The sequence below is a fragment of the Convolutriloba macropyga genome, chromosome 5, assembly GCF_964194025.1.
Source record: "Convolutriloba macropyga chromosome 5, txConMacr16.3, whole genome shotgun sequence".
In the NCBI taxonomy this organism is placed as follows: Eukaryota; Metazoa; Xenacoelomorpha; order Acoela; family Convolutidae; genus Convolutriloba; species Convolutriloba macropyga.
Window position 1 is genome coordinate 46704320 of NC_134472.1, and position 252942 is coordinate 46957261.

General features: G+C 34.9%; 3 protein-coding genes across 5 annotated transcripts in view; all 3 read right to left on the reverse strand.

Annotated features, from left to right (window-relative positions):
- Window positions 1-19154: 19154 nt before the first annotated feature.
- LOC142340049 (twist-related protein 2-like) lies at window positions 19155-20589 on the reverse strand. Its single transcript, XM_075390449.1, has one exon. It carries the CDS (start codon window positions 19933-19935, stop codon window positions 19297-19299), a length of 639 nt encoding a protein of 212 aa, XP_075246564.1. The 5' UTR covers window positions 19936-20589; the 3' UTR covers window positions 19155-19296.
- Window positions 20590-21865: 1276 nt separating this feature from the next.
- Window positions 21866-164210, reverse strand: LOC142339425 (uncharacterized). 2 transcript variants are annotated; one of them, XM_075389448.1, is made up of 16 exons: window positions 163940-164210; window positions 163703-163853; window positions 160155-160227; window positions 160056-160086; window positions 159634-159809; window positions 153550-153679; window positions 152729-152791; window positions 143508-143657; window positions 129283-129558; window positions 45724-46173; window positions 39252-39495; window positions 38719-38941; window positions 38274-38297; window positions 37435-37651; window positions 22788-22916; window positions 21866-22542 (listed from the first exon to the last, which is right to left on the reverse strand). In XM_075389448.1, the coding sequence occupies exons 1-16, from the start codon at window positions 164147-164149 to the stop codon at window positions 22453-22455; spliced, it is 2637 nt and encodes an 878-aa protein (XP_075245563.1). In that variant the 5' UTR covers window positions 164150-164210; the 3' UTR covers window positions 21866-22452. The 2 variants fall into 2 exon arrangements, with proteins under 2 accessions (XP_075245563.1, XP_075245564.1); XM_075389449.1 differs by lacking the exon at window positions 38274-38297.
- Window positions 164211-204210: 40000 nt separating this feature from the next.
- Window positions 204211-252942, reverse strand: part of LOC142339426 (cilia- and flagella-associated protein 43-like) — a 135450-nt gene continuing 86718 nt past the window's right edge. For both annotated transcript variants that reach the window (XM_075389452.1, XM_075389451.1), the window contains 6 exons: window positions 223728-223840; window positions 222843-222971; window positions 222292-222490; window positions 221545-221694; window positions 209923-210019; window positions 204211-204493 (listed from right to left, as the gene is read on the reverse strand). In XM_075389452.1, coding sequence (XP_075245567.1) covers window positions 204327-204493; window positions 209923-210019; window positions 221545-221694; window positions 222292-222490; window positions 222843-222971; window positions 223728-223840 — 855 coding nt within the window. In that variant the 3' untranslated portion in view covers window positions 204211-204326. The remainder of the gene's footprint in view (window positions 204494-209922; window positions 210020-221544; window positions 221695-222291; window positions 222491-222842; window positions 222972-223727; window positions 223841-252942) is intronic.

Sequence of the window (252942 nt, forward strand, 5' to 3'; positions counted from 1 at the left end):
AGTGGAATTTCGTATTTTACAGGGAGTTATCAAGCTTTAAATTTTCGTGAATAATAGACGAATTTTTGTTCTTTTTTCAAATTTTCCGAAATTTTGCCTAAAATTTTGTCAATTTTGCTAAAAATTGTGAAAATTGTTAACAACTGTACTTTTTCGAAATTCAGCCTTTTTCATCAAAAAATGTCCGAAATAGGCTTCTTTCGTCCATTTTGATTACATTTGCCAAAAGTCCACACCCCAAAAACATCAAACACAATCTTTTTAAACTACAAAGGTAGCTAGTCTTACTTCCAATTCCATTGAGAGTAGACTAGAATCAAAATTTAGCCGTTTTTGGCTAACAATACTCTATGATTATCGAAAACGCAGCATTTTTGTTAAATATTTTAACTAACAAAGTATATAGATCTAAAGCAATCGAAGCAATTGAGTGCTCTATTGTAACGAACTGCAATAGCGGGGCTGGTTTTGGTCCAATCTTGGACTGTTACGATCGAAAAAAAAAAATCGGATTGTAATTAGTCGGTCTTTTTTAAAAAATAAAATCGAGTTTTTTATATGATAATTAGAGAACAGAACAATTCACATCACAGCTCACTGATGATAAGTCTAAATGCCTTACTAAACACTCCAATTTAATTTATCTATTTTCTGTACTCAATGCTTTTTTTGGTTTTTTTGACTTTTAAAAAAGTTTTATTTTAATTAAACAGTGGCTTTTTGAAATTTGCCATTATTCTTCTCTTAATTTGGTCAGCTTGTGGCCTAGTGTCATTAAAGAAAGAATGCTTCTTCTTCCTCTTCCTCTGTTGAATTAATTTTAAGTTTTTTTGCTGTATTATGTGTTAAGTTATGGTTTTTGGCTTTGATATTACTAGATTTTTTAGGTATTGGTAACTTTTTCAAGCTTTTTTCCTCGTTTTCTCACATTATCACATTATTGACAGTTCAAAAATTAAAATGTTGGCGCTCAAAATAAGGCACGATTGAGCATATAAAAGTCGTGAAAAGCATAGTTTATGGTTTCATCAGCCTCGACATCCCTTTCTCGAAGAATTTAATTGATTTTTTTTACAGTTGTCTTTAACTGTCGTTTATGCTTTGTCTTTGTAGTCGTATGAAATTAGCTGGACAATAAAAGAACTCTTTGGTATTTCTTGAATGAATAAATGAGCCTGTATTCTGATTTGAGTAGATAGCTGATGGCTTTCATGACTTTGAAAACAATTGTTTTCAAAAAAAGAAAACTCTTTTCAACGTTGTTTAACTTCGAATATTTTTGTCTATTTGTTTCCTAGTCTTGTTAATTACAGGTGACATATAAAATAATTGTTGTCGAGGTAAGGTGCAAGTTACATAATCTAATACCTTTTTTGAAGAATTCGTTATGAAATTACTGGCTTCGACACGGTTTTTTCGCACAAAGTGTAAACTAGTTTTTATTTTTCTCTACATTTAACTTTCTTTTGTAGACGTCAGACATATTTTGAGTTCCTACAGGTCTCAAGCGCTTCCTTTGGACGAATAGACGAATTTATTTAATTTTTAATTTTGTAGCTAGTGGTTTTCTTGTCACTGAAAATAATTGTTTTCGAAAAAAATTTAAAAGTTTTGCCCTTTTTCATCTTTTTGGTCGAACTTTTGCCTCTTCTAATTAATTATAAAGCCTATAAAACATTCTTGGCAATTAAAGAAGGCTCAATTGAATATATTTTTAGGGACCGAAAGAGACTTTACGGCTGCCACGGCGTTTTCTCGCAAGTTTCAATTGAAATTTTTGTTGTCCTTATTTGATGTTCTTTTTGTAACCAAAAAACCATTAATGACAGGTCTTAAGGCACTCCTACAGAAACGCATGTGATCATAAACATAATGGATGTTTTCAATTGCCATCGAATGGTTTTCCTTTGAATTAAACGTTTTTAATAAATGTAAGCCAATTTTTTATCTTTGCTGTTTTTTTAGTTCCTTTTGTCTATGTGATACCTAGCCTCGTTATTTACAGATCTAATATGACATCATTGTTGTCGAGGGTGAGTACAATTAATTAAAATTTATTCTTCTTTTTAAAAAAATCGTTTTGAGTTTACTGGATTCGACAGGGATTTTTCGCACAAAAAGTAAACTAATTTTTGATTTTTGTCTATATTTAAGGTTCTTTTTCTAGACTTAAAACATATTCTGAAACATTACACGTCTCAAGCGCTTCTCAATAGACGAACCTGTTTCATTATTCCATTTTGTAGCTAATGGCTTTCATGAATTTGAAAATAATTGTTTTCGAAGAAAATAACAAAATGTTAATTAATTTTCAACTTTTTCTTTTTTGTACTAGTTGTAACCTATTCCCACTATTGAGACCCCGCTAGAGCACATTTTGGCAATTGCGGAAGGCTTGATTGAACATATATGGGGCAAAATATGGCTTTAAGTCTTCGTCAGCGTTTTCTTGCAAGTTTCCATTGAAATTTTTTTTGTTGTGTTTGTTTGTTGTTCTTTTCAGGTCTTAAGGCCCTGATCTAGGAAGGTATCAGTTATTTTGTTTAGTTTCAATTTTCTCTGACGCTATTTTGAGCTTCTGTAAGTTTTTTAAATGGACATAAAGTTTTGGATGTAATTAATGTTTGTTGTTTTTGTTGATTGATTTTGTTGTTCGTCTTGACTTGCTTTCTTAATAATGGCTGATCTCATCAATGTAATTCGGCATTTTTGCTCCACTGAGTTCTTTGCATTTGAGACGATCTTTGTTCACAAACATTTTTTTGAAATTTTTTTGAATTTTTGGGGTTTTCTATCTGTTCTTATTTGGTAGACAGTTATGCCAAAATTGTGGTTGAGCGGGGTCGGAACTTGATGTGCAAACGCACAATACCGAGCCTCCTTGTTTAGTCTTTAATTTTTAATTGAGGAAAATGTAAATTAAAAACATTTTAAATTGTTACTAGCATTTTAGAAAACTTGACAAATATTTGATCAAAAATACGGGAAATGTGAACAAAAACTACGGCAATCAGGCAAATGTTCAAAACAATTTAAACCTCGATGGCTTCATGGAAAAACAGAATGCAAAAAAAAATTTTAATTAAATATTCTAATATGGACGGGCTTTGTAATGATAACACATGTACTCTGATGAATACATTGATGGGCAAATATTGACTGAACAAAAAACTATTTAAGCATATCGTTCCTTGGATCTTAACTTGAGTCAGGAAGATTTTCGACAGAGGTACCTTAAGGTGATCGCCTGATCACTCTGCATTGGCCACATCGCTGATGAGGAACTGCTCAGTACCTAACAAGTCTGAACAGTGGCTGTTTATAACTGGGTTGCAATTAGTGGATTGTTCATATTGAACTTCTTGCACAGGTTAGTAGGTATTGAACAAAATTTTAAAAGGTTCTTAACAATGGGGGGAGTACTTCACATGCTGAGCTCAGGAGTCTAACAGATTCCATGCAAGAAGACGGGCAACCTGTTGTGATATTGGTATATTGTGAATGAAATTTTTCTTATATAAGCTGAACTGAATGAACTAAACTCTGAACAGAATGATCTGAATGATCCGAACTCTTGTTCAACATCATTCATGTCGCATTAATGGCAGATCACATGTGACATGAATGATGTTAAATGAAGGTGCAGTTCAGCATATTTAATGTCTTCAGTCAATAGATTGTGGTTTATATACTGTTGTTTTCAACAGCTTTGCATTTTTATTTTTTGCTAATAAGTCTTACTGAAGACATTTCCTTTTTTCAGGGGAATAGTGGAAGTGAATTTGTTTAGTTGAGGTGTTTCTCTGATACTAATTTCACATTAATATTAAGTGTTATTTAAAAAAAAATAGACACTGAACATCAGTCTTATTTAATAAATGTTGTTCTTGTTTGATTTGCTGTTTGTTTTGTCTCGTAGTCACACAAAGGTCATGCGGCATTGTTATTTTCATTAAGTGCTAGTGACAAGTCTTATTTTCTGTTTAGTGAAACAAAAGCAGCTTGTTTTTATTTGTTTTATGTTATCAATAACTGTTTTATGACTTTGATACTACGATTTTTTTACTTTGTTATTCGTAAAATTTGTTGTAAGTCTGTTGGTGTCATTTCATAATCTTACATTAATGTCGGCTCTCATGGGTTTCCTTTCAATAGCTTTTGGTTACAAAAAGCTTCAACAAAGTTTTTTGTTCCGACCCCACTTAAGGGGGGAGGAACTATATACTCCAATAGGTTTTTATGTTCAGACAATTTTGGCCGATCGATATATTCATCGTAGAGAAATGTGAGTGGTATCGCTAAAAAGTTAGTCCAGCGTAGAATTCGAAAATAAAAGGATTTTTCTTTTCAAAATTCGGTTTTATCGAGGAGTTATCGAGGATTGAAGTTTTGTGTGAACACGGGATTGGAATAATAATTCAAAATTACATTCCAGGCCACAAAATGAAACAATTTTGAGTTCCTAAAAAAGGAAAGGTGATAAAAAGAATAGTTCTAGTCTCATAGGAAAGTTTAAAATAAAAAAATGAATTCTATTTCAGTGCTCTTTTTTCAGAAAACTTTGCATATTTTTTTGTTTTCTTGGGTCACGAGACTAATCACTTTTCATATCTAGATTCCGTTAATGAGAAACCTGATTTAATGGATTAAGTTTTCACAGAAAAACTTTTGGTTTAAATTGCTTCGACACTTTCTTCTCGCACTTTTCTACTGAGCTTCTGGTACCTGCCTGTACTTGTTGTTGTTTCCATAGTCATAAGACTTTTTGTGACGTCTTATTGACTACCTATGCATAACAAATATTTTTGTCCTAAGATCGAGGCATAGGCTCCAATTGAGCGTACATAGTGACTTTCTCTTCTTTGAAAGCTATTCAATTTAATGGTTGTTCAGACTTTAGTTTTTTTTAACTCTTTTGCTCTTTTCTTTTTTTAACCAAAAATAATCTATGTAGCGGTTTTATCTTCTAACTGTTGGTGTTATGACTTCGATGAACGAGTTTTAATAAATGTTTTTTAGTTTTTCGATATTTTTTGCGTAATTTTGTTTCCTTTTGGAATCTTAACACCTTATCGTTATATTGATAGTTTCATTGGTTTAGACATGAGGTTTAACGGATCCTATATAAAGTTTATTGGGAAAAATTTATGGATTTAATAGCTTAGACACTTTGTTCTCGAACTTTACTACATAATTTTTGTTTTTTGCCTGTATTTCTTGCTGTTTTAATTATCTATGTCGTATTGTAATGTCATATTGATGCAATATAAATGGCAACTACCCTTCTTGTCTCATCGAGGCCTATCTTAGCGTAATTGTTAGCTTCCGTTGAAAGCTATTGAATTTATTGGTGTTGATACTACGGGTTTTGAATTTATTGGTGTTGATATTTCTCAATTGTTTCGTGGTTTTAATGTATTTGCTCATGTCTGTTGATCTTTTGATGTCAAAATGTTAAAAAGAAGAATCCCATTGTTGTTAAAAATTAATGGAAAGTAGAATAGTTTCTCCTGAACGATCATTTTTTAATGGCTTCGACAATTTCCACGCAAACATTTTTTTTATTTTGCTGTTTTTTTGCCTTTTTCATTCTTTAGGTAGCCGTCAAGCACTGACCGGTCCCATTAGCTTGGTTTTGAGGAGTGAATGAATGATGTTACCAGAAGCAGTCAGTTTACTGCGAATAGCTTTAAAGTTTATGATATTATACTTCTTAAAGATTTTTAAGGACTTTCAATTTTTTGAGTTTTTGTTTTTTTGTCAATTGTAGCTTAATTTAATCATTGAGAGGTCCCATGAATATCCTTGCCTTTTAAAAATTAACATGTTTACTAATTTTTTGACGTAACTGATGTTTTGTTTTTTTTAGGACATAATGCTTCTTTTTAAAAGTTATGTGTGATGTGTTTTTGTTTCTTTTTCTCTTACTTTAGCACAATCGCGTAGTAACAGGCCTCAATAATTTTCAATTGTGGTCCAATTTAACTTATTTTTTCATTCAGAATAATTTCATCTGAAATAGTATGAAAAGAAATTGAAATAAAAATAAATATTATTTACATAATAGCTTATGGTTTTAATGGTTTCACTAAATTATGTTTTCGCAATTTTTGTAGTTTGTTCGTAATTTTTTGGGTTTTTTTTTGCATTTTAGTCCGTTCCTGTGATTTAGTGTAATTAGTCTAAACATAACCAGAAACAGGTGATAATGGTTTCTTTAAAATTTTTCATTGAATTTATCAAGAATTATTTCTTCAAATGCTAATTATTTTCTCGACTTCTGAAATTATTTGGTTTTAAAAATGTTGATTGGTTTTTGAATTTCGCCGCGTCATTTCTTCTTTTTGTCGACTTGCTACCGAGTCCCATCTGATGCTTAGTTAGTAAAAAGAGTTTTGTGTAGTTAGGATTTTGTCTGATTGTAATTTGACGTTGTTACAAGGCGCCTTGAAATTAAGATATTGAGTTTTTGCCGTGAAATTTTGCTTTTGTTTTTGTTGCTATTGGTTTTTTCTCGTAAACGTTTCAATGGCAGGTCTTTTTGTATTGGGGGAAGATAATTTATTTCAATTATCATCTTGGTTGTGTAACGCTTTTGTAAAACTCAAACATCCATTTTTTATTATCTCTTTGTCACAAATCTAAGTCAAAAGACAGTTAAGTCAAAAATGTAGATGAGCGCGGGTCGGATTATCAATTGCAAACGCACATTAACCAGCCTCCTTGTTGCTATTTCAAATTATTATTTTGTTTCTGAACAATGTTCTAAATATTTTTGAGTAATGACAAAAATCACTATCTTCCTTTGCAGGAGTACATTAATCTGTTTTAGACCTTCAATTGGTACGGTTTTAGCGAACGGTTTTATTAAAATTGGTATCATTTTTTTCATTATCAATATTCATTATTCTAACTTACTCTCAGAGTCGAAAGGCCCCTTTCTTGTCAAGCATTAGTCAATCTCTCCAAATGACTTTTGTGTCAACTGATGTTCTATCGCCAACATTGTGTTTTCTGAAGAACATTTTGAATTTTTGTAATTGATCAAAATTTGTTCTTTTTGTTCTCTAAGAACAGCATTTTTTTTCAAAAAAATGGATTCGTTGATGTTCAAAGAAGGCCGAACTGAACATATACTTTTTTTCAACAATTGGTGTATGGTTTTGATTGCTTCAACGCTGTATATTTCTGAATTGTTTGTGATTCTGCTGCTTGTTTTACACCAACTGTATAACTTTATTTGACTCAGTCTCACCAGTGCCAGGTCTCATCTGTTTTGTAAACTGTCGCATGTGAATCACTTGATTTGTTTTTAACAACGTTCACGACTAATCCAACTGTTCAAATTTTTCGGTTTGTATAAATTCAAGTGATTTTTGAAATTGTCCATTTTTTCTTCTTTTTTATCGCAGTGATACCTTGTTTTATTTCAATCAACTTTTTGCTTTTTTTACAAATGCAAGTTGAATTTTTAATTCATGTTTCATCTGATGCTTTTTTGAGTTTGTTTTTTTTTTTTTGGAAAAGTGTTCTTCAGATAGTGAATTTTTGCTGTAATTAATATTTTGTCGTTTTATTTTTCTTCTTTGTCTTGTCTCGCATTCTCATTAATGGCAGTTCTCATCGGCCTTCTGATGCATTATTACTTAATTTTAGGGGATTTTAATTAAAGCTTTTTTAAATGCATAAACAAGTCTTTCGAACAATTAAAGAATTTTTGAAATTTTTCTGTCTCCTAATTTGGTGAAGAATTAAGTAAGAAATGTGGATGAGCGGGGTGGGAACATTATGTGCGAACGCACATTCTCGAGGCTCCTTGTCCACGCCTGCTGATTACACCAAAATATTCAAAGTTGAATGGTAACTAATTCTTTATGATTCCACAGCTACAAGATTGCTAAATTTGTTGCAACAACGTAATTAAAGTTTTCTAATTTTCTTGTCTATATCAGAAACAAGCAGATAGACTTGTATATCTGACAGTCAGTCTATTCCTTGAACTTTTCGAAGATATCAGCCAAATTTTATTGTTCCGACCCCTCTTGAGGGGGGAGGAACTATATACTAAAATGGGTTTTTTTGTTCAGTCAATTTTGGCCGATCGATATATTCATCGTAGAGAGTTAAGACTGGTATCATTAGAAAGCTTGTGCAGCGTAGAATATGGGATCAAAAAGATTTTTTTGATTTTCGTTTTTTACAGGGAGATATCGAGGTTTAAACTTTCGACAAAATAGAGTGAATTCCGTTGATTTCATTCACCTTTTTTCGGAATTTTTGAATAAAATTTCGCCAATTTTGATATGATTTAAATTTTGCAAGAAATTGTTGATGATTTTACGTTGAAAGACAAAAATATTGTCGGCCATTTTTATTGAAATTTTTTTGACAAAAATTCCGGCTAAATACTTGTTATACTTAAGCTTTGCAAACAGACTTGGATTTGTGTCGCAAATACATTATCTCAAAAGTGTAATAGGAATCGCAGAGCGAATCCTTAATTGAGTGTGTTTTACAGAATTGGTTTATTGGAATCGCGATGCGAATCCACAGCTACCTTTGTCTTGAGTAAATTAAGAGCGTTTGCAGAAGCAACTTGAATTCAGATTGACTAAATGAAATTCTGATTACTTATAATAAAATACTGTGAACAACATATGAAATAATATAGTAGACTAGCGGGAATATTTTTCTACGTGAATAATAAAAAGTCATAACTCAAGTTATAAGCGCATGATATGAATATTAAAAATAGAGGATAAAATAATTAAGTACACATAGAGGTTTCGATATATATATATATATATATATATATATATATATAAGTATTCATACGTATCACATTTCCCCCATGACAGAAAAATTTTAATGTATTTACAATTTTTTAGAGTCAAACACGAACTATGGAAATGAAAGAAAATTTAACACAACATAAGGTAAACTGCAAAGATGCCACAAATGTTACTTTTAAGAAATGAAAAGATTGATTATTAAGTATATGCGAAGCATATGTGCTTGAGAAGAGTTCAACTGCACATGTATCGAGTATGTAATTGCTTTTATAATGTTACCACTTGGCAATAAGAGACAGCACATACAATATGAAAGTGTGATTTAAATTGGGATTCGTAAGGCGAATACGCTTTAAAGTTTATAACATGCAAAATGACTACATTGAAATGAATAAATAACAGACACACACAACAACAAGTGGATTCGCGGAGCGAATACATGAATGAATTAAAATTAATACATTGAAAAGCAATCGAAGAAAATTAACATTAATGTATCCATTTAAGACTGGATTCGTAAAACGGAAACAAGAACTAAATAAATAAATGTAGTTTATATGAGTTTACGTAGTTTTAACAGTTTTGTTTAAATTTCATTTTCTGCATCCCACACAGAGAGTTCCCGTTCTTGTTCATATTCATAATATCGAACTCTTGAATCTGGAGGAGAAGCTTGACCAGTTTGAATATCAGGTCGTGGTGGGGAGGGAATTCTTGATTGTTCCGCATTTTGAATCATTGTGACTACTGTATTTTCGTTTGTTGAGCCCTTCTTTTCTTTTTTAGATTTTCGCTTTTTCGATTTATTCGAGCTGGATGAGGCCGACGAACTGGTTGGAGATATGTCAGCATCTGCAAATCCGTAAAATTGAGGCCGTTTGCGTTTTCGAGCTGCTTGTTGTTCTTGTGAGGCGGAGGACGTTACTGGATCTTGTGATGAGGATATTGATGGGGCGGGTACTATTGATATCAGCGGTTGTTCCGAAGCTGTTGCATTGTCATGTTCATTTGACGAAGCCGTGTTACGACATCGTTTGGGCTGTGGCTTAGCGGGTTTACGGACTGTGAGGGCTCGAGAGACATTTGAGTTCACGGATGAAACAACGGAAGTAGTATCTCGATGGCGATGGCGAATTTTGATTTCTCCCCTCTTTTGTCGCTTGACATCATTACTATGTTTGGCGATCTTTGTCTCCGTTGTTTTTTCATAAGGTGCAGGACGTCTTTGTTCGTATGCCCAGAGATTAGTAGACCTTCTGCTTTTGTGCCGAAATTTGCCAGACCGCTATCTCTAACTTTCACTGGAGATCGTCCAGGCTCATTGATTATTGTTGTTGTAGGGGAAGATTTTGTGACAAAGGATCCTGGTTTGAGAACCTCATATAGTCCGGCGAGCTGTCTTTTGGCCCTCTTTTTGTTAGGTAGTTTCCGCGCTAACTTTACATTTAAGGATTTCTCTGTTCTGGGAATGGGGTTCGTGATTTTTGGATGGATGATGAACCGCGATTCCTTATTGTCCAAATCGCGATAGCGGAGTCCTGTGTCCTGTTGTGCCTTGTTCATGGATTTTCCAATGTCCAGATCGCTTCTTTCAGGGTTGGTCCATCCGGCGTCATCAAGGTAGTCATCTACAGGAACTGTATCGGCATCTTAATAGTGGTTAATAATTTTTTCATAAATTAAATTTAAACTAGAAGGAGATGTGCTAACATTCCTTAAAGGAGTATTTGCCGGACGACCGAAATGGGCTTCAAATGGTGTTATCTTTGTTGTTTTCTTTTTTGTTATATGTAAATCAGAAATGATTTGTTTAATTGCTTTAGATGTTGCGAATGTATCTTTATTTTCAGCTTTCATGCAGGATAATCGTCGTTTTATTGTCTGTATCAGTCGCTCCACTAATCCAATAGCTCTATGGTCTCCGACCGGTGCGTCGAGAATGTCAATATTGTTTTCATTACAGTAATTTGTAACTTGTTTACCTACTATACAAGTGGCTTGGTCTAAACGGATTGTTCGTGGAATTCCATGTGTATAGGCGTAATTACGGAGAAATTTTACTACATTTGTTCCTTTAGCTTTTTCACAAATTCTAACTGTCGGATACTTCGAATAACGGTCAATGCATGCAAAAAAAATAAATTTCTTTATCTTTTTCATTCGTTATCGGACCCCCAAAGTCAATTTGAATTTCTTCGTTCGGTTCTTGGCAAGCCTTATGTGGATACCATTTAGATTTTAGTATAATAGGTTTTAAATTCTTACCAATATCAGTACATGGAACGCAATCCGATGCTTTAGCCAAAATTTCTCTATGCATATATGGCCACCATGCATATTGGGATAGAGAAATCATCCCCCAACTACCAGGGTGGGTCATGTGTAGTGATTCCACTACTGCCTCCTTTATTGAATTGGGTATGGCGACGCGTTCGTCGACACACAAGCAACCGGACCGCACATGAAAGTCTTTCCAGAAGGAGTGGATGTATGGGCTGACTTCTTTGCATCGGGCCTCGTCATCTTGTAGAACACAATCTCTAATCTCCTTTAGCACTGCGTCCTTGCTAGAAACGACTTCGTAAAGAGCTGATTTAGGTTGCTCTCAAAAACTTCCTCCCTGGACAGTTCAATATCTTGAATTTCAGGTGATGATGAGGCCTGGGTATTATTGTTGGGGTTTGCACTAGTAGTTGTTATTGGGGTTGATTGAGTGCGAAATGTTACTCTAGGGGTATGCGGAGGAGTTTGAGGGTTGGTTTACGATGATCCATTAGCCGACATTGTTATGTGATTTACTTTGTTTTCTAGTGCTCGAGTAGTGGAGGAATTATTTGAGGCATTTGAGTTATGCGGGTTAATTTTAGCAGGTTTGCAAGAGTGGACGCGCGTCTGGTTGACTTGTAACTTGTTTTTGCTGTTTAAGGGCCGCTTATGGAAAGGAATTTTATTTGAATGACTAAATAAAGATGTAATTGCGTCGCGAATGCGGGAAATTGTTGCTACCATGAATTCCTCATCATATTGAGTAACGCTTTTTTGCTTTCTGGTTGGGTTGGCGCGAGATATAATCAACTAAACCCATTCGGGTACCAGGAGTATGCTCTATAAAAAAATCAAATGGTAACAAACGATCAATCCAAAGTGTTAGTCTACTATTATAGGATTTATTGGAACGGTGAGATTTTAAAACGGAAAGAAGTGCTCTGTGATCTGTCAAAACCGTAAAAGTCTTTCCAAATAAATAATATTTAAAATATTCGGTGGCCCAAACCACCCCAAGCGATTCTAAATCATTTATACTATAGCGTTCTTCGTTGCTATTAAGAAAGCGAGATGCAAAAGCAACTGTTTTCCACCCTTCACAATCTAGTTGTTCGAGCGCAGCGCCTAAACCTTGGCGAGAGGCATCGCATTTGATGCGTGTTTCCAGTGTTGGATTAAAATGGGTATTTTCTGTAGCATTTGCAATAACAGTTTTAATGTGTTCGAAATGTGTTTGATGGTATTCAGTCCAAAGAAATTTTTCGCTTTTCTTTAACAAAGGCCGAAGAGGATGACATATTTTGGCAAGATTAGGAATAAATTTGCTTAAATGATGAACACTACCTAGGAATGAACGCAATTGTTTCAATGTCTTAGGAGCTTTGATTTCGGCAATTGCTGCTGTTTTAGATTCTATGGGTTTAACACCACTTGTGAAACCAAGCCAATTTATCTGGTGTTTTGCAAAATGACATTTGCTTAAATTAATTCTGAGGTTATCGGCCTCGAGTTTCTGCAGGCAATTGTAAACGTATTTGAGGTGCGATTCCTTGGTACCTTTGTTAACCACAATTATATCGTCCAGAAAACAGTATGTATGAGACAACCCAACCAGTGTATAATCCATCGCCTTTTGAAACTCTGCCGGCATATCCGTAAGTCCATAAAATCCCGTTTTAAAACGGTACGTACCGGTTTAAATTGGGACGTACCGGTTTAAAATTACAATGACGTGCGGTATCCGGATGCAAATTTAATTGACTATATGCGTATTTTAAGTCAATTGTTGAAAAATAAACATTTTACCCATGATTAGAATCATTAATATGTTGTTAAATTGAATCAATAAGACTATCTATATTTGGCATTTGATACTTGTTCTTGTGTATCGCTTTGTTCAGAATTTTCGAATCAAGAGCTAATTTTACAGATTTGTCCTTCTTAACTGTAATTACAATAGGAGAAATAAAACTTTTATCAGAACATTCTTGTAATTTTTCAATATGTCCTTGTTCTGTAAGTTTCTTTAGCTCGTCAGATACTTTGTCTAACAGATTTATAGTAACACGGCGACCTTTTTGGTGTGATGGGGTATAATTTTTGTGAAATTCTGAACGAACTGTATGTACTTTGGACTTGCCGATTCTGGAGATTAGATCAGGGAAATCGATTGCAATCTGTTTTTTAATTGGACAGTATTCTTGTTCTACCTGATTGATTATCATTTGATTATTTGATTGTTGAATTGAGAGTCCAAGTGCGGGAAACAAATCTCTACCCAACAGTGAACGATGACCATCCGCCACTACTTGAATTTCAATTGGATCTGCGTGCCAATTGCCACTTTGAATTGAAGTTTGAATAATGCCTACCGTATGAATAGGCTCGTTCGAAAATGTTTTCAATTGTTTGGGATTCGCCCCGCGTATCCACTTCGATTTTGAGTCGTGGGAAAAGATAGAATTTGCCAATGATTCGTTTATTATTGTGCATACGCTGCTCGAATCCACCAAAACATTTGTTGATGTATTACCCAAAATTACAGGAAGATTGCTGCCACCGAAGTTGTGAAATCCGTTGATGATACTACAGCTACACAATTATCTTCATCTGATGAGTAGTTTGACTCCAAATCAGGGTCAAAATCTGTCGAAATTTGATTGACATCCTCAACTTGGTCCTCTTTTTCTACATTATTGACTCGTGGCTTAGGTCTTGGGTACGAATTGGGGTCTTTAGGTTTACGACAAACCTTAGCGAAATGGTTTTCAATACCACAATTATTGCATCCCTTTCCCCGAGCAGGACATTTATTACGGTGTTCAGGAGTCCAACTAGATCCACAAAAGTGACAAGTTGTGGGCTTTTTCCGTGCGGTTGTACTCATAGTTGAAAAGGGAGTAGCATTCGCAATGCGCATCCGTTGTACTTGATTGACGGTTGAATGTAATTCAGCTTTGTTGGCATTCATATTCAGTTGATTGAGAGTACCCATTTCAATGTTGATTGCTATTGCTAATGCTCTATCAGGGTCTACTGTTTCTTTTAGAAGCTCTTTTTGGATGTCTTCATTTTGCATGTTTGCAATAAAAACGTCTCTGATGATAGTATCTCCTTTTTCTCCTAGATCACAATTTTCCGAAAGTTCTTTGAGATGTCCATAGAATTTCTCAATTGGTTCTACCTTTTGTTGTTTTCGTGTAAGAAAAAAGATACCGATCAAAAGTTATATTATGAATCCGAATGAAGGTTGTATTCAAAACATCCCAAAGATTTTTGGTTGAGATTGCTTCGAGATCGAAATTTTCGAATTGAAGACGCGTCGCCCTTTCATTCCCAAACTCAGGTACATCAATGAAGAGGCTTTCCGATCACATAGTTTCCACGGTTTGTCCCCGCATAAGATGCCGACCGCTTCAATGCGTTGACACTGATTTTTCCACGCTGTTTTCGCCTGTTCATTGCGGGTACGTCGATCTCGTTCTGATTGTGCTGTCGGATTGTCAACTGCGTCTTCATAAGCTGGTTCGGGGGCAAGAGAACACTTACTGGAGGGTCAGCTAGGAGAAGGTCCACTTCAATTCCTTCACGAGCAAGATTTGCAAGTTTTAATTGCGTCCTTCGATATTCCCAGCGAAGTGGGGGTTCTAGGGTTGCCTTTTCCCAGAAAGGTTGAATTCCGAGTGGAGATTTGCCGCTGTCTTTTATTGCTGACTGCGCCATGTTATACTCAAGGTTTGCAAACAGACTTGGATTTGTGTCGCAAATACACTATCTCAAAAGTGTAATAGGAATCGCAGAGCGAATCCTTAATTGAGTGTGTTTTACGGAATTTGTTTATTGGAATCGCGATGCAAATCCACAGCTAACTTTGTCTTAAGTAAATTAAGAGCGTTTGCAGAAGCAACTTGAATTCAGATTGACTAAATGAAATTCTGATTACTTATAATAAAATACTGTGAACAACATATGAAATAATATAGTAGACTAGCGGGAATATTTTTCTACGTGAATAATAAAAAGTCATAACTCAAGTTATAAGCGCATGATATGAATATTAAAAAAAGAGGATAAAATAATTAAGTACACATAAAGGTTTCGATATATATATATATATATATATATATATAAGTATTCATACGTATCACAATACTTCACAAAATTCAGATTTTTTTATTAAAAACATTAAAAACAGCACGAAATAAGTTTCTTTAGTCCACTCTGATTAAATTTGCAGGAAGTGCACAACCAAACACCACTAATACAATCCTTGTAGACTGAAAAGGAGATATTTCTACTTCAACTTCCGTAGAGAGTGCTCTGTAATTAAAACTTTGCTGTTTTTTGCTAACTAAATTCGTTGATTATCAAAAACGCAGCATTTATAATTGGTTTTTTAACTAAAAAAATACCTATTTCAATGGCATTCGAAAACTTAAATATTCCTTATGGACAATCCAGCATTAGCAGGAATAGTTTTGTACCAATCTTGGACCGTTACAATCCAAAAATAATTCGGATTGTCATCAGTCGGTTTTTTATATAAAAAATTTGATACTTTTATTTATATTAAATAACAGAACATTTCAAATCAAAGCTCACTAGTTATAGGGCCTAATGGCGTCTTAATTTGCTCCAAATTAATTAATCTAGTTGAGTGCTTGAAACCTTATTTTGGACTTTTAAAATATTTGATTTTTAAATAGAAAATGGCTTGTTGAACTTTGCCTCCATTTTTGTCTCATTTTTGTCAACTGGTAGCTTAGTGTCAGCAATCAAAGAGTGCTCCTTTTTTCTGCTGAATTCAAAATTAGTCTTTATTGCGGTTTTACGCCTGAAGTTATGGTGTTCTGGCTTTGATACTACTAGATTTGACAAATTTTTTTTTTACTTTTAGGTATTTTCCCGTTTTTCATGTTTTCTAGTTTTGTCAAATTATCACGTTTTTGGCAGTTCATATATCAGATTTTTTGCGCTCAAAAAATGCACCATGTATAATATTTTAATCCTTGAAGATATAGATTGTGGTTCTTTACCACTTCGAAAATACTGTCTCGAAGAATTTAATTGATTTTTTTAATTTTGTCTTTAACTGTCGTTTTTACTTTGTCTTTTTAGTCGTATTTAATTTCCTGTAGAATGAACCGATTTGATTGGCTTTGCATTGAAGAGTAGATGAGCCGATGTTCTAATATAAGAAGATAGATGATGGCCTTAATGACTTTGAAAACAATTGTTTTCCAAAATGAAAAAAAAATCACTTCAATTTCGCAATTTTGTTCCTTTTATTGTCTGTTTGTTACCTGGCCTCGTTAATTAAAGGTTAAAGATGACATTATTTTTGTCAATGGAGGGTGTCATAAGGGACTGGTGCCACAAACCTAATGTTTTTAAAGAATTCGTTATGACTTTACTGGCTTCGGGTTTTTCACGGGTTTTTCACAAAAAAGTAAACTAATTTCTGATTTTTGCCATATTTGACGTTCTTTTTTAGACGTAAGACATATTCTGGATAATTGCAGTTCTGAAGGGCTTCCTGTGGAAGAATAAACGAACCCATTCAATTTTTCCATTTTGTAATTAATGGCTTCCGTGTCTTTGGAAATAAATTTTTTTCGATAAAAACAAGTATTACATAATTTTGCCCTTTTTTTCTTTTTTGTCTAATTGTTACCTGGTTTCATTAAAGAGAAGTCACAGAATACACTTCAAGGGAAGGTGTATAAAGGGATTAGTGTCACAAATCTAATGTTTTTAATGAATTCGTTATGACTTTACTGGCTTCCACACAAAAAAATGAAATTTTGAGTTTTGTCATATTTGACGTTCTCTTTGTAGACGTAAGACATATTCTGGATAATTGCAGGTCTCAAGAGCTTCCTTTGATAGAATGGACGAACCTATTTAAATTTTTCATTTTGTAATTACTGGCTTTCATGTCTTTGGAAATAAATTTTTCGAAAAAGCAATTACATAATTTTGAATTTTTTTTGTCTAATTGTTAGTTAGTTTCATTAGTGGGCGGTCACATAACACATTATTGGTGTTCGACGAAGGTGCAATCGAACATATTTTGGGGGCCAAGGTATGGCCTTACGGCATCCAGAGCTTTTTCGGGCAAGTTTTAATTGATTTTTTGTTTGTTGTCTATTTGTTGTTCTTTTTGTGACTGCATAAAAAATTGAATACCGACAGTTCTTAATTCCATTCTATAGAAGCATTGGTAATTGTAAACCTATTGGATATTTTAGCTGATTCCTAATGGTTTTCATTACTTTGAAATTAATTTTTTTCAAGAAAAATTCAGCGAATTTTCTAACTTTAAAGTTTGTTCTTTTTTTTCTAATTGTTACCAAGCTTTTTATGAACTGGTGAAAAACCATATTTTTCTGGTGAATTACAAGTTATTTTGTTTATTTTTAGTTTTATCTGACGTTTTTTGACTTTGTTATTAAGTTTTGTTTTTTAAAACGGACATAAATTTGTTTGTTGTTGTTGTTTGATTTTGCCGTTCGTCTTCGCTCGCTTTCTTAATATCGGCATATCTCATCAATCCAATGCACCATTTTTTTTTATTACACTGAGTTATTTGCTTTGGAGGCTATCTTTTCGGTCATACACCAGTTTTTTTTTGAATACTTGAATTTTTGTGTTTTTCTATCTGTTCCTCAGTTGGTAGACAATTATGCCAAAATTGTGGATGAGCGGGGTCGGAACCTTATGTGCAATCGCACATTACCGAGCTTCCTTGTTAGGTTTTAATTATCGGTGGTAGGGATCAGATGAAAATTATTTTCGCCGATTTCAATAAACGTGAAATTTAGCTCTGAGACATGTAGTATTCAATAAGAACGGTTACATGACAATTCACCCAATGCCATTTTACCCAACCTGTCATTTTACCCAATGCCATTTTACCCAATGTCAATTTACCCAATACCAACTTACCAATGCTCTTTGATCTTTTCGTTCAATTATCCGATTACAAATTAGCAGTCGCTGTTTCAAGGATGATTTTTAATATTTGTGGACATGTTCGGTTGTGATAGTTTCATATCAAGTCCCACAGGCCATTTATTTTATAGTCGGCTAAATGGTCGCTCTGGTTAAATTAGCAATAGTGTAAAATGGGTAAGTTGGCATACATTGCGTAAAATGGCAGGTTGGGTAAGATGGCATTGGGTAAAATGAAATTGGGTAAATTGTCCTGACACCAATAAGAACAATTTCTGATTCAATTATTAGTCTAACCCTATCAATAATGCCTTTCACGCCATAAATTATGCCTTTTCAACAGTTTCGGTGAATTGTAAAATTTTTTGGAGAACTTCAAAGGAATCTAACACCCCCCGAGTTTTACCAGTTGAACTGGTTCTGAGGACGAAAGTTAGTTCGTCCAGACTGTCAAATCAGAGTGAAACAAAAATATTAACAGAACCCAAATAGTTGGTTCTTAGGAAGTATGCCGAAGAAGGAAGTATGCAACAATCAATGTTGTCCAGCATGCCGAATTCTGAGAAGGTGGTGAAAAGAGTCAACAATTTTGGTGATTGCTGTATTAAAAATTTTCCCTAGTGGGCCAAAGGACATTCTTAGTCGTGATTAACGGTCCACAGTTTCCGGATTACATCCCAGACACATTTTTGAGAAACGATAGTCAAGCGTAGACTAGTTAGTATACGTTATAAACATTGACTCTTTAGTTGAAAAATCTTTTTCAAAAAAACTGTATGGAGCTAACTGTATCGATACCATCTATCAACATACACGAGCTATTACCCTTTTGCAGCAAAAACCAGCAATACTTCATTCGCTGCACTGAGAAACAACATTTTGTTCACAGATAAATTTCATTGAAGGTGGAGGGGTAGATCCCAATTGTTTAAACTATTGCCAGGTATTAATGTTAGTAGCATATCTACAGCTCCATCTATCTACTCAAAGCAGTCAGTGTAGCATTACAGCCCGCATGCAAGAACGGAATTCTCTTTTGTGAATGACGATTCAGACGATTTTATCGTGGTTGGTAACTTTACTTGCATCTAAATATGCGTTCTCAGTCCGATTTTGCCCTTTAATTGGAATAAAATTAGAGAATCAATCCAGTGAATTTTTATTTAAAAAAATGTAAAAATAAGCTATTTTGTATTCAAAAATTAAACAAAGTTAGTTTCAAATCACAGCTATGACAAAGCAAAGGTCTAAAGAAAAGTCTAACATTCGCGAAAGATTAATCTGATCAATATTTGGTTCCATTTTTAAAGGAATTCCAAGCACCTTGCATTCTCCACACGCTGAAAGCGTAGCTCAGTCGTTCCTGTTGGATGTAACTGCAGGCAGGCGGTGCTCTCAGATCCAGTTCATTGCACTGCAATACCTGGTAGAGAAATTCGATATACTTACAGGCCAGTTTGAGGGTCTGAATTTTGCTCAGCTTATCCGAGGGCAGAGTCGGAATAATTGCACGAAGTTGCTGAAATGTCTCGTTTAAAGACTGGGTTCGTTGACGTTCTCTGATATTGGCGAGTGCTCGCTGTTGTTGTAGTTCTTCGTATGAAGTTGCAGAAGTACTGTTAGAGTTTGCATTTTTGTGTGGCTTTTCCGACAAGCGAGCTCGTTTTTCTGCTGAACCATCGAGATCATCGCAACTTTCGCTCACCACTCGATTATCGTCAACTTCCTTTTTGCATGTGATTGGCCGTTTTCGATGGTTGGGCTGATTTGAAATATGGTTCGAATTTGGATCCTGGTCTTGTTGCTGCAATATTGATTTGGTAGCTGGGTAGCATTGCTCTGTTCGTTGAAGACTGTTGCCGAAGTCAGTCCCGGCGTCGTAGCTTACTGCATTCAAATTGCAATCGGGGAACAATGATTCCATTCTTCAAAAGTTTGTGTTAAAATAGATTTTATAATCCGGACTTTACTCAGTAAATGCTTTTAAGATTATCAAACGGTAGGAAGTTTCAGGAATGGGAGATGCAATCTTGAGATAAGTTAATCGTCGCAAATCAGACTGGACAATCTTGTCTGGCAGTGAAAGCAAAGTTTTGCGATTTTTATCATTTAAAGAGTATATGTTAGTTAGGCAAGTTGAGATTGTTATCAGAATCTGAAATTCGCTCTAAATTGGGGAACCGCAAATAATAACTGTTAAGATCAAATAGTTTCCAAGTTAAGTGGCGCACCGGGTGTGGGAAAGAAACGTACAGTTATAATCAGGAGAGGCTACAATGGAACAACGTAGGCGAGGCAGGGAGGGTGATAAGTTGATTACACGTTGTGGGCACGTGAAACAGGTAAGTTTTGTGTTTCTGTTGCCCTTTCACTGATTAGAGCTGGTCCAATTACTACTCAGACATAGCGGCGCCGCTGAACAAATTGCGTATTTTCCGCTCAAAATGCCGGTTGAAATGTGGTGAAATATTTACACAAAACAGTGCTAAATGTGACCCCAATTCCATAAAATTACAATACCGCAGTTTAGCTTAAATACAAATTTTACTCTTTAAGTTTCGTACTAAAACTTGCCAACTTTCCCAGTACCTGGCTCTGAATTCCAATCTGCTAAATCGTGGGTTTCACTCTATTTTATCCTAATTCCCTTCCGCAGGAATATTTAGAGTGAATTTATTTCTAGCTGGGTCGTTAATTAAAACCAGAAGTGTTAATAGAAGTATCGTGGCTTGCTCTAAATCCATTAGTAGTTTGCCTAACTTTCTTCTAAAATTATTAAGCCCGTGAGTTTACCCCAATGATAATAAACAGGGCTTTCCACCAAAACAATTTGCAAAGCGTTCGCTAATCCCATGTTGTACTGTATCGACACTTATTACAACACGCAAAAACACTTACCTATATCCCCCAATAATCCCCTAACCAACCAATCCCAGCCCCAATTTCAAACCAAAACCCCTAAACCCCCACCATCTCCCCCTCCCCACACTAACATACCATACCAGGCCCTACCATACCCCCTCCCATCTGGGCTACACTTACATATTACCAAATTGTTTTCACTACTTAACAGCCACTATTATAACATAGACATATTAATTCCGCGTATCGATCTGATTAAACATTAGACAATTACATATTAGTGTTGCTATCTGTAATACCAATCAAAATATGTTCCTTTGCACAGTTTGTCCCAATTGCTATCTATAATACAACACGTGTACAGCCAGGTTTGAACAAGTTATACTTCAATATCAACTTCTTCATCTATGACTGTTCAAGTAAATGAGATCAACTTAGTGAGTCTAGATCAGATCATATCTAGTGAGTCTTTCAGATCATATCAAACGAGACTGTTAAAATGATCACTCACTAAAACAATCATGGTATGCTTTGTGATAATGTATGCTTTGTCATCTGCCGCCCTTAACTTTTGAACAGATTGAAAATGTTAAAAATTTCTATCCATTCTGCTCTTCCTCCCTTTTAGTGGACATACAACTTTTACTACCCCAAGAACAGAAGTATAGGTATATGCTACGTGACTGACTAACTCACTGAGAAAACCGAGAATAATCGGGAATCAGGAGAGTTTAGCAGAGTAACTTAGCTTGAAACAAACTTTTAAGTTTGAAATCTGGCATTATATATAGGAAAATTGGGCATTATAAAATGTTGCCGAGATCTGGCATTTTAAAACTTACACATGTGAGTTTCGAGCAATTTTTAAATACTAACACAGTAACGTATCGTATAATAATTTTATTGGGGTCCATAAATGGCAGAGGGATATCCAAAAATTGTTTGCACAGCATATAGTACTACTAACCTATTTTGTCTTTATTTTCAAAACATTTTCAGTACTTTAATTAAATTGCTCAGTAACGTACTTGTGAATAAACGTTCAAACGCATTGCCCAAAAATCAGTATCAAAATTACAATCGCTTTCAAACATGAGTATGATAAATTTTACAATTGAGGACACGCCGCTTATTCGACTCGCATAAATATACAATATTATTAATTTAAACGAACGCCGAAGGAAAACTAACAGCAAAAATAGCACAGTAAAGCACGGGCTATTAAAGGTTATTTTTCATTGGAGTACGGGTCGCGCCTCACTTTTAAACGCAAATGGAAGCAGCGCATTCAAATCCATTTTTTTCAAAATGCGACAAATTCTGTATAATTAAGGAACTACTACGATGCTAATCTACCATTAATTACATGACAAGTTTCCCAAACATTCAGTTTTCATAGCTTAAATGCCTCTTTGTAACAGCAACAACAACAGTCCATAATTCCACATTGAATCGTCTACTTGTCAACGTGTTCACAGCCATGACCTGACATTTCTTGTCTTGCATTCGTTGAATCCTGAGTTATAATCTGTTGTGTTTGTTTGTCCCTTTGTCTGTATCGGCTGTGTTTGCTTGTTGTTCAGGCAGAGTCTGGGAATATGAATTTGAACATGGCACAGAGCACTGCCAATATGATGATAAACATCGGCACTTTGCTCAATAACAGAATCTGAAACAGAGTCAAGACCTCATCACCTTTTCTTGTAACTCAAACAAATGATTCTAATATCGGAACTACTGCCAACCTCCATTTTCTTTAATCTGTTGTGAATAGGATACAAAAAAAATAAAAAAAAATTCTCGCCCCATTTTCAATCTTAGCCAACTGGCTTCCTAGCTAACCAGTTCGCAGTGCCAACTCCATCGAACTTACAGTAACTGTATTAAGGGGAAGTAATGATGAAGTGGACTAACACTTTCTTGTTCAGAAGCATCAGATTGTGGTAGTTTGGATACCCTGTCAACTATGCTGTTAGATGAAGCACGCAGAGACTGTCTGTTCTTCTGCAGATTACACAGTTCCTCTGACACCAATTGCAGCGCCTGTTCACAAATAACAATTCGTAATTCGAGCAATAACTATATAGAATATAAACAGCACACTTCCCGAAATAACTGTGATATTTTATATTGACATTTAGTTCCAAGGCTACAATAGATAATCAGATAAATATGCTGCTTAGAATCAAAGAAGGATTCAAGTCAACTAACATAAGTTGGAAGTAACAGGTGAAACTACCTCGAATATATTTATTCAACCTAAAGTGGTTTATGCAATTGCCGCTTCTGAGAGTGGAGTACCTTAAATTGCTCCAACCCTCAGTCAAATGGGGGGGGGGGGGGGGTTAAAAATTTATAACATGCCTATATTTTTTTGTTAAACCACCGTTGTTTTGGCCGATTGATATCTTTTACGGACAGATACAAAGTTGACATCATTGCAAAGCTCCGGAAAAACTGAATCTGCTGTTCAAAAGATTTTTCAAAGAAAGTTTACAAAATTTTTTCGCTTTTCCTTTTCCATGCAATGAGCGCTTCGAGAAGCTTAATTGGTTTTAAATTTTTGACCATTTCACGCTTCGTATTTAGATTCTATGATTATCGTATGTAAATGTTATTAGTAGCCACTGTTATCACATTCGGCTATTATACCATTCAAAATTTTCTCAACCTAACAAAATGGATTGTGCCAGTGTTGTATTGTTCGTATTTCTATGGCTGAAACGGGTTAACATTAAGTTGAGTTAGAGTTAATCAGGAGTTATCAGTCTTTCAAATGCTTAGCACAATAAGGCTGACGCGAAGGCCTAATTCAAGGTAAAAAAAATACATTTTGAAGTTTTTGACCCAAAAACTGTGCTGTTCTTTATACTCTTTTCGCCGTTTTGTGTGTTCTGTTAAATGGGCCCAAAGTTCGCATCGATTTATAGATGTGTTGTGCCGGCTTTTTCATGCCTATTTTGGTATACATACACAAGTAATGCCAAAATTGTGTAGTCAATTTTGAAGTGGCAATGAAACTTTTTAAAACTTACGTGCGTTAATTGGTTAATAATACAAGCTTTACAACGTTTCGAGGATATCAATTTCAGGAAGTTCAGCCACTTTTTCGTTCTTTCGGCTATTTTTAGCCTTTTTGTGTTTTTTAAGTTAAAGAGCCCTTTGAGGGGTCTCCTTTGAGTTTTTTAATTAAAACTCCTTTGAGTTTTTTAATTAAAACTCCTTTGAGTTTTTTAGCATTAAAATGATGGTTCTGATGAACTGAGCACAAGCATTCCAGCGAAGCTGAGCTTTTTTGCGAATTTTAAGTTTTCCTATATTTGTTAATTTGCTTGCTTTAACCTTCTCTTATGTCAAGTAAAATTTTCCTCGACTGAAAAACTTTCTGTTCCTGTAGTCTTGCCTTTACAATTGTAAAAATTAACATTCGGAAGAACAGTCGGTTGACCTTGAGTGGAACGTTGTGAGAAAACTTTAAAACTCTAAATGATTGCTTGAAAAGAACAATCTTTCTTTGCTGTTGCAGTCTTATCGCACAAGATTCCAATTTGAGTGTTATAATTGATTCACTTTGCTGTTTAATTTATTAATATTTTTTTCTATTGTTATCAGTCGGCAATGGAGATGGAGGCCACATCATCAACGTCAACACTCATAGCTCCAGAGGTTGTCGTGAGTACTATTCAAGACACGAAAGAAAGAAAGCAAAAAAACATACAGCACGAAGAAATTAGGGAATTAAAGGCAAAGCAAAAACATATTAATGATAGTCTAAGAGCGCAAGAGAGATACACGCGCAAGGACTTGTTGCTAATCGTTAATCCGCCCTTCGATGCTCGACAAGTTTGTAATGTACCGCACGAAATTTTTTGAGAAATTCTTGGGGGTCGAAATTACAGAAGACAGTATCAAAGCATGTCACATTATCCCCAATTCTGGAAACGAGTTTCAACTGCCAACAGTAATTTGCAAATTTATTTAATTTAACGACAAACAAAGTATGAAAAAAGAAAACGACTCAGAAAAACAAAAAACAGGATAAACAACAAGTTCATCTATCTAAACGAGCCCCTTCCAGAATATGAAGCTCAGATCAAAAATGAAGCAAATAAATGGAACATGATCACTGCAACACACAATTGTGCAGTCTCGGTTTTAGTTGAAATGGTAGAGAAAAAGCAAAATTTGTTAAAATTAACGAGATAGAAGAGTTGGACCCAATCAATGCTATAAAACGAAAAAAACAGTTCGAATTATCTTCTACCGACAACGCAATCAACTCTCCTGCATACAAACGACTTAATATTGAAAAGGAATAGAACAAATGACAACTCACGAACTCAGTAACTGTAATAACAAGCTAAAACATAACTCAATTATTTTTGTTTGATTTCTTTAATGTGTATAATATGAGCACAACTCAAGATTTAGGGAGGAAACTTTTCGCCAGCCTTAGGTGCGTAACTTTTTGATCCTATTTTTAAACTGTTTTTTGCTCATTTCTTAAGTTTTTTTAAACTTCATAAAGTCAGCTTATATATGTATAAGATGACCTCAAAATCAAATAAAAGTCTTTAAAAATTGTTTCAGCACTCTGCTTGTGATTTCCGCAGGCGGCGGCCTGTCGGTTGTGATTTACGCAACCATGCAGACAGGGCACAGGAGAGCAAAGAAACAGAATGTTTTGATTTGTTGTTGGTGATTTCCGCAAGCAACAAATAAAAAAAAAACAATTAAGCACTGTTATATCAAAATAGTTGTCAGTTTTATGCAAGAAAAAAACCAGACTGCAACGGCAGGGAATTGATAACGAAAAGTGTTTCTACGTCAACAATGACAAATAAAAGAATCTGTCATCCAAGACAGTTCCAATTTGTTCTTCAAAACATTCGATCTGTATCTAAGAACCTAGACGAGTTGGAAGTTTACATTAATAGCATGTCTCAGAAACCCGAAGTAGTTTGCCTTACTGAGACTTGGTTAAATCCTAGCGACAACAATAAAGGTTTTTCTTTGAATGGATATCAAACAATTATATCCAGCAATTGTAAAAAAAGAGGTGGAGGTGTTGCATTCTTCTTAAAATATAACACATTGTCAGATAGTTAAAAAAGTAGAAACGAATTCCGTTCAACTACTAACAGTCGCCATCAAAACCATAAAAGAACAAATCTGGTTCCCATGTATTTACATGCCACCAAATTGCACTAACGAAGCCAATTTCTTGACGGTTGAAAGATATCTCGACAGCCTAATGGTTGACCCAGAAACAAAACACGTACTTTGTGGGGATTTTAATGTTAATTTTTTAATGAACAGAAAAAAACCCGAAAGTTAAAAAACCTTTTAGCCGGAAACGGTCTCAGGGTCTCAGAATATCAAACAATAATGAGCCAACAAGGGTATCAAATGGCAGAGGTACGCTCATTGACGCAATATTTTCTAACTTTCTGATAGAAACAAAAGTTACATCAACCTGTATAACAGATCATCACACGGTAGAAGATTCCTTTGACCTCGATGGCAGTCCAGAAAAGTATCTTAAGGCTCTAAAAAGCCGAAATTGGAATAACCTAGATAATCCAATTATAAAAGAAAAACTCGAAAAGGATCACAGCTATCAATTTGCAGTTTAGAACTCTTATCAATAGACAACGCCTTCAAAAAATTTCACGAAATGCTCACTGAAGCATTAAACAGTCACCTACCTGAAAAACATCGTAAACGAAAAAACAACAGAAATTGGATTGGCAATGAGGTTAAAAACTTAGCGACGAAAAAACGTAGTCCTAAGAAACTGGCAGAGGCAACTGAAGTCCACAAATTAACGAAAACTTTCAAAACAAACTTTTTATCAAATCTACTTAAAAACCATTTGGTAAAAACAGAAAAACTTTTTTTTCAGCTTTATAGTTCTTCAACCGGCAAATCAGAGTCCTCTGAAAATTTTTGCTCACAAAATAAATTCGAAGAATTTAACGAGTTCTTCTCAAACATTGGGAAAAAAGTAAATGCGGAATTTTTAACAAGAAGCGCCCTTACAATAGAAAACCAGAGTCAATGTATGTTTCTAAAATCGATATCTGAAAATGACGTAAAGTACGCTATCAACAACTGTAAAAACAAATTTAGCCTTGATTGCTATAATTTGAACTATTTTTTCATTAAAAAAGTTTCTGACTGTTTAACAGCTCCTTTACAACTTATTTTTAACAGATGCATAGAACTTGGACAATACCCAGAGAATTTGAAAATTCTCCGTAATACCGTTCTTCAAAAATGGAAATAAAGATGACCCATCAAATTTCAGGCCCATTTCGTTGCTATCAATTATAGGGAAAGTCTTTGAGCGGATTACATTTAATCGAATTCAGGCACGGGAAGAGCACAGTTGATGCCATTGCAACCTTAATAGAGGAAATAAGATCAAATCTCCACAACAACAGCGGAGAAACCAAAGGCGCCTTTCTAGACTTAAAGAAAACTTTTGATACTGTCGATCACAACATTCTTCTGCAAAAATGTTATAGATATGGTCTACGTGGTCCAATATACAACATTTTAAAATCGTATTTGTCCAATCGAATGCAATATACCTTAATTGGAGAAAAAAGTCCAAACTGCAGCTCATAGAACTAGGCGTGCCACAGGGTTCAATTCTCGGCCCTCGTTTGTTTATTATCTACATGAATGACTTGAGTTTGTCCCAGAAAAAATCGAATATTATTTTATAAGCCGATGACACTGTTGTGAAGAGCAGAAGTTCTGCATCAAAAATTGACGATGATCACGATAAAGCACTAGATAACGTCAATGATTGGCTCATAAATAATAAACTAACGCTGAACAAGGAAAAAAACAAAAAGCATGCTTTTTGTACAGAAAAATCAAAAAAATGTTGTGTCAAGAACATTCATAAAAAACACTAAAATTGAAGAAAAACAAAGTTTCAAATACCTGGGCATCACGATAGATAATGAACTACGTTTCTCAAAGCATTCAAAGCAAGTGGTCACAAAAATTTTGTCGAATTGTTCTATCTTTTATAAACTGAGAAAAGTTTTGAGAGAATCACAGATGATCAAAGCATTTAGAACATACATACAACCAATAGTACAATACGGAGTCTTGATATACGGGTCAACAACAATCACAACAATTAGGGAAATAGACAAAGTTGTCAAACGTATCGTGCGGCTAATTTTTCATCGAAAAAAAAGTTTGAAAGCACTTACGAAGAAAGAGTAAAACGTAGGATCTATTTAGCATCAGAGTTACATGCCTATGAGGTACTTAAGCAATGACTAAAAAACATAAGGGGACAATTTAAAATTTCACCAATTTCAAAGGGTTTCTCAATGCAAAACTGCCTTAAAAAAGCAAGCGGTTGATTAAAAACAAAATAACTCTAGGTAAAAATCTATTTCACAGTTTTTCAATAATTGTTAGGATAAGGCAGGTCTTAAGAATGCTTCTAGGTTACGATGATGAAATAATCGAAAAGATTGAAAACATGTCTAATACCGAAACAACAAATTTCTGTCATCAATTTCTAGATAATTATATTTTGGGTAATGAGGACATAGTCAGACTGTTGTATGAGTTTTAATATCACAACTCAAAGGCGTTCCAAAACCAGAATAATGTTTTTACTGCTAGGTTTAGTGGAACCTTGAAAAATAATGCTTCCTCTTTTTTTTCATTTTGAATCACTTTCATCCAGATAAACTGAATGAGACTCTTGAGAACGGGCCATCGGCCCAATAGTGCTCTCCCACAGTCAAATATGTGATTGTTTTTGTACAGGTAATTGTGAAGCTACTTATTGACTGATGGAAACAATTGATTATTGTTTATTATTATTATTCAAGACATTGATTGATACCAAAATTATCTGCAATTTAAATAAAATATTTTTTTTCTCCTAACTTGTGAAGCTATTTTCTAATTTTTGGCTCATTAAAATGAAATTTTCTATTCTGGTCAGGAGGAAAATCGCCAGGTTTTTTTCAATCAATTTTTGGACTCTACTTTGAATTATCCATGCCCTGTTTTTACTTCATAAAATAAACAATTTGCATCATTTTGCCCATTTTTACCGCTTTTTCGAAATTGCATCACACTTTTTTAATTTTCCCGGCCAGTTTTGTCTTTCGCTCACTATGCATGCTCACTGATTTCAAACAGCGGCTAATCAGTGAAATAATCTAAATAAAAAAATGAAATAGAGCATGCAAAAATTTTTCCTTTTCCGGGAAATATAATAATTGGTCAAATATTTTGTATTCAAATGAAAACATCTTGCATATTGAATACTTTTACTGTTTGTGAAAATGAGGACACGTTAATGGTAATCTGATACTGTTTTAGTTATAACGGCAAAAAACTCCAAAAACATAGCCTGCAGATTGCCGGAATAGCTGCGAAAGAATAGACTTATGTGCCATATAATAGAGATAGAAAAAGATAGATATAAGTTGAAAAATTTATCGATGCCCCTAAAAAAAACTATGTAAAAAACATTCAGCGATAAATTATTAAAACTTGTTAAAAATTATTGCGAAGAAGCCTTTTCATTAGGGGCCTTTATTACATGAGTATACGAGTTCCTCTGACCTTAAACTAATTCAACTAAACTTAAGTTTTAAAGTGCAGAAGTCATTTTATGTCACGTATGATCTAAAAATGACCTATAAATCAAAGAATGCTTTTTTTGTTTTTGACTAAACAAAAAACGAGACAAAGAATGTTATATTAATTGATTTGGAAAAAAAACTTTAAAAAAATCCCAGCAAAAAACAGCAAAAATCAAAGCAAAAAGCAGCATGTGATAAAAAAATCACTAACGGGAAACCACTTTTCATACACCGTTTCCTTACTCAACTAAAGAACTTCAGAAAAAAATCAGAAAAGAAAGCGAAAAATCTTCACGCCGCAAAATCACTCGATTTTTCGTCCCACTACCTGTTTCGGCGTGACCAAAATCACCACTCCAATTTGACTTCAAAAATCATCAAAACGTGCGAAGATCTTAGCCGGAAGACTTCTGGAAACATAGCCGGAGACATCTGTAAAGTACTCGGAATAGAAGATTGACTACCCTAACTAACACAATGAATCTCCTAAACGATAATGCTAATCAATTTGAAACAAACATAACCGACTAAACGTAGGAAAAATAGCTCTCGAACGACTAGTGGGAGCTCTAATCATTTGCAGCCTGCTTCAGGCGGGGGGGGGGAAGCCTAAATGGGACTAAGTCGTTCAATAGTGGGCTTCAAATAACCACATTATAGGTTAACATATACCACTATTAGGATTTAAATTATAAAATGGTACCAGTTTCGGCGCACTTTCAAGGGAGTAAGAGTCACTTGAAACGTCAAGCAAAAATTTTGCATAAAAAAGATACACACGTTTACAATAATTGCTATGAACTTCGTTCAAGAGCAATTAATAACAGGCAAAATAACAATGAAAAAGTAACTGTCTGATAAAGAAAAATTTCATTGCGAATTGTGGCACCAAAACATCTACTGGCAAAAAGCTTTCGACAGAGTGAGTTCTCAGTCAATAACCAAATATCAATTGAAAGAGGAGGTGAGAAAATAGTGCATCTAGAGAAAAACGGCAAAGGAAAAAAATGAAGGATAATGCCGACAAAAAATTCGACAAAACATTTGAACAAAATTATCTACAACGGTGAAATGCTAATTCCAATCAATCATTCGGCAAACAAACTTTAATACTCCTTCTGTTCAGGCACTTAATAACCGCCAAACACCTGGCAAAAACTAATTACCAACAAAAAATCAAAGAAAAACTGAAAAATTTATGAAATTGTATTAATTATTTCAGTGAAAAGTACCCTCAATGACCTTCAATGCCACTTTTGGGAGCAAAATCTAAAAAAATAAGTCCAAACAAAGCAAAAAACTAACGAGAAGCAACATGAGCAAAACATTCAAAAAAATTTGTTCAAATTTTGCTTAAATTTCCTCGATAATCTTGAAAAAAAACAAATCAGGATTAATAGAAATTATAACACAAAGCCGATCCAAACCAGTATAAACAGCTAATTTCAACTACAGGAATTCACAAATGTTATATACATTTGACAAAGAATACAAACTGCTAAAAAAGCAAACAACAAGGCAAAACGATAAAAATAGATCAAAACTGATTCTTAAAGATCATTTCTTGATCCAGATGGTAAAAAAGCTTTCAGAAGGAATATTACTAGTTTGTGTAAACATTATAAACATATTTGACTGAAAAGGTTGGAGTTTAAGCCAAAAAGCAGCTTCGATGCCGCACGTGATCCAAAAAATTTGGCTCGCTTCACAAAGAAGTTTTTCACACTTTTCTCGCTCTCAAAAAATAGCATGAACAGAAAACCATTCTGTCTTCTTTGAGCTCTTCAGCATATTGACCATAACCCTTTCTTTTCACGCATTTCACTTCCTGTTTCAAATACACTGCACCAAAATTATCGATCAAAAAACGACGCTCGACCAATACTCCTCTCCGAGTCGTAAAAAACAGCGCCCCAATACAATTCCAATTCCTTGAATTGTAAAAACCAAGATCACCACAACATATTTCCGCTCAGCTTACAGCTAAACAATAAGTGAGGAAAAATAACTTTCCCCCAAAATCACGAAACAGCCGGCAGATTGCCGGAGTAGCTGCGAAATAATAGACTTGCCTGCCGTAAAATACAGAGAAACCGATTTGGAAAAAAGTTATCGTGGCCAACTTTTATTCAAAGGGGGTTACGTTTAATAAAACTTAGCAGAGGTTCGAACCCCAAACCCCCGGCGTAAGAACCGGCTGCATTAACCTCTAGGCTACATGTCCCTTATTCTCTCTCCTATTACAAACAATTTTCTTTTAGAAACAGACATAAATTCTAACGGCGAGCAATTTAGGTCAAGCGAAAAGCAAAAAAAACGTGAAAAAGTGACAGAATAAGAAGCGACAGAATGTTCCAGAACAAAATTTAGAACGAAAAAGAGCGTCAGAAGACGAAACAAAAAACATAGCCGGAAGAAATCCCGAAATGACTCGAAGACTCGTCTTCGTGAAAAAATTACTTTTTAAATCATCTGGTATCTACTAAAGTGACTAATAAAACGAAAAAAATCAGTCATAAAATAAACTAACTGAATAAAAAATTACATAACTCCTATATAAACGAAATAAGTTTTGTACTTATTTGAAAAAACCAAACTGCTCGGCCAGCAAAAGTCAAGCCGTGTTAGGCTCCCGAAACTTTCTAGTTTTGAAAAATTTGAAAACTGCAAGAAACGGCCTAAATTTATTACAAAAATAATCCATAAGTTCTCTCAATGGAAACACTATTTTACAACCTAAAAACAGTAATCAACTGGTAAATCAACAAACTTTGCACATGAGTTGTCGATGTACACCACAATGAACGCGATAAACCTTGAAAACGGCCAAAAAATTAATCAAATCAAAATTAATCATGAAAGACTAAAGAGACAGAACAGCATTCAAACGCAAAAAAACGAACATTATCAAATCCAAGCTCTAAGAAAAGTTGGTCGTTCAAAATTGTGAAGCTAGCAAAATCTCAGTGCCATATTATATTAAATAAATTCAATTGCAAACAAGAAAACCTAGAAAAATAAAAAGACAATTATTAGTTCAAATCGATAATTTACAATTTAATAAAAGCAGGGCGAATCACAATATAGATCTCAGGAGAATATTGGAGGAAAACATGCTAAAATGTGGAGAATACATAAATTGTGAAAAATATCAACAAAAAAACTAATTCGCAAGCTTAAAAATTACAAATTAAATTGGAAACAGTTTAAAAAAAAAGTTCTAAACATCGTTAAAATTTCCAACGAATTTGAAAAAAGCTACAACCAAAAGCAAATCAATTAGCAACAAAACGGTGCACCAAAAGACATTTTATGGTAATTAAACTAAAATACAAGCAGAAAACTTAGAGAACTTGGACGAAAACCGCCAAAATCGGATTAGTATGTGTACAATTTTATAGAACAAAAACACCTCATTTCAAAAAGAGGCATCCAGTTCGGGAATTATCAAAACCACGTTGGCATATTTACTACTTTATTGATAAAACAGTCCGCTCAAAGATCCAAAAATGAAGAAATTAATTAAAACGCCAAAACTTGACAAAAAATTGAAAAATATGTGACGATTTTGCACTTGAAACGCATTATTAGACTCTCAAAACATTTTGGTATTGATTTCAGATCGTTTCATATTCATGCGGCATCAATCAAATTTTACTTTTAGAAAAAAAAACAAAGTTTAAATTAAAAGAAAAATTGGGCCAAATTGACGAAAACACGGCTAAAAACTATTTTCTATATGCACCCATCTCTCAAAACTCTTTTCAAAGTCAAAAAGTCATTCACTCAACGTAGCGCATGAGCAAAATACTTCTCTCGCTCACAAAAAAATAGTTCACATGGCAATTTTACTCACTTTCGTTTTCAGGTCAAAAACGCCGTTTGAACGAATAGTACTTCCGGTAAAAAAAAACCTTAGGAAAACCAATACTCTCTTCGAGTCGTAAAAACCAAGAGCGCCGCAATATAGCTCAGCTCAGCTTACAGCTTCGCAGCTATAATTAAAATGTATTTCATTTTTCGCTTTACCCTCTCTTTTGGGTGATAACGCTGAAAACAAACCAACTAAAATTGGATCTGGATTTCTCACAAATGACGAGGTTTAGATTATAACCTCCGAAGAATTGCTTGCCGATGCTTGCTTTTGCAAAAAAGATCCAAGTGAGGATATGGAAGGTTTTCAGAAAGCACTTCAATGATTTAAATTGAGACAAATTTCAGTTTTTTGAAATCTGAGAAGGCTTCATATCACATCCAATGTAAGATCATAGCCGGCAGATTGCCGGAAAAGCTATGAAAGAATAGACCTGCGTGGCATATAATAGAGATAGAAACAGATACAGATCTAAATTGAAAAAAAATTGTCGCAGCTCAAAAAACTAGGTAAAAACATTCAGCAATAACTTAATAAAGCTTGTTAAAATCATTCCGCAGAAGCCTCTTATTAAGGACCTTTACTGCACATATTGGTTCCTTTGACCTGTCGTCACGCGCGTGAGAAATGACGTCACGCGCAAATGCCGTTAGTGAGAGGAAGAAGTCATTCAGAAAATTTGAATTTTTCAGCTTTGCTGTGTGAAAAAATGTAAAACGAAAAAAGAGCGTCAGACGACGAAACAAAAAACATAGCCGGTAGAATACCGGAAACGACTCGAATCGTCGTGCATTATAATCTCTAACCTACCCTTACCGAAATCAGAACATCAAAATAGACAAAAGAAAAAACAAAAGTAGCCCAACAAACCACATTAAAGTGTTTTAAAAATGCCGAGAATTTTTTAGGTGATGGGGGGAGCTGGGTGCGTAGATAGGTTGGGGAGGTGGGTAGTGCTGAGGTAGTTGGGGGTAATTAAGTGAAGGGAGGGGGTAGTTTGGCGGGTAGTTGGGGGGGGCGGTAGATAGGTGGGGGGGGGGGGTAGATAGGCGGGGGTTGTGCGGTGTAGTTAAGATAATTAGGGGTGACGTATATAGGAACAAAAACTCTCAAAATGACCTCTTCACCTTGAACATTACCAGCAGTTCCTAATTACTATACATTACAAACGAAGCGACTGTTAAAGTCCAATGTTCGAAAACAGAAGTCAACAATCAAAAACGGAGGTAAATGCTCGAACAGAAAGAAGTCAAAGTTCAAGTCATGAACAAACTTGCTTTCTGCTAAAAAACCTGTAGAATCTCAATACTCCTCTTCGAGTCGTAAAAACCAAGAGCGCCGCAATATAGCTCAGCTCAGCTTACAGCTTCGCAGCTATAATTAAAATGTATTTCATTTTTCGCTTTACCCTCTCTTTTGGGTGATAACGCTGAAAACAAACCAACTAAAATTGGATCTGGATTTCTCACAAATGACGAGGTTTAGATTATAACCTCCGAAGAATTGCTTGCCGATGCTTGCTTTTGCAGTAAAGATCCAAGTGAGGATATGGAAGGTTTTCAGAAAGCACTTCAATGATTTAAATTGAGACAAATTTCAGTTTTTTGAAATCTGAGAAGGCTTCATATCACATCCAATGTAAGATCATAGCCGGCAGATTGCCGGAAAAGCTATGAAAGAATAGACCTGCGTGGCATATAATAGAGATAGAAACAGATACAGATCTAAATTGAAAAAAAATTGTCGCAGCTCAAAAAACTAGGTAAAAACATTCAGCAATAACTTAATAAAGCTTGTTAAAATCATTCCGCAGAAGCCTCTTATTAAGGACCTTTACTGCACATATTGGTTCCTTTGACCTGTCGTCACGCGCGTGAGAAATGACGTCACGCGCAAATGCCGTTAGTGAGAGGAAGAAGTCATTCAGAAAATTTGAATTTTTCAGCTTTGCTGTGTGAAAAAATGTAAAACGAAAAAAGAGCGTCAGACGACGAAACAAAAAACATAGCCGGTAGAATACCGGAAACGACTCGAATCGTCGTGCATTATAATCTCTAACCTACCCTTACCGAAATCAGAACATCAAAATAGACAAAAGAAAAAACAAAAGTAGCCCAACAAACCACATTAAAGTGTTTTAAAAATGCCGAGAATTTTTTAGGTGATGGGGGGAGCTGGGTGCGTAGATAGGTTGGGGAGGTGGGTAGTGCTGAGGTAGTTGGGGGTAATTAAGTGAAGGGAGGGGGTAGTTTGGCGGGTAGTTGGGGGGGGCGGTAGATAGGTGGGGGGGGGGTAGATAGGCGGGGGTTGTGCGGTGTAGTTAAGATAATTAGGGGTGACGTATATAGGAACAAAAACTCTCAAAATGACCTCTTCACCTTGAACATTACCAGCAGTTCCTAATTACTATACATTACAAACGAAGCGACTGTTAAAGTCCAATGTTCGAAAACAGAAGTCAACAATCAAAAACGGAGGTAAATGCTCGAACAGAAAGAAGTCAAAGTTCAAGTCATGAACAAACTTGCTTTCTGCTAAAAAACCTGTAGAATCTCAATACTCCTCTTCGAGTCGTAAAAACCAAGAGCGCCGCAATATAGCTCAGCTCAGCTTACAGCTTCGCAGCTATAATTAAAATGTATTTCATTTTTCGCTTTACCCTCTCTTTTGGGTGATAACGCTGAAAACAAACCAACTAAAATTGGATCTGGATTTCTCACAAATGACGAGGTTTAGATTATAACCTCCGAAGAATTGCTTGCCGATGCTTGCTTTTGCAGTAAAGATCCAAGTGAGGATATGGAAGGTTTTCAGAAAGCACTTCAATGATTTAAATTGAGACAAATTTCAGTTTTTTGAAATCTGAGAAGGCTTCATATCACATCCAATGTAAGATCATAGCCGGCAGATTGCCGGAATAGCTATGAAAGAAGAGACCTGCGTGGCATATAATAGAGATAGAAACAGATACAGATCTAAATTGAAAAAAAATTGTCGCAGCTCAAAAAACTAGGTAAAAACATTCAGCAATAACTTAATAAAGCTTGTTAAAATCATTCCGCAGAAGCCTCTTATTAAGGACCTTTACTGCACATATTGGTTCCTTTGACCTGTCGTCACGCGCGTGAGAAATGACGTCACGCGCAAATGCCGTTAGTGAGAGGAAGAAGTCATTCAGAAAATTTGAATTTTTCAGCTTTGCTGTGTGAAAAAATGTAAAACGAAAAAAGAGCGTCAGACGACGAAACAAAAAACATAGCCGGTAGAATACCGGAAACGACTCGAATCGTCGTGCATTATAATCTCTAACCTACCCTTACCGAAATCAGAACATCAAAATAGACAAAAGAAAAAACAAAAGTAGCCCAACAAACCACATTAAAGTGTTTTAAAAATGCCGAGAATTTTTTAGGTGATGGGGGGAGCTGGGTGCGTAGATAGGTTGGGGAGGTGGGTAGTGCTGAGGTAGTTGGGGGTAATTAAGTGAAGGGAGGGGGTAGTTTGGCGGGTAGTTGGGGGGGCGGTAGATAGGTGGGGGGGGGGGGTAGATAGGCGGGGGTTGTGCGGTGTAGTTAAGATAATTAGGGGTGACGTATATAGGAACAAAAACTCTCAAAATGACCTCTTCACCTTGAACATTACCAGCAGTTCCTAATTACTATACATTACAAACGAAGCGACTGTTAAAGTCCAATGTTCGAAAACAGAAGTCAACAATCAAAAACGGAGGTAAATGCTCGAACAGAAAGAAGTCAAAGTTCAAGTCATGAACAAACTTGCTTTCTGCTAAAAAACCTGTAGAATCTCAATACTCCTCTTCGAGTCGTAAAAACCAAGAGCAATGCAATATAGCTCCGCTCAGCTTACAGCTTTGCAGCTATAAAAATGAGTTGATAAAATTACTCAGAAAGTGTCAGACGATATGTAACGTAAAAATATGGATTTTGTACGAAAGCAGATAAATTTTTACGCACGTTTGTAAGAATGCCAGCTTGAGGATGCCAAGTAAACGAGGTATCGAAATAATGATCAACAATTGTCTTTAACTTACAGTAATAGCACCGTCCATCTGCTCCTGCTCCTTTCCATCGCCACCACGACCACTTTCGGGCATTTGTCCACCCTTAGCAACCAAGTACCTCTCCCTCAAATGGCCAAGGGAACTCTTCAGATTGGCCAGTGCAACCACAATCTCACTCTGGTTATCCTTTAACCTCAACTGCACAAATCGGAGCTCACTCTCAAGTCGCTCCCTCTCTGCTTCGCTCCTGAAACAGTTTCCAATTCAATTTTCATACTTTTCATATCCAATATACAGCTGAATAATTCATGATTCAACGTCAAATGATTTTTGATAAATGCAATATCCCCCAATAACCTGTAACGCTCAGTTTGTGAAAAGAACTTGAGCGGAACAACATTGGTTTGAAGTCTGATGATTACTTCATTTAAAATAATGATATTTTTATCGTACAAAGTACATCACCAAAAATGTTCAAAATATATTGCGCAACAATAAATTCGACAAAAGATCTCACGGTTTCCCCTTGAAAAACACTGCATGAACTTCCATGCCTTTCGAAAACAGTGGCAACTTCGAAAACCATCCAAGTGAATTCCAAACAAGGAAACGTTAATGAAGTCCCAGATCAAATCTCAAATGTACGTTAATTGCTGCTTAAGGATTAGATAATGAATCCGAAATGTTCTCGTTCAAATGTTTGATGTCCAACTTTCTGTCCAGATGATTGGCGTCACTTTCCACTGCTATCAACAATCCGTTGAAGAAAGGATTTAATCTATTGGTAACCAATCGCATGAGTCGATAGAGTTATAAGAAGGTGGTTGTTGAGAACAGACTATTGGAAGAATCTTTAAAGTCAAACATACCCATTAGTAGTTCCCACTATGTACCTGAACAAGATAAATCTACTGTAAAATCATACTTGAGCTACCATACGTTGCTGCTCAATTCGAATGAGTGCTAAGCACTTTATGTGTCAAAATACAACTGGACAGGCAGTTGATTAGATTTTGCAAAAAAAACTAAAAATATACCGACTGAAGTAAGACGAATTGCTCTCAAACAACTGGCGAAATTATGTTCAAGAACAAAACGGTCATGCAAAAATTTTGCATACAAGACACGACTACAATAACCGCTCCAAACTTCGTTCGAGAGCAATTGATAAGAAATGAAACGCGGTGGCACACCAAATTTGTTTGCCAACTTGTTTCAGTTAGGCAGAATTAAATGATTGCACCGCTTAATTTCTAGTCAGACGTCTATACTTCTCCAGACCTCAAGCAATAGATACTGTATTAGTTTCTTTACCTCCTTAGTTTGTCGATGAACTTGACAGGGGTCCGATGGAAAGCACCGACTGGGAGCTCCTCGACTGACAGTCCATCGGCGTCAGAATTTTCATCTTGATTATCCGAGGGTGGTGCAGCTGCTGTTGACTCCGAGATACTCTCCATTGCCAGGCCAGAGGTAAGGGACCCAACACTCCTGTCCAACATCTGGCTACGCTCCGTCGCCCTTTTGAGCGCCTCTTCTGGAAAACAAACAACTGCAGTTATCATATGTTAAGATTCAGCACTAATATTGCACTCTCAAAATGAATTTCCAATATTACAGCGTAAGGCTAGCCACCGGAGTTTGTTTTTAACGAACTCATTACATTATTTTGTAGAAAAAAACATTCTATACAATCCACATAATAGTTGTCACTTGTTGTCACTTCGCGGTTATAAGAAAATATCAAACTATCTGTCTGTCGACATCAATTGTGAACCACTTAAACTTAAGTTTTTAAAAAGGTATGCAACAGCCTCTAAAAATTATTGTCGATCTAAGACCAACACCTGTCTCTCTTAATTTCTCTTTCAGTCGGTTACACTCTGCTCGATTCTCTCTCCTCTCCTGCTCTAGTTGTTTCTCAATTACCCCGTCCACCTCCGCCCTCGCCTGACTCTCGGCTTCTTTGGCACTACTCAACTGCCGCATCAACCTCGTTATCTCGGAATCCTTAAAGGCCAGCTTCTTGCTCTGTTCCACCTTCTCGTTGTGCATTGAGGTGCGCGCATCTGACAATTGCGATTCCAACGTCTGAACAAACACGCAACACTCAAAATTGCACTTCTTGTTCAGCAGCTAATTTTCATCAATTAAGCCCGCCTATTGCGGTTCTAGTTTTTCGAGGATTTATTATGAAGCTTCTAATCGTAAACGTTAATAACTATTTTGAAAATAAATGAATGTTTGACTTTGGCCGTATTTTGTTTCCGTAGTAGATTTGTCTGATAGTCATAATAAGGAACAGATGTATAAGCTTTCTAATAATGCATATAACTAAAAAGGTTAATCGTTAGTTATTAATTTAAATGACTCATTACATCATTTTCCTTTTTAAAGCTTTCAATTGTGCCAGCGTTTTCTTTTATTCCTGAGTGACATTAATTAAGATGTTGTGTGCTTTTATAAGACACATAATCGATGTCGAGAAATTTCGACATAGTAGCTCTTGCTTTCAATGCTATCAACATCAGTGGTTATCCCAAAAAGAGTTTTTTTGTTCCGACCCACTTTAGTGGGGTGGGGGGGGGAGAGCGATGTACTCAAATTTTTTGTTCTGTTAATTTTCACCGATCGATATATTCATCGTACAGAATTGTGAGTGGTGCCATTAGGAAGCTTGCAAAGCGTAGAATTTCAAAACATAGCCGGCCGATTGCCGGAAAATAGCCGCTGTTGACGCGCTTGATGCACATCAGAAAAGAAACAGATAAAAAAGAGATATTCTAATTTGGCGTGCAGTTTTAGATAGATTCCAAACTATACTTAATTCAGCTTCTAACTGATAGCTAATAAGCTTAATACCAATGTCAGCTAGCATAAACTCTAATGAACTTTGATAACCTAATTCTCTGACTCAATGAGCGGGCTTTATCGGTTTATCCCATTTCCTTTGATTTGCTCTTTTCAATGCGAAACTCAATTCGTGAAATAATTCAAAATTCATTCAGTTGAAGCAGTGAGTGAAGTAAGTCAGAAGTCAAACGTAAAAATCGTGACTTATGTAATGTAAAACGAAAAACGTGTTCAAAAAGTAGTGCGAATTGTCGATTACGGGCTCAAATTCTCGATTACCGGCTCAAATTTACAGGTAAAAGGGACGCCAATGAACAAACCTATTATTGTAAGCGAAAAACATGTGGTTTTTGGTTTCAACAACATTTGCATAAAAATTTCAGCGAAATTTTGGGTTTTGCCTGTATTAAGTGTTATGCTGTAGTCTTTTGACTGAGTCTCACTAATGACATGTAAAATTGTCTTGCTAAGCAGAAACATAGTTTTTCAGTTGATAACTAACGGTTATGTCACAAAAATTTGAAAATTATGATTCTTTGAGATTTCAATCGTATTTTGCAATTTTTAAGCGTAGTGTCATTAAAAGAGAGAGAGAGAGAGAGAGACAGAGAGAGAGAGAGAGAGAGGTCAAATGGATTCTCAGGTGCATCATAATGTAGTATTAATGGTTGTTTTATTACTTAATTGTTTTTTTTTTGGCGTTGATACCAGTTTTCATAAATTTGGCGTTGATAAGGAGTTTTCATAAACTTTGGTTATTGTTTTCTGGTTTTGACATTTTCCGGTTCATTGGGTTCTCTTTTGCTGTCTTTTCCCATCTTTAAATTAATGGCAAATTACTAAAAAGTCGCACATCACCTGAATGGCGTTGACATAAGGCGCAATTGATCATCTTCAACATTTTTAGTGAATAGGTTTTAATCCTGAAGTTTCCTCGCAAAAATGAAAGTACCTCTAATTTTTGCATGTATTTGTTCCTTTTGTAGTCGTATGACACTTTTGTTAATGACAGGTCTCAATGGTTTTGCATGAAGGTATAATTGAAGCCATTGAACGATTTCAGTTGATAGCTAATTGATTTCATGTCTTTGAACTTAATTGTTCTGAAAAAGTGTAAACGTATTTTCGGACTTTGCCCTTCTGTTTTCTGTCTATTTCTTAATTATTCCCAATAAAGACAATTCCCTTAGCTTTTTAAGTCAAATGCAAGTAATTTGATACAGTTGACATTTAATCTGATGCTATTTTGACTTTTTCATAGTTTTTTTTTCAATAGAATAGATTGACATTGAGTTTTCGTCGTACGTAATGGTTATTGTTTTTATTTGATTTTCCTGTTTGTGTTGTCTTTTACTCTCTTTAATGGCAGTTATAGCTTCATTTGTATATTGCTTAGAGCTTTAAAGCGATTTGTTAAATGGATAAACCAATTATTTTCGATCAATACGTGATTTTTGAAAGTTTCTATCTCTTCCTCTTTGGGTGGACAAAAGTCGAAAACGTGGTTGAGTGGGTTCAGAAGATTATGAGCGGACACACATTACCTCCTTGCATTTCTTTAAACTCTTTTGTATTCTGTTACTCACTTTTAATAAGCTTGAATGTTTCGTTTTTGCATTTCTGTTTGCAATTCAATGCTTCCGTCATAGTATGCTCACAGCACATTTATTCTGTTACTTCACTTTTGAAACGAAATTAACTCTAAGTCCTACTGCATTAAATTACCAGGAAATCGAGGAAATCTAAAGAATTATGACGACGTAAGATCAAGATGAAAAGGAAAGTTCTAAGTTTATGAGGTTACAATATTAAGCACCTCTTACAATGAGCGTCTTTTAGAGGTTTGCATAGATAATACATTTAAATTGATATCTTCTTTCTGTCATAATTTTTTTTGCCGTTTGTCATATTTATTTCGGCAGAAGTCAATGATCTGGAAATCAAAAAAATTTCAAGCGGATTTAAATCAAGTTTTTAATCAAACTTAACTTGCAGCAGTAGCTTAAAAAAAGCAGTTGAAACTTCATGTGAAAACATACCTGGCAGATTGCCGGAAAATATCCGCCGTTGATTCCCATAACTCTATTGGGATTGAAAGAAAAGAAAATATCAACAAAAATTGATTTTTGTATAAAAACATTTTTAAGAGCGATTTATTTTGATGTCATTTCGTAATTGAGCATACTTCTGTCTCTCAGTGAGAGGCTACAGGGTCTAGTATCAATACCAATAAGCATAATAGATAGTAACTAAAACTTATGAGACCAAAGTTCAAGTACCGGGCATCTAAAAATGGGCTTTATGGGTTTATCCCGTTTCTATTTCTGACTTTGATTTTTTATACTGACTCTCTTCATTTTGAATTCCTTTGCTTAGCAGCTGCTGTTTAAAAGGACTTTGAGCAGAATGACAGAAGAGTGAAACTAGCCTAGAGAAGTCAAAAAGATTTCACGGAAAATGTCGAAAAAGCGGCAAAATGGGTAAAGCGAAAAAAAAATTCGACGAAGTAAAAAATCCAGCAGGACAAGTCCTGAAATTCAATTCAAAGAATTGCATGAAAAACTCAGACATACTCTACCTGGCCAGCAGATCAATTGAACAATGCCAGCCAGAACACGAAAAAAAATCATCTCAAAAAATTGAGAAACTAAAAGTATCAAAACTAAAGAAAAATATACTCATTGATAAAACTCTTGACGCTTTCAAACCTAAGGCAAAATTTTTTCACTTTAAAAATACCTATTTTAAAAAGATGTTCAAAACAATTTTTTTTTCTGAAATCGGTCCAGTATATCTGAAAGACCTGAAAAATATTCATTGCCCCTTGAAGATCGATTAACTCGAAAATGAAAAAATTTAGAAAGAAATCAATTGCAAATTATAAGGAAATATTGCTGAAAGTCGTTATAAAAATATCTTCAGAATCATTTCTGTGTCTCCAGAGGCTATCCAGTAACCCAATTCCAAGCTTTAAATAAATCATTGGCTCATAGATCGATATGCAATAATTTTTAGAAAACATTTCAAACTTCAAAACATAGATATTCGTTCTAATAAAATGTTGAAAACCATTCAATTGCCCCTAGCAACTATTTAGTAACAGACTATCAAACCCTGGATGAGGTTACCTGGCTACTGAGGCAAGGAAAAAATAAATAAAACGCAAATGATTTGAAAAAACTTGAAAACAAATTGCAAATTTTATCAAAAAACTTCTAAAAGTCGAAAGGTTAAATTGTTGAAAACAAATCCATTAAAACTAAAAACCGTGCAGTAACTTTTTATCAGAACGTGGTATATGTTTTCTCGCATTTGAGAACGGACGAATATCAAAAACTGACAAACTTTAGGAAGCCTTAAAAAAATTGCAGATTTTATCAAAGAAATGCTAAAATTCGAGACATTAAAATGTTAAAATTCATTCCATTGTTACTAGAAACTGTGCAGCGCCCTATTAACAAACCTCAAAGGACTTTGCTTGATCCCTTGAGCTGGAAAACAGAAGAAAAATGACGAAAACTTAAAAAAACTGAAAAAATGCGAAATTTGTCAAAAAAAAATTGCTAAAATTTGTGATATTCAAAACTTGAAACCTATTCGATGGCAACTAAAAATTTTTCAGTAATTTATTATCTATCCCCTGATGAGGTTTTCTGTCCCCTGGGCCTCAAATAACTTAAATAATGACAATATCAAAAAATATGAAAAAAATGCAAGTTTTTTCAAAAAATGCTAAAATTCATGATGGCAAAAAGATAAAAACCATTCTATTACCACTATAAACTATGCAGTAATCTATCAACAAACTCTTCATCAAACACTAGAGGAGTTTTCTTGACAACCAGGGCTAAAAACAAAAAAGATGACAAAAATTTTCAAAAAACCTGAAAAAAATTGCAAAAATGAGTATCATATTGCGTGTTTGTGTTTGTAGTACCAAAACATATAGCTCATAAAACGGACATAAGAAGCAAATTTGTTTCGCAAAAGGCCTTCATCAACTTTTAAAAACTTCAACCTAAGACTAATCAAAATCACAAAAAACATGAAAAATTGCACCGTTTTGAGCCCAAAACTTCCTAAAAATGACCTTTAAACCTTAAATTAAGGCCATCACAGCAGCTGCACCACTATAAGCACTTGAAGGACTACTAAAGCTCACTTTGGGCCTCTAATGAAACTTAATGCCCGCTGGGCTTTACCTGTTTATCCCGTTTTGAAAGATCAAAGTCATTGAAAAATGTGTGAACACATCTTAAAAAAAACAGCGCACCAATACAAATCAAATTCTTGCAAATTCAAAAGTAGGAGCGCTATAATAGCCGGCTGAGAAGATGAGGACGGCTATTAATAACTCATTTTTGCTTTGAGACAGTAAGGAATTGTATAGAATCATGGCTTTTATCACTTCCATCGCGCGAATTTCACTAGTGCAACAGGCATGGGAGTGGCTTTGATTGTATCTAGCTTATTCGCATGGAGGCCTTCCGAATTACCCTTCGCACCATGAAGTTCTGCTTATCACTATATTCGCTGAAGCCTGAACTAAACTTCTACTGGGCTCTAAGAATTTCACATTTATTTTGACTAAAAGTCAAACGCTTAAGTGTGCGTGTGTGTGAGAGAGAGAATTCTACACTAGAGAGAGAATTCTAGAGAAAAAAAATATTGCATAAAAATCTGAGAAGCCTATCCCATTGTTTTACAAGTCTCAAACATTAAATGCAAGCAGTTGAGCGTACATGAGACGTGAATAGGCGAGAAAAGTGAAACCGTAGGCAGATTGTCGGCAAAGAGCTGCAATAGCTTCACAGACAATTCTCTAATTAAAAAAATGAGACCTAAAAATTGAACCGAACTCCTTTGATTTCTGCAAGTAATTTAGGCTTTTGAGGTTAGTCACGTGCAAATAATAAAAACTATTCATCCGACTAAACAGATAATTCGCTCTAGTAAGTGTGAAAAGACGTCACATACGCAATTCAGTCGAAAAACTGCATGACGGACTCAAGAAAAGCTGATTTGAGGTGTGCGTGACATAAAAACTAACATAACCGACTACCGTCGTGCAAATTGCTCAAACACGACTGGCGAGCGGCTGGTCAGTAGTTTGTTGTGCTTGGGTACGTTAGCTTAAGCTTAATTGGAGAGGGGAAAAGAGTAGAAAATGTGTACGTGTACATTGTGGGGTGTGCTAATTTGCAGGGGGTGTTTGAGCGTGACAGGTTGCGGGTGCGTGTTTAGCATAGTGGGGGTAGGGGGGTGCGTCTCAAGCGTAGAGGGGTGTAGTGATGGGTGTTATCTTTAGGAGGCTATGAAATTCTAATCATGATTTTGTCTTCTCAGCAGCTTCAAAGATTTTAAACGTAAGAAACTAAGTAAAGCTTTATGAGACAAAATTTGTCGATCGATTAAATCCTATTCGAACCGATATACGCTTCATTTCACTGTTTGTAAATAACTAACCTCAAGACTCTTCAATTTCTGCTCCACACTGCTTTTCAGCATCTCGACATTTGTTAGCAACCGTTCATTATTCTGCTTCAGAGAATCAAACTCAGCTTTTCTCTCATCAGTCAAACCAGAGCAGAACTGATCCAACTGCTGCGAGTGCATTCGGATGTCAGATTCCAGTGCTGAAAGGTATATTTCACTCTCGTTAAAGCCAGAGTCTCCAATTTGGAAATCATCATCCAGTATTTCATCGTTGACAATGTCATCCACATCCTCTGCAACTGTTGTCTGACTGTCTGGGCTGGATTCTATCTGGGTGGAAGACAGGTCATCAGATTCCGAGAAGGACAAGGCCTCTGCTTCGCGTTGTTTGTCGATCGCCTGATCAACTGATCGTTCGTTATAAGCAACAGATGCTCTGTCGGTTTCAACTTCTGCCGTCACAACCGAGTCGTTTGTTGCCTAATAGATAAAAAAGATTAACAAAAACGTATGCACCCTCGTAGGAACTCAGGCAAACTATAACTCAGAACAAAAATATCCGTTTTGGCAAAAATCTTTCACCAAAAACCAAGGCGAATGTTGCACAAAAAGCAAAAAGTTTATACAAAAGTTGAATCCAGCAGATAGTCAAGACAGTACTGCAGCTGCAATTCAAAGGAATTGCAACAAGATGCCTCATTGTGGTATAACTTCTAGAATTAAAAAGCTCAAGATGATCAGCTGTCAATAGAAATTTTCATCACAGGTATAAAACAATGTTACACAACATGAAAAAAACAACATCTAAGCTAAAGCCGATCACATTACCATTTAATAGAACTAGTAGAAAAATTGTAAACACAGGAGTGAATCAAAATTTTGATCTTGAAATAAAAACCAAATCGAATCAAAGATGATTTATCACAGCCAGTCAGATTAAATTATCGTTGGATCTGCATCATCATGAGAAACCAGAGGCAGGTAAAGAGTAGTATTTATGTCAATCACAAAACGTAATAAACAAACGATCAAACAAAACTAGGAAGTCATTAAAATAAAACCCAAAAAACTGATCACAAAACTTACAAAAAAACTTAGATTACTTTGTTTGAACGAGAAAAAACAAAGAAAACGAATCAGAAATCAAGAATAAAGCAGCTCAGCTATCAAAAATTGAACCTTGCCAACAGCGGGGGCAATAAAGACAACTATATATGTAAACAGCACGAAAACAAAACATACCCGGCAGATTGCCGGAAAATAGCCGCCGTTGATTCCAATAAGCATGATTGGGATTGAAATAACAGAAGATATTGAAAAAAAAAGATTTTTGTACAAAAAGATTTTTTTAAGTCCGATTTATTTTGATGCCATTTCGTAGTTGATTAAACTTCTGTTTCTTAGAGAGAGGCTACAGGGGCTACTATCAATAACAATAAGCATTAGAGATGGTAACTAATACTTATAAAAACAACGTTCAAATAGCGGGCATCTAAAATTGGGCTTTATGGGTTTATCCCGTTTCTATTTCTGACTTCAATTTTTTCTACTGACTCTGTTCATTTTGAATTGCTTTGCTGAGCAACTGATGTTCAAAATCACTTTTAGCAGAATGAGAGAAGAGAGAAACTAGCCTAGAGAAGTCAAAAAGATTTCACGCAAAATGTTGAAAAGGCGGCAAAATGAGGTAAAGCGAAACATTTTTTTATTCGACGAAGTAAAAAAAAAATAGGAGCGCTATAATAGCCGGCTGAGAAGATGAGGGCGGCTATTAAACATACCCGGCAGATTGCCGGAAAATAGCCGCCGTTGATTCCAATAAGCATGATTGGGATTGAAATAACAGAAGATATTGAAAAAAAAAAAGATTTTTGTACAAAAACATTTTTTTAAGTCCGATTTATTTTGATGCCATTTCGTAGTTAAACTTCTGTTTCTTAGAGAGAGGCTACAGGGGCTACTATCAATAACAATAAGCATTAGAGATGGTAACTAATACTTATAAAAACAACGTTCAAATAGCGGGCATCTAAAATTGGGCTTTATGGGTTTATCCCGTTTCTATTTCTGACTTCAATTTTTTCTACTGACTCTGTTCATTTTGAATTGCTTTGCTGAGCAACTGATGTTCAAAATCACTTTTAGCAGAATGAGAGAAGAGAGAAACTAGCCTAGAGAAGTCAAAAAGATTTCACGCAAAATGTTGAAAAGGCGGCAAAATGAGGTAAAGCGAAACATTTTTTTATTCGACGAAGTAAAAAAAAAATAGGAGCGCTATAATAGCCGGCTGAGAAGATGAGGGCGGCTATTAATAAACATTTTAAATTTACAAAACTCAAGATGATCAGGTTTCAACATTTTGCCCGAAAAATTATGTACAAAACAGTGAAAAACAGTATCGAAGTGATGAAGCTGATCACTATCGTTTTATGAACCACGTAGAAGAATGGAAAATCTGCAGTGAATCTCCGTACAGTCTTGGTACAATAAACCTAACTCATACACAGGCGTTAAAAACGGAGCAAAAACGGAACCACGTCATCAAACTCAACGTTGGATCTACCACGAGAGATCAGAAGAACTATCAATCACAGCACGTTAGCAATAAAGTTGACTATTTTCAAAACATTTGAGGAACTCCCGATCACAACATTGGCACAAAAAGTAGAGAGTGCAAGCTGGTATTAATTGGAGAAAAAGCCTTCAGTCAACCAATTGCTCACATTAAAGCATTAAGGCGTCAGGTCAGCATTGAACCAGCATTAATCCAGTTCAAAAAAGAATAACACAGCTTGACGCGAAAACTAAACCTTTTAGCATTGAAGTTAGTTACACATTAAAAAAACATGTAAATTAAAAAAAACAATCACTACAGCATCAATTGTTTGCAAAACTGGAGCATATCATTCTTATTTAAGGACCTTCAATGAGAATTCACAAAAATTTTCATCCAAAAGTTTTTTCAAAAGATCTATAGCAACCTACAGATCTATTACCAAAAAATAGAGCATCCTGCTAGCTAAGAACACTTCAATATCTGGTAGAAGTAGGAATAAATATCAGAAATGATTTATCATATATATTTTAAAACCAAAATAATATTCAACGGAGAAAAGGGATTTCGAAAAAGGGACGAAGAAAGTCACATCCGTAAAAAGTCATTCCCGTCGTTGAGAAGGCTTATCATGAAACACCAGATTAGCCACAAAACAAGCCAATTGAATTGTACTCAAATAAAATGTAAAGAAAAATTAAATGAACACGTAATGTGAGAACAGAGGGAGATAAAAAAAGGCTCGGAAAAACATGCGAGCGCAGATGGAGTTAGCTTCAGAAAATTAATACGTAGCAATCAAGGCAAAAATAACCAGAACGGAATGAAACCTTGATGTATCAGCAAAAAACATCTACGAAACCCAAGATTAAAGTTGCACAAAAACCGAACAACGGAACCCTTCAAAGCAGCCAATACTAGCGTAAACATAAAGAAAATAACTTAGACAAACAATAGCTACCATTGAAAGCAAAAGCAGTATGATCCAAAATTGCGAGGTCTTCAAATTTAATAAACTCATTAATAATAGGTCAGTAAAAAACGTCAAAATAAAGTTTTGTACAAAAAAAACACTGATTTCACAGAACAAGCAGAAATTAGGGAAAATAAGGAAAACCAAAGCCCGAAAAAAACAAGCGCCAAATCAATGTAAAACCTGCTCATATTAATAAACAATAGAATATGCAAACAGAAACATGAGTGAACTTCTATATAGATACGTACACCTTAAACCAAACCAAACAAAACCTTAAACCAAACAAAGTAAATAATTTATAAGATTCAGACGAAAGTGTCATCACAGTTTAACGTTGGATGTAAAACATAATTAAGAACAAGTAAAACTGTCGGAAAAATATCAAAATCAATTGAAACAATTAAATCTAATCAAATGATCGAATTAACATCAAAAACCGAGCTTATCACAGAGAGCTTAAAAAGTGGTAACTTACACCTCAACTTTGCATCGCGATTGTCAAGAGAAAGCAGACGGACTGCCAAACCAAAAAAAAACAAAAACAATTGAACACATTGGAAAAGTCGGAAGAAATAAAATTACACTAACAAAAGCTGACTAAAACCGAAAACCAGAAGCTGTCAGTGAAGTCTGTGCTTGACTGAAGGACAAAAACCAGTTTGAGGAAACCAGTTAAAAACAAACAAGCATCAGCAGAAAAAATTCCACCAAAAAATCAGTTCTGAAACTGAAAACTGATCAACACTACAAAATTAAAGACATTAAGAGCATATTAAAAGGAAAATAAGAAAAATCCCGAAAAAGACTATAAAAGCCCTTCAACAGTATGCATAATGGCTGCAAACAATTCAGATTTAAAAAGCTCAATATCAGGAGTCAGCATAAAATGTCATCACAAGTGTCATTTAAAAAAAAAACAGAGGAACCTCAAAGTAAAAACTGCTTACAATAAAAACTAATATATGTTGCAACCACTAGCAGGAGAGAACTACCATACAGATCTGGCAAAAAATATAGAGTTTAAACCAAACCAAGTAAAAAAAATTTAAAAAGGCATTAAAAAAACTAAGAAGAAAATGTCATCACCGATCAACGTTAGTTCTCACGTTGGATCACCGTGAGGAACTGGTTGAGTGACAACTCAACTTTGCATCATTATCATCAGGAAAAAGCAGAGGGACTGCCAAAACAAAGTCAAGTCAACAAATATTTGAAATCAACGATTGAACACATCGGCAAGGTCAGAATAAAGAAATAAACACTTGAAATTGCTGATTAAAAACCAAAACCAGAAGTTGAGAGAGAAATCTGTGATTGCCTGGAGGACAAAAACTTCGAGGCAAGCCCTTGAAAAAACAAATATCCAACCAAGAACTTTAAGCAAAGCAAAGAATTCCCACCAAAAGAAAGTAAAGTCAGCTCATAAACAAAAAACTGAAACACTTCAACACTTCGACAATATAGACAATAAGAGCATATTAAAAAATCATAAAACTCCAATAAAACTATAATAAAAGCATTTTCAACCAAAAAAAGGTCAAAACAAATCATTTAATACGAACAATTAAAAGATCAGAACAACATCAAACTAAAAGCTGAACGCACAAAGCTAAGAATTCGAGAGCGACAACTCAACTTTGCATCAATCATCAGGAGAGCAGAGGAAATGCCATTACAAAAAATTAAAATACAAAAAATTAGATTTAAAAAAAATGAACACATTGGAAACCTCGGAAGGAAAAAAATAACACTTAGAAAAGCTGATAAAAAACCAAATCCGCGAAGCCGTGAAGTTTGTTCTCGCCTCGAAAACAAAACCTTTAAAGCCAGCCATTAAAAACAAATATCAAACCAAAACTTTTCAACATTTCGGTTTAAGAAATTCCACCAAAATAAAGTAAAATAAGCTCACAAAAGAAAACCAAACCTTCAGCATTACGATATTAACGAAAAGGAAGAGCTGACTAAAAAATACTAAGCTACCATAAAAGTACAAAAAACACTTGCAACAAAATGAGTAACGGGGGCAAAAATTTCACATTTAAAATGCTCAAGATAATGCTCAAGAAGTCAGTACAAATGATCACAATTCCCAAATAATAAAAAACGGAGCGGAATCTACTCAAATTAAAAAACATTGAATTTGCAAAAAAACAAATAGGATCGAACTTCTATACAGATACGAAGACCATAAACCGAACCAAGGTAAAATTGAAAACACGCAGAAGAAATTGTCATCACAGCTCGAAGTTGGATCCAAAATATCATGGGAACCCAGTAAGGCTTTCGGAACAAATTTTAAAAAAATCGTTTTAAACAAAAAATATTAAAAAATGGTCAAAACAACATGAAATTAAAAGCTGATCACATAAAGCTAAGCAGTCGTAGGTGATATCTCAAGGGTGCTGATGTCAGTCGTTAAAAGCAAACATGAGAATTAAGCATCAGCCAAAAGTTTCCACTACAAAAAAAAATCATCTCGGAAAACAAAAAAGAGGACGAGAAGTCAGTAAAAATGGTCATCTCCTTCAAAAAACAAAAGGAGCCAAATCAATTTAAAACCTGCTCACCTTAAAACAAATTGAAATTGCAAAAATAAACAGGATTGAATTTCCATACAGATACGAAGACCATAAATCAAACCAAGCTAAAATTTAAAATATTCAGAAGAAAGTGTTATCACAGCTCAACGTTGCATCTAAATCATGATGAAGCAGCAAAACATTTGGAAAAAAAATTGAAACTAAATTAAATCTAAATAAATGATCAAAAACTACATCAAACTAAGAGGTAATCAAACAGAGATAAAAAAAAGTAGTGAGTAACAAGTCAGCTTTGCATCGCAATCATCCGGAGAAAGCTGAGTGGCTGTCAAAAAAAATTAAAAGGAAGAACAATAGAAATAAAATATTCAACACATTGGAAAAGTGGGAAGGAAAACTTTTGAGACCAGATCTCAAAAAAATCTAACCAAAACCTTTTAGCATAAATTCCACCGAAGAAAACAAAGTCAGCTCAGAAAAGAAAAACCGAAACCCTTCAGCACTTTGACATTAAAGAAATTAAATGATTTTAAAAATCAGAAACTCCCATAAAATTATTATAGAACGCACTTCCAACAGTATGAATAATGGTCGCAAACAATTCAGATTTAAAACCTCAATATGACCTGGAGTCGATACAAAACGTGATCCAACTTTTTATTTAAAAAATAAACAGATCCACCTAAACCTACTTACATTGAAAACTAGAATTTAAAAACACAAGCAGGAGTGAACTTCCAAAACAAATCTCGCAACTAAAAAGCAGACTTTTAATCAAACCACTAAGAATTTAAAATAACGCAAAAAAGATTCAGAGGAAAGTGTCATCGCGGCTTAACGCTGGATCTAAATCACCATGAGGAATCAGTAAAACTTTCGGAAAATACAATTATTTGACACAAGCAGTCAAATCTAAATAAAAGATCAAAAGAACCTCAAACTAAAAACTTAACGCATAAAGCAAAACACTCATAAGCTACAACTGAATTCTGCAAGAAAACCTCCCGGAGAAAGCAGAGTGGATGGCACATCAAAACAAAAAACATTTGGTGTAAAGAATTGAACACATTGGCAACGTCGCATTAACAAAACTGCAAAGGCAGCAGATGATTAAAAACCCAAAACAGAACCTGTGAGTGAAGTCTGTGCTTGCATGAAGAACAAAAACTTCGCGCCCAGCCCTTAAAAACGAATACCAAACCAAGAATTTTAAGCAAAACAAGGAATTTTCACCAAAAAAAGTAAAACCTCAATGTAAAACCTGCTTACATTAAAAACTAACAGATTTTGGAAACACAGGCAGGAGTGAAATTCCAAAACAAATCTGGCAACTAAAAAGTAGACCTTCAATCAAACCAACTAAAAATTTCAAAGCTCAAAAACAATGCAGAAAAAGTGTCATCAGAACAATGAATCTAAACCACAGCTTTTAAGCTTAGCCAAGAATTTCCAACATTATAAAAGGAAGTCCTCTCAGAAATGCCAAACTGAAACCCTTCGACATGAGATTTAAAAAATCAAAAACTCCCATTAAAGTATAAAAAAGCACCTGCAACAGCGTGAAAAATGACCGCAATTAATTCAGATTTAAAAAGATCAATATGATCAGGAGTCAGTATATATTTCATCACAAATGGCACTTAAAAAGAATCATAGGCACCTCAATGTAAAACCTGCATACAAAAAAACTAATAGGTTTTGCAAACAGAAACAGAACTTCTCAAACATCTGGCAACTAAAACGTAGAATTTCAATCAAACCAAGTAAAGAAATTAATATAACGCGAAAAAGATTCAGAGAAAGTTTCATCACGGCTCAACGTTTGATCTAAATCATCATGAGGAACCAGTTAAAATTTCAGAAAAATATAATCATTTTAAACAAGCAACCAATTCCAAATAAAAGATCGAAACAACATCAAACTAAAATGTTACCACATAAAACAAAAAAAATCATGAGCTACAACTCAACTCAGCATCACAATCATCCTGAGAAAGCAGAATGACTGGCACAAAAAATGGAATGAAAATTCAAAAAATAGAAAAAAATGACCAAATTGAGAACCTCGGAAGGAACAAAATAATCCCTAAAAAAGCTGATTAAAAATGCAAACCCGAAACTGAGTGAAGTTTGTGCTTCCCTTCAGAACAAAAAATTCTAGACCAGCACTTAAAAACAAACATCACACCACAACTTTTAGGCATAGCCAAGAATTTCCACCAAAAGGAAGTAAAGTCAGCCCAGAAACGAGAAACCGAACCCCTTTAACACTTCGACGTAAGCAGATTAAAAAACTCAGAAACTCCCATAAAAGTATTAAAAGCACTCTCAACAGTATGAATGATGATAGCAAACAATTCAGATTTAAAAAGCTCAATATGATAAGGAGTCAGTGATTGATTTCATCACAAAAGGCATTTTAAAAGCACAGAGCCATCTCAATGTAAAACATGCTTGTAATAAAAACTAAAAGTTTTTGCAAACAGAAAGAGAACTTCCGAACAGATCTGGCAACAAAAACGTAGAATTTCAATCAAACAGAAAAAAAAAGATTTTAGTATAACGCAAAAAAGAATCAAAAGAAAGTGTCGTCATGGCTCAACGTTTGATCTCAATCATCATGACGATCCAGTACCACTTGCGGAAGAAATATAATACTTTTCAACAAGCAACTAATTCCAAATAAAAAATCAAAACAAAATCAAAATAAAAGCTTATCGCATAAAGCAAAAAAAGTCAAGTGCTACAACTCAACTCAGCATCAAAATTACCATGAGAAAGCAGAATGACTGGCACGAAAAAGGGAAATTCAAATGCAAAAAAATTGAAATAAACAAAAATTAACACATTGAAAACCTCGGAAGGAACAAAATAGCACTTAAGAAAGCTGATTAAAAACGCAAACCCGAAGCTGTGAGTGAAGTTTGTGCTTGCCTGGAGAACAAAATTTCGAGGCCAGCCCTTAAAAACAATTATCAAACCACATTTTAAGCATAGTCAAAAATTTCCACCAAAAGAAAGTAAAGTCAGCTCAGAAACGAGAAACCGAACCCCTTTAACACTTCGACGTAAGCAGATTAAAAAACTCAGAAACTCCCATGAAACTATTAAGAGCACTCTCAACAGTATGAATGATGATAGCAAACAATTCAGATTTAAAAAGCTCAATATGATAAGGAGTCAGTGATTAATTTCATCACAAAATGCATTTAAAAACACAGAGCCATCTCAATGTAAAAAATGCTTGTAATAAAACTAGTTTTTGCAAAAAGAAACAGAACTTCCAAACAGATCTGGCAACAAAAACGTAGAATTTCAATCAAACAAAGTAAAGATTTTAATATAACGCAAAAAAAAGAATCAAAAGAAAGTGTCATGGCTCAACATTTGATCTAAATCGTCATGACGATCCATTAACACTTTCGGAAGAAATATAATCATTTTAAACAAGCAACTAATTCCAAATAAAAAATCAAACAACATCAAACTAAAAGCTTATCGCATAAAGCAAAAAAAGTCATGTGCTCCAACTCAACTCAGCATCAAAATCACCATGAGAAAGCAGAATGACAGTCACAAAAATTGGAAATACAAATGCAAAAATTTGAAATAAGGAAAAATTAACACATTGAAAACCTCGGAAGGAACAAAATAACACTTAAAAAAAGCTGATTAAAAACGCAAACCCGAAGCTGTGAGTGAAGTTTGTGCTTGCCTGGAGAACAAAATTTCGAGGCCAGCCCTTAAAAACAATTATCAAACCACATTTTAAGCATAGTCAAAAATTTCCACCAAAAGAAAGTAAAGTCAGCTCAGAAACAAGAAACCGAACCCCTTTAACACTTCGATGTGAGCAGATTAAAGAACTCAGAAATTCCCATGAAACTATTAAGAGCACTCTCAACAGTATGAATGATGATAGCAAACAATTCAGATTTAAAAAGCTCAATATGATAAGGAGTCAGTGATTAATTTCATCACAAAATGCATTTAAAAACACAGAGCCATCTCAATGTAAAAAATGCTTGTAATAAAACTAATAGTTTTTGCAAAAAGAAACAGAACTTCCAAACAGATCTGGCAACAAAAACGTAGAATTTCAATCAAACAAAGTAAAGATTTTAATATAACGCAAAAAAAGAATCAAAAGAAAGTGTCATGGCTCAACATTTGATCTAAATCGTCATGACGATCCATTAACACTTTCGGAAGAAATATAATCATTTTAAACAAGCAACTAATTCCAAATAAAAAAATCAAACAACATCAAACTAAAAGCTTATCGCATAAAGCAAAAAAAGTCATGTGCTCCAACTCAACTCAGCATCAAAATCACCATGAGAAAGCAGAATGACTGGCACAAAAATTGGAAATACAAATGCAAAAATTTGAAATAGGGAAAAATTAACACATTGAAAACCTCGGAAGGAACAAAATAACACTTAAAAAAAGCTGATTAAAAACGCAAACCCGAAGCTGTGAGTGAAGCTTGTGCTTTCCTGGAGAACAAAATTTCGAGGCCAGCCCTTAAAAACAATTATCAAACCACATTTTAAGCATAGTCAAAAATTTCCACCAAAAGAAAGTAAAGTCAGCTCAGAAACGAGAAACCGAACCCCTTTAACACTTCGATGTGAGCAGATTAAAGAACTCAGAAATTCCCATAAAACTATTAAAAGCACTCTCAACAGTATGAATGATGATAGCAGACAATTCAGATTTAAAAAGCTCAATATGATAAGGAGGTAGTTACTAATTTCATCACAAAATGCATTTAAAAACACAAAGCCATCTCAATGTAAAACATGCTTGAAGTAAAAATTAATAGTTTCTGCAAACCGAAACAGAACTTCCAAACAGATCTGGCAACAAAAACGTAGAATTTCAATCAAACAAAGTAAAGACTTTAATATAACGCAAAAAAAGAATCAAATGAAATTGTCGTCATGGCTCAACGTTTGATCTAAATCATCATGACGTTCCAGTAACACTTTCGGAAGAAATATAATTAGTTTAAACAAGCAACTAATTCCAAATAAACATCAAAACAAAATTAAAATAAAAAACATTTGGTGTAAAGAATTGAACACATTGGCAACGTCGCATTAACAAAACTGCAAAGGCAGCAGATGATTAAAAACCCAAAACAGAACCTGTGAGTGAAGTCTGTGCTTGCATGAAGAACAAAAACTTCGAGCCCAGCCCTTAAAAACGAATACCAAGAATTTTAAGCAAAACAAGGAATTTTCACCAAAAAAAAGTAAAACCTCAATGTAAAACCTGCTTACATTAAAAACTAACAGATTTTGGAAACACAGGCAGGAGTGAAATTCCAAAACAAATCTGGCAACTAAAAAGTAGACCTTCAATCAAACCAACTAAAAATTTCAAAGCGCAAAAACAATGCAGACAAAGTGTCATCAGAACAATGAATCTAAACCACAGCTTCTAAGCTTAGCCAAGAATTTCCAACATTATAAAAGGAAGTCCTCTCAGAAATGCCAAACTGAAACCCTTCGACATGAGATTTAAAAAATCAAAAACTCCCATTAAAGTATAAAAAAGCACCTGCAACAGCGTGAAAAATGGCCGCAATTAATTCAGATTTAAAAAGATCAATATGATCAGGAGTCAGTATATATTTCATCACAAATGGCACTTAAAAAGAATCATAGGCACCTCAATGTAAAACCTGCATACAAAAAAACTAATAAGTTTTGCAAACAGAAACAGAACTTTTCAAACATCTGGCAACTAAAACGTAGAATTTCAATCAAACCAAGTAAAGAAATTAATATAACGCGAAAAAGATTCAGAGAAAGTTTCATCACGGCTCAACGTTTGATCTAAATCATCATGAGGAACCAGTTAAAATTTCAGAAAAATATAATCATTTTAAACAAGCAACTAATTCCAAATAAAAGATCGAAACAACATCAAACTAAAATGTTACCACATAAAACAAAAAAAATCATGAGCTACAACTCAACTCAGCATCACAATCATCCTGAGAAAGCAGAATGACTGGCACAAAAAAATGGAATCAAAATTCAAAAAATAGAAAAAAATGACCAAATTGAGAACCTCGGAAGGAACAAAATAATCCCTAAAAAAGCTGATTAAAAACGCAAACCCGAAACTGAGTGAAGTTTGTGCTTCCCTTCAGAACAAAAAATTCTAGACCAGCACTTAAAAACAAACATCACACCACAACTTTTAGGCATAGCCAAGAATTTCCACCAAAAGGAAGTAAAGTCAGCCCAGAAACGAGAAACCGAACCCCTTTAACACTTCGACGTAAGCAGATTAAAAAACTCAGAAACTCCCATAAAAGTATTAAAAGCACTCTCAACAGTATGAATGATGATAGCAAACAATTCAGATTTAAAAAGCTCAATATGATAAGGAGTCAGTGATTGATTTCATCACAAAAGGCATTTCAAAAGCACAGAGCCATCTCAATGTAAAACATGCTTGTAATAAAAACTAAAAGTTTTTGCAAACAGAAAGAGAACTTCCGAACAGATCTGGCATCAAAAACGTAGAATTTCAATCAAACAGAAAAAAAAGATTTTAGTATAACGCAAAAAAGAATCAAAAGAAAGCGTCGTCATGGCTCAACGTTTGATCTCAATCATCATGACGATCCAGTAACACTTGCGGAAGAAATATAATACTTTTCAACAAGCAACTAATTCCAAATAAAAAATCAAAACAAAATCAAAATAAAAGCTTATCGCATAAAGCAAAAAAAGTCAAGTGCTACAACTCAACTCAGCATCAAAATTACCATTAGAAAGCAGAATGACTGGCACGAAAAAGGGAAATTCAAATGCAAAAAAATTGAAATAAACAAAAATTAACACATTGAAAACCTCGGAAGGAACAAAATAGCACTTAAAAAAGCTGATTAAAAACGCAAACCCGAAGCTGTGAGTGAAGTTTGTGCTTGCCTGGAGAACAAAATTTCGAGGCCAGCCCTAAAAACAATTATCAAACCAGATTTTAAGCATAGTCAAAAATTTCCACCAAAAGAAAGTAAAGTAAGCTCAGAAACGAGAAACCGAACCCCTTTAACACTTCGACGTAAGCAGATTAAAAAACTCAGAAACTCCCATGAAACTATTAAGAGCACTCTCAACAGTATGAATGATGATAGCAAACAATTCAGATTTAAAAAGCTCAATATGATAAGGCGTCAGTGATTAATTTCATCACAAAATGCATTTAAAAACACAGAGCCATCTCAATGTAAAAAATGCTTGTAATAAAACTAATACTTTTTGCAAAAAGAAACAGAACTTCCAAACAGATCTGGCAACAAAAACGTAGAATTTCAATCAAACAAAGTAAAGATTTTAATATAACGCAAAAAAAGAATCAAAAGAAAGTGTCATGGCTCAACATTTGATCTAAATCGTCATGACGATCCATTAACACTTTCGGAAGAAATATAATCATTTTAAACAAGCAACTAATTCCAAATAAAAAATCAAACAACATCAAACTAAAAGCTTATCGCATAAAGCAAAAAAAGTCATGTGCTCCAACTCAACTCAGCATCAAAATCACCATGAGAAAGCAGAATGACAGGCACAAAAATCGGAAATACAAATGCAAAAATTTGAAATAAGGAAAAATAAACACATTGAAAACCTCGGAAGGAACAAAATAACACTTAAAAAAAGCTGATTAAAAACGCAAACCCGAAGCTGTGAGTGAAGTTTGTGCTTGCCTGGAGAACAAAATTTCGAGGCCAGCCCTTAAAAACAATTATCAAACCACATTTTAAGCATAGTCAAAAATTTCCACCAAAAGAAAGTAAAGTCAGCTCAGAAACGAGAAACCGAACCCCTTTAACACTTCGATGTGAGCAGATTAAAGAACTCAGAAATTCCCATGAAACTATTAAGAGCACTCTCAACAGTATGAATGATGATAGCAAACAATTCAGATTTAAAAAGCTCAATATGATAAGGAGTCAGTGATTAATTTCATCACAAAATGCATTTAAAAACACAGAGCCATCTCAATGTAAAAAATGCTTGTAATAAAACTAATAGTTTTTGCAAAAAGAAACAGAACTTCCAAACAGATCTGGCAACAAAAACGTAGAATTTCAATCAAACAAAGTAAAGATTTTAATATAACGCAAAAAAACAATCAAAAGAAAGTGTCATGGCTCAACATTTGATCTAAATCGTCATGACGATCCATTAACACTTTCGGAAGAAATATAATCATTTTAAACAAGCAACTAATTCCAAATAAAAAATCAAACAACATCAAACTAAAAGCTTATCGCATAAAGCAAAAAAAAGTCATGTGCTCCAACTCAACTCAGCATCAAAATCACCATGAGAAAGCAGAATGACAGGCACAAAAATTGGAAATACAAATGCAAAAATTTGAAATAAGGAAAAATTAACACATTGAAAACCTCGGAAGGAACAAAATAACACTTAAAAAAGCTGATTAAAAACGCAAACCCGAAGCTGTGAGTGAAGTTTGTGCTTGCCTGGAGAACAAAATTTCGAGGCCAGCCCTTAAAAACAATTATCAAACCACATTTTAAGCATAGTCAAAAATTTCCACCAAAAGAAAGTAAAGTCAGCTCAGAAACGAGAAACCGAACCCCTTTAACACTTCGATGTGAGCAGATTAAAAAACTCAGAAATTCCCATGAAACTATTAAAAGCACTCTCAACAGTATGAATGATGATAGCAGACAATTCAGATTTAAAAAGCTCAATATGATAAGGAGGTAGTTATTAATTTCATCACAAAATGCATTTAAAAACACAAAGCCATCTCAATGTAAAACATGCTTGAAGTAAAAACTAATAGTTTTTGCAAACAGAAACAGAACTTCCAAACAGATCTGGCAACAAAAACGTTAAACCAGCAATTAATTCCAAACAAAAGATCGAAACAACATCAAACTAAAAGGTTACCACAAAGCAAAAAGAATTATGAGGTACAACTCAACTTAGCGTCACAATCACCATGAGAAAGCAGAATGACTGGCACAAAAAACGTAAATACAAAAGCAAAAAATTATAAACAAAAAAATAACACATTGAAAACCTCGGAAGGAACAAAATAACACTTGAAAAAAGCTGATTAAAAAAGCAAACCCGAAGCTGTGAGTGAAGTTTGTGCTGGCCTAGAGAACAAAATTTCAAGGCCAGCACTTAACAAACATCAAATCACAGCTTTTAGGCATAGCCAAGAGTTTCCACCAAAAGAAAGTAAAGTCAGCCCAGTAACGAGAAACCGAACCACTTCAACACTTCGACGTAAGCAGATTAAAAACAAAAACTCCCATAAAACTATTAAAAGTATGAATGATGATGATAGCAAACAATTCAGATTTAAAAAGCTCAATATGATAAGGAGGTAGTTTTTAATTTCATCACAAAATGCATTTACAAAACAGAGCCATCTCAAAGTAAAACATGCTTGAAATAAAAACTAATAGTTTTTGCAAACAAAAACAGAACTTCCAAACAGATCTGGCAACAAAAACGTAGAATTTCAATCAAACAAAGTAAAGATTTTAATATAACGCAAAAAAAAGAATCAAATGAAAGTGTCGTCATGGCTCAACGTTTGATCTAAATCATCATGACGTTCCAGTAACACTTTCGGAAGAAATATAATTAGTTTAAACAAGCAACTAATTCCAAATAAAAAATCAAAACAACATCAAACTAAAAGCTTATCGCATAAAGCAAAAAAGTCATGTACTACAACTCAACTCAGCATCAAAATCACCATGAGAAAGCAGAATGACTGGCACAAAAAAGCGAAATACAAATGCAAAAAAATTGAAATAAACAAAAATTAACATATTGAGAACCTCGGAAGGAACAAAATAACACTTAAAAAAGCTGATTAAAAACGCAAACCCGAAGCTGTGAGTGAAGTTTGTGCTTGCCTGGAGAACAAAATTTCGAGGCCAGCCATTAAAAACAATTAGCAAACCACAACTTTTAAGCATTGTCAAAAATTTCCACCAAGAGAAAGTAAAGGCAGCTCAGAAACGAGAAACCGAACCCCTTTAACACTTCGACGTAAGCAGATTAAAAAACACAGAAACTCCCATAAAACTATTAAGAGCACTCTCAACAGTATGAATGATGATAGCAAACAATTCAGATTTAAAAAGCTCAATATGATAAGGAGTCAGTGATTATTTTCCTCACAAAATGCATTTAAAAACAGAGCCATCTCAATGTAAAAAATGCTTGTAATAAAAACTAATAGTTTTTGCAAACAGAAACAGAACTTCCAAACAGATCTGGCAACAAAAACGTAGAATTTCAATCAAACAAAGTAAAGATTTTAATATAACGCAAAAAAGAATCAAAAGAAAGTGTCATGGCTGAACATTTGATCTAAATCATCATGACGATCCATTAACATTTTCGGAAGAAATACAATCATTTTAAACAAGCAACTAATTCCAAATAAAAAATCAAAACAACATCAAACTAAAAGCTTATCGCATAAAGAAAAAAAAATCATGTGCTACAACTCAACTCAGCATCAAAATCACCATGAGAAAGCAGAATGACTGACACAAAAAAGCGAAATACAAAAGCAAAAAAATTGAAATAAACAAAAATTAACACATTGAAAACCTCGGAAGGAACAAAATAACACTTGAAAAAAGCTGATTAAAAACGCAAACCCGAAGCTGTGAGTGAAGTTTGTGCTTGCCTGGAGAACAAAATTTCTAGGCCAGCCCTTAAAAACAATTATCAAACCAAAACTTTTAAGCATTGTCAAAAATTTCCACCAAAAGAAAGTAAAGTCAGCTCAGAAACGAGAAACCGAACCCCTTTAACACTTCGACGTAAGCAGATTAAAAAAACTCAGAAACTCCCATGAAACTATTAAAAGCACTCTCAACAGTATGAATGATGATAGCAGACAATTCAGATTTAAAAAGCTCAATATGATAAGGAGGTAGTTATTAATTTCATCACAAAATGCATTTAAAAACACAAAGCCATCTCAATGTAAAACATGCTTGAAATAAAAACTAATAGTTTTTGCAAACAGAAACAGAACTTCCAAACAGATCTGGCAACAAAAACGTAGAATTTCAATCAAACAAAGTAAAGATTTTAATATAACGCAAAAAAAGAATCAAAAGAAAGTGTCATGGCTCAAAATTTGATCTAAATCGTCATGACGATCCATTAACACTTGCGGAAGAAATATAATCCTTTTCAACAAGCAACTAATTCCAAATAAAAAATCAAAACAAAATCAAAATAAAATCTTATCGCATAAAGCAAAAAAAGTCAAGTGCTACAACTCAACTCAGCATCAAAATTACCATGAGAAAACAGAATGACTGGCACGAAAAAGGGAAATTCAAATGCAAAAAAATTGAAATAAACAAAAATTAACACATTGAAAACCTCGGAAGGAACAAAATAGCACTTAAAAAAAGCTGATTAAAAACGCAAACCCGAAGCTGTGAGTGAAGTTTGTGCTTGCCTGGAGAACAAAATTTCGAGGCCAGCCCTTAAAAACAATTATCAAACCAAAACTTTTAAGCATTGTCAAAAATTTCCACCAAAAGAAAGTAAAGTCAGCTCAGAAACGAGAAACCGAACCCCTTTAACACTTCGACGTAAGCAGATTAAAAAACTCAGAAATTCCCATAAAACTATTAAAAGCACTCTCAACAGTATGAATGATGATAGCAGACAATTCAGATTTAAAAAGCTCAATATGATAAGGAGGTAGTTATTAATTTCATCAAAAAATGCATTTAAAAACACAAAGCCATCTCAATGTAAAACATGCTTGAAATAAAAACTAATAGTTTTTGCAAACAGAAACAGAACTTCCAAACAGATCTGGCAACAAAAACGTAGAATTTCAATCAAACAAAGTAAAGATTTTAATATAACGCAAAAAAAAGAATCAAATGAAAGTGACGTCATGGCTCAACGTTTGATCTAAATCATCATGACGTTCCAGTAACACTTTCGGAAGAAATATAATTAGTTTAAACAAGCAACTAATTCCAAATAAAAAATCAAAACAACATCAAACTAAAAGCTTATCGCATAAAGCAAAAAAGTCATGTACTAAAACTCAACTGAGCATCAAAATCACCATGAGAAAGCAGAATGACTGACACAAAACAGCGAAATACAAATGCAAAAAAATTGAAATAAACAAAAATTAACATATTGAAAACCTCGGAAGGAACAAAATAACACTTAAAAAAGCTGATTAAAAACGCAAACCCGAAGCTGTGAGTGAAGTTTGTGCTTGCCTGGAGAACAAAATTTCGAGGCCAGCCCTTAAAAACAATTATCAAACCAAAACTTTTAAGCATTGTCAAAAATTTCCACCAAAAGAAAGTAAAGTCAGCTCAGAAACGAGAAACCGAACCCCTTTAACACTTCGACGTAAGCAGATTAAAAAACTCAGAAACTCCCATGAAACTATTAAAAGCACTCTCAACAGTATGAATGATGATAGCAGACAATTCAGATTTAAAAAGCTCAATATGATAAGGAGGTAGTTATTAATTTCATCACAAAATGCATTTAAAAACACAAAGCCATCTCAATGTAAAACATGCTTGAAATAAAAACTAATAGTTTTTGCAAACAGAAACAGAACTTCCAAACAGATCTGGCAACAAAAACGTAGAATTTCATTCAAACAAAGTAAAGATTTTAATATAACGCAAAAAAAGAATCAAAAGAAAGTGTCATGGCTCAACATTTGATCTAAATCGTCATGACGATCCATTAACACTTGCGGAAGAAATATAATCCTTTTCAACAAGCAACTAATTCCAAATAAAAAATCAAAACAAAATCAAAATAAAATCTTATCGCATAAAGCAAAAAAAGTCAAGTGCTACAACTCAACTCAGCATCAAAATTACCATGAGAAAACAGAATGACTGGCACGAAAAAGGGAAATTCAAATGCAAAAAAATTGAAATAAACAAAAATTAACACATTGAAAACCTCGGAAGGAACAAAATAGCACTTAAAAAAAGCTGATTAAAAACGCAAACCCGAAGCTGTGAGTGAAGTTTGTGCTTGCCTGGAGAACAAAATTTCGAGGCCAGCCCTTAAAAACAATTATCAAACCAAAACTTTTAAGCATTGTCAAAAATTTCCACCAAAAGAAATTAAAGTCAGCTCAGAAACGAGAAACCGAACCCCTTTAACACTTCGACGTAAGCAGATTAAAAAACTCAGAAATTCCCATAAAACTATTAAAAGCACTCTCAACAGTATGAATGATGATAGCAGACAATTCAGATTTAAAAAGCTCAATATGATAAGGAGGTAGTTATTAATTTCATCACAAAATGCATTTAAAAACACAAAGCCATCTCAATGTAAAACATGCTTGAAATAAAAACTAATAGTTTTTGCAAACAGAAACAGAACTCCCAAACAGATCTGGCAACAAAAACGTAGAATTTCAATCAAACAAAGTAAAGATTTTAATATAACGCAAAAAAAGAATCAAATGAAAGTGTCGTCATGGCTCAACGTTTGATCTAAATCATCATGACGTTCCAGTAACACTTTCGGAAGAAATATAATTAGTTTAAACAAGCAACTAATTCCAAATAAAAAATCAAAACAACATCAAACTAAAAGCTTATCGCATAAGGCAAAAAAGTCATGTACTAAAACTCAACTGAGCATCAAAATCACCATGAGAAAGCAGAATGACTGACACAAAAAAGCGAAATACAAATGCAAAAAAATTGAAATAAACAAAAATTAACATATTGAAAACCTCGGAAGGAACAAAATAACACTTAAAAAAGCTGATTAAAAACGCAAACCCGAAGCTGTGAGTGAAGTTTGTGCTTGCCTGGAGAACAAAATTTCGAGGCCAGCCCTTAAAAACAATTAGCAAACCAAAACTTTAAGCATTGTCAAAAATTTCCACCAAAAGAAAGTAAAGTCAGCTCAGAAACGAGAAACCGAACTCCTTTAACACTTCGACGTAAGCAGATTAAAAAACTCAGAAACTCCCATGAAACTATTAAAAGCACTCTCAACAGTATGAATGATGACAGCAGACAATTCAGATTTAAAAAGCTCAATATGATAAGGAGGTAGTTATTAATTTCATCACAAAATGCATTTAAAAACACAAAGCCATCTCAATGTAAAACATGCTTGAAATAAAAACTAATAGTTTTTGCAAACAGAAACAGAACTCCCAAACAGATCTGGCAACAAAAACGTAGAATTTCATTCAAACAAAGTAAAGATTTTAATATAACGCAAAAAAAGAATCAAAAGAAAGTGTCATGGCTCAATATTTGATCTAAATCGTCATGACGATCCATTAACACTTGCGGAAGAAATATAATCCTTTTCAACAAGCAACTAATTCCAAATAAAAAATCAAAACAAAATCAAAATAAAATCTTACCGCATAAAGCAAAAAAAGTCAAGTGCTACAACTCAACCCAGCATCAAAATCACAATGAGAAAGCAGAATGACTGCCACAAAAAACGTAAATACAACAGCAAAAAATTATAAACAAAAAAAATAACACATTGAAAACCTCGGAAGGAACAAAATAGCACTTAAAAAAAGCTGATTAAAAACGCAAACCCGAAGCTGTGAGTGAAGTTTGTGCTTGCCTGGAGAACAAAATTTCGAGGCCAGCCCTTAAAAACAATTATCAAACCAAAACTTTTAAGCATTGTCAAAAAATTCCACCAAAAGAAAGTAAAGTCAGCTCAGAAACGAGAAACCGAACCCCTTTAACACTTCGACGTAAGCAGATTAAAAAACTCAGAAATTCCCATAAAACTATTAAAAGCACTCTCAACAGTAAGAATGATGATAGCAGACAATTCAGATTTAAAAAGCTCAATATGATAAGGAGGTAGTTATTAATTTCATCACAAAATGCATTTAAAAACACAAAGCCATCTCAATGTAAAACATGCTTGAAATAAAAACTAATAGTTTTTGCAAACAGAAACAGAACTTCCAAACAGATCTGGCAACAAAAACGTAGAATTTCAATCAAACAAAGTAAAGATTTTAATATAACGCAAAAAAAAGAATCAAATGAAAGTGTCGTCATGGCTCAACGTTTGATCTAAATCATCATGACGTTCCAGTAACACTTTCGGAAGAAATATAATTAGTTTAAACAAGCAACTAATTCCAAATAAAAAATCAAAACAACATCAAACTAAAAGCTTATCGCATAAAGCAAAAAAGTCATGTACTAAAACTCAACTGAGCATCAAAATCACCATGAGAAAGCAGAATGACTGACACAAAAAAGCCAAATACAAATGCAAAAAAATTGAAATAAACAAAAATTAACATATTGAAAGCCTCGGAAGGAACAAAATAACACTTAAAAAAGCTGATTAAAAACGCAAACCCGAAGCTGTGAGTGAAGTTTGTGCTTGTATGGAGAACAAAATTTCGAGGCCAGCCCTTAAAAACAATTAGCAAACCAAAACTTTTAAGCATTGTCAAAAATTTCCACCAAAAGAAAGTAAAGTCAGCTCAGAAACGAGAAACCGAACCCCTTTAACACTTCGACGTAAGCAGATTAAAAAACTCAGAAACTCCCATGAAACTATTAAAAGCACTCTCAACAGTATGAATGATGATAGCAGACAATTCAGATTTAAAAAGCTCAATATGATAAGGAGGTAGTTATTAATTTTATCACAAAATGCATTTAAAAACACAAAGCCATCTCAATGTAAAACATGCTTGAAATAAAAACTAATAGTTTTTGCAAACAGAAACAGAACTTCCAAACAGATCTGGCGACAAAAACGTAGAATTTCAATCAAACAAAGTAAAGATTTTAATATAACGCAAAAAAAGAATCAAAAGAAAGTGTCATGACTCAACATTTGATCTAAATCGTCATGACGATCCATTAACACTTGCGGAAGAAATATAATCCTTTTCAACAAGCAACTAATTCCAAATAAAAAATCAAAACAAAATCAAAATAAAAGCTTATCGCATAAAGCAAAAAAAGTCAAGTGCTACAACTCAACTCAGCATCAAAATTACCATGAGAAAGCAGAATGACTGGCACGAAAAAGGGAAATTCAAATGCAAAAAAATTGAAATAAACAAAAATTAACACTTTGAAAACCTCGGAAGGAACAAAATAGCACTTAAAAAAAGCTGATTAAAAACGCAAACCCGAAGCTGTGAGTGAAGTTTGTGCTTGCCTGGAGAACAAAATTTCGAGGCCAGCCCTTAAAAACAATTATCAAACCAAAACTTTTTAAGCATTGTCAAAAATTTCCACCAAAAGAAAGTAAAGTCAGCTCAGAAACGAGAAACCGAACCCCTTTAACACTTCGACGTAAGCAGATTAAAAAAACTCAGAAATTCCCATAAAACTATTAAAAGCACTCTCAACAGTATGAATGATGATAGCAGACAATTCAGATTTAAAAAGCTCAATATGATAAGGAGGTAGTTATTAATTTCATCACAAAATGCATTTAAAAACACAAAGCCATCTCAATGTAAAACATGCTTGAAATAAAAACTAATAGTTTTTGCAAACAAAAACAGAACTTCCAAACAGATCTGGCAACAAAAACGTAGAATTTCAATCAAACAAAGTAAAGATTTTAATATAACGCAAAAAAAAGAATCAAATGAAAGTGTCGTCATGGCTCAACGTTTGATCTAAATCATCATGACGTTCCAGTAACACTTTCGGAAGAAATATAATTAGTTTAAACAAGCAACTAATTCCAAATAAAAAATCAAAACAACATCAAACTAAAAGCTTATCGCATAAAGCAAAAAAGTCATGTACAAAAACTCAACTGAGCATCAAAATCACCATGAGAAAGCAGAATGAATGACACAAAAAAGCGAAATACAAATGCAAAAAAATTGAAATAAACAAAAATTAACATATTGAAAACCTCGGAAGGAACAAAATAACACTTAAAAAAGCTGATTAAAAACGCAAACCCGAAGCTGTGAGTGAAGTTTGTGCTTGCCTGGAGAACAAAATTTGGAGGCCAGACCTCAAAAACAATTAGCAAACCACAACTTTTAAGCATTGTCAAAACTTTCCACCAAAAGAAAGTAAAGGCAGCTCAGAAACGAGAAACCGAACCCCTTTAACACTTCGACGTAAGCAGATTAAAAAACTCAGAAACTCCCATAAAACTATTAAGAGCACTCTCAACAGTATGAATGATGATAGCAAACAATTCAAATTTAAAAAGCTCAATATGATAAGGAGTCAATGATTAATTTCATCACAAAATGCATTTAAAAACACAGAGCCATCTCAATGTAAAAAAATGCTTGTAATAAAAACTAATAGTTTTTGCAAACAGAAATAGAACTTCCAATTAGATCTGGCAACAAAAACGTAGAATTTCAATCAAACAAAGTAAAGATTTTAATATAACGCCAAAAAAGAATCAAAAGAAAGTGTCATGGCTGAACATTTGATCTAAATCATCATGACGATCCATTAACATTTTCGGAAGAAATATAATCATTTTAAACAAGCAACTAATTCCAAATAAAAAATCAAAACAACATCAAACTAAAAGCTGATCGCATAAAGCAAAAAAGTCATGTACTACAACTGAAGCCAGCATCAAAATCACCATGAGAAAGCAGAATGACTGGCACAAAAAACGTAAATAAAAAAAACAAAAAATTATAAACAAAAAAAATAACACATTGAAAACCTCGGAAGGAACAAAAAAACACTTGAAAAAAGCTGATTAAAAAAGCAAACCCGAAGCTGTGAGTGAAGTTTGTGCTTGCCTGGAGAACAAAATTTCGAGGCCAGCCCTTAAAAACAATTATCAAACCACATTTTAAGCATAGTCAAAAATTTCCACCAAAAGAAAGTAAAGTCATCTCAGAAACGAGAAACAGAAACCCTTCACCACTTCGGCATTAGGAGCAGATTTAAAAAATCAGATACTCCCACAAAACTATATTAAAAAGCACTTTGAACTGTATGAATAATGATGGCAAACAATTTAGATTTGAAAAGCTCAATATGAGGAGTCAGTATATAATTTCATCACAAATTGAATTTAAAAAATAAACAGAGCCATCTCAAGGTAAAACACGCTTACAATAAGAACTAAGATATTGCAAACAGAAACAGAACTTCCAAAACAGATCTGGCAACTAAAACGTAGAATTTCAATCAAACAAAGTAAAGATTTTAATATAACGCAAAAAGAATCAAATGAAAGTGTCGTCATGGCTCAACGTTTGATCTAAATCATCATGACGTTCCAGTAACACTTTCGGAAGAAATATAATTATTCTATACAAGCAATTAATTCCAAAAAAAATCAAAACAACATCAAACTAAAAGCTTATCGCATAAAGCAAAAAAGTCATGTACTACAACTCAACCCAGCATCAAAATCACAATGAGAAAGCAGAATGACTGCCACAAAAAACGTAAATACAACAGCAAAAAATTATAAACAAAAAAAATAACCCATTGAAAACCTCGGAAGGAACAAAAAAACACTTAAAAAAAGCTGATTAAAAAAGCAAACCCGAAGCTGTGAATGAAGTTTTTGCTTGCCTGGAGAACAAAATTTCGAGGCCAGCCCGTAAAAACAATTATCAAACCACAACTTTTAAGCATAGCCACAAATTTTCAACAAAAAAAGTAAAGTTCAGAAACGAGAAACAGAAACCCTTCAACACTTCGACATTAGGAGCAGATTTAAAAAATCAGAAACTCCAATAAAACTATATAAAAAAGCACTTTGAACTGTATGAATAATGATAGCAAACAATTTAGATTTGAAAAGCTCAATATGACGAGTCAGTATATAAATTCATCACAAATTGCATTTAAAAAATAAACAGAGCCATCTCAAGGTAAAACATGCTTACAAAAAAACTAAGATATTGCAAACAGAAACAGAACTTCCCAAACAGATCTGGCAACAAAAACGTAGAATTTCAATCAAACAAAGTAAAGATTTTAATATAACGCAAAAAAAGAATCAAATGAAAGTGTCGTCATGGCTCAACGTTTGATCTAAATCATCATGACGTTCCAGTAACACTTTCGGAAGAAATAAAATCATTTTAAACAAGCAACTAATTCCAAATAAAAAATCAAAACAACATCAAACTAAAAGCTTATTGCATAAAGCAAAAAATTCATGTGCTACAACTCAACTCAGCATCAAAATCACCATGAGAAGGCAGAATGACTGGCACAAAAAACGTAAATACAAAAGCAAAAAATTATAAACAAAAAAATAACACATTGAAAACCTCGGAAGGAACAAAAAACACTTTAAAAAAGCTGATTAAAAACGCAAACCCGAAGCTGTGAATGAAGTTTTTGCTTGCCTGGAAAACAAAATTTCGAGGCCAGCCCGTAAAAACAATTATCAAACCACAACTTTTAAGCATAGCCAAAAATTTCCAACAAAAAAGTAAAGTCAGCTCAGAAACGAGAAACAGAAACCCTTCACCACTTCGGCATTAGGAGCAGATTTAAAAAATCAGATACTCCCACAAAACTATATTAAAAAGCACTTTGAACTGTATGAATAATGATAGCATGATAGCAAACAATTTAGATTTGAAAAGCTCAATATGAGGAGTCAGTATATAATTTCATCACAAATTGAATTTAAAAAATAAACAGAGCCATCTCAAGGTAAAACACGCTTACAATAAGATCTAAGATATTGCAATCAGAAACAGAACTTCCAAAACAGATCTGGCAACTAAAACGTAGAATTTCAATCAAACCAAGTAAAGAATTTAATATAACGCTAAAAAAAGATTCAGATAAAGTTTCATCACGGCTCAACGTTTGACCTAAATCATCATGAGGAACCAGTTAAAATTTCAGAAAAAAATAATCATTTTAAACAAGCAATTAATTCCAAATAAAAGATCGAAACAACATCAAACTAAAAGGTTACCACATAAAGCAAAAAAAATCATGAGCTACAACTCAACTCAGCATCACAATCATCCTGAGAAAGCAGAATGACTGGCACAAAAAAACGGGAAAACAAAAGCGAAAAATTAGAAAGAAACAAGAAATTAACACATTGAAAACCTCGGATGGAACAAAATCACACTTAAAAAAAGCTGATTTAAAACCCAAGCCCGAAGCTCTGAGTGAAGTTTGTGCTTGCCTTCAGAAAAAAAGGCCAGCACTTAAAAACAAACATCAAACCACAACTTTTAGGCAAAGCCAAGAATTTCCACCAAAAGAAAGTGAAGTCACCCCGGAAACGAGAATCCGAACCCCTTCAACACTTCGACGTAAGCAGATTAAAAACATAGAAACTCCCATAAAACTATTAAGAGCACTCTCAACAGTATGAATGATGATAGCAAACAATTCAGATTTAAAAAGCTCAATATGATAAGGAGTCAGTGATTAATTTCATCACAAAATGCATTTAAAAACACAGAGCCATCTTAAAGTAAAACATGCTTGTAAAAAAACTAATAGACTTTGCAAACAGAAACAGAACTTCCAAACAGATCTGGCAACTAAAACGTAGAATTTCAATCAAACAAAGTAAAGATTTTAAAATAACGCAAAAAAAGAATCAAATGAAAGTGTCGTCATGGCTCAACCTTTGATCTAAGTCATCATGACGATCTAGTAACACTTTCGTAAGAAATATCATTTTGAACAAGCAACTAATTCCAAATGAAAGATCGAAACAACATCAAACTAAAAGGTTACCACATAAAGCAAAAAAAATCATGAGCTACAACTCAACTCAGCATCACAATCATCCTGAGAAAGCAGAATGACTGGCACAAAAAAACGGGAAAACAAGCGAAAAATTAGAAAGAAACAAGAAATTAACACATTGAAAACCTCGGAAGGAACAAAATCACACTTAAAAAAAGCTGATTTAAAACCCAAACCCGAAGCTCTGAGTGATGTTTGTGCTTGCCTTCAGAAAAAAAGGCCAGCACTTAAAAACAAACATCAAACCACAACTTTTAGGCAAAGCCAAGAATTTCCACCAAAAGAAAGTGAAGTCACCCCGGAAACGAAAATCCGAACCCCTTCAACACTTCGACCTAAGCAGATTAAAAACACAGAAACTCCCATAAAACTATTAAGAGCACTCTCAACAGTATGAATGATGATAGCAAACAATTCAGATTTAAAAAGCTGAATATGATAAGGAGTCAGTGATTAATTTCATCACAAAATGCATTTAAAAACACAGAGCCATCTTAAAGTAAAACATGCTTGTCAAAAAAACTAATAGATTTTGCAAACAGAAACAGAACTTCCAAACAGATCTGGTAACTAAAACGTAGAATTTCAATCAAACAAAGTAAAGATTTTAAAATAACGCAAAAAAAGAATCAAATGAAAGTGTCGTCATGGCTCAACCTTTGATCTAAGTCATCATGACGATCTAGTAACACTTTCGTAAGAAATATCATTTTGAACAAGCAACTAATTCCAAATGAAAGATCGAAACAACATCAAACTAAAAGGTTACCACATAAAGCAAAAAAAATCATGAGCTACAACTCAACTCAGCATCACAATCATCCTGAGAAAGCAGAATGACTGGCACAAAAAAAACGGGAAAACAAGCAAAAAATTAGAAAGAAACAAGAAATTAACACATTGAAAACCTCGGAAGGAACAAAATCACACTTAAAAAAAGCTGATTTAAAACCCAAACCCGAAGCTCTGAGTGAAGTTTGTGCTTGCCTTCAGAAAAAAAGGCCAGCACTTAAAAACAAACATCAAACCACAACTTTTAGGCAAAGCCAAGAATTTCCACCAAAAGAAAGTGAAGTCACCCCGGAAACGAGAATCCGAACCCCTTCAACACTTCGACGTAAGCAGATTAAAAACACAGAAACTCCCATAAAACTATTAAGAGCACTCTCAACAGTATGAATGATGATAGCAAACAATTCAGATTTAAAAAGCTCAATATGATAAGGAGTCAGTGATTAATTTCATCACAAAATGCATTTAAAAACACAGAGCCATCTTAAAGTAAAACATGCTTGTCAAAAAAACTAATAGATTTTGCAAACAGAAACAGAACTTCCAAACAGATCTGGCAACTAAAACGTAGAATTTCAATCAAACAAAGTAAAGATTTTAAAATAACGCAAAAAAAGAATCAAATGAAAGTGTCGTCATGGCTCAACCTTTGATCTAAGTCATCATGACGATCTAGTAACACTTTCGTAAGAAATATAATCATTTTGAACAAGCAACTAATTCCAAATGAAAAATCGAAACAACATCAAACTAAAAGCTTATCGCATAAAGCAAAAAAGTCATGAGCTACAACTCAACTCAGCATCAAATTCACCATGAGAAAACAGAATGACTGGCACAAAAAACGGAAATACAAATGCAAAAAATTCGAAATAAAAAAATTAACACATTGAAAACCTCGGAAGGAACAAAATAACACTTAAAAAAGCTGATTAAAAATGCAAACCCGAAGCAGTGAGTAAAGTTTGTGCTGGCCTGGAGAACAAAATTTCGAGGCCAGCCCGTAAAAACAATAACACAAATATCAAACCACAACTTTTAATCATAGCCAATAATTTACACAACAAGAAAAAGTAAAGTCAGCTCCGAAACGAGAAAATGAAACACTTCAACACTTCGGCATTAGGAGCAGATTTAAAAAATCAGATACTCCCATAAAACTATATAAAAAAGCACTTTGAACCATATGAATAATGATAGCAAACAATTTAGATTTGAAAAGCTCAATATGATGAGGCGTCAGTATATAATTTCATCACAAATTGCATTTAAAAAAACAAACAGCTATCTCGAGGTAAAACATGCTTACAATAAAAACTAAGATATTGCAAACAGAAACAGAACTTCCAAAGCATATCTGGCAACTAAATTTTAAACCAGCAATTAATTCCAAACAAAAGATCGAAACAACATCAAACTAAAAGGTTACCACAAAGCAAAAAAAATTATGAGGTACAACTCAACTTAGCGTCACAATCACCCTGAGAAAGCAGAATGACTGGCACAAAAAACGGAAATGCAAAAGCAAAAAATTAGAAATAAACGAAAATTAACACATTGAAAACCTCGGAAGGAACAAAATAGCACTTAAAAAAGCTGATTAAAAACGCAAACCCGAAGCTGTGAATGAAGTTTTTGCTTGCCTGGAGAACAAAATTTCGAGGCCAGCAATTAACAAATATCAAATCACGACTTTTAGGCATAGCCAAGAGTTTCCACCAAAAAAAGTAAAGTCAGCCCAGTAACGAGAAACCGAACCCCTTCAACACTTCGACGTAAGCAGATTAAAAACAAAAACTCCCATAAAAGCTGATTAAAAACGCAAACCCGAAGCTGTGAATGAAGTTTTTGCTAGCCTGGAGAACAGAAATTCGAGGCCAGCACTTAACAAATATCAAATCACGACTTTTAGGCATAGCCAGGAGTTTCCACCAAAAGAAAGTAAAGTCAGCCCAGTAACGAGAAACCGAACCCCTTCAACACTTCGACGTAAGCAGATTAAAAACAAAAACTCCCATAAAACTATTAAAAGTATGAATGATGATGATAGCAAATAATTAAGATTTAAAAAGCTCAATATGATAAGGAGGTAGTTATTAATTTCATCACAAAATGCATTTAAAAAACAGAGCCATCTCAAAGTAAAACGTAAAAAAAACTAATAGTTTTTGCAAACAGAAACAGAACTTCCGAACAGATCTGGCAACTTAAAACGTAGAATTTCAATCAAACAAAGTAAAGACTTTAAAATAACGCAAAAAAGAATCAAATGAAAGTGTCGTCATGGCTCAACGTTTGATCTAAATCATCATGAGGATCCAGTAATACTTTCGGGAGAAATATCATTTTAAACAAGCAACTAATTCCAAATAAAAAATCAAAACAACATCAAACTAAAAACTTATCGCATAAAGCAAAAAAGTCATGAGCTACAACTCAACTCAGATCAAAATCACCATTAGAAAACAGAATGACTGGCACAAAAAACGGAAAAACAAATGCAAAAAATTCGAAATTAACAAAAATTAACACATTGAAAACCTCGGAAAGACCAAAACAACACTTAAAAAAGCCGATTAAAAACGCAGACCCGAAGCTGTGAGTAAAGTTTGTGCTTGCCTGGAGAACAAAATTTCGAGGCCAGCCCTTAAAAACAATTATCAAACCACAACTTTCAAGCATAGCCAAAAATTTCCACCACAAGAAAGTAAAGTCAGCTCAGAAACGAGAAACTGAAACACTTCGACATTAGGAGCAGATTTAAAAATTATATACCCCATTAAACAGTAAAAAGGCACTTTGAACCGTATGAATAATGATAGGAAACAATTTAGATTTGAAAAGCTCAATATTATCAGGAGTCAGAATATAATTTCATCACAAATTGCATTTAAAGAATAAACAGAGCCATCTCAATCTAAACATGCTAACAATAAAAACTAATAGATTTTGCAAACAGAAAGAGAATATCTAAAACAGATCTAGCAACTAAGACTCAGCATTTCAATCAAACAAAGTAAAAATAACGCAAATAAGAGTCAAAAGAAAGTGTCATCACGGCTTAACGTTTGACCTAAATCATGAGGACCCAATAAAAATTTCGGAAGGAATATAATCCTTTTAAACAAGCAACTAATTCCAAATAAATAATCAAAACAACATCAAACTAAGAACTTATCGCATAAAGCAAAAGTCATGAGCTACAGTTCAACTCAGCGTCAAAATCACTGAGAAAGCACAATGACTGGCACAAAAAACGGAAATACAAATGGAAAAAATTAAAAATAAACAAAAAATTAAAACATTGACAGCCTCGGAAGAAACAAAATAACACTTGAAAAAGCTGATTAAAAATGCAAACCCGAAGCTGTGAGTGAAGTTTGTGCTGGCCTAGAGAACAAAATTTCAAGGCCAGCACTTAACAAACATCAAATCACAGCTTTTAGGCATAGCCAAGAGTTTCCACCAAAAGAAAGTAAAGTCAGCCCAGTAACGAGAAACCGAACCACTTCAACACTTCGACGTAAGCAGATTAAAAACAAAAACTCCCATAAAACTATTAAAAGTATGAATGATGATGATAGCAAACAATTCAGATTTAAAAAGCTCAATATGATAAGGAGGTAGTTTTTAATTTCATCACAAAATGCATTTACAAAACAGAGCCATCTCAAAGTAAAACATGCTTGTAATAAAAACTAATAGTTTTTGCAAACAGAAACAGAACTTCCGAACAGATCTGGCAACTAAAACGTAGAATTTCAATCAAACAAAATAAAGACTTAAAAATAACGCAAAAAAGAATCAAATGAAAGTGTCGTCATGGCTCAACGTTTGATCTAAATCATCATGAGGATCCAGTAACACTTTCGGGAGAAATATCATTTTAAACCAGCAACTAATTCCAAATAAAAAATCAAAACAACATCAAACTAAAAACTTATCGCATAAAGCAAAAAAGTCATGAGCTACAACTCAACTCAGCATCAAATTCACCATGAGAAAACAGAATGACTGGCACAAAAAACGGAAATACAAACGCAAAAAATTCGAAATAAAAAAATTAACACATTGAAAACCTCGGAAGGAACAAAATAACACTTAAAAAAGCTGATTAAAAATGCAAACCCGAAGCTGTGAGTAAAGTTTGTGCTGGCCTGGAGAACAAAATTTCGAGGCCAGCCCGTAAAAACAATAACACAAATATCAAACCACAACTTTTAATCATAGCCAATAATTTACACCAAAAGAAAGTAAAGTCAGCTCAGAAAAGAGAAACTGAAGCTCTTCAACACTTCGACGTTACCAGATTAAAAAGAATCGGAAACTGCCATAAAACTGTAAAAAAAGAACTTTCAACAGTATGAATAATGATTGAAAACAATCCAGAAGTAAAAAGCTCAATATTATCAGGAGTCAGAACATAATTTCATTACCAATTGCATTTAAAAAATAAACAGAGCCATCTCAGTCTAAACATGCTAACAATAAAAACTAATAGACGTTGTAGACAGAAAGAGAAATTCTAAAACAGATCTGGCACCTTAAACTCAGAATTTCAATAAAACAAAGTAAAGAATTTAAAATAACGCAAATAAAAGTCAAATGAAAGTGTCATCACGGCTTAACGATTGACCTAAATCACGAGGACCAATAAAACTTCCGGAAGAAATATAATCATATTAAACAAGCAACTAATTCCAAATAAACAATCAAAACAACATCGAACTAAAAACTTATCGCATAAAGCAAAAAAGTCATGAGCTATAACTCAACTGAGCATCAAAACCACCATGAGAAAGCAGAATGACTGGCACAAACAAGCGCAATTACAAATGCAAAATTAGAAATAAATAATGAAAACATTGAAAACCTCGGAAGGAACAAATGAACACTTAAAAAAAGCTGATTAAAAGCCCAAACCCGAAGCTGTGAGGGAAGTTTGTGCTTGCCTGGAGAACGAAATTTCGAGGCCAACCCTTAAAAACAATTATCAAACCACAACTTTTAAGCATAGCCAAGAATTTCCACCAAAAGAAAGTCAATTCAGCTAAGAATCGAGAAGCTGATGCTCTTCAACAGTTCGACGTTACCAGCTTAAAAAAATGCGAAACTCCCATAAAACTGTAATAAAAGCACTTTCAACAGTATGAAAAATGACTGAAAACAATCCAAATTTAAAAAACCAGGAGTCAGTATATAATTTCATCACAAATTTCATTTTAAAAAAACAGAGCCATCACATGGTAAAACATGCCTACAAAAAAATTATGATTTTGCAAATAAAAACAACTGGCAACCAAAATGGAGAATTTCAATCAAAACACGAAAAGAAATTTCAACAGTATGAATAATGATAGCAAACAATTCAGATTTAAAAAGCTCAATATGATCAGTAATCAGCATATAATTCCATAACAAATGGCACTCAAATAAACATAGGCACCTCAATGTAAAACATGCATACAAAAAAACTAATAGGTTTTGCGAACAGAAACAGAACTTCTCAAACATCTGGCAACTAAAACGTAGAATTTCAATCAAACCAAGTAAAGAAATTAATATAACGCGAAAAAGATTCAGAGAAAGTTTCATCACGGCTCAACGTTTGATCTAAATCATCATGAGAAACCAGTTAAAATTTCAGAAAAATATAATCATTTTAAACAAGCAACTAATTCCAAATAAAAGATCGAAACAACATCAAACTAAAATGTTACCACATAAAACAAAAAAAATCATGAGCTACAACTCAACTCAGCATCACAATCATCCTGAGAAAGCAGAATGACTGGCACAAAAAAATGGAATCAAAATTCAAAAAAATAGAAAAAAATGACCAAATTGAGAACCTCGGAAGGAACAATCCCTAAAAAAGCTGATTAAAAACCCAAACCCGAAACAGTGAAGTTTGTGCTTCCCTTCAGAACAAAAAATTCTAGACCAGCACTTAAACAAACATCACACCACAACTTTTAGGCATAGCCAAGATTTTCCACCAAAAGGAAGTAAAGTCAGCTCAGAAATGACAAACTGAAACCCTTCAACCTTTCGACATTAGCAGTTTTAAAAAATCAGAAACTCCCATAAAACTATATAAAAAAGCACTTTGAACTGTATGAATAATGATAGCAAACAATTCAGATTTAAAAAGCTCAAAATGATCAGGAGTCAGTATATAATTTCATCACAAATTGAAATTGAAAAATAAAGAAAGCCACCTCAACGAAAAACATGCTTACAATAAAAACTAATAGATTTTGCAAATAGAAACAGAACTTCCAAAACAGATCTGGCAACTAAAACGTAAATTTCAATCAAGCAAAGTAAAGAACTTAAAATAACGCAATAAAGAGTTAGATGAAAGTCATCACGGCTCAACGTTTGATCTAAATCATCATGAGGAACCAGTGGAACATTAAAGAAATATATCATTTTAAACGAGCAATTAAACCTTAACAAATGATCAAAGCAATATCAAACAAAAAGTTTATCGCATAAAGCAAAAAAGTCATGAGCTACACCTCAACTCTGCATCAAAACCACCACGAGAATGGCATATGAAAAGGGAATTAAAATGCAAAATATTCGAAACAGAAAAATTAGCACATTGGAAACCTCGGATGGAACAAAAAACTTTGAAATCTGACCGAGAATCAAAAACTGGAAGCTGTGACTCAAATTTGCGCTTGCTCGGAGAAGAAAAATTTCAAGGCCAGACCTTAAAAACAAACATCAAACCAAAACTTTTCAGCATAGAGAAGAATTTCCACCAAAAAAAGTAAAATCAGCTCAGAAATGACAAACTGAAACCCTGAAAAAAGCAAAATATTAGAATTATAAAAATGAAAACTTCGGAAGGAACAAGATTACACTTTAAAAAGCTGATTAAAAACCCAAACCCGAGCTGTGAGTGAATTCAGTGCTGGCCTGGAGAAAAAATATTAAGGCCATACCTCAACAATAAACATCAAACCAAAACTTATAGGCACTGCCAACAATTTCCACCAAAAGAAAGTTAAGTCAGCTCACAAACGAGAAACTGAAGCCCTTCAACACTTCGACATTACCAGATTGAACAAAAACAGAAACTCCCATAAAACTAATAAAAGCACTTTCAACAGTATGAATAATGACTGAAAACAATTCAGATTTAAAAAACCAGGAGTCAGTAAATAATTTCATCACAAATTTCATTTGAAAAAAACAGAGCGATCACATGGTAAAACATGCTTACAATAAAAATTATTAGATTTTTCAAATAAAAACAGAACTTCCAAAACAGATCTGGCAACCAAAATGGAGAATTTCAATCAAAACAAGAAAAGCACTCTCAACAGTATGAAAAACGATAGTAAACAATCAGATTTAAAAAGCTCAATATGATCAGGAGTCAGTATAAAATTCCATCACAAATGGCACTTAAATAAACATAGGCACCTCAATGTAAAACATGCATACAAAAAACTAATAGGTTTTGCAAACAGAAAAAGGACTTCTCAAACATATCTGGAAACTAAAACGTAGAATTTCAATCAAACCAAGTAAAGAATTTAGAATAACGCAATAAAGAGTTAGATGAAAGTCATCACGGCTCAACGTTTGATCTAAATCATCATGAGGAACCAGTGGAACATTCAAAAAAATTATCATTTTAATTGAGCAATTAAACCTAAACAAATGATCAAAGCAACATCAAACAAAAAGTTTATCGCATAAAGCAAAAAAGTCATGAGCTACACCTCAACTCTGCATCAAAACCACCACGTGAATGGCATATGAAAAGAGAATTAAAATGCAAAATATTCGAAACAGAAAAATTAGCACATTGGAAACCTCGGATGGAAGAACAAACTTTGAAATCTGACCGAGAATCAAAAACTGGAAGCTGTGACTCAAATTTGCGCTTGCACGGAGAAGAAAAATTTCAAGGCCAGACCTTAAAAACAAACATCAAACCAAAACTTTTCAGCATAGAGAAGAATTTCCACCAAAAAAAGTAAAATCAGCTCAGAAATGACAAACTGAAACCCTGAAAAAAGCAAAATATTAGAATTATAAAAATGAAAACTTCGGAAGGAACAAGATTACACTTTAAAAAGCTGATTAAAAACCCAAACCCGAGCTGTGAGTGAATTCAGTGCTGGCCTGGAGAAAAAATATTAAGGCCATACCTCAACAATAAACATCAAACCAAAACTTATAGGCACTGCCAACAATTTCCACCAAAAGAAAGTTAAGTCAGCTCACAAACGAGAAACTGAAGCCCTTCAACACTTCGACATTACCAGATTGAACAAAAACAGAAACTCCCATAAAACTAATAAAAGCACTTTCAACAGTATGAATAATGACTGAAAACAATTCAGATTTAAAAAACCAGGAGTCAGTAAATAATTTCATCACAAATTTCATTTGAAAAAAACAGAGCGATCACATGGTAAAACATGCTTACAATAAAAATTATTAGATTTTTCAAATAAAAACAGAACTTCCAAAACAGATCTGGCAACCAAAATGGAGAATTTCAATCAAAACAAGAAAAGCACTCTCAACAGTATGAAAAACGATAGTAAACAATCAGATTTAAAAAGCTCAATATGATCAGGAGTCAGTATAAAATTCCATCACAAATGGCACTTAAATAAACATAGGCACCTCAATGTAAAACATGCATACAAAAAACTAATAGGTTTTGCAAACAGAAAAAGGACTTCTCAAACATATCTGGAAACTAAAACGTAGAATTTCAATCAAACCAAGTAAAGAATTTAGAATAACGCAATAAAGAGTTAGATGAAAGTCATCACGGCTCAACGTTTGATCTAAATCATCATGAGGAACCAGTGGAACATTCAAAAAAATTATCATTTTAATTGAGCAATTAAACCTAAACAAATGATCAAAGCAACATCAAACAAAAAGTTTATCGCATAAAGCAAAAAAGTCATGAGCTACACCTCAACTCTGCATCAAAACCACCACGTGAATGGCATATGAAAAGAGAATTAAAATGCAAAATATTCGAAACAGAAAAATTAGCACATTGGAAACCTCGGATGGAAGAACAAACTTTGAAATCTGACCGAGAATCAAAAACTGGAAGCTGTGACTCAAATTTGCGCTTGCACGGAGAAGAAAAATTTCAAGGCCAGACCTCAAAAACAAACATCAAACCAAAACTTTTCAGCATAAAGAATTTCCACCAAAAAAGTAAAGTCAGCTCAAAAATGACATACTGAAACCCTTCAACGCTTCGAAAATAGGAGCAGATTTAGAAAAATTAGACAATCCCATAAACTATACTAAAAAGCACTTTCGACAGCATGATTAATAGTCTTAAACAATTCAGATTTAAAAAGCTCAATATGATTAGGAATCAGTATATAATTTCAACAAAAATTTTAATTAAAAAAGAAACAGCCACCTCAATGTAAAACATGCTTACAAAAAAACTAATAAATTTTGCAAACACAAATACAATTTGCAAAACAGATCTCGCAACTGAAACGTAGAATTTCAATCAAACCAAGTGAAGAATTTAAAACGCAATAAAAAATTCTTATGGAAGTGCCATCACGGCTCAACGTTGGATCTAAATGATCATGAGGAACCAGCAAATCTTTCTGAAAATAAAATCAGTTTAAACAAGCAATTAATTCCAAATAAATGCCCAATATCAAACTAAAAGCTTATCGCATAAAGCAAAAAAGTCATGAGCTACAACTCAGCTCTGCATCAAAACGACCGTGAGAAAGCAGAGTGAATGGCATATCAAAATTGAAGTGCAAAATAATAGAAACAGAAAAATGAGCACATTAGAAAACTCGGAAGGAAAAAATAACATTCATTAAAAACCTGATATTGTGAGTGATATTGTTTTTGCTTGCTTGGAGAACGAAAACTTCAAGGCCAGCCCTTAAAAACAAACATCAAACAAAAACTTTTAAGCATAGCAAAGAATTTACCCACAATTCAGCTCAGAAACGAGTAACTGAAAGCCTTCAACGCTTCGAAATTAAGAGCAGATCTAAAAAATCAGACAGTCACATAAAACTACTTTAAAAAAGCACTTCCGACCCCATGAGAAATGGTCTTAAGCAATTCAGATTTAAAAAACTCAATATCATAATGAGTCAGTGAATTCATCAAAAATTTTATACAAAGCCACCTCAATGTAAAACAAGCTTACAATAAAAATTAACAAATTTTGCAAACACAAACAGAACTTCCAAAACAGATTTGCCAACTAAAACGCAGAAATTCACTTAAACCAAGTAAAGTAACGCAAAAGATAATTCTGATGAAAGTGTCATCACGGCTCAACGTTGGAACTAAACCATCGTGAGGGACCAGCAAATCTTTCGGAAAAAACAACCAGTTTAAACAAGCAATTAATTCCAAATAAATGCTCAGTATCAAACTAAAAACTTATCGCATAAAACAAAAAAGTCATGAGCTACAACTCACTTTAAAAAACTGATTAAAAACCCGAAGCTGTGAGTGAATTCAGTGTTGGCCTGGAGAACCAAAATATTAAGGCCAGACCTCAACAATAAACATCAAACCAAAACTTTTAAGCACGGCCAAGAATTTCCACCAAAAGAAAGTAAAGTCAGCTCAGAAACGAGAACTGAAATCCTTCAAAACTTCATCATTAGGAACAGATTTCAAAAATAAGAAACTCCCATAAAAGTCACATAAAAAGCTAACAGTATGAATAATGATTGCAAACAATTCATATTTAAAAAGCTCAAAATGATCAGGAGTCAGTATATAATTTCATCACAAATAGCAATTGAAAAATAAAGAAAGCCACCTCAACGTAAAACATGCTTACAATAAAAACTAATCGATTTTGCAAATAGAAACAGAACTTCCAAAACAGATCTGGCAACTAAAACGTAAATTTCAATCAAGCAAAGTAAAGAACTTAAAATAACGCAATAAAGAGTTAGATGAAAGTCATCACGGCTCAACGTTTGATCTAAATCATCATGAGGAATCAGTGAAACATTCCAAAAGAAATCATTTTAAACGAGCAATTAAATCTAAACAAATGATCAAAGCAACCTCAAACAAAAAGCTTATCGCATAAAGCAAAAAAGTCATGAGCTACACCTCAACTCTGCATCAAAACCACCATGAGAATGGCATATCAAAAGGGAATTAAAATGCAAAATATTGGAAACAAAACAATTAACACATCGGAAACCTCGGAAGGAACAAAATAAAACTTAAAAAATCCGATGGAAAACCAAAAACTTGAAGCTATGAGTGAAATCTGCGCTTAAAAACAGAAAAATTAGAACATAAGAAACAAAAAAATTCAAAGCAGAAAAATTAGCACATTGGAAACCTCGGAAGGAACAAAAAAACTTTGAAATCTGACCAAGAATCAAAAATTGGAAGCTGTGAGTCAAATTTGCGGTTGCTCGGAGAAGAAAAATTCCAAGGCAAGACCTTAAAAACAAACATTAAACCAAAACTTTTCAGCATAGCCAAGAATTTCCACCAAAAAATTAAAGTCAGCTCAGAAATGACAAACTGATACCCTTCAACGCTTCGAAAATAGCAGATGTAGAAAAATTAGACACTCCCAAAAACTATACAAAAAAGCACTTTCGACAGCATGATTAACAGTCTTAAACAATTCAGATTTAAAAAGCTCAATAAGATTAGGAACACAAATTTCAACTAAAAAAGAAACAACCACCTCAATGTAAAACATGCTTACAAAAAAACTAATAAATTTTGCAACAAACAAGATTTGCAAAACTGATCTGGCAACTGAAACGTAGAATTTAAATCAAACCAAGTAAAGAATTTAAAATAACGCAATAAAAAATTCTTATGAAAGTGTCATCACGGCTCAACGTTGGATCTAAATGATCATGAGGAACCAGCAAATCTTTCTGAAAATAAAATCAGTTTAAACAAGCAATTAATTCCAAATAAATGCCCAATATCAAACTAAAAGCTTATCGCATAAAGCAAAAAGTCATGAGCTACAACTCAGCTCTGCATCAAAACGACCGTGAGAAAGCAGAGTGAAAGGCATATCAAAATTGAAGTGCAAAATAATAGAAACAGAAAAATGAGTACATTAGAAAACTCGGAAGGAAAAAATAACACTCATTAAAAACCTGATATTGTGAGTGATATTGTTTTTGCTTGCTTGGAGAACGAAAACTTCCAAGCCAGCCCTTAAAAACAAACATCAAACCAAAACTTTTAAGCATAGCAAAAAATTTGCCCACAATTCAGCTCAAAAACGAGTAACTGAAAGCCTTCAACGCTTCGAAATTAAGAGCAGATCTAAAAAATCAGACAGTCACATAAAACTACTTTAAAAAAGCACTTTCGACCCCATGAGAAATGGTCTTAAGCAATTCAGATTTAAAAAACTCAATATCATAATGAGTCAGTAAATTCATCAAAAATTTTATAAAAAGCCACCTCAAAAACACCTCAACCTTAAAAAGCCAACTTCCAAAACAGATTTGCCAACTAAAACGCAGAAATTCACTTAAACCAAGTAAAGTAACGCAAAAGAAGATTCTGATGAAAGTGTCATCACGGCTCAACGTTGCAACTAAACGATCGTGACGAACCAGCAAATCTTTCGGATAATACAACCAGTTTAAATAAGCAATTAATTCCCAAAGAAATGCTCAATATCAAACTAAAAACTTATCGCATAAAACAAAAAAGTCATGAGCTACAACTCACTTTAAAAAACTGATTAAAAACCCGAAGCTGTGATTGAATTCAGTGCTGGCCTGGAGAACAGAAATATTAAGGCCAGACCTCAACAATAAACATCAAACCAAAAACATTATGCATGGCCAAAAATTTCCACCAAAAGAAAGTAAAGTCAGCTCAGAAACGAGAAACTAAAATCCTTCTGCACTTCGTCATTAGGAACAAAATTAAGAACTAAGAAACCCACATGAAGCTGACATAAAAAGCTAACCGTATGAATAATGATTGCAAACAATTCAAATTTAAAAAGCTCATAATGATCAGGAGTCAGTATAAAATTTCATCACAAATTTTAGTTAAAAAGTACACAGAGGCACCTCAATAAAAAAATGAGTACAATAAAAACTAATAGCTTTTGCAAACACAAAAACAAAACTTCCCAAATAGTTGTGGCAAATGAAACGTAGAATTTCAACCGAACCAAGAAAAGAATTTAAGGTAACTCAAAGATTCAGATGAAAGTGTCATCACGGCTCAACGTTGGATCTAAATCAAAATGAGGAACTACTAAAACTCTCGGAAAAAAATTATTTGGAAACAGAAATTAAATCTAAATAAATGATCAAAACAACGTCAGACTAAAAGTTTACTGCATAAAGCAAAATTTCATCGCACACAACACAAATGTGCATCAAAACCACCATCAGAAAGCAGAGTGAATGCCACATCAAAACGAAACAAAAATGCAAAATATTAGAAATATAAAAATGAAAACCTCGGAAGGAACAAGATTACACTTTAGAAAGCTAATTAAAAACCCAAAACCGAAGCTGTGAGTGAATTCAGTGCTGGCCTGGAGAACAGATATATTAAGGCCAGACCTCAACAACAAACATCAAACCAAAACTTTTAAGCATGGCCAAGAATTTCCACCAAAAGAAAGTAAAGTCAGCTCAGAAACGAGAAACTGAAATCTTTCAACACTTCGTCATTAGGAACATATTTCAAAAATAGGAAACTCCCATAAAGCTGACATAAGAAGCTAACAGTATGAATAATGATTGCAAACAATTCAGATTTAAAAAGCTCATAATGATCAGGAATCAGTATATAATTTCATCACAGACTTTAGTTAAAAAGTACAGAGGCACCGCAATGTAAAACCTGCTAACAATAAAAACTAATAGATTTTGCAAACACAAAAAGCCAACTTCCAAAACAGATCGGGCAACTTAAACGTAGAATTCCAGTCAAACCAAGAAAAGAATTTAAAGTAACTCAAAGATTCAGATGAAAATGTCATCACGGCTCAACGTTGGACCTAAATCAAAATGAGGAAATAGTAAAACTTTTGAAAAAAATCATTTGGAACCAGCAATCAAATCTAAATAAATGATCAAAACAACGTCAAACTAGAAACTTATTGCATAAAGCAAAAAGTCATCGGACACAGCCCAACTGTGCATCCAAAAAAACAATCAGAAAGCAGAGTGAATGTCACATCAAAACGAAATTAAAATGCAAAATATTAAGAATAGAAAAATGAAAACTTCGGAAGGAACAAGATTACACTTTAAAAAGCTGATTAAAAACCAAACCCGAAGCTGTGAGTGAATTCAGTGCTGGCCTGGAGAACAAAAATATTAAGGACAGACCTCAACAATAAACATCAAACAAAAACTTTTAGGCACAGCCAACAGATTCCACCAAAAGAAAGTAAAGTCAGCTCACAAACGAGAAACTGAAATCCTTCTGCACTTCGTCATTAGGAACAAAATTAAGAACTAGGAAACCCCCATGAAGCTGACATAAAAAGCTAACAGTATGAATATTAATCTCAAACAATTCAGATTTAAAAAGCTCAATATGATCAAGAGTCAGTATATAATTTTATCACAAATTTCAGATAAAAAGTACACGGAGGCACCTCAATGTAAATATGCTTAAAAAAAACTAATAGTTTTGCAAACACAAAGCAGAACTTCTAAAAGTACAAAGAGGCACCTCAATGTTAAATATGTTTACAATAAAAACTAACAGCTTTTGCAAACACAAAAACAGAACCTCCAAAACAGATGTGGCAACTAAAACGTAGAATTTCAGTCAAACCAAGAAAAGAATTTAAGGTAACTCAAAGATTCAGGTGAAAGTGTCATCATGGCTCAACGTTGGATCTAAATCAAAATGAGGAAGTAGTAAAACTTTCGAAAACTATCATTTGAAACCAGCAATTACATCTAAATAAATCATCAAAACAACGTCAAAATAGAAGCTAATTGCATAAAGCAAAAAGTCATCGGACACAGCCCAACTGTGCATCAAAACAACCATCAGAGAGCAGAGTGAATGCCACATCAAAACGAAAGTAAAATGCAAAATATCAAGAGTAGAAAAATGAAAACCTAGGAAGGAACAAGATTTTACTTTAAAAGGCTGATATAAAACCCAAACCCGAATCTGTGAGTGAATTCAGTGCTGGCTTGGAGAACAAAAATATTAAGGCCAGACCTCAACAATAAACATCAAACCAAAACTTTTAAGCATGGCCAAGAATTTCGACCAAAAGAAAGTAAAGTCAGCTCACAAACGAGAAACTGAAATCCTTCTGCACTTCGTCATTAGGAACAAAATTAAAAACAGAAACCGCCATGAAGGTGACGTAAAAAGCTAACAGTAGGAATAATAATCGCAAACAATTCAGATTTAAAAAGCTCAATATGATCAGGAGTCAGTATACAATTTTATCACAAATTTCAGTTAAAAGTACTAAGAGGCACCTCAATGTTAAATATGTTTACAATAAAAACTAACAGCTTTTCCAAAAACAAAAACAGAACCTCCAAAGCAGATGTGGCAACTAAAACGTGGAATTTCAGTCAAACCAAGAAAAGAATTTAAGGTAACTCAAAGATTCAGATGAAAGTGTGATCATGGCTCAACGTTGGATCTAAATCAAAATGAGGAACTAGTAAAACTTTCGAAAATAATCATTCGAAACCAGCAATTATATCTAAATAAATCATCAAAACAACGTCACACTAGAAGCTTATTGCATAGAGCAAAAAGTCATCGGACACAGCCCAAATGTGCATCAAAGCAACCATCAGAAAGCAGAGCGAATGCCACATCATAACGAAATTAAAATGCAAAATGTTAAGAATAGAAAAATTAAAACCTTGGAAGGAACACGATTACACCTTGAAAAGCTGATTAAAAACCAAACTCGAAGCTGTGAGTGATTTCAATGCTGGCCTGGAGAACCAAAATATTAAGGACAGACCTCAACAATAAACATCAAACCAAAACTTTTAGGCACGGCCAACAGTTTCCACCAAAAGAAAGTAAAGTCAGCTCACAAACGAGAAACTGAAATCCTTCTGCACTTCGTCATTAGGAACAAAATTAAGAACTAAGAAACCGCCATGAAGGTGACATAAAATGCTAACAGTATGAATAATAATCGCAAACAATTCAGATTTAAAAAGCTTAATATGATCAGGAGTCAGTATATAATTTTATCACAAATTTCAGTTAAAAGTACTAAGAGGCACCTCAATGTTAAATATGTTTACAATAAAAACTAACAGCTTTTGCAAACACAAAAACAGAACCTCCAAAACAGATGTGGCAACTAAAACGTGGAATTTCAGTCAAACCAAGAAAAGAATTTAAGGTGACTCAAAGATTCAGATGAAAGTGTGATCACGGCTCAACGTTGGATCTAAATCAAAATGAGGAACTAGTAAAACTTTCGAAAATAATCATTTGAAACCAGCAATTATATCTAAATAAATGATCAAAACAACGTCACAATAGAAGCTTATTGCATAGAGCAAAAAGTCATCGGACACAGCCCAAATGTGCATCAAAACAACAATCAGAAAGCAGAGTGAATGCCACATCATAACGAAATTAAAATGCAAAATGTTAAGAATAGAAAAATTAAAACCTTGGAAGGAACACGATTACACTTTGAAAAGCTGATTAAAAACCCAAACCCGAAGCTGTGAGTGAATTCAGTGCTGGCCTGGAGAACAAAAATATTAAGGAAAGACCTCAACAATAAACATCAAAACAAAACTTTTAGGCAGGGCCAACAGTTTCCACCAAAAGAAAGTAAAGTCAGCTCACAAACGAGAAACTGAAATCCTTCTGCACTTCGTCATTAGGAACAAAATTAAGAACTAAGAAACCGCCATGAAGGTGACATAAAATGCTAACAGTATGAATAATAATCGCAAACAATTCAGATTTAAAAAGCTCAATATGATCAGGAGTCAGTATATAATTTTATCACAAATTTCAGTTAAAAGTACTAAGAGGCACCTCAATGTTAAATATGTTTACCATAAAAACTAACAGCTTTTGCAAACACAAAAACAGAATCTCCAAAACAGATGTGGCAACTAAAACGTGGAATTTCAGTCAAACCAAGAAAAGAATTTAAGGTGACTCAAAGATTCAGATGAAAGTGTGATCACGGCTCAACGTTGGATCTAAATCAAAATGAGGAACTAGTAAAACTTTCGAAAATAATCATTTGAAACCAGCAATTATATCTAAATAAATCATCAAAACAACGTCACAATAGAAGCTTATTGCATAGAGCAAAAAGTCATCGGACACAGCCCAAATGTGCATCAAAACAACAATCAGAAAGCAGAGTGAATGCCACATCATAACGAAATTAAAATGCAAAATGTTAAGAATAGAAAAATGAAAACCTTGGAAGGAACACGATTACACTTTGAAAAGCTGATTAAAAACCAAACCCGAAGCTGTGAGTGAATTCAGTGCTGGCCTGGAGAACAAAACTATTAAGGAAAGACCTCAACAATAAACATCAAAACAAAACTTTTAGGCATGGCCAACAATTTCCACCAAAAGAAAGTAAAGTCAGCTCACAAACGAGAAACTGAAATCCTGCATTTCGTCATTAGGAACAAAAATAAAAAAAGAAACTCATAATGCTGACATAAAAAGCTAACAGTATGATTAACAATCGCAAACAATTCAGATTTGAAAAGCTCAATATGATCAGCAGTCAGTGTAAAATTATCACAAATTTCAGTTACAAAGTACACAGAGGCACCTCAATGTAAAACAAGCTTACAATAATAACTAATAGATATTGCAAACACAAAAACAGAACTTCCAAAACAGATGTGGCAACTAAAACGTAAATTTCAATCAAACCAAGAAAAAACTTAAGGTCACGAAAAGATTCGGATGAAAGTGTCATCACGGCTCAACATTGGATCTAAATCATCATGAGGAACTAGTAAAACTTTCGGGAAATTTGAGAACACTTCGTCATTGAGAACAGACTTCAAACAACAGAAACTCCCATAAAGCTAACATAAAAAGCTAACAGTATGAATAATGATCGCAAAAAATTCAGATTTAAAAAGCTCAATATGAACAGGAGTCAGTAAAAAATTTCATCACAAATTTTAGCTTACAAAAAAAACTTATAAATTTGGGAAACACAAAGAGAACTTCCAAAACAGATCTGGCAACAAAAAGGTAGAATTTCAATCAAAACCAAGAGAAGAAATTGTGGTAACTCAAAGATTCAGATGAAAGTGTCATCACGGCTCAACGTTGGATCTAAATCATCAAGAGGAACGTAAAACTTTCGGAAAAAAATCATTTTAAACTAGCAATTAAATCTTAGTAAATGATCAGAACAACTTCAAACTAAAAACTTTAGGATACAACCCAACTGTGCATCAAAAGCACCATCAGAAAGCAGAGTGAATGGAACAAAATTGAAATCAAAAACATTTGGTGTAAAGAAATGAAGACATTGGCAACGTCTCAATTAACAAAACTACAACCGCAGCCGCTCATTAAAAACCCAAACCAGAACCTGTGAGTGAAATCTGTGCTAGCCTGAAGGACAAAAACTTCGATCCAAGCCCTTAAAAACAAATACTAAAACAAGAATTTTAAGCAAAGCAAAGAAATCCTACCAAAAGAAAGTAAAGTAAAACCTCAATGTAAAACCTGCTTACATTAAAAACTAACAGATTTTGGAAACACAAGTAGTAGTGAAATTCCAAAACAGATCTGGCAACTAAAACGTAGACTTTAAAAAAAACCATAGGAATTTAAAATAACGCAAAAAAAGATTCAGAGGAAAGTGTCATCACGGTTCAACGTTGCATCTAAATCATCATGAGGAACCAGTAATACTTTCGGAAAAAATAATCATTTTAAACGAGCAATTCAATCAATATAAATGATCAAAATAACATCAAACTAAAGGTCATCGCAAAATGCAAAAAAGTCATGAGCTGCACCTCAACTCTGCATCGAAATCACCATGAGAATGCAGAATGACTGGCACAACAAAATAAAAGTACATTACAAAATGTTAGAAAAAATGATCAAATTGGAAATCTCGGAAGTATTAAAATAGCACTTAAAGAAGCTGATCGAAAACCCAAATCCGAAGCCGTGAGTGAAGTTTGTGCTTACCTGGAGAACAAAAATTTCAAGTCCAGCCCTTTAAAACAAACATCAAACCAAAACAGTTAAGCATAGCCAAGAATTTACCCACCAAAAGAAAGTAAAGTCAGCTGAGAAACGAGACACTGAAACCCTTCAACGCTTCGAAATTCAGAGCAGATTTTAAAAATCAAACTCCCATAAAACTATAATAAAAAATTCTTTCAACAGTATGAACAATGGTCAAATCAGATTTAAAAGCTCAATATGATAAGAAGTCAGTATTTCTTCAAGAATTGCATTTAAAAAATATACAGAGCCATCTCAAGGTAATACATGCTTAAAACGAAAACTAATAGAGTTTGCAAACGGAACTTCCAAAACAGATCTGTCAACTAAATCGTAGAATTTCAATCAAACAAAGAGAAGAAATAATGGTAACTCAGAGATTCAGATGAAAGTGTCATCACGGCTCAACGTTGAATCTAAATAATCATGAGGAACTAGTAAAAATTTCAGAAAAAAATAATTATTTGAAACCAGCAATTAAATCTTAGTAAATGATCAGAACAACTTCAAACTAAAAACTTTAGGATACAACCCAACTGTGCATCAAAAGCACCATCAGAAAGCAGAGTGAATGGAACAAAATTGGAATCAAAAACATTTGGTGTAAAGAAATGAAGACATTGGCAACGTCTCAATTAACAAAACTACAACCGCAGCCGCTCATTAAAAACCCAAACCAGAACCTGTGAGTGAAATCTGTGCTAGCCTGAAGGACAAGAACTTCGATCCAAGCCCTTAAAAACAAATACTAAAACAAGAATTTTAAGCAAAGCAAAGAAATCCTACCAAAAGAAAGTAAAGTAAAACCTCAATGTAAAACCTGCTTACATTAAAAACTAACAGATTTTGGAAACACAAGTAGTAGTGAAATTCCAAAACAGATCTGGCAACTAAAACGTAGACTTTAAAAAAACCATAGGAATTTAAAATAACGCAAAAAAAGATTCAGAGGAAAGTGTCATCACGGTTCAACGTTGCATCTAAATCATCATGAGGAACCAGTAATACTTTCGGAAAAAATAATCATTTTAAACGAGCAATTCAATCAATATAAATGATCAAAATAACATCAAACTAAAGGTCATCGCAAAAAGCAAAAAAGTCATGAGCTGCACCTCAACTCTGCATCGAAATCACCATGAGAAAGCAGAATGACTGGCACAACAAAATAAAAGTACATTACAAAATGTTAGAAAAAATGATCAAATTGGAAATCTCGGAAGTATTAAAATAGCACTTAAAGAAGCTGATCGAAAACCCAAATCCGAAGCCGTGAGTGAAGTTTGTGCTTACCTGGAGAACAAAAATTTCAAGTCCAGCCCTTTAAAACAAACATCAAACCAAAACAGTTAAGCATAGCCAAGAATTTACCCACCAAAAGAAAGTAAAGTCAGCTGAGAAACGAGACACTGAAACCCTTCAACGCTTCGAAATTCAGAGCAGATTTTAAAAATCAAACTCCCATAAAACTATAATAAAAATTCTTTCAACAGTATGAACAAAGGTCAAATCAGATTTAAAAGCTCAATATGATAAGAAGTCAGTATTTCTTCAAGAATTGCATTTAAAAAATATACAGAGCCATCTCAAGGTAATACATGCTTAAAACGAAAACTAATAGAGTTTGCAAACGGAACTTCCAAAACAGATCTGTCAACTAAATCGTAGAATTTCAATCAAACAAAGAGAAGAAATAATGGTAACTCAGAGATTCAGATGAAAGTGTCATCACGGCTCAACGTTGAATCTAAATAATCATGAGGAACTAGTAAAAATTTCAGAAAAAAATAATTATTTGAAACCAGCAATTAAATCTTAGTAAATGATCAGAACAACTTCAAACTAAAAACTTATTGCATAAAGCAAAAAGTAATCGGATACAACCCAACTGTGCATCAAAAGCACCATCAGAAAGCAGAGTGAACGCCACATCAAAACAAAATTAAAATGTAAAATATTAGAAATAGAAAAATGAAAACCTCGAAAGGATCAAGATTATACTGTGAGTGAATTCAGTGCTGGCCCTGAGAACAAAAATATTAAGGCCAGACCTCAACAAAAAACATCAAACCAAAACTTTTAAGCACGGCCAAGAATTTCCACCAAAAGAAAGTAAAGTCAGCTCAGAAACGAGAAACTGAAATCCTTCAACACTTCGTCATTAGGAACAGATTTCATAAATAAGAAACTCCCATAAAGCTGACATAAGAAGCTAACGAAATGAATAATGATCGCAAACAATTCTGATTTAAAAAGCTCAATATGATCAGGAGTCAGTATGAAAATTCAGCACAAATTTCAGTTAAAAAGTACACAGAGGCACCTGAAAGTAAAAAATACTTACAATAAAAACTAATAGCTTTTGCGAACATAAAAACCAAATCACGGCTCAACGTTGGATATAAATTAAAATGAGGAACTAGTAAAACTTTCGGGAAAAAAATCAGTTGAAACCGGCAATTAAATCTAAAAAAATGATCAAAACAACGTCAAACTAAAAGTTTACTGCATAAAGCAAAATGTCATTGGACACAACCCAAATGTGCATCAAAACCACCATCAGAAAGCAGAGTGAATGCCACATCAAAACGAAACAAAAATGCAAAATATTAGAAATAGAAAAATGAAAACCTCGGAAGGAACAAGATTTCACTTTAAAAAGCTGATTAAAAACCCAAACCCGAAGCTGTGAGTGAATCCAGTGCTGGCCTGGAGAACAAAAAAATTAAGGCCAGACCTCAACAATAGACATCAAACTATAACGTTAAAGCATGCCAAGAATGTCCGCCAAAAGGAAGCAAAGTCAGCTCAGAAACGAGAAACTGAAATCCTCCAACACTTCATCATTAGGAACAGATTTCAATAATAAAAGAAACCCCCGTAAAATTGACCTAAAGAGCTAACAGTATGAATAATGATTGCAAACAATTCAGATTTAAAAAGCTCAATATGATCAGGAGTCAGTATAAAATTTCATCAAACAAATTTCAGATAAAAAGTACAAGGAGGCACCTCAATGTAAAATATGCTTACAATGAAAACTAAGAGATTTTCCAAACACAAAAACAAATTCCAAAACAGATGTGGCAAATAAAACGTGGAATTTCAATCAAACCAAGAAAAGAATTTAAGGTAACTCAAAGATTCAGATGAAAGTGTTATCACGGCTCAACGTTGGATCTAATTCATCATGAGGAACCAGTATAACTTTCGCAAAAAATACAATAATTTGAAACAAGCAGTCAAATCTAAATAAATTATCAAAACAACGTCAAACTAAAAGCTTATTGCATAAAGCAAAAAATAATCGAACACAAACCAACTGTGCATCAGAACCACAAGCAAAGTGAATGTCACATCAAAACGAAACGAAAATGCAAAATATTAGAAATAGAAAAATGAAAACCTCGGAAGAAACAAGATTTCACATTAAAAAGCTGATTAAAAACCCAAACGCGAAGCTGTGAGTGAATTCAGTGCTGGCATGGAGAACAGAAAAATTAAGGCCAGACCTCAACAATAAATATCAAACTATAACGTTAAAGCATGGCCAAGAATTTCCACCAAAAGGAAGTAAAGTCAGCTCAGAAACGAGAAACTGAAATCCTTCAGCCTTTCGTCATTGGGAACAGATTTCAAAAATAAGAAACTCCCATAAAGCTGACATAAAACGCTAACAGTATGAATATTGATCGCAAACAATTCAGATTTAAAAAGCTAAATATGATCAGGAGTCAGTATAAAATTTTATCACAAATTTCAGATAAAAAGTACACAGAGGCACCTCAATGTAAACATGCTTACAATAAAAACTAATAGATTTTGCAAACACAAAGCAGAACTTCCAAAACAAATGTGGCAAATAAAACGTAGAATTTCAATCAAACAAAGTAAAGAATTTAAGGTAACTCAAAGGTTCAGATGAAAGTGTCATCACGGCTCAACGTTGGATCTAAATCATCATGAGGAACGTAAACTTTCGGGAAAAAAATCATTTGAAACCAGCAATTAAATTTAAATAATCTATCAAAACAACGTCAAACTAAAAGCTTATGGCATAAAGCAAAAAGTCATCGGACACAACCCAACTGTGCATCAGAACCACTATCAGAAAGCAGAGTGAATGCCACATCAAAACGCAACTAAAATGCAAAATATTAGAAATAGAAAAATGAAAACCTTGGAAGGAACAAGATTACACTTTAAAAAGCTGATTAAAAACCCAAACCCGAAGCTGTGAGTGAATTCAGTGCTGGCCTGGAGAAAAAAATATTAAGGCCATACCTCAACAATAAACATCAAACCAAAACTTATAGGCACGGCCAACAATTTCCACCAAAAGAAAGTAAACTCAGCTCACAAACGAGAAACTGAAATCCTTCAGCCCTTCGTCATTAGGAACAGATTTCAAAAATAAGACACTCCCATAAAGCTGACATAAAAAGCTAACAGTATGAATACTGATCGCAAACAATTCAGATTTAAAAAGCTCAAAATGATCAGGAGTCAGTATAAAATTTCATCAAACAAATTTCAGATAAAAAGTACAAGGAGGCACCTCAATGTAAACATGCTTACAATAAAAACCAATAGTTTTGCAAACACAAAGCAGAACTTCTAAAACAGATGTGGCAAATAAAACGTAGAATTTCAATCAAACCAAGAAAAGAATTTAAGGTAACTCAAAGATTCAGATGAAAGTGTCATCACGGCTCAACGTTGGATCTAAATCATCAAGAGGAACGTAAAACTTTCGGAAAAAAATCATTTGAAACCAGCAATTAAATCTTAGTAAATGATCAGAACAACTTCAAACTAAAAACTTATTGCATAAAGCAAAAAGTAATCGGATACAACCCAACTGTGCATCAAAAGCACCATCAGAAAGCAGAGTGAACGCCACATCAAAACAAAATTAAAATGTAAAATATTAGAAATAGAAAAATGAAAACCTCGAAAGGATCAAGATTATACTGTGAGTGAATTCAGTGCTGGCCTGGAGAACACAAAAATATTAAGGCCAGACCTCAACAATAAAAATCAAACCAAAACCTTTAAGCACGGCCAAAAATTTCCACCAAAAGAAAGTAAAGTCAGCTCAGAAACGAGAAACTGAAATCCTTCTGCACTTCGTCATTAGGAACAAAATTAAGAACTAAGAAAGCCCCATGAAGCTGACATAAAAACCTAACAGTATGAATATTAATCGCAAACAATTCAGATTTAAAAAGCTCAATATGATCAGGAGTCAGTATATAATTTACTCACAAATTTCAGTTAAACAGTACAGAGGCAACTCAATGTAAAACATGCTTACAATAAAAACTAATAGTTTTGCAAACACAGCAGAACTTCTAAAACAGATGTGGCAAATAAAACGTAAATTTCAATCAAACCAAGAAAAGAATTTAAGGTAACTCAAAGATTCAGGTGAAAGTGTCATCATGGCTCAACGGTGGATCTAAATCATCATGAGGAACGTAAAACTTTGGGAAAAAAAATCATTTGAAACCAGCAATTAAATTTAAATAATCTATCAAAACAACGTCAAACTAAAAGCTTATGACATAAAGCAAAAATCATCGGACACAACCCAACTGTGCATCAGAACCACTATCAGAAAGCAGAGTGAATGCCACATCAAAACGCAACTAAAATGCAAAATATTAGAAATAGAAAAATGAGAACCTTGGCAGGAACAAGATTACACTTTAAAAAGCTGATTAAAAACCCAAACCCGAAGCTGTGAGTGAATTCAGTGCTGGCATGTAGAAAAAAATATGAAGGCCATACCTCAACAATAAACATCAAACCAAAACTTATAGGCACGGCCAACAATTTCCACCAGAAGAAAGTAAAGTCAGCTCACAAACGAGAAACTGAAATCCTTCAGCCCTTCGTCATTCGGAACAGATTTCAAAAATAAGACACTCCCATAAAGCTGACATAAAAAGCTAACAGTATGAATAATGATCGAAACAATTCAGATTTAAAAAGCTCAATATGATCAGGAGTCAGTATAAAATTTCATCACAAATTTCAGATAAAAAGTACACGGAGGCACCTCAATGTAAACATGCTTACAATAAAAACTAATAGTTTTGCAAACACAAAGCAGAACTTCTAAAACAGATGTGGCAAATAAAACGTGAAATTTCAATCAAACCAAGAGAAGAATTTAAGGTAACTCAAAGATTCGTTGAAAGTGTCATCACGGCTCAACGTTGGATCTAAATCATCATGAGGAACGTAAAACTTTTGGAAAAAAATCATTTGAAACCAGAAATTAAATCTAAATAAATGATCAGAACAACGTCAAACTAAAAACTTATTGCATAAAGCAAAAAACAATCGGATACAACCCAACTGTGCATCAAAAGCACCATCAGAAAGCAGAGTGAGCGCCACATCAAAACAAAATTAAAATGTAAAATATTAGAAATAGAAAAACGAAAACCTCGGAAGGAACAAGATTACACTTTAAAAAGGTGATTAAAAACCCAATCCGATACTGTGAGTGAAATCAGTGCTGGCCTGGAGAACACGAAAATATTAAGGCCAGACATCAACAATAAACATCAAACCAAAACTTCTAAGCACGGCCAAGAAATTCCACCAAAAGAAAGTAAAGTCAGCTCAGAAACGAGAAACTGAAATCCTTCAACACTTCGTAATTAGGAACAGATTTCATATATAAGAAACTCCCATAAAGCTGACATAAAAAGCTAACAGTATGAATAATGATAGCAAACAATTCAGATTTAAAAAGCTCAATATGATCAGGAGTCAGTATAAAATTTCATCACAAATTTTAGTTGAAAAGTACACAGAGGCACCTCAATAAAAAATGAGTACAATAAAAACTAATAGCTTTTGCGAACACAAAAACAAAACTTCCTAAACAGTTGTGGCAAATGAAACGTAGAATTTCAACCGAACCAAGAAGAGAATTTAAGGTAACTCAAAGATTCAGATGAAAGTGTCATCACGGCTCAACGTTTGATCTAAATTATCATGAGGAACTAGTAAAACTTTCGGAAAAAAATCATTTGAAACCAGCAATTAAATCTAAATAAATGATAAAAACAACGGTGGAAATTCGTGGCCATGCTTTAACGTTATAGTTTGATGTTTTTTGTTGAGTTCTGGCCTTATTTTTTTGTTCTCCAGGCCAGCACTGAATTCACTCACAGCTTCGGGTTTTTAATCAGCTTTTTAAAGTAAATCTTGTTCCTTCCGAGGTTTTCATTTTTATATTTCTAAAATTTTGCTTTTTTTTCGTTTTGATGTGGCATTCACTCTGCTCTCTGATGGTGGTTTTTATGCACATTTGGGTTGTGTCCGATGACATTTTGCTTTATGCAGTAAACTTTTAGTTTGAACTAAAAGTTTACTGCAAAGAGCAAAATGTCATCGGACACAACCCAAATGTGCATAAAAACCACCATCTGAAAGCAGAGTGAATGCCACATCAAAACGAAAAAAAGCAAAATATTAGAAATATAAAAATGAAAACCTCGGAAGAAACAAGATTTTACTTTAAAAAGCTGATTAAAAACCCAAACCCGAAGCTGTGAGTGAATTCAGTGCTGGCCTGGAGAACAAAAAAAAATAAGGCCAGACCTCAACAATAAACATCAAACTATAACGTTAAAGCATGGCCACGAATTTCCACCAATATGATCAGGAGTCAGTATATAATTTACTCACAAATTTCAGTTAAACAGTACAGAGGCACCTCAATGTAAACATGCTTACAATAAAAACCAATAGTTTTGCAAACACAAAGCAGAACTTCTAAAACAGATGTGGCAAATAAAACGTAGAATTTCAATCAAACCAAGAAAAGAAATTAAGGTAACTCAAAGATTCAGATGAAAGTGTCATCACGGCTCAACGTTGGATCTAAATCATCAAGAGGAACGTAAAACTTTCGGAAAAAAATCATTTGAAACCGGCAATTAAATCTTAGTAAATGATCAGAACAACTTCAAACTAAAAACTTATTGCATAAAGCAAAAAGTAATCGGATACAACCCAACTGTGCATCAAAAGCACCATCAGAAAGCAGAGTGAACGCCACATCAAAACAAAATTAAAATGTAAAATATTAGAAATAGAAAAATGAAAACCTCGAAAGGATCAAGATTATACTGTGAGTGAATTCAGTGCTGACCTGGAGAAAACAAAAATATTAAGGCCAGACCTCAACAATAAACATCAAATTAAAACCTTTAAGCACGGCCAAAAATTTCCACCAAAAGAAAGTAAAGTCAGCTCAGAAACGAGAAACTGAAATCCTTCTGCACTTCGTCATTAGGAACAAAATTAAGAACTAAGAAACCCCCATGAAGCTGACATAACAACCTAACAGTATGAATATTAATCGCAAACAATTCAGATTTAAAAAGCTCAATAAGATCAGGAGTCAGTATATAATTTACTCACAAATTTCAGTTAAACAGTACAGAGGCAACTCAATGTAAAACATGCTTACAATAAAAACTAATAGTTTTGCAAACACAGCAGAACTTCTAAAACAGATGTGGCAAATAAAACGTAAATTTCAATCAAACCAAGAAAAGAATTTAAGGTAACTCAAAGATTCAGATGAAAGTGTCATCACGGCTCAACGGTGGATCTAAATCATCATGAGGAACGTCAAACTTTGGGAAAAAAAATCATTTGAAACCAGCAATTAAATTTAAATAATCTATCAAAACAACGTCAAACTAAAAGCTTATGACATAAAGCAAAAATCATCGGACACAACCCAACTGTGCATCAGAACCACTATCAGAAAGCAGAGTGAATGCAACATCAAAACGCAACTAAAATGCAAAATATTAGAAATAGAAAAATGAAAACCTTGGCAGGAACAAGATTACACTTTAAAAAGCTGATTAAAAACCCAAACCCGAAGCTGTGAGTGAATTCAGTGCTGGCATGTAGAAAAAAATATGAAGGCCATACCTCAACAATAAACATCAAACCAAAACTTATAGGCACGGCCAACAATTTCCACCAGAAGAAAGTAAAGTCAGCTCACAAACGAGAAACTGAAATCCTTCAGCCCTTCGTCATTCGGAACAGATTTCAAAAATAAGACACTCCCATAAAGCTGACATAAAAAGCTAACAGTATGAATAATGATCGAAACAATTCAGATTTAAAAAGCTCAATATGATCAGGAGTCAGTATAAAATTTCATCACAAATTTCAGATAAAAAGTACACGGAGGCACCTCAATGTAAACATGCTTACAATAAAAACTAATAGTTTTGCAAACACAAAGCAGAACTTCTAAAACAGATGTGGCAAATAAAACGTGAAATTTCAATCAAACCAAGAAAAGAATTTAAGGTAACTCAAAGATTCGTTGAAAGTGTCATCACGGCTCAACGTTGGATCTAAATCATCATGAGGAACGTAAAACTTTTGGAAAAAAATCATTTGAAACCAGAAATTAAATCTAAATAAATGATCAGAACAACGTCAAACTAAAAACTTATTGCATAAAGCAAAAAACAATCGGATACAACCCAACTGTGCATCAAAAGCACCACCAGAAAGCAGAGTGAGCGCCACATCAAAGCAAAATTAAAATGTAAAAAATTAGAAATAGAAAAACGAAAACCTCGGAAGGAACAAGATTACACTTTAAAAAGGTGATTAAAAACCCAATCCGATACTGTGAGTGAATTCAGTGCTGGCCTGGAGAACACAAAAATATTAAGGCCAGACCTCAACAATAAACATCAAACCAAAACTTTTAAGCACGGCCAAGAATTTCCACCAAAAGAAAGTAAAGTCAGCTCAGAAACGAGAAACTGAAATCCTTCAACACTTCGTCATTAGGAACAGATTTCATAAATAAGAAACTCCCATAAAGCTGACATAAAAAGGTAACAAAATGAATAATGATCGCAAACAATTCAGATTTAAAAAGCTCAATATGATCAGGAGTCAGTATAAAATTTCATCACAAATTTTAGTTAAAAAGTACACAGAGGCACCTCAATAAAAAAATGAGTACAATAAAAACTAATAGCTTTTGCAAACACAAAAACAAAACTTCCCAAATAGTTGTGGCAAATGAAACGTAGAATTTCAACCGAACCAAGAAAAGAATTTAAGGTAACTCAAAGATTCAGATGAAAGTGTCATCACGGCTCAACGTTGGATGTAAATCACAATGAGGAACTAGTAAAACTTTCGAGAAAAAAATCAGTTGAAACCAGCAATTAAATCTAAATAAATGATAAAAACAACGGTGAAAAATCGTGGCCATGCTTTAACGTTATAGTTTGATGTTTATTGTTGAGGTCTGGCCTTATTTTTTTTTGTTCTCCAGGCCAGCACTGAATTCACTCACAGCTTCGGGTTTTTAATCAGCTTTTTAAAGTAAATCTTGTTCCTTCCGAGGTTTTCATTTTTATATTTCTAAAATTTTGCTTTCTTCGTTTTGATGTGGCATTCACTCTGCTTTCTGATGGTGGTTTTTATGCACATTTGGGTTGTGTCCGATGACATTTTGCTTTATGCAGTAAACTTTTAGTTTGAACTAAAAGTTTACTGCAAAAAGCAAAATGTCATCGGACACAACCCAAATGTGCATAAAAACCACCATCTGAAAGCAGAGTGAATGCCACATCAAAACGAAAAAAGCAAAATATTAGAAATATAAAAATGAAAACCTCGGAAGAAACAAGATTTCACTTTAAAAAGCTGATTAAAAACCCAAACCCGAAGCTGTGAGTGAATTCAGTGCTGGCCTGGAGAACAAAAAAAAATAAGGCCAGACCTCAACAATAAACATCAAACTATAACGTTAAAGCATGGCCACGAATTTCCACCAAAAGGAAACAAAATCAGCTCAGAAACGATAAACTGAAATCCTCCAGCACTTCATCATTAGTAACAGATTTCAATAATAAGAAACTCCCGTAAAACTGACTTAAAAAACTAACAGTATGAATAATGATTGCAAACAATTCAGATTTAAAAAGCTCAATATGATCAGGAGTCACTATAAAAATTCATCACAAATTAAAGTTAAAAAGTGCACAGATGCACCTCAATGTAAAACATGCTTACAATGAAAACTAATAGATTTTTCAAACACAAAAACAAATTCCAAAACAGATGTGGCAAATAAAACGTGGAATTTCAATCAAACCAAGAAAAAAATTTAAGGTAACTCAAAGATTCAGATGAAAGTGTTATCACGGCTCAACGATGGATCTAAATCATCATGAGGAAACAGTAAAAATTTCGGAAAAAATACAATAATTTGAAACAAGCAGTCAAATCTAAATAAATTATCAAAACAACGTCAAACTAAAAGCTTAGTGCATAAAGCAAAAAGTAATCGGACACAACCCAACTGTGTTTCAGAACCACAAGCAGAGTGAATGCCGCATCAAAACGAAACCAAAATGCAAAATATTAGAAATAGAAAAATGAAAACCTCGGAAGAAACAAGATTTCACATTAAAAAGCTGATTAAAAACCCAAACGCGAAGCTGTGAGTGAATTCAGCGCTGGCATGGAGAACAAAAATATTAAGGCCAGACTGCAAAAATAAACATCAAACCAAAACTTTTAGGCACGGCCAACAATTTCCATCAAAAGAAAGTAAAGTCAGCTCACAAACGAGAAACTGAAATCCTTCAGCCCTTCGTCCTTAGGAACAGATTTCAAAAATAAGAAACTCCCATAAAGCTGACATAAAAAGCTAACAGTACGAATAATGATCGCAAACAATTCAGATTTAAAAAGCTCAATATGATCAGGAGTCAGTATAAAATTTCATCACAAATTTCAGATAAAAAGTACACGGAGGCACCTCAATGTAAACATGCTTACAATAAAAACTAATAGTTTTGCAAAGACAGCAGAACTTCTAAAACAGATGTGGCAAATAAAACGTAAATTTCAATCAAACCAAGACAAGAATTTAAGGTAACTCAAAGATTCAGATGAAAGTGTCATCACGGCTCAACGTTTGATCTAAATTATCATGAGGAACTAGTAAAACTTTCGGAAAAAAATCATTTGAAACCAGCAATTAAACCTAAATAAATTCTCAAAACGACGTCAAACTAAAAGCTTATTGAATAAAGCAAAAAGCTATCGGCCAAAACCCAACTGTGCATCAGAACCACCATCAGAAAGCAGAGTGAATGCCACATCAAAACGAAACTAAAATTCAAAATATTCGAAATAGAAAAATGAAAACCTCGGAAGGAACAAGATTACACCTTAAAAAGCTGATTAAAAATTCAAACCCGAAGCTGTGAGTGAACTCAGTGCTGGCCTGGAGAAAAAAATAATAAGGCCAGACCTCAACAATTAACATCAAACCAAAACTTTTAGGCACGGCCAACAATTTCCACCAAAAGAAAGTAAAGTCAGCTCACAAACGAGAAACTGAAGTGCTTCAGCCCTTCTTCATGAGGAACAGATTTCAAAAATAAGAAACTCCCATAAAGCTGACATAAAAAGCTAACAGTATGAATAATGATCGCAAACAATTCAGATTTAAAAAGCTCAATATGATCAGGAGTCAGTATAAAATTTCATCACAAATTTTAGTTAAAAAGTACACAGAGGCACCTCAATAAAAAAATGAGTACAATAAAAACTAATAGCTTTTGCGAACACAAAAACAAAACTTCCCAAACAGTTGTGGCAAATGAAACGTAGAATTTCAACCGAACCAAGAAAAGAATTTAAGGTAACTCAAAGATTCAGATGAAAGTGTCATCACGGCTCAACGTTGGATCTAAATCACAATGAGGAACTAGTAAAACTTTCGAGAAAAAAATCAGTTGAAACCAGCAATTAAATCTAAACAAATGATAAAAACAACGGTGGAAACTCGTGGCCATGCTTTAACGTTATAGTTTGTTTATTGTTAAGGTCTGGTCTTATTTTTTTTGTTCTCCAGGCCAGCACTGAATTCACTCACAGCTTCGGGTTTTTAATCAGCTTTTTAAAGTAAATCTTGTTTTTTCCGAGGTTTTCATTTTTATATTTCTAAAATTTTGCTTTTTTTTCGTTTTGATGTGGCATTCACTCTGCTTTCTGATGGTGGTTTTTATGCGCATTTGGGTTGTGTCCGATGACATTTTGCTTTATGCAGTAAACTTTTAGTTTGAACTAAAAGTTTACTGCAAAAAGCAAAATGTCATCGGACACAACCCAAATGTGCATAAAAACCACTATCTGAAAGCAGAGTGAATGCCACATCAAAACGAAAAAAAAAAGCAAAATATTAGAAATATAAAAATGAAAACCTCGGAAGAAACAAGATTTCACTTTAAAAAGCTGATTCAAATCCCAAACCCGAAGCTGTGAGTGAACTCAGTGCTGGCCTGGAGAACAAAAAAATAAGGCCAGAACTCAACAATAAACATCAAAGTATAAGCATGGCCACGAATTTCCACCAAAAGGAAACAAAGTCAGCTCAGAAACGAGAAACTGAAATCCTCCAGCACTTCATCATTAGGAACAGATTTCAATAATAAGAAACTCCCGTAAAACTGACTTAAAAAACTAACAGTATGAAAAATGATTGCAAACAATTCAGATTTAAAAAGCTCAATATGATCAGGAGTCACTATAAAAATTCATCAAAAATTAAAGTTAAAAAGTGCACAGATGCACCTCAATGTAAAACATGCTTACAATGAAAACTAATAGATTTTTCAAACACAAAAACAAATTCCAAAACAGATGTGGCAAATAAAACGTGGAATTTCAATCAAACCAAGAAAAAAATTTAAGGTAACTCAAAGATTCAGATGAAAGTGTTATCACGGCTCAACGTTGGATCTAAATCATCATGAGGAAACAGTAAAAATTTCGGAAAAAATACAATAATTTGAAACAAGCAGTCAAATCTAAATAAATTATCAAAACAACGTCAAACTAAAAGCTTATTGCATAAAGCAAAAAGTAATCGGACACAACCCAACTGTGTTTCAGAACCACAAGCAGAGTGAATGCCGCATCAAAACAAAACCAAAATGCAAAATGTTAGAAATAGAAAAATGAAAACCTCGGAAGAAACAAGATTTCACATTAAAAAGCTGATTAAAAACCCAAACGCGAAGCTTTGAGTGAATTCAGTGCTGGCATGGAGAACAGAAATATTAGGGCCAGACTGCAAAAAAAAACATCAAACCAAAACTTTTAGGCACGGCCAACAATTTCCATCAAAAGAAAGTAAAGTCAGCTCACAAACGAGAAACTGAAATCCTTCAGCCCTTCGTCCTTAGGAACAGATTTCAAAAATAGGAAACTCCCATAAAGCTGACATAAAAAGCTAACAGTATGAATAATGATCGCAAACAATTCAGATTTAAAAAGCTCAATATGATCAGGAGTCAGTATAAAATTTCATCACAAATTTCAGATAAAAAGTACACGGAGGCACCTCAATGTAAACATGCTTACAATAAAAACTAATAGTTTTGCAAACACAGCAGAACTTCTAAAACAGATGTGGCAAATAAAACGTAATTTTCAATCAAACCAAGAAAAGAAATTAAGGTAACTCAAAGATTCAGATGAAAGTGTCATCACGGCTCAACGTTGGATCTAAATCATCATGAGGAACTAGTAAAACTTTCGGAAAAAAATTATTTGAAACCAGCAATTAAATCTAAATAAATTCTCAAAACGACTAAAAGCTTATTGAATAAAGCAAAAAGCTATCGGCCAAAACCCAACTGTGCATCAGAACCACCATCAGAAAGCAGAGTGAATGCCACATCAAAACAAAACTAAAATGCAAAATATTCGATATAGAAAAATGAAAACCTCGGAAGGAACAAGATTACACCTTAAAAAGCTGATTAAAAATTCAAACCCGAAGCTGTGAGTGAACTGTGCTGGCCTCGAGAAAAAAATAATAAGGCCAGACCTCAACAATTAACATCAAACCAAAACTTTTAGGCACGGCCAACAATTTCCACCAAAAGAAAGTAAAGTCAGCTCACAAACGAGAAACTGAAATTCGTCAGCCCTTCTTCATGAGGAACAGATTTCAAAAATAAGAAACTCCCATAAAGCTGACATAAAAAGCTATCAGTATGAATAATGATCGCAAACAGTTCAGATTTAAAAAGCTCAATATGATCAGGAGTCAGTATAAAATTTCATCACAAATTTCAGATAAAAAGTACACGGAGGCACTTCAATGTAAACATGCTTACAATAAAAACTAATAGTTTTGCAAACACAGCAGAACTTCTAAAACAGATGTGGCAAATAAAACGTAAATTTCAATCAAACCAAGAAAAGAATTTAAGGTAACTCAAAGATTCAGATGAAAGTGTCATCACGGCTCAACGTTGGATCTAAATCATCATGAGGAACTAGTAAAACTTTCGGAAAAAAATCATTTGAAACCAGCAATTAAATCTAAATAAATTCTCAAAACGACGTCAAACTAAAAGCTTATTGAATAAAGCAAAAAGCTATCGGCCAAAACCCAACTGTGCATCAGAACCACCATCAGAAAGCAGAGTGAATGCCACATCAAAACGAAACTAAAATGCAAAATATTCGAAATAGAAAAATGAAAACCTCGGAAGGAACAAGATTACACCTTAAAAAGCTGATTAAAAATTCAAACCCGAAGCTGTGAGTGAACTCAGTGCTGGCCTGGAGAAAAAAATAATAAGGCCAGACCTCAACAATTAACATCAAACCAAAACTTTTAGGCACGGCCAACAATTTCCACCAAAAGAAAGTAAAGTCAGCTCACAAACGAGAAACTGAAATTCGTCAGCCCTTCTTCATGAGGAACAGATTTCAAAAATAAGAAACTCCCATAAAGCTGACATAAAAAACTATCAGTATGAATAATGATAGCAAACAATTCAGATTTAAAAAGCTCAATATGATCAGGAGTCAGTATAAAATTTCATCACAAATTTCAGATAAGTACACGGAGGCACCTCAATGTAAACATAATTACAATACAAACTAAAAGATATTGCAAACACAAAGCAGAACTTCTAAAACAGATGTGGCAAATAAAACGTAGAATTTCAATCAAACCAAGAAAAGAATTTAGGGTAACTCAAAGATTCAGATTAAAGTGTCATCACGGCTCAACGTTGGATCTAAATCATCATGAGGAACTAGTAAAACTTTCGGAAAAAAATCATTTGAAACCAGCAATGAAATCTAAATAAATTATCAAAACGTCAGACTAAAAGCTTATTGAATAAAGCAAAAAGCCATCGGCCACAACCCAACTGTGCATCAGAACCACCATCAGAAAGCAGAGTTAATGCCACATCAAAACGAAATTAAAATGTAAAATATTAGAAACAGAAAAATGAAAACCTCGGAAGGAGCAAGATTACACTTTAAAAAGCTGATTAAAAACCCAAACCCGAAGCTGTGAGTGAATTCAGTGCTGGCCTAGAGAAAACAATATGAAGGCCAGACCTCAACAATAAACATCAAACCAAAACTTTTAGGCACGGCCAACAATTTCCACCAAAAGAAAGTAAAGTCAGCCCACAAACGAGAAACTGAAATCCTTCAGCCCTTCGTCATTAGGAACAGATTTCAAAAACAAGAAACTCCCATAAAACTGACATAAAAAGATAACAGTATGAATAATGATCGCAAACAATTGAGATTTAAAAAGCTCAATATGATCAGGAGTCAGTTTAAAATTTCATAACAAATTAACAAATTTCAGATGAAAAGTACACGTAGGCACCTCAATGTACACATGCTTACAATAAAAACTGATAGATTTTGCAAACACAAAGCAAAACTTCCAATACAGATGTGGCAAATAAAACGTAGAATTTCAACCAAACCAAGAAAATAATTCAAGTTAACTCAAAGATTCAGATGAAAGTGTCATCACGGCTCAACGTTGGATCTAAATCATCATGAGGAACTAGTAAAACTTTCGGAAAAAAATGAAACCAGCAATGAAATCTAAAAAAACTATCAAAACAACGTCAAACTAAAAGCTTATTGAATAAAGCAAAAAGCCATCGGGCACAACCCAACTGTGCATCAGAACCACCATCAGAAAGAAGAGTGAATGCCACAACAAAACCAAACTAAAATGCAAAATATTAGAAATAGAAAAATGAAAACCTCGGAAGGAACAAGATTACACTTTAAAAAGCGGATTAAAAACCCAAACCCGAAGCTGTGAGTGAATTCAGTGCTGGCGTAGAGAACAAAAAAATTAGGGCCAAATTGCAAAAATAAACATCAAACCAAAACTTTCAGGCACGGCCAACAATTTCCACCAAAAGAAAGTAAAGTCAGCTCACAAACGAGAAACTGAAATCCTTCAGCCCTTCGTCATTAGGAACAGATTTCAAAAATAAGAAACTCCCATAAAGCTGACATAAAAAGCTAACAGTATGAATAATGATCGGAAACAATTCAGATTTAAAAAGCTCAATATGCTCAGGAGTCAGTATGAAATTTCATCACAAATTTCAGATAAAAAGTACAGAGGCACCTCAATGTAAACATGCTTACAATAAAAACAAATAGATTTTGCAAACACAAAGCAGAACTTCCAAAACAGATGTGGCAAATGAAACGTAGGATTTCGTCAAACCAACAAAAGAATTTAAGGTAACTCAAAGAGTCAGATGAAAGTGTCATCACGGCTCAGTGTTGGATCTAAGTCATCATGAGGAACTAGTAAAACTTCGAAAAATCATTTGAAACCAGCAATTAAATCTAAATAAACTATCAAAACAAATTCAAACTAAAAGCTTATTGCAAAAAGCAAAAAGTCATCGGACACAAACCAACTGTGCATCAGAACCACTATCAGAAAGCAGAGTGAATGCCACATCAAAACGAAACTAAAATGCAAAATATTTAAAATAGAAAAATGAAAACCTTGGAAGGAACAAGATTACCTAAAATAGCTGATTAAAAACCCAAACCCGAAGCTGTGAGCGAATTCAGTGCTGGCCTGGAGAAAAAAAATATTAAGACCAGACCTCAATAATAAACAACAAACCAAAACCAAATCAGCTTGATCTGGCAGCAAAACTTCGAGCCCAGCCCTTAAAAACAAATACTAAAACAAGAATTTTAAGCAAAGCAAAGAATTCCTACCAAAAGAAAGTAAAGTAAAACCTCAATGTAAACCCTGCTTAAATTAAAAACTAACACATTTTGAAAACACGAGCAGGCATGAAATTCCAAAAACAGATCTGGCAACTAAAACGACTTTTAATAAACCTAATAGGAATTTAAATTAACACAAAAAAAAGATTCAGAGGAAAGTGTCCTCAAGGCTCAATGTTGGATCCTAATCATCATGAGGAACCAGTACAACTTTCTGAAAAATAACAACCTCTTTAAACCAGCAATTAAATCTAAAAGGATCAAAATAACATCAAACTAAACGATTATCGCATAAAGCAAAAAAGTCATGAGCTACAACTCAACTCTTTATCAAAATCGCCATCAGAAAGAAGATTGCATGGCACAACAAAACGAAATTAAAAAGCAAAATATTAGAAATAGAAAAATGAAAACCTCAGAAGAAACAAGATTACACTTTAAAAAGCTGATTAAAAATCCAAACCCGAAGCTGTGAGTGAATTTCGTGCAGGACTGGAGAAGAAAAAAATTTATGCCAGACTTCAACAATAAACATCAAACCACAACTTTTAAGCATGGCCAAGAATATCCCCCAAAAGAAAGTGAAGTCAGCTCAGAAACGATAAACTGAAATCCTTCAACACTTCATCATTAGGAACAGATTTCAATAATTAGCAACTCAAAACAATAGAAAGAGAAAAATGAACATATTGGAAACCTGGGAAGGAGAAAAAAAACACTTAAAAAAGCTGAAAAAAACCCAAACCCGAAGCTGTGAGTCAAATTTTTGCTTACCTGAAGAACAAAAATTTCAAGGCCTGTCCTTAAAAAGCATCAAACCAAAAGCCAAGAAAAGCCAAGAATTTCAAAAAAAAGTAAAGTCAGTTTAGAAAGGAGTAAATGAAATTCTTCAACACTTCGACATTAGCCGATTTCAAAAAAAGAAACTCCCATAAAGCGAACATAAAAAGCAGTTTCAACAGTATGAACAGTAATCGCAAACACTTCAGCTTTAAAAAGCTCAATATGACCAGGAGTCATTATAAAATTTTATCACAAACTTCAGTTAAAAGTACACAGAGGCACCTCAATGTAAAACATGCTTACAAAAAAAATTAATAGACTTTGCAAACAAGAAAACAACTTCCAAAACAGATCTGGCAACTAAAACGTAGAATTTCAATCAAACCCAGAAAAGAATTTAGGGTAACTCAAAGATTCAGATGAAAGTGTCATCACGGCTCAACGTTGGATTTAAAATCATGAGGAAAAAGTAAAACCTTCGGGAAAAAAATCATTTTAAACACGCCATCATATCTAAATGAATGATCGAAAAACATCAAACAAAAGGCTTATCGCATAAAGCAAAGAAGTCATCAGCTGCAACTCAATTCTGCATCACAATCACCACGAGAAAGCAGAGTGACTGGCAAAAATAACGAAACAAAGATCAAAAACATCTTGATATAAAACATTGAACACATTGGCAATATTGGGAGGCACAAAAAGACACTAGCAAAAGCTCAATGAAACCCAAATCAAGCTGTTAGTGTAGTGTCATGCAGGGAACTCTAACCTTTGATATTAACTGTGTGATATGATGTTCAGTGGCGTGATATCGTAAATATTTGCTTTGATGTTTTGTACTTTCGTTTGAATAACTTTTTGAACAATACCCACAGCGGGTATTATACTCCTAACATCGTGTATTTAACTATTTGACTTGGACTTTATTTTTGGTGAGCTCTGTCATCCATTAAGATTTACCGAAGATACCAGAACGTTTGAGCAGTGCAATAACAGTTTACGGTATACAAATTAGAGTATACGATATAGTGAACAAGACTGAGGCCCCTCGAGTGCCGCATCCCCCGCAAAAATGATTCCAAGACAATGATTCCTGCACGAGTCACACTATTTGGTCAATTCAAACAGTATGAGCCACTATTCCTATTACATCTAACATGCGAGATTAAATTGTTTTGGCATAGGTAAGGATTGGTCTAACAGCATCGAGGTTAATCGACCAAACAGATGGAATAACAAAGTTCAAAATTTTATTATGCGAGGCCTAGCAATTTATATACGATCGTCTGAAAATCAAAGGGAATTGAGACGCCCCACGACGACGTATTTCCCATTCCCCTGCCCCCTGCAGTAGTTCGATGACAAATCAGCAACTTACTTTTTTCAATGTGCCGGGAAGTGATTAAAAGGAGGGTAGTGTAACGTCATGCAGCTGATTAACTTTGCGTGATGAGATGATATTCAGTGGCGTGATATCGTAATTACTTGCTTATTTGTTCTTTTATTTTCGTTTGAATCACTTTTTAAAATAACGCAAAAAAATCAGATAAAAGTGTCATCACGGCTCAACGTTTGATGTAAGTCATCATGAGGAACCATTAAAACTTTTGGAAAAAATACAATCAATTGAAACAAGCAATCAAATCTAAATAATTGATCATAACAACATCAAACTAAAGGCTTATCGCATAAAGCAAAGAAGTAATCAGCTGCGACTCAATTCCGCATCACAATCACCACGAGAAAGCAGAGTGAATGGAACGTCAAAACAAAATTAAAATCAAAAACATTTGATGTAAAGAATTGAACACGCTGGCAACGTCGCAATTACCAAAACTACAACCCCAAACCAGAACCTGTGAGATAAGTGTGTGCTTGCCTGAAGGACAAAAACTTCGAGCCCAGCCCTTAAAAACAAATATCAAACCAATTATTTTGAGCAAAGCCAAGAACTCCCACCAAAACAAAGTAAAGTAAATTCTCAATGTAAAACCTGCTTACATTACAGAAACTCCCATAAAACTAAAATAAAAACCTTTTCAACAGTATGAATAATGGTCATAAACAATTCAGATTTAAAAAAATCAATATGATCAGGAGTTAGTACATATTTTCATCACAAATTTCAGTTAAAAAGTACAGAGGCACCTCAATGTAAAACATGATAACAATAAAAAGTCATAGATTTTGCAAACACAAATACAGAAACTCCAAAACAGATGTGGCAAATAAAACGTAGAATTTCAGTCAAACCAAGAAAAGAATTTAAGGTAACTCAAAGATTTAGATGAAAGTGTCATCACGGCTCAACGTTGGATCTAAATCATCATGAGGAACCAGTAAAAGTTTGGAAAAAATAATCATTTGAAACAAGCAATCAAATCTAAACAATTGATAATAACAACATCAAACTAAAGGCTTGTCGCATAAAGCAAAGAAATCATCAGCTGCGACTCAATTCCGCATCACAATCACCACGAGAAAGCAGAGTGAATGCAACGTCAAAACAAAATTAAAATCAAAAACCTTTGATGTAAAGAATTGAACACGATGGCAACGTCGCAATTAACAAAACTACAAAATCCCAAAACAGAACCTGTGAGTGAAGTGTGTGCTTGCCTGAAGGACAAAAACTTCCAGCCCAGCCCTTAAAAACAAATACTAAAACAAGAATTTTAAGCAAAGCAAAGAAATCCTACCAAAAGAAAGTAAAGTAAAACCTCAATGTAAAACCTGCTTACATTAAAAACTAACAGATTTTGGAAACACAAGTAGTAGTGAAATTCCAAAACAGATCTGGCAAATAAAACGTAGACTTTAAAAAAACCATAGGAATTTTAAATAACGCAAAAAAAGATTCAGAGGAAAGTGTCATCACGGTTCAACGTTGGATCTAAATCATCATGAGGAACCAGTAAAACTTTCGGAAAAAATACAATCATTTGAAAAAAGCAGTCAAATCTAAATAAATTATCAAAACAACGTCGAAATAAAATCTTATTGCATAAAGCAAAAAGTCATCGGCAACAACCCAACTGTGCATCAGAACCACTATCAGAAAGCAGAGTGAATGGCACATCAAAACAAAATTACAATCAAAAACATTTGGTGTAAAGAACTGAACACATTGGCAACGTCTCAAATAACAAAACTACAAACGCAGCAGCACATCAAAACCCAAACCAGAACCTGTGTGAAGTCTGTGCTAGCCTGAAGGACAAAAACTTCGAACCCAGCCCATAAAAACAAATAACAAAACAAGAATTTTAAGCAAAGCAAAGAATTCCTACCAAAAGAAAGTAAAGTAAAACCTCAATGTAAAACCTGCTTAAATTAAAAACTAACGGATTTTGGAAACACAAGCAGGCATGAAATTCCAAAAACAGATCTGGCAACTAAAACGTAGACTTTCAATAAACCTAATAGGAATTTAAATTAACGCAAAAAAAGATTCAAAGGAAAGTGTCATCACGGCTCAACGTTGGATCTAAATCATCATGAGGAACCAGTAAAACTTGCGGAAAAAATACAATCATTTGAAACAAGCAGTCAAATCTAAATAAATTATCAAAACAACGTCGAAATAATGCTTATTGCATAAAGCAAAAAGTCATCGGACACAACCCAACTGTGCATCAGAACCACTATCAGAAAGCAGAGTGAATGGCACATCAAAACAAAATTAAAATCAAAAACATTTGGTGTAAAGAACTGAACACATTGCCAACCTCTCAATTAACAAAACTACAAACGCAGCAGCACATCAAAAACCCAAACCAGAACCTGTGTAAAGTCTGTGCTAGCCTGAAGGACAAAAACTTCGAATCCAGCCCTTAAAAACAAATACCAAAACAAGAATTTGAAGCAAAGCAAAGAATTCCTACCAAAAGAAAGTAAAGTAAAACCTCAATGTAAAACCTGCTTAATTTCAAAACTAAGATTTTGAAAACACAAGCCGGCATGAAATTCCAAAAACAGATCTGGCAACTAAAACGTAGACTTTTAATAAACCTAATAGGAATTTAAATTAACGCAAAAGAAGATTCAAAGGAAAGTGTCATCAACGTTGGATCTAAATCATCATGAGGAACCAGTAAAACTTTCCGAAAAAATACAATCATTTGAAACAAGCAGTCAAATCTAAATAAATTATCAAAACAAGGTCGAAATAAAAGCTTATTGCATAAAGCAAAAAGTCATCGGACACAACCCAACAGTGCATCAGAACCACTATCAGAAAGCAGAGTGAATGGCATATCAAAAAAATTTAAAAGCAAAAAAATTTGGCGTAAAGAATTGAACACATTGGCACGTCTAAATTAACAAAACTACAACCGCAGCAGCTCATTAAAAACCCAAACCAGAACCTGTGTGAAGTCTGTGCAAGCCTGAATTTCAAAAATTTCGAACCCAGCCCTTAAAAACAAATACCAAAACAAGAATTTTAAGCAAAGCAAAGAATTCCTACCAAAAGAAAGTAAAGTAAAACCTCAATGTAAAACCTGCTTAAACTAAAAACTAACAGATTTTGAAAACACAAGTAGGAGTGAAATTTCAAAACAGATCTGGCAACAAAAACGTGGACTTTTACTAAAACCAATACGATTTAAAATAACGCAAAACAGATTCCGAGGAAAGTGTCATCACGGCTCAACATTGGATCTAAATCACCAGAGAAACCAGTAAAACTTTCGGAAAAAAATCAATCATTTGAAACAAGCAGCAAAAATCTAAATAAATCATCAAAACAACGTCGAAATAATGCTTATTGCATAAAGCAAAAAGTCATCGGCAACAACCCAACTGTGCATCAGAACCACCATCAGAAAGCAGAGTGAATGCCACATCAAAACGAAACTAAAATGCAAAATATTAGAAGTAGAAAAATGAAAACCTCAGAAGGAACCAGATTACACTTTAAAAAGCTGATTAAAAACCCAAACCCGAAGCTGTGAGTGAATTCAGTGCTGGCCTAGAGAACAAATTTAGGCCAGACCTCAACAATAAACATCAAACACAACTTTTAAGCATGGCCAAGAATATCCACCAAAAGAAAGTAAAGTCAGCTCAGAAACGAGAAAATGAAATCCTTCAACACTTCGATATTAAGAGCAGATTTTAAAAGAACAAACAAACTTCCATAAAACTAAAATAAAAAGCTTTTCAAGAGTATGAATAATGGTCGGAAGGAATTCATATTTAAAAAGCTCAATATGATCAGGAGTTAGTACGTAATTTCATCACAAATTTCATTTAAAAATAAAGCCACCTCAATGTGAAACAAGCTTACAATAAAGACCAAAAAACTTTGCAAAAAAACTTCCAAAACAGATCTGGCAACTAAAATGAAGAATTTCAATCAAACTAATAGGATTTTAAAATAACCAAAACAGATTTAGATGAAAGTGTCATCACGGCTCAACGTTGGATGTAAATCATCATGAGGAACAATTAAAACTTTTGGAAAAAAAACAATCATTTGAAACAAGCAGTCAAATCTAAAAAAATGATCAAAACAACCTCAAAATAAAGGCTCATCACATAAAGCAAAGTCATCAGCTGCAACTCAATTATGCATCACAATCACCACGAGAGCAGAGCGACTGGCAAAAATAACGAAACAAAGATCAAAAACGTCTTGATATAAAGAATTGAACACATTGGCAACGTCTCAATTAACAAAACTACAACCGCAGCCGCTCAATAAAAACCCAAACCAGAACCTGTGTGAAGTCTGTGCTAGCCTGAAGGACAAAAACTTCGAAACCAGCCCTTAAAAACAAATACCAAAACACGAATTTGAAGCAAAGCAAAGAATTCCTACCAAAAGAAAGTAAAGTAAAACCTCAATGTAAAAGCTGCTTAAATTAAAAACTAACGGATTTTGAAAACACAAGCAGGCATGAAATTCCAAAAACAGATCTGGCAACTAAAACGTAGACTTTTAATAAACCTAATAGGAATTTAAATTAACGCAAAAAAAGATTCAAAGGAAAGTGTCATCACGGCTCAACAGACTTTCGGAAAAAAAATACAATCATTTGAAACAAGCAGTCAAATCTAAAAAAAATTATCAAATCAAAGTCAAACTAAAAGCTTATTGCATAAAGCAAAAAGTCATCGGCAACACAACCCAACACTGTGCATCAGAACTACCATCAGAAAGCAGAGTTAATGCCACATCAAAACGAAACTAAAATGCAAAATATTCGAAATAGAAAAATGAAAACCTCGGAAGGAACAAGATTACACCTTAAAAAGCTGATTAAAAACCCAAACCCGAAGCTGTGAGTGAATTCAGTGATGGCCTGAAGAACAAATTTAGGCCAGACCTCAACAATAAACATCAAACCACAACTTTTAAGCATGGCCAAGAATATCCACCAAAAGAAAGTAAAGTCAGCTCAGAAACGAGAAAATGAAATCCTTCAACACTTCAATATTAACAGCAGATTTTAAAAAACAAACAAACTTCCATAAAACTAAAATAAAAAGCTTTTCAGCAGTTTGAATAATGGTCGGAAACAGTTCAGATTTAAAAACCTCAATATGATCAGGAGTTAGTACGTAATTTCATCACAAATTTCATTTAAAAAAACAAAGCCACCTGAATGTGAAACAAGCTTACAATAAAAAAAATTGCAATCAAACAGAACTTCCAAAACAGATCTGGCAACTAAAATTTTGAATTTCAATCGAACCAATAGGATTTTGAATTAACCAAAAAATATTCAGATGAAAGTGTCATCAGGGCTCAACGTTGGACCTAAATGATCATGAGGAAACAGCAAGACTGTCGGAAAAAAAAACAATCAATTGAAACAAGCAATTTAATCTAAATAAATGATCAAAACAACCTCAAACTGAAGGCTTATCGCATAAAGCAAAGAAGTCATCAGCTGCAACTCAATTCTGCATAAAAATCATCAGGAGAGCAGAGTGACTGGCATAAAAACGAAACAAAGATCAAAAAAGTCTTGATATAAAGAATTGAACACATTGGCAATATCGGAAGGCACAAAATGACACTAGCAAAAGCTGATTAAAACCCAAACCGGAAGCTGTTAGTTAAGTCTGCGCTTGCCTGGAGAACTAAAATTTCAAGAGCAGACTTCAAAAACAAATATCAAACAAAAACTTATAAGCATTGCCTAGAACTTCCACCAAAAGAGAGTAAAGTCAGCTCAGAAACGAAAAATTGAAAACCTGCAACACTCAACACTTCGAAATTCAGAGCAGATTCAAAAAACCAGAAACTCCCAAAAAACTATAATAAAAATCTCTGTCAACAGTATAAAAATGGTCGCAAACTGTTCACAATTAAAAACTCAATATGATCAGGAGTAAATAATTTCAAAAACTTCATTAAAAAAAAACAAACAGCCACCTCAAAGTAAAACATGATCACAAAAAACCCATAGATTTTGCAAACACAAACAGAACTTCCAAAACACATCTGGCAACTAAACTGTAGAAAAAGTAAAACTACCATTCATATGTTGCAAAAAAAACGCACCTTTAAATCAAAGCAAACAAACAGAACTTCCAAAAACAGATTTGGCAACTAAAATTTAGAATTTCAATCAACCCAATAGGATTTTAAAATAACCAAAACAGATTCAGATGAAAGTGTCATCACGGCTTAACGTTGGATCTAAATGATCATGAGGAAAAAGCAAAACTTTCGGAAAAAAAACAATCAATTTAAACAAGCAATTAAATCATCAAAACAACGTCAAACTGAAAGCTTATTGCATAAAGCAAAAAGTCATTGGATACAACCCACCTGTGTATCAAAACAACCATCAGAAAGCAGAGTGAATGCCACATCAAAACCAAACTAAAATGCAAAATATTAGAAGTAGAAAAATGAAAACCTCAGAAGGAACCAGATTACACTTTAAAAAGCTGATTAAAAACCCAAACCCAAAGCTGTGAGTGAATTCAGTGAAGCTGGCCTGGAGAAAAAAAGTTATGCCAGACTTCAACAATAAACATCAAACCACAACTTTTAAGCATGGCCAAGAATATCCACCAAAAGAAAGTGAAGTCAGCTCAGAAACGAGAAACTGAAATCCTTCAACACTTCATCATTAGAAAGATATTTCAATAATTAGCAACTCGAAACAATAGAAAGAGAAAAATGAACATATTGGAAACCTGGGAAGGAGAAAAAAAACACTTAAAAAAGCTGAATAAAAACCCAAACCCGAAGCTGTGAGTCAAATTTTTGCTCACCTGGAGAACAAAAATTTCAAGGCCTGCCCTTAAAAAGCATCAAACCAAAAGCCAAGAATAGCCAAGATTTAAAATAACGCAAAAAAGATTCAGAGGAAAGTGTCATCACGGCTAAACATTGGATCTAAATCACAAGAGGTACCAGTAAAACTTTCGGAAAAAAATCAATCATTTGAAAAAGCAGTCAAATCTAAATAAATCATCAAAACAACATCAAACTAAAAGCTTATTGCATAAAGCAAAAAGTCATCGGCAACAACCCAACTGTGCATCAGAACCACTATCAGAAAGCAGAGTGAATGGCACATCAAAACAAAATTGAAATCGAAAACATTTGGTGTAAAGAAATGAAGACATTGGCAACTTCTCAATTAACAAAACTACAACCGCAGCCGCTCATTAAAAACCCAAACCAGAACCTGTGAGTGAAATCTGTGCTAGCCTGAAGGACAAAAACTTCGATCCCAGCCCTTAAAAACAAATACCAAAACAACAATTTTAACCAAAGCAAAGAATTCCTACCAAAAGAAAGTAAAGTAAAACCTCAATGTAAAATCTGCTTACATTAAAAACTAACAGATTTTGGAAACACAAGCAGGAGTGAAATTCCAAAACAGATCTGGCAACTAAAACGTAGACTTTTAATAAAAACAATAGAACTTTAAAATAAAGCACAAAAAGATTCAGAGAAAGTGTCATCACGGCTCACCGTTGGATCTAAATCATCATGAGGAACCAGTAAAACTTTCGGAAATAATACAATCATTTGAAACAAGCAGTCAAATCTAAATAAATGATCAAAACAACCTCAAACTAAAACTTATCACATAAAGCAAAGAAGTCATCAGCTGCAACTCAATTCCGCATCACAATCACCACGAGAGCAGAGCGACTGGCAAAAATAACTAAACAAAGATCAAAAACGTATTGATATAAAGAATTGAACACATTGGCAACATTAGCAAAAGCTGATTAAAACCCAAACCGGAAGCTGTTAGTTAAATCTGCGCTTGCCTGGAGAACAAAAATTTCAAGAGTAGACTTCAAAAACAAATATCAAACAAAAACTTTTAAGCATTGCCTAGAACTTCCACCAAAAGAGTAAAGTTAGCTCAGAAACGAAAAATTGAAAACTTTCAACACTCAACACTTCGAAATTCAGAGCAGATTCAAAAAACCAGAAATTCCCATAAAACTATAATAGAAATCTTTCAACAGTATGAAAATGGTCGCAAACTGTTTACATATGAAAAACTCAATATGATCAGGAGTCGGACAATAATTTCACAAATTTCATTAAGAAAACAAACAGCCACTTCAATGTAAAACATGGTCACAAAAAACCAATAGATTTTACAAGCACAAACAGAAATTCCAAAACACATCTGGCAACTAAAACGTAGAAAAAGTAAAACTACCGCTCATGTTGCAAAAAAACGCACCTTTAAATCAAAGAAAACAAACAGAACTTCCAAAACAGATCTGGCAACTAAAATGTAGAATTTCAATCAAACCAATAGGATTTTAAAATAACCAAAACAGATTCAGATGAAAGTGTCATCACGGCTCAACGTTGGATCTAAATGATCATGAGGAAACAGCAAAACTTTCGGAAAACAATCAATTTAGACAAGCAATTAAATCATCAAAACAACGTCAAACTAAAAGCTTATTGCATAAAGCAAAAAGTCATTGGATACAATCCAGTAGCGCATCAAAAGAACCATCAGAAAGCAGAGTGAATGGAACATCAAACCAAAATTAAATTCAAACATTTGATTTAAAGAACTGAACACAATGGCAACGTCGCAATTAACAAAAACTACAATCCCAAACCAGAACCTGTGAGTAAGTGTGTGCTTGCCTGACGGACGAAAACTTCGAAGCCAGCCCATAAAAACAAATACCAAAATAAGAATTTTAACCAAAGCAAAGAAATCCTACCAAAAGAAAGTAAAGAATAACCTCAATACAAAACCTGCTTACAGTAAAAACTAACAGATTTTGGAAACACAAGCAGGAGTGAAATTCCACAACAGATCTGGCAACTAAAACCTGGACGTTTATTAAAACCAATAGGATTTAAAGTAACGCAAAATAGATTCAGAGGAAACTGTCATCACGGCTCAACATTGGATCTAAATCATCAGAGGAACCAGTAAAACTTTCGGAATACAATCATTTGAAACGAGCAGTCAAATCTAAATAAATTATCAAATAAACGTCAAACTAAAAGCTTATTGCATAAAGCAAAAAGTCATCGGCCACAGCCCAACTGTGCATCAGAACCACCATCAGAAAGCAGAGTGAATGCCAAATCAAAACAAAACTAAAACGCAAAATATTAGATATAGAAAAATGAAAACCTCGGAAGGAACAAGATTACACTTTAAAAAGCTGAACCCAAACCCGAAGCTGTGATTAAATTCAGTGCTGGCCTGAAGAACAAAAATATTAAGGCCAGACCTCAACAATAGACATCAAACCAAAACTTTTAGTCACGGCCAACAATTTCTACCAAAAGAAAGTAAAGTCAGCTCAAAAACGAGAAAATGAAAACCTTCAACACTTTGATATTAAGAGCAGATTTTAAAAAAAAAACAAACAAACTTTCATAAAACTAAAATAAAAAGCTTTTCAGCAGCATGAATAATGGTCTGAAACGATTCAGATTTAAAAGCTCAATATGATCAGGAGTTAGTACATAATTTCATCACAAATTTCATTTAAAAAATAAACAAAGCCACCTGAATGTGAAACAAGCTTACAATAAAAAAAATTGCAATCAAACAGAACTTCCAAAACAGATCTGACAACTAAAATTTTGAATTTCAATCGAACCAATAGGATTTTGAATTAACGAAAAAAGATTCAGATGAAAGTGTCATCACGGCTCAACGTTGGACCTAAATGATCATGAGGAAACAGCAAGACTGTCGGAAAAAAACAATCAATTGAAACAAGCAATTTAATCTAAATAAATGATCAAAACAACCTCAAACTGAAGGCTTATCGCATAAAGCAAAGAAGTCATCAGCTGCAACTCAATTCTGCATAAAAATCATCAGGAGAGCAGAGTGACTGGCATAAAAACGAAACAAAGATCAAAAAAGTCTTGATATAAAGAATTGAACACATTGGCAATAGCGGAAGGCACAAAATGACACAAGCAAAAGCCGATTAAAACCCAAACCGGAAGCTGTTAGTTAAGTCTGCGCTTGCCTGGAGAACCAAAATTTCAAGAGCAAACTTCAAAAACAAATATCAAACAAAAACTTAAGCATTGACTAGAATTTCCACCAAAAGCGAGTAAAGTCAGCTCGGAAACAAAAAATTAAAATTCTTCAACACTTCAAAATTCAGAGCAGATTTAAAAAACCAGAAATTCCCATAAAAAAATCTCTTTCAACAGCATGAAAATATAATAAAAATCTCTTTCAACAGCATGAAAATGGTCGCAAACAGTTCAATATGATCAGGAGTCAGTATAAAGTCCCAAATTTCATTAAATAAACAAACAGCCACCTCAATGTAAAACACGGTCGAAAAACCAATAGATTTTGCAAACACAAACAGAACTTCCAAAACACATCTGGCAACTAAAACGTAGAAACAGTATAACTTTCATGCATAACTTGCAAAACGTAGAAATTAAATCAAATTAAGTAAAGAAATTAAAATAAGGCAGAAAAAAGATTCAGAAAAAACTGTCAGCACAAATCAACGTTGAACCTTAATCATTGTGAGAAACCAATAAAACTGTCGGAAAAATAAACAAAAAGCATTTGAAAAAAAAACAAAAAAAACAAATGATCATTATTACTACAACTTAAAAGCTTATCGAATAAAGCTAAATAGTCGTGATTGACAACTCAAATTTGCACCGGAATCGTCATGAGGAAGCAGAGCTTCAGCCAAAACAAAAAAAAACAAATTAAAAACATTAGAAAAAGACAAATGAACACATTGGAAACGTAGGACGGAACGAAATTACACTTACAAAAGCTGATTAAAAGCCAGAACCAGAAGCTGTGAGTGAAGTCTACTTACCCATAGGACAAAAACTCCCGGGCCAGGCGTTAAGAACAATTATCAAAAACATTGTCAGCATATCAAAGATTTTGTAAGTACATTAGAGATTCTATTAGAGTTCTACCAAAAGAAAGTAAACTCAACTCAGAAAAGCAAAACTGAAACCCTACAACACTACGATAGTAAAGACATTAAGAAAAGACCAATCAAAAACAGATTTCCATAAAACAATAACAAAAATGGGCACAGACAGTTCTCATTTAAAAAGCTCAAGATGATCAGTAGACAGTATAGTGTCATCACATTTTTCATTAAAAAATTTAACAGAACCACATCAATGTAAAACCTGCTAACTTCAAAAGTAATAGAATATGAAAAAGGAAATAAGAGCGAAAATCTCTTCAGATCTGGTAGCTAAAATGAAAATTTTATCTGAAACTCAGTGAAGAATTCAAAATAAAGCCAAAAAGAAGCAGATAGAAGTATCATAACTGCTCACCGTTGGACCTAATCATGATAAACCAGTAAAACTGTCGGAAGAATAAGTAAATCATTTGAGAAAAAACAATGAAATAAAAACAAATGATCACGAATACTTTAAAAAGCTGATCACATAAAGCTAAACAGTCGTGGTTGACAACCCAAATTTGCATGGTAATCGTCATTAGGAAGTAGAGCGGCAGCTAAGACAAAAAAAAACATTAGAAAATAAAAATTGAACACATTGGAATGTCCGCAAAAGAAAATTACACTTACAAAAGCTGATTAAAAACAAAACCAGGAGCTGTGAGTGAAGTCTTTCATTGCCTGAAGGACAAAAATTTCGAGGCAAGGCGTTCAAACACATCAAGCAAAAAGTTTGTCAGCATATCAGAGAACTTTTGTCAGCATATCAAAGCAATTCTACCAAAAGAAAGTAAACTCATAAAAGCAAAACCGAAACCCTTCAACACTACGATATTGAAGACATTGGGAAGAGATTAATTAAAAAAATAACTCGATAAAACAATGATGAAAATGGGCGCAAACAGTTCAGATTTAAAAAGCTCAAGCTGATCAGTAGTCAGCACAAAGTGTAATCACAATTCTCATTAAAAAAATTAAACAGAGCCACACCAATGTAAAACCTGCTAACTTTAAAAGTAATAGAACATGAAAAAGAAAACAAGTCAGAAAATCTATGCAGATCTAGTAATTTAAACGACAAATTTAATTGAAACTATGTAAAGATTTCAAAATAAAGCAAAAACGAATCAGACAAATTATCATAACTGCTCAGCGTTGGATATAAAATGCAGTAAAACTGTTTGGAAAAATCTAAGAAAGGTTCCAAACTGTTTTAAAAAATAATTGAAAAAAAAATGATCGATCAAAAGACTGTGAGTGACAGCTAAACGCTACATCGTAATCATCATGAAAAAGCAGAGTGAATTGCAGATTAAAAAAATTGCAATCAACAATTGAAGACAAATGAAACGTCGAAAAAGCAAAAAACCAACTCTGGCTAAAAACCAAACCAAAAGCTGTGAGCGAAATCTGTTCTTGCCTGAAGGCTAGAAATTTCAAAGCCAGCCGATGAAAACAAAATAAAAAGCATAGCAGAGAATTTCTACAAAGCAAAATAAGTTGAGAAATGGTAAACTGAAACCCTATCACACTACAATGTAAAAAACAAAAAAATAGAATAGGTTTAAAAAAAATAGAAAGATCCAAACAAACTACAACAAAAAATTTGCAACAATATGAATAGTGGGCGCAAACAATTCAGATTTAAAAAACTGAAGATGATCAGAAGTCCGAAAACTGTCATCAAAATTTCAATTAAAAAATAAACAGATCCAATCGATGTAAAATTTGCTGACATCAAAAATTAATACAATATGCACAAAACAGGAATGATATTCGATAGAGATCTGGCAACAAAAACGTACAATTTAAAACAAACCAAGTACAGAATTTGAAATGAAACAAAAAACAAGACATCACAATAAGACAGGCAACAAAGCTCCCGTTCCTATATGCGCAAAAATGAATACAAAACCTAAAAACGACTAGAAAACTTTTCTCCATAATTTAGAGAGTTGAAAATCCCTCAAATTGAAAAAATATTAAAATATTGGCTCTGAGCGTCCTTAGACTGAGTACATAACACAGTAACATTATGAGAGCAAATGCCTGACAAATCAAAAAAAGACAAAAACTGAAGAAAACTGGCAAAAATTATAATTTTTTGAAGCCATCGGTGCCACACTAAGAAAACCTTATAACCACCAGCTGAAATTTTTAAATACAGCAGATCAAAAAACTTTAAAAGTCACGAAGTACTTTTAAAGTTCCATCGGCCAATAGAACTGCAGGAGAAGGAAAGCTTCGCAAAATCAGTTAAACCTTTCAAAAACAAGGGGCATCTCGAAATATGGAAGTGTTAGCTATTAAAATTGGAGCCAATACACCGACAAAAATTAAGTTACTCTCGATGAGCAGAAAGAGTATATATTTCTTTTTGAGACTAAGCGATAATACAACAAGAAAAAACGAAAACAACCAAAAAATCAAATTAAATTTTCAAAAACAAGTCGAAATCTTTAAAACGATTGTTATGAAATCATACGACTAATTAAATTCCCCTATTAATCATTACCAACCGATGAAACCTTCCCATAATGAGATCAAGTGCTAAAATAGCAATAAGTACAAAAAAAATGAAAAAGGAAAGCGTATAAAAAGTTTAGCTAAAAACAAACGATTAATTCGAATACTTTAGGCATTCTTAGCACCCAACGAGACCTGTCATTCAAGAGACTGAGAGATGACAAAAAAAGCAATAAAAACTCATAAAACCTCGAACAATTCGACAACATTCTTTGAGAAAATGAAACTCAATTGAGATTGTCCCCACTCAGATTAAATAATAACAAAAAACAAAAAAAACTCTGAAAACTCAAAAAAATTGGAAAATATCTTGAGAACAATGACTGTCAAAATCAAAAAAACCACTATCGATAAACTCAAGCACTTAAATAATTTCAGTTATGTCTCATTAGCAACCAATGATACTGTCATTAAAGCTACTAGTTGAAAAGACGAGAAATAAAAAGGGCAATGATCTTTTAACATAGCCGGCAAGTTGTCGGAAAAAAGCCGCCTTTGACGCGCTTGATGCACATCGGGGTTAAAACAGAAAATAAAAAAAGGAAGAAGACAGTGACTGAATTTTTTCTGGTTTTTTCAGTGTCGTAAAGTGTTCTAACTTGGCATGCAGTTTCAGTTAGATTCAAAAACTCTACTTAATTCAGCTTTAAACTGGAAGCTAATCAGCTTAATACCAATATCAGCAACCAAACACTCTAATGAACTTTGATATCCTAATTCTCAATGACTTAATGCTCGGGCTTTATACTGTCTCCTTTGATTTTGCTCTTTTGACTTTGACCGTATTCACAATATTGCGTAATTCAATGCAAGAAAATTAAATACACATCTGAAGCAGTGAATGAAGTAAGTCAGAAGTCAAACGTGAAAACCGTGACTTAAGTATGTAAACCAAAAAGCGTGATCAAAAGTTATAGCGAAAATAAAAAAAGGAGAGCGCCTAAATAAGAGCTGTTTGAGAGGCTGACGGCGGCTATTAATAACATTTCATGACAACAAATAGTGTGAAAGTGAAAAAAGCATTAGCTGCCCGTCGGTTACTTCAATCAATTGCAAATAGGCGCCATTAGTATCATATGTATCACACAGATATATCACATCAGGATGTATCACTATCACTCAAGAGAAGAAACAATGAGACAGCAGTCAAATTGCCTCACGTGAACTCGCCTTCAAAAACCAGAAATTTCAAATACCAACTTCTCACTCCACTTTAAAGTTACTTAGGAAAAATCAAGCTTCAAACCTAATTGCGTTTTCGCTCTATTTACAAATCTAAATTGATTAAAATCACCACTCTAATTTGACTTCTCACTGACGTGAAAGCCGAAATAAGTGTGAACAGATCTTTAAAAAAAATACAGCACCAATAGAAACCAAATATTTTGGATTATTAAAAGACAGAGCACCAGTACAATCCATATTCATTGGGTTGTAAAGATAGGCGCACTATAATAGCCGGCTGAGAAATGGGGGCGGCTAAACAAAACTGTCAAAAGGGGCGAAATTCTACAAAGTATGTTCCCAAAAAACAAATAAGAATCGATTTTCGATACTCAAAATGAACTGCTCCAGTGAATTAACATAGCTGGCAGGTTGCCAGAAAATAGTCGCAATAGCTTCGTGGATCTGCAGTCTCATAAAAACAGTAAAAAAGACAGACCAAAAAAATTCTTTTCATCGAAGGCTGATATGTTACATTTTGACTTAAAATCTGTATAAGTTTCCGCTGCCTCTATTAGCTGCTCTCAAATAACCGTCATCTAGAGCGACACACACCCATTTGACCTTTTCTCTTTGAATTAAAGTAAATAAAAGTCAATTTCAAAGTGAGGAAGTCATTTTTGAGAGTGAGGTAAGTCAAGTATGACCAAAATTTTAATCACGCGAATGAACAAAAAACTCGCTCCACTAAGAGCGAAAATGACGTCACGCATGCACTGCAGTTCAAATTTCATGAACGAATGAACAAAAAGCAGATTTGAATTCGTTGTGAAGTCATATGGTCGTAACAACAATCGCGACGACGAAATTAAAAAAATAGCAGGACAAGTCCTGACGTACAATTCAAAGAATTTTCATTGACTAAACAATAAACGACTTATAACGGACTATGAGTGAAATGGGAAAACCTTTTCTAAAAAAATCAGATGAAAAAATTAGAAAACAAAAATCGGTGTCAAAATTCCGCATGTGAACCAAAAACAAAAGCGAGAAATGGAAATTTGGTTCAAACAAAAAACAAGGCCTAGAATGAGCTATTAATGAATTGGGAAAAGCATTTAGAAAAAAACCCGATCCAAAAAATCGAAAAACAGTAAAAATCAACGTGAAATTGCCGCATGTGAACAAAAAACTACTAGCGAGAAAGCGAAATTTTGTTCAAACACCGTTTTCTCACTCTACTTTGAAATTAGAGCAAAAAAAATCCACGCCGCAAAACCACTCGCTTTTCCTCTCAATTTCCTGTTTGGGCGTGACCAAAATCACTAATCCAATTTGACTTCAAAAATCATGAACATTTGTGAACAGATCTTAAAAAAAAAGACAGCGCCCCAATACAATTCAAATTCTTTAAATTGTAAAAAAAGACAGCGCCCCAATACAATTCAAATTCTTTGAATTGTAAAAAAGCCAAGAGAAGGCCAATAATAGCCCCAGCTATCGCTGTGCGGCTATTAATAACAGTTCCGTTACAGTTTTCCCTTTAACTGAACCAATTTTGAAACGAATGGCTTTATGCACAAATGAAAAGCAAAAATGGAACATCAACAATTCAAACAATTGTGAAGATTTTTTTAATTGCATGTTCAGCAAAAAGCTTGAAAATTAATTTCTGTTGATCATATTTTCGCGCGATTTGGAATCGTACCTGGTTATTTATATCGTCAATATGAGATACACGGTCTTCGCTAGAAATTGGCTCCTCAGCATTAATGGAATCGTTAAGAATTCTGGATGAGTCGTTGTCATTCTCGCCTTCATTTGGGAATTCATCCAGGGGTGTCCCCGCAGTCGCTGACGCAAGTTTTTGTTCCAGCTCCGTGATCTTGTTGTTAAGCTCCAAACTTGTCTGATTTAGAGCGTCGACTTCCTTCTCCAATGATTCTTTTTCTGTTTTGTACGCATCGCTTATCTCTGTTCGAGCCTAGACAACAGTTTGATATATAAGAACATTTAATTGATCTCTTTACTGCAATAGAGACATATATATCGTAAAGTAGAGCAGAATATAAAACTTTTGATCATTGTATCTACAAGAACACACACTTGCTTGTTGATATTATACCGTATGCAGATAATTTTGATTACTTTGAATGAATCGGAGTCAATTTTTAGCTTTCACGGTATTTGGTTTTCTGAAAAACTTGTTGGATTCGGTCTCTCTAAAAGAGTTCGCTAGTAACTCAGTGGCTCTCTTGCTGAAAAATGTGACTGGAATTTTAGCCTCTTATAATTCAACAATTTAACAAAAAAATTGCGTTAGCTGCTGATTGGCAATATTCATTAAAATGGCTATCTGATTCAGAAAATCCATCCTGACCTCAAAATTGACATCAATTTTGTGATTATTATTTTGTCGAGCAATAGCAATCTACGGTAATCAGCTTTGAACAAATGATTAAACTTCAAGATCACCAAAAAACTGCCGAAAGAAGCTGAGCAGAAGGCATACGAATCCGAAAAATCTATTGATAGATTTTTTTTTAATTTGTGCGTTTATTGCTTATTAATCAACGGTGCTTCTTGTCTCCTTTTGTAAAAAAAATGCATCCTCGTAGATTCTGATTCTTTTCTTGAAGCGATCTGGATAATTTCGTGCAAAAAGGAGTTTTGGTCTGGTCAGTTATCGTTTGTTGCTATCATTAGTACCCTACAATCTCATCTTGAATATTCGCGTAAATTACTTAGAGTTTATTCCATTCAATCTTTTTGAATGTTCTTTTCTGCGTATAATACTCGGAGCTATGAATTTTCCGCCTTTTGGGGTGATCTAGGAAGTTGCTATCTGACGGAACATTAATTCAATCTTAATCTATTCAAATAGTTTTTTCGTCACTAACTAGAACAGCATCAAGTCAGCTTTGCAATACCTTAGTGTTACTCTTCTGTAGGAGCTCAAAATTATGAACGAGAGCGAGAAATTTGATTCCAATTTGGAGGACTTCTAATGTCAAAAGATTCTAATGAGAGAGACATCTTTCAGCTTAATTTCAAAGGCCAAACACCAGTGACCTGTCTAAATCAAACAGTAAACACTGCAGAAATTCACGCAGGAAAGAAGACGCTTTCCATAAAAATGGGGACAGTTCAATAGAGGTTGGTATAAAAAAATAACTAAAATCTGAAAAAAATAAAACAGGAATTTAGCGCCACTATCAATGAGATCGCTGATATTGAACTTAGACGTCTTCGAGCAGAGTCTGAAGAAAATATCAACTTTGAAAAACAGAACGTATAACTGAACGCTCTGTCTGAATTAGAGATTTTTCAAAGTTATAGTTGATTTTGTCGATACCGGGGATACGCCAATCCTCGGATGGCAACGAAACCCACGAAGAAACGAGCCAGAGTGTACTCAATCTAGCATGGGAAATTTGAGTCAACGTTGAAAAAGACATCTAGAGCTCACAATTACAGAGAAAAAGCTCCCTTAAACCTATCATCGTTAAGCGCACTCGGACGACATAAAATTGATATACTCAAGAAGAAAAGCTTTCGATCAAAACTCGAAGTCAGCATATAAGAAGTCGAGAGTAAAGAACGGTTGTTGTTTGTAGAGAAGGCGAATCTTCTATGAATGGAAACAAAACGGTCACATCTACAAAATCAACAGTCTTCGCCGAGGTGGTCTATAAATTAATTACAACATCGTGAAAGTAAGGCATTGGTTCAAACAGAGATAAGTTTAGAGACAACAAGAAGCCAGCCAAATTCAAACTCTAGATCATTTTCGCATCGAAAACAAAATTTGAAAAATATACAACTATTGAAGGTCCTTAAAAGAAGAAACTCACGAGGGACTTGAGGTCAAAATTTTCAATTGAACGTGCGTTCCATAAGTAAAGAGAGCGAGAAATTTGATTCTAATTTGGAGGACTTCTAATGTCAAAAGATTCTAATGAGACAGACATCTTTCAGCTTAATTTCAAAGGCCAAACACCAGTGACCTGTCTAAATCAAACAGTAAACACTGCAGAAAATCACGCAGGAAAGAAGACGCTTTCCATAAAAATGGGGACAGTTCAATACAGGTTGGTATATAAAAATAACTTAAATCTGAAAAAAATAAAACATGAATTTAGCGCCACTATCAATGAGATCGCTGATATTGAACTTAGACGTCTTCGAGCAGATTCTGAAGAAAATATCAACTTTGAAAAACAGAGCGTATAACTGAACGCTCTGTCTGAATTAGAGATTTTTCAAAGTTATAGCTGATTTTGTCGATACCGGGGATACGCCAATCCTCGGATGGCAACGAAACCCACGAAGAAACGAGCCAGAGTGTACTCAATCTAGCATGGGAAATTTGAGTCAACGTTGAAAAAGACATCTAGAGCTCACAATTACAGAGAAAAAGCTCCATTAAACCTATCATCGTAAAGCGCACTCGGACGACATAAAATTGATATACTCAAGAAAAGCTTTCGATCAAAACTCGAAGTCAGCATATAAGAAGTCGAGAGTAAAGAACGGTTGTTGTTTGTAGAGAAGGCGAATCTTCTATGAACTGAAACAAAACGGTCACATCTACAAAATCAACAGTCTTCGCCGAGGTGGTCTATAACTTAATTACAACATCGTCAAAGTAAGGCATTGGTTCAAACAGAGATAAGTTTAGAGACAGCAAGAAGCCAGCCAAATTCAAACTCTAGATCATTTTCGCATCGAAAACAAAATTTGAAAAATATACAACTATTAAAGGTCCTTAAAAGAAGAAACTCACGAGGAACTTGAGGTCAAAATTTTCAATTGAACGTGCGCTCCATAAGTAAAGAGAGCGAGAAATTTGATTCCAATTTGGAGGACTTCTAATGTCAAAAGATTCTAATGAGACAGACATCTTTCAGCTTAATTTCAAAGGCCAAACACCAGTGACCTGTCTAAATCAAACAGTAAACACTGCAGAAAATCACGCAGGAAAGAAGACGCTTTCCATAAAAATGGGGACAGTTCAATACAGGTTGGTATATAAAAATAACTTAAATCTGAAAAAAATAAAACATGAATTTAGCGCCACTATCAATGAGATCGCTGATATTGAACTTAGACGTCTTCGAGCAGAGTCTGAAGAAAATATCAACTTTGAAAAACAGAGCGTATAACTGAAAGCTCTGTCTGAATTAGAGATTTTTCAAAGTTATAGTTGATTTTGTCGATACCGGGGATACGCCAATCCTCGGATGGCAACGAAACCCACGAAGAAACGAGCCAGAGTGTACTCAATCTAGCATGGGAAATTTGAGTCAACGTTGAAAAAGACATCTAGAGCTCACAATTACAGAGAAAAAGCTCCATTAAACCTATCATCGTAAAGCGCACTCGGACGACATAAAATTGATATACTCAAGAAAAGCTTTCGATCAAAACTCGAAGTCAGCATATAAGAAGTCGAGAGTAAAGAACGGTTGTTGTTTGTAGAGAAGGCGAATCTTCTATGAACTGAAACAAAACGGTCACATCTACAAAATCAACAGTCTTCGCCGAGGTGGTCTATAACTTAATTACAACATCGTGAAAGTAAGGCATTGGTTCAAACAGAGATAAGTTTAGAGACAGCAAGAAGCCAGCCAAATTCAAACTCTAGATCATTTTCGCATCGAAAACAAAATTTGAAAAATATACAACTATTAAAGGTCCTTAAAAGAAGAAACTCACGAGGGACTTGAGGTCAAAATTTTCAATTGAACGTGCGCTCCATAAGTAAAGAGAGCGAGAAATTTGATTCCAATTTGGAGGACTTCTAATGTCAAAAGATTCTAATGAGACAGACATCTTTCAGCTTAATTTCAAAGGCCAAACACCAGTGACCTGTCTAAATCAAACAGTAAACACTGCAGAAAATCACGCAGGAAAGAAGACGCTTTCCATAAAAATGGGGACAGTTCAATACAGGTTGGTATATAAAAATAACTTAAATCTGAAAAAAATAAAACATCAATTTAGCGCCACTATCAATGAGATCGCTGATATTGAACTTAGACGTCTTCGAGCAGATTCTGAAGAAAATATCAACTTTGAAAAACAGAGCGTATAACTGAACGCTCTGTCTGAATTAGAGATTTTTCAAAGTTATAGCTGATTTTGTCGATACCGGGGATACGCCAATCCTCGGATGGCAACGAAACCCACGAAACGAGCCAGAGTGTACTCAATCTAGCATGGGAAATTTGAGTCAACGTTGAAAAAGACATCTAGAGCTCACAATTACAGAGAAAAAGCTCCATTAAGCCTATCATCGTTAAGCGCACTCAGACGACATAAAATTGATATACTCAAGAAGAAAAGCTTTCGATCAAAACTCGAAGTCAGCATATAAGAAGTCGGGAGTAAAGACCGGTTGTTGTTTGTAGAGAAGGCGAATCTTCTGTGAATGGAAACAAAACGGTCACATCTACAAAATCAACAGTCTTCGCCGAGGTGGTCTATAACTTAATTACAACATCGTGAAAGTAAGGCATTGGTTCAAACAGAGATAAGTTTAGAGACAGCAAGAAGCCAGCCAAATTCAAACTCTAGATCATTTTCGCATCGAAAACAAAATTTGAAAAATATACAACTATTAAAGGTCCTTAAAAGAAGAAACTCACGAGGGACTTGAGGTCAAAATTTTCAATTGAACGTGCGTTCCATAAGTAAAGAGAGCGAGAAATTTGATTCCAATTTGGAGGACTTCTAATGTCAAAAGATTCTAATGAGACAGACATCTTTCAGCTTAATTTCAAAGGCCAAACACCAGTGACCTGTCTAAATCAAACAGTAAACACTGCAGAAAATCACGCAGGAAAGACGCTTTCCATAAAAATGGGGACAGTTCAATAGAGGTTGGTATATAAAAATAACTAAAATCTGAAAAAAATAAAACAGGAATTTAGCGCCACTATCAATGAGATCGCTGATATTGAACTTAGACGTCTTCGAGCAGAGTCTGAAGAAAACATCAACTTTGAAAAACAGAACGTATAACTGAACGCTCTGTCTGAATTAGAGATTTTTCAAAGTTATAGTTGATTTTGTCGATACCGGGGATACGCCAATCCTCGTATGGCAACGAAACCCACGAAACGAGCCAGAGTGTACTCAATCTAGCATGGGAAATTTGAGTCAACGTTGAAAAAGACATCTAGAGCTCACAATTACAGAGAAAAAGCTCCATTAAGCCTATCATCGTTAAGCGCACTCAGACGACATAAAATTGATATACTCAAGAAGAAAAGCTTTCGATCAAAACTCGAAGTCAGCATATAAGAAGTCGAGAGTAAAGAACGGTTGTTGTTTGTAGAGAAGGCGAATCTTCTATGAATGGAAACAAAACGGTCACATCTACAAAATCAACAGTCTTCGCCGAGGTGGTCTATAACTTAATTACAACATCGTGAAAGTAAGGCATTGGTTCAAACAGAGATAAGTTTAGAGACAGCAAGAAGCCAGCCAAATTCAAACTCTAGATCATTTTCGCATCGAAAACAAAATTTGAAAAATATACAACTATTAAAGGTCCTTAAAAGAAGAAACTCACGAGGGACTTGAGGTCAAAATTTTCAATTGAACGTGCGTTCCATAAGTAAAGAGAGCGAGAAATTTGATTCCAATTTGGAGGACTTCTAATGTCAAAAGATTCTAATGAGACAGACATCTTTCAGCTTAATTTCAAAGGCCAAACACCAGTGACCTGTCTAAATCAAACAGTAAACACTGCAGAAAATCACGCAGGAAAGAAGACGCTTTCCATAAAAATGGGGACAGTTCAATAGAGGTTGGTATATAAAAATAACTAAAATCTGAAAAAAAAATAAAACAGGAATTTAGCGCCACTATCAATGAGATCGCTGATATTGAACTTAGACGTCTTAGAGCAGAGTCTGAAGAAAATATCAACTTTGAAAAACAGAACGTATAACTGAATGCTCTGTCTGAATTAGAGATTTTTCAAAGTTATAGTTGATTTTGTCGATACCGGGGATACGCCAATCCTGGGATGGCAACGAAACCCACGAAGAAACGAGCCAGAGTGTACTCAATCTAGCATGGGAAATTTGAGTCAACGTTGAAAAAGACATCTAGAGCTCACAATTACAGAGAAAAAGCTCCATTAAACCTATCATCGTCAAGCGCACTCGGACGACATAAAATTGATATACTCAAGAAGAAAAGCTTTCGATCAAAACTCGAAGTCAGCATATACGAAGTCGAGAGTAAAGAACGGTTGTTGTTTGTAGAGAAGGCGAATCTTCTATGAATGGAAACAAAACGGTCACATCTACAAAATCAACAGTCTTCGCCGAGGTGGTCTATAACTTAATTACAACATCGTGAAAGTAAGGCATTGGTTCAAACAGAGAAATTTGGAGATAAGTTTGGATAAGCAAGAAGCCAGCCAAATTCAAACTCTAGATCAAAAACAAAATTTGAAAAATATACAACTATTAAAGGTCCTTAAAAGAAGAAACTCACGAGGGACTTGAGGTCAAAATTTTCAATTGAACGTGCGTTCCATAAGTAAAGAGAGCGAGAAATTTGATTCCAATTTGGAGGACTTCTAATGTCAAAAGATTCTAATGAGACAGACATCTTTCAGCTTAATTTCAAAGGCCAAACACCAGTGACCTGTCTAAATCAAACAGTAAACACTGCAGAAATTCACGCAGGAAAGAAGACGCTTTCCATAAAAATGGGGACAGTTCAATACAGATTGGTATATAAAAATAACTTATATCTGAAAAAAATAAAACATGAATTTAGCGCCCCTATCAATGAGATCGCTGATATTGAACGTAGACGTCTTCGAGCAGAGTCTGAAGAAAAAATCAACTTTGAAAAACAGAACGTATAACTGAATGCTCTGTCTGAATTAAAGATTTTTCAAAGTTATAGTTGATTTTGTCGATTATGGGAAATTTGAGTCAACGTTGAAAAAGACATCTACAGCTCACAATTACAGAGAAAAAGCTCCATTAAACCTATCATCGTTAAGCGCACTCGGATGACATAAAATTGATATGCTGTAGAAGAAAAGCTTTCGATCAAAACTCGAAGTCAGCATATACGAAGTCGAGAGTAAAGAACGGTTGTTGTTTGTAGAGAAGGCGAATCTTCTATGAATGGAAACAGAACGGTCACATCTACAAAATCAACAGTCTTCGCCGAGGTTGTCTATAACTTAATTACAACATCGTGAAAGTAAGGCATTGGTTCAAACAGAGATAAGTATGGAGACAGCAAGAAGCCAGCCAAATTCAAACTCTAGATCATTTTCGCATCAAAAACAAAATTTGCAAAATATACAACTATTAAAGGTCCTTAAAAGAAGAAACTCGCGAGAGACTTGAGGTCAAAATTTTCAATTGAACGTGCGTTCCATAAGTAAATACAATTCAGAATTAGATTCACTTGTTTAGTGACCTGAATCCCAGCCCGATGGATTATCTCTGACTAAAACCTGGTTATCAGATAATGACAACAGTAATAGGTTTATGATTGATGGCTATCTAGCAGTTAAGGATAGAAATAATGATATGGACGACAATACTCTGGACAACAATCAATGGACCAGAAATTTTGAAACATTACTGCAAACGGATTTACAGTGGCCTATGAAGTACGAACTCGCGTTTTAGGCGCGTCATCAAAATCACTTCACTATTTTATCTACCATAACAACCAAAGCTCAACATCAGAAATTTAAGAGCTGCAAAGTTTCTCCTATTATAACTGCACAACAACTTTCAAATAGAAATTAAAGTAAACATTGCAACAACAACAATCATGATTACGTTGATATAAGAGTTTTCTGAACGACAAAAAATCCGTAATTAAAACAATTTGGACCTGGAAGTAGTGTTAAGTAAAAAAAATAATGGGTTCTTTTAGTCTAACTCACGAGGCAAATAACGCATTTGATATCTTTAACACTGTCTGCCTGGCTGTTACAAATAAGTACCCGCCACAGAAACAAACGACAAAAAGCACAAAGACAAGAAACTGCCTCGGGGTTCGATAAAAACTCTAAAACGTTGAGGAGCAAAAGGAAGAAAAACATAACCGACTAACGTCGGAGCGAAATGCTCTCAAACGACCGGTGAGCGTTCGGCTTCGTCAGTAGCTGGCTAAGGATTAACGAGGGTCGCTTTAGCTTAATTGAAGGGGTGTGAGTTGAGCGCAGCTGAGGGGGGGGGGGTGGTTGTGTGCGTGTCTGTGTGTGCGTGGGGGGGGGGGGTCAAGCTCTAAGAACCGCCCTTCACACCATAAGTATACGTCTCCAAAACAGTTTCTGTGAATCTCATACTTTGAGACGAGTGAGCTGAAAGGCTCTAAGAGAACTTCATGAATCGCATTAAAAATACCAGCAGGACTAATATAATTGCTACAAACTTCGTTTGCGAGCAATTAAACAAGACAGACTGTAAAACTTGTACTCAATGAAATATGAAAATCCGAATACGATAGAGCAAACAATTTCAATTTATATTTTGCAAATATTGGACTTGAACAGAACAACCAGATGAAAAGCTGATCTTACTGTTCTTATAGTTCAACATTTTCTCAGCAAAACGTCGAAACCAGAAATCGCTGCCATGAAAAACCTTTAAAACAAATCTTCCTCTGGAACCGATGATAGAAACATCTTGCTAAGGTTTCAGCACCAATGACTTTCCATTATCTAACATTTATTATTACAAAAAAAACAGAGATAATTCCTAACGATCTTCAGAAGTCAAAACTTTTCCCTATGCATACACAACTATAATGAAAACAACTATCGAACAATTTCTCTTTCAATTGTCGAAGTCAAATCTACGAAAAAGACCGTGTGCTCCAATTTTGAGACAAATTCTTTCTTTTACATTACGCAGTTTGTTTTCCGCAACAACAGCGCTTCTACGGGCGGTGGCCGAAATCCTCACAATCGATTTTGAAATACGACACTAACGGTATTAGCACTGTTTCCTGATCTTAAAAAGGACTTCGATACTAAAGATGACACGCTGCTTAGCTGTAATTTAAATTGCACTGAGATACGAGGTAATTATCTTCAATAGTTTAATTTGCACCTAACTGACAGAACACAACAAGTAGGATTGAGAAAAAAATCTCATTGGGAAAGGTAGAACGTGGCGTTTCGCAAGGAGCAATTTTAGGTCCTCAATTATTTATCATCTAAGTACACGAAAATCCACTGGTTGGCGAAAAAACTATAATCAATGCTATCATCAGATGATACCAACCTAACGGCCATTGAATTACAAGTTGATGATACCGGAAAGGATCTTGAACAAGTATATGACATACTAAACTCAAATGAACAAGTAATCAATGTTTACTAGTAATCGGAAAAAACGAACTAAAAATTACAACTGCTCACAAAAGAACCTTCACATGTTCAACTTTCTTTGAATTCTGACCCCATCGGTAATAAACCAGCATAAAAATATTTTGGCCTTAGCATGTCATCGGCCATATTGAATGGGTTAGAAAACTCGCCAACCAATTGGTTGTAATTACAAAACTTCGGCATTTTGTTCCACAATCTTATCTAATTGACTACTACAAGACATGTTTTATGCCCATAAATCAATATGATGTTTTTGTTTATGCTTGTCGCAGTTACTCAACACTGCTAACAAAAATCACTTTCCAAACTAAAAATTTATTTACTTTAGAAGGAAGAACAGAAGATGAACATTTTAACAATTTGGTCGGTTTTTGATCTGCATACTTATGAAATACTCATGTTTGTACCAAGGGCCGTACATAGACTGCATACTGAAAAATTTGCGTGAAGTGTGGGGCATCAAACCACCCCTCACAACATGAATTTATGTCTCAAACAATTTCGGCGAATCTCATACTTAAGAGTCTGTTAAGCCAAAAGCTCTAAAAGAACTTAATGCCTCCTGGGGGGTTAACGTAGCCAGTTTATCCTGTATTTGAGGAGGAAAGATCAGACAAAAATCGGTCATGAAAATCGAATGAAGACAAAAATTTGTCGGTCGGACAAAAATCCAATGAAGACCGCAGGACCAATATAAGCTCAAAGCAATTAGAAAACATATTATTAGTGCATAAACGTCCAAAACAATTTGTACGGCGATTTAATGCCTCTTAACAATTTAGTGCTGAGGAACAAGAAAGTGCAAAATAGTCTAAAACTATCAAAAACTTACACCGAAACGAAAACGATCCTTCACATTTTCAAAAAATCCATTCAACATAAACTGCAATGCTATAAAAGGAAACTAAGTATTTAATGGCGCGCCAATTAATCTCAAAACTGCAGATATATAGAGGAAATAGAAAAAACACGAGTTTGTTCAGAATATTATTTACTTTACAAATGTTGCTATTCACATCCAGCAAATAATAAATTATTCATCCACTAAGAAGATCAGGATTGTATTCCGAAGCTAGTGAAAATAAATGGTATACGTGAGTATCTAGGAAAAACCGCAGATAATTGCCAAAATCAGTTAATTTCTACTCAAATTTTGGATTTCGTCCGAAATTAATACTAGCAAATCTACTAGCGAAAAGAAGGCTCGCCGCCGAAAACCATTTGGGAATAATACGGCAACACAAAAACGATAAAATTGTTGAAATTTAAAAACTGCTATAAAAATATGTTTCATGTCTACTTTTCTCGCTTCCCTTCGGAACGATGTTTAAAGAAAATATTAACTTTGTCACCACTCTGTTCAGAATAGTATTCAAAACCCTTTTCTACGCGCAGCCAACAAAACAAAATATTCTATCAAAAATAACTGACCAATCGTAACTTTTTTAAAACAACCGCCGATTGCTTATGAAGTATCAGCATCTACCAGACGCTATCCTACAGCCAAAATGTACGATATAGAGAACTGGAGAAAGAAAAATTTAAGGTATAAAAAGCTAAATGCTACAGCACTGTCCGAATAAGCTGAGCATTTTATGAAGGAAAAGAAACTTCGAGGACTACGATTGCTTTTTCTGGCACAAATTTTCCCTAAAGAACTTAGAAATGGGGGAAATATACTTTTTAATATACTTTTCCTTATTGTATGCATTCATTTAACATTACAATAATCTCATAATTGAAGTTCTGAAGGGCAGTGTTGAGGATAATGTGTCCCATTGTTTTTCCCCTTCCAGTCTCTTTATACATTGATATTTGTCACAGTTTCTCTTTATATTGAGAACTGGGATAAATTTTTCTTTTGTCTTTCTTTCTTAAAAAGATTGTGTTCACGAATTCCTTCTCAATTGCGTTAACTAGAGATTAAAGTTCAAAGTTCAAACACAGCCGGGACGCATACGGAAAACAGCTGCCTTTGACACCTGGCCGGCGTTGGCATTGAAATAGGTGGTGACATCAAAAGATTGACAGTCAAAAACCATTCTACGCATTTGGTCCGCACGTTCATTAGATGCTCAATAGTTCGACATGCTGTCAAGTATATAAGCATGAGATACAGAATTGAATTGATGTAGTTGCTGATGCAAGGTATAATACCCTTTAAAAAAATCTTAAACGCTCTAAAAAGATCAAATACTACATTATTATAGCTAAAGTACTTAAAGTGCAGTCATAACGCACTTCTGATTAGTTTATGATATGAACTAACGCAAGTTTAAAAAAAGAGGTTTAGAGATTTGCGGTGACAACAAACAAACATAGCCGGCGGATTGCCGGAAAATAGCCGCGATAGACGCTTGTTGCCTTCCATGAATTGAAACAACCAAAGAAATAAGATAGACAGATCGACCACCAGTCCTTTAATAGACCACTAGGGTTATGACACATACGGTCTGTAAGGAAAAAGTGCTCAGAGAGCTTTTTCAAAACTGATATTCGAAATCAAAAATTCAAGACTAATACTCAAGAATTAGGGCATATATGTTTGGCACTACTTAGATGCACATTATTGATCTTAACTAAAATGTTCATAAAATTTAAAGTTCCATAAGTGAGTTCAGAAGTCATTTTTTTAGTGAGGTAAGTCACGCAATTGGCCTAAAAGCAGAAGTGACGTCACACACACAAATTTTAACTGCAAATGCAATAGAAGTTAGTGAAAAAGTCAATTCCAAGAAGTCAGGTCGTAAGAATCATCGATGGAGACGACGAATTAAAAAAACATAGCAGGACAAGTCCTGAAATACAATTCAAAGAATTGAATGAAAAACGTAGATTTACTCTACCTAAACAGCAGATCAATTCAACGATGCCAGCCAAAACACAAACAAAATCATCTCAAAAAATGGAGAAACAAACAATCAAACAAACTAAACAGATATATAATCCTTGATAAAACTTGGAAGCTTTTACCCCTGAGGCAAAATTTGACCCCTTTAAATACACCTATTTCAAAAAAATGTTCAAAACAAATTTTTTTTCTGAAATTGGTGCAGTATTATATCTGCAAGGCCTGAAAAAATTCATTGGCCCTTGAAGATCGATTAACTCGAAAATTTTCAAAAACTAAAAATATCAATTGAAATTTTAAAGAAATGTTGCTGAAAATCGTGACATTAATATCTTAAGAATAATTTCTTAAAAAATGATTCTAGTGTCTCTAGAGGCTATCCAGTAAACCAATTCCAAGTGCTAAAAAAATAATTGGTTCAAAGATCGATAGGCAAAAATTTTTTTAAAAAATTTCATATTTCAAAAAACAGAAATTCGTTCTATTAAAATGTTGAAAACAATCCAATTACCCCCTAGCAACTATTTAATGATATACTGTCAAGCCCTGTAAGAGGTTATCTGGCTACTTGGGCAAGAAAAACTGAATAAAAGACAAATGTATTCAAAAAAACTTAAAAAAACTTACAAGTATTATCAAAAAATTTTCAAAATTCGAAAGGTTAAATTGTTGAAAACAAATCCATTAAAACTAACAACTATGCAGTAACCGTTTTCAGACCGTGGAATAGGTTTCCTGGCACTTGAGAATGGACAAATATCGAAAATTGAAAAAAACTTCAAGAAACCTCAAAAAAGTTGAAGTTTTTATCAAAAAAATGCTAAAATTCGACATTAAAATGTTGAAAACCCCTCCATTGTTACTAGAAACTCTACAGTGCCCTATTATCAAACCTTAAAGAAGATTCCCTGGCCCCTGAAGCTGGAAAAACGCAAAAAATGACAAAAATTGTCAAAAACCTTGAAAAAATTGCAAAAAGTAGTATCATTGTGTGTGTTTGTGTTTGTAGTACCAGAACATTTAGCTGATAAACTGGTCATAACAAGTACCTTTTTCTCGCAAAAGGCCTTCATCAACTTTTAAAAACTTCAACCTAAGACTAATCAAGCAAAAAACTTAAAAAAATCACAAAAAACATGAAAAATTGCACCATTTCGAGCCCAACAACTCCTAAAAATGACCTTTTAACCTTCAATTGAGGCCATCCCAGTAGCTGCAACACTCTAAGCACTTGAAGGACTACTAACGTCCACTTTGGGCCTCTAATGAAACTTAATGCCCGCTGGGCTTTACCTGTTTATCCCGTTTTGAAAGATCAAAGTCATTGAAAAATGTGTGAACACATCTTAAAAAAAAACACAGCGCCCCAATACAATTCAAATTCTTTGAATTGTAAAAAACCACGATGTCCCCAATAATAGCCGCTAACGCTTCGCGGCTATTAAAAAACTAATAAAAACTAGAAGGATTAGATCGAAAATTTCAGCTAACACCCAAGAACTTACAAAAAACTGCAGGTGAAAACAAACACGAAAATTTTACAACTAACTTTTCTTGCTGATTCATAAAGCGTTATGAGCAAAATTAATATTCACTTTTATATATGTACCTCAATTAATCATATAAAAGGGGTAAAAAAACTGTGTTGCTATTGACGATTACGTATGCGTTGTATAAGAAATGGACTTACAGTTTCAGCTTCGGTCAGTTTAGTCTTGAGCTGTGAGACCTGATCCAATAACTCGCTGTGTTTCGTTGCCAACTCCTGCAGACGATTGTTGGTCTCCACATTTGTAGTCCTCAAATGCTCACAATCGTCTTCGGCTTCACTGCAACACCTCTATAACACAACACCCGCTCACATTAAACAATATATTCCAAATACTTGATCCATAAGTTTTCCCTTTCGAATAATTATTGATTGATGCAGTTTATGGAACAATCTCTGTTATACCAGATATAGAGATTTGTTTAAACATTAGAGTTCTCCAACTACAAATTCTTCATCTATGAATCCATACTAATAGATAATTAAATAACAACATCAACAGTAGAACTCATTCTATCAAAAGCTTAAAATGACAGAAATATTTACAGGATTTATTTAGCTATTAAATAAAAATCAATCGCCTTGTGTAATGTCACCCACTGCACTTAAAACAGATATTCGTAAAAATAATTTTGAATTATCCCTCATTTTATATTGTTAATAAGAAAACATCTAACTCACAACAAAAAGCTATAACATAATAAAATCGGAGCGAATTGCTCTCAAACCGGCTGGCTTCGTCAGTACCAAGCTACGGTTTAGTGAGGCTATCTTTGGGGGGGGGGGGGGTCAACCTCTAAAAACCGCCCCTCACACCATACGTATATGTCTCCAAAACATTTTCTGTGAACCAGTGAGCTGAACCAGTGAGCTAATTTGAGACCAGTGAGCTGAAAGGTTCTAAGATAACTTAATGCCCGCTGGGCGCTATTTACAAGGTAGTTAAAGAAATAAAGCAGGAAAAAATCAATTTTATCAAAAGAAACTCCTAATTTCGAATATGTCTTTCAAATCCTTAACATAGCTGGCAGATTGCCAGAACATAGCCACAATAGCTTTGTAGACCTGCAGTCTCAAAATGATAATAAAAGAAACAGACCAAAAAAACTTTTTTAACCAATTTATGTTATATTTCGATTAAGAATCTAATTAACTGATTGCTACTTCTATCAGATGCTCTCAAATACCCTTCATTTAGAGAGACACACACTCATTTGAAATATCAATTTGAATTATAGCAAAGAAAACTCAATTTTAGAGAGAGGAAGTCATTTTTGAGAATGAGGTAAGTCTAGTGTGACCAAAAACTTGATCACGCGAATGAACAAATATACTCAATGCAATAAGAGTGAAAAATGACGTCGCACACTCAATTCAGTTGAAATTGCATGAACGAGTGAACAAAGAGCAGATTTGAAGTGATTGTGACGTCATATGGTCGTAACAAAAATCTTGACGACGAAATAAAAACACAGCCAGAAGAAGTCCGGACGTAACTCGAAGCGTCAAAACTTCAAAAAAAACCGTAATTGCAGCTGACGCCATTACCTTTTGTATTAAACCATTAACTCTTTACCTCCCCAGGTCTGATCTAAAATCTAGAAACAAAATTTAGCAAAATTTTTTAATGAAAACGTTTGGTAACGTTAAAAAAGTCTGAAATAATTAGGATGGTCAGAATACTGATAGGCTGAAAAAGTTGACAGGGCTATCAATTGCCGTCACATAGTTCATGATTCTAATTTCAAAAAGATCGCGAAAGCAAACGGCAGTAAATGATCTTACAGACTAAGTTAAATTTTCAAAAACAGAATGCTCAAAATTAAGAATCAGAGAAACACTACAATGAGGTTGCTAATCACTGCAATTAAGACAAAAACAGCACATACGTCTTCCTCGTTGTACATATGCTCGACAACATGATTTCAAACTTATTCAAAAATTAAATTAATCACAGAAAAGACATTAGCAAAAGAATAATATTCAAAGGCAAAATGTTTAGAAACAATACCAAAGCCGAAAAAAATTGCAATAAATACTAATAATTTTCCAGCAAAATCTCAAAACTGCCTTATGTTGAATGAAACCAATTGCAAACCAAAGAAATGACGAAAATCTAATAAAGCTAAAATTAATTAAAATTCCTAACAACTGAAAAAATCATTATACCGAATATAAATGTAGGTGGCAAGACAACTCTAGAATAACACAAACTAGAAGGTGAAGAATATTGACAAAATGTAAGGGAAACCGTAACAAGAAAACTAATTCTTGATTTTTGAAAGTTAAAAATCAAGAGAAACGAATACATTTCATTGTTCAGCAGGCGAGACATAGAAAAGTCAACGAGTCATCCAAGACAAAAATCTATCCTCCTGAACAGGAAAAAACAGATAAAAAAGCAGAATTACAACATACGGAACATTGAAACATTTTGCAAAAAAATGGTCAAAAAACTTGTAAGGCTGCATTTATGCAAAAAATTTCAACTATTTTCCAAAAACTTAACGCATAAAAATGATTGAAATGTTATTGAAACGAAACTAAAGTCCCTCATTTTCCAAAAAAGGCTATTTCAAGTAATTAAATCCAAATTACAAACAAAAAACTGACAAAAATTGGAAAATAGTACTAAAATCGGATTAGCATATTTCTGTCAAAAAGACGCCTGAAAGATCCAAAAATGAAGAAATAGAAAGCCAAAAATTAACTAAAAATCAAGAAATATGTGCCAATTTTAAACTTGAAACGCATTTTCAGGCTCTGCAAAACACTGTGGTATCAATTTCCGAGGTTTACATTTCAATATAGCATCGAATAAAAATTATTTCTACAAAAAACAAAATTACAAGCAAAAAAACTGGGCCACTTAGACGATAAAACGGCTAAAACCGGCTATCTATATGTGCTGTTCAGTCAAAAACTATTTTTCAAAGTCAACAAGTCATCCACTAAACGCAGAGCATGATTAAAAAACTTCTCACTCAAAATTAGTTCATGTGGCAATTTTACTCACTTTTGCTTTTAGGTTAAAACAGCGTCTGAACGAAGAGTACTTCCGGTAAAAAAAACCTTAAAAAACAAATACTCCTCTTCGAGTCGTAAAAACAATAAGAAGGCCAATAATAGCCTCAGCTATCGCTTTGCGGCTATTAAAAATGACCCGAATAATCCTATAAAAAGCAGGCAATAACCATGCAGAAAAATTCAGCTACAGAATAGCAGATTTCACCTTAATAATGTCTCTCTCTGAAATTTTCTGTGCTGAGAAGACGATGAATCGGAAAACTAAAAAAGGGGCAGGGCAGGGCTTGAATGACAAACGTGGAAAAGATTAAAATAAAGACTTGTCCAAGTAATATTTTTATGATAAATAAAATTGACAGTGGGCAAAGCATATAATCCTACAAATGCTAAAACAAAGAGAACGCAGAAAAACAAGAAAAACTCATCATCGGAAAATAGCGGTGTTAAAAAATCAAAACCCAATCAAAACCTTGTTTTAAGATCCACCACTTATGTTTTGCAGGAAAAGAAATGAGTAAGTCAACGATAAGTATGAGTTACAACTCGACAGAAGAACATTAATACATTAAAAGTAAAAGCGGCAGAATTCCAAAAAACACAGACTTTTTTCACAATCAATAGTCCTAAAAACATTGAATTGTCGTTTGAACACACAAAATAAAATAGCTTAAGCCTTAAAAAAACGCCAAAGAACTTGTAATGAATCATTCTAAGATTCAAGAAAGCAAGAGCAATAATTGGTGGCAAAACTCAGCAGTGCAGTCATTTGAAACACAGCCTAATAGCCAAAAGCATTAAAAGCTATGGGGGGAGGGCAACAGCGGGAGGGGGGTTCTTCAACCTCTAAGAACCACCTTTCACACCATAAGTTTCCAAAACAGTTTCTGTGAATCGCGTACTTGTGAGACCAGTGAGTTGAAAGGCTCTAAGAGAACTTAATGCCCGCTGGGCGCTACCTCTTTATCCCGTTTTTGAGGACAAAAAGTCAAGTGAGTCGGACGAAAAATCGGTCACGCGAAAAATCGCATAAAAAGACCGACAGGACTAATATAATTGCTACAAACTTCCTTTGAGAGCAATTAAACACTCGGAAACTGTCCTAAATTTTTTAAGTTTAATTACATTATGCATGAGATCTGCCAATAATTAGACTAAAAGATCATACTACGAAAAAAGCAACAAAAACAGGAAAACTTTTTGCAATCGCACAGAGCCGTTAAAACCTGGAGATGCTGTTAACTCGAATCACATAGTCAGAGCCGCTAATACTTGGAACAGCTGTCAACTGGAAACGCTACAAAAACTCCCAGTACTCTCAATATAAAATCACAGTGACCTATCATTGCGGTTTAAAAGGAGAACGAACAAAATACGCACAAAACACAAATTCAAATAAATATGAAAGCATTAATTTCAAGTCAGAAAATCAACTTCCCCGTGGTCGATTCGAATCAAATATTACAAGAAAACGTTTCTCATCGTTGGTAGAGTCTGCAAGACAACCCAATACATAACAACAAAAACAGAAGTTGAATTGCTGCATGTCGCCGGCAGATTGCCGGAAAACAGCCGCTGTTGACGCACATTGGGATTGAAACTGAAAAAAACTCATTAAGAGATAGAAATTGACATAAGTGTCAATGTCTTCTTATTTGAGGTGCAGAAATTACACTTAATTTAGCGTCTAAACTGAAGGGCAATTAAGTAAAAAACTAACGCCAGCTAGCAATCGCTTTAATGAACTTTGAAAACCTAATGCACTACAACTTAATGACCGGGCTTTATATGTTTATCCCGTTTCTTTTGAATTTGCTCTGTTGACTTTGACCGATTGCACTACATTACGTAATTCATTGAGTGAAAGAATTTAAAAACCAATCAGTTGAAACAGTGAGGTAAGTCAAAAGTCAAACGAGAAAATTGTGGCTTATGGTAAACAAAAAATGTGATCAAAAGGTAAAGCGAATTGAAAACATAGCAGGACAAGTCCAGAGTTGCATAATTTTGCAATATTGAAAATTGAAAAACACTTACTTACACGACCTAAGAAACTCACTGGCCCGCAACGATTGATAATCTTAGAAAAAGACTCAATTACAGAAAATTTGAAAACAATTGCAAATTTTAATGAAATGTTGCTAAAAACTTTTCAAAGCTTTCTTAAATGTTTCAAATGTTTGAAGTTTCATCGGAATCATTTCATTGTCTCCAGATGCTATCCAATAACCAAATTTCAAGCCTTAAAAAGTTGAATTGGCTCAGAGATTGATAAATTATGAAAATGCCCACAATTTTCAGAATCATTCGAAAAATTTCAAACTTTAACAAATAATTGCAAAAGCCGTTATATTAAAAAGTTTAATATACTTCCATTGTCTATAGCCACTATGCAGTGACATACTAGCAAACCACAGGAGGTTGTATGAGACAACTGTGAAAACTGAGACAAGATAAAGTGAAAAAGAGACAAATCCTCAAAAAAAACTAGAATTTGCGAATTTTATCAAAAAAATTGCTAAAGATCGTGATATCAAAATGTTGAAAACAAATTAAATTCCACTAAAAAAACTATCCAAAAAGCCAATACCAGACCCTAGAGGATATTTTATGGCCCATAAGACTGGAAAATCTCAAAAAATGCCAAAAAATTTTAAAAAAGCTTTTTTCAAAAAGTTGATAAAATTCGTGAAGTTTAAATGCGAAAAACTGATGTTGAAAACTGTTCCATTGCCAATTGAAACTATGCTGCAACTTATTTTCAAACCTTCGAGTAGGCTTTATGGCCCCTGAGGCTTGAAAAATTTTTCAAAATTACAGAGATCAAAACTTCAAAAAAAAATGCAAATTTGTACCATTTTAGTGGGCCATAGCAATTGAGTGAGGTAAGTCATGTATGATCAAAATCTAATCACGCAAATAACCTAAAATCTTTCGCAAAAGCGAGTGAGAAATGACTTCACGCGCGCAAATGCCGTTAGTGAGAGGAAGAAGTCATTCAGAAAATTTGACTTTTTCAGCTTTGCTGTGTGAACAACTGTAAAACGAAAAAAGAGCGTCAGACGACGAAACAAAAAAAAACCAAGAGCACCGCAATATAGCTACGCTCAGCTTACAGCTTCGCGGCTATAAAAAGACAAATTCAAAAACTTGAAAAAATTGCAAATTTGTATTATCTTTGTCATAATATTTGCAATACCAAAACAAATAGCTCATAAAATGGCAATAGCAATTATATCTAGCAAAAATCCTTCATCAACTTCGAAAAACCTCAGTTCAAGAACACTCGGCTAAAAAGAAAGCTCGAAATATGACAAAAAAAACGTGAATTGCACCTTTTTGGCCTCGAAAGCTCCTAAAAATGAACTTTTAACATTGAAAGAAAGCTTTCACAGCATCTGCACTACTCTAAGCACTTGGAAGACTCACAATTATAACTGTTTAGCTCGTTTTGAAAGATCAAAGTAATTGAAAGATGAGTGAAAACAACTTACGAAAAAACAGCACCAGTACGATCCAATACCTGGATTGTAAAAAAAAATGATGGCTTCTAAATTATAGCCAGAGAGGCTGAAGGCGGCTAATAAAAACTAATGCCAGCTAACACACGCTTAAATGAACATTGATAACCTAGTGAACTATGACTTGATGACCGGGCTTTATAAGTTTATTCAGTTTCTTTTGATTTTGCTCTTTTGACTTTGGCAGTACTCAAGACATTGCGTGATTCAATGTCTGAAAGAGTTTAAAATCAATTCAGTTGAGGCAGTGAGTGAGCTAAGTCAGAAGTCAAGCGTGAAAATCGTGACTTGACGATGTTAGACGAAAAACGTGATCACAAAGTAAAGCGAACTTTAAAAAAGGAGAGTGCCTAAATAATAACAGTTGAGGATTACGGCGGCCATTAAAAACTATTAGGAAACATAGCCGACTAACGACCGACGAATTGCTCTCTACCGACCGGCGAGCGGTTGGCGCAGATAGCCACGGTTTAGTGAGGCGAGCTTTAGCTTAATTGAAGGGGCGTGAGATGAGCGCAGCGGGGGTGCATGGCAGCGGGGGTACAACAGAGTTTGAGAGCAATTAAAAATGATTTTCTTAAAAGTGCCATTAAGGTCATTTATGATGAAACATTTCTATTATTATTCAGCATTAATTAGGATAGATGATGATATCACGCCACAACAGCAGCTGAAGTGCAGCATCAACAAAAAGAGTTAAGGAAAGAGAGAAGGTAAGACAGATAAAGCGTAAACGAGAAAGAGAAGGAAAGTAACGCCAACGAAAAAAATCCAGAGCTTGCAATGAAAATGTTTAAAATCATTTTTTGTCTCTGGAGCTCTGCTAAGTAACCCATCTACAATACTTAAAGTTTCATGGGCCAGTAATGATCGTTAAACTCAGAAAAGGACAATATATAAAAATTTTTAAAACAATTGCAAATTTTAACAAAATCTTGCTAAAACTCAAGATATTCAAATCATCAAAGCCATTTCATTGCCTCAAGAGACTATCCAGTATCCCTATTTCGAGCCTTAAAGTTTCACTGGCTCAAAAAGATACACATATTTTATAAAAAAAACTGCTAAAACTGGAAACACAAAAAAAATGATTGCCATTCCAATAATTCTAGAAACTATTCAGCAGCTCATCATCAAACATTGGAGGAGATACCTGCGCCCCTGGTGCAGGAAAAAAATTCCAAAAAAAATCGAAAAGTCTCAGAAAACTTGCAAATATTTTTTGAAAAAAATCGTTTAAATTCGTGATATTAAAATCTTGAAGAAAATTCCATTACATCTAGAAACTATGCAGTAACCTATTATCAAACTCTGTGGAGGTTCTGTGACTTTTGGGGCTAGAGAAACTTAAAAAACATGAACTTGAAAAGAAAAATTTGAAAAAAGTGATGAAATTTGTGATAACAAAAGTCGAAAACTCTTCCACGGACCATAAAAATTTTTCAATAAATTATTATCAAACCCCCTAAGGAGATTTTCTGGCCCCTGGGTCTTGAAAGACTTGAATAATGAAAAATAAATGTCAATAAAAAAAAATGCACGTTTTGTCAAAAAAATTTAAGATGATTAAATGTTGAAACCATTACATTTCCACTAAAAACTATACAGTAACCTATTATCGAACCCTAGAGGAGGTTCCTTGACACCAAGGGCTGATAAAATTTAAAAATGACAAATTTTCAAAAAACTTAAAAATTGTGAAAATTAGTACAAATTTGCGTGTTTTTAGCGAGCGGTTGTTCGTCAGCAGCTAGAGACGGGGGGAGGGTTGCACCGGGAGCTGATGGGAGCTGGGGCAAGCAGGTTGGGTGGAACAGCGCGGGGGGGGGGGGGGGGTTGGGGCAATAGTGGGGGGGGGGGGGGTTGGTTAACAGTGGGGGTCTTCAACCTCTTGAAGAACAGCCCTTCACACCATAAGTCTCCAAAGCCGTTTGAGCTGAAAAGCTCTAAGAGCACTTAATGCCCATGGACGCTACCTGTTTATCTCGATTTACAGACGGAAAATCAAATGGGTCAGACGAAAATCGGTCAAGCAAAAAATCGGATAAAAGACAGACAGGACTAATATAATTGCTACAACCTTCGTTTGAGAGCAATTAATAAACCAGCTGAGCATATAATTCCCCTCCCCCCCCCCCCAAAAAAACTCAGCGGTTCCGGAACAATGATCAATCCTTACATAAACCTTATATTTCTATCAAAAGGCTACAAATACAGTCGCTCAAAATAGCCGAAACGCTTTCAAAAGCACATTTTTCAAATTATTCCAATTGATAACTGCTTCTTAAGATTCAGATCAACTTCATTCGTTAAAAACTGTTCCGAAACCTATATCGTGCACTACTTCCACAATATGAGATTTTCAGCGCCGTTTAAAAGACATAACAATTGAAAGTAGAGTAATTTAAAAGTTAAAAATTCTTACATTTACATGAGACGATGCGGAGTCGGTACTGACATTTCTGGCACTGGGGCGACTTAAATTAATACAACTGAAGTATTTTTTGCAAGGCGACATAACATTGAAAGTTTTCCATTAAATCAAATATTCACATTTTGCGTAACTTTCACTAGTTTAAACGTCACAATACGAAATTGATTCTGAATATTGTTGTGATTCGAAAACCGCAATATATTTATATCTTGTACTTTTGCTGTAAGAGGCGTCAATTAAATTAATAGAAATTTAATAATGAGCTGCAGCAACAGATCAATGACCGATTTGAATTCCTGCCCTATTAGTGTTGTAGGTTTTGGTCCGAGAAGAATTTGTCCTTCTTCATGTTTTGTATCTGAACGAAAAAGATTGATAGTTACCTCAACTTCCGACAACTTGCATTCTATTTGCTGTTTCTCTTTCACAATTTTCTCAACGCTGCTCTAAAACAGACAAACACCACATGTAAGATAGGAACTGTATTCATAAATAAAAATTATTTCGAAGCTAACTTTTTACTTTTGCGTTATGATACAATTACTTAATGAATACAGTTAATTAATTCTCCTTACTACCGAAAACTCCGAAAATGGAGATAAATAATCAGATCTTCTAAACACGTCAAAGCTTCAGATTTTTCTATCTTGCGGCTTCAAACATTGTTTTACCTAGTAAAATCTCATTGAACTTCAAACAATTTGTAAAATTCCATCAATACTTATCCGGTTCAACAGTAGCGCTACAATCGTTTTTACGAGTCAATCATGTTAAATTACTTGGTTACGAAAACTATCGTCGTCATCCATGATTAAATAACTTCACATAATCAACCAACATCCCGTCATCTCCCGCTATGACCCGCTTAATTAAGACCTAAACACAAGCGTATTTTCAATTTCAGTCAAAATAACCCATAGTTTTTTTTCGATTTAAGGTAGCTAGCGCATATTTTAGCCGAATTGCTACTCTTCCAGTGCTGATGTTTAATGTACCGTGCAAACAAACGTTGAAAGTGTTGAGACATACTTTGAACGTGCAACCCACAATCGGGTTTTCAATGCCAACAAACATGTTGGTCTAGTTTGCCTCTTAGTTAACCTCTTAGTTAACATATGACCTCCAATTTGCACAGCCGTGCTACTACGAAGATTAGAATCTGATGTTAAGCGCACAGGCAGTAGAAGCGCAACTGATTAGATACCTTTGCATCTTCTGCATATTTGAGTTTGTCCTCATTAAGGAGTTTGATCTCCTTTTGTAGTCCCTCATCACCCATGTTCTTGCCTAAGATGAATAGTTGAGACTCCAGCAACTCCATGCGCGTCAGCAAACTAAAAACAAAGCATCTCTTTTTTTATAACCCAGGGAAAATGATGTCGAATGAGTAAATAAGAGGAAGAAGAACCAAAGCAGAGAACGCACAAACAAGGAAAATATGTTGACGCAATTCAATTGACTTTGGCAAGTTAATCTTTTTTCAAACTGTTAATGCATTAATAAGATTGCTAGCAATTCTCAGCGAGCGGAGGAATTCCATACTCAAATGGTTCTTCACGTACAAGTAGTGAATTGCATCAGTGGAAAGCCAAGGATCAGGAGTTGTCGAGGCTTAAACTTCCGATGCTCCGCTTCAATTTTTAGCTTTATTTTGGGCCTCTTGGCTGGATAACATTAATACCATGTGCCAAAAAATCAAGTGAGCATTACCTAACAACGCACTTAACAAGACTTAAACTTTTTTGTTTGGTCCGAAAGAACAAAAATTTACTAACTTCCAAACATGAGAAAAATGCTCAATTTACAGCAGTTGTCTGCAAATGCTCAATAAGTAGCTGTTAAAGAAACATCAATTAAAAACAGCATGTAAACAACATTAAGGTGGCACAAGACATCTATGCCCAGGCTATCAACATCAATTTAACATTCATTCGACAAAACCTCAAAAAAAACAGGCAGTACTGTACAATTTGGTGCCCAAAGACTTCAAAAAGACCATTTCAACTTGAATTTGAGCCTTTGCAGCAATTTCAGCGCAGTTAGCAATTGAATCACCAATAAAACCAGCTCCTGAACTGTAATGAAATTTAATAACTACTGTGCCTAACCTGCTTCTCCCGTGTTGCAAAAAAGTTGCCAATAAAAACGCGATCATATCTTACTAAAACATAGCCAGAAGATTTCCTACGCAGCCAAATATTTTGTCTGAAATCAACAAGCTTCGCAAAAAAATATTTGGTAAAAGTTTGGAAACCCTGTCGTAGCGTCTAAAAATTTCAGCATTGAAGCAATCAAAGAGTAACAATCAGGAAAGCATTGACAAACAATACAAAAATGCATCAAGAATTCAAATTTCTGAAATGTATAACTCAATGAGAAATCTTGAAACCTCAAAATTTTGTATTATTAGAAACATCTGGTAAATGCAAAAAACATTCTAAAATTTCATGATTTACAAAAACTGACCGGGCTATTAGTTGTCACGACAAAACAATTGCAACAAGTCAAAACTCCGAAAAAAACATTACGACTCGAAACATACATTGGGAAAGGATAAGATTGATATAAAGATCTTAAGAAATAGAACTGAATTATAAAAGAAGTAAATTAAAATATAGAAAAGCTTTTTGTTTTGGCCTCCAATGATTTCAAAAAATTTAACAAATACTTTAGGATTAACCTTTGGAGATATCTTTGTTATAATGAATTGAACTATTGCACACTGGAATTTGTTAGGCATGAAACGAAATGAGGAAACGAAACAAAAAATTCAAAAATAAAAACTACGCCCACAGAAATATCAGTAATTTCAAGCATGGAGTTCAAAATAATTAATAAAATCACGAACGGTCCAAAATTTTATTCAATTTCAAATATCAAACGCCAAAAAAAGCAATCGAATAATTAACAGCAGGACTGACGATAATTATTAGAAGGATCGACGCTGCCGGACGACAAAAAAATAAGATGCCTGACGGTTAAAAAAAGTCTTATTGTCGCCGATCCTGCTATTCATTAAAGTCAGTCCTGCTATTAATTATTTTATTCCTTCTTTTTCGTTTTTGATATTTGAAATTACATGAAATTTTGAATCATTTGAAATTTTGTCAATTATTGTGACATTTTCTCATGTCTTGTCATGTTTTTAATTAGCGAAATCTGATTTTCCGTAAGAATTGATAAAAACTGGATAGAAAACCGGCAAAATTGGACTAGTATGTTTACAATCCTATAACATAAATTAAGTAAGGTCGGACAAATTTCTCTCAAACGTCTGGCAAGGCAATCAAATTAGAAGGTTCATAGACCAGAAAAGATTTATGATTCAAAAGCTTCTAACAAGGGAGGGGTTCGAACCAACGAAATCCTGAATAAGAGTACTGGACAGTTACCACTAGGCAACACGGCTATTAACATTCTTTTCTCACAATGGTTATAATTTAGCAACATACTTAATTTCCAAATGCTCGCAATTGCAACCAGTCAGAAAAAAATTAATGTTAAGCAAGAAATCGGCACTCGAGACATGAATCCTAAGAATGTTCAAGAAAACGGCCAATCCAAAATTTTGCTTTAAAAAGAGACAAGTTTACAATAATTGCTTCAAACATCGTTCAAGAAAAATTTGAAAAAATCTCTGACATCAAAACCTTTGCCATATACGCTAATTAGTAAAAAGTCCCCTCGAAGATCCAACAAAAACATACCCGGCAGATTGCCGGAAAATAGCCGCCGTTGATTCCAATAAGCACGATTGGGATTGAAAGAATAGAAGATATTGAAAAAAAAAATTTGTACAAAAACATTTTTTAAGTCCGATTTATTTTGATGGCATTTCGTAGTTGAAGATAACGTACTTCTGTTTCTTAGAGAGAGGCTACAGGGGCTACTATCAATACCAATAAGCATTAGAGATGGTAACTAAGACTTATAGTAACGACGTTCAAATAGCGGGCATCTAAAATTGGGCTTTATGGGTTTATCCCGTTTCTACTTCTGACTTCAATTTTTTATACTGACTCTGTTCATTTCGAATTGCTTTGCTGAGCAACTGATGTTCAAAATCACTTTTAGCAGAATGGGAGAAGAGAGAAACTAGTCTAGAGAAGTCAAAAAGATATCACGCAAAATGTTGAAAAAGCGGCAAAATGAGGTAAAGCGAAAAATTTTTTTATTCGACGAAGTAAAAAAAAAATAGGAGCGCTATAATAGCCGGCTGAGAAGATGAGGCGGCTATTAAAAATAATGAAATTAAAGAGAAAACAGAAAAATGAGAAATATGAGCCCATCTTCGGTTTGAAACGCATTATTACGCTCTCAAAAACAGTGTAATATCAATTTTAGATGGTCAAATAGATTCTAGATGATGCAGCGTCGATCAAAAAACCTGACTACAAGCAACAAAAATTTGACAAAAAACGGCTAAAAACGATTACTCGCATTCTCCATTCTCTCAAGACCTTTTTCATAGTTGAAAAGTCATTAACTCAACGTAGGACATACGCAAAAAAGATTTTTTCGCTCATCAAAAAAGCTCACTCGGCAATTTTACTCACTTTTGCTTGTAGATCAATAATCCGGCTGAACAAATAGAATTTCCGGTTAAAAAACAGCCGGCAGATTGGCGTAAAATAGCCGCGATAGAAGCTTGTGGCCTTCCATGAATTGAAATAACTAAAGGATCAAGATAGACAGATCGACCACCAGTCCTTTAGCCCACTAGACTTTTTGGGTTAGACTCGGACTGTCAATTTTATGACACATAAGGTCTAAAAGGAAAAGGCTATAAGAGCTTTTTCAAAATTGATAATCGAAATCAAAAACTCAAGACTAATACTCAAGAATTAGGGCATATAAACTTGGCACTACTTAGATGCACACCAATGGTTTTTAACTAGTAAAAGTTAATAAAAATGATAAAATAAAATAAGTTCCATAAATGAATTCACAAGTCATTTTTTCAGTGAAGTAAGTCACGCAATTGACCTAAAAGCAGAAATGACGTCACGCACACAAATTTTAACAGCAAAGCAATAGAAGCCACTGAAGTCATTGAAAAAGTCAGGTCATTGAAAATTCCAAGAAGTCAGGTCGTAAGAATAATCGATGGAGACGACGATTTAAAAAAAACATAGCAGGACATGTCTTGAAAAACAATTCGAAGAATTAAATGGAAAACTCAGAAGTACTCTATCTGACCAGCAGATCAGTTGAACAATGCCAAACAAAACAAACAAAATCATCAAAAAACAGAAACAAACAGTCGAACAAACTAAACAGAAATATACTCATTGCTTAAACTCTTGAAGCTTTTAACCTAAGGCAAAATTTTATCCCTTTAAATATAACTGTTTCAAATTAATGTTCAAAACCATTTTTTGTTTCTGGACTCGGGCAAGTATCATCTCTGCAAGACCTGAAAAAAATTCGTTGGCCCTTGAAGATCGATTAACTCAAAAATGACCAAAAAACTTTTAAAGGTAATTGTAAAATTTAATTAAATGTTGCTGAAAATCGTGATATTAATATTTTCAGAGATCTCTGTGTCGTTAGAGGCTATCCAGCAACCCAAATCGAACCCTTAAAAAACTCATTGGCTCAAAGATCGATAGGAAATAACTTTGAAAAAATTTCAAATTCCAAAAAACAGAAATTCGTTCTATTAAAATGTTGAAAACCATTCAATTGCCCCTTAGCAACCATTTAAAAACACATATTCAAACCCTGGATGAGGTTGTCCGAATACTGAGGCCAGAAAAACTGAATAAAAGACAAATCGTTTGAAAAAACTTGAAAATTATTGCAAATTTTATCAAAAAATTTTTAAAATTCGAAAGGTTAAACTGTTGAAAACAAATCCATTGAAAATAACAACCATGCAATAACTTTTTATCAGCCCCTGGAACTGGTTTTATGGCACTTGACGAAGACAAAAACTGTCAAAAACCTTAGGAAACTTTAAAAAAAATAGCAGATTTTATAAAAAAAAATGCTAAAACTCGAGACATTAAACTGTTGAAAACCAAGACATTGTTACCAGAAACTATGCAGTGCCTTATTATCAAAACTTAAAGGAGAATCCTTGGTCCCTGAAGCTTGAAAATGACCAAAATTTTTGAAAAACGAAAAAAAATTGCAAAAATCAGTATCATTTTGCTTGTTTGTTTGTAGTACCAAAACATATAGCCAATAAAATGGTCATAACAGGTAATTTTGTCTCGCAAAAAGGCCTTCATCAACTTTTAAAAACTTCAACCTAAGACTAATAAAACAAAAAACTGGACAAAATAAACATAGCCGGCAAATTGCCGGAAAATAGACGCGATAGACGCTTGTGGCCTTCCATGAATTGAAACACCTAAAGAAATAAGATAGACAGATCGACCACCAGTCCTTTAGACAATAGACAATTACACTTTTTAGGTTAGATTCGGACTGTCAATTTTTTGACATATACAGTCTATAGGGAAAAAGCGCTAAGAGAGTTTATTCAAAATTGATATTCGAAATCAAAAGCTCAAGACTAATACTCAAGAACTAGGGATATAAGTTTGGCACTACTTAGATGCAAACTATTTTATGTTCATAAAAATTAAAGTTCCATAAGTGAGTTCAGAAGTCATTTTTGTGGGTGAGGTAAGTCACGCAATTGACCTAAAAGCAGAAATGACGTCAGACACACAAATTTTAACTGCAAAGCAATAAAAGTCACTGAAGTCAACTCCAAGAAGTCAATTCCAAGAATTCAGGTCCTAAGAATCATCGATGGAGACGACGAATTAAAAAAAACAACGATGTCCCCAATAATAGCCGCTATCGCTTCGCGGCTATTAATCACAAAAAAACATGAAAAATTGCACCATTTTGAGCCCAAAAACTCCTAAAAAATGACCTTTTAACTTTCAATTAAGGCCATCCCAGCAGCTGCACCACTCTAAGCACTTCAAGGACTACTAAATTCCACGTTGGGCCTCTAATGAAACTTAATGCCCGCTGGGCTTTACCTGTTTATCCCATTTTGAAAGATGAAAGTCATTGAAAAATGTGTGAACACATTTTAAAAAAGACAGCGCCCCAATACAATTCAAATTCTTTGAATTGTAAAAAACCACAATGTTCCCAATAATCGCCGCTATCGCTTCGCGGCTATTAAAAACTCAATAATCATCTTCGAGAACCAAGACTCATCTTCGAACACAAATTCTACGGATGTTTTAAAAAAACTAAGATGTCAATAATAGCATCGCTATTGCTTCCCTGCTATTGAAGATAATGAGAGAAATCTGACCTGTCTTCTTCGACCAAAGCTTTCCACGACTGCGCCGAGCATGTTCTGGTATCGGCTACTATTCTTTGCAGAGCTGCCAGTTTACTCTCCAGTACTTGTTCCCTGTGAGACGCTTCCTCCAGATACTTCTGCAGCTGGTAGAGGTCTTGGGTGGGAATTGGAAGACCAGACGAAAACTAAAATGGTTCACACTCAACCTCAATCGATCAGTTATGGCTCCGGCTTTTCGAAATGTGCTACAAAAAAGCGACTTTCAATTTTCGGATCAAAAATAAACTCATGTCAAAACTCAGCATATCCTGAACAGGGTATCGTACTTTACTTACAGGGTAAGGATAAAGATAACATCTAACTTGTAAATTTTAAGATTGAAGTATCATCAGTAGCTGTTTTTAATATGCCTAGCTACTTAAATAACATACCAAAATCTGGTTGTTGCTCCCTGGTGAGCACCTGAAACATGTCTATTATTAACAACACTGAAGCGCGAAATAACCCTGCTCTACAAAAAACTAACTTACACAGGCTTGGCTTCTGATCCATCTGGGTGGTAGAGGTAAACTACTCCGATGATGCATCCATGCGTCACAGAAACTAAATACATTTGTAATAGCAAGATGGCTCGCGCGAGTCTGTGTGCAGCACATTATGTTCCAACATGACTATGAAAGTTGCAAAAAAACCTTTAATTTCTGTCAGAGAAACCGTTGGGAGTAACCGAAAGCAGCTTATATGCATTGGAGAAAATTAATTGTACCGTTTGAACCAAAAAATGCCGTCTTTTCTCGGCAGAAAAAAAAACGAAAACTCCTTAGCACATTCTAGAAAGATAAGTGTAGTAAAATTTGAGAGAGAGAAATAGACAAATCATACAAACACACACACAAAGAAAATCACACATAACCAAACACCAAAAGACTTTTAAAAAATTTCCTTTTTGGCCAGTGACCTTGCTCGCTACGTTCAATTGGGTAGTCTTCGTTTTTTTTAATAATTACATGTGGACTGGTTAAGGCAATTGTGTCGTAATTATAATTTTGGCGCTAAACTTGTAAAATTCAGCCAGTTTTGATGTCTCATGAGCATAATGGAAACAATCTTTTTTGGTTACCAACAATGTTACAAAAAACATTTAAAGGAACTAACACTTTCTCTCTCTCTCTTTTAAGCACACATGCCATGCAAATCACACAAACACGACACACACACACAATTAAAAACCTAAAACAAATAAAAACTTTTCTAAATTTTGCTTTTGGCAACTGATCTTCGCCATTCATCGAATCGTTCATTCATGTCGAGTTTGTTTTTTCTGGAAAAGTAGTTCTGGATCTCTTGAGGCAACTGTATTGGTAAGTATAAAATTAACACTAAATTGAAATCAAATTTCTTTGAAAATGTTCCAAAAAATTTGTCATTTTTGATGTATCGCGAGCATAATGAACCAATTCGTTTCCTGTTCAAAACCTAACAGATTTATTACCAGCTAGATAAAAAAAACACAATCGTAGTCATTAACACAATTAAAACCACAATTTGTAGCGAATGTTTGAAAAAATTATTTTTTTTAAGATTTAGGACGAATTTTACACTCTGCTTCTACTTTTGTATAACAATTGAAAGAACTAACTCTCATAATAATTCTTTTTTTCTCTCCTACACACACATACTGCACACATTACAGAAACGCATTCACATACATACACCCACACAAACGAACAAAAGTTAGAAAATCCCGGAAACTTTTCTTAAATTGTGTTTTTAGCAGCCTATTTTTACCCATGGTTCACATCATGGGTAAAACATCATGGGTAAAACATAATTAAAACCACAATTTGTAGCGAATGTTTGAAAAAATTATTTTTTTTTAAGATTTCGGACAAATTTTGCACTCTGCTTCTACTTTTGTATAACAATTGAAAGAACTAACTCTCATAATATTTTTTTTCTCTCCTACACATACATACTGCACACATTACAGAAATGCATTCACATACATACACCAACACAAACGAACACAAAATTAGAAAATCCCGAAAACTTTTCTTAAATTGTGTTTTTGGCAGCTTATTTTTACCCATGGTTCACATCATTCATTCACATCAATCTGGAGAAGTAGTTGTGGACATCTTGAGTCAACTGTATCGGTAATTGCAAAACTAACACTAAATTGAAATTAACTTTCTTACAAGTTTTTTTTAAAATGTTTTTGTCATTTTTGAAGTACAATGAACATAATGAGCTAATTCATCTTTTGCTCAAAACATCTCAGACGTAATACTAGCTATATTTAAAAACACAATTTTAGTTATCAACCTATTTAAAACCGCAATTTGTAGCGAGTAACAGAAAATTATAATTTTCTAAGATTTCTGACAATTTTTTCACTCTTTTTCTACTTGTGTTCAACATTTGAAGGAATTAACTCTCTTTCTCTCGCTCTCCTACACAACACATACCGCACATTTTAAAAAGGCATTCACATACAAACCCACAAACGCACGCTCACACAATTAGAAAAACCCCGATCGAACTATTTAGGTTTTCAACTTATTTAAAACCGCTATTTATAGCAAATACTAGTTCAATTCTTAATATTTCAGTCATCTTTTGCGCTCTGCCTTTAGACGTCTAAGATGTAAGAGAACGTTAAAAGCTGTCCTTAAAAGCCCCTAATTAGAAGCAGTGAATAAAATTGCTTATCAGAGAACTTTATGCTTTATGTTTTGACCTCTTCAGTCTTCGGAGAATTGTTAAAGAAATAAAAAACTTCATGTGAACTAAAAAAGAACTTTTTTTCATCATTCAAAAACGCTTTTCCTTTATTTAAATCAGGACTTTCACAATCAGTAAAGTATTTAACTTTCCAATTAAAAGAAACGCTCACAGTCCCGAAAAATGAAAATCGAAGAGAACGTTCAAAATACAGAACGCGAAAACAATTTTCCAAATTTTTTTTTAAAAAAGTTGAACATTTGTATTAAGTTTTTCCACCTAGCGATCAAAAGACTCTCTAACTCTTAATCATTTTCTATTGCATTATACTAGAGGAAGTTAGTTCGAAAGATCTGATCTGACAATATAAGGAATACAAATAATTTTTACTTTTCAAATAATTTGGTTGGTTTGATGTGCATTCCACGAAACCATTTTTTACCTATCCGCGGTCTTGAAAAAACTAAAATGATTAATTCTGTTTGCGGGAGCTCTAATCAATGGCAGCCTGCTTCAGTAGGGAGGGGGGCTTCAAATAGGGGGGGGGGTGCTTCAGTCGGGTGGGGGATGTGGTTTTCAAATAACTACATTAGAGGTTAACATACCACTATTAAGATTTAAAGTAAAAAATGGCACTAGTTTCGGTGCACTTTTCAGTTGACTTTTAGTATTGAATTGCCGCCAATTGAGTTCAGCTGCTTGAAATTGTGATTGAGAGGGCGTAAAAGTCACTCGAAAAATCCAAAACGGTCAAGCAAAATTTTGTCATAAAAATTGTCATAATTTTAAATTTTTAAACTTGATTTTGCTATTTTGAGAGCTCTAAATTGCCTGAAGTCTTCTATTTTCCCAAAATCTGTTCTATGCAGAGATACATTGGTTCTTACAATAGTTTTCAAGCGGAAAACAGAAAGATGGGAAACTTTCATTGAACAAAATTTTGAGAAAAGAAAAATGATTTTCCTTCAAAGTTTTTGGTCAAATCGTTAGTTTTAGGGGTCAAACTGTAAAGAATTACTCGTGACAATCAAAACTCCCTTCAACCTAACTAATTTTACAAATTTCTCCGCTTGTTAATTTCTTTTTCTTGTATATTTTAATTCTTGTTAATTTTCTTGTAAATTTTAAAGCGATCTCTCACAATTTTTTTCCTTTTTGGATTTTTCCTTCAAAATTTTGAAGTGTTCCCCATTTTTTCAAATTTCTGAGAATTGTTTATATTAGTTATAAAAATCCTGAGGGCTCTAGTGAAAATTTGACTGAAGAAAAAAGCAAGCCTCGCATATGTATTCCCCCATTCCAAAAAACGGAACAATAAGTAAGCTCACATGATTAGAGCTCCAACTTATCCTACCTCCATTTCGTTGATTTTCCACTACATCTACACCAAACTGAATAAGATCTTCATGATAAATTTCCTTTGGCGGACTCTCTTCACTGCCTTTGTTTAATCTTTGGTTAGCAACGAAGGTTCCATTTGCACTTTTGGTATCCTGAACCCAAAACTAAAAACAACAAAGGATTAATTATATCAGCGACTGAGACCTTTTTGAAAATCTAATTGATGACGAAGAGCAATCAAAAAAGTTACCTGGCCATGCTCATACCATACGATACCATGGTTCCTCGATAAGACTTTGCAGTCAAATATGAGATTATTTGAAGCTGGTTTCACTCTACCCACAGATCTGCCAACTTTTTGAGGCTCTGTTAGATGAACAATGCGCTCTTGAAACGGATGACTATTTCCTTTGCTAGAGAATACCAGCTTCGGTGTTGCAGTGCCCGGCTGCTGACTCATATCTAAATTAACTGCTAGGACACTAGATCTAACATTACACACCTAAAACATTCCAAACGTAAAGAACTAAAACATTTCAATAGATAGAGTCAAGGACAAGTTTAAATACTTTAAATACTTTCATTCGATTGTTAAACCTGACGAAATCAATTTGAATTTTAATTCTTAATTAAAATTCTTCTTCTCTAAAGAACTAAACTAAACAATAAAAAACGAATTCATTCACTAGTTTAAATTTTTTTAAGGGTCAATTAAAAGAATGCCTCTCCTCTTAAACGGTATCCGGTTAACTCGGGGGCGCCAAGTCAACTACAAAAAGAGGTCAATTAAAAGAAAGCCCCTCCCCTAAAAGGGTAGTCGGTCAATTCGGGGGCAGCCAGTCAACTCCTATGTGTATTTATAAATCCTGACAGTAGTCAAGCATCAGATGAAAAGATAGAGAAATTAAAGCATCAGAATTATAATCAAAACAGATATGGTAAATAGCAATCAAGGTATAATGTGTAGTGATTTTGAATCAAGATTCGAAAAATATAGAACATTTAGGGCAACAGCCTCCCTTTCTCTAGTGTTTCCTTTTGACGCTTCTACTACAGGGCTCCGGCGCATGGAGCGTGCGCCGCGGAGGCAGAGTAGGAACCTACGCAAAAGAGCGAAACTTATTTTTTGTCCTTATTAACGTGATCACGTCCGAATATGAATCTTCTATCTTTTCGCTGATCCTGGAAACCAATCTCTGTACGGCTTTTGATGCAGAAGGACCAGCTCATGTACATTAGAAGATTAATGGAGAGAAGGTGGCTTTATAGACTTCGACTATTCTTTGCTCGTATTTCAGCTTCTTGATGGAATCGTGATAATTGTAGGACTCCGGTATGCTTCTCGGGCTACTTTTCACATACGGATTACACACTTTCACATCAAAGAACGTTCTGCTGAAACGTCAGTCAAATAAGCTATTAGCTTTGATATCTAGTCGAGCGTCGTCATCATTAGTGGTAGTTCCATTTGCGAAGGTTTCTCCTTGCAAAGAGTGAAGAGAGGACTATGCTTTGACATCACTGCAAAACTCATTGAGCAGGTTGGCAAAACAGTCACAACTGTCATTGGGTCTTATGTGTGCATAGCCTTTTGGACAATGAAGAGCATACGCTATATTAAAACTTTTCTCCACATGCGCATTTTGATGGCAATTTTAAGGGATCCCCCATCCATATCTCAGTGCAATTCCATCTCAAATAAACTCCCCCTTGGTTAAATCAAAATGATATCTTTTCAAGATATGGAAGTGGGTTTAGCCGGCATGATGCTCTTTTTTCCATAGCGAAATCCAGAGAAAATGCCTTTGCTCATTGATGAGATCTTTGGTTGCCAAAGATTTTGTTTCAGCTTGTTCCTGTTTTTATTTTTTTTTGATTTGCCGAAGGATTTTTTCCCAGTGAAACTGTGCAGTTTTATCGTTATGATTCTGTAACGGCTCACAATTTCGGATAGATCTTTCCTATTCGTTTGACCTGACTTCAGGAAGAAGAATGCATGGGCCACCGTCTTTAACCGGAAGAAGGAAAACCTTCCGGTAGCTGTCATTGCAAGAGTGATTGTTCAGCATTAAAGGTAAAGATTTTTATCAATAATCCAATCCCTCAGCACACGGAGTTTGGAGTACTCCTTGCAATAGAAATCAATTTATGTTGCTGTCCGTTTGTAAATGATTTGTACACATTCTGAGGGGACACCTTACTATGTAAACACCTTTTGCGAGCTTCTCGAGCTTGTTAGAGTTAATTATTGACTTTTATTTTAGAAAATTGTTGCAGCTATTATCAGAAGCAATAACTGAAACTCGATGACCTTCAAAAACATTAACATATAATCTCGAAAAAAATTTTGTATGCCTTCAGAAAGAACTTTGCCTTCAGGTTTTGTAAAGAGATGACATTTGAGCACATTATAACAAATGAATCGTCATGTTTAAAGAACCTATCTGGCACAATTCGTAACGATTCAAGGCTACCGGCCATATTACCGTCATCTACGTAACATTTATGAGTCAAACTTTGGTCTTCAAGCTTGTCGGTGAGAGGAAGTGTATTCACTCCGTGCATTTTCATGGCTACTGTATCACTCTGTGTTGTACTTCCTGAGACTTGGTTACTCTTTTACCAATGAGAAGGTCTGGCGGGGTCTTATAAGAGCTTCTGCTTGTTGTATAAATTTCGGAACAGAGCTTTCTGATGTTTTTCAGTGCCAGATATCTTTTCAAGCTATTAACCTTGTTCCTGGCATCAATCAGAAGGATCCCTTCTTTACGACTTTCAAAAAAGCGTCGCCAAGCTGCATGGACAGCACGTTCGGCTCACCTCGTTTGTCCAGGGCACATGGATACGTTTCCACCAAGTAATGGGAGATCTGTTCTAACGCACTTCTTTGAACTCCTGCCTAAAATTTGTTATAAGACCTCGCCAATGCCAATTGGTGGAAACTCAGGGCATCTACCTAATACAATCAGACAAGAGTCGTTATAAGAATTCAAGAAATTTAGTTCTTTGGTGGCCTTTCTGATTGCAAACTTGGACACTGTTTTGCAGAGATTGATTGAGGAAGAAATTTGTGTCAAAAGTTGTCTCCATTCCCGGCATCAAGACCAGATGGGCCATGGCTGTCATTTGTTTTCACTTCGGCGCGTTTTATTTCAGAGCCAATAATTTTTTTTAAAAATAGAAGAATGGATCGGTAAATCCCAGTTTTTCAGATCGGTTACTACGTACTTAAGATTGAGTATGGTAAAAGCTTCAGCACGGTCTTGTTTTTTCATTGGTAAGATTTTTCTGGTAAAAAAAGAAGAATAAGATGTTGATAGCACACCATCATTGCATAGTCTGAAAGAAATCGTAAAGCATTCGATATCTTACCAGACACCATTTGTTTGTCAAAAGGTTTTAAATTCATCGGCTTCTCATTTTCTATTAAAATTCTGTAAACGCTCTTGAAGTTCCTTTACGTCAACGAACGGGTCGTCGAACTTGAAACTTATCCACAGATCGAGCCTTCTAGACAAGATTTCAAGGTTTTTTTTTTATTGAAGCAACATTTTAACTGGATGAGCTTGCGAGAAATAAATGCGGCATTATCAATGTTCAAATTACAGCGCATTCAGTCTGATGCCCATCATCAAGCGTCCTAAGGAGGATGATGTTCATAAAATCGGAAAATTTGGAGACTACTTTTTTGCTAATGGTAAAGACGATTGGTTTCCAGTGAACTTTTCCGTAGAGTTTTTGCTTGTTCTTATAAAAAATTCTTAACATATATCGCATGTTTCCGGTGGTGCCTCGACTGAGGTTGTGGGGCTCTATTTAGCTGTTTCTTGAGGGTCAATTCTTCCATGTTCAATGCAGTGTTCGCAAATGAAGTTTGGATAGTGATTGTTCTGAGTTGAAAGGCCGCTGCATCAGGTTAGCTCCGGAATTTGAATGTAAGGTTGCTCCGACTGCGATGTCTTCAATGTTTTTTGTCCTTGATGTAGCAATTATTAAATCTTGAGCACTCCAGGGCAAGATCTGTGCAGCAAACTGTCTCATCACCTGCAAAGATATGAAGCAGTATTGTCTAGGTCATGCATGTACAATCAGCTTCAAATCATGCACAAACACAGGAGCACACTCACAAATACACAGCATACACATAGATATTTTCAAATACAATATGATGTAAGCATGTGCAAAAAACGTATTACCTGGTGGTCATTTCCTCCCGGTTTGACGACAGACCCAGAGAAGAGAGCACACAAAACCCGGGGATCGTAGACACCACCAACAGCATGCAGGACCACTGAGAGAACACAAAGAGCAGGGCAAAACCTGACAAGCCTGTTTCTTATATCCCTTATGGGCGCTAAAACACAAACAAGGAAATCAAAAGCTTAACGTATCTATTTATTAAGTTTATTACAACAATTAGGCTACTATATACTTTTATATAGTCTGACAGTAGTTAACATTGAGTTAGCATCAAGCGCATTTTATAAAGAACAGCATGTAGAAAAATGTAAGACACAATCGAAATTAATGAGGGGTTGATTAAATCAAGGAAAAGTACCATAGTTGAGAAGGACTGCACAGTTGGAGTAGCAATCTCCCCTCCTCAACAATGATTCCAGCCGATGCTTCAACGGTCCCCTGTAAGCGAAGCTTCTCTTGGTCCTTATGCATGTGATATCAGCAAAAGAACCCTCATTTTTCTCGCTCAGCTTCCCTGTGACGCGTTTCAAAAAATATATAAAAAGGACCGTGTACACCATCCGGCAACTATGAATGTAGGTCGGAACATCGGGGATGACGAGTAGCACTTAGCCGGATGCTGCACTCCAAGCTGTTCCCCTCCAGACAGTGTAAAGACGGCCCAGTCAAAAAAATAACTAACAAGTGGAGAGGAGAGCAGCAAGAAACTGGTAAGGAAGGACTAAAATAAAAATAGGATATCAAGGAATGAGCAAAGGAATAAAGTTAAGCAGCCATACACTCAGTGCAGCCTTCCCTCCTCCACAACGGCGCTAATCGAAGTCTCACTGAGAACACGAGGCTTGAGGGCACGACATCCCCTCAAGCAGAGAACACAGCTCCTCAGAAGTGCGAAGCTGATTTTCGTTCGGATGTAGCTTATAGTGTCGGCGTACAGCTCTCCGCGTTTTTCGCTGATCTTGGTTGCGATTTGTTTCATAACGCACGAAGCTGATGGCGACTGAAATTTTGGCTATCTGGACATCGTGGCAGACGTCATCCATCAGGTGACGTCTGCCACGTCATACGCCTTTGGCACAGTGAAGGGCTTGGGTGAGGCTAAATTCTATCCCGTATGGGCATATAGCTGGCGTGTTCTTCGCTTCCCAGGTGTAGCAAATTGCTATTCCATCGCGGAACTCAGTCTTCGTGAGGCCGAAACCATGTTTTGATAACGGAAGCGCGTTAAGCCAGCTAGATACTTCTTTCTCCGAGGTCAGCTGGATGGTATACTTCATTTCTGGTAGACTGTTTTCGATTTTTTTTAGATGAGTTCACGTTGCATGTCTGCTTTCTGTCTGAGACTGATCTTGGTTTGTTCTAATTCACATTGTTGAATTTCGAATGAATCATTATTAAATGACGCCAACGGAGTTGAGAGTTCAATTGATTTCTCAAGATTTTTATGAAGATCTTGTGGGAGGGCGATGTTAAGCCCACCCATTCTGAGAGGGAGAGGGATTATCTCTTTGCCGCCGATGTTCGGTATGACTCGGCCAAGCCGCTCCTCTACCTTGTCCAGAACCCCGTCCATGGAGGGTGTAGTAGGCGAGGAAGCTCAACTTCTGTTAAACCCCCTTCGTCAAACATGCATAGGCATTCTGGGGAGAGGTGAGAGCAAATTGACCAAGTCTGTCCAAACTTTGTGTGTTTAATTTCTGCATATTTCAGGAAATTTTTACTGGCCTCAGAGCTACCTATTACTGATCACAGGACTCGAGCGCCCTGGGTGATTTCCACATTTGTGCCAGCAAACTCAGTTGATGCTTAGCGCACGCCTCCTGGCTTAATTATCAACTGACACTTCGGAGGATTGACAAGATATCCGTACTTGGGACCAAGTTGAGTGAGCTTGTCGAAGAGTGCCCTGATATCTTTCCACTTACCGACGACGCTACCATCATCAGCATTCCATATTTGTGTCAAGGAGTCATTGAGAAGTCTTGATATTAGGGGTAGGATTGCAAATCCATACATTGCCATAACCTTCCTGAGACAGAATGGTCGACTTACCGATGTAGAGATGAGACGGATGGCTATAGGAATTCTGTAAGGCAACATGCAATGATGGGCAGAAGGCTTTCACGTTCTCTAGTGCTGTTCGTCTATTGAGCACATTAAATGCGTTTTTGGCATCAATTAGCAGAATTGCTTCGTTTTCGGGATCATCAAAACTGGCGAAGCAAATGTATGGCATGTTCTATGCCGCATTTCTGGCCCAGGCACAGCTGCATGTTTCCACCGAGGGATGTTAGATCTTGCCTGATGCAGTCGACGATTATGCGTCCGGTGATGCGACGCATTATTTCACCAATAGCAATAGGTCTCACACCTAGACATTTATCCAGAGCCACTAGTCGACAACCATTGTATGCAATCAAATCATCTGGTTGTATTATGGACGTGGCCAGCCTCTTAGCAAACTTGGCAACAAGCTTGCACAGGTTCGTGGAGGTCTACCCGAAAGCAGAAAGTAGTCAACGCCAGTCATCGGCATCGAGACTTGAAGGCCCGGCACTGACATGAGCCTTCATTGCATGCCTTCGGACAAGCCTCGCACTGATTATGTCGAAAACAGCGGGGTGGTAGGGAAGCGTGCCAGCATGTTGGCTCTGAATGCAGTAGGGCTCCAAGGGCTGCCCTTCAAGATGTTTGTCGCGTAAAATCTCGAGGACCGGACTACCGTCTATGAGATCGGTTGGTGCGAGCACGCCGCCTTTATGCTCATCCGAAAGAACGCGAATAGCATTACTGATCTTACCACGAGACATGAAATCTTGAGGTCAGAGTGTTACTTTTTGTTCTTTGAATTCTTTCTCATTTGATTGCCTTCGCTTCACAGAACAGGTCTGAGAAGTTGCAGCTGTGCCATGCACGCAGTCTACGCTTGATGGTCTTATTGTTCGATCCATCGTCCATGTTCTTTGTTTGACTAAGAGTTAAGTGCATAAGTATCATACAGAGGGTCAGTAATCGGATCTATCCGTGTATACGGCAATCGGGGAGGACACTGAAGGGCTTCGGCGAACTGTTCCCCTGTCTTGTTCTTACTGAGCGTGAAGAACGAGGGCTTCCATGTGAAGACCCCTCGGTATACTTGGTGCACTGTTACCGCGTGATGAGGCTGGAAGTTATCCCAAAAATTATCCGATGGTGCGGCGACGGAACGCTCGGGGGCGTGCGATGTTGCAGGATCTATGAGTGCAGTGTCGGGAACGGCCAAATCATTGTGGTGCCGGCGTTGCGATTGCTGTTTCGGTGGCTGCGGTGACCTCAGAGCAGCTTTTGCAGCTGAAGTTTTCGGTCCACTCTTTCGCTGCGGCTAGGCCACTGCATTTCAAGTGAAAATATTTATAACACGTATGACACCAGACGCCTCCCCTACGTAGGGGACCCTAGCAGAGTGGATAATGGGTTTGATCAGCCGTCAGGCTACGGGCTAGGAGTCGGGAAGGCTGCACTTAGGGGGACTAGATTAAGTTAATTACAGGAGAGTAATAGCAGCAACGATATTTAAAAAATTGAATGATGTTAAACAGAATAATAGTGAAAACATGGTTTCCATGAAAGTTCACGGCGTGTTTACAGAACAGGTTGGGTTCAAGAACATTCCTAAATGAAGGTGAAACAATAAACAGCTTTAAGACACAAGAATCAATATAATTATACAAAGCGTAGTTAAGGGCACTGATTATCTTATTTATGAGGCTATTACAGCTGGTGGGTATAACTTTGGGAACAATCAAATTATTTGGGCTAAATTTAACAATATTGAGCTGAACGAGGAATTTCCAATGCTCTATGAAGGTTTCAATACTACTACGGTGATCATCGAAGCCAGCAATTACTACAACAGTGTTCAGTTTACGACCGGATGTGATGAGTTGGGGTGGGAGATTGGTTCACTCGCCTACGGCTGGGGTGGCGAAGCTGTAGTGGAAAAGTGTAGGTTTGATTCAGCCCAGCGCGCATACGTATTTGAAAATTGTGCAGTTTGGTGACAATTTAAAAAGTTTATCACAATTTATCACAACAATTTATTACAGCAATAAGTTTATCACAACTTATGCATGTGATATCAGCGTAAGAACCCTCATTTTTCTCGCACAGCTTCCCTGTAACGCGTTTCAAATGTAGACGGTCCTTTTATATATATATATATATATATATATATATATATATATATATATATATATAAAAGGACCGTGTACACCATCCGGCAACGATGGATGTAGGTCGGAACATAAGGGATGATGAGTAGCACTTAGCCGGATGCTGCACTCCAAGCTGTTCCCCTCCAGACAGTGTAAAGACGGCCCAGTCAAAAAAAATAACTAACAAGTGGAGAGGAGAGCAGCAAGAAACTGGTAAGGAAGGACTAAAATAAAAATAGGATATCTAGGAATGAGCAACGGAATAAAGTTAAGCATCCATACACTCAGTGCAGCCTTCCCTCCTCCAGACAGTGTAAAGCGGCCCAGTCACAAAAATAACTAACAAGAGGAGAGGAGAGCACCAATATATATATAAATAGCAAACATAAGGAACTGGTAAGGAAGGATTAAAATAAAAATAGGATATCAAGGAATGAGCAACGGAATAAAGTTAAGCATCCATACACTCAGTGCAGCCTTCCCTCCTCCAGACAGTGTAAAGCGGCCCAGTCACAAAAACAACTAACAAGTGGAGAGGAGAGCACCAATATATATAAATAGCAAACATAAGGAACTGGTAAGGAAGGATTAAAATAAAAATAGGATATCAAGGAATGAGCAACGGAATAAAGTTAAGCATCCATACACTCAGTGCAGCCTTACCTCCTCCAGACAGTGTAAAGCGGCCCAGTCACAAAAATAACTAACAAGAGGAGAGGAGAGCACCAATATATATATATATATAAATAGCAAACATAAGGAACTTGTAAGGAAGGATTAAAATAAAAATAGGATATCAAGGAATGAGCAACGGAATAAAGTTAAGCATCCATACACTCAGTGCAGCCTTCCCTCCTCCAGACAGTGTAAAGCGGCCCAGTCACAAAAACAACTAACAAGTGGAGAGGAGAGCACCAATATATATATAAATAGCAAACATAAGGAACTGGTAAGGAAGGATTAAAATAAAAATAGGATATCAAGGAATGAGCAACGGAATAAAGTTAAGCATCCATACACTCAGTGCAGCCTTCCCTCCTCCAGACAGTGTAAAGCGGCCCAGTCACAAAAATAACTAACAAGAGGAGAGGAGAGCACCAATATATATATAAATAGCAAACATATAGAACTGGTAAGGAAGGATTAAAATAAAAATAGGATATCACGGATTGAGCAACGGAATAAAGTTAAGCATCCATACACTCAGTGCAGCCTTCCTTCCTCCAGACAGTGTAAAGCGGCCCAGTCACAAAAATAACTAACAAGAGGAGAGGAGATCACCAATATATATATAAATAGCAAACATAAGGAACTGGTAAGGAAGGATTAAAATAAAAATAGGATATCAAGGAATGAGCAACGGAATAAAGTTAAGCATCCATACACTCAGTGCAGCCTTCCCTCCTCCAGACAGTGTAAAGCGGCCCAGTCACAAAAACAACTAACAAGTGGAGAGGAGAGCACCAATATATATATAAATAGCAAACATAAGGAACTGGTAAGGAAGGATTAAAAAAAAATAGGATATCAAGGAATGAGCAACGGAATAAAGTTAAGCATCCATACACTCAGTGCAGCCTTCCCTTCTACACGACGGCGCTAATCGAAGTTTCACTGAGAACACGAGGCTTGAGGGTGCGACATCACCTCAAGCAGAACACAGCTCCACAGAAGTGCGCAGCTGATTTTCGTTCGGATGTAGCTTATAGTGTCGGCGTACGGCTCTCCGCGTTCTTCGCTGATCTTGGTTGCGAGTTTTTTCATAACGCGCGATGCTGATGGCCCAGCACCCTCCGAGCAAGCAAAAACCAGTGCGTTGAAACTGCTGTGTTCGGTTTCGCGGATTCGCACTTATTTCGCTTGATGCTCTCGTAATATTTGTATGCATCTTTTATGGCTTAGGCAGCTCTTCGCGTGAGGGTTAAAAATCTTCACATCGAAGAAAATGCAATTAAAGCGGGAGCCCCACCCACCGTTTGCTTTGATGTCCAGTCGAGCGTCATCATCAGTAGTCGTGGAATTACTCGAGAAAATTTCTCCATCGAGCGACTGAAGTTTTGGCACTATCTGGACATCGTGGCAGACGACATCTATCAGGTTTGCAAACACGTCTCAGATTTGGTTGTGTCGTAGGTGCGTATACCCGCCTTTGGCGCAATGAAGGGCATGGGTGAGGCTAAAATCTTTCCCGCATGGGCATATAGCTGGCGTGTTCTTCGCTTCCCAGGTGTAGCGAAGTGCTATTCCATCACGGAACTCAGTCTTCGTGAGGTCGAAACCATGTTTTGATAACGGAAGCGCGTTAAGCCAGCTAGATGCTCCTTTCTCCGAGGCCAGCTGGATGGTATACTTCATTTCTGGTAGACTGTTTTCGATTCTGGATCTTTTTGAGATGAGTTCACGTTGCATGTCTGCTTTCTGTCTGAGACTGATCTTGGTTTGTTCTAATTCACATTGTTGAATTTCTAATGAATCATTATTAAATGACGCCAACGGAGTTGAGAGTTCAATTGACTTCTCAAGATTTTTATGAAGATCTTGTGGGAGGGCGACGTTAAGCCCACCCATTCTGAGATGGAGAGAATTACATGGTATTTGTAGGTTTTTCAATTGAGTTTGGACGGTTTTTTGCATAAGGGTTAAATATCTTGACATTAAAAAAGGCTTAGAGATCCTGTTTCCGCATAAACCGTTTGCTCTGATGGCTAGTTTTGCATCATCTTTAGTTGTGCTGCAAAGAAGCCCCCTCCCATTGTGTAACGACATGGTTGGAACTCTAAATCATAGCATCATTTGTCAAACAGAAGTGCACAGTATAACGAATGTCATTGTGCCTAAAGTTGAGGTAATTTTGTTGTGTATCAATCAACATCTCACGGCGATTCTGTCACGAAATTTTTATTTCGTTAAGTCAATGTAGTACCTCTTTAGAGGGATATTAGTTAGATTAATTAACCACCATGACGCTCTTTTTCTGACTAAGCACAATGCATATGCCACCAGTTTCGGGGATTTTTACATTTGTGACACCTTCGTTTTTAGTACTTCGGGTTTTTGGTATCTTATAGTACTGAGTATATGATCCAGTTCTTCGCTTGCTTCCGTTCCTAAGCGGCGTGGCAGACTTTATTGATCTTTCGTACTCATAGGCTCGATACTGAAGGATGTTCAGATTGCCTTCAAGAATATGCAGCAAAAAAGGTGCCTGTAATTGTTGCTTTCTGTAGAATGATCAACCATGGATGTTTCTTCTTTGCGTATAATATTCGCTCAACTTGCAGTTAGTGTCTCCGAGTTTTACGTTCTGTTATGAAACTAAGATTTTGTTGGAAGTCGTTTGTGGAGGCTTTAAAAAAGATTTGTGGCAAAATCTTTGCACGCATACTGAGCTTTGTCGGTAATTTGATGTATTTTTTCATTTTTTGCGCCACAAACTTACAAAAGACTCAGTCAATGACTCAGTCAAGGACTCAGTCAATGACGGAGTTGAGGTCTCCATGCCCTTCTACTACAATAACATCTTCCTTTTCGAAGTATTCTTCGGCCCTGTGTATATGCTTTGTTTTTCCGTTGAGGTGGCGCTTAAAAACAGCGTGCCAAATATCTGGTGCTATGGCGTGCCTTTATCAAGGAGTCGCTTTAGAGATTTGATTTTGCTTGCCGTATTTCCATCATCTGGCTACCATTTCATTTAGGGTAATCTTAGGGTGAGGTAATATACGGTAATCTGCTTTTTAAGGTAATTGCACGATGAGAAGCAGTATCGCAACTCCATACCTTGCCGTAGATACTGGGTTGCCGTGAGTAATGCATTTTTCACATTCAAGAGTTATATTGCTTTTGCATAAATTTGATAGATTTGATGGTTTTATTACGAGTTAGCGACAGGCATCGTTTCTGTATGCCTTTGAGGGCATTCCGACAATTGAGACTGTTAAGAGTCCAGGGATTCCTTCTGTATTCTGATTAGTGCTCATGAGGTTTTGAATGGCGTGCGTAGTCAATGCTACACTTTTGGCCGAGCATAACAACGGTACATTTCGGCTGAGCTGGTTGAGACCTCGCATCACACACTACATGTTGCTTCATCCTACGATTCTTTTTACTACTTTACCGATACCTACGGTTTAAACACAGAAGCATTTGTCTGGGGTGCCGAGCTAGCATGCGTTATAGGAATCAAGTAACGAGATTTCTCTTTGGCTGTTCGGTTGGGAGAATTTTGCAGAGGCCGCTGGACAAGGCTGTGAATGGAGGAAAGCCGTCGCTATTTCTTAGAATCAAGACCTGAAAGTTGTCAAAATAACAAAGAAATATGAACAAGAAGTGAGAGATGCAAGTTAAGGTTAACAAAAACACAACACTTTGGAGCCAATTCAATTTAATTTGTTGACGTCAATGCTTTCTTTTCACATCAACCCTCACTTATTTATAATTTTTGTTCTCTGATGCACTGATTACATGAATTACCAATAAAATTAATGAACCCGAGTCTACTGTATGGAAGTTCTGAAACAAAAAAAAGCTTTTAAAGACAATTTAGACAAAAACGTTGATTCACGATTTTGATTGATGAAGGTTTTCTCCTGTTCTGAACATATTGTTTATATAATTTTAAACTTGGATTAATTAACCCCTGGGTTATATTTTCAATTTACTTGTTTAAAAAAAGAAAAAAATGTTCGAACTGCGATTCTGTCAACATAATTTTATAGTCAATAGTCCCTACTCAGCTTATATCCACTACTTCAGCCGTCTACTACCACATGTCAGGCAAAGTTTTTATAGTGTATTTTATACGCTTACAGTGCTAAACCTACCATCAGTGACACTGCTTATTCTCGTTGAATTAGGATTTTTAACCAAAAACAGTTTATTTAAAAATGACGGCGCGTAAAAAAAATTCGGGTCTTTCCCATTATAGCCCCCCCCCCCCCCAGCTTAGTGGTCAGATAACCTATAGCCACCCAATCATGGTAAATATACCATAATGGGGGCTATATTTTCATGGGGGGCGATAATGGGAAAGTCCCAAAAATTCATTGTAATTGACAACAAACCTAATATGCTCATAGTAATAGTCTTCATTTACTATGATGATAAAACTTTTAAGGAAAAATCGGTCGTCGATGTCGGCGGCCTTCGCAAAAGTATTTTTTCGACGTGAGTTTCAGAGTTCTAAAAGATCCATGCTTGAAGGATCTTTTAGAATTCTAAAACTCTTAGGTCTTAGGTCTAAAACTGTTAGGTCTAAAATTTTAGATTCTTTTAGAACCCTTAGGTCGAAACTAGTATACAATATGGATTGATCATATACTGATACTGTTCTAGAAACTTTATCAAATGACAGATAATGACGAATAATGACAGATAATGCCCATTGACACATAATGACGGATTCGAGCAATCACAGATACATGTTTCGATAACTTTCTATTCAACTCCTAATATTTGTATCAAACGTTGACACATTACTTCAGCACATAAGTACTTCAGAGAAGTATTACTGGTATGGCAGCACCACAAATTTTAAAAGGAGCAGGGGATCTTTTGAATCACAAAACTTTGTAAACTTTTTGAGCCTATTTGTTTGCTCTGAGACCTAATTTTAACCTATGCAGCAGAGCTATTTTCATTTTACTTTGACTTGATTGATGGACTACATAAGCCACAAATAACAATCCTCCACCATGGATCCTTGTGGAGCACCAGAAAAGACTTTTTTGATTTATCTACCTCAATGAGTACATAAACGAATTTTTCCCACAAATTCAATATTTTGTAAACTCTTTCCACAAATAAATTATTTGAGCATAAATTCAACTCCTCTCTTACTCAAGCCTTCGAGTTTTAATGCAATAATGGTCAATTGTGGCAAGAGTTTCTTTGAAGTCGAGTAAAAAAATTGGGGAGATAAATCAAATGTCTGTTCTGGTGTTCCAGAAGGATCCATGCTTGGAGGATTGTTGTTCGTGGCTTATGTAGTCCATTAACCAACAGAGGTCTGCACATGTTAATTTTGTCTAGGCATAATATGCATATGCATAATTTTGTCTGAGGGCAAACATATTGGCTCAAAACGCTTAAGAAATTTTGCGATTCAAACTATCCTCTGCTCCTTTTCTTAAAATTTCCGATGCTGTCATACCAGTAATACTTCTCTGAAGTACTTATGTGCTGAAGTAATGTGTCAACATTTGATACCAATAATAGGATTTGAGTAGAAAGTTATCGAAACATGTATCTGTGATTACTCGAATCTGTTATTATGTGTCAAGGGTCATTATCCTTCATTATCCCTCATTTTTTGTCATCATCCGTCATTAATTGAAGTTTCGAGAAAAATATCACTTTATGATCATTCCATATTGTATACTGGTTTCGACCTCAGAGTTTCAGTGTTCTAGAAGAATCTAAATTTTTAGACCTAACAGTTTTAGAACTAAGACCTAAGAGTTTTAGAATTCTAAAAGATCCTTCAATTATGGATCTTTTAGAACACAGTAACTCATAGGACAAAACTTCATTTTTTAAAAGTCCGCCAGATATTGGCGCTTAATGTTTTCCTTAAGGATTATATCAGCATAAAAATGAGGACTGTTGTTAAGAGCATATAAAGTTTGTTGTCACCTAAATTGAATTTTTTTACGCGCCGTCAATTTTAAATAATTTTTTTTGGTTAAAAATACTAATTCAACGAGTATAAGCAGTGTCATTAATGGTAGGTTTGGCATTGTAAGCATATAAAGCTGACAAAAAACTTTTCCTGACATGCGAGAGTTGAATTGAATTGGCTCCAAAGTTTTGGGTTTTTGTTAACATTAACTTGCATCTCTCATTTCTTGTTCATATTTCATTTTTATTTTGACAACAAAAACCTCTCAACGCTAGCCAACCGAAAAGCCACAGAAAAAATCTTGTTCCTTAATTTTGTCTAGGCATAATATGCATATGCATAATTTTGTCTGAGGGCAAACATATTGGCTCAAAACGCTTAAGTAATTTTGCGATTCAAATTATCCTCTGCTCCTTTTCTTAAAATTTCCGATGCTGTCAGACCAGTAATACTTCTCTGAAGTACTTATGTGCTGAAGTAATGTGTCAACATTTGATACCAATAATAGGATTTGAGTAGAAAATTATCGAAACATGTATCTGTGATTACTTGAATCTGTTATTATATGTCAAGGGTCATTATCCTTCTTTATCCCTCATTTTTTGTCATCATCCGTCATTAATTGAAGTTTCGAGAAAAATATCACTTTATGATCATTCCATATTGTATACTGGTTTCAACCTCAGAGTTTCAGTGTTCTAGAAGAATCTAATTTTTTAGGCCTAACAGTTTTAGAACTAAGACCTAAGAGTTTTAGAATTCTAAAAGATCCTTCAATTATGGATCTTTCAGAACATAGTAACTCATAGGACAAAACTTCATTTTTTTAAAGTCCGCCAGATATTGGCGCTTAATGTTTTCCTTAAGGATTATATCAGCATAAAAATGAGGACTGTTGTTAAGAGCATATAAAGTTTGTTGTCACCTAAATTGAATTTTTTTACGCGCCGTCAATTTTAAATAATTTTTTTTGGTTAAAAATACTAATTCAACGAGTATAAGCAGTGTCATTAATGGTAGGTTTGGCATTGTAAGCATATAAAGCTGACAAAAAACTTTTCCTGACATGCGAGAGTTGAATTGAATTGGCTCCAAAGTTTTGGGTTTTTGTTAACATTAACTTGCATCTCTCATTTCTTGTTCATATTTCATTTTTATTTTGACAACAAAAACCTCTCAACGTTAGCCAACCGAACAGCCACAGAAAAAATCTTGTTCCTTGATTCCTATAACGCATGCCAACTAGTCACCCTATATAAATGCGCCTGTGTTTGAACAGTAGGTATCGGTAAAAAATAATAAAGAATCGTAGGTTGAAGCAAAGTGTAGTGTGTGATGCGTGATCGCAACCATTTTAGCCGAACTGTTCCGTTGTTATAGTCGGTCAAAAGTGTAGCATTGACTACGCCATTCAAAACCTCATGAGCTGTAATCAGAATGCAGAAGAAATCCCTGGACTCAAAAAGGGCCCTTAACAGCCTCAAACGGTGGAATGCCTTCAAAAGCATACAAAAACGATGCCTGTCGGTAACTTGTACTAAAACCTTCAAATCTACCAAACCTATACAAATAATTTAACTCCCAAATGCGAAGAAGGCATTACTCATGGCGATACTGCCTCTCATCGTGCAAATACATTAAAATGCAAATTACTTTATTTTATCTCAACCTAATATTACCTAGAATGGTACAAAGATGATGAAAATACGGCAAACGCGATCAAATTTCTGAATCGCCTCATTAATGAATTTGCTCCAGAGCACCAAATATTTGGTATCCTGTTATTAAGCGCCAAATCAACGGGAAAACAACATATACACAGGGCCAAGAAATATTTCCAAAAGGACGATGTTCTTGTAGTGGATGGACATAAAGGCCTCGAACCGTCATTGACTGAATCTTGTGGCTAGCTTATGTCGCAGAAATGAGAAAATACAACAAATTACCGACAGAACAGGAGAAAATCTTTATCAATCGAAAGCGTTTGTCCAAACTGTCTTTAAAGGCTTGTTTTGGTCTAGAAGTTCCATTTAAAAGGCTATAGGAGGAGAGAGGCTTGGGTGCTATAACTTTAATGGTAGTTCATAAAATTTTTTATCAGTGCGTCAGAGAAAAAAGTTCCTTATAATTAAGTGGTGGTTGATGTAAAAAAAGCATTAAAGTCAACAAACTAAATGGTATAGGCTCCAAAGTATTGGATTTTTAATAACATTAACTTGCATCTCTCATTTCTTGTTCATGATTCATTGTTATTTTGATAACAAAATTCTTTCAACGCTAGCCAACCGATTAGTCACAGAAAAAATCTTGTTCCTTGATTCCTATTACGCATGCCAACTGGTCACCCTAGACAAATGCGGCTGTGTTTGAACCGTAGGTATCGGTAATAAATAATAAAGAATCGTAGGTTGAAGCAACGTGTAGTGTGTGATGCGTGATCGCAACCAGCTTAGCCGAAATGTTCCGTTGTTATAGTTGGTCAAAGGTGTAGCATTGAATACGCCATTCAAAACCTCATGAGCGTTAATCAGAATGCAGAAGAAATCCCTGGACTCAAAAAGGGCCCTTAACAACCTCAAACGGTGGAATGCCCTCAAAAGCATACAGAAACGATGCCTGTCGGTAACTTGTACTAAAACCTTCAAATCTACCAAACCTATACAAAAGCAATTTAACTACCAAATGCGAAGAAGGCATTACTCATGGCGATACTGCCTCTCATCGTGCAAATACATTAAAATGCAAATTACTTTATTTTTTCTCAACATAATTTTACCTAGAATGGTACAAAGATGATGACAATACGGCAAAAGCGATCAAATTTCTGAATCGCCTCATTAATGAATTTGCTCCAGAGCACTAAATATTTGGTATAATGTTACTAAGCGCCAAATCAACGGGAAAACAACATATACACAGGGCCAAAAAATACTTCGAAAAGGACGATGTTCTTGTAGTAGATGGACATAAAGGCCTCGAATCCGTCATCGATTGAATCTTGTGATTAGCTTAAGTCGCAAAAATGAGAAAATACAACAAATTACCGACAGAACAGGAGAAAACCTTTATCAATCGAAAGCGTTTGTCCAAACTGTCTTTAAAGGCTTGTTTTGTTCTAGAAAATCCATTTAGAAGGCTATAGGCGGAGAGATGCTTGGGTGCTATAACTTTAATGGTAGTTCATAAAATTTTTTATCAGTGCGTCAGAGAAAATTTCCTTATAATTAAGTGGTGGTTGATGTAAAAAAGCATTAAATCAATAAACTAAATGGTATAGGTTCCAAAGAGTTGGGTTTTCAAAAACATTAACTTGCATCTCTCATTTCTTGTTCATGATTCATTGTTATTTTGATAACAAAATTCTTTCAACGCTAGCCAACCGATTTGTCACAGAAAAATTCTTGTTCCTTGATTCCTATTACGCATGCCAACTAGTCAACCTAGACAAATGCGGCTGTCTTTGAACTGTAGGTATCGGTAAATAATAATAAAAATCGTAAGTTGAAGCAACTTGTAGTGTGTGATGCCTGATTGCAACCAGCTCAGCCGAAATGTTCCGTTGTTATAGTCGGCCAACAGTGTAGCTTTGAATTCGACATTCAAAACCTCATGAGCGCTAATCAGAAGGCAGAATGAATCTGTTGCCGCAAGAAAAGCCCTTATCCGACTCAAACGGCGGAATGCCCTCAAAAGCATACAGAAACGATGCCTGCTGGTAACTTGTACTAAAACCATCAAATCTACCAAACCTATACAAAAGCATTTTAACTCCCAAATGCGAAGAAGGCATTACTCACGGCAACCCAGTATCTACGGCAATGTATGGAGTAGCGATACTGCCTCTCATCGTGCAATTACATTAAAATGCAAATTACTTGATATTACCTCAACCTAATATTACCCTAGAATGGTACACAGATGATGAAAATACGGCAAGCGCAATCAAATTTCTGAATCGCCTCATTGATGACTTTGCTCCAGAGAACCAAATATTTGGTATTCTGTTATTAGGCGCCAAATCAACAGGAAAACAACATATACACAGGGCAAAAAACATCGAAAAGGACGATGTTATTGTGATAGATGGGCATAAAGGACTCAAATCCGTCATTGATTGAATTTTGTGGTTAGTTTGTGTCGTAAAAAACGAGAATATATAACAAATTACCGACAAAACAGGAGAAAACCTTTATCAATCGAAATCGCTTGTCCAAATTGTCTTTAAAGGCTTGTTTTGTTCTAGAGGTTCCACTTAGAAGGCTATAATTGGAGAGAGGCTTGGGTGCTATAACTTTAAAGGTAGTTCAAAAAATTTTTTATCAGTGCATCAGAGAACACAATTCCTTATAATTAAGCGGGAGTTGATGTAAAGAAAAGCTTTAAAGTCAACAAACTGAATTGAATTGGCTCCAAAGTTTTGGGTTTTTGTTAACATTAACTTGCATCTCTCATTTCTTGTTCATATTTCATTGTTATTTTGACAACAAAATTCTCTCAACGCTAGCCAACCGAACAGAAACGGAAAAAATCTTGTTCCTTGATTCCTATTACGCATGCCAACTAGTCACCCTAGACAAATGCGCCTGTGTTTGAACCATAGGAATCAGTAAATAACAAAAAAAAATCGTAGGTTGAAGCAACATGTATTGTGTGATGCGTGATCGCAACCAGCTTAGCTGATTTGTTCCGTTGTTATAGTCGGCCAAAAGTGTAGCATTGAATACGACATTCAAAACCTCATGAGCGCTAATCAGAAGGCAGAATAAATCACTTGCCGCAAAAAGAAGGCCCCTAACCGCCTCAAAAGGCGGAATGCCCTCAAAAGCATACAGAAACGATGCCTGTCGGTAACTTGTACTAAAACCATCAAATCTACCAAACCTATACAAAAGCATTTTAACTCCCAAATGCGAAGAAGGCATTACTCACGGCAACCCAGTATCTACGGCAATGTATGGAGTAGCGATACTGCCTCTCATCGTGCAATTACATTAAAATGCAAATTACTTTATATTACCTCAACCTAATATTACCCTAGAATGGTACACAGATAATGAAAATACGGCAAGCGCAATCAAATTTCTGAATCGCCTCATTGATGACTTTGCTCCAGAGAACCAAATATTTGGTATTCTGTTATTAGGCGCCAAATCAACAGGAAAACAACATATACACAGGGCAAAAAACATCGAAAAGGACGATGTTATTGTGATAGATGGGCATAAAGGCCTCAAATCCGTCATTGATTGAATTTTGTGGTTAGTTTGTGTCGTAAAAAACGAGAATATATAACAAATTACCGACAAAACAGGAGAAAACCTTTATCAATCGAAATCGCTTGTCCAAATTGTCTTTAAAGGCTTGTTTTGTTCTAGAGGTTCCACTTAGAAGGCTATAATTGGAGAGAGGCTTGGGTGCTATAACTTTAAAGGTAGTTCAAAAAATTTTTTATCAGTGCATCAGAGAACACAATTCCTTATAATTAAGCGGGAGTTGATGTAAAGAAAAGCTTTAAGGTCAACAAACTAAATTGAATTGGCTCCAAAGTTTTGGGTTTTTGTTAACATTAACTTGCATCTCTCATTTCTTGTTCATATTTCATTGTTATTTTGACAACAAAATTCTCTCAACGCTAGCCAACCGAACAGAAACGGAAAAAATCTTGTTCCTTGATTCCTATTACGCATGCCAACTAGTCACCCTAGACAAATGCGCCTGTGTTTGAACCATAGGAATCAGTAAATAACAAAAAAAATCGTATGTTGAAGCAACATGTATTGTGTGATGCGTGATCGCAACCAGCTTAGCTGATTTGTTCCGTTGTTATAGTCGGCCAAAAGTGTAGCATTGAATACGACATTCAAAACCTCATGAGCGCTAATCAGAAGGCAGAATGAATCACTTGCCGCAAAAAGAAGGCCCCTAACCGCCTCAAACGGCGGAATGCCCTCAAAAGCATACAGAAACGATGCCTGTCGGTAACTTGTACTAAAACCATCAAATCTACCAAACCTATACAAAAACAATTTAACTCCCAAATGCGAAGAAGGCATTACTCATGGCAACCCAGTATCTACGGCAATGTATGGAGTAGCAATACTGCCTCTCATCATGCAATTACCTTAAAATGCAAATTACTTTATATTACCTCACGCTATTATTAACCTACAATAGTAGGCAGATAATGGAACTAAGGCAAACTCAATCAAATTTCTGAAGCGACTCATTGATAAAAGCGCGCCATAGCAATAGATATTTGGTACGCTGTTTTAAAGCGCCACCACAACGAAAAAACAAAGCATATTTACAGGGCCGAAAATTATTTCCAAAAAGGAAGATATTATTGTATTAGAAGGGCATAGAGACCTCAACTCTGGCATTGGTAAACTTGTGTCGCAAAAAATGCAAAAACACAAAAACTTACCGACAAAGCTCAGAACGCGTTCAAAGGTTTTGCCACAAACCTTGGTTAAAGCCTCCACAAACACCGTGCAACAAAATCTGAGTTTTATAACAGAACGCCAAACTCGGAGACACTAACTGCAAATTGAACGAACATTATACGTAAATAACAAGCATGCATGGTGGATCATTCTACAGACAGCAACAATTACAGGCACCTTTTTCTGCTGCGTATTCTTGAAGGCAATCTCAAAATTCTTCAGTATCAAGCATATGAGTACGAAAGATCAATAAATTTTGCCACGCCGCCTAGGAACGGAAGCAAGCGAAGAACTGTATCATATACTCAGTATTATAAGGTACCAAAAACCAGAAGTTCTAAAAACGAAGGTGTCACAAATGTAAAAATCCCCGAAACTGGTGGCATATGCATTGTGCTTAGGCAGAAAAAGAGCGTCATTGTGGTTAAATAATCCGAATAATATCCCTCTAAAGAGGTGTTACATTGACGTAATGACACAAAAATTTCTTGAAAAAATCGTCGTGAGATGTTGACTGATACACAACAAAAATACCTCAATTTTAGACACAACTATATTCGCTATACTGTCGCACTTCTGTTTGTCAAATGATGCTATGATTTAGATTTACAACCGGGTCTTCACACAATGGGACGGGATTTCAAGATGAGCCAACTAGCCATCAGAGCAAACGGTTTATGCGAAAACAGGATTTCTAAGCCTTTTTTGGTGTCAAGTTATTTAACCCTTATGCAAAAAGCCGTCCAGACTCAATTGAAAAACCAACAAATACCATGTAATTCAGAAAGATCGTGGGGACTACTTTTAATTCCTTAATTTTTTCCTGCACATGAAACAGGTCACAGGGAAGCTGAGCGAGAAAAATGAGGGTTCTTACGCTGATATCTTATGCATAAGGACCAAGAGCAGCTTCACTTACAGGTGACCGTAGGAGCATCTGTTGGAATCATTGTCGAGGAGGGGAGATTGCTACTCCAGGTGTGCAGTCCTTCTCAACTATGGTGCTTTTCCTTGATTTAATCAAGTTCTCATTAATTTCGATTGTGTTTTACATTTTTCTACAAGCTGTTCTGTATAAAATGCGCTTGATGCTAACTCAATGTTGACTACTCTCAGACTATATGAATGTATATAGTAGCCTAATTGTTGTAATAAGCTTATTAAACAGATACGTTAAGCTTTTGATTTCCTTTTGTGTGTTGGAGCGCCCTTATGGGATTTTAGAAACAGGCTTGTCAGATTTTGCCCTGCTCGTTGTATTCTCTCAGTGGTCCTGCATGCTGTTAGTGGTGTCTACTGTCACCCGGTTTTGTGTGCTCTCTTCTCTGGGTCTGTCGTCAAACCGGGACTAAACGACCACCAGTTAATACGTTTTTTGCACATGCGTACTTTATATAGTGTATAAGAAAAAATCTACTTGTATGCTGTGTATCTGTGAATGTGTTCCTGCGTGGAGACCACTTTTTATTCCTTAAATTTTTCCTGCACATGAAACGCGAAACGCGTCACAGGGAAGCTGAGCGAGAAAAACTGGGGCTCCTAAGCTGATATTACATGCATAGGGATCAAGAGAAACTTAGTTCACAGACGTCGGAGCATCGGTGCGAACAATTGTTGAGGAGGCGAGATTGCCACTTTAGGTGCGCAGATCTTCTCAAATATGGTTCTCTTCGTCGATTCAATCAACCCCTCATAAAGTTTGATTCTGTTTCACATTTTTCTACATGCTGTTCTGTATAGTTCGCATTTGATGCTTATTCAATGTTGACTACTGTCCAAAAATATAAATGTACATAGTAGCCTAATTGTTGCGATAAATTTAATAAATAGTTTTGTCAAGCTCATGATTTCCCTAAGTGTGTTCGAGCGCCCTTAGGGATTTTAGAATCAGGCTCGTCAAGTTCTGCCCTCTATCATTCGCTGTGCCCTGCTCATTGTGTCTTCTCAGTTGACCTGTATGCTGTTGATGGAGTTTGGTGTCTGCAATCACCGAGTTTTGTGTGCTCCCCAGGACCGATTGACAAAGCGGGAGGAAACGACCACCAGTTCGTATTTTCTTACACATGCGTACTTTATATATGCTTGTATAATGTATGTGAATATTTTTTGAGCATGCTGTGTATCTATGAGTGGGCTCCTGTGTTTGTGTATGAAGCTGATTGTACATGCATGAACTAGACGATACTGCTTTGCAGGTGATGAGACAATTTGCTGCACAGGTCTTGCCCTGGATTGCACAAGGTTTAGTAATTGCTACATCAAGGACAGAAAAATGAAGAAATCGCAGTCGGAGCAACCTTCCATTTAAATTCCGAAGCTAACCTACTCAACATCTTCAATGGAGTCAACCAGTAACCTTACCTCAATTTGAGATCAGTAGCATTGTCGCAGGATTCAATGATCACCACTACTGATCTCATTTCATTGAGTAGTACCTAATTTTGTAAGATATGATACAGTACAAATTCCAACCACTTATTGTCTTCTCACCTGAAAAAATTGCCGCTTCAAATAAACAAGATTCTTAACAGAAGATTTTGCAGAAACTTGGCTCTGCAACGCTTTCTTCAATTTTACAATTTTTTTTAACCATTTCACATTTTTGTTCTTCAGCAAGTCTTTTTTCTGTCGAGATGGTATTCATCCATTTGTTCACCTTGTATCTGCATAGTTTGATATCCTTTTGCAATCAACTATGTTCATAGCTATATTTCTCTTTATCAAAAATTGGCACTCGGTGAACAGCCTCCCTCTGACAATGTTAGATACCTAAAACCCATTGATCTAAAGGTTCTGTTCACCTACGAGCAGGTAGAATTTGGTCCTACGATTGCGGCACATATATGAACTTCCAATGCAGTGGCCTGACAACTAAAAACAATCACTGTCTAAACTTCATTTGCAAAAACTGCATTGTACTTGGACAAATTGACCCTCAAGAAAAAAGAAACAGCAAAACAGAGCCCCACAAGCTCAATCTAGGCACCACCAGAAACATTCAATATTTGAGGGAAAGTTTAAAGACGAACAATCGGAAACTCTACGGAAAAAATTCACTGGAAGCCAATCCTCTTTACCATTAGCAAAAACAAAGCAGGCTTAAAAATTGCCGATAAAATTAGCATCAACCTTACTAAAATGAGAAGACTATGCTGACAATGCAAATGGTGGTCTGCTATCAACATACGAATAAGTGATTATAAGGAAAAAAACTGCACCGTAATTAATCTTTTACAAGAAAAACATACATTTATTCAGAAAGCCGATCTTGAATACGTAATAACCCATCTGAAGAATTGGGATTTGCCATTCCAGCCTTCTATTTTTGAAAAAAAATTGGCTCTCAAAAAAACTTGCTGAAATGAAAGCAAATGACAGCCATGGGCCATCGGCTCCTGATGCAGGAGAATGGAGACGACCTTTGACACCATAAAAACCCTCCTCAATCGATCTCTGCAAAACAGTGCCCAAATTTGCAATCAGAATTGCCACCAAAATAGTAAGTTTTTTGAATTCTTATAAAGACTGTTGTCTGATTGCATTAGAAAAATGCCCTGGTTTTCAACAAATTGGCATTCGCTAGGTCTTACAACAAATTATAGGTAGGAGTGTAGCGAAGTGGGATTCCTACAAATATCAGGAGTCCATCAAGAAGCTGAAATATGAGCAAAAGATAATCGAAGTCGAGAAAGCCACCTTCTCGCTGTTAGTGTTCTAATGTACAGGAACTGATGCGTCATCATCAAAAGCCACACAGAGATTGATTTCCAGGATCAGCGATACGAAAGAAGATTCATATTCGGACGTGATCACGTACAGAAGGACAAAAAGTTTCGTTCTTTCTCGTACGTCCGTACTCTGCCTCCATGGCGCGCATTCCACGCGCCGGCGCCCTGCAGTAGAAGTGTCAATAAGTATCACCTTAGTCAAAGGGAGGCTTTTGCACCGATTTTATTTCTAATCTTGACTCAAAATCACTACACATTTTACTTTGATTGCTATTTACCATATGTTTTTTGATCATAATTCTGATGCTTTCATTTCTCTATTTTCGTTCCTGTTGCTTGGCCGAATTTAAGCAATATAGTTTCGTAATTGTTTCTAATGTACCGCGTGTAGGGAAATTTGCAGTATAGGCATCGATGAAAGCAGTGAGTTCATTAATGCAATTTTCCGTGGTTTGTAGGTTCAAAAGTGAGACATCTTGCTGTGCATATCTAATTAATCTTTTACAAGTGTTAGTGGGTGGTTAAAAGGAGTGAGATTGGGAGTTAAAAATTTTAAGAACTTTTTCTCATAATTATGTTTGATCTCTAATGTATGAGATCAATGTTTTATAGATTTTACATTTTTTCTGGGAACAGTGTTCCTAAAGTATTAAATTATGTATTTGATACATGCAAAGTTAGTGTAAAGTTTGTGTTCTGGTGAGTTCTGTGTACGGTTACGTCTTTGTAGAGATTGAGTTTTACAGTTTTTGTGACTGTAATTTAGAATTATCTGCTGATGAGAGAACACATGTTGATGTTTTTAACTGTAGTTTTCGATAATCATTAAATTCTTTCTAATTATTTATATTTGATCCTTTAAATGTAGCCCCGAGTCATTTGAGAAGTCAATTTCAAGACGTGATAGGGAATTTGTTCGGGTATGATTGGGCGTCTGTTGTGTGAAGACTGTTGTGGTACAAACCAAATGTTGCTTTTACACGATGTGAAAAGATTTTATTCTTCTGTACGAGAATTACATTCATCTTGACAGTTGAAATATTAGTTTTGTGTATCTTGGTTGAGTTCCTGCTGCATGGGTACTGAGCCTCCTAAATAAAGGTTTATCATTTGTGTATTTTGTCTAACAACTGCTGAAGGTATTTGTGTAGACGCTGCCTGCAAATAGTAAGGGGTTGCAGCGATTGTTGTCTGTTGAGTATTTTTGTGAAATAAATTGCATAACAAAGTTTACTAGTTGTTGGGGGGCGGGGTTGGGGTTAGTTGAGCGTTTTGATTGCTGGTTGATGCCGGTTGAGTCGATGTGTTAATACAACAGTTTCGGTGTTAAAGTGTACTGAATTTTGTTTTGGTAAGCGTGGTGAAAATGTTTTTGTCTCAGTAGCGGAAGAATTGTGTTTAGTAGATGCCAATTTTGTGTCAATTCAGTTGAATTCACAGGTTGTCTATTTCTGTGGTTTTCACAGAAATTTGTTTTATTAGTGGTATTTTTAATTTCCTGGTTATTCTTATTGTTGTTTTTGTTATTTTCAAGATCACTTAGCTAAAGAGCGTTTACAGTGTGAGATGAAAAATGTGCTCCATCATTTAACAGCGTGGAATTGAAGTCAGTTTCAGTGGTCTCAATTGAATTGGAGCTCATTGGTCGAGAAGGCAGTATAGCATCCATGTTTTCTATTGATGCCATTGAAGTCTTTGCTGTGAGTTTTGTGGCTAAAAAAATGTGTCTGGCTGAGCTTTTTCAAAATGTGTGTATGTACCAGGATAAAAGTCTGAGGGAGTCTATCTCTGCTTCGGTTAAATCTGCATCTCTTGCAAAACTTATGTACGTTTTTACAAGGTGAGTGGAACCTTCAAATTCTTGTCTAAAAGTTTTGTGTACGCTTTCTTTTCGTGATTGTAAAGCAGCATTATTTAGTGTTGACGCTAAGCTTTTTAGAAAATTAGATGACGATTTTCTAAATGAACCAGCTCTATCAGAGAGTTGTAATTCTGGCCATACTCCGTTAAGAAATTCAAATGGTGTTTCTTATAGTAGGCTAAATATTGTTTCATAAATGAGTGAAATATAAGTATCAGTGAGAGGGTCGCAAATATGAAGAATTGAATCTTTTGTGATTTGAGCTCGGTAAATTTATATTAAGTACGAAAGAAAAGCTGTTCGTGAGACTTGTGAAGTTTTATCTGCTACAGACAGAAAACGCTCTTGCTCACTGTAAAATATTGGTAATTGAGGCGTTTTACTGTATTTAGAAGTAGTTGTGATTTGTCTTGGCGTTCATAGTGTTTAACTTTAAATGGTAAAATTTCATGCGTAAGGCGTTTGTTCTTTTCTGTCAGAACGGCTAATTTTAATTCTTCGCAATGTGTATAATTTATTGATGACCTTTGGCCAGTGTGTGGGCTCACTTTGTTCAAACTAGTGTTATTATGTTAAATTATTTATTTATATATTGAGATTGTGTTTCTCGTTTTCTAAATTTTAAGTGTAAAATGAGTATAAACTTATATAAAATAGCTCTAAGTCTTTTTCTCAAGAAAGTATAGTGTGTTTTGTGATAGTTCGTTTTACGGTAAGAGTTTGTTAACTAACTGGTCGCACCAGTGAAGGCAGACCCAGGATGGGCTAATTTTACAGCCTTAAGATATATAGAGCTAGGGCTTCTTACATCTGCGCGCAAAGTAGGCTTACCTATATCTCTGAGACTAACCGACTCTGTAAAACACTGAAGATAAACTTCTTTTAATACGGTGGTGATAAAATACAGCACCAGAGTCAAGAGTATGCACATGGTGCATCTAAACTAACAGAGACTAGAGTTAAGGGAGCATGCGCTTTATAAAAGAGAATAGTGTCTTCTCAGTCTCTGATTGGCTGGAAGTGTACATCCAGTATTTCTATTGCTACATTATGTGACTTGAAGTCAAACTTCGCGTTATTGCTAAGGCTTCTAAAAAGATCCCTCGAACTGGCCACCTGCCATGGTGGAGAAATGACAAAGTTTTGGCTGACGAGATAAGATTTCCGCGAGGCTTCGACATGCGATTCACTCTTGCTAAAACTAAGGACACCTATGAGCAGCCAATGCCGCACTACACAATAATCGCAACTGCGCAAGAGGGGATTATACGAACATTCGGACACAACAACATACGGAACACGTTTTCAAAGACAATTCATGACGTTTGCTTTGACATCTGAATTGACCAATCTGAAAACTAGAATTTTTACCTTAAATCTGCTAGCATTGATAACATTCGACTTGACGTCAGAGGAGATGGATATGGTTGTTTGGTGTCTATATTTAATCGAATTAAAGCACAAAAAGCTGGGAAAGCCTACAAAGATCTGAGGACATTTTAAAATCATAACGATCTGCAGCGCAAATTGGAACCTGAATAAATTCATTTTGTTCACCTCGTTTCTTGCAGCTTTTGGGACGCACGGCCGTCTGCAACACGTAACTTATTTCAACTAGCAACAAGAATTTCTATAAATTTTTATCTTTAGTGCTGTTGTGTAGTTCATGAATATGGAGACTTGAGAACTAATTAGTACAATTTTAATCACTGCAATGACGCCTTAAAGGAGTTTAAAATACTATAGTAAGTTTTAAACCGATGCTGTGTTAAATTTTTTTCTGTAAATTGCAGTCAATAGGAGAACCAGTTGACAAATATATTTTTTTCAGCGGAAAGATTGCGGTTTTCATTACTTCGACACAATTCTCGCATTTTTTTAAATAAGCTTTTGAAGTTTGCCTGTGATTGATTTTTTTTGTAGTCGTATGACATATTCTTGTAAATGACTATTATCAATGGCTTCTCATCGAAAATTAAGTTAACACAATTATTTCCTTCAATTGACAGTCGATTGTTGGAGCTGAGCTTAAGGAATAACAAGCTTGTATAGGCGGGGAAAATAGAAACAAAACACTTTCTGTTGTCTTAGTCATTTAATAGTTATAGTTATAGTTCTAGTTCTAGTTACAGTTTGTCACGTGAGAAAAAAGAGAAAAAGGGGAAATAACAAAAGCAACACACAGAACTCAACGTAGTAGCCGCAGAAAACGGCTGAAAGTATAACTCAGCAAAATATTGCAAAACAAATTTTCTTGAGCAGTAAATAACGTGTTACTGTGTCTTGAACTAGAAATATTCCTGAGCAGTAAATTGTTACTGTGTCTTGTATTCAAAAACATTATTCTTGAGCAGTAAATTATGTTACTGTGTCTTGCATCAACGGATTATCGGAGCTGAAATTCAACTGTTACAACCCCAACTTCTGGTATTCTCAACTTGTGAGTACAAACAGCAAAAGCCAACTTAAGTTTAATTTTAAATATTTTTGCACAAACAGGTCTTAGACAAATATCTTTGTCTTCGATTTGTTTTTTCTATCGGATTGAACTGGTATACATAAAGAGATCCCGTATTGTGTGATCTGTAGCAATCCAGTTCAAATTGATAGTTGAAAAAACTAAGATCAGCGAATAGTTACGAACTAAAATAGTTAATGCAACGGTAAGTACAGCAGAGCGGATATACAGTTACAAAAGCGAACTGCATAAACGAAGTATCCGGACAGATTTTGTAACCACTCAGAACGAACTGGGCGGTGTAAAACTTTCTTTGTGAAACACATTGAGAGCAGCCGTTACATTTGGTCCGCCGACCCGGACAGTAGAATAAACTGCTGTCCAACCCAACAGTCGAAGTGACGAAGTCATCGACGAACGAGAACAAAAACTCAACGAATAATTCAACAACGCAAAGCCAATTAGGCAAAGCGAATAGGAACGTTGAAAAGCAAGCTCAATTAAAGCAAACAAACAAAGGAGCTGTAGAGATTCAAGCTGCAGTCCCGAAGTACACAAGAAGTGACTCCGTCACAGAGTCAAAGCGTTTTGGATCGACAGATCAACAACTTGCGAAACAACTTGATTGAGAAAGAGGAAGAAGGTTTTGAGCTCATTGAGAAGCGAGATCGACCAAGCAAGCTCAAGACTCTTTATCAGCAGATACTGCAATTGGATGACAGCATTCAAAAACTCGTGAATAAAAAAGCTGAGACTCTCCGAGACCCAGATATTTCTTTAAAACGCAAACTTGAGACAGAAAAATACTTTCAATATTTGAACGCAGAGTGGTTACCGTATATCCACGGAGAGACAAACATGTCAAGCCAGCAAAGCCAGTCAACTCTTCATGCCAATGAAGAGCAACCGCCTGCGAATAATGTGCATCAGTTAGAACAAAACGTTGGAATTCCAGAGTTTAACCAAAACCATGGTAACACAAGTAATGCTACGACGAATACGGTTACACGGACAATCAACCAGGATACAGAAAACGCTTCGGAAGCATCTTCAGTGAAACGTCGGGTGGAAGAACGAATAAAAGAATTTGAAATTGAATTTGAAAGAAAGTTGCAAATCGAACGAGCACAATTTGATCGAAAGACGTTGGATCTAGAAATGCAAATGAAAGAACTAGAGATGCAACATCAGCTTCGGGAAAAAGAGCGAGACCTAGAGCGCCAATTGTAAAGAACAGCATTGGAGAAAGATGACTTACGTTCTCAATCGACTAAGGCGCGTGACAAGTCACCTTTCAATTGGACCCCAAAAAGGAGGGATGTCTCGGAGTGGGCGAATTCGATGAACGACACGCGAACGCCAATTCGACCAAGAGCTCGCTTCGACGTCAGCCCTGAACGAAATAAGCATAGGCATTACCCATGGTACACAATCTCTCGTGAACGCTCAGCAAGTGCTGAAGAGCGGGATATATCGCCGATAGCTGGAAGGCACTACAACACTGGACATTCAAGCAGTAGTTTACCAAAATTGAGGTTAAAAAATTTTGACGGAAACCCGCTGGAGTGGCCTGAGTGGTCTAGCATGTTCATAGCAACATTGTATCTAACTTCGTGAACGTGCTCAAAGAGTACAAGCATATTGGTGATTTGCAATCAAGTTCGACATTGTACATGGCAGTTGATAAGCTACCACAGGTTCTTAAAGAAAAATGGTGGTTCTACGTCGATGACAAAGACGAGGACTGGCCTGACCTTATCATGTTTGAAAAATGGCTATCACGAATGGCATTCGTGCAAAGAAGAAGACCGACGCAACGCAAATAGAGAAAAACAATTCTCGAAGACATCGAACTTCAGTGCAAGTTCAAACCTGCAAGAGACCAAGCAGACGCAAAGCGATCACTGTCCATTAACTGATGGCACTCATAAAATTTGGAACTGTCCATCATTCAAAAACATGAATGTGAATGATCGATACGTGGCAGTGAGGAGAGAACGCTTATGTTATGGATGTCTGGGAAAAGGACATGCAATCAAAGATTGCAAAGTCAAATTGTGCGGTATAAACGGATGTACCAAAAAGCACAACAGACTGCTACACTCAGAAAACCAAATGGACGAGGGTAGTCACGCAGTTAACGTGAGCGCAGCAACAATCAACCAGAGTAACCAAGTTACTAGTTTTCTTCAAATAGTTCCGGTATCGGTTCAGAGTGGTGGTAACAGGTTGACTACCTACGCTTTCCTCGATAGTGGGTCAACAGTATCATTCATCGATCAAAGTGTCAAGGATCAGCTACAAGCCAAAGGCACGGACGTTACCTTGAACATAGCGGGCATACATGGGACGCAAGATTTGAGGACAGAGAAGGTTCCTATCACAATAAAGGGACTACATTCAAAGGTGCATTCAATTGAAGCGTTTGCACACCCATCAATCTCGTTGGGAAACACAACATATGATTACAAGGAACTGAAGAATAAATTCAGACACCTGAACGTTCTCACTAACAGAACATTCAACCTGATGGAGGTAGGCATCATACTTGGACAAGATGCCTACGAAATTCAACGTCCATTGGACTATAAGATTGGAACACGAAGTGAGCCTTTCGCCGTCTTAACAGAATTAGGATGGGTAGTCAGTGGTCCCATGACAGGCAAGCAAAGTCAAAATATTTGTCATTTCGCCTTCACAGAAGATGTGAAAGTGGCAGAAAATATACAATCATGGTGGGACATAGAAACCTATTGTTCCAAAATAAACGTTGTAAGTCAATCAAAGAAAGAGCAGCAAGCTCAGAAGTTTCTAGAGAGCACGACAAAGTTTACAGGCGAGCGGTACGAAGGGGGCATGCTCTGGAGTGAACCAGAACCCAATCTTCCAAACAACTACGGCTCGGCCCTTGGTCAGCTCTACTCACTGGAACGAAGATTCCAACGAGACCCAAATTTAAAAGAATTGTATCAACAGTCAATTGATACAGATGTTGAAAAGGGGTTTGTGAAGATCCTTGGTAAGTCGGAAGTCAAAGGCACTTTCGGAAAAGAATGGTATTTGCCACACCATCCAGTTATAAACCCCAACAAACCGGGTAAAGTTCGCCGTGTTTGCAACGCTGCAGCAAAATACAAGGACGTATGCCTAAATGACAAGCTGTTAGCCGGACCCGATCTACTACACGGATTGATCGGAACAATATTCAGATTTCGAGAAGGACCAATAGCCTTAACCGCAGATATTGAATCAATGTTTCTGCAGGTGCAAGTTCTTGAACGGGATAAAAGCTGCTTGAGATTCTTGTGGCGACCAACAATGAACGAACCTGTGCAAATTTACGAGTATCAACGTCATGTTTTCGGAGCAAAGAGTTCACCAACATGTGCCAACTACGCTCTGAAGCGAGTAGCCATCGATAACGAAGACGAGTTCCCAATTGCAGCAAAAACAATCCAAAACAACTTCTACATGGACGATCTCATAAAGTCAGTCGAAACACCTGAGGAAGCAATCAAGGTTTTCAAACAACTACAACCTCTTCTCTCAAAACATGGATTTGAACTGAAGAAGTGGATCACCAACAGCGACGTGGTAACCAACGCAATCCCAGAGGACTTAAGATCAATCAGCAAAACAAAGCAGGTTGAAGTAGAACCCAGCCAGGAAGGGTCATCAGTGCTTGGGCTTCAGTGGACGATTACCGATGATAGTCTACAGGTTTGTAGAGGTACAAGCAAAGAAGTTGAGACCCCAATCACCCAAAGGAAGATCTTATCTCTAGTTTCTTCAGTGTTTGATCCTGTTGGACTGTTTGCACCATTCAGTGTTCATATGAGACGACTACTGAAGAGCATTTGGACCAAAAATGGACAACATTGGGACAAATCAGTAGAACCTAACGAAGAAGAAGAGTTTCTGAAGTGGAAAGCGCAGCTTCCAGAAGTAGCGGAAACAAGCATTGATAGAAGATACTTCAGCACAGCCAAGGACAAATGGGAACTTCATGTGTTTGCAGACGCATCTGAGGACACAATGTGCGCAGTGGCATACCTACGTTCAAAGCCCAAAGAATACTCAGCAGACTTAGCATTTGTAATCGGAAAGTGCAGGGTTGCACCGATGCGACACCTTTCCGTACCACGCTTAGAACTACAAGCAGCAGTGATGGCAGTGAGACTTAAAGAACAGATAGTGAAAGAACACGAAACGAAGATTCACAGCTGTTACTTTTGGACAGACTCCACTACTGTTCTGCAATGGATTCATAGCTCCCACCGTAAGCAACAGGTGTTTGTTGCAAACAGAGTAGCTGAGATTTTGGATACAACTAATGTTTCACAATGGAATCATGTGAGTGGTATTAACAATCCAGCTGACATCGGGACACGAGCGATCAATGTTGACGAACTTAAGAGAAGTGAATGGCTCACTGGGCCGGCCTGGTTGAAGCAACGAGAGAGCGAATGGCCTGAACAGGTGAATTTAACATTTGCTTCAGACGAACAAAACGAAGAAATGGTCTTCTCAGCAAAGGTTGAAGAGAAGAAGTCGATGATTCAGTGGGAACGATTCAGCAATTTCAATCGACTTGTAAATACAATGGCATACATACAGCGTGTATTCAAAAAACATAAACCGGCAACAAAAACACTAAGTGTTGAAGAAAGAGAGGGTGCACAAGCAAGCATCTTCAGACTACTGCAGCAAGAACAGTTTGCTGAAGAGATGAAATCTCTCAAGGCTGAAAAAGAAATTCCAGAAAACAGCAAAATTCTCCAGTTTCTACCATTCATAGACCAGCAAGGACTTATTCGTGCTCAAGGCAGAATAGGTAAAAGTCAATTGAATTTCGAAACCAAGCATCCAATACTGTTACATTGGAAGCACCATGTAGTTGAATTATTCTTGCGAAATGAACATAAGAATAGTCACCACGAAGGTACTGAACATGTCAGAAACATAGTTCAGCAGAAATTCTGGATCCTAGGCATACGAAATGCTTTGAGATCGATCAAAAACAAATGCATTAGATGTCGAAAGGGAAGAGCCCAAACAAAGGCACCAGTAATGGCAGATCTACCTGAAGAACGATTAGTCGCATCAACAGTATTTTCGAATGTGGGCGTAGACTATTTCGGACCATTCACAGTAAAGATTGGTCGAAGAAACGAAAAGCGTTGGTGCTGTCTATTCACATGCCTTACTGTACGTGCGGTACATATAGAGATTGTACCAAAACTAGACACTGATTGCTGTCTGAACGCAATTATGCGATTCATTGCTCGAAGAGGCAAACCAGTCAAAATGATTAGCGATAACGGGACAAACTTCGTTGGAGCTGAAAAAGAACTGGCAGAGTATATAGCAGCATGGAACAAGGTGCGAATTGAAGAACATCTGATTCAACAAGGTGTCAGATGGAAGTTCAACCCACCTGCAGCACCACACTTTGGAGGAGTGTGGGAAAGACTGGTTAGGAGTTGCAAGAAGGCAATGTACGCAGTGCTGGGCAATCGATCAGTCACGGAAGATGTTCTGTCAACTACGACGTGTCTTGTTGAACAGACGTTGAATGCTAGACCGCTGACACAAGTCAGTTCTGATGCTACCGATTTAGAAGCTATTACTCCAAACCATTTCCTACTTGGCAACAAGAACCTTTGTTTACCGTATCTATCAGGTGCAGAGCAATTTGATGATCATAGAAAGCTCTTCCGACAAACACAAGCTTACGCAGACCTCATCTGGGACAGATTTCGTAAAGAGTACTTGCCAACGTTGAATAGTCGAAAGAAATGGCAGACCACAACGGAAAGAAGTCTTCAGCAGGGTGATCTTGTGTGGTTAGTGGAAGACAGTGACAAACGTGGATATTACAACCTGGGTCGAATAACCGAAACCTTTGAAGGTTCCGACAGAGTGATTCGATCAGCGAAAATCCGAACAAAAAATGGATACTACAAGAGGCCCGTAGTGAAGCTCGCTCCAGTACTACCAACTGACGATGATGTTTTCACGAAGGAAAACAGGGCCGGCGATGTTGGAGCTGAGCTTAAGGAATAACAAGCTTGTATAGGCGGGGAAAATAGAAACAAAACACTTTCTGTTGTCTTAGTCATTTAATAGTTATAGTTATAGTTCTAGTTCTAGTTACAGTTTGTCACGTGAGAAAAAAGAGAAAAAGGGGAAATAACAAAAGCAACACACAGAACTCAACGTAGTAGCCGCAGAAAACGGCTGAAAGTATAACTCAGCAAAATATTGCAAAACAAATTGTCTTGAGCAGTAAATAACGTGTTACTGTGTCTTGAACTAGAAATATTCCTGAGCAGTAAATTGTTACTGTGTCTTGTATTCAAAAACATTATTCTTGAGCAGTAAATTCTGTTACTGTGTCTTGCATCAACGGATTATCGGAGCTGAAATTCAACTGTTACAACCCCAACTTCTGGTATTCTCAACTTGTGAGTACAAACAGCAAAAGCCAACTTAAGTTTAATTTTAAATATTTTTGCACAAACAGGTCTTAGACATATATCTTTGTCTTCGATTTGTTTTTTCTATCGGATTGAACTGGTATACATAAAGAGATCCCGTATTGTGTGATCTGTAGCAATCCAGTTCAAATTGATAGTTGAAAAAACTAAGATCAGCGAATAGTTACGAACTAAAATAGTTAATGCAACGGTAAGTACAGCAGAGCGGATATACAGTTACAAAAGCGAACTGCATAAACGAAGTATCCGGACAGATTTTGTAACCACTCAGAACGAACTGGGCGGTGTAAAACTTTCTTTGTGAAACACATTGAGAGCAGCCGTTACATCGATGGTTTGAAGAGCATGAGTTTACTTAAAAGAAAATCAAATTAACTTTGAGCTTCTCACTTTTTATCTTATCTTATTTTTCATTTTCTTATTACAGCTTGTTATATTACACAATTGTTTTCATGCCTTTCCAAATTCTATAAAAAGCAAGTTTCGTGTCATTGTTGACTTTACAGGCAACAGCAAAGCCTCGAAGGAGCTAACCTCAAGGCTTTGCAAAATTTGTGCACGAAAAAGTAATTATCATTACTTGTAACGCATATGACATTACTATAGTTTCAATTTGTTCCTGATAGAACTCAATTAGGCTTGCTTGTTCCTATTTCAATGAGAAAATCTCTTGAAACAGCAAAAAAAACAAAGATTGGTATTTGAAATTCGATTTCCGTAGCAAAACGGCTTTTTCATGACTGTCCCTAACATCAGTGAGCAAAGATTTTAGTTTCCGTCACTTTTGGTGTATGTGTGCCGCTCTACTCCAATGGCTCTTTTGTCCTTTTTAGATGCCAAATAACAGTATTTTCTCAGTACTTTAAACTTGTAGGAATCTTACAAGATAAACATTCGTCTTATAAGAATCTTACAAGATAAACATTTTTTGTAAGAATCTTGTAAGGTCTTACAAGATAACTATCCAGTCTCGCCCAGGGTCCTAACTCTTCCTCATCTGGTCAGCTTCTTGACCGGCAAGCTCTTTCGAATGACAAACGGCATCCATCAGAAACATGGACCCAGAAAATCAGTTTGACTAAGATTCCGAACAAACTTTGCTTTAACTTCTTTTTGTTTATCTACGTGCAACTTCAGATGCTCGGCCAGGTAGTTTTTGAGTTAAATCTTGATGTACGAGGCGGAGTATTATGCCCCTTGGAGTTGGTGAGTCTCGTCACATAGATTGATGATATTCCAGCTTCTAGAATGAGAGGGATTCCTTCTAACCGGAATCCCTCATATCTATTACAGCCCCCAAAAAATTGTGTCTCCATAGAAGTTAATTAAGCTTATTGACGAGACTCCATAAAAGTTATTTTAGTTAATTGACGAGACAACAAAGTGCACTTCCCAGAATAAAGTCCGCTACTCAAGAAAGGTATTAGCCAGACCGATTGGGTCGCGGACAGTGGGGCTCCAAACAGCCCATACCCAAAAATAGGTACTGGTCAGACCGTATATACTTTGGACAAACTTGGTGAGACCAAACAGACTTTGGCCACCATTGGCAAGACTGAACAGACCCTAGGCCAGATCATTGTCCAGACCATTGTCCAGACTGAGCAGACCCCAGGCCAGACCCTCGGCCAGCCCATTGGCCAGACGGAACAGACCCAAGGCCAGACCGTCGTCCAGACAATTGGCCAGACGAAAAATACCCTGGTTGGTTAACAATGATTAGCTATTATTTTGAAAAACAGTGAACGCAGTGCACATTTATACAATTTACAGGCGACAAATCTGAACAATTTAGCGATGAACAATAACAAACAACACAGGATTTTGACTGCTTTTGCACTAAATGCATCTCTAAGCAAGGTTTAAAATTTAGCGCAAAAACTCAAAAAAAATAGTTGAAAATTTCATTATGATATAATCTGCAAAATTAGCGAAGACAAGAATGATTGTCTGAAGAAAACCACCTCATTGCCCAGAAATTATTGAGCTCAATTGAGAGAAGACCAATAGGCAAAAATATAATAATTAGTTTTTTTGATATGTGCCTTTATTTAAAAAATGACAACACAACTTGTTTTACATTGTATATAAAACCAACAGATAACGGCATAGTGCTAAATTGCAAAATTGTTTTTGCCAAGACAGCACAAGAAGGCATCATTTAAAAAGAGTCACAAGTGCAAATCGATCGTTAATCAGAATGTAATAGATTTCACATGTAATAGAAAAAAGGTGATCAAGGTTTGAAACTTTTTCTTTAACAAACACAAAAATGTCAAAGAAAAACAGAAAAAACGAAACACAAAACGGTGCAGTTTGCCTGTTCGTTTTTTGTTCAACACAAAGCAAACATTAGCTTACAATTTTCTGTACGGCTACAAAGTAGTCACCCAGTGATAACGGTTGTTACAGTAGGCAAGTTGAAAATCTGCTTGGCCTCACTTAATTCAGCTTTTGAAAATAATATGAAATCACAGGTGAAAAAGTAATGGGTGTTGTGAATGCCCTTTCACGTATGTTGTAAACTTGTCGAAATGTTATCACAAGAATTTTGGAACACTAAAAGTCTAAATCGATCATAGGGCAGCATTTGATTCATCTCTCGGAGTCCACGAAATCATTCAAAAGTCCACGAAAATGTATCGCTGAAAATAAATTCAGCCTTGAGTGTTGTGCTGCCAATGTGTTGTTGTGTACAGTGCTTGATTTCTCCAGAACGTCTAGCAATAGTTGATATGTAGAATGGTATGCGAATTTTAGAGCTTATCAATTGTGTTCTCCTAGAAAGTTTTTCATTGCAACACGTCGTTCCATTGTTAGAAGTGACTTACAGGTTGTAGCTGCAACTCACATGAAATCATGTTTATCTAGTCATGAGTTGCTTGTATGTTTTTCCCTGCAATAAACAGACTTCTTCTGTCTCGGGCAAAAGGTCAATCGCTCACTGCCTATAAAAACCTGTTCCTTTCCATTTGATTCGTGATCGATTGACTCAGTTTTATAAAGCAAACTTTAAGCAACACTCAAACTGTTTTCTCCTTTAGAGTCACCTTCCTTCAAATACATATTTCAAAGAATTTGTTGTTTTGTCTGTGTTTGTTGTCCACTAGAAAGATGTAGTGCCAGCGATTTGGAATTCTTATTATCGATGAATTTTCAATAAGGCTTTCTATGTTAAATACGCCTAGACGATTTGAAATTTTTTAGCAGGTACTTGTGATGGGCTATTTTGCTAAACTTATTTAAGGCTTCAAATTATAGTTCAGATGTTCAATGCACTGAGAAATTTTATGTCCCAGAAAACAATTTGAGATGACGAATCCTTATTGAATTCTTGATTTTATCCTTGAGTCCACGAAATCATTCAAAAGTCCACGAAAATGTATCGCTGAAAATAAATTCAGCCTTGAGTGTTGTGCTGCCAATGTGTTGTTGTGTACAGTGCTTGATTTCTCCAGAACATCTAGCAATAGTTGATATGTAGAATGGTATGCGAATTTTAGAGCTTATCAATTGTGTTCTCCTAGAAAGTTTTTCATTGCAACACGTCGTTCCATTGTTAGAAGTGACTTACAGGTTGTAGCTGCAACTCATATGAAATCATGTTTATCTAGTCATGAGTTGCTTGTATGTTTTTCCCTGCAATAAACAGACTTCTTCTGTCTCGGGCAAAAGGTCAATCGCTCACTGCCTATAAAAACCTGTTCCTTTCTATTTGATTCGTGATCGATTGACTCAGTTTTTTAAAGTAAACTTAAAGCAATACTCAAACTGTTTTCTCCTTTAGAGTCACCTTCCTTCAAATACATATTTCAAAGAATTTGTTGTTTTGTCTGTGTTTGTTGTCCACTAGAAAGATGTAGTGCCAGCGATTTGGAATTCTTATTATCGATGAATTTTCAATAAGGCTTTCTATGTTAAATACGCCTAGACGATTTGAAATTTTTTAGCAGGTACTTGTGATGGGCTATTTTGCTAAACTTATTTAAGGCTTCAAATTATAGTTCAGATGTTCAATGCACTGAGAAATTTTATGTCCCAGAAAACAATTTGAGATGACGAATCCTTATTGAATTCTTGATTTTATCCTTCAAAATTATTTTGCTTATTCTTCTGAATCACCAAAACTTCACCACGACAAAATCTAACAGCGACCAATATCTGACTTACTTTGTATCTGTTCAATCATCCTCCACTATTTTACAATTACAAGGAAACCATAAAGCCCTTTTATGATTAAAGTAAATTTTGTATTTACCGTAAATTGTTTGACCAATTCTACTCTTACAAACTGAGGAACACAAGAATTTGCACATTTTGCAGCTGATTTCTATCTGTAAACCTCTTTTGTCCTTAACATGAAATATTTGATAGAAGCTATTTTAAGACGCTGATTAAAAATGCTGCTTAAGTTACAATATCAAAAGCAACAGCAGCTGTTGAAATCTTCCGGTCAACTTTAAATGTTAGCGAAATCTTAAACCTGAAATTCTCTTTCTGCAGGTATGCCTTTTTAAAAAGCTGCAATTGAAGCTTCTCTCTATTGATCTATTGATATGCTTATTAATGAGTTGATATGTATGGCAAATATAAGTGTGTTTAATATGATATAATTTGTTCAATTTGAGCCATCACAGTTTACTCGATTTGAACAAGTGCAGGGAATGTCCTCATTCGGAGTCTCTCGACTTCTGCTCTCAGAACAGCCACCTCTTGCGCTTGATTCTTGGCCAGGTCTACGAGTTTCCTTCTCTGGACTATGTCCTTCATTCTAGAATGTTCTGAAGGTCCCTGGCTGCCAGCTCCTTCAAAAGGAAACACATTCATTGCAAACAAAAATAAAGAAACGATGAAACTGTTATATATAAGCACTTCGTACTAAAAACATAGCCGGCAGGTTGCTGGAAAATAGCCGCGATAGACGCTTGTGGCCTTCCATGGAATTGAAACAACTAAGGAAATAAGATAGACAGATTGACCACCAGTCCTTTAATGGACCATTAGACTTTTCGGGTTGGATTCGGACGGTCATTTTTATGAAACACATACGCTCTATAACGAAAAACCCTAATACAGCTTTTTCAAAATTAATATTCAAAATCAAAAACTCGCGACTCTAATACTCATGAATTAGGGTATATACGTTTGGCATCACTTAGATGCACACTATTGATCTTTAACTAGTAAATGTTCATAAAAATTTAAGTTCGTCAAGTGAGTTCAGAAGTCATTTTTCGATTAAGGTAAGTCACGCAATTGACATAAAAGAAGAACAAATGATGTCACACACAAATTTTAACTACAAAGCAATTGTAGTCACTGAAAATGAAAAAGTCAATGGTAGCAAGAATCATCGATGGAGACGACGAATTAAAACAAAAAACATAGCAGGACGAGTCCTGATGTTAAAAAATTCAAAACATTTCCATTGACTAACCAAGAACGAGACTTAAAACGGACTATGATTGAATTGGGAAAGCCATTTCCAGAAAAATCAGATGATAAAATTTTTTAAAAAAACTGAAGATCAATGTTAAAATGCCACATGTGAACAAAGAGCCACTAGCGAGAAAAAAAATGATTGAAACAAAAAACTAGGCCTAGAATGAACTATGAATAAATTGGGAAAACCATTAAGAAAAAAAATAAACAGAAAAACAGTGAAATTCAAAGCGAAATTGCCGCATGTGAACAAAAAAACACTAGCGAGAAAGCGAATTTTTATTCAAACACCGTTTTCTCACTCTGATTTAAAATAAGAGTGAAAAAGCAACCACAAAACCACTCGCTCTTTCGCTCCACTTCCAGTTTCAGCGTGACGAAAATCACTACTCCAATTTGACTTCAAAAATCATGAAAATGTGTGATTAGATCTTAAATAAAAAACATAGCCGGAAGAATTCCGAAACGGACTCGAAGAGTCGTCTTCGTAAACGAATAACCTTTCAAATCGACTGGTTACTACTAAAGTGGCTACTAAAAACAAAAAACATTCAGTCAAGAAATGAAAGATAGCCCACAAAACCAATTGAATTAAAAAAATTGCAATACTTCTATAAAGAAAACAAGCCATTTTTTGGTACGGAATTGAAAGCATCAAAGTACGCGAGCAGCAAAAATCAAGCCATTTTAGGTTCTCAAAAATTTATTTGGGGACTTCAAGAAATAGCCAAAAATTGTTACAAAAAATCATCAGTTTCCGTAAACTCTCAATCGAGACACTATCTTACCATAAAAAATGGAATCAATTGATGACTAAATAAACGCAGAAATTCATATGTTATTAGACATATTTGCAGAAAATGAGTGTTGATCAAACATGGTAACTTAAAGCTAGCAAAGCTTAGTACCATATTATATTAAACAAAATCAATTAAAACAAAAAATAATTTTACAAATTCAAAAGAAAAAGACAAAAATTTGCAGTTCAAATTGATAATTTTCAAATTAATAAAGGCAGGACGAATAAGAAAAGAATGTTAGGAGAATGTTGGAAGGAAAAATGCTGGGTTGTGGAGAAAACATACACTGTGAAAAAGAATTAAAAAAACTAATATGCAATTTCTGAAAAATCAAAAAACTAAATCAGAAACTCTAATTAAACACCAAAATGAAGAAACATAGAAGAAAAAAACAATGATTTATTTTTATTAAGCAATCGAGGTCTAAGAACCTTGCACAGCCATCTTCCTGTCTCCGTACGAAGTAAAAACAGCTCAAATGCGAAACAGTAAAACATTTTGAAAAAAAAAGATGTTCAAAATATCGTAAAAATTTTCATTGAGTTTTAAAAGGCCATCGCCGAAAACAATTCAATTAACAACGAAACGAAACCAAAAACACAGATGGTGCAACAAAAAAAATTTATGGTAAGTAAACTCAAAGTACAAGAAAACTGCCAAAATCTGATTAGTACGTGTACAATTTAATAAAAACAAAAACACCTTACGTCAGAAAGAGGCATCCAATTCAGGAACTATCACAAAGACGTTAACACTTTTACTAACTTTGTAAAAAAATTCCTCTCAACGATTCAAAAAGGAAAAGATAATGAATAAAAAAGCCAAAATTGACAAAAAATGAGAAGTATGGGCCAATTTTGCACTTGAAACGCATTATTAAGCTCTCAAAAACATTGTGATATCGATTTCGATTGCTTTCAAATCCATGCGGCATCGACCACAGTTTACTTCGACACAAAACCAAGTTACAATTAAAAAAATTGGGTCAAATTGACGAAAACACGGCTAAAAACTGTCATCTATATGCGCCAATATCTCAAAAACTTTTTTCAAAGTTAAAAAGTCATTCACTGAATGGAGCGCATGAACAAAAAATTTCTCTCACTAAGAAAGAGTTAGTGCACACGGTAATTTTACTCACTTTCACGATTAGGTTAAAACGCCGCCTGAACAAAAAGTACTTCTGGTTAAAAAAAAACGTAAGAAAACCAATACTCCTCTTGGAGTCGTAAAGACAACGCCCCAATACAATTAAAATTCTTTGAATTGTAAAAAAACCACGATGTCCCCAAAAAACGCCGCTATCGCTTCGCAGCTATTAACAAACTTGTAGCGTTGTGAGCAAAAATACTTGTTGTTAACAAATTTTCGATTTAACGTTATAACGGTGTGATAAATTCTCAGGTAGTTAGTTCATCACATGGCAAACTAAAAGCCACAGTGCTGAAAATGACAGATATATTTCTCAATACTAGCAGAAAATTTCATAATTTACAGACGTGCGTGACTTTTGTATCCGTCAATATCACACTACGAGTAGAAGTTAACTGTTCACCAATAGTTGATCGGAAAAATCACAGCGGCTTGTAAACTAAGTACATTAGAACACTGCTTTTCGACATTCGATATCAACGAGCTCATTTAAAATAAGAGTGAAAAAGCCACCACAAAACCACTCGCTCTTTCGCTCCACTTCCAGTTTCAGCGTGACGAAAATCACTACTCCAATTTGACTTCAAAAATCATGAAAATGTGTGATTAGATCTTAAATAAAAAACATAGCCAGAAGAATTCCGAAACGGACTCGAAGAGTCGTCTTCGTAAACGAATAACCTTTCAAATCAACTGGTTACTACTAAAGTGGCTACTAAAAACAAAAAACATTCAGTCAAGAAATGAAAGATAGCCCACAAAACCAATTGAGTTAAAAAAATTGCAATACTTCTATAAAGAAAACAAGCCATTTTTTGGTACGGAATTGAAAGCATCAAAGTACGCGAGCAGCAAAAATCAAGCCATTTTAGGTTCTCAAAAATTTATTTGGGGACTTCAAGAAATAGCCAAAAATTGTTACAAAAAATCATCAGTTTCCGTAAACTCTCAATCGAGACACTATCTTACCATAAAAAATGGAATCAATTGATGACTAAATAAACGCAGAAATTCATATGTTATTAGACACATTTGCAGAAAATGAGTGTTGATCAAACATGGTAACTTAAAGCTAGCAAAGCTTAGTACCATATTATATTAAACAAAATCAATTAAAACAAAAAATAATTTTACAAATTCAAAAGAAAAAGACAAAAATTTGCAGTTCAAATTGATAATTTTCAAATTAATAAAGGCAGGACGAATAAAAAAAAGAATGTTAGGAGAATGTTGGAAGGAAAAATGCTGGGTTGTGGAGAAAACATACACTGTGAAAAAGAATTAAAAAAACTAATATGCAATTTCTGAAAAATCAAAAAACTAAATCAGAAACTCTAATTAAACACCAAAATGAAGAAACATAGAAGAAAAAAACAATGATTTATTTTTATTAAGCAATCGAGGTCTAAGAACCTTGCACAGCCATCTTCCTGTCTCCGTACGAAGTAAAAACAGCTCAAATGCGAAACAGTAAAACATTTTGAAAAAAAAAGATGTTCAAAATATCGTAGCACCAAAAAAAAATTTATGGTAAGTAAACTCAAAGTACAAGAAAACTGCCAAAATCTGATTAGTACGTGTACAATTTAATAAAAACAAAAACACCTTACGTCAGAAAGAGGCATCCAATTCAGGAACTATCACAAAGACGTTAACACTTTTACTAACTTTGTAAAAAAATTCCTCTCAACGATTCAAAAATGAAAAGATAATGAATAAAAAAGCCAAAATTGACAAAAAAAAATGAGAAGTATGGGCCAATTTTGCACTTGAAACGCATTATTAAGCTCTCAAAAACATTGTGATATCGATTTCGATTGCTTTCAAATCCATGCGGCATCGACCAGAATTTACTTCGACACAAAACCAAGTTACAATTAAAAAAATTGGGTCAAATTGACGAAAACACGGCTAAAAACTGTCATCTATATGCGCCAATATCTCAAAAACTTTTTTCAAAGTTAAAAAGTCATTCACTGAATGGAGCGCATGAACAAAAAACTTCTCTCACTAAGAAAGAGTTAGTGCACACGGTAATTTTACTCACTTTCACGATTAGGTTAAAACGCCGCCTGAACAAAAAGTACTTCTGGTTAAAAAAAAACGTAAGAAAACCAATACTCCTCTTGGAGTCGTAAAGACAACGCCCCAATACAATTAAAATTCTTTGAATTGTAAAAAAACCACGATGTCCCCAAAAATAGCCGCTATCGCTTCGCAGCTATTAACAAACTTGTAGCGTTGTGAGCAAAAATACTTGTTGTTAACAAATTTTCGATTTAACGTTATAACGGTGTGATAAATTCTCAGGTAGTTAGTTCATCACATGGCAAACTAAAAGCCGCAGTGCTGAAAATGACAGATATATTTCTCAATACTAGCAGAAAATTTCATAATTTACAGACGTGCGTGACTTTTGTATCCGTCAATATCACACTACGAGTAGAAGTTAACTGTTCACCAATAGTTGATCGGAAAAATCACAGCGGCTTGTAAACTAAGTACATTAGAACACTGCTTTTCGACATTCGATATCAACGAGCTCATTTATCAGGTTATCGATATTATCAAAGGACAGTTGACGTAATTAACAGCGAGAGCGAGATTAAGTAGTGCTTTCTCGCTGTCGAAACGAAACATCGACAATAAACGGGTGCGATCGGGGTTAAATTAAACAAAGGTTTCGGCGTTTTGATTTGATTATCCATATTTTTGCCAGACTGACTTCAGTAACAAAATAGATTAATTCATTTTTTCACTAAATATATATTAATAGTGCGCGTAGTGGTATTTAACTGATGCAGGAGTAGATATATTTCTGGATAGTTAAGAGTGTGTACCTGTGGACAGCTGAATGAGTTCCCTCTCTGCCACAGTCACTGTCATCTCCATTATCTCATCGTCCAATTTACCATTCTGTTTCTCCTTGTCCTTCACCTACAGCAACAATTTAATATTACACAATACAAATTTAATGAGTAGGATCGGTGATGCCTATTGTACGTAAAGTTCCAACCCACTCAATTTGAAATCCTGTGGACAAAATGCTCCTCTGTGAAGCACACATGCTGTAAAAAATCAATGACCGAAAAACAATAATTAAAATAACTAAAAGTAACTGAAATAATTTTCAAAATGAAATTCAATAACAAATTCAATATTGAAAAAAAACGGATACACATCCAACCACCCCGGACATTTGAAAGAATTTTTCTTGCAAAAATCGCAAATAAATTGTCTAAGTTGGTCTTGAGATTCTGTATCCTTAGAATACTCGCATGCTCCAGTTTAACCAAACAGATATTCCACATACCAGTTCTTGCAAGATAAATATTCGTACTACTTCATAATAATAATAATAAATTGTTTTCGGAACAGACAAACAAAAAAATGTATATATTTTTACACTTTTTGTATACACACATACTGAACCGAGAGAACACCAAAAGGCAGTGTTGCCTCGTCATGTGGTGCCTCATGAAGCAGAAAATTTAGCGTCTTGATTTATTTCAATCATTTGGTTCAGAAAAACGTAAAGAGGAAAAAAAACTCAGTAGAAACATTCTATCAAATCAGCACTGCCTAATATAAAGTTATCACGGAACCGATGAGCAAAATCTTTACAACCTATTATAAACAGTTTTGCTATTTCTTCAATGAAACGAGGTTGAAATTTTAGTTTTTTAGCAACAGTTTTCTGGCTCTTGTTGAAATGATCTTACTGTTAATTGGTCCTTCATACAAAAATTTTAAGTGTTTTGCGCATATTCTCTGTATTTTAATTTTGTTTAAATCGTTCATTCTCAAAAAAGCATTTTTTGTACTGCACTCATTTAACTCCCTTATTTTTTAAATAACTAATTTCAATAGCTCATATAAATGTAACTCTTCTATGTTAAATTTTTGCTGCAATTCTGAAGTTTTCAATTGACTCAAACTTACGTTTCCCATATATAATTCCACTAGATGTTTGATTTTGTTATTAAGTTTCTTGATGTCATTCTTTGCAGCTGTACCATAGATTAAAACTCCATACTGTAAGATTGGTTGCACATAAGTTCTGTAAGCAAAAATTAGTTGATTTTTGTGTAAGACAGTTCTCAGCTTATAGAATGTAGCACAAAAACATTCATTTTATGAATCAAAAACTGAATGTGATCTTTATAATTTAGTTTCTCGTCAATCAAGATTCCAAGATACCTCACCAATTTTTTGTTTTCAATGTGATTTCTCTCAATTGATAATGATTGTTTTTGTGTCCACCATTTTTTGAAAACTGAATTAAAAAAGTTTTATCGATCTTCAAAGTTAACTTATTTCTGTCCAAACAATCGATTGTTTGTTTCATGCCTAAGACAAGCTGACTAAGATCTGATTGACTGAGTTGTATCAAAGCTCTGTCATCGGCGTAAAGGGTCATTGTTAGGTTCACTGTAGCCTACGTAAGATCGTTTAAATACAAGATAAACAGTAATGGTCCCAAAATTGAGCCTTGAGGTACACCCATTCTTAAAGGTAAAAATGAGGATTCAGCATCGCAACGTATTTTTTGTTCTCTGTTTGTTAGATAGCTTTTTAGTAAGGTATTGATAGGTCCACGGAATCCCATTCTCCACAACTTTTATACGAGAATTAAATGATCTACTGTATCAAATGCTTTTTTTAAGTCCAGAAAGGTTGCATGTGTTGAAGTTGCTGGTTTGTTCAAATTGTATCTGATTGAGTCTACAACTGATATCAAGGCATCTATGGTGCCTAGTTGTGATCGCAAACCAAATTGATTGTTGTGCAGTTGATTTGTATGTTTGAGAAATTTGGTCATTCTTATGTAGATAATCTTTTCGAAGCTTCCTGCTACTTTAGTACGTTTCATTGACTGACTCTTTATGCGAGTTAGTACGATTCGTTCAAAACACGTGCTCAGTTGTCGGGGTCAATTCTCCATAGCAAAATCTCAATTTAAAGCAACCCCACTTCTTCAAACACTAAAATTTCACTCAATGTTTTTCAAGGCACTTGCAACAACTTGAACCTCTGAGGTGGTAGAAATTGCTTAAATAATTTTTGCTTTTTAATAAAAAAAGTGTTTATGCCTCCAAATGTAATACGCAATTGTTAAAATCTTCAAAGAATTACAAAGGCCAATCTTCAGAACGGCCAACTATGTAATTCACAAAGCTAGCCGCCACCCTGCCAGAAATAAGCCGGAAAAAAGCTGGATCCGCAAGCAAAAGTGACCACTAAGACGATAAATAAAATTACTCCTAAGCATAAAAAAGAAACTTTGATTTAGCGAGGTCAATCAAGTATGATCAAAAACCTTCATTAAACAATGGGCCCATAACATCTTGCCACGATCGTAAAAAATGACGTCACGCAAGCAGATTTAATTGTTGAAAAGAAGAATTAGGGACTGACTACGATAACTTGAAAAAAAGATGAGTTCAATAATAGCCACAGCAATTGCATTGCGGCTATTAAACCATCAATAAAAATGATTTCACACGAAAATGAACTTTGAGCGTAAAACGACGCAATATGATCTTTATTGGTGTTGGATGCCATTTACATCTACGATCAATTCTGATCCTAATGATTACCACAACTGGGATTCAGGTGAGCATTTCCTGACCCATCAATCTATTAAAAGGCAGAGGCACAAATTGAAAATTCTGCTCATAGAGGTGGACAAACAAAGAGCCTGCATATAATGATATAATGATGCAGTATGAGGTCCGAACTAAAAGGAATTCTAAAAGTGCACATCGGAAAAAAACGATATTCTAACAGCCGAATAAAGACAACGAACAACAAAAGTGCCAGAAACTGTCCAAATGTGTGGTAATTTCTTTGTCAATTTATGGAAAAAATTTACATAGTCAATAAGCAATACCTTCGGTACCAGTTAAAAATTAAGAATTACAGAAAAACAAAAGTTGAAAAAACGGACACACCTTGAATTTTATCGATGAACCGTTTTAACGAACTCCAAAAACAAGCTGAAGAGAAATGTATAGTTGTTTTTATAGAGGAAAATTAGAGTCAAAACGTGATTTTCTCAAACTAAATTGGAACCAAATTTAAAACAATTATCTTTTCAGACCCGATAACAAAACACCTTGAGATTGTACTAAAATCATAATTCGAAGGTTATTTAATACGTAATCACGAACAAAAGGGCCAGGAACGTATTTTTTGGACCACATTTAACACGTAAGGATAGAGCAAAACACATGTAATGGGTCCAAGTTCAGGCTCTTTAAGGTATTTTTCAAAGGAAAAATTTTAACTCGCGACACAACTGTTTCCACTAATTCTCTGTTTGGTCTCTGAGTCTACACCGACTTTACCGACTGTTCCATAGAACTTATAAAAATCGTAAATATGGAAAGACTGTTCCACTGAGAACAACGAAACTACGTTGCAAATTAACTTATAGTCAGGAAAATGGGATAAAAAAAGGCCCAAAAATCAATTGTATTTATCAGTGAGGCCCCTTTGAGGATAGCGTTGCCTGGTCATTGAGGACTTGACTAATAGGATTATTCCATGTAGCATGGAAGGGCGAACTAAGTAGACAATCAAAACGGTCTGCCGTAACCTTGAAGTACCCGACGCGCACTAGATTCTACGTTCCTTTTAAAACTGTGGCTACTGGTCTGGTAGGGTCGTGGAGTGAGAAACGTTGAGCTTCTTTCCATCATCAGAACATAGTAGTTCCTAGGGTTATAGATTTCTCTCTTTGTAAAACTTAGTTGTATTGGGAAATTGGTATACTTCCCAAATAAAGTGCTACCTATTTCATAAGCATAAAAAAGATACTTTGATTAATTGAGGTCAATCATGTATGATCAAAATCATTCATTATACGATGCGCCCATATATTCTTACCACGATCGTAAAAAATGACGTCACGGAACGGACACACCTTGAATTTTATCGATGAACCGTTTTAACGAACTCCAAAAACAAGCTGAAGAGAAATGTATAGTTGTTTTTATAGAGGAAAATTAGAGTCAAAACGTGATTTTCTCAAACTAAATTGGAACCAAATTTAAAACAATTATCTTTTCAGACCCGATAACAAAACACCTTTAGATTGTACTAAAATCATAATTCGAAGGTTATTTAATACGTAATCACGAACAAAAGGGCCAGGAACGTATTTTTTGGACCACATTTAACACATAAGGATAGAGAAAAACACATGTAATGGGTCCAAGTTCAGGCTCTTTAAGGTATTTTTCAAAGGAAAAATTTTAACTCGCGACACAACTGTTTCCACTAATTCTCTGTTTGGTCTCTGAGTCTACACCGACTTTACCGACTGTTCCATAGAACTTATAAAAATCGTAAATATGGAAAGACTGTTCCACTGAGAACAACAAAACTACGTTGCAAATTAACTTATAGTCAGGAAAATGGGATAAAAAAAGGCCCAAAAATCAATTGTATTTATCAGTGAGGCCCCTTTGAGGATAGCGTTGCCTGGTCATTGAGGACTTGACTAATAGGAGTATTCCATGTAGCATGGAAGGGCGAACTAAGTAGACAATCATAACGGTCTGCCGTAACCTTGAAGTACCCGACGCGCACTAGATTCTACGTTCCTTTTAAAACTGTGGCTACTGGTCTGGTAGGGTCGTGGAGTGAGAAACGTTGAGCTTCTTTCCATCATCAGAACATAGTAGTTCCTAGGGTTATAGATTTCTCTCTTTGTAAAACTTAGTTGTATTGGGAATTTGGTATACTTCCCAAATAAAGTGCTACCTATTTCATAAGCATAAAAAAGATACTTTGATTTAGTGAGGTCAATCATGTATGATCAAAATCATTCATTATACGATGCGCCCATATATTCTTACCAAGATCGTAAAAAATGACGTTACGGAAGCAGATTTAATTATTGAAAAGTAGAATTGGGGACTGACTAGGCTAACTTGAAAAAAGATGAGTTCAATAATAGCCCCAGCAATTGCATTGCGGCTATTAAACCATCAATAAAAATTATTTCACACGAAAATGAACTTTGAGCGTAAAACGACGCAATATGATCTTTATTGGTGTTGGATGCCATTTACATCTACGATCAATTCTGATCCTAATGATTACCACAACTGGGGTTCAGGTGAGCATTTCCTGAGCCATCAATCTATTAAAAGGCAGAGGCACAACTTGAAAATTCTGCTCATAGAGGTGGACAAACAAAGAGCCTGCATATAATGATATAATGATGCAGCATGAGGTCCGAACTAAAAGGAATTCTAAAAAAGCACATCGGAAAAAAACGATATTCTAACAGCCGAATAAAGACAACGAACAACAAAAGTGCCAGAAATTGTCCAAATGTGTGGTAATTTCTTTGTCAATTTATGGAAAAAATTTACATAGTCAATAAGCAATACCTTCGGTAGCAGTTAAAAATTAAGAATTACAGAAAAACAAAAGTTGAAAAAACGGACACACCTTGAATTTTATCGTTGAACCGTTTTAACGAACTCCAAAAACAAGCTGAAGAGAAATGTATAGTTGTTTTTATAGAGGAAAATTAGAGTCAAAATGTGATTTTCTCAAACTAAATTGGAAACAAATTTAAAACAATTATCTTTTCAGACCCGATAACAAAACACCTTGAGATTGTACTAAAATCATAATTAGAAGGTTATTTAATACGTAATCACGAACAAAAGGGCCAGGAACGTATTTTTTGGACCACATTTAACACGTAAGGATAGAGAAAAACACATGTAATGGGTCCAAGTTCAGGCTCTTTAAGGTATGTTTCAAAGGAAAAATTTTAACTCGCGACAACTGTTTCCACTAATTCTCTGTTTGGTCTCTGAGTCTACACCGACTTTACCGACTGTTCCATAGAACTTATAAAAATCGTAAATATGGAAAGACTGTTCCACTGAGAACAACGAAACTACGTTGCAAATTAACTTATAGTCAGGAAAATGGGATAAAAAAAGGCCCGAAAATCAATTGTATTTATCAGTGAGGCCCCTTTGAGGATAGCGTTGCCTGCTCATTGACGACTTGACTAATAGGATTATTCCATGTAGCATGGAAGGGCGAACTAAGTAGACAATCAAAACGGTCTGCCGTAACCTTGAAGTACCCGACGCGCACTAGATTCTACGTTCCTTTTAAAACTGTGGCTACTGGTCTGGTAGGGTCGTGGAGTGAAAAACGTTGAGCTTCTTTCCATCATCAGAACATAGTAGTTCCTAGGGTTATAGATTTCTCTCTTTGTAAAACTTAGTTGTATTGGGAATTTGGTATACTTCCCAAATAAAGTGCTACCTATTTCATAAGCATAAAAAAGATACTTTGATTTAGTGAGGTCAATCATGTATGATCAAAATCATTCATTATACGATGCGCCCATATATTCTTACCACGATCGTAAAAAATGACGTTACGGAAGCAGATTTAATTATTGAAAAGTAGAATTGGGGACTGACTAGGCTAACTTGAAAAAAGATGAGTTCAATAATAGCCCCAGCAATTGCATTGCGGCTATTAAACCATCAATAAAAATTATTTCACACGAAAATGAACTTTGAGCGTAAAACGACGCAATATGATCTTTATTTTGTGTTGGATGCCATTTACATCTACGATCAATTCTTATCCTAATGATTACCACAACTGGGGTTCAGGTGAGCATTTCCTGACCCATCAATCTATTAAAATGCAGAGGTACAAATTGAAAATTCTGCTCATAGAGGTGGACAAACAAAGAGCCCGCATATAATGATATAAGGATGCAGTATGAGGTCCGATTTAAAAGGAATTCTAAAAGTGCACATCGGGAAAAAAATGATATTCTAACAGCCAAATAAAGACAACGAACACCAAAAGTGCCAGAAATTGTCCAAATGTGTGGTAATTTCTTTGTCAATTTATGGAAAAAATTTACATAGTCAATAAGCAATACCTTCGGTAGCAGTTAAAAATTAAGAATTACAGAAAAACAAAAGTTGAAAAAAAAAATGGACACACCTTGAATTTTATCGATGAACTGTTTTAACGAATGAACTCCAAAAACAAGCTGAAGAGAAGTGTATAGTTGTTTTTATAGAGGAAAATTAGAGTCAAAACGTGATTTTCTCAAAGTAAATTGGAACCAAATTTAAAACAATTATCTTTTCAGACCCGATAACGAAACACTTTGAGATTGTACTAAAATCATAATTCGAAGGTTATTTAATACGTAATCATGAACAAAAGGGCCAGGAACGTATTTTTTGGACCACATTTAACACGTAAGGATAGAGAAAAACACATGTAATGGGTCCAAGTTCAGGCTCTTTAAGGTATTTTTCAAAGGAAAAATTTTAACTCGCGACACAACTGTTTCCTCTAATTCTCTGTTTGGTCTCTGAGTCTACACCGACTTTATCGACTGTTCCTTAGAACTTAGAAAAATCGTAAATATGGAAAGACTGTTCCACTGAGAACAACGAAACTACGTTGCAAATTAACTTATAGTCAGGAAAATGGGATAAAAAAAGGCCCGAAAATCAATTGTATTTATCAGTGAGGCCCCTTTGAGGATAGCGTTGCCTGCTCATTGACGACTTGACTAATAGGATTATTCCATGTAGCATGGAAGGGCGAACTAAGTAGACAATCAAAACGGTCTGCCGTAACCTTGAAGTACCCGACGCGCACTAGATTCTACGTTCCTTTTAAAACTGTGGCTACTGGTCTGGTAGGGTCGTGGAGTGAAAAACGTTGAGCTTCTTTCCATCATCAGAACATAGTAGTTCCTAGGGTTATAGATTTCTCTCTTTGTAAAACTTAGTTGTATTGGGAATTTGGTATACTTCCCAAATAAAGTGCTACCTATTTCATAAGCATAAAAAAGATACTTTGATTTAGTGAGGTCAATCATGTATGATCAAAATCATTCATTATACGATGCGCCCATATATTCTTACCAAGATCGTAAAAAATGACGTTACGGAAGCAGATTTAATTATTGAAAAGTAGAATTGGGGACTGACTAGGCTAACTTGAAAAAAGATGAGTTCAATAATAGCCCCAGCAATTGCATTGCGGCTATTAAACCATCAATAAAAATTATTTCACACGAAAATGAACTTTGAGCGTAAAACGACGCAATATGATCTTTATTTTGCGTTGGATGCCATTTACATCTACGATCAATTCTTATCCTAATGATTACCACAACTGGGGTTCAGGTGAGCATTTCCTGACCCATCAATCTATTAAAATGCAGAGGTACAAATTGAAAATTCTGCTCATAGAGGTGGACAAACAAAGAGCCCGCATATAATGATATAAGGATGCAGTATGAGGTCCGATTTAAAAGGAATTCTAAAAGTGCACATCGGGAAAAAAATGATATTCTAACAGCCAAATAAAGACAACGAACACCAAAAGTGCCAGAAATTGTCCAAATGTGTGGTAATTTCTTTGTCAATTTATGGAAAAAATTTACATAGTCAATAAGCAATACCTTCGGTAGCAGTTAAAAATTAAGAATTACAGAAAAACAAAAGTTGAAAAAAAAATGGACACACCTTGAATTTTATCGATGAACTGTTTTAACGAATGAACTCCAAAAACAAGCTGAAGAGAAGTGTATAGTTGTTTTTATAGAGGAAAATTAGAGTCAAAACGTGATTTTCTCAAAGTAAATTGGAACCAAATTTAAAACAATTATCTTTTCAGACCCGATAACGAAACACTTTGAGATTGTACTAAAATCATAATTCGAAGGTTATTTAATACGTAATCATGAACAAAAGGGCCAGGAACGTATTTTTTGGACCACATTTAACACGTAAGGATAGAGAAAAACACATGTAATGGGTCCAAGTTCAGGCTCTTTAAGGTATTTATCAAAGGAAAAATTTTAACTCGCGACACAACTGTTTCCTCTAATTCTCTGTTTGGTCTCTGAGTCTACACCGACTTTATCGACTGTTCCTTAGAACTTAGAAAAATCGTAAATATGGAAAGACTGTTCCACTGAGAACAACGAAACTACGTTGCAAATTAACTTATAGTCAGGAAAATGGGATAAAAAAGGTCCGAAAATCAATTGTATTTAGCAGTGAGGGCCCTCTGAGGGTAGGGTTGCCTGCTCATTGACGACTTGACTAATAGGATTATTCCATGTAGCATGGAAGGGCGAACTAAGTAGACAATCAAAACGGTCTGCCGTAACCTTGAAGTACTCGACGCGCACTAGATTCTACCTTCCTTTTAAAACTGTGGCTACTGGTCTGGTAGGGTCGTGGTGTGAAAAACGTTGAGCTTCTTTCCATCATCAGAACATAGTAGTTCCTAGGGTTATAGATTTCTCTCTTTGTAAAACTTAGTTGTATTGGGAATTTGGTATACTTCCCAAATAAAGTGCTACCTATTTCATAAGCATAAAAAAGATACTTTGATTTAGTGAGGTCAATCATGTATGATCAAAATCATTCATTATACGATGCGCCCATATATTCTTACCACGATCGTAAAAAATGACGTCACGGAAGCAGATTTAATTATTGAAAAGTAGAATTGGGGACTGATTAGGCTAACTTGAAAAAAAGATGAGTTCAATAATAGCCCCAGCAATTGCATTGCGGCTATTAAACCATCAATAAAAATGATTTCACACGAAAATGAACTTTGAGCGTAAAACGACGCAATATGATCTTTATTGGTGTTGGATGCCATTTACATCTACGATCAATTCTTATCCTAATGATTACCACAACTGGGGTTCAGGTGAGCATTTCCTGACCCATCAATCTATTAAATCTATTAAAATCTATTAAAATGCAGAGGCACAAATTGAAAATTCTCCTCATAGAAGTGGACAAACAAAGAGCCCGCATATAATGATATAATGATGCAGTATGAGGTCCGAACTAAAAGGAATTCTAAAAGTGCACATCGGAAAAAAACGATATTCTAACAGCCGAATATAGACAACGAACAACAAAAGTGCCAGAAATTGTCCAAATGTGTGGTAATTTCTTTGTCAATTTATGGAAAAAATTTACATAGTCAATAAGCAATACCTTCGGTAGCAGTTAAAAATTAAGAATTACAGAAAAACAAAAGTTGAAAAAAAACGGACACACCTTGAATTTTATCGATGAACTGTTTTAACGAATGAACTCCAAAAACAAGCTGAAGAGAAATGTATAGTTGTTTTTATAGAGGAAAACTAGAGTCAAAACGTGATTTTCTCAAAGTAAATTGGAACCAAATTTAAAACAATTATCTTTTCAGACCCGATAACGAAACACTTTGAGATTGTACTAAAATCATAATTCGAAGGTTATTTAATACGTAATCATGAACAAAAGGGCCAGGAACGTATTTTTTGGACCACATTTAACACGTAAGGATAGAGAAAAACACATGTAATGGATCCAAGTTCAGGCTCTTTAAGGTATTTTTCAAATGAAAAATTTTAACTCGCGACACAACTGTTTCCTCTAATTCTCTGTTTGGTCTCTGAGTCTACACCGACTTTATCGACTGTTCCTTAGAACTTAGAAAAATCGTAAATAAGGAAAGACTGTTCCAATTAGAACAACGAAATTACGTTGCCAATCAACTTATAGTCAGGAAAATGGGATAAGAAAAAGGCCCGAAAAGCAATTGTATTTAGCAGTGAGGGCCCTCTGAGGGTAGGGTTGCCTGCTCATTGACGACTTGACTAATAGGATTATTCCATGTAGCATGGAAGGGCGAACTAAGTAGACAATCAAAACGGTCTGCCGTAACCTTGAAGTACCCGACGCGCACTATATTCTACGTTCCTTTTAAAACTGTGGCTACTGGTCTGGTAGGGTCGTGGAGTGAAAAACGTTGAGCTTCTTTCCATCATCAGAACATAGTAGTTCCTAGGGTTATAGATTTCTCTCTTTGTAAAACTTAGTTGTATTGGGAATTTAGTATACTTCCCAATCAAAGTGCTACCTAATTCATAAACTATTTTCTTCCTACCTTTAGGCCATAGTTGAGACCTCAAACTCGGAATCGAACTTGCTTATTCCTTTACAATACAAACTATTGCCTCCAAGTTTGAATTGTAAGAGCACTACAAGGGCCTGAACGCTATCGGTTACTTAGAATAATAGACTTGCAAAGTTTTCCCGTACTTCAATCCTTTTCATTTTAACGAATGTTACGGTATTTATTATTTGTTGGTGTTTGAACAGGAGAGTTGGTACCACAAATTTTCAAATTATATTCTTTTCTGCAAACACCACCATATACATTCGACAATGAACTCAAACAGCTAGCTTTTTTCAATTTTCCATATTTATCAACCGCGGAAAAGCTCCTGTAAGTTTCAAGTGATAGTAAAAAATCAGAGTTGAGAACGAGAACTTGCGCTGCTTATCGCTCAAATCTACAATTCATTTCTTCTATGTTCAGATGAGTGAATACGCGATTGATGCAAATTGACTTACCTTTCTCTTGAGTCGTCTGACCTCGTCCTTCTTGACATCCAGACGCCTCTGGTGCTGTTCGAGAGTCGATGCGATAGTCTTCTCCAGAATGCCAATCTCCTTCGCCTTCTTCTCACTCTTCTTGTCATCGTCATCGTCGTCATTCAAGTACTGCAATCAACACATCTCATATGAACAACCTTTAAAGAAGGGGAAACAAGGATCAAACTTGACCTGATGAGATAGAACTTATAAAAATTTAACCAAATGACGTGGATCGAATGGAGTATGACTGACTTTGGTAGTCAGATTGAAGCCTTTCAGGTGGTAGACTTCGAACCCACTACGACTAGAAGGGAGCCCTTAGTCAGATTCTCCAGACAATAAAATGAATTAAAACAGACCAGCATGACACACAAATGAATGCGACAAACTTAGTTTGGGAGGAACAAATTACACACATTATATTACTAATCTTACTTCTTTTTAACAAAATAAATAAGATGAAAAGATCATCTTCCATAATTATTCCCTACTTCCTTCTTACCTTAGCCGCTTCAATTCAAGATGCTCAGACAAAGTCTCTGTGTCATTTTTTCGAACCAGTAAATTTAATTTATTTTAACCGTTGGGCTAAATTTTACCATTCAAACCAGATATAAATTTAGAAACATTATTGTAAATCAAAATTTATCCTGTGTCATAATGGAGGCAAAATAAGAAAATGATGAGAAAAGAAAGCCGTATGCTGGCATAGTTGATACTTACAAACTGGAGTTCCTTGGTGACTTTGAGTCTCTGGATATCTTTGGCCTTCTGAAGGAGGTCTTCAATCTCCATGATCATCTTCTTCCTCTCCCACTCCAGCTGGTAGATACCCTTCCGGAAGTCTTTACTCTCATTCATGCTCTCTATCTTCTCCCCTCCCAGCTTGCTAATCTTGCCATTTAGGTTCTCAACGACACCTCTGTACAAAAAATGCGAGATGATCACAGACGATAAATGAATACATATTCTTGCTCAGTGAAGCAGAATTTGATACTTCCATTAGAATTTTTGTTGTTTTTATTCTAACATACTCAGAAAACTTAAACGGCCTCATCAAGATCTCGATACACATTAATAATAAGTTCAAAAACAGGTGAAATAATAATAGGATTCTAATGAGATTTAGTGTTTTTCTTGAATCGCCTGCATAAAAAGCCTGAGAAGTCAGACATTTACTGACCTTTTCAACAAAAGTATAAATTTTTTCCAGTTAAATTATACCGAGATAATTCAGCTTTCGCGGTGCTATATGATGTGGTTCCATAGTATACCTGTGAATTAGAATGGAGTCCTGGAAGTCATGGATGAAGTCCTCCTTTGCCTCCACCTCCACCTGTCCCTGTCTCATCAACAGCTGCACCTCCAGATTCATCATCCTACTCTGCTTCTCATCACGAACCCTATACAACAGTTGATTATTGGGACAAGAACTCACCAATCCAGCGGCCCAGTGAACTGAAACTTGGTACACCTTGATAAGAAACATTCCAAATCTTGTTAAATTATGCCAAGATCATGACATGGTCCTTACCATGAAAATATCAAGATTTGTTCAAACTTGCAAGACATTTGCATGGCTGTCAAGAACTAAGATCTTGACAAGATAACCACGAAATATTAACCATGCCATGGCAAGATATATAAAGCTGTAAAAAAATGAAAAGCACCTTTAAACAAGATTTACCAAATTCACACTGCGGATTTATAATAATGGACCTACTCGTCTGATAATAAGTAGTAAATTAACAAAAAAATACAATTTTGATCACCCCTGAAGCTAATTCTAGCGGTCGCGGCATTGATATTAGTGACAACTGATTTTTGATAACTACAAAGTAATCATCAATGCTTATGGATAGCAGCAGGCATCAGTTAATTTTTTAAAATCAGTCACTTGCTTTCAAGTGAAAACCGTAAAAACCTAGTTTATTATTTTATATATTTTACGTACGCTGAGTACCATATCTCTTATTGGAACAAAATCGAAATTATCCCTAAACAAAGCAAAACTAGAATTTTGATGACTGTTTGTAACTTATGGTAATCTTAAGCATGAAACTCTGTTTTAATTGTCCATAATACCTAGTATGTTAATTTTCAAAATCGAAACACTTTCAAAATGAAATATCACCGTTAGAATGAGCCATTGAACTAACTTTTGTAGGCTGGTCTGCAGTCGTTCCACTTTCTCAGACACTGCCTTTTCATCCTCTCCTCTCCTTTTGAGGAACGCGTCTATCTCCGCCATTCTCTGAGCCCGCAGTTTGATCTAAACATCATGCGACTAAACAGATGCGACGGAGTACACAAATTGTTGGATCTGATAAAAAAAAACAGTTTTAAGCGGAAAAACCGATGTAACATTCGAAATCCGATGTAAAATAGACACATTTCACCGAATAAAAACCAAACAAAGCGGGTTAGTAGAAAAGAGATCATGACACAGTTAAACAAGGAGGCCAGGTAATTTGCATTCGCACATAAGGTTTCGACCCCACTCAACCACTTTTTTTACTTAATTGTTCACAAATGAGAAAGAGATAGAAAATTTTTTAAAAATCCTTTATTGTTCGAAAATAATTGGTTTATCCATTTAAAAAATAGCCTTAAGCTCTAACCACTATACAAATAAAACGATAACTCACTAGAGGGCCGATGATAACTGCCATTAGGGAGAGTAAGAGACACGACAAACAACAAAAATCAAATAAAAACAACAAGCATTACTTACGACCAAAACTCAATGTCTATCCATTTTTTTTTTTGAAAAATATTAATGAGAACGTTAAAATAACATTGGATTAAACGTAAACTAAATAAAAGGACATGCTTAATACCCGAAAAGATATGGGAACCACCTTTATTGAGAATAATTAACATGTAGACAAAAAACAAAAAGGACAAAGTCAGAAAATGCGTTTACACTTTTTCGAAACAAAAACTTCAAAGTTATGAAAGGAAGTAGCTGTCAACAGAAACAATTCAATGGCTTCATTGATATAGCAAAACAATTAGGACCTGTAATTAAGAATGTCACACGACTAAAAAAAGAGCAGATACAGGTGAGGTACGTTTATCTGCCACCCTTTTCCCTTTTGCCTGTAAAATTGCGCTGTCAAAAATAGAGGTTTGAATTCATTCTGGTCTGTAAATAACATTAAAGAAACAAAAAAAGGTCAAAAGTATTTAAAAAACATATACATCGCCCCAATCAAATCTGAATTTTTGAACAATTAGATTCCACAACTAGACCAACTAGCTGGACACAACTAGCATCTTGCTCCTGCTGCTTCTCCATTAAAACAATAAAATAAATAACCCAATGTTAACGAAATATTTAATTTGACAAAGACGTCATTATATCAAAACTAAATGATTAATAGTTTAAACTTCTTTAATAGCTCTCTAGATACCCAGTTAAAAATTACATTAAATTGAATCAGTCATAAGACTACAAAACGAACATCAATTGCTTTAAAATGTCTTGAACCCAATAAAAATTAACGAAAACAATTTGTTGGAGCCATAAAAACCATGAACTTTACTCGTGAAACACAATATTGTTTCATTAGACCTCAATGGAAAGCATGGGAAGCTCTAATTAATTAAACAAGTAAATGAGAAACTACTTTATAGTTATTCAGATGAAAAATTGCAAAAAAAATTCAAACGAGCCGAATTCAATCTGAATTCTTTTTCATCCTTTTTTCAAAACTCAACGATGAGAGCATAACTTGCCTCTCCATCGCTGCTCAGCTGTTCAAAACACAACTGTTTTAAAAAAAATGATTTATAATAAGTTTTTGACTAACAAAAATCTTAATATATCAAAAATAAATTATGCAACTTTTATAACTATCGGTTTAAATTACCGAAAGACCGCAAAACTGTTATTTCAGAAATTTTCTTGAGAAACGGAGGCAAAATTAGCCCATATCTGAGTAAAGTAAGATTTGTCATGTTTTCATGTCTGTACCACCGGTCAAACTCGACAAAGTGGGCGAAATAGGCATATTTGAGATATTTGATACATTCTTTATGAAAAAAGGGAAAAAACTGAATGTTCAAAATCGTTAAACCTGTGTAACTCCTCAGAGCAAACAATTCAGAAAAATCTTTTAATTCGAAATTCTAAACTTGACAAGCTTTCTAAGGAATCACAATCCTTACACACTAAAAAAAGTTCAGGTAAATTTACCTTAACGCAGTTAAGGTAAACCTTTGTTAAGGAAAAATTAAGGTAAAAGTTACCTTAACCTTACCTTAACTTGAGTTAAGGTAAAAAAAATACCTGAACTGTGTTAAGGTAAAATTACCTTAGCTTACCTTAATTTTTTTTAATAACTTTCTGCAGTACATAATTGTTTAATTTTAGTAAAATTATCAAACAAAATGTTGAAGTTTATTACAAAAGCTTTACAATAATCCTTATATGAAGCAATTTGAGCTAATATTTGTCGACCTACACTACATCAAAAACCAAAAAAACTTTCAGTGAGTGCTCAAAAAAATTCAAAAGGCAGTTACGCAAAAATTTTGCAAAAATTGGTATTTTTATGAGTGCTGAGAAAAAGGAACTTAACACGTAAGACTTTGCGCTCAAAATACTATCTTTATACAGTTTAACAAAAAGTGTTTCTCATTACAGTGAAGGACTTGTTCAAGTCAATTGAGGGCCTAAGTAGGAGTGGGAAAGTCCAAATGGGTTCCAAATGAGAAGGAATTATCGTTCTAGGTGGTTTGAGTTAGAAGTACTTAAAACGTTGTCAGATATCGCACTCAAAATACCATCTTTATACAGTTTAACATAAAGTGTTTTTCAATATAGTGAAGGACTTGTTCAAATCAATTGAGGGCCTAAGTAGGAGTGGGAAAGTCCAAATGGGTTCTAAATCAGAAAGAATTTTTGTTCTAGTTGGTCTGAGATAGAAGTACTTAACACGTTGTCAGATTTCGCACTCAAAATAACATCTTTATACAGTTTAACAAAAAGTGTTTTTCAATATAGTGAAGGACTTGTTCAAATCAATTGAGGGCCTAAGTAGGAGTGGGAAAGTCCAAATGGGTTCTAAATGAGAAGGAATTATCGTTCTAGGTGGTTTGAGTTAGAAGTACTTAACACGTTGTCAGATATCGCACTCAAAATACCATCTTTATACAGTTTAACAAAAAGTGTTTTTCAATATAGTGAAGGACTTGTTCAAATCAATTGAGGGCCTAAGTAGGAGTGCCAATGTCCAAATGGGTTCTAAATCAGAAGGGTTTATCTTTCTAGGTGGTCTGAGATAGAAGTACTTAACACGTTGTCAAATTTCCCAGGTTGACCACCTTAGAGGAAACTTTGAAAACTTACTAAGACTCATACGCTGCCTTAGAAAACTTACAAAACTTTGTACGGCACCGCATAAGGCCGTAATAGGTTTTCTACGACACCGTATCTAATTGATGTAATTGCCAATTTTTAAAGTCTACCTTCCTAAATTGGTTTTAAAAACAACGATTATCTCATGCAAGTCATTTTTTCAATAATTTTTGGCACTTTTCACATCTATGAAAAACTAAAAAACTTAGTACGGCGCCGTATAAGGCCGTACCAAGTTTTGAAATTTTTCCAAAATATTTTTTCAGACATTAATTTGCTCAGCAGGTACACCTAATGTTCACAAATTTTACTTTGAATTAGTTAGAAATAGCAAAAACCTGTTACGCCACTTGTGAGGCCGTGCAGAACTTTGGAAGTCTAATGATATCTTCTGCAGTTCATGTCATTAATCATCCAGAAAAAAATTCAGTTCCAAATATCCACAGTAGCTGGTGAAAAAATACCTAAAAACAGGCCCACAGTTTATAGGAAAGAAAAGAAAAATTAATGTGTTTGGTTTGCGTTCGGTTCAATTAAATCTGTTCTGGTTTCAGAAGAAAATTTTTTATTCAAGTTTTGGCTCATTTGAAAAGTCAGTTACTCTCGGGCATTCACAACAGCAAGAGCCGTCTTGCAGTTCTACAATGTGATAGTTTAAACAATTTACAAGAATTATTTAAGAAGAATCTTCAAATTAGCAACAGTAAATGCATTTGATCGCTTTAAAAAAAAGAAAATCAAGGTTTTATATTTTTTGAACGTCTTAATAGTTTTGGCATCTAACTGGCTAATCAGCAGCGCAATTGTTGGCGCTTAAGTTGTTACTGCATGCAATGTAATTTGTTTGTCATGAAAATTTGTTATTGAACGGTTATTCAAGATTCATTACTGAAAACAGTGTCAGATCTCAGATTCTATTGGCTGAGGTGTGCTTTTTGTAATCGAACAAATTTTTTTTGCGTGCAATTTGTGTTTTCCAGACAATACTCAACCCCTTAATTTGGCTATATCAATGGTTGCTGGTTTTTCAACAATTTTTCTATCTTTTTGATTTTGTCAAATTTCGGTGTATGTTGTTTTGTATCAAAACTGATAAAACACCATAACTTTCATGGCGAGGCGGGAAACTTTTTCCCATCTTACCATGAAGGTTTGACTCCACTCGGAACGCAAAGATGGACTGAAATTACTCCCAGAAACCCGCTAGAGGAACCTTTTAACAATGTCAAGAGTTTTTTCGGCATTTTTGGTCTCTAAGAAGAGCTGGAAAAATGGGGTATACTTAGGGATTTGTTAAAATCTCCTGAGGTACTGTACCAAATCTGTTCGGCATAGTCGCATTTTGATGGCATCAAACAGTTCATGTTTACCCTGCTCGCTGCTTTTTTCATTCATGCCAGTAAAAAAAATTATTGACAGCCAAACTTGAAATAAAAACAATATTTTTATTTTTATATAGATTTTAGCGTCGATAACCTGTTTCAAATACTCGTTTTCATGAAAACAGTTCAATGATCGTTTAAATAGTTCAATCTCTTCTCGCCAAAGGTGAGTGAAGTGGTAAACAATCAAAAGGTCAAATAAAAGCTTCTAGTGCGTTCCAGCTTATGATATATAATTTTTTATTCGAATTTTTGTTCTGTACAAAATATTTTCCTATTGTCCCATCATATTGAGTCCTTATTAGGTAGCAAGTACTACAAGAAACAATAGTCAGTAATCAGTTGAGAGTGATAAAACACGTAGTGTCTGCAAAATAGTCAACCATGCGTTTTGTGTTGCGATAACATCGTATATCGCTGATAAAATAGGTACCTGCCGAAAATGCTAAATGCGCATATGTCTCAAACCTTTTTATCCCTTTTAAACTCATTCTGTAGCCAAATGGGACCTCTTTTGAAGCCAAAACAATATTGAAATGGGAATTAGGGATCAAAAATTGAGGAAAAATTGCGACACATTGAAAGTTTTTTGAATTTTAAATGTTGTAAATAAGTGAGGGTAAAGTTTATCAAGGATAGTTTTTGATACTTTTTCAATAGATTTTCGCTCTTTATTAAGCATACAAGTGAAATAAATTCAACAGTTCAGATATCGTAACAATCGTAACCTCATTTTGTCGTTTTTTTAGTTTTAAAACTAATAAGATTTCAAGTAACCTTCTTTCATCCCTAATAACCCGAAGGAAATCTTTTGTATCGCAAGTGAACTCAAACATCAAATTTTCATTTCACCCTAGTCCTCATAATGTCTATCAAAGTCATACAACTTCAAAACTTCAATTGTTGACAGAACGCAGCACTCGAACTATGCTGCACTTTAAGAACTAGAAAAATTAAGTAAAGTCTTTAAAAAAGTTCCGACTTGTTTTTCAATTGTAATTGATTCTTTTTAGTTTTTTTGACGCCTCTTTCGTGTGCTATTGTTTGTTTCTTTAATTTTACATCATTATCTTCTTGAAAGACTTCTAATAGCTATTGGTAATGGATAACTACAACAGTTTTCTCCTGAAATGACAATTTATCAAATTTTTTTGTGTGGAAAACATTAGGAGACGCTACTTAAAGCAGCTTTTTCGCAGTGAAAAGTTTCTCTTAATTGGTTTTGATCTTTCCAGGTCTAAGAACAGCTAATGCCCGGGTGAATTTAGATATTTACGGTGGATGTTCTGGAAGAGTCTGCAAATGCTGAGGAACGAAGTATATTTCGTCGCATAAAAAAGGCACTCTGTTTTTGTACCTTTTTACTTGTTTCTCTGTCAAATTAGAATCAAAATGGGTAATTTAGAGCGCATTCTCTTCCTCTTAAACCCGTCTTTGATAGAATTGTTGATCGCCATCCTAAAAGTTTTGTGTGAAAGGGTTATTTAACAGTGAACGCTGGAAAAAATAACAATTCTGAAATTTTAACCGATTAGTGGTGTTTTGCGCAATAAACAGGTTTTTCGGCGTTCAATTTGTGTTTTCTAGGCACCATTTAGGTTGTTGAAGCTAATTGTATCAAACAATGGGGTTAATTCAACAATTTTTCTTTTTTCACGATTTCATCAAATTTCTGTGGATGTTGTTTTATGTCAAAACACACAAAACACCATAACCTTCATGGTGAGGTGGGAAATTTTTTCCCACCTCACCATGAAGGTTTGCCGTGACCTAAAACGTGGAACTGGACCAGAATTACACCCACAAATACGCCGGGAACGCTGTTTCACGTTGTTTTACGTCGGTTCCTGAGATTTTGGGCTTCGATTTTAGCCCAAAAAATGGGGTACAGAACAGTACTTTGTTAATATCTTCTAAAGTACTGGACCAAATCAAACGGGAGTGGTCGCATTTTGTTGGCACTGAACCCTTCTTGCTTGCAGTGTTTGATTGGTTTCCCAAATCGGCCTAATCAAAAAGTTATTAATGTTCAAAGTTGAAATAGGTCGAAATTTTGGGCTATTCGGGATGACCCAAATTTCGGTACAACAAAACAGCTGATTTGCGGAATAAATGTTAGTGTTTTAGCATCCTCAGTTAGTGGGGAGTATCCCCATATATATTTTCCATAGCATTTTACGGAATTGAGATGGTCAAATTTGGCTCTGAAGTCAGGTCACCATGCTTTATTGGTCATTTGGTACCGTACCTTATAATTGCTATTACTCCTCGAAGAATGTACCGATTGGGTTCATTTTTTAATATGATGCGTATCTCAAGCAGTGCTACCAACTGTACTAAGGGCGTTTGTTTTTGTTCTGCCATTTTGGAGAAATTGGCCAGTAAAGTTGCCGTCGATTTTACCCCCAGAAGCGGATGACACCATCCGATGACTTCTTGAATCTTTGAATTTTATAAGTTCAGGTGTAAAAGTTAGTGTTTTGAACTGCCCCTCTAATGTAGATTCCGAATATGTATACTTTGTATAGCGTTTTCAGAGGTTTAGGTGTTCAATTTTAGCTCTGCAGTCAGGTCACCCCGCTTTTTTGGTCATTTGGTACGGTACCTTATAATTGCTATAACTCCTCGAAGAATGTACCGATTGGGTTCATTTTTTAATATGATGCGTATCTCGAGCAGTGCTACAAACTGTGTTAAGGGGGTTTATTTTGGTTATGCCGTTTTAGAGAAATTAGCCAGTAAACTTGCCCTCGATTTTAGCCCCGGAAGCGGTTGACACCATCCGTTGACACTATGTTGAAGCTTTGAAGCTTTGAACTATGTTACAAATCTTAGTGTTTTAGAATCCACAGTTAGTGGGGAGTCTCCCCATATATATATTGTATGTAGTTTTATGTAGTCCAGATGGTGAATTTTAGCTCTGAATCTGGCGTATCTCTCTTCTGGGGTCATTTGGTACGGTACCTTATTTTTGCTATAGCTCCTTGAAGAATGCACCGATTGGGCTCATTTTTTAATATGATGCGTATCTCAAGCAGTGCTATTAACTGTTCTAACGGTGTTTGTTTTTGTTCGGTCATTTTCGAGAAATTACCCTGTAAACTTGACCCCATTTTGAGCCCAGAAGAGGATGACTGCCAGGTCTGGTCACATGCTGTCACTTCTGAATGTCATCAAACTGTCCGAGAGTTGATTGTTTAGACTCCCCTGATAATGAGGATTCTCCCCATATATGTTTGGTTGTTATAATCATAATCGTTGATAAAGGTGTTGGGCATTTTGGGTCATCCAAGTCCTTTTTTGGTGCATTTGGCACCAACGACTCCATCTTAATAACTCTGCCTACACGAATTTTTTTTCCCATTGAGTTGCATAATCAGAGAGCTCGTTATGCGTGCTTTCTGTTGATATAATGAAACCTGAAAAAATTTTCACCAGAAGTTGTAAATTTGTGTACGAACATGGGAAACGTCCCTATTTTCGATCGGACTCGGTCGATTTTTGCTAATAACTCTGTGTATAGAGGGAACTTTTTCATTTTGTTTAGTGCTATGAACAGCTTAGTTCAGGACGGTTTCAATGGTATACATGTCACATAGTGTTCTTTTCAAAAAGTAGTGAAATTAGCCCGCGAGTCGACCGTAATTTGGGTCATTTTGGACGTTTCTGACGTCCGTTCGTGACGTAACTTCATCGTAACTTATTCTCGTATCCATTGCAAAATGCATTTCCATGCTCTCTGAGTTCCATGGCAATGTTCCATAACTCATGCCAAAATTTGGCGTTGGTCGGTTGGTGTTTTTTTGGGGGGGGGGGGTCGTTTGGGGGGGGGGGGTGGCGGTTTGGCGCCGGGGGGGGGGGGAGCGGTCGCTTGGGTGGGGTTGCCGTGCGTCTCGTGTGTTGTCTTTGATGTTCTTTTATGTATACTAACAAAATGTTTTTTCAGAGTTTGTTTTGCTTCTCTTCTGTCTGCTGTCGTCTCCTGCCAGGTGAGTTCTTCCCGCTTCTTTGCCAGCTAGCTTGGCTAGCTGTTGCTTTCTTTCGGTCTGGTTTGCTCTGCACCGCAGAGCTGCGGTTTTTTTTCGGTCCGTGTTCCCACATCGTGGGAATGGTTCTTGCAAAGCAAGAAGGTTCGTTGAAGCTTTGCGCTCTTCTTGGTTTTTCATTTTTGCGCTTTTTTTGTTTGCTTCCGCTTTTTTTTTGGTCTGGTTTGCTGTGCATCGCACAGCTTCGGTTTTTACAGCTTAGGACTTGTTCAACGTTTTGATATTCTACCTAGGAGTGTCATAGCCTAGTAGGCTCTGAAAAAGGGCTAATTGTTGCTCTGACTGGTCTGTGAAAGAAGTTCTAAATACGTTGTCAAATTTCGAGCTCAAAAATTATTATTGTGCGTTTTCATGAAAAGTCTCTTTCAGTATAGTCAAGGACTTGTTCAAATGATTTGAGGGTCTAAGTAGGAGTGTCATAGTCCTAGTAGGTTCTAATGGAGGGCTAATTGTTGATCTAGCTGGTCTGAGAAAAAAGTACTTAATACGTTGTCAAATTTCGAGCTCAAAAATTATTCTTTTGCAGTTTCATAAAAAGTCTCTTTCAGTATAGTCAAGGACTTGTTCAAATGATTTGAGGGTCTAAGTAGGAGTGTCATAGTCCTAGTAGGTTCTATTGGAGGGCTAATTGTTGATCTAGCTGGTCTGAGAAAAAAGTACTTCATACGTTGTCAAATTTCGAGCTCAAAAATTATTCTTTTGCAGTTTCATAAAAAGTCTCTTTCAGCATAGTCAAGGACTTGTTCAAATGATTTGAGGGTCTAAGTAGGAGTGTCATAGTCCTAGTAGGTTCTAATGGAGGGCTAATTGTTGATCTAGCTGGTCTGAGAAAAAAGTACTTAATACGTTGTCAAATTTCGAGCTCAAAAATTATTCTTTTGCAGTTTCATAAATCTCTTTCAGTATAGTCAAGGACTTGTTCAAATGATTTGAGGGTCTAAGTAGGAGTGTCATAGTCTTAGTAGGTTCTAATGGAGGGCTAATTGTTGATCTAGCTGGTCTGAGAAAAAAGTACTTAATACGTTGTCAAATTTCGAGCTCAAAAATTATTCTTTTGCAGTTTCATAAAAAGTCTCTTTCAGTATAGTCAAGGACTTGTTCAAATGATTTGAGGGTCTAAGTAGGAGTGTCATAGTCCTAGTAGGTTCTAATGGAGGGCTAATTGTTGATCTAGCTGGTCTGAGAAAAAAGTACTTAATACGTTGTCAAATTTCGAGCTCAAAAATTATTATGCAGTTTCATAAAAAGTCTCTTTCAGCATAGTCAAGGACTTGTTCAAATGATTTGAGGGTCTAAGTAGGAGTGTCATAGTCCTAGTAGGTTCTAATGGAGGGCTAATTGTTGATCTAGCTGGTCTGAGAAAAAAGTACTTAATACGTTTTCAAATTTCGAGCTCAAAAATTATTCTTTTGCAGTTTCATAAAAAGTCTCTTTCAGTATGGTCAAGGACTTGTTCAAATGATTTGAGGGTCTAAGTAGGAGTGTCATAGTCCTAGTAGGTTCTAATGGAGGGCTAATTGTTGATCTAGCTGGTCTGAGAAAAAAGTACTTAATACGTTGTCAAATTTCGAGCTCAAAAATTATTCTTTTGCAGTTTCATAAAAAGTCTCTTTCAGTATAGTCAAGGACTTGTTCAAATGATTTGAGGGTCTAAGTAGGAGTGTCATAGTCCTAGTAGGTTCTAATGGAGGGCTAATTGTTGATCTAGCTGGTCTGAGAAAAAAGTACTTAATACGTTGTCAAATTTCGAGCTCAAAAATTATTCTTATGCAGTTTCATAAAAAGTCTCTTTCAGCATAGTCAAGGACTTGTTCAAATGATTTGAGGGTCTAAGTAGGAGTGTCATAGTCCTAGTAGGTTCTAATGGAGGGCTAATTGTTGATCTAGCTGGTCTGAGAAAAAAGTACTTAATACGTTGTCAAATTTCGAGCTCAAAAATTATTCTTATGCAGTTTCATAAAAAGTCTCTTTCAGCATAGTCAAGGACTTGTTCAAATGATTTGAGGGTCTAAGTAGGAGTGTCATAGTCCTAGTAGGTTCTAATGGAGGGCTAATTGTTGATCTAGCTGGTCTGAGAAAAAAGTACTTAATACGTTGTCAAATTTCGAGCTCAAAAATTATTCTTTTGCAGTTTCATAAAAAGTCTCTTTCAGTATAGTCAAGGACTTGTTCAAATGATTTGAGGGTCTAAGTAGGAGTGTCATAGTCCTAGTAGGTTCTAATGGAGGGCTAATTGTTGATCTAGCTGGTCTGAGAAAAAAGTACTTCATACGTTGTCAAATTTCGAGCTCAAAAATTATTCTTTTGCAGTTTCATAAAAAGTCTCTTTCAGTATAGTCAAGGACTTGTTCAAATGATTTGAGGGTCTAAGTAGGAGTGTCATAGTCCTAGTAGGTTCTAATGGAGGGCTAATTGTTGATCTAGCTGGTCTGAGAAAAAAGTACTTCATACGTTGTCAAATTTCGAGCTCAAAAATTATTCTTATGCAGTTTCATAAAAAGTCTCTTTCAGCATAGTCAAGGACTTGTTCAAATGATTTGAGGGTCTAAGTAGGAGTGTCATAGTCCTAGTAGGTTCTAATGGAGGGCTAATTGTTGATCTAGCTGGTCTGAGAAAAAAGTACTTAATACGTTGTCAAATTTCGAGCTCAAAAAATTATTCTTATGCAGATTCATAAAAAGTCTTTTTCAGCATAGTCAAGGACTTGTTCAAATGATTTGAGGGTCTAAGTAGGAGTGTCATAGTCCTAGTAGGTTCTAATGGAGGGCTAATTGTTGATCTAGCTGGTCTGAGAAAAAAGTACTTAATACGTTGTCAAATTTCGAGCTCAAAAATTATTCTTATGCAGTTTCATAAAAAGTCTCTTTCAGCATAGTCAAGGACTTGTTCAAATGATTTGAGGGTCTAAGTAGGAGTGTCATAGTCCTAGTAGGTTCTAATGGAGGGCTAATTGTTGATCTAGCTGGTCTGAGAAAAAAGTACTTAATACGTTGTCAAATTTCGAGCTCAAAAATTATTCTTATGCAGTTTCATAAAAAGTCTCTTTCAGCATAGTCAAGGACTTGTCCAAATGATTTGAGGGTCTAAGTAGGAGTGTCATAGTCCTAGTAGGTTCTAATGGAGGGCTAATTGTTGATCTAGCTGTTCTGAGAAAAAAGTACTTAATACGTTGTCAAATTTCGAGCTCAAAAATTATTCTTATGCAGTTTCATAAAAAGTCTCTTTCAGCATAGTCAAGGACTTGTCCAAATGATTTGAGGGTCTAAGTAGGAGTGTCATAGTCCTAGTAGGTTCTAATGGAGGGCTAATTGTTGATCTAGCTGTTCTGAGAAAAAAGTACTTAATACGTTGTCAAATTTCGAGCTCAAAAATTATTCTTATGCAGTTTCATAAAAAGTCTCTTTCAGCATAGTCAAGGACTTGTCCAAATGATTTGAGGGTCTAAGTAGGAGTGTCATAGTCCTAGTAAGTTCTAATGGAGGGCTAATTGTTGATCTAGCTGTTCTGAGAAAAAAGTACTTAATACGTTGTCAAATTCGAGCTCAAAAATTATTATGCAGTTTCATAAAAAGTCTCTTTCAGCATAGTCAAGGACTTGTTCAAATGATTTGAGGGTCTAAGTAGGAGTGTCATAGTCCTAGTAGGTTCTAATGGAGGGCTAATTGTTGATCTAGCTGGTCTGAGAAAAAAGTACTTAATACGTTGTCAAATTTCGAGCTCAAAAATTATTCTTTTGCAGTTTCATAAAAAGTCTCTTTCAGTATAGTCAAGGACTTGTTCAAATGATTTGAGGGTCTAAGTAGGAGTGTCATAGTCCTAGTAGGTTCTAATGGAGGGCTAATTGTTGATCTAGCTGTTCTGAGAAAAAAGTACTTAATACGTTGTCAAATTTCGAGCTCAAAAATTATTCTTATGCAGTTTCATAAAAAGTCTCTTTCAGCATAGTCAAGGACTTGTCCAAATGATTTGAGGGTCTAAGTAGGAGTGTCATAGTCCTAGTAGGTTCTAATGGAGGGCTAATTGTTGATCTAGCTGTTCTGAGAAAAAAGTACTTAATACGTTGTCAAATTTCGAGCTCAAAAATTATTATGCAGTTTCATAAAAAGTCTCTTTCAGCATAGTCAAGGACTTGTCCAAATGATTTGAGGGTCTAGGTAGGAGTGTCATAGTCCTAGTAGGTTCTAATGGAGGGCTAATTGTTGATCTAGCTGTTCTGAGAAAAAAGTACTTAATACGTTGTCAAATTTCGAGCTCAAAAATTATTATGCAGTTTCATAAAAAGTCTCTTTCAGCATAGTCAAGGACTTGTTCAAATGATTTGAGGGTCTAAGTAGGAGTGTCATAGTCCTAGTAGGTTCTAATGGAGGGCTAATTGTTGATCTAGCTGTTCTGAGAAAAAAGTACTTAATACGTTGTCAAATTTCGAGCTCAAAAATTATTCTTATGCAGTTTCATAAAAAGTCTCTTTCAGCATAGTCAAGGACTTGTCCAAATGATTTGAGGGTCTAAGTAGGAGTGTCATAGTCCTAGTAGGTTCTAATGGAGGGCTAATTGTTGATCTAGCTGTTCTGAGAAAAAAGTACTTAATACGTTGTCAAATTTCGAGCTCAAAAATTATTATGCAGTTTCATAAAAAGTCTCTTTCAGCATAGTCAAGGACTTGTTCAAATGATTTGAGGGTCTAAGTAGGAGTGTCATAGTCCTAGTAGGTTCTAATGGAGGGCTAATTGTTGATCTAGCTGGTCTGAGAAAAAAGTACTTAATACGTTGTCAAATTTCGAGCTCAAAAATTATTATGCAGTTTCATAAAAAGTCTCTTTCAGCATAGTCAAGGACTTGTTCAAATGATTTGAGGGTCTAAGTAGGAGTGTCATAGTCCTAGTAGGTTCTAATGGAGGGCTAATTGTTGATCTAGCTGTTCTGAGAAAAAAGTACTTAATACGTTGTCAAATTTCGAGCTCAAAAATTATTCTTATGCAGTTTCATAAAAAGTCTCTTTCAGCATAGTCAAGGACTTGTCCAAATGATTTGAGGGTCTAAGTAGGAGTGTCATAGTCCTAGTAAGTTCTAATGGAGGGCTAATTGTTGATCTAGCTGTTCTGAGAAAAAAGTACTTAATACGTTGTCAAATTCGAGCTCAAAAATTATTATGCAGTTTCATAAAAAGTCTCTTTCAGCATAGTCAAGGACTTCTTCAAATGATTTGAGGGTCTAAGTAGGAGTGTCATAGTCCTAGTAGGTTCTAATGGAGGGCTAATTGTTGATCTAGCTGGTCTGAGAAAAAAGTACTTAATACGTTGTCAAATTTCGAGCTCAAAAATTATTCTTATGCAGTTTCATAAAAAGTCTCTTTCAGCATAGTCAAGGACTTGTCCAAATGATTTGAGGGTCTAAGTAGGAGTGTCATAGTCCTAGTAAGTTCTAATGGAGGGCTAATTGTTGATCTAGCTGTTCTGAGAAAAAAGTACTTAATACGTTGTCAAATTCGAGCTCAAAAATTTTTATGCAGTTTCATAAAAAGTCTCTTTCAGCATAGTCAAGGACTTGTTCAAATGATTTGAGGGTCTAAGTAGGAGTGTCATAGTCCTAGTAGGTTCTAATGGAGGGCTAATTGTTGATCTAGCTGTTCTGAGAAAAAAGTACTTAATACGTTGTCAAATTTCGAGCTCAAAAATTATTATGCAGTTTCATAAAAAGTCTCTTTCAGCATAGTCAAGGACTTGTTCAAATGATTTGAGGGTCTAAGTAGGAGTGTCATAGTCCTAGTAGGTTCTAATGGAGGGCTAATTGTTGATCTAGCTGTTCTGAGAAAAAAGTACTTAATACGTTGTCAAATTTCGAGCTCAAAAATTGTTCTTATGCAGTTTCATAAAAAGTCTCTTTCAGCATAGTCAAGGACTTGTCCAAATGATTTGAGGGTCTAAGTAGGAGTGTCATAGTCCTAGTAGGTTCTAATGGAGGGCTAATTGTTGATCTAGCTGTTCTGAGAAAAAAGTACTTAATACGTTGTCAAATTTCGAGCTCAAAAATTATTATGCAGTTTCATAAAAAGTCTCTTTCAGCATAGTCAAGGACTTGTTCAAATGATTTGAGGGTCTAAGTAGGAGTGTCATAGTCCTAGTAGGTTCTAATGGAGGGCTAATTGTTGATCTAGCTGGTCTGAGAAAAAAGTACTTAATACGTTGTCAAATTTCGAGCTCAAAAATTATTATGCAGTTTCATAAAAAGTCTCTTTCAGCATAGTCAAGGACTTGTTCAAATGATTTGAGGGTCTAAGTAGGAGTGTCATAGTCCTAGTAGGTTCTAATGGAGGGCTAATTGTTGATCTAGCTGTTCTGAGAAAAAAGTACTTAATACGTTGTCAAATTTCGAGCTCAAAAATTATTCTTATGCAGTTTCATAAAAAGTCTCTTTCAGCATAGTCAAGGACTTGTCCAAATGATTTGAGGGTCTAAGTAGGAGTGTCATAGTCCTAGTAGGTTCTAATGGAGGGCTAATTGTTGATCTAGCTGGTCTGAGAAAAAAGTACTTAATACGTTGTCAAATTTCGAGCTCAAAAATTATTACGCAGTTTCATAAAAAGTCTCTTTCAGCATAGTCAAGGACTTGTTCAAATGATTTGAGGGTCTAAGTAGGAGTGTCATAGTCCTAGTAGGTTCTAATGGAGGGCTAATTGTTGATCTAGCTGTTCTGAGAAAAAAGTACTTAATACGTTGTCAAATTTCGAGCTCAAAAATTATTCTTATGCAGTTTCATAAAAAGTCTCTTTCAGCATAGTCAAGGACTTGTCCAAATGATTTGAGGGTCTAAGTAGGAGTGTCATAGACCTAGTAAGTTCTAATGGAGGGCTAATTGTTGATCTAGCTGTTCTGAGAAAAAAGTACTTAATACGTTGTCAAATTCGAGCTCAAAAATTATTATGCAGTTTCATAAAAAGTCTCTTTCAGCATAGTCAAGGACTTCTTCAAATGATTTGAGGGTCTAAGTAGGAGTGTCATAGTCCTAGTAGGTTCTAATGGAGGGCTAATTGTTGATCTAGCTGGTCTGAGAAAAAAGTACTTAATACGTTGTCAAATTTCGAGCTCAAAAATTATTCTTATGCAGTTTCATAAAAAGTCTCTTTCAGCATAGTCAAGGACTTGTCCAAATGATTTGAGGGTCTAAGTAGGAGTGTCATAGTCCTAGTAAGTTCTAATGGAGGGCTAATTGTTGATCTAGCTGTTCTGAGAAAAAAGTACTTAATACGTTGTCAAATTCGAGCTCAAAAATTATTATGCAGTTTCATAAAAAGTCTCTTTCAGCATAGTCAAGGACTTGTTCAAATGATTTGAGGGTCTAAGTAGGAGTGTCATAGTCCTAGTAGGTTCTAATGGAGGGCTAATTGTTGATCTAGCTGTTCTGAGAAAAAAGTACTTAATACGTTGTCAAATTTCGAGCTCAAAAATTATTATGCAGTTTCATAAAAAGTCTCTTTCAGCATAGTCAAGGACTTGTTCAAATGATTTGAGGGTCTAAGTAGGAGTGTCATAGTCCTAGTAGGTTCTAATGGAGGGCTAATTGTTGATCTAGCTGTTCTGAGAAAAAAGTACTTAATACGTTGTCAAATTTCGAGCTCAAAAATTATTCTTATGCAGTTTCATAAAAAGTCTCTTTCAGCATAGTCAAGGACTTGTCCAAATGATTTGAGGGTCTAAGTAGGAGTGTAATAGTCCTAGTAGGTTCTAATGGAGGGCTAATTGTTGATCTAGCTGTTCTGAGAAAAAAGTACTTAATACGTTGTCAAATTTCGAGCTCAAAAATTGTTATGCAGTTTCATAAAAAGTCTCTTTCAGCATAGTCAAGGACTTGTTCAAATGATTTGAGGGTCTAAGTAGGAGTGTCATAGTCCTAGTAGGTTCTAATGGAGGGCTAATTGTTGATCTAGCTGTTCTGAGAAAAAAGTACTTAATACGTTGTCAAATTTCGAGCTCAAAAATTATTCTTATGCAGTTTCATAAAAAGTCTCTTTCAGCATAGTCAAGGACTTGTCCAAATGATTTGAGGGTCTAAGTAGGAGTGTCATAGTCCTAGTAAGTTCTAATGGAGGGCTAATTGTTGATCTAGCTGTTCTGAGAAAAAAGTACTTAATACGTTGTCAAATTCGAGCTCAAAAATTATTATGCAGTTTCATAAAAAGTCTCTTTCAGCATAGTCAAGGACTTGTTCAAATGATTTGAGGGTCTAAGTAGGAGTGTCATAGTCCTAGTAGGTTCTAATGGAGGGCTAATTGTTGATCTAGCTGGTCTGAGAAAAAAGTACTTAATACGTTGTCAAATTTCGAGCTCAAAAATTATTCTTATGCAGTTTCATAAAAAGTCTCTTTCAGCATAGTCAAGGACTTGTCCAAATGATTTGAGGGTCTAAGTAGGAGTGTCATAGTCCTAGTAGGTTCTAATGGAGGGCTAATTGTTGATCTAGCTGTTCTGAGAAAAAAGTACTTAATACGTTGTCAAATTTCGAGCTCAAAAATTATTATGCAGTTTCATAAAAAGTCTCTTTCAGCATAGTCAAGGACTTGTTCAAATGATTTGAGGGTCTAAGTAGGAGTGTCATAGTCCTAGTAGGTTCTAATGGAGGGCTAATTGTTGATCTAGCTGTTCTGAGAAAAAAGTACTTAATACGTTGTCAAATTTCGAGCTCAAAAATTATTCTTATGCGGTTTCATAAAAAGTCTCTTTCAGCATAGTCAAGGACTTGTCCAAATGATTTGAGGGTCTAAGTAGGAGTGTCATAGTCCTAGTAGGTTCTAATGGAGGGCTAATTGTTGATCTAGCTGTTCTGAGAAAAAAGTACTTAATACGTTGTCAAATTTCGAGCTCAAAAATTATTATGCAGTTTCATAAAAAGTCTCTTTCAGCATAGTCAAGGACTTGTTCAAATGATTTGAGGGTCTAAGTAGGAGTGTCATAGTCCTATTAGGTTCTAATGGAGGGCTAATTGTTGATCTAGCTGGTCTGAGAAAAAAGTACTTAATACGTTGTCAAATTTCGAGCTCAAAAATTATTCTTATGCAGTTTCATAAAAAGTCTCTTTCAGCATAGTCAAGGACTTGTCCAAATGATTTGAGGGTCTAAGTAGGAGTGTCATAGTCCTAGTAAGTTCTAATGGAGGGCTAATTGTTGATCTAGCTGTTCTGAGAAAAAAGTACTTAATACGTTGTCAAATTCGAGCTCAAAAATTATTATGCAGTTTCATAAAAAGTCTCTTTCAGCATAGTCAAGGACTTGTTCAAATGATTTGAGGGTCTAAGTAGGAGTGTCATAGTCCTAGTAGGTTCTAATGGAGGGCTAATTGTTGATCTAGCTGGTCTGAGAAAAAAGTACTTAATACGTTGTCAAATTTCGAGCTCAAAAATTATTCTTATGCAGTTTCATAAAAAGTCTCTTTCAGCATAGTCAAGGACTTGTCCAAATGATTTGAGGGTCTAAGTAGGAGTGTCATAGTCCTAGTAGGTTCTAATGGAGGGCTAATTGTTGATCTAGCTGTTCTGAGAAAAAAGTACTTAATACGTTGTCAAATTTCGAGCTCAAAAATTATTATGCAGTTTCATAAAAAGTCTCTTTCAGCATAGTCAAGGACTTGTTCAAATGATTTGAGGGTCTAAGTAGGAGTGTCATAGTCCTAGTAGGTTCTAATGGAGGGCTAATTGTTGATCTAGCTGTTCTGAGAAAAAAGTACTTAATACGTTGTCAAATTTCGAGCTCAAAAATTATTCTTATGCGGTTTCATAAAAAGTCTCTTTCAGCATAGTCAAGGACTTGTACAAATGATTTGAGGGTCTAAGTAGGAGTGTCATAGTCCTAGTAGGTTCTAATGGAGGGCTAATTGTTGATCTAGCTGTTCTGAGAAAAAAGTACTTAATACGTTGTCAAATTTCGAGCTCAAAAATTATTATGCAGTTTCATAAAAAGTCTCTTTCAGCATAGTCAAGGACTTGTTCAAATGATTTGAGGGTCTAAGTAGGAGTGTCATAGTCCTATTAGGTTCTAATGGAGGGCTAATTGTTGATCTAGCTGGTCTGAGAAAAAAGTACTTAATACGTTGTCAAATTTCGAGCTCAAAAATTATTCTTATGCAGTTTCATAAAAAGTCTCTTTCAGCATAGTCAAGGACTTATTCAAATGATTTGAGGGTCTAAGAAGGAGTGTCATAGTCCTAGTAAGTTCTAATGGAGGGCTAATTGTTGATCTAGCTGTTCTGAGAAAAAAGTACTTAATACGTTGTCAAATTCGAGCTCAAGAATTATTATGCAGTTTCATAAAAAGTCTCTTTCAGCATAGTCAAGGACTTGTTCAAATGATTTGAGGGTCTAAGTAGGAGTGTCATAGTCCTAGTAGGTTCTAATGGAGGGCTAATTGTTGATCTAGCTGGTCTGAGAAAAAAGTACTTAATACGTTGTCAAATTTCGAGCTCAAAAATTATTCTTATGCAGTTTCATAAAAAGTCTCTTTCAGCATAGTCAAGGACTTGTCCAAATGATTTGAGGGTCTAAGTAGGAGTGTCATAGTCCTAGTAGGTTCTAATGGAGGGCTAATTGTTGATCTAGCTGTTCTGAGAAAAAAGTACTTAATACGTTGTCAAATTTCGAGCTCAAAAATTATTATGCAGTTTCATAAAAAGTCTCTTTCAGCATAGTCAAGGACTTGTTCAAATGATTTGAGGGTCTAAGTAGGAGTGTCATAGTCCTAGTAGGTTCTAATGGAGGGCTAATTGTTGATCTAGCTGGTCTGAGAAAAAAGTACTCAATACGTTGTCAAATTTCGAGCTCAAAAATTATTATGCAGTTTCATAAAAAGTCTCTTTCAGCATAGTCAAGGACTTGTTCAAATGATTTGAGGGTCTAAGTAGGAGTGTCATAGTCCTAGTAGGTTCTAATGGAGGGCTAATTGTTGATCTAGCTGTTCTGAGAAAAAAGTACTTAATACGTTGTCAAATTTCGAGCTCAAAAATTATTCTTATGCAGTTTCATAAAAAGTCTCTTTCAGCATAGTCAAGGACTTGTCCAAATGATTTGAGGGTCTAAGTAGGAGTGTCATAGTCCTAGTAGGTTCTAATGGAGGGCTAATTGTTGATCTAGCTGTTCTGAGAAAAAAGTACTTAATACGTTGTCAAATTTCGAGCTCAAAAATTATTATGCAGTTTCATAAAAAGTCTCTTTCAGCATAGTCAAGGACTTGTTTAAATGATTTGAGGGTCTAAGTAGGAGTGTCATAGTCCTAGTAGGTTCTAATGGAGGGCTAATTGTTGATCTAGCTGGTCTGAGAAAAAAGTACTTAATACGTTGTCAAATTTCGAGCTCAAAAATTATTCTTATGCAGTTTCATAAAAAGTCTCTTTCAGCATAGTCAAGGACTTGTTCAAATGATTTGAGGGTCTAAGTAGGAGTGTCATAGTTCTAGTAGGTTCTAATGGAGGGCTAATTGTTGATCTAGCTGGTCTGAGAAAAAAGTACTTAATACGTTGTCAAATTTCGAGCTCAAAAATTATTCTTATGCAGTTTCATAAAAAGTCTCTTTCAGCATAGTCAAGGACTTGTCCAAATGATTTGAGGGTCTAAGTAGGAGTGTCATAGTCCTAGTAGGTTCTAATGGAGGGCTAATTGTTGATCTAGCTGTTCTGAGAAAAAAAGTACTTAATACGTTGTCAAATTTCGAGCTCAAAAATTATTCTTATGCAGTTTCATAAAAAGTCTCTTTCAGCATAGTCAAGGACTTGTCCAAATGATTTGAGGGTCTAAGTAGGAGTGTCATAGTCCTAGTAGGTTCTAATGGAGGGCTAATTGTTGATCTAGCTGTTCTGAGAAAAAAGTACTTAATACGTTGTCAAATTTCGAGCTCAAAAATTATTCTTATGCAGTTTCATAAAAAATCTCTTTCAGCATAGTCAAGGACTTATTCAAATGATTTGAGGGTCTAAGAAGGAGTGTCATAGTCCTTGTAGGTTCTAATGGAGGGCTAATTGTTGATCTAGCTGGTCTGAGAAAAAAGTACTTAATACGTTGTCAAATTTCGAGCTCAAAAATTATTCTTATGCAGTTTCATAAAAAGTCTCTTTCAGCATAGTCAAGGACTTGTTCAAATGATTGGAGGGTCTAAGTAGTAGTGTCATAGTCCTCGTAGGTTCTAATGGAGGGCTAATTGTTGATCTAGCTGGTCTGAGAAAAAAGTACTTAATACGTTGTCAAATTTCGAGCTCAAAAATTATTCTTATGCAGTTTCATAAAAAGTCTCTTTCAGCATAGTCAAGGACTTGTTCAAATGATTTGAGGGTCTAAGTAGGAGTCTCATAGTCCTAGTAGGTTCTAATGAAGGGCTAATTGTTGATCTAGCTGGTCTGAGAAAAAAGTTCTTAATACGTTGTCAAATTTCGAGCTCAAAAATTATTCTTATGCAGTTTCATAAAGTCTCTTTCAGCATAGTCAAGGACTTATTCAATTGATTTGAGGGTCTAAGTAGGAGTGTCATAGTCCTAGTAGGTTCTAATGGAGGGCTAATTGTTGATCTAGCTGGTCTGGGAAAAAAGTACTTAATACGTTGTCAAATTTCGAGCTCAAAAATTATTCTTATGCAGTTTCATAAAAAGTCTCTTTCAGCATAGTCAAGGACTTGTTCAAATGATTTGAGGGTCTAAGTAGGAGTGTCATAGTCCTAGTAGGTTCTAATGGAGGGCTAATTGTTGATCTAGCTGGTCTGAGAAAAAAGTACTTAATACGTTGTCAAATTTCGAGCTGAAAATTATTCTTATGCAGTTTCATAAAAAGTCTCTTTCAGCATAGTCAAGGACTTGTTCAAATGATTTGAGGGTCTAAGTAGGAGTGTCATAGTCCTAGTAGGTTCTAATGGAGGGCTAATTGTTGATCTAGCTGGTCTGAGAAAAAAGTACTTAATACGTTGTCAAATTTCGAGCTCAAAAATTATTATGCAGTTTCATAAAAAGTCTCTTTCAGCATAGTCAAGGACTTGTTCAAATGATTTGAGGGTCTAAGTAGGAGTGTCATAGTCCTAGTAGGTTCTAATGGAGGGCTAATTGTTGATCTAGCTGGTCTGAGAAAAAAGTACTTAATACGTTGTCAAATTTCGAGCTCAAAAATTATTCTTATGCAGTTTCATAAAAAGTCTCTTTCAGCATAGTCAAGGACTTGTTCAAATGATTTGAGGGTATAAGTAGGAGTGTCATAGTCCTAGTAGGTTCTAATGGAGGGCTAATTGTTGATCTAGCTGGTCTGAGAAAAAAGTTCTTAATACGTTGTCAAATTTCGAGCTCAAAAATTATTCTTATGCAGTTTCATAAAAAGTCTCTTTCAGCATAGTCAAGGACTTATTCAATTGATTTGAGGGTCTAAGTAGGAGTGTCATAGTCCTAGTAGGTTCTAATGGAGGGCTAATTGTTGATCTAGCTGGTCTGAGAAAAAAGTACTTAATACGTTGTCAAATTTCGAGCTCAAAAATTATTCTTATGCAGTTTCATAAAAAGTCTCTTTCAGCATAGTCAAGGACTTGTTCAAATGATTTGAGGGTCTAAGTAGGAGTGTCATAGTCCTAGTAGGTTCTAATGGAGGGCTAATTGTTGATCTAGCTGGTCTGAGAAAAAAGTACTTAATACGTTGTCAAATTTCGAGCTCAAAAATTATTATGCAGTTTCATAAAAAGTCTCTTTCAGCATAGTCAAGGACTTGTTCAAATGATTTGAGGGTCTAAGTAGGAGTGTCATAGTCCTAGTAGGTTCTAATGGAGGGCTAATTGTTGATCTAGCTGGTCTGAGAAAAAAGTACTTAATACGTTGTCAAATTTCGAGCTCAAAAATTATTCTTATGCAGTTTCATAAAAAGTCTCTTTCAGCATAGTCAAGGACTTGTTCAAATGATTTGAGGGTATAAGTAGGAGTGTCATAGTCCTAGTAGGTTCTAATGGAGGGCTAATTGTTGATCTAGCTGGTCTGAGAAAAAAGTTCTTAATACGTTGTCAAATTTCGAGCTCAAAAATTATTCTTATGCAGTTTCATAAAAAGTCTCTTTCAGCATAGTCAAGGACTTATTCAATTGATTTGAGGGTCTAAGTAGGAGTGTCATAGTCCTAGTAGGTTCTAATGGAGGGCTAATTGTTGATCTAGCTGGTCTGAGAAAAAAGTACTTAATACGTTGTCAAATTTCGAGCTCAAAAATTATTCTTATTCAGTTTCATAAAAAGTCTCTTTCAGCATAGTCAAAGACTTGTTCAAATGATTTGACTGTCTAAGTAGGAGTGTCATAGTCCTAGTAGGTTCTAATGGAGGGCTAATTGTTGATCTAGCTGGTCTGAGAAAAAAGTACTTAATACGTTGTCAAATTTCGAGCTCAAAAATTATTCTTATGCAGTTTCATAAAAAGTCTCTTTCAGCATGGTCAAGGACTTGTTCAAATGATTTGAGGGTCTAAGTAGGAGTGTCATAGTCCTAGTAGGTTCTAATGGAGGGCTAATTGTTGATCTAGCTGGTCTGAGAAAAAAGTACTTAATACGTTGTCAAATTTCGAGCTCAAAAATTATTCTTATGCAGTTTCATAAAAAGTCTCTTTCAGCATAGTCAAGGACTTGTTCAAATGATTTGAGGGTATAAGTAGGAGTGTCATAGTCCTAGTAGGTTCTAATGGAGGGCTAATTGTTGATCTAGCTGGTCTGAGAAAAAAGTTCTTAATACGTTGTCAAATTTCGAGCTCAAAAATTATTCTTATGCAGTTTCATAAAAAGTCTCTTTCAGCATAGTCAAGGACTTATTCAATTGATTTGAGGGTCTAAGTAGGAGTGTCATAGTCCTAGTAGGTTCTAATGGAGGGCTAATTGTTGATCTAGCTGGTCTGAGAAAAAAGTACTTAATACGTTGTCAAATTTCGAGCTCAAAAATTATTCTTATGCAGTTTCATAAAAAGTCTCTTTCAGCATAGTCAAGGACTTGTTCAAATGATTTGAGGGTCTAAGTAGGAGTGTCATAGTCCTAGTAGGTTCTAATGGAGGGCTAATTGTTGATCTAGCTGGTCTGAGAAAAAAGTACTTAATACGTTGTCAAATTTCGAGCTCAAAAATTATTCTTATTCAGTTTCATAAAAAGTCTCTTTCAGCATAGTCAAAGACTTGTTCAAATGATTTGACTGTCTAAGTAGGAGTGTCATAGTCCTAGTAGGTTCTAATGGAGGGCTAATTGTTGATCTAGCTGGTCTGAGAAAAAAGTACTTAATACGTTGTCAAATTTCGAGCTCAAAAATTATTATGCAGTTTCATAAAAAGTCTCTTTCAGCATAGTCAAGGACTTGTTCAAATGATTTGAGGGTCTAAGTAGGAGTGTCATAGTCCTAGTAGGTTCTAATGGAGGGCTAATTGTTGATCTAGCTGGTCTGAGAAAAAAGTACTTAATACGTTGTCAAATTTCGAGCTCAAAAATTATTCTTATGCAGTTTCATAAAAAGTCTCTTTCAGCATAGTCAAGGACTTGTTCAAATGATTTGAGGGTATAAGTAGGAGTGTCATAGTCCTAGTAGGTTCTAATGGAGGGCTAATTGTTGATCTAGCTGGTCTGAGAAAAAAGTTCTTAATACGTTGTCAAATTTCGAGCTCAAAAATTATTCTTATGCAGTTTCATAAAAAGTCTCTTTCAGCATAGTCAAGGACTTATTCAATTGATTTGAGGGTCTAAGTAGGAGTGTCATAGTCCTAGTAGGTTCTAATGGAGGGCTAATTGTTGATCTAGCTGGTCTGAGAAAAAAGTACTTAATACGTTGTCAAATTTCGAGCTCAAAAATTATTCTTATGCAGTTTCATAAAAAGTCTCTTTCAGCATAGTCAAGGACTTGTTCAAATGATTTGAGGGTCTAAGTAGGAGTCTCATAGTCCTAGTAGGTTCTAATGGAGGGCTAATTGTTGATCTAGCTGGTCTGAGAAAAAAGTACTTAATACGTTGTCAAATTTCGAGCTCAAAAATTATTCTTATTCAGTTTCATAAAAAGTCTCTTTCAGCATAGTCAAAGACTTGTTCAAATGATTTGACTGTCTAAGTAGGAGTGTCATAGTCCTAGTAGGTTCTAATGGAGGGTTAATTGTTGATCTAGCTGGTCTGAGAAAAAAGTACTTAATACGTTGTCAAATTTCGAGCTGAAAAATTATTCTTCTAGTATAGTATAGTATAGTATAGTATAGTATAGTATAGTATAGTATAGGCATAGTATAGTATAGTATAGTATAGTATAGTATAGTATAGTATAGTATAGTATAGTATAGTATAGTATAGTATAGTATAGTATAGTATAGTATAGTATAGTATAGTATAGTATAGTATAGTATAGTATAGTATAGTATAGTATAGTATAGTATAGTATAGTATAGTATAGTATAGTATAGTATAGTATAGTATAGCATAGTATAGTATAGTATAGTATAGTATAGTATAGTATAGTATAGTATAGTATAGTATAGTATAGTATAGTATAGTAGTTAGTATAGTATAGTATAGTATAGTATAGTATAGTATAGTATAGTATAGTATAGTATAGTATAGTATAGTATAGTATAGTATAGTATAGTATAGTATAGTATAGTATAGTATAGTATAGTATAGTATAGTATATTTTTTGCTATAGTTGTTCTGATGAACATGTATTTTGAACCATTTAATAAGTTGAACCATATGGTTGAAATTTTCTAATTATTTTAATGCTTAATCATTTTAATTTTTGAAATTGAGGTCATTTATTTTTGTTTCAGAATGAATACGACACAAAGAATCGTCTCCCGTAACGGTTATGAATTTATTTTTTATGATAATGAAGCAAATGATGATGTGCAAACAATGTTAGATTACATGTTTTATTTGTATAGTACCATCAATTTTAGGGCTGTAGATAAGTTAATATTTGTTGGTGATAGCAACATGCGCAGAGCTGTCGACAATAGTCCTAATAATTGTAATCTGCATAGGTATGAATTTGAACTGTTAGCCCGAGGTGGTCAAAGAGCTTACCACTTAAGAGAACTCTATCCGCGATTAGCTCAATATAGATATATTTGCATTGCGCTTGGAGGAAATGACCTCAATAATACTGATCCTGAAGTTCTGATAAATTATTATGTTGATTTCATTGGACATCTGCCTTCGTATGATTATATTGTGCGCGTAGTTCAGCTGTTTTCAAGAAAAGATCATGATCAGGATACTGTTGTTGAATTTAATAGAAGACTCAAAGCCAGGTTGAGCCGGTATTATTTCCCTAACCGTGCTGTTACAAGATCTAGTTTTAAGGATGAACCTATTAGAGAAAGATGTCATCTAAAACCTGAGTGCTACCATAAGTTTTTAAATTTGATGGGGCAAGTTGCCAATGCCATCTTGTTCAATGCTCACAATGCTCCACAGTAATTTTTAATGCTCCAAAACTATAATATACAAAATCTTGCAAAGACTAAATTTCCTGTTCACCTTCAATACGTTCTAGTAACTGTCAGAAAGCTGCAAAGATTTCAAATTTTTGGATTAACTTTTGGGGTTCAAGTCATTTTCACAAATATGGTTGTTGATAAAGTTTTTTGTAGGTTTAAATTGCAGCTTTCCGACAGTTATGTCTCCCCTACAGATATTTATCTTGTATACAGTCACCAAACCAAAAAAATTTTGGTCAAAATTCCAGAAAAAAATCAAATTGTTCGCTTTGTATTTTTAGAGTCTAAACCTTTTAGTTTGCTTCCAATAGACAATATTAACTGCTAGAAAGCTGCTTTTGTTCATTGTCTTCTAACAATTAAATCACTTCTTCTGTTTGGCATTTGACTTATTTGTGCATTAATTTAAATGGCGGCTTTCTAACAGTCATAACTTCACTACAGATATTTATCTTGTATACAGTCACCAAACAAAAAAATGTTGTTCAAAATTCCAAAAAAAATCAATTTGTTCGTTTTGTATTTATAAAGTCTAAATCTTTTAGTTTGCTTCCAATAGACTATTAACTGCTAGAAAGCTGCTTTTGTTCATTGTCTTCTAACAATTAGTTCACTTCTTCTGTTTGGCATTTGACTTATTTGTGCATTAATTTAAATAGCGGCTTTCTAACAGTCATAACTTCACTACAGATATTTATCTTCTATACAGTCACCAAACAAAAAAATGTTCAAAATTCCAAAAAAATCAATTTGTTCGCTTTGTATTTATAAAGTCTAAACCTTTTAGTTTGCTTCCAATAGACAATATTCACTGCTAGAAAGCTGCTTTTGTTCATTGTCTTCTAACAATTAGTTCACTTCTTCTGTTTGGCATTTGACTTATTTGTGCATTAATTTAAATGGCGGCTTTCTAACAGTCATATCTTCACTACAGATATTTATCTTGTATATAGTCATCAAACAAAAAAATGTTCAAAATTCCAAAAAAATCAATTTGTTCGCTTTGTATTTATAAAGTTAAACCTTTTAGTTTGCTTTCAATAGACAACATTAACTGCTAGAAAGCTGCTTTTTTTCATTGTCTTCTAACAATTAGTTCACTTCTTCTGTTTGGCATTTGACTTATTTGTGCATTAATTTAAATGGCGGCTTTCTAACAGTCATAACTTCACTACAGATATTTATCTTGTATACAGTCACCAAACAAAAAAATGTTGTTCAAAATTCCAAAAAAAATCAATTTGTTCGTTTTGTATTTATAAAGTCTAAATCTTTTAGTTTGCTTCCAATAGACAATATTAACTGCTAGAAAGCTGCTTTTGTTCATTGTCTTCTAACAATTAGTTCACTTCTTCTGTTTGGCATTTGACTTATTTGTGCATTAATTTAAATGGCGGCTTTCTAACAGTCATAACTTCACTACAGATATTTATCTTCTATACAGTCACCAAACAAAAAAATGTTCAAAATTCCAAAAAAAAACAATTTGTTCGCTTTGTATTTATAAAGTCTAAACCTTTTAGTTTGCTTCCAATAGACAATATTCACTGCTAGAAAGCTGCTTTTGTTCATTGTTTTCTAACAATTAGTTCACTTCTTCTGTTTGGCATTTGACTTATTTGTGCATTAATTTAAATGGCGGCTTTCTAACAGTCATATCTTCTCTACAGATATTTATCTTGTATATAGTCATCAAACAAAAAAATTCTGTTCAAAAACCCAAAAAAAATAATTTGTGCGCTTTATATTTATAAAGTCTAAACCTTTTAGTTTGCTTCCAATAGACAATGTTAACTGCTAGAAAGCTGCTTTTGTTGTTCATTGTTGTTAACAATTAGTTCACTTCTTCTGTTTGGCATTTGACTTATTTGTGCATTAATTTAAATGGCGGCTTTCTAACAGTCATATCTTCACTACAGATATTTATCTTGTATACAGTCACCAAACAAAAAAATTTTGTTCAAAAATCCAAAAAAAAGTTAATTTGTTTGCTTTATATTTATAAAGTCTAAACCTTTTAGTTTGTTTCCAATAGACAATATTAACTGCTAGAAAGCTGCTTTTGTTGTGGAAATTTCTTGAAAAGAAGTTTATTTCTTCAGTATGGCATATGACTTAATAATGCATTGATTTAAATTGCGGCTTTTTAACAGTCATATCTTCACTACAGATTTTCATCTTTCATATAGTCACCAAACAAAATTATTCTGAAAACTGCGTGGTTTCATGACCGCCAGTGCTTTTTTGTATATTTGTGTTGAATCTTACCTCTTATTTTTTGGTTGGTTTCACACCAACCATTAGGCTGGGTGCAGCTGTGATGAGAAAATCTAGATCATTGACTGAATTTCTAGAGACCTCTTGTGTTATAAATTGTTATTATATTATTATTATTATTATTATTATTATTATTATTATTATTATTATTATTATTATTATTATTATTATTATTATTATTATTATTATTGTTATTATTATTATTATTTTTATTATTATTATTATTATTATTATTATTTTTATCGTTATTAATATTATTATTATTATTATTGTTTTTATTATTATTATTATTTGTTATTTTTATTAATACTCTTATTATTACTGTTTTATTTTTTTATTATTATGTTTATTATTATTATTATTATTATTTTTTTATCATTATTATTATTTTTATTACCATTATTATTATTATTATTATTATTTTTATTATTCTTTTTTTTATTATTATTTTTATTATTATTATTATTATATTATTGTTATTATTTTTATTATTATTATTCACTAGTATTATTGTTTTTATTTTTATTATTACTATTATTATTATTACTATTATTATTATTATTATTATTATTATTATTATTATTATTATTATTATTATTATTATTTTTATTTTTATTATTATTATTATTAATATTATTGTTATTATTGTTTTTCTTTTTGGTACTGTTATTATTATTTTTATTATTATTTTTACTATTATTATTATTATTATTATTATTATTATTATTATTATTATTGTTTTCATTATTATTATTATTATCATTAATATTATTATTATTATTATTATTATTATTATTATTATTATTATTATTATTATTATTATTATTATTATTATTATTATTATTGTTATTGTTATTATTATTATT

What these genes read in the sequence shown, in the direction of transcription:
- LOC142339425 (XM_075389448.1), bottom strand. Translation starts at nt 164,149, where the DNA reads ATGAGTCAGCAGCCGGGCACTGCAACACCGAAGCTGGTATTCTCTAGC. An exon ending in TTGACGATATAAATAACCAG is followed by an intron (nt 46,174 to 129,282) that starts GTACGATTCCAA and finishes TTTATCTATTAG; the next exon opens with GCAACAAACGACTCGGTTGT. An exon ending in ATAGTGGGAACTACTAATGG is followed by an intron (nt 37,652 to 38,273) that starts GTATGTTTGACT and finishes AAACTGTTTCAG; the next exon opens with GAGCGAAGCAGAGAGGGAGC.
- LOC142340049 (XM_075390449.1), bottom strand. Translation starts at nt 19,935, where the DNA reads ATGGAATCATTGTTCCCCGATTGCAATTTGAATGCAGTAAGCTACGAC.